Source organism: Tyto alba, unplaced genomic scaffold (assembly GCF_018691265.1).
Source record: "Tyto alba isolate M040663 unplaced genomic scaffold, T.alba_DEE_v4.0 Super-Scaffold_38, whole genome shotgun sequence".
Taxonomy (NCBI): Eukaryota; Metazoa; Chordata; class Aves; order Strigiformes; family Tytonidae; genus Tyto; species Tyto alba.
Genome location: NW_024881313.1, coordinates 14,691,799 through 14,975,898, shown reverse-complemented (window position 1 = coordinate 14,975,898; position 284,100 = coordinate 14,691,799). Strand labels below are relative to the sequence as shown.

The following is a 284,100-nucleotide window of genomic DNA, read 5'->3' as shown; positions in this document are numbered from 1 at the left end:
GCACTGCACAGAATGTTAATAATTATTAGTATTAATGATTTTTACTGGATATCACACTGATAGAAGTGAAAATTATGTTCTCACTCTCTGTTTTAAAGAGAACATGGTAATTACAAGATGGCATCTGTCTTGCTGGCAGCCTGAAGAGAAAGATTCTAATGCTCCCTGAACGTGACACAGCTTGGACAGTGGCTCTGTAGGTTTCCAAAGACTGCCCCATATATATAAGGAATTCTGAATTTTAAAGAGACACATCTGGAATGTAAGGGGATACCAGGATGAGGAACAATGTGAAAATTAAGTGTTGATGAAAAAATAACAACTCAGTTTGACAAAGAATCAACAGTGACAGCCATTTTCTCTCAACCAGGAGTCAAGAAAAGAGAGGGGAAAAATAGAAAAAAATAGTACCTGCACACCAAGAAACTCGTCTAAATTGAAAATTCTTAACCCATTACCATGATGAATACAAAGCTTTGAGGATAAGAATCTAAGCAGCTGAAAGAAAAATAGTTTTGCATTAAATGAGCCACACAGGGTCCCAGTCCAGACTCAAGACCGCACAGCTGCACAGCGATGGCCACACACTATAATGCAGAGAGGTGAAGCCTCTTGACTGTCCTTAATGGGCGAGAACAGATGACTTAAACATTTGCAATCTGCTTATTTTCCTTCCCTGCCTCCATCCCTCCAATCCACCTCTATTTCCGATCCACAGAAACATGAAATGAGAACACTATTAAGCCTCATGGTATAGAACCATAGATGTATTTATCTTTTGGTGATTAAGCTAAATATAGACTTTGCACAGGTGATTTCAAAACTACTTCACTTAATATCAGCTTGATTTTAGTACAGACTATTGACGAACCATTTTTATAACTGCTACAAAATTAGAAGTCTGTAGCAGTGGTAATTTGTGATAGAATTACTAATATCTTACAGGTTTGGTGGCATATTTGCTTCAGAATTTGGCTGAGACAGTATTCAGGGTACACTGTTTGATTGAACAAGTCCACTGAGGAAAAAGCCCCTTACTCTCTGTACTCCCTCTTCATTAATGTAAACAAATATTTGCAATAGATGGCTATCACACATGCACATACCACATGGAGACTTGATGTTTATGGGAAGATTGATGGCCATTATGAGATTGAAAACTCAGACATTGAAATGTCTGATGCTGTCATTTGGCAAATACAAAAAAGCTGCTGAAGCAAAAGCTACACTACTGAAAATATTACTCTGCCCAGGAATCTGTTGGAGATACAGCTTTATTTCTGGAATTACAGTATGTCCAGAGCAATCTGACAAAGCTGCACAAGTTAAATTAAGATGTGATATGGTTTGGGGTATGGCAGATCCTACTGATTAATTATTCAACACTTAACCTGTAAAGTAACATAGGGAATATTTGAGTTAGTATATAACAAGTAGTAAGTTCTCCATGAGCATATGAGCATTTTCCTTATGAAACTTACAGATTAGATGTAAATCAGAATTTTTCTTCCAGATCTGGTGCCTACATTCCTTGATATATAAACTTGTAAAAAGTTGATTCCACTCCTATAAGCATGTAAGAACTCTAAAGGGAAAATATCACATGAGAATGCCTTAGTATTCCTCTGACTGAGCATGTTTAAATATCAGCCCTCTGTAATAGCTGACTTTATACTACCGTGGTTACTTTATCTGTTCTTACATCCTTACAGGCCTTGGGATTGCCTTGTGCCTTTGACTGAGGACAGCAGATCTAACTCCAGAAGCTACACGTGGCTGTAATGCTGAAAACAGGAAAATCAAGAAAAGGAGATCTATTGTGAACTGAGCTTATCAGCAAACTCATATGTGCATGCCAGGTTTGACCCACGGCACAAAGTTCTCCTTCTATTTACACTGAGCCTGCCAAGCAAAGTCAGGAAGCAGTAAAGGAACAATTATGTCACCTAAATTATACCTGTGTAAATGACATTTGTCCAATTTAAATTTATTATCTGAATTGAACAGAGTGTTGCCATTGCTAATGGTAAATTATCCACCTTATTCTAATTTACAAGTAAATTACCACCACTTTACTTGCACCAGTTTTACAGAGGGAAGTCAATGATTAATTTAAAATGAATTGATTCACCATAAGTAGGTGGAGTTAGGTGAGATGAACCCCATCTTTCCTGATTGCTTTATTATATTGACACATAGGGGAAATAGTTGTCCTGATTTCAGCTGGGATAGAGTTAATTTTCTTCCTAGTAGCTGGTACAATGCTGTTTTTTTGATTTAGTGTGAGAATAATGTTGATAACATGCTGATGTTTTAACTGTTGCCAAGCAGCACTTAAGTCAAGGAGTTTTCAGTTTCCCGTGCTCTGCCAGCGAGGAGGGGCACAAGGAGCTGGGAGGGAGCACGGCCAGGACAGCTGACCCGAACCAGCCCAAGGGATATTCCATACCATAGGATGTCATGGCCAGTATATAAACTGGGGGGAGTTGGCTGGGGGGGTGAGATTGCTGCTTGAGCATCAGTCAGCAGGTGGTGAGCAGTTGCACTGTGCGTCACTTGGCTTTCTTGGGTTTTGTTTCTCTTTTTGTTATATTCCTTTTTGTTATAATAATTATTTTATTGATATTATATTTATTATTATTGTTGTTATTATGATATTTTCTTTTAGTTATTAAACTGTTCTTATCTCAACCTGTGAGTTTTACTTTTTTCCCAGTTCTCCCCATCCCACTGGTAGAGGAGGGTGCATGAGTGAGTGGCTGTGTGGTCCTTAGTTGCTGGCTGGGGTTAAGCCATGACAGTAGTGCAGCCAAAAACCACAGTAATATTTTTAGCTCATGTCATTAGTGACCATACATAACATCACAGTTTCTAATTAAAATAATAAATTCAGTTAAGCCAAGACTATATCTGTAGAAAATAGAAATGTGAAATCCCTCCTTGTGGCTTTTCACTCTTAATATTCACAGGTATTATCCCATGCATGCAGTAGTGTCACATCTCTGCCTCTCAAAGGAACCACTTCTCTGTTTGCTGGGTCTTCTCTCTGCGACTGCTTGGTGTTCCCCGCCCACCGGTGGCCTTTGGTGCTTCCAGAAGAGCATGCAGAAAGCCAGCATGAAGCTTTAGCATTTGCAAACCAAAAGCTGAGGTTTGACTGATCAGAAGAGCTAGAGGACTTCTGGTTTACTTCCAGCGCACTAAGTTTATCAGCAGACAGGAAAATAAAGTAGGTATACACTTTACAAAGCTGCTTCTAGCTAATAATAGTTCATGTCTGGAGTTGGTTTCATAGGGTACTTAGCAATCCCTAATTAGCCTTTTATATCAGGCCTTTTATATGTAGTGGGTTTGGTGTGAATTACTTAGGTATATGTAACGATGCTAAATTCAAATGGCTTGTGAAAGACTGCACACATGCAAACCACTTCCTAACTCATGGCACTTCAGCCAAAAGCTTCTCACTGAAATGAGGAGGATCCCTCTTGTCGAACACCTAAACAATGTCTCCAAAGGAGCAATGAAGCAAAAGCAGATGCCTTGCTCACATCCATGTAAATACTTTATATACACAGGTGGATTGTCTTAATTAAGCTATTCAACCTGCAACAGTTTCAGTATGCACTTGTACAGTCCTAAAATAACGCAGATGTAATCCACACATGGACTTTTCAGGCATCACTGAAGACCAGAGTTAGTGCTTCAGCGCAAATGGTGACTGCCCAGTGGCAGGCAGCAGATCTGGAAGGGCCCTCCAAAGGCTGTGGGACAGTTACTCTTCCTGGATGTTGACATTTTCTGATATGTCTATAAGCAAAAGTATTGTTGTTTTGATATCTTTTTGATCTATTTCTGCTGTTCTTTCTTAGGAAGAAGCTGATTTATGTGAAGATCCCTGAAATTCTCCAGGGATACTATCTTGCAGTAGAGAGTTGATTTTTTAAATTTTGAGATAAAATGTTAAATTTCCCTGTTCAAAGCATTGCAGCCACCCTAATTGAAAAGCTGAGTCAACATTCCAGGAGCTCGAGCTGAACTCCATACTTTCTCCATCTACACCGCTTACAGTAACAGTGTTAATTAGACACTCACAGTCAGAAATTCACCTTGCAGACTTGCAACATAGCCAGCAAATTTAACACAGTCATATTGCAGAATGAGACAGGCTGAGGTAAAAATGTTTTGGTTGGATGAAAAGTCCTACTTGTTCATGAATAAATGTTATAAAAACAAATGAAGAAAAGTATCTATAGTCCTCAATTTCATACGACTGTTAAGAATCATTAATGAACAGCAATGCAAAAAGCTACAAAAAATGTTCTAGTGAATACTTTCAGTTAGAGAAGCTGTTAAAAAATGTTTAAGTTCCTTCGTATGGTGTAAACTGCTTGCAGCTGTCATTTGCACATGTGTGAAATGAGGACAAAGAAAGCTAAGCACTAACAGAAATATATTAACAAATAATAAAGTTTGTTCACAGCAAGAAGACTTTAAAAATTCTTGGCTTTTTGAATGATGCATGACCAAAAAATATTACATGAATGGGAATTTTTCATTTATGGAGCAAAAGAGCCCATACTATGACCAGGTTATGGAGTTGTTTTTTTGTTGTTGTTGTTTGGGTTTTTTTTGTGGGTTTTCTTGTTTGTTTCTTTGGTTGGTTGGTTTTGTTGGTGTTTTGTTTTTTGTTTGTTTGGGTTTTTTTATCTTTGTTTGGTTTTGTTGGGTTTCTTAAGAAAAGAATAACACAGTAACTACAAATCTGTACACTTGGAGGTTCAGCTGGTACCTTTTTTCATCTCTCCCTCAGAGAATAAAACTGAACGCTTTAAAATAGTAAAGTGGTTTTACTATTTAAAACATTGTTGAGAAAGTGAATGAATTAACAGACTGAATTAAAAAGAAAAAAATGCAGATTATATATTGGCAGAAAGCAAAGACATTGGTTGGGTGGAAATGGGATATACATTGAGTATACAGCAACAGTGCACATCAGAAGAATACTTAGAACTCAAATTTTGTATGTACATTACGCTTGCATAATGCTTTAAATTCTTCTGTTTGTCATAATATTTGAAAATAAAACTTTGCTTGCAGTGTGTAGACTTCCTGTGTTTGTTTCAAATGTTTCACTTTTTTTTCCCATTTATTTTTTTCACATATTATTAAATGAATAATCAAATTCAGTGAATAGTGAACTTCCAGAATAGTGTTTTTGGATGACAGAGAAATGGAAGGATGGTGAAATGAAAACCAGACTTCTTTTATGTTCAAAATTCAGATAATTTGTTATTGTTATTTAACTGCTCAGTTAAAAAAAAAACCTTTTCCATTCTTTTTTTTTTTTTTTTTTTTTTGGCCAGTCCTAATGAAGAGAGTTCTGCTGGATCTGAGGGAGACTATCTCAACAAGGACAAGTGTAAGGTCTTACACCTGGGAAAACATAATCCAGGAGTGCAGCACAGACTGGGATCTACCTGGCTGGAGAGCAGTTCTGTGGAATGGGACCTGGGAGTTGTGGTGGACAAGAAGCTCGGTGTGAGTGAGCAGTGTGCTGCAGCAGCAGAGAAAGCCAACGGGGTGCTGGATTGCATCAACAAGGGCATCACCAGCACAGATAACAAAGTCATTATCCCACTCTACTCTGTGCTTGCCAGGCCACACCTGGAATACTGTGTTCAGTTTTGGTCCCCGCTTTACAAAAAAAGCTGTGGACAGGCTGGAGAGGGTCCAGGGGAGGGCCACAAAGTGATCAAGGGACTAGGAGGCCTGCCATATGAGGAAAGGCTGAGAGAACTGGGTTTGTTCAGCCCAAGAGAAGAGAAGGCTTAGGGGAGACCTTATCACCACGTTCCAGTGTTTACAGGGTGGCTACAAAGAAGATGGAGATTCCCATTTCACAAGGCGTCACATGGGAAAAACGAGGGGTAATGAGTACAAGTTACTCCTGGGGAGATTCCAGTCAGACACAAGAGTAAAATTTTTCTCTCTGAGAACAGCCACTGCAATAATCTCCCCAGGGAAGTGGTGGTTTCCCCAACACTGGACACTTTTAAGATTCAGCTGGACAGGGCGCTGGGCCATCTTGCCTAGACCGTGCTTTTGCCAAGAAAGGTTGGACCAGATGACCCGCAAGGCCCCTTCCAACCTGGTATTCCACGACTGGATGGTTCCACAATCTGTCAAGCACATCAAGTACTTCATCATGAACCCAAGCCTTGACAGCTGCTGTTTGTTTCCCATATTTATACAAACACATACTGAACACTTTTCCTGAGCTTTATGTTTGTTTATATATGGTTTATACATGGTCACTTGATTTTGTGGAAATGTGCTTCCTGTGACTGCCTGCCCACCGTGGGCCCAGCGGGTTAGGCGGGCAGCTTCTCACCACCGCCTCAGGTGAGGGCCAGGTCTTGGACAGCAGATTCGCTGCCCTGCATCTTTCCCCACGTATGACTCAAGTAACTGCCTGTGGAGCAACAGGATTCCTTTTTTTTTCCGTTTTGTGTTTTTTTTTTTTTTTGTTTATTTTTCCTGTAAACCCGGGTAAACGTATGAATGTAGACCGGCTTCCTTGTCCAGCCTGATCTGCGTCCAGAGGGAGCGAACACCTCCCAGCTTGGGCTGACCACTTCCACGCCAGCTGAAGAGTGCCAAATGTGTAAAAACCGCTTTACTTGGAAAAAGGCCAGCACTGCCCAGCGCCAGCAGTCCCGTACCGGCTCAGGTACGGCACCTCGCCCAGGTACTCCTTCACATGGAGCACCGTTCCAACCACACCCCCCCCCCCCCCCCCCCCCCCCCCCCCCCGGCGAGGAGCCGGGCGCCGGCAACGAAGGTCCCCACCTCGCAGCCGCCTCCCCAGCCGCGCACCTCGGCCCAAGCCCGGGGCGGGGTGTCCCACCGCACCCCCCCGCCGGCCGCGGCGGGGCGGGGAGCCGCCCGCTGGGGCCGCCCGCTGGCGGCCGAGGGGAAGGACCGGCGGCAGGAGGAGGGCGGCGGCTCCGCCCCGGCAGCGGGGCGTCGGGCTCCTCTCGGCCGCGGCGGTGGGGACGGCGGCAGCCGGCGGTAGCGACGGGGTCTGGCTTGGCCGCCAGCGGGGACCCAGTGCTGCCCCGCTGCGCCCGCCCGCTCCATCGCACGCTGTTGTCATGGAGGAGCCAAGATGGCGGCCCTGGCCTACACCGCGGGCAAGCGGGAGATCAACTACTACTTCAGCGTGAGGAGCGCTAAGGCGCTGGCGCTGGGCGCCGTCCTGCTGCTCGCCGCCTGCCACGCCGCCTCCCGCCGCTACCGAGGTGAGGGGGCGGCCGCGGGCGCTCCGGGGGGCCGCGGCTGGCGGGCAGCGGGAGGCGGAGCCCGGGGACGGCGGAGCCCGGGGACGGCGGCGGTCCCGCAGCCCGGAGCAGCCTCGGCGGGGCCGAGGGGCGGCGGGGGCGACGCGCGTACCCCTCTGCCTCGGCGGGGTGGGGCGGCGAGGGCAGCGCGGCCGGGCAGGTCGCTGGCTGCTGCGGGAGGCGAGCCCAGGGACAGCGGCGGTGGGAGCGGCCGCGGCCCCAGCCCCGTCGCGGGGCCCTGCGGGGCCCGGCCTCGGGGTCGCCGCGGGTTTCCCGGCGGGCGGGCGCGGCTGGCGGCGTGTGAGGGGGTGCGGTGTGAGCACAGCCCGACCCCTGGGGCCTTGCCTGCCGCGTCGGTAGCAGCTGGGCGGCTGCAGGTGAAGTTGCAGGGATAGGGGATGACTTCTTCCCCGTCACTAGTTCCCCTACAGGATGATTAATGACTTTTACCTGGCAATTTGTGATTAAAATCTTACTTGGCATGCGTTCCTTTACTGTTTGAGCCATTGCCTGAAACATAACAAAATCCAGCCTCTTTGGTGGATGAAGCAAAATAAGAGTTGCGTGGTTTCACGTGTTGTTAATGACCGTGGACAAGCCCCTGACAGAGATCTGGGGACCGTAACTGGTGAACATGACCTGGGCTGCACGTGAGGGCACGTTGGTTACCGGTGTGCAGGGAGCTTTGCTGCTTCCTTTCGGGTCATTTTGGCCCTGAAGCTGTGTATCTTGGCATGATCTGTAAATGCCAATGGAGCTGCTAAAGGAACTGTTTCCTTGTTTTTCATTCACACTAAAAAATGCAGTATGGTTTTGCAGGTAAATCAAAAAAGTTGGTCCAAAGAGAGATTACCGCGGCTCTGCTTATTGTAGGACAGCTGGTGTCATATTCTGGCACTTGCTGCCAGCGTCTGCGGCAGTTTACTGTGGAAATGGGAAAGGGAGTGGGGATCTTCAGGGATACAGTTCCCTAGATTCACCCTCTGGCTGGCATGTCAGTAAGTCTGATAGACTGACTAGAACTAAGTTGCAAGGCACGGAGGGGTTTACTGAATTCTAGAGTAGCTCAAGCATGAAGTGATTGAATTTGCCCGGTGTGCTGTGTTACTTAAGGCACAAATCAGTTGCAAAACCAGACGGAAGGCGGGTGGCAAATGTGATGCTTTTTTAAAGAGGGATTGCAAGACTGGCCTAAGAAAATAGGGACTGTCATGTCAAACAGATGACAAGGAAACTGGAATATGCATAAATAAGATATATTATGGGAGAGTTAATGAGGTGGGTGAGTCACAAATCGCAAAATGGTGGGAATCTGCAGGCCTTTATGTAAGCTGATATGATCTGTATGGATTTTCACAAAGCTTTCAACAAGTTGCTTTGCCTAAGACTTTTGATTTCTTGAAGCTATTATTGGGTAAGAGAGAGGCTTTCCCATAACTGTTTAAAAGATAGGACGTAGAGTGAGACTTAATACAAAGTTACCAGTTTGGGCTCCTTTTAATAACTAACATTAGGAAGACCTACGGTTTAGGAAAGGAGAGTTTCAATTAATAGCAGACAAAAGGTTTCAGGATAGACAAAAGCAGAGGTGATTGAGAGATCATTCTGCAGCCCTTCAGTGGTCTCAAGCACCTGAAATTCATCAGATGTCAGGATATATTTGGCAATTAATGAAAAAACAGAAGATTTCACTGTGATATGGCACAACTAAAGCTAACTGGCACCTTGCTTATTGTCAGTGGTGTTGGTCACCCCCTCTTAGCAGTGGTATAATAGAGCTTGGAAAACATACACAAAAAAGCAACACAAATAGCAGAAGAATAAAACAGCTTCTGTACAAGAAGTAATGAAATAGATTTAAATTCTGTAGCCTGGACAGAAAATTAGTGACTTAATAATGGTCTCAAATATTATGAATTAGTGGGGGAAGGTAAATTCATTGTGATTGTGTCATAACACAAAAAATGTCAACTGAAAAATGAAATTAGCAGGCAATACATTTAAAATGATCAGAAGAAAGCACTTTTTTTTTTCCCACACAAGACATTTTGAAACACATTGCCAAGATTTTATACCAAAAATACCGAGGAAAGGGTTATCCTGATTTGTAGAGGGTGGATGAGGTGGGGCTGCAAACATGCTGCACTTCTGGCTCAGAGTTGCTGGGCTGTGAAAGCCGGGCCATGCTGGGGGAGGGATTGCTCTGTGTTTGTTGTGCTGTTACACTAAATCTTTGAGCATCTGTTGTTAGCTGCTGTCAGGAAGAGGAGAGCAGGCAAGACCAACTCTTTCATGTGAACATATGTTCTGCCACAGTGGGGCAAGCAAGAAATTTAGCAATGAATTAACCACCCATGTGGATACTGTCTCTCTTTCATAGATGTATGGAAGAAACGGAGAGCTGCATATGAACAAAAAGTGGTGAAGGCTGTTTTTTGGGAGGTGTAGGGTTTTTCCCCCCACCAAAAATCTTTGCAACTTTAATATCTGAAGAAACTGATAACCTAAAGTCAAACCGTAGTTTGCATTAGTCGAAACAGGAACAGCCTGAATAACAAAATGAGATTGAGATTAGGCATGTCATTCACAAAACTAGATGTGCAAGATCCTGGTGTCCTGTAGAGCATACAAAAGGTAGAAAAGACCACAGTTGTCTGAAGAAAAATTAGGTGTTAAGTCAAAGCAATTTGTTATTTCATGTCCTCTATTATTTACAAAATCAGACTTATACCATGGAAGCATATTGACAGTGTTGAGATTTACAGACTGTCTGACTGCAGTTTTTCCCTTGGAAAATTCAGCTAGAAGGAAAAAGCCACAAAAAATGTACATAACCAGACAGAGAATGATACATATGAAGAAGGTTTGTCAGTGAATACTTTCTGTGGGACATGCATGAGTCCTTGAGAGATAGTAGTTATTTTTAAAACTTTTTTTTTTTTACTTCCCCAAGGAAGATATTCCGAAAGAGATAAAGGCACATAAAGGTTGCTTCTTTCATACCTTTTCCTTTTTTTCAACTATCCCTGGGTAAGAGTGAAAGTATTAATGTATAGATATTCTATGTTTTTGATGTGTCTGTACTTTTAAGATTTCAAGTGAGTGGCAGTTGGATGCTTTAACTTTTTGGTAGTTGGGTTTCTAAATTGAGCGAGATAAACTATGTTGTGCAGATTGTAATCTCTTTTTCTTTTCCCATTGCAATATTGAAAAGTTTGCAAGGCATCAATTGAGAATATGCATATGTTTTATAAAGCAGTTTGTTTTGTCTTGGCTTCCTTTGGGAATTTTTGGATGATTGAGACTTTAGTTAGGACTCCTTTGTTTTGTCCGATTGTCTTTACATGCAGAGGTTTCAGCTAATTTTGGCCTCAGTCGTGCAAATACATATTATAGATAGGAACAGCCCAGTGCACTTCCCAGTAAAACTTGCCTGCATAAAAGTTACTTGTATGAAAAAAGGCTGGACTGGGGTTGTGGAAGGTCAAATTCATGTTCAGGGAGACTGTCATATTTAAGGGTCACTTACATTTTTTGCAAAACTTAAAGTGAATTAATAGAAGTTAGGGACTGTCTGTAACTTGCCTACAGCTTCTGTGCAGAGTTAAGTGGACTAAATGTTTATATACTATCCGGTGAAGTTAGTGCTGTGCATTTTTCAGTTGTTATCATATTTCAAAGGTACAGTCCTAAACCTTGTTGGAAATAAGATTTTATTTAAAATTTTGCATTCTTAAAATCAGCAGCAATAGAGCTTGATTAAACTACAGTTTAATTTTGAATAGTAGAGAACAACTGAATTTCCATTTCTTCAGAGTAGAGAGTGTGCCTTTTAGAGAAAGTGTTGTGAAATGTAGGTTGTTCTGGCGCTGAATGAAGACTTTGAGATTTCACAATTTCAATGGAAAACCCATGATTTTGTGGAATGATAAATTAGAATAATGAGTATAATAAAATCCAGAAAATTTATACTCTTTGTATAACTATACTGTCGTGTATCTAAGTGCAACATTTGATAAAAAGGTAGTATGTTGGGAGGATAATTTGTGCAAAGCACAGAGGAAGAGCTTGAAAAGAATGATCTGTGTTTGGTGTGTAGAATGGTACTTAGATTTCTTTTTCTCGGGTTTTGTTTTGGGTTTTTTTTTAATTATTTTTTTATTTAAAAATATCATTAATGGTTAAGAAGAAGGTGTGGTATATTAAAATGGGAGGGATTGTTTGACTGCTGTGTATTTCATCTAAGTAAGACTTTTGGGGGCAAGTAAGACATTTTGGGGGGCACTGTCTTATCTATAACATCCAGTTTACTCTCTTGGCTGTTGTTTCAGTCTTGTTTTATTATCCCCACTCATGTTCCCTACAAAACTTCTACTATTATGTTTAAAATAAGATATCAGACACCAGTAATGCTCCTGATGAGTTTCAGGAGCTTTCTATTATTGCTTGGGGAGATAGTAAGATAATCAGTATCTGGTGCTGGTAACGAAGGCATAACTTCTTGGCCTAAAATATTATCTCTGTGTTTAAAATGTATACAGTGAGTGATGATTGGAGTGTTATTTCAGTAAACATACTGTAGGATGGAGGATTGTTTGTGGGTAATTGTGATGGGAGTGCCATGGAGAGCAGAGGTGCCAAGCTTGGGTCATGAGCTCAAGATACGGAGTTCACCTTCTCCTATGAAGAATTAGTAAACTAAGACTCTTCAAAGTCTTTGTCGAAACTTGAAAACTTAATTGAGGAAGGATTGATAATGGTCTACAAATCATGATAGACTTGACTGTGAACTGTCTCTTCCTATGGAAGAACTTGGGACTGCTGAGTAAATCTAGTAGAAACCGTTTTTAAAATAAAGGCAGGTGATTCTTTAAGCAGCAGCTGTAGGTGTGGAAATCTTTTGTAGAAGGATGCCATAGGTGCTAAAAAATTGAAGAGAAGACTGCATGACTTTGTCAGAAAAAAAATTTGCGGAAGGTTTTGAAAAATACGTAGAAACCATGTCCAGCTCTGGAAGTCCCTGGACTGAACATAGTTGGAAGAATATTAGACAAGAACATAATGTTTACTTACCCTCTTCTTATTCATTTGTGAGCATCTGCTTACGGCCCCTGTTGATGGCAGAATACCAGGCTAGGCTGACCATTGGTCTGACCCTGAATAACTGTCCTTATTTTCTTATGCATCTTCTTCATCAAGTTTGGATTTCAGAGGGAGTCTAATTAGTGGTGGATTTTCTTTTACATAGTTCACTCTTATATCACTCTAATTTTCATCATCTGCAAAGTGGAGGCCTTTGTAGCAGACTGTAAGTCACCTATTTTCATAATCTTATCACAAGCAGTGTGAGTTTGATTTTTTTGTAATTATTTTTTATTTTCTTCTGACAGTTTTATGCAACTTAGTTGAAATGAGAGTTTACATAAGTGTCTATATTTGAGAATCAAGGAGGGTTATGTTGCTTGAAAGCCAAAGCATAGAAACAGGATTTTAGCTGAAATTATTAAGAAAAACTGAAACTATAGTCATTCTGAATTTATGATTTCTACTGGAAAGATGTCAGTCCAGCAAATCTGAGCTATGCCAACATATTTAAAAAGTAGGTAGTAGCTTTCCATGTCATCTGCTGTGTTCTGAGCTGGTTCTGCAGGAATTTTGGCAGCAGGATCAGCAGCTGTCTTGTAAGTAGCAATGGTTGAAAGAGGAGCAGAAAGGCAGATAAACTGCTTCTGGAAGATCTTTTCTTTCGTCTGTTCAGAAATGGTACTGTACTTAATAATGAAACTGGCACAGACTAGATGTTGCTGACCTGGAGTGACCTGTATTGGTTGAAAAATAGGAGAGTTACAGAGACTAATTTTCTAGAAACCTTGAGTTCAGCCTACATTTATGGTCTCTGCATACTTTCATGAGAGCTCGTTTAAATATTCAGAAGCTTGCAACCTTCTGCATCTGGCCATTTGCCACATCCCATTGCTGCTGAGCAGTAATTAATCAGTTTGACATGGATAGTACATGTGCATTGCAATTAGGAAGGAAGTGCTGATTTGATTTGTGGTATCTCAAGAATTTGCTTGAGAGGTTACTGGTCAATTTGAGGGAATTCCTGACCTACCATGGGGTCATTAATAGACTCGATGATAAAAATGGGAGCTTATCACCATGTGTATGTATTTTATTTAAATTTTCAACACATTTTTATTCTGTCTGTCAAAATCTGCCAGGCCAAGAGCTCCCAAAACTGAGAGACAGGGAGTAAAGAATGACAGTTTTAATAAAGCAGGTTTAGCTTGTGCGTTAGCAATATGTCGTGTGGGTTGCTCACAGAGAACCAACCCAAACTCAGACCTATGACTTTGAGGTGTTTATCTAGAGCTTTTTCAAGACTGTTATAGTTCTTCATGTTATTCCATCTTTTTTAGTAGTCACGATGCAATAACTGTGGTAAGTAATCGAAGTTCCAGGAGAGAAAATAAATAAGTCTGGTTGTTAGAGTTGCAATGAGGGAATGAGGAGCCTTAGATTATGGTAAATAACGCTGCTTGATTGTGTTACTACTGATGGGTTTGGTTGCATAAATGAGCCAAGGAGTGACAGTTATAATGCAGTCTGTTCTACACTGCCTTTTTCTGATTTTCATGAAACAGGGAGGAAGATAGGGATAGAAGATGTCTTCAGCTGCCGCTTCTTTCTTCTTCCAAGCTAATTTTACATTCTTTTTCAAGAAGCAGCATACATGAGCTGCACTGTCTGTACTTCTATATTTGAAATGTTCTTCATGCATCCTAAGTAGGAGAGAGCTAGCATTCTGAAGTAAGAGAGAACTAAGAATTTGGGGTGACAGCTATACTTTAAACATGTGTTTTGTTTAATGCTTTTTTGGTAACGTTTTCCCAGCTTCATAAATGGGAAACTTAGCTTTTGTTTTTCTGGGTGGATTGAGAAGGAGCAGGCGGCTGAGTGTCAGCTCATGCACTGGAGTAGCAACATCATTGCCAATGTTAATGCAAGAGTTATCTGGAAAGATCTGTGATCATGCAGAATTATGAACATCCTAGTTCCATGTTTGCTGGAAATATGGATGTTTCCATCATCCAAGTGATTATTAATGTTTCCTAAAGTTTATTATCCATAGGTCTAAAATATTTATAGAAAAAGTGTTTCAATATAGATACTATTGTGATTCTTCCCAGTGTTGGGAAATTATGCACATAGGTAATTTTCCCAATTACCCTATGTCTAACTCAAAAAACCTCAAAAGCAAACAAACAAAAAAGAGTTGATTCAGTACATGTGAGAATTAGTTAGCTTTCACTGTGATCTTAGGACCAAAACTTAGGATATGTTTTCTTACCAGAATGTTACACAGAAAGTTTATCTGGTATATCTTTTTTTTTTTTTTTTTTTTTTTTTTTTTTTTTTTAATTAATCAGACTGTGGTCTTTTGGAAGCCTTTGTTTAAGTGCAAGAGAAGTGATACCATGGCTCGCTCTCTTCTTCCTGAAAGCTTTGTTGTCGTACTGATCTTTGAGGACTGTGAACTTGGGTCCCAGTAGACACCAGCAGTGCCTTATTAATTCCCATTCCTACAGACCTCACGCTACTTGAATCTCTTTCTGTTCACCTTGTCTAATAATTGAGGCAGAAAGTCTGTCTTACTATAATGTGTGACTCCCAGGAGCTCTGAAAAAAAGTAGATAGAAGATGCCCTAGTCATTAGAATTAGTGCAAGTTTTGGTGGAGTAAAAGACCAGTTCTCAATTGAGTTTAATAAAGTCAAGGTTTTACAGAAAGCATTTAGTATGGGCTGTGGTACATTGTTTCTGCACAAGTTAGCAGGGGTACCTGCCATTTAATTCGCCACCATTTCTGTTTGTCAGTGCTCTGAAATGCCAAGTATGACAAAAATGTTGGAGGGCAATTTCCTTTGCAGTGAAAGGTGTTCATTTATAAGACAGCAGAATCTGACATAGAGTTTGCTGGAAGATAACAGCAACTGATTTAATAACTGCAGTATTTTATTTATATGAACTTGAAGTGACCTGAAACATCACCACCTGTAAAGTGATTAATCTTAATTAGCGTAAAACTTCTTGACTGGAAAAGGTACCTGCACTTCAGAATGATCAGCAAATTCCTGTGTAAATGGTTTTTGTTTTGCATATTAACTCACCATGTAATTTCATCTGTTCTGAGGTGAGTGAATGCTATGTCTTAAGCAAGGAGATGTAATAGACTTTCTTGCAAATCTCATGTTGAGATTCATGTTCTTTACAAGATGCTGTGTATGGTGATTCTGCATAGAAGATTATTATATTGAACTCTTGTACTCTTTAATTTCATATCAGTGTATTCCGGATAGTAGATAGTGCAATGGATTAGCATTTTTTTCGTGGAAAAACTGTTCTAGGTCGCGACATCTTTCTGACAGCAAAAATGGGATCTCTACGATTTTGGGGATAGAGGAGAGATTTACAGAGAAGTATGCTATAATAAGTGAGTAGGCAATTTGCAGAAACTCGTGCAAGATGTTTTTACAGTAAGTTAGATTTGTTTACTGCTGTTGATTGTTTCAATTCCTGTGTTTCAAATATTGTCAAATTATTTTTTTAATAGCAATGGGGCTATGTTTTAACTTTCATGTGTCTGAATTCTAATCTCAATGTAACATTTTAAAGGTGGCGATACATGTGAGTATCTTCTGTCCAGTGGGAGATTTCTTGGAGAAAAAGTATGGCAACCCCACAGTTGTATGATGCATAAGTATAAAAATAGGTAAGGAAACTCATATCTTATGTTCATCTGCCTGGAAAGAAGAGTTATGGTTGTTTGACTGCAGCTGTAATAATTGTAGTGTTGTCTATTTTTCCCTTTATAGCTGATTCTCTAGGCTTTCAAAAATATGCAACGTTTATCAAAAGGAGGTCTTTTCCTTGTACATTATCTGTGTATCTACAGTGTTTACCATAGTTGTGTGTATAGGTAAAAATACAAATAAATGTTGGTGATAGTAGTACTGATACATTATGGACAGCCGCATGATACTGCGAGAGACTGCATAGCTTCACATGTCACACTCAGATTGCTGAAAGAAAAAATGCTGACCTGATGTGTAGAATCGCAAGTAAAAAAATCCCAAATAAAATTACCAATCAGTTTTTCTCACCTACTAGCAAGAGAACTTTATTTTTTAGCATTATGCTGTATATTACCATTTCAAAACTACTGTGTTTGTAGCACCACAGAATAGGAAAGCCTGCTTGGTTGTTTGCGTAATCAAATTACCAGGAGAGTTCATTTTCATTTCCATTCAAATGACACTAAACTTTTTATTAATTCAGCATGTTTAAAAAGATATTTACTATTCCTTAGAGCTGGTTATAATGCTTAGAATTATATATATTGCTTTGTAGATTTTTTGAAGATTTTTTTCCTAAAATACAAATTTCCTGTAACATGAATGTTGCTGTTTTGTTTTACAGTGAAGCAAAAAATTGCCTCATAGACAAACGTATTGTGTTTATAGGAGATTCTAGAATTCGACAGCTGTTCTATTCATTTATAAAACTCATAAATCCTCAAGTCAAAGAAGAAGGAAATAAAGTGAGTTTATTATGATGATGTTTTTGTTTCTTTCTTCCTAATTTACCTCATAACCCTTCTCTAAACTTCAAAAAAGCAAGAAATTATACCATTTGCTGGCCTAGCCATCAAGAAGAAGAACCACAGAAAGGTCTTTTGGAGAAGAACAAAATTAGACCAAGATAGTTGTTTGGGTACAGATGAGATGATTTGGAACCTTCAGAAGTAAACCAGGAGGCTCAAGAGAAAGCTTGCGGCAGTCTGGGAATAAATTAATGAAGCTAACGTGTCCCATAGCAACTTATGCTTCATATTTGGTTTCTTGATGAGAAAATGATTACTCCTTTGTGTGTTTTTAAATAATAGTAATTCATGGCTTATAATTTGTCATTTTAAGTGTCAGATAGATTGCTGATCTAATCTGTTCATAAAAATCCTTGGGGCATTGACAGATTTCCAGGTCTGACTTGAAGCTGAAACTAAAAATAGCTTCTGGTTTTACCTCCCTTTTGATTGCTGCTTAAGAGCTGTCTGAATTTTATAAGGTGATGAATGTAGACTGCAGCTTGCTGGGTGGAAGCAGTAAGAAAGGATTTAGCTGTATCGTTTGTTGAATAGCATATTAATTTCTTTTGCTGTACTATGCTTCTTAGGTATATCCATTCATGGATGTATGTACATACATATGTGAGGGAAGAGACACATTTCACTTTCAACTGTAAATCAGATTGTCAGTTATTTAGTAATCCTGTCATTTAGAAGTGCAGGCTGGTAGCTTGTCCAGCAGACCGCATGCAGTCATATTCACTTGGTCAAAACAAGATGTGTGATTGGTCGACTAACTGGTTTTCCTAGTCTGTTGGTTACGGTCACTTTTGCTGCCCAAAGGTGATGGTGAGATGATAGAGTGCCAAACTTGATTCTGAGGCGAGATGTATTTTTTGTCAATACTTACGAAATCAAGATCTCTGTTTGTGGAAGTGAAATACACTTGTTCTTTTGGACCAGGATTGAAACTAATATTTAGTAATATTTTAAAGAAGGATTGTGTTTGCAGTATCTGACTGCTTCCTTTCTCATTTCTTACAGTCTCACTCAGCAAATTTAATAATGCATTCCAGACTTTATTTCTGCCTGAGATTATTTTCTTTTATTCTTTAATTAAAACTACGTCAGTTGTTTTGTGCAAAAATGGGCAGATGAAAAGGAAGGCTAGGTGAAAGGAAATGTAAGGAAAAAAAAGAGAAAAAAGTAAGCTTTTCTCATTTTGGGAGGCTAAATTTAGGAAAATATTTTATACCTTTGTAACAGTGAACATAAAGCATTTCAGACTTTGTTAGATAGATTTCTTCCAGGAAAAATAACCCTTTATGTGGGTAGCTTGTTTTATCAAGAAAGTAACATAACCATTTCGCATGAGCATACTGACAAGTTTATACAAGAAAAATCCTTTCTACTGAAGGTAAACCTTTGGGTGAGAGCGAATTAAAACATGAATGTAAATTTTTTTTTTTTTTTTTTCATTCTGAAAGTTTGTCTTACTTTGGTTTTATTGTTTTGGGTTTTTTGACAGCATGGAAATATCCTGTTTGAAGATAAATCTGCTTCAATTAAAGTGGTAAGTTTTTATCTAGCATTAAATTGCAAGCCATAATCGTATTATTTCATACAGTGTAATCCCAATTGCAACCAGAGCTGGATTTTTGAAATTTCCACGAGTACTATAAAAGTCAAAAGAAGCTTTAGACTATCAACATTCATTGTAAATTTTCCACAAAACAAATCAGAGTTTATCTTAACATATTATATTTTGAATAAGATTCTTTGAAAGACTTTGGGTTTGAGTACTTGTGTTCCGTGTTAGCTTTGGGCATGAACTCTGGAAGCATGTATAATTTTTTTTTTTTTGTCAGATCTTATAATTTGGCCTTCCAAGAATAGCTTTTGCCAGGAAGTTTACTCTTCCATAGCTGTAAGAATATCTATCTGGGGCTAACTTACTTGGAGTGGTAATTGTCATAATTGCCATTGAGCTGTCTATGCTATCCCAACAAGTATTCATTCCACTGTTTTTGCATGGAGAAATAACCACAGTGTTGATTATAATGTGGATATTTCAAAAAAAGAAAACAAAGTACTCGAGTGTAGGTTTTATGAAGGACTCTGTTCTCCTCACTCTGGCAATGGAAATGGTGTCCTCAATAGCTTGCTTTGCTTCCTATGACAGCTGTCAGCAGCGCTGGGATTCTGTTAGTCATGTATTTGTTTATGCCCTGGAGACAACTCATCCTCTATTCATGAAAACCAAAGAAGCAGTGTATTTGCTGAGTTGTCTGCAAGTGAGTTTTCAGTGTGTGTTTGTGTACATTGAAGATTCAGGGTACAGAATAGCATTTTAGGGTGTGAGCCTTAACTTAAGCATATGCTGTTCCACTCTTTTGCCCTCCACAGTATGTTGCTGTGTTTCTGCTGTAACTACCCTGGTAGAGCAGTGAAGTGGGCTGTTTTAGGAGTCAGTTCAGCTGAAAACTTACCTTGTCGGATTCCTTTTTGGTCAGGTCTGATGTGGCTCATCATATGGTTATCTGAGTGGTAGAAAAGAGGGGGCAGAACACAGGGCAGGACAAAGGGACTGATGCAATGTGATTTATGTTGGTGTAGCCTGCAGACACAGAACTACATCTTCAAAACTCCCTAAGCCTTGGTAGGTGTCTAACTACCAAGATTTGAGATGGCAGGTTTGGACTTTTGGGAGATGCCTGTGTAGTTAAGAATGTATTTCTAGTCTGCTGCTTCCTTGTGTTGGTGCCATATTGCTGTTTACATTATTGGCATGATAGTTGACTTTTCACATTAAGAATGGGTGTGACCCAGTAATCTAAACGTGGAAAGTACTTGACCAACAAAAGAGAAAATCACTGGAAACAAGTAGAGAGTTTAATTTTGCTCTTTCTAGTCATCTTACTGACCCTTCTGTTCTTCAGCCACTGCAGAGGGCTGCATGATCACAGGTTACAGATTCCTGCCAAATAGTGAGTTGACCGTACTCAGGCGAACTACCAAAATCTTTAGGTTCTGTGCAAGTGGAAGATAGAGATTTCTTCTCTGCTGGTAGTGTTTCTGCGTTCTGCTTTATAAAGTTGCCTCACAATAGTTTCTGCAATTGTAATGCCTGCCATTTCACTTTCATAAGTATTTGTTGGCCATTTGATAGTTCTGCACCTGAGGGGTAACTAGATGCTAGGAAGTCACGGCTTTACCTGAGAGACATAATAGCACTAGCCAGAGTCTAGACTGTCCTTCTTGATGAAGGTTGGGCACTACTTCTGACATCTAAAAAAATGTCAGTAGGTAATGCATTTAATGGCCATGGCACTGTCAGATTTAAACAGTTGATAATTTATGAAGTTGTAAATTGTTTGGTTTTCTTTTTGTTTTAAAATTACGATTTCATGCTATCAAATATATTAAGTTCTGGAAAAAAAGAAAACCTGTTGGTAAAAACTGTGGGAAATTGAGCAAAAAGAAAGTTCATATAAATAAGTTATAGATGTGAGCATGGTTTTATCCCTGTTTGCATTGGAAACCTAAGAACATCCAATTTGACAGAAGCTAAAAAATTACCTTCTTGGTGAAATCCCAGCTCCTGAACTACACATGAAAATTTCTTCCTTTTTTCATGGGGTCAAAGTTTTGTGGGTTGGGGTTTTTTTCCCCATTTTTTTTTCTTTTCTGTTTTCCATGCTACAGTGAGATGTCAGGCTTTTCATGCTAACTATAAAGGAAATCTCACTTTGGGCTGAGTGTTTTTCCATTACAGTTGATTTGATGGCAATTAGTTTGCTTTTTTGAATTTCTGTTATTAGTCTACTGGTTGTCTTTAAGCTTACAGAGTCAATCTGCATTTATTTTACAGGATTTCCTGTGGTATCCAGAAGTTAATGGTTCTATGAGGCAACGTATCAAATCTTGGACTGAGGTTTGTTTTAAGAAGATGTTTATTTTAGGAAAATATAGCAACTGGACTGAGAACTACTACCTTTCTTGTTTTTTCATACACACAACTATAATTACTAGGAACCCAGCAACTGCAGTATATCACACAGATTAATTAAGTTGTGTACCAGAGATGTGGAATTTTGACATCAAAATAGTGAAAGGAGGATGTTTACTGGTCTATATGTTTCCAAGCATCTCCTGGTCTCCCAAGGATGGCTTCACTTGGGCCAAAAAACCCTCAATCCAGAAAAATCGTACTCCTAGGAGCAGGTTGATTCATCCTATTAAGAGCTGAAAGGATTTTACTCTGGTTTGGCATTTTGCTTCCTCTTGTCTGCAATGGCTGTGCTTCTATGTGACCAAATATTTTTGATCCTTATGGGTCCGTTCCAACTCAAGATATTATATGATTCTCTGATTTTATATTTATTTTGAGTGTTCCAAACTGAAGGACAAAGGCAATTTGGAAAGTCAAGAATGCCTTGATTATTACTTTTTTTTTTTTTCAAAATTTCCCTCAAATTGCATTTGGATTATTTAACAAGTTTCATTTATGATACAAGTTGTCACATTATTCAGCATAAAATCATGTATGTAATTCTGATGAGTAACATGGTTACAGATTGGCAACTAAATTTTTCTTGTTTCTTCCTTTGTTGACCTTTAAATAGCCTGGAGTTATTTAATAATGGCTCCCAGTGATTCTTTTGCTACTCTATTGGTCATTCTTGCTCAACACCTTCCATCAAGATATCAGAATTTATAATTAGTTTTTCTTTTTCTGTGATTACTACAAAAAAATTGAGAGTTGCTTAACCCTTGCAGTGCCATGGCAAAACTCCTACCAAGGTATTTGTTTCCTTGTACTCTTCTGTTTGAGTACATATTCTATTCCTTGTCGTAGACATAACTTTCAGACCTCTGGGGCAACAACCATTTGTTCTGGTTTTGCATTGTGTTTATGATCACTTCAGTTAGTACAACAACTCAAACAGATGTTTGACAGTGCTGAGAGGCACTGAGAGAAAAAGCACTTCAGCAGTACGATCCACAGTTTACTTGATGGTAGAAGATGTTTAGATAGCTTTTAAAGAGAACTTATGCTGCTAAATTGATAATGATTTTTTGCACTTTTGCAGATTCTGTTATGTGAAAATTCTGGTATATCACAAGTTTATATTCTCTGTAATATATCTGCACCCTATTCTTTTGTAATAGTGAACTGAGGGACAAGTTGAGTCACAGTTAATTAAGATATTAGTATTAATTAACCTGCTCACTATAGTAATAAGAATAATTTGTTAATATTTTAAAACTTAATTCCTTTTTACTTTGCGTCTTAGGGTTCTGTTGCAAAACCTCATATAATTGTAGCTGGAGCTGCCACGGTAAGTTACATGTATATGGGGCATTTTAGTAAAGAAGGAAGTTCTAGTAGGATAACTTCCATGCTCTCAAGTTAGTTACATGATGAAGTTGTTAAAACCAATTTATAATAAAAAATATACTCTCAGTGAATTTGCTGTTATAACAAGTAGTTCTAAAATATCTAGTATATTTTATTGTAGCTTTGCAATGAACAGTACTTGTTTTTTGGCAGCAATACTTGTTGATAAATATTGATTAGCTTGAATCTAGCTAATAAAGTAGCTTTGTTAAAAGCAGATTATTCATTAAAAAAATTAAATGAAAGTACTTCCATACTAACTGAGATGCATTTTTAATAAACTCTATTCAGTTACAAAATACTGCTTTTGAGCATGGCCCAATTCAGAGTGCTCTTTTTGAAGGCACAGATTTCTTTTAGACTTATATGGGCAAACCCCTGAATTTTACATGAATAATTCAACAACCAAAGAGATTCCATTTATTGAATCTTGTTCCACTGGAAGTTTCCACCACTACTCTGTGCTGCAGCATCAAAGAAAACAGAGCTGACAAGGACCTGAAGAGGTCACCTAACCCATCAGTTTGCCATGAGGCAGGATCAGTTATACCTCTGGTGAACTTGACAAGAGTCAACCAATTCTTTAAAACTCCCAAGGTTGGTTGGAATTCAACCGCCCTCCCTAAGTAGTCTGTTCCAGTACTTGTCTGGTACTGGGAATCAAGAGTTGAACAACTGCTCATCTCATTAATTCCACATTTCATGTCCCTTACTTCCAAATATTTTGGAAGTGGAATTTGACAGGAACTAGTTACTATAATTTTACACCAGCTCAAATGTAGAGGAGGGGGAAGATGTGTTCCATTTTAAACAAAATCCTTTGAAAGCAGTTTGGTTTAGAGACAGTTCAGGCATTCTACCAGTCTGGAAGCTCCTGGGCATGCCAATCTAGGGTGAATTCACCCAGTTTTAGAGGAAGGTCCTATGTGTGTACAGACCTCCACACATTGCCTGAGGGATGATAAATTCTGTTTCCTTATAGACAAACCCCCTCAGTTCTCTTTCTCTGTAGAATCCACATAAATATTTGAGCTTTAGGAATCGTGGTAAGCCTAGAATATCTCTACTCAGTCTGAGAATTTAGCACATCTTACTAGCGTGAATCACAGTATTTCGCACAGAAAATGCCATTATATATCGATAGTGCTCTGTCATGCAGAAGGTCAGGTTGCAAAACTACAGCACTCTTAGCTAAATAATTCCTTTTACTCATATATATACGTTAGCCATACCTGCTTGCCTTTTGTGGACAGCAGAAGATATGAACCAACAATATGCATGTGATGTTCAGCTCTTCATAACACCAATATATTTACACAAAACATTAATAGTGATAACTAGAGCTGGCCAAAGATAAACATCCCCTATTTTGAGGGACTTGAAGAAAAATAAATTGCTTCAAAAATCTTGATGCATCGGCAATATTACCATGGCTAGCACTAGTGTAGAAACCTGCTACTGGATTGAACTGGTGAGTGCCCTTGGACTTGTCAGTATTTTGAAACTTACCTGTATCTTTAATTTAGCTCTGGGTTTGGTCATGCTACTTTGGTCTGGACATGTCTGTCTTAAGATGTTGACTGCATAACCGTTTATAAATAGAAGTCTTACAAGCTGGAGAAGCTCCAGCTATTACTAAACTCAGTTGCTTGCTTATTTTGGGAAAAGGAGATGCACTGAGAATGTCACTACAGTGCTGTGCTGCTTAGTTCCTGACTTCCTGTTGAATAGAATATGCTTCTTAAAACGTCTGTTTAATAACTGTGGGTATTTCATGAGTAAAGATTTAGCTACTGGGAGAAACTGCTTTTTTTCCTCAGAGTGTGAGTTCTCAGAGCAGCAGCTGCATGTTTTTTGGTTTCATGAGGTATTCATTTATATTTGATAATATTATCAGGAAGTGGATTAATCAGTGTACTTGGCTTACATCAAAATTTTTATGTAGGTATTTAGAAATAACTAGAGAGTTCACTACGTTCAGACTAAATTTATATTTTTTTTTTTACAGATTTTGACTAAATCATTATAGATACAGTAATGCCTTAAATAAATGCTAAATCTATTTTTCCTACAGTGTGGGAAATCCTTTTCAGAAGTTAAGAGAAATTCTTGGGTGGCTTTAGAGTCATAGAATTAGAATCACAGAATAGTTTGGGTTGGAAGGGACCTTTAAACATCATCTAGTCCAACCCCCCTGCCATGACCAGGGACATCTTCAGCTAGATCAGGTTTTTCAGAGCCCTGTCCAACCTGGCCTTGACTGTTGCCAGGGGTGGGGCATCCACCACCTCCCTGGGCAACCTGTTCCAGTGGTTTACCACCCTCATCATAAAAAATTTCTTCCTTATATCTAGTCTAAATCTACTTTTAGTCTCTTTCAGTCTAAAACCATTACCCCTTGTCCTGTTGCAACAGGCCCTGCTATAGCATTCTCCCAATCATTTAATGTAGAAGATTAAATCAGAAATTAAAACGGCTCTTTTTCTTTTCTTTTTTTTTTTTTTTTTTTTGTCTTTGTGGATATCTGCAAAACAGATGGAAATAGTGGAACTCGATACCACCATCAAGTTTTGTTTGCATGCATCTCTTGCTGTGGTCAGTTTTCCTACAGTAAAATCGACCAAATTGGCCATGATTTTTATATAATGGGACTGGCTTTGTTACTTCATCATCGTTCAAAGTCAAGGGGCTTTTAATTAAAACACCTTGCACATTTAAATTATGAAAAATCAAATATACGTTAAGTTGAATATTATTTACTCCACATTTCAGTGATCTGTTTGAATGTAATTATCTGTCTAGACAGCTGCTTAGTCTAAAAGGAATTTTTTAGCACTTTAAAAGAGAAGACCAAAGAAATAATGTAGTTTTCTAGAAATAATGAAAAATAGCTACTAACAGAGCAATGGAATCAAGTAAGGGTCCTCAAGACACACAGGTGCTGAATCTCTTTCTTTATTTCTCCAGTGGTCTATCAAGATCCACAATGGCAGCAATGAAGCCCTCACACAATATAAAATCAATATCACTTCAATTGCACCTCTTTTGGAAAAATTAGCAAAAAGTAGTGATGTTTACTGGGTCTTACAAGGTAAAGTAATGAACAGTAGGTAACAATTTGTATTGTCACTGTCTGTTGCATCATTGTCTTGTAGGATATGGAAAAACTAGTACATACTGTGTACTTGCAGAGTAAAAAGGGTGTTGGTTGAATTCCAATCTGGCCTTTCTTCCAGCCTTAACTAGCTGGTACCTAACTAGCTGTTACTAGTGATGGAGATTTTAAAGCGCTCTCAGGAAAATCTTTTGCCTTCTGAACTTTTCATTCTTTGTTAGCTTACTCTCGGACTCAGTAGACCAGGTCTGTTCTCGCTGTGCTGTGCTCTGTATGTGCCTCCTGGGAGTCGAGAACACAAATGCATAAAACAGCTGTATTCCTGTTTGTGTTCTATTAAATTTTCAGATTTTGTACACAATAGGAGAGGTTCAACAAGTGCATCCTCTGCGTGTGTCTGGAATGAATACTCATACTCTATAGAGAATTTCAGTCTCTAGAATGAAACTTGCTTCTGTACACTAAGCACTGATGAGTTAGAATTAGGAGCCAGAAATCATGGTTCCCAATGAGACTGTGAGATTTTTATTATGGCACCACGCTTACATGCTTTTGTTTTTCTTTAATAAACCTAAAGTATGTCCCTGACACTGAACAATGAACTCATAGGTGGAATGTGCTCCTGGTTTATCTGCCACAGAACATAATGTTTTAGATTATCAACACCTCAGTCAGAAACTTGGGCGGATTTGGAGCTCTGGTTGGAATATACCCAGCGGTACTCTTACAATCACATCCAAGTTCCTATCAAAGATGGTTATAGAGGTTAACCTGAATCAACAGATTAATCTTCTCGCGTTCCTTTCATAAACCATGTTTATAATAGAAGCAATTAGCTGTCAGACATGTCCTGTCATTCTGCTGATAAAGATCCTGTCCTTTTAAGTCATCTCTGAGCTCTTTAATGGAACAAATAAGAGGAGAAGCAGTCTGTGCACACAGAGTTGTCTAGCCATTGATCATCCAAAAGTATGTGTGAGGTAGCTGAAGAAAATCAGTTTACAGCTTATAGAGTATGTTTCACCAGTTACCGACATCAGCAGCTTTTCATGGCAATGTACTGATCTCCAGCTGACGTTTTGATCGAGAACCCCATATAGCTCTGTGTTAAGCTCCACAAAATTTCTGAAGCCTGCAGGCAATTAAGTGGCGTTCCGTTCTTCTGAAAACCTGAGATTCTCCCATCAGTTAAACTGGAATCAACAGAAGCAAATGTAACATCCTTATGGACTGACTTAGAGAAATTAGAAGCTGGTTTCTTCTACAGTGACTAGAGGGTTTGGGAGATTTTAAGGGTTTTTTCCACGTTTCTGTTCTGCCTGTCTTCTGTCTCTTGGTTTTGGAGTCTTTCCTTGGGGGATTTAATTACTGAGAGACGGCATAAGCAGCTCTGTACTCCAGCATTATATGCTTTTCATGGGTTTAGGCAATTAAACAGGCATTCATGTCTGGCCAAAGCTTTCTAATCTACAAGTATATATGCATGACTAGGGAATGGCGATAAAAACATTTCATCACGAACAGCTCTAGTCACTACTCTAGTTACTGTAACAGTCACTCATTCCTCGCTGTATTTTTTTTTTCTGTACCATTATACAGTTGTGACTACCTAAATGAAAGTAGCTTGTGCAGCTTGAGCTAAGCAAATATATTGGTCAAGTAGAAGATTAATGTGCTGGTTCTTTGTCCTTTCAAATTCAGATCCTGTTTATGAAGATATGCTGAGTGAAAGTCGGAAAATGATCACTAATGAGAAAATAGATGCTTATAATGAAGCAGCTGTTCGTATTCTGAACAGCAGTTCCCGAAATTCCAAAGCTAAAGTTAAAGTGTTCAGTGTATCAAAATTGATAGCACAAGAAACTATCATGAAGTCTGCAGATGGCCTGCATCTCCCTGAATCAAGCAGAGATACAGTAAGTGTTTTTATCACTGGTCAACATTAAAAAGTAATAATAATAAAAGAAGATTTTAAGTGAATGTTCTGAAATGGCAGACAATATGAACGTAACGATGACATGCACATTCTTCAGGAAGCTTTGTTCAGAAGATCCCAATAGGTGGGAGGGCAGTTAGTTATACAGAATGTTTAAAATCGCAAACACATTAGTGTGTAGCTATTTTAAAATAGCTGTTGAGCCACTAGAGCTTTTAGATCCTGAGTGCAAACTTCGTGCCTTCATCTGCTCGAATGAGTTAGGGTGATAATGATTTGTAAAGCAGCGCAAAGAAAAAAGTCTTGAATTTTCCCCTATGTGCCCATATAATTTTGTTTAGTAAGGAGTATGAAAAGGATAAGAAAGCACAGAATATACACCTTCCTGGTTGCATGGAGTGCCACTGATTTTATTTCTTATTTTACCTTTAACCTACCACTATATATACACACGCATGCAGTGAGCCCCTCTGGGCTTTGTCAGTCTGCCCTTCTTGTGAAAGAGCTCTCCTGCCATGTCAGTTGTAGTTTCATGCTTTTGCAGGTTTCAGTTGCTTTCAAGTACTGGATGGACAAAATATCATCTCACCACAGGCTTCAGTCTCATTGTCATGTTTCAGAGACTGATGACTGTGCCCCTTTAGGACCCAAATTTGTGAGCTGGTTTTTGTTTATAGTCCATTTAGCTCTCTATAGATCCTTTTACAGCCGGTAGAGAGAACCTTTCTGTTGTAAGGATTAGGATTAGGTCTTTTTGCTTACCTTAAGAAGCTCAGGGGTTTCCTGTTTGGAAGAGATGTTTTAACTGTACTGTTGAATGCAGCTAGGTGTGTGGGGCTACTGTGAAATTTTATTTATGTAATGATATGGGAGAATTGCATGTTTTAGGTTAATACATGATCTAGAAGAAACTTTCTTCTGATTAAAATGTTAATTTTTTTTACTAGAGATTAACTGACAAAACTGCTTATTTCTTCGACAGAATGCGATGATTCTTATGAACGTCTACTGCAATAAGATAATGAAGCCCATTGATGGCTCCTGCTGCCAGCCTCAGCCTCCTCTCACTCTGATACAGAAGTTAGCTTTCTGTTTCTTTACCTTGTCCATTATTGGATATTTAATTATCAATTTAATTAATCGGAATAATTATCGGAAGAACAAATCATGCACTGATTTGGAAAGTGGAGAGGAGAAGAAACCTGCCATCAGCACTCCTAATGGTTCTACTTTGGAGATGCTCTTACACTCCTTCTGCAAACTTGGTCTAATCATGACCTATTTTTATCTGTGTGACAGAGCAAATCTTTTCATGAAGGAAAATAAATTTTATACACATTCATCTTTCTTCATACCAATCGTCTATATCTTGGTTTTGGGGGTATTTTATACCGAAAATACCAAAGAGGTAATGATCATGTTGATATCCTGCTTATAATGTTGTTTCCCAGTTTGAGTGTAAATCACTAATTGCTAAATATTGAAAGTTAAATTTTCGAAGTCGGTATAACCCAACTGCAAAAAATGCACTTACAAGCACTGTAACGTTTGCCTGGAATTGGATGCAAAAGCATTTTTAAAGCATTTGAGTGCCTTTAGCCATTGTCACTCAGTCAGATTGGAAGTGAGCATAGCTTGGATACAAGAGAGCGTAGATGCCATTAAAATCTGGTATACCTGTGTCCACTAGGCAGAAGGCTTTTACAGTTGATACCTATTTATCCCTAAAGTGGTTTATTGTTTTGAACTTTTTCTCCTCATTTTGTAGATGTTCGTTGTACTTTTTGGAATAGCAACACTCTTGTTTTGTTTTGCATTAGACTAAAGTGTTAAATAGAGAACAGACTGATGAATGGAAGGGCTGGATGCAACTTGTAATTTTGATTTATCATATCTCTGGAGCAAGCACTGTAAGTGATTTGAATTACTTTTTTTTTTTTTAAGTGGGAATGCTATTTGGGTATGTCTCTTCAAAAGAAAGATAGTGCAAATGTGTATTACAATTGAATAGAATGAATAACTAACGCTATTTTTCCTATAGTTTTAAAAATGGTATTAGCAGAATTAGTTTTCCTCTCTATTTAAGTGTAGATTTAATTGATAGGAGCATTTTATGCATTACTTAACCAGTGAAAAAATCTACTTGTTTCGTCTGCATAGAATACCATGTTAATTTATTTTTAAGTGCTAGCAACACTTCTTTTTTATGTTCTGAACTTGAAACTGCTGAAGATAAGCTTGCACAGAGCCCTTCTTAACTCTCTGTTAACTGGTAATAGAATATGGAAAGTGTAGGGCAATGAATAGAAGAAGTTAATTTTAACATCAGAGAGGTTAGGGCACCAAAAGAGCTTCGTAAGTAACAGGGATATGTAGCATAATGGTTCTTTTCTTAATTAAACCTGATTTATTGCAGTGCGGGAAAATCATAAAATGGGGGGGAAAAAGGAAAGCCAAAAGCATTTACGTGGCCATTTATAAAAGGTACTTTATTTTTCTCAACAGTTTTTGCCAGTGTACATGCACATTCGAGTTCTGGTTGCTGCATATCTGTTCCAAACAGGTTATGGGCACTTCTCATATTTTTGGATAAAAGGGGACTTTGGTGTATACAGAGTGTGTCAGGTAAGAATATCTTCTTACTCTCCTTATAAAGAAGTCTGTTCAGATAACAAAATATCCATGATACATCCGTACTCTTTAATTAACGTGATATGTGATGACTTAACCAAGGTTTGCACATTAAAAATGGCTCTTGTTTCTGTGTAATCTGACCTGTTTAATTGGTAGGGTTTATCTAATACAGCCATGTAGCGTGTAAACGATATGTACAATGTAAAAAATGTAAATATGTAGGCTTTAAACTATCAAGACAAATATTCTCCAATATATAGTAATGGACTTTTCATTGCAGTAGCCATTTACAATATATAGCAATATATATGTAAAGACGGTGGTTCGAAGCCTAGATTTGTTAATAAAGAAAATGAATTTTCACACCCTAACAATACTGGAGAACATACCTATTTTTGCGGTTTCCCTCCCAGGTTTTGCAGTGTGTGCTGTAGCAGTTTAAAAATTTTTTAAAATACATCTTTCATTACTGTTAAGTGTTACATTGTCATGTAACTCGAGTCATCGTGCTTACTAAACGTATGTCTGCGGCCTACTTGCAGCACGGGTCACGGCATTGCCCTAGCTTTGTCTGAGCTGGCCCAGGTGGTTCAGGGAGTGAAAGCAGAGGGGCACCAACAGCATCCTGCAACTGGAATACTCGCTCCCCAGCCTGGGGAATAGTCGGTTCTGGTTTACCCTGTTTTCACTGCTATGTCTACCCAAGTAGGCCAGTGTGGGACAGGTCCAGTGCTACATAATCAGCCTGCAGTCTTATATTGCTTTGTTGGTGTTCCTTGAGATACTTTTTCTATGTTGCAGCTGAAATATAATCAGCGTGCAAGATGTAAAATATGTAGATATTTTTGTATAGTGCTAAAGAAACATGTCCCCCATCTCTCTGAGCTTTGCCTCCCAGTTTATATATCCTCTGTCTTGTCTCCTCTGACACCCTCCAGGTTTTATTTCGTCTCAATTTCTTGGTTGTGGTACTGTGTGTAGTGATGGACCGACCTTACCAGTTCTACTACTTTGTGCCATTAGTCACTGTCTGGTTTATGATCATTTATGCCACCTTAGCTATATGGCCTCAGATTGTCCAGAAGAAAGCAAATGGTAAGATTTTTTTTTTTTTCTTTCTGCTAGAAAACATTTGCATGTTAATACTGTGATAACCATACTGAAAATGGGACCATTAGTAGACCTCAGTCTCTTTGTAACATAGTCAAAATATGTTAAACAGTTGTTCACAGAAATACAGTCTGGCATAGATGAGTTCTGTGTCACTTGAAAACTGTAACAGCTGAACTAAACTGTCTCTGGTTACAGTTATGTTAGAATACTTTCTGATAGGTTTTGACCATCAGAAATGTGTTTTATCAAGAGTTGCAATATTACCGAGTGCAAACTAAAACCAGAGGTTGCACTGTCTATGCTAGCTGAGGTTGTTGCTGTAGTGTTGCTGTAGGGTATGGCGTGAACAGCCAGCATTTAGAGTTTCCCATTCTCCGTTGCTAATGTCTCATCTGTCTTAAGCATCAATTCTGCCATATCCTGCCAAATAAGAACGTGGGGTTTGTTGTTTTAGTATCTTAGATTAAGTGAACTCTCAGAAGTCTTGTGATACAGATATTTTAAATAAAAACTGAAGTGAAATCCCAGTTTATTTTATGCATCGCAGTTCACTGAAAAGCTGTCGTCATGTGGTAAATCCTTATTATTTAATTAAACTAAATTAGAACTAAAGCCTTAAAAGTCCTAGATCCGTCTTCCCTGTTGATGGAGTAATATCCAAATTTTATAGTCTGCAGATATGACAATGAAATATACCAAATGCATGCTAGGAATAGATGCTGCAAAAATACAATTAGAGAGTAGTTTTAGAAGATATCTTGAAGGCAAATAGCTCCAGTATTTTTTTTTTTTTTTCCCCCTACAAAAGCACTTCTGTTCCAGATACAGAGAAATTGCCATTGTGTACTTTGGAGCAGTAGTATACTGTGAAACTAGAAGATCTTTCAATGACAACTCTCACTTGTTTATGTCCCTGTTTACAGGGGACAATGTCCAATTTATATGGCAAGAGAGGAAGATGATCTCTGTTGCAATGTTGAGGCTTGGGTAGAGCTTAGTACCAGTCGACAGCTTTGAGGAGCAGTTTCTTAGACTTTCTTAAGATACTTGTTCTTAATTACCTGCAGTTGGGCTTTAGAGTACAACTGGTACCTCAAAGTTTAATAATATATGCTCTACTTATTTCACATGACAAAAGCTGTTGGGAATTTTGTCTTATGTATTTACATTCACCTAGAATAAGGACTGACTGCCTGTGCAGAGCATTTGGGAAAGCAGAGGCTTTAAAATAGTGTTTTTCTTTGAACACCTAAATTCTCTTCTTTCTGTATGTAGGTTGTCCTTGCTTTAGACATTAGCCTTAATTTAGGATTAATAGGTTGTTAGTTGCAGTGAATGTCTATTTTAAGTGCTTAAAGTAAAATTTAATATGCAAATATAGTGATAAAGTATCGCTGGTGATATTTGAACATTTATTTAGGAATGTATCTATTACTAAGCATAGCTACACTAAATAATTGGCAGTTATTATTTAATGTGTCCTGGGTTTTGCTATTGAAAAATTGATGACTGTATATGGATTTTTTTTTTTTTTTTTTTTTTCCCCTCAGGGAACTGCTTATGGCACTTTGGTTTACTGTTGAAACTGATTTGCTTACTGACATGTATATATTTTCTGTCATATTCTCAGGTTTGTAAGTTTTTTACTATTTTTATCCTTAGTGACCTAAGAACATATAACCTATCTTTACTTTTTAATGTGCTCATAACTTTTGTATTTGCTCCTATATCATAAATACAGAAGAAAAAAAATGGAACCTTTGAGTTGTTTTTTTCATATTTGAATTGGTGTGGATGCTGGAAAAAATATTGTTCTGTACCTTACTCGTTTGTAATGATTGACATGTTTTCAGTGTACTACTACAAATGTAATAAATACAAAGGCTCATGCTTTAGGTTTGCGGGGGGGAGGGGTGTTTGTGGTGCACTTAAAGTTACTGTTTTTTGCGAGCGTATGATGATACGTGGGGTGTATGGGGATATGAAGATCTGTGTCTCTTAGAGACCTGGTGTTGGCTTTGATACTTTATCAAAAGACTGGTTCATGCTAAGTTAGTGACTTACTGCATGCTGTAAGTATAGCTGACAGAAATAAGAGCAGAGTTTGTCACTGTAGGATTTTATGGGGGTTTTAAGCCTGTTAACTGTAGTCTTCTGTAGAGTATACATTCATTATCCCAACACATCAGTGGGTCTCTGCCTTTAAGCCTTCAGTACCAAATGGAAGGCATGCCAATGCCTTCATGGGAAGTAAAACTGAAACCCTCTCTCAGCTGAGAAAGTATTCTTTCATTTTTTTTTTTTTTTAATTTTGAGGCCAGAGTGGGGAGTGACTTCTAAGGAAGCCTGTTATTTTGGTAATGCTATGTAGCTAGTGAAATGGGGATGTGATAATATTAAAAGACAGTTTATTGGTTTAAATTCAGTAAATATGGTTGACATCAGTGTTAATGCATTTGCCATGTTTATTCTTTACAGGGTGCATTTGAGAAGATATTTTCTTTTTGGCCACTGTCCAAGTGTTTTGAACTGAATGGGAATGTCTATGAATGGTGGTTTAGGTGGAAGTTGGATCGCTACGTATGTAACATGTTCATAAATCTACACTGGTCTTTTTAAGTGTGTTTTAATTTGGAGGGGAGGGAGGGTTGCTTTCCTTCAGAGAAAGCAGGAGTTTGTCCCAGTGGATTATTTAATAAAAGACTTAAGCTGCACCCACCTTACTTCTGCAAATGTCTGTCAAAGCCTTGCTTGAAAGATGGATGTTGATTTATGTGCTGCTAGATCCTGCTTAGTTTGCTTTTAAAAAATAAGGTCATAAAGTGACCTAGATTTGTCTCTTCTTCAAGATTGTACTGTGAAAATTTAACACCTGTAGCACTGCAGGCTATTGAAATGCAAGGCAAATTATTGTGGTGGCTTTCTTAATAATATTTTTTGAAAGCTGTATCAATTAAGGGATACATTTCTTTTAAGGTAACCTTCAAAACACATTTCAAATCAGGGTCTTGATCCCCAAACCAGACTATTCTTGCACATATTTTTAAATACTTTTGCAGTGGGACAGTGCTTTCTTCCCAGTTACTGACCCTGCAAGGGGGGGGAATAGCCGCAGCGCGCGCTGCGTTGCGACATTTATTTCAGACTTGGGGCTTTGTTCCTCGTGAACAGTGTGTATTCTGTAACGCCGCTAAAGAGGGAATCCCAAAATAAATACAGAGGACAAGCACCACATGGGCCTGAAACAGCATTGTGTTGCTAGCTAATGAGAATTTGGCACAAGATCATGAAACACTCTGCTGGAGAGCTGTGCCTGGGAGAGAGGGAAGCACTTGTGGTGCTTCTTGAATGTTTTCACCTGCCAGCTTGGGGGAAGGGCAGAGACTCCTGTTTTTTCATCAGAGAAAGCCCTCTTCAGTGCTGGCGTAGATGGCAGAGGGGATAGTAGGTACTTGAAAGCTGCTTGAAATTTCATTGTCATGTCTTTAATGCTCTGTGAAGCATTAGTAAATGTACTTTATTTGTAGTTTTTGAGTTGAGTTAAAAATGCAGCTTATGACAACCTAGTGTAGGCGGCCTATTTTTGATTGCTTCAGTAAATCTGGGAAAGGACTTCTTGACACCTAAGCTTTCGTATTACAAATAGTTTATCCAGTAGCATTTCTGCTAAGTTTGTACCTGAAGGACTTGTAAAAGCCATGAAATATTCATTGCATTCTGTTTGTCTTTTACAGGTGGTTTTTCATGGGATGCTGTTTGCTTTTATTTATCTGGCATTGCAGAAACGTCAGATGATATCAGAAGGAAAGGGGGATCCTCTTTTCTCCAGCAGAGTTTCAAATGCTCTATTATTTATTTCAGTTGCATCTTTTCTGGTACGTACCTGGTATAACTAGTATAATCAGGTTTGTAAATCTCTAAAGAATAACTTTCCTGAAGTTCTTGTTTAGAAAATACATTGATTTAAAAAATCAAACCTTGATCCGGAGACATTTCAGCTGTGTTTTTGTGCACAGCCCTACCTATCTAATATTTTTTCTTTCAGTCAACTGTAGATGAAAACATCAGCACTCTTTCAATTCATTGCAAATGTTACAAGATAATTGGATCATAAAAATACTATGGTAGACAATGCAGCTCTTACCTCCACTCTTGATTGCTTGTCTATTTGTGATGAAAAAATTGTCAACAGTACGCCTGCATCTTAGGGTATGAATAAGTATGGCATTCATCAGCTGCAAAGAAGAATTTGAGAGAAACACAAAACTAAGCACAGTAGTTTTTCCTATTACTGTCCCACATCTTAGTGAACCCACTACTGCTGAAGCACTTGAAAATAGCTTACCTCTTGTTTAATTTTTAAATGTTGTGTATAATTGCTACACAGACGGATTTTTATATCTTTTAGACCTACTCTATTTGGGCTAGTAGCTGTAAAAACAAGACAGAGTGCAATGAACTACATCCTTCTGTTTCTGTGGTGCAGGTAATTATAATTATAGTCCTTTTCCTTACAGTGATAGAATCTAGTCTGATCTTGTTTGGGCTTTTTAAAAAAGGGGTTTTAAATGTATTTTTGCGTTAGCATGGAATGTCAGATATTGAGCTTCATTCTCATGTCTGAAAGTAAGAAGGGATTTAACTATACTGCTTGCTCTTTGTCATTGCCTTTAAGCACTGAAATTGCATACTGTGATTATGCTTTTGATTAACCCTGATGTCCTTAGTGTGGGTTTCCTATGCACTGTTTAAGTCCCAACCTAACTTGTGACTAATTGCATAGCAGTGGAAAAGAAGGCTGTAGGGAAGCGTGAATGTTTGGGAGACATTACTGTAGGGGCAACCTGTGGGAGGGACCCTGTAGTCACTTCTAGGCAAAGAGGTGGGCCACAGGGGCATCCATGTGGTTTTCTTAAATTTAGATTTTCCTCTTACTGTGTCCCCTGCCCCACTATACCCCCGCTGTCTGATTCTGTTCCCTCTCTGTTTCCTTTTTTAAATAGTTTGTGTTGCTCTCTTGAGGGGCAGCATGTGTGACTTAATTTTTTAATATTAATTTGTCCATCTTGACATCTTCTCTTCAAAAATTGAGGGTTAACTCAGATTTGTGGCCACCTTCATTTTGGGCTGGCATGGTATAGCATGTTTTGTGACCACATCTAGAGAGCATATAGTAATGTCTCTCAACATCAGGGCCATGATTCTACTGAAGATGTAAATGTGACTTGCTGTGCTGTAAGAATGTGTATAAAAGATTTGCAATTTCAAGACCTACTTTGTTAAGTATCAATGGCCTGGATTTTTGTTTGGTTTATATGTCTGTTAGATTTTGAAGAAAATCTAGTGCATGATGCACTTCAGTTTAGACAGTGAAACCTTTTTTGAGTGTGTGTAATCTGCTTGTCATCCACAGTCACTTTTTTTTACTTTTTTTTATAAAAAGATTTTAGCTTTCATCCTCATCAGGAACATTCCTGGATACGTCCGATCTGTGTATAGCTCGTTCTTTGCCTGGTTTGGCAAAATTTCTCTAGAGGTAAGTAGAGCGATCAGAAGTACAGTGAACTGAAAATTAGAAATGTAAGGTGGTTTTATTATCTAAATTGTAGCATAACACATAAATAGTGACACCACTTACTGGTTTATTCAATACCATGCTGATGTGTTTGCCCTCTTTTAGCCTGTTAGCTTCCATCTACACTTAAAAATCATAGCTGAAACGGGAGTCTCACAGTAGGAAACCTATTTCTTAGGTTGTTTCAGGGCAGGGAGTTTAGGGTTGTGAGGGTGGGGATTTAATGCTGGAGTAAGCTGTGGTGTGTATGCAGTTGGAAGATAAAAATTGAAGCCAGTTGAAGAATCAGCATGAATTATACTGACTAATATAAGTACACTTATAAACGTGTTTGCCCTGGAAAGCTTTCCTGCCTTTATAAAGAAACAAAACCCTTCTTAGGGCAAATGTTACCATGTTCCATTGAGTGTATATTTTGAAACAGTAGGAATTATCTTGCTTTCCATTTTATTTGCTGCTTAGTAATACCAAATGTTTAATTTTATTGTATTACTAAAATACATTTTAAAAAGGGAAAGGAACTTCTAGGAGAAACTCATTGTAACACAATATATATGTAGTATATGATTTTTATTTTTTTTTTAAAGGATCACATTTCACTGTTCTGATTCCTGGTGAACTTTAAGGTGCTGAGCAACTCCAGGGACCTTTGCAGTCATCAGCAGTTGAAGCGTTATCTTTTATTTGCGTTATCTTTTATGTTAGTTCAGTCCCTCACCAGAGATAACGGAGATGCCTATCTGGTGAAGGGCTAAGCAAACCCATTTCACTACGTACTGTAACAGACTAATAGTTTAGTCTTACAGCAAAAGACATGTGGAAAACAGCTTCTCAGGGTATGTTAATTGTAAATATCTGACTTAAGCAGAAGTACAGTAGGAGAGCTGGTGCAGGAGTAATAATGATGTGTTTTTATAGAAGTAAAAATATTTATATATAAGTATTATTAAACACACTCTTTTTTTCTTCTAGCTTTTCATTTGCCAATACCATATTTGGCTGGCAGCAGACACAAAGGGGATCCTGGTGCTCATTCCTGGATATCCAATGTTTAATGTTCTTGTCAGCACTTTTATATTCGTGTGTGTGGCACATGAAATTTCTCAGATCACTAATGACCTAGCGCAGATCGTTGTTCCTAAAGATAACTCGACTCTGCTTAAAAGGTTGCTATGCATAGCTGGATTTTTTTCTGGACTACTCCTCTTCTCAGCAATGCAAGATCAGTCAAGGCATTAACTTTTCTTCAGGTTTACTTTGAGTCTGCCTGAACAAAACTTCTCAGTTGGAGGTACAAGAGGACATTTAAATTAAGTGTGTGGAAAATGTATATAGAGCAAATGTACATACTTTGTGTGGAAATAGCCTTCTCAAAGAATCTGAGAAACAAGAATGCACTGTACAGAATTGCATGTGAAGATGAGTCTTTTCTACTGGATGTATGTTTCTGTTTACATATCTGTTCAAACATGACACAAAGGAGTGAAGTCAAGTGGTTTAGCAATACCGTGTGCATATCCCGGAATTAACTCTACCTTGGGTCAGCTGACTGACGAATGGGCGTTGCTAGAGCAGCGCCTGCGTGTCAGACACGCTGTAATCATTCTCCTCAAGGAACAAAAAGGAGCAAACTTACGATCCTTCATTAATGGTACCTTTAGCTGATGTGAAACATGAAGTTACTGGTAAACCAGGGCATTTTTCTGATCAAAATGGTAATTTTTTTCTTCAGAAAGGAGTATTTTGGGTGGAGATAGTATGTTATATGAAACCCTTTATACGTGGAAATAAAAAGTTATCACCAAATCAGTGATTTAAGATTATATACAAGTTTACATATTTTTTTTTCTTTAAGAAATTTAAGATGTTATGGTAAATTCTGAAGTGAAATTTTTTTATATAAAGAAAATTCTATTTTTTTTCCCTAAAATTGTTTGCTTTTTCATACACTTTCCACTAATTCATTTAACTATGTGCAGTTCTCTATACAGTCACAGTGAACAGACAAATGAGTAATTTTCAGAGACTCAGTTCAAGAAGGAGAATTTTTGGAAGACCTCCGACCTTTTCCAGTCAGATCAAATCCCATCAGATCCACTCCATCAGACCTTAAGCAGGAGCACGGGGAAACAGTGATCTTGGAACCACGGAGTTTGTAGGTGACCTTGAACTAGGTCTCACTAGGGAACTGGTGCCATATCCTAGCCTGTAGTAATGTTTTTATTTGAAAGGATGCAAGTCAATCTGTTCATATCCCAAGAAGGAGGGATTAAGTCATTTTCCTGTTGCACGCAGAGGTTAACTCTCAGTATTAAAATGAAATGAGATGGGAGCTGTTTGGAGGAACCTTTTGTCCCATCCTCTTTAGCAGTGCCCATCTTATTAACTCTTTAGCATAAAAATGAAAGACATAGCCCTTGAGTGGGGCAGTGACAAGCTGTAATTCACATTTCACTTACTCAGTAAAGTTATGGTCATTTCTTTGCTATTTGTGGTTTTGATTCAAGCGATAGTTTGACCTCTAGTTGCTTTTACATTTTATTCTACCAATTACTTGTTAGCAGTCAAAACCATGAGCACAATATCCTTTTCCAAGCATATGTGCAATTCTGTATGATTATAAACAATATGAATCTTAATTTGTACCATATGTACTGTCATATACATGTTTTTGATTTTATCCCAGTTAAAAAACTGAATTCAAACTTGCAGCCACCACTGAGTGCAAAAAAAAGTTGTGGAAAGAATGGCTTCAATATTACTTTTTTTGGTGGAGAACAATTTCTTTTAAAGAATGACCAGTCATTCATCATAAAAAAGAAAAAAAAAACATTCACTTCCCCCAAATTCAGCAGTTTCACTAAGTCTGCCAGCTATTTTAGAAGCTAGCGGAAAGACACTCAGCTGTTTGTTCTTTGTGTGCATTACTTCCAGTGTTTGGAACGTTAACCTCCTTGATCGGTCAGTTCATTGGAATGGCTGAAAGAAATGGTGTAGGTGAACACTGTAGTGAGGGATAGGATGCATGACCTTCATCTATGCCAGTATTAGGAGCAATGGGGAACTGTGAGTTTGAGAGAGAATTTTTTTTTTTTGTTCTTCACAACTTAAGTACTGTAGATATAATTTTATTTATCTGTTGTACAGACTCGGTTAAAAGATTTATTTTTAATGTTTGAAATAATGCACTTGTTTACTGTATGTGGGATAAATATATTTTCTTTTCAAGTTATGTAAAGATACGAACTAATTTAAACATTAAATAAATGTGCTGTGGATGCTTATTTTTGTAATGGGAGCAGCATCAATTAAGTAAAAACTTTTTATGGCTTGACTCTAGCTGGGCTACAGTTCACTGTTATGCCTGCCATCATTACAGATTAGGATTGTAGATTCCGACAGCGATTTCTGGGTACTGTTAGGTCCAGTGAAGGGCAGGTACTCACTCGTATCACAAATTATTTCGGAGGCCGTGCAGGAAGAAGGATTCTTCTGCAGTAAATCTCACTGTCTGGGGTCTGATGAAATCATGGCTGCAGGAGCCACCCCCCCCCTGGAGCTGGGGGCCCTCCTGCAGAACGCCGCCGCCGTGTCACATACCTCTGCCCCCTGGGTTACACGGCTGGCAACGGCGGCAGAGCTCTGTGTGAAAGCAGAGGAACTGACTTGGCTTTTCTTCAGGCTGGCAACATCAAGCAACCCACCCTTATCGTTTGGGTTAAGGAATTCAGCTTTTAATTTAGCTACTGAAGTTCCACACGAAATAGAAGAGGGGGCTGCTTAAGAAAAGGATTCAGAGTGGTGCTTCCCAGCTCCAGAGCTCCTCGTATCATCAGGGAGGCACATGGTACGGAAGGTGGGCACCTGACCTACGTGGTGCAGATGCTGCCCATCCTTTCCGGTCACACCACCTAGCTCAGCATCTCCCCCAGTGAAACAGGAGCCTGCACAATCCATCAGCTCCACTTCAGTTCCACGCACTTCCCAGCCAGTGTCACCCTCCGTACCCGCAAGAGCTGCCACACAAAGTTGTTCAGGCATCACTGTGTAAAATAACCAGGCAGCAACATCACTACTTAATGTCTTCCTATTTATTAGATTTTACATTTCATATATTTACAAAGACATTTGTAGTGCCTTCTCTTTAATTTGGTTGCAACTGTCACTTAATACAGTATCGGTTCATACTATCATCGTACACCGTTAAAAGGAGCTGTGAATTTACTGTTGTAACTATCAGCACTTTTAACTAACTCTTTAGCCAGCTTTATAAATCTATGCTTCCACAGTAATTATTTTGATAAGTAAAAATAAATAATTTGGTTTTAAACTTACCTCAAATGAATATGGCTTTCAATCATAAAATAGTTCAGGTGTGCTCAATACTGAAGTCACTGACATCATTAGATTTATTTCAGATTAGGTGGACCACCCACTGGTATAAACTGATTCTTTATGCATGTACATAACAGTTTAAGAAATTTCCTTAAAGGTATTGGCACTCTTACATATTAATGCAAATAAGATAGAAGCAGCTCAACTGGTATTTAATTGATTGTCACGTCATCCTCAAGTTATCAGAAATGGTTAGCATCCAAACCCAATACTATTTACAAAGTTTAGTCTTACGTTGCATTAAAAATCATTATTTAAAATCCATTCCATTCATTTCTGTTTCAGAGCACTGACAGCTCATACATTTGAAAACAGTAGTGGAAACTAGCAGAAACCAAATGCTGATTGTACTCAAATTTTTCACAGCCTGGATAAGAGAAGTAGATTTTTAATTTACTATAAAACTCAGCATGCAGTTTTCCAATTCACTTCTCACCGATCACCATCCAAGCTACTGGAAGAAAGGAGGGGGTCTCTCAGAAGGCTGACTGGCTGATGAAAGTCTTCCTTGCTACTGCCTGGATGAGGTAGCTGTGACTCAGGCCACTTTGAAAGTGAGTAGGAATGGCTCTTTATTCCAACTGTTTCACAAACTGATGTAGTTTTTCAATTTCTATGCCTAGCTTGAGCCATTTCTCTTAGTGTAACTGCCACCAGCACGGTTCCGATGGCTAGATGCATTTGTTAGCATATTCTGTAGGGTGTGCTTAGCATTTAGGGCAGCCTTGCAAGGTCGGGACATTTAAGGCTTGACAATATAAAGTACACACAGTGTTCTGAGCACTTGTTGCGTACTTTGATGCAATAATTATACTTGTTGCACAAAATGTGCCTAAAAAACAGCTCAGGACTCGTTTTAAGTATCTGCTGAAGTGTTGCGTTCAGGTCCAAGCCTATAAACACATCACTATGTTCATTTTTAAGCAAACAAAATAAGGGTTTGCGATGTGAAGGAAGAGGGTCATAACTGTAAAAAAAAAAAAAAAAAAAAAAAAAAAGAAAAAATCCAGTGACTACTTTGGTCTTTCTACAAACTCTAATAACTTTGGTTTACAGTTTCTTTTTAGCCTCAGTCTTAAACTCCTAAATTACTCAGAATTTCTCCTAGCAAAGACCTCAGAAACCTCAGCTAAGGAAATGTAGCTGGCATTTAGCAATCGTCAAGCAGGCACAGCTTTCTGCTTACAATAAAACGTCCTGATGAACATACAGCTTCTGAAAGAGAAAATATTGCAGAAAAAAGACAAAGCCTAAGTGTCAGCTTAAAACAGAATGATGCTTTGAGGTAAAACCTCAAGAGCTGTTGGTGTGCCCTGTTACAGCTGGAGACCCTGAAGTCTTGTATTATGCTGTATTTGAGGATTTAAAGAATAATAATAATTTAAAATATGCAAAACAGTGTCAGGAGATAAATTACCACCACCTATCGAAAAATAAGGAAACCTCAGTTCAGATCCTTTTAACAAAGTTCGTATTATTAAGCTTTCAGCTGCATAGACAACTGCCTCTCAAAGTAGCCACCTCCCAGGAAAGTATGGGCTTAATCAACTCTTTTTTAAGATGCTAAAAAATAATCCTTGGTTTATTGGTTACCTAGTTCTCCCACAGCTCTTTTTGCTCCGAATAGGGTAAAGAATGTGGAGGATATAAAAAACAAACTGCATCAGGAATATCACAAAAAATTTTTTGGAGAGTGTTTTTAAAGAGTTAGTCCATGTATACCGTAACAAAATTTACCCTTGTTTATTGCAGACATTAATTTCTGCCTACAGTAGTTTGTAACAGTTTCTTCTAACATAACCAGATGAATGAATGGACAGATTTTAAATGTTTAATTGCTTACAAGTTGTCAAATAGGTTAAAATATCTGGTAAAGGAACAGAAATCCAATTTTCAATAGGAATAGTTTTAGGTCGTTGTTTTGAGGCTTTTTTTCTTTTTTTTTTTTTTTTTTCCAAAATAACTTTGCTGATTACATTTTGATAATCTCTACGAAATTAATGCCTAATAAATCTGGAATACTATTTCTGAGCCTCATCATATTGCACAAGTTTTCATGCTTGTACACTACTGCTTTTTGTGTGCAAATGTAAGGCAATTATCCTACTGAACAGAGTCTGAAATCCTTTGAACCTGGTGCTTATTGTGAAGTTTTGATTTCCCCGTTAAAACTTTCAGGAGAGATCACAAGACAGAATAAAGTTTTATATTTATTAATACATATATTTGAAAGATTATTTTCTGAATGTAACAAATATAAAAAGTTATCAGTGTTTACAAATTGTCAAAAATGTCCAAAGTACAAAAGGATACAGTACGTCAGTTATATGGAAGTGATTGTACTCTCTGGCACTGAAATCATCTTAATACTGTGAGCATGCACAATATACACCAGAAAAACTCATGCATCAATCAGAACAAATAAGGAAATATGACAATTTGCTGCCTTCTCTGATTACAAATTCATTGCTTCTGTTAGTTTTCTTTCCTCAGGAATACCATTTACCTGCAAATAGATGAGAATTTATATAATCCATCAGTGGCAGATGATGCTTCAACAATACTGAACTGTCAGCTGGTAGCACAGCACATACAGAGTATCTGTTCCTCCTTTATCAACCACCACATTGAAGAAACACTACAAGTACAAACCTGGACCAAAAGACAACGTAAACATGAAAAAGCTTAGCTTGCTTTCTCCTGGAAAGGGAGAGATCTGGAAAAGATTGTTTAACTGGAAATTTATATTTGGGATCTAACAGACTTCATAGGGAGACTGTGAAGCTCAAAATGAAAAACGCGGGATATGTTGTACATGCACTAGTCTTTTGCACTGTAGGAATATCCTGTAAATTGTTTCATTTAAGCACCTTAAAACAGTCCTCATGAATTTTGCCAATCGACAGACAGACAATTATAAAACTTAATATACCTTTTCATATTGGAGACCAGGAGCACTTTCCAGTAGTGTAATATATATGTTAGATAAGAGTTGTCACCTTTCATAAAATTCATTCCCCATTATGTTTTAACTTTGTGAAATGGTCGAGCATTATGTCAGCTATCAAGTCTGCATTTTTACATAAGGTTAAAAAGAATTTTTTCCTTATTGGGGATTCAGATAATTCCTGAAGAGGAGAGTGGTTATCAGACACTGTCTGCTCTTCATATTACTAAGTATGGTCTACTAAGGCTTTAAAACAGAAATTTCTTCTTCATGGTGGACTGATACTGTGTTAATAATCCTGATTATATTACTGGGAACTTTCTGTAGGAGGGGAAGAAAATTAAACAATGTCTGACTCATCCTATAGTTTTTTTGTCCTTAAGTGTTTTAGTTCTGTAAATTTCTTATTTTAACAGATCAATAAAATTGATTGCTAAGTTTGTATTGATGCTACTAAAAACTTAGGAGCACCTAAATTTCGTTTGAAATTGTAACCTAAAAATCTAACCTTCTGACAACACGAGTCACAAATATCCTTTAGAAGATAAACTGCAAGAGACACGTGCCATGCTGTCACAGAAGTGCTTGCAGTGTCATCTGCACACCCGCGTCACGAAGGAAGGTGTCATTGTAAACTAAGAAAAGAGGACGAAACCCTGTCTGACCCAAATACATTTCCCCCCCCCCCAATTTCTGAAAGCTTCTCACAGGCAGAATCTATGAGGAATATGAAAGAACGGGCGCATTCTACCAAAATAACGTACTACAGAAAATACACACACAGGACGATTTTTAAGATCTATTTTTATGGCAGTTCTTCAGTGTGCTCTGCAAGCAACGAACCTCTGCTATCTTATATTTCATACCTTTTTAAAAAATTCTCACTGCTGCCAACATACAGTACTACCAGGTGATTTCGCATCTTTTTTACTGCAGGACAGACTGGAATTTTTGTAACAAAACAGTCATAACAGAAGAGCTGAACTGTGTCACATTTTTATTCTGCCTTCTAAATGCCTGTGGTAGTGAGTGTGAGAACTGTGCTAAATGTCAACCCAAACCAGTGCTGGAGGCTTTGGACTGAGGCTCTGACCACCAGGGTCATTCGCCATTTCCAGTATATGTATAACAAAGCACACAAATAGCCAAGTTAGCAGAACTGCAGTCAATATCTTTTTTTTATAAATGTGTTTTTTACTTTCCAGATAACAAAAAAAAAAAAAACAAAACACACGGGCAGAAGCATCTATTATATACTTGCCTCAAATCTTTGAAATGTTGTCATACGAAATTCTCCTTTACTCCCCGAAAGCAGTAATGAAGAAGAAGGATTTTCAATGAAAAGAAAGAGTTGCTTATGGAACTCCTAAGTTAAAACAAGTCCTCCTCTTGGAGTTGTAGCTCCCGCATTATGTTCGATACATATATATATATATACACACACACCCGTTGAGTTTTGCCTAAATACCTCTTTGAATATTCAAAAATTATACTTTGGCCTCTACATTTTCCATGTATGATCCTTATCCCCTTTCACATGGCTATGGCTGCAACTAGAGAACAATCAGCCTTAGCTGATACTCTGATGGCATCATTCACGACCTCAGCCAGTACATTAGGATTTGTGACAATGATGTAAAAGTGATGACTAAGACACAGGAAACCTGCAGCATGGATATGTGCCTCACCACAGATTCCCCGGTATCACCTCTTTGTTAGTAACAGCAATAAGGAGCTCCTTCTACAGAGCTTGACTAGTATCGGTGGGGATTAGAAGTTTTTATTTCCTGGGAAGTTTTAGAGAATCTGAACACTGTAACTGCATTTGGGGATCCGGCTCTTGCTTCACGTTGTGACAGAAAATTATTTATATGAGGAGGTTTCTAACTCAGCTGTAACAGATTCCAGTATCTCATGCTGCCCTAACGGAGCATTTCTCCTACTTGTTTAAGCAATCCCATTGCAAAATTTTCACTGATGCATCAAAAAAATTTTGGAATGACAATGCTGTAATACTTTAGTATACCTGAAAATGGTTTCCACTGTCCTTAGACTGTACGTGTTTTAACTAGGGATTCCTCTGCACTGGTCAATTAATAGTTACAATATTTTCTCAGTACTGACCTGCACTCTGGTGCTGTGGAATCTGCGTCTGATGTGGCAGGTTCCTACAAAAAACAATGTAATATCTTTAATGCTTCCACACAAACTCTAAAGTATGTTTTGCATAGAAGTTCAGTATGTAAAATCTCAGGTTTTGCTTACAAAGCAATAATCCATTTTCACTATGCAAATACAGTTGTCAAAAGAAGGTTAGCCAAGTCAATTAAAGAAAATTATTGTTAAGGGGTAGTTTCTGTTACTCTACTTGTGAAGTAGGTTCAAAGACTCAGACTTGGTAAAACGCCAGAGTTACCAACAGTCACTGGAGACTTCTGATGTCATGCAAAGTTTAGTTTCCATAAGTGATGAACTGAGGAAAGCTGACAGTCTTTGCAACTTAATGTTTGTGGAATGAACTAGCTAGACAGCTGGTTTTACAGACTGGACCAGCTCACTTATCAAGGCAAAGGTACATATTTCTGTCCCACTTAAGTGCCTCTTTTAACATCTACCAGATATGAAGGTTGTTTTTACTGAAAGGAATTAGGGGTGGGAATGCAGGTGAAGCAGATAAAAACTGTATGTACAAGCTAAGAAAGCCTTTGGTACAGGCTGTGGCACCCCAGTCATAAAATACTGCTATTCTGAATAGAGAAGAAACTGTAAAAGACAGGGCAGAGAACTCTGCAGCAGTTGTATAAGGGATACAGCCATACTTTGTGCAGAATTTAGCTTTGCGACAGGTGGAAGAAAACACTCTTCTAGCACGTGTCTGCATTATGAAGGGAATTCAGGGCAAGCATGTGTAAATTCAGGCCAAGTTCAGGCTGGCACTGGACCAGTACCACTGGGGCCATGCAGGCCTGAGAGCTGAGGGGCTACTGGCTGGAGCTGGTGCCATAGCCCGGCGCTGGCAAACAGCACCAGCCACTTTGGAGACCACTGCCTCCGAGCTGCTCATCCCCCAGACACCTCAACCAAACCTTTCTGGAACTGACTTTTTACTACAGCACTGCTGACTCGTCTGAATTAGAACACGTGCAAAGCACTGGATCGATCTGTCTTCACAGCTGCATTAAGTTACTGATAAATAAACTTCAAGGAATAGAAATTAGTATTTTGCTGTTTTATGTCTTGGAGAGAGGCTGGTAACAACGGAAACAGCCGAGAGCCCTGAGCATTTTCATTGGGAAGTCTGCATTTATTATCTGTGTCATGAAATATGCTTGTCTGTTCAACGTTAACATTTCAAACATAAACCACGTGTGACAGGTACATGACTAACTATTAACAAAGTCGGGATTTTCTGGTATGAAACTGCCACCAACCCGGTGGTAGTTTTATACCAGAACTCCAAAGACATGGGTTAAGATGCAACTGTCTAAAATAGAAGAGTTTTAACCGATCCCTCTGTCAAAAGTAGGTTTTCTCCAAAACACGCAGAAATGTAACTGTTCCTGTCAAAGCTTCCTGCCAAGTCTGCAGACTGAAACCCAGCCATTTAATTTTATAACAGAAGGCCTTTCTTTCTGCTTGAAATGCAAACACCAGAGCAATCTTGAACTAGAGTCATTCCTGATACTGCCATAAACAACACATTTCAGATGACAAGCACTGGAATCCATAGTTAAATCATGCAACTTAATGAGTATTAAAAAAAATAAAATAAAGCCTAGGTACTCACTGCTGCGTTTGCATCAGTGGCATACTGGTATTATCGTAGCTGTCCGTGTGAAGGGGCGGCACAATCTCACCAGTAACTGGGTGAAACACAGGAAGCGTGGAAAGAGGCCATGCTATCTCTCTATTTTTAGACATGTCACGAAGCTCTTTGGTTGATTTCTGTATAGCACTGTGGTGGACCAACTGGATGCTACGTCAAAAGGAAACAAAGTTGTAAATACGTATCTTAAATGCTCCATCGAGACAGACAGACTTTCACAATTACTGTTTTTTCTTAAAAACACAAGGTTTTTGATGCATGCTACAGACTCTAGAGTGCATCAATTACAGTAAACCTTTATATAGTTAATTTAATAAGTATTGGATTTATTTCATTTTTAAGGCAGTAATTATTCCATTAGATTTTGCGGTCTGGATAAGAGTTTTTCATAGGATCCAAGACTATGCAATTTATGGCTAATGTTCCATTTATTTGCTGCAGTTAAAAGTTTTGGTTAACTCCTGATTCTTGTGGTAGATTCATAAAAACTCATCAATTAATTTAAAAACACTCCATAGCATAGGCACTGGATACCTTCCAGGATATTTGTTCTCCTGTCCACTGCCTTTAAGATATAGGCTGGGAAGTCCAAAAACCAGGAGTATAAATTACATATTAACATATTTATTCTAACAACACTATTTTATTTTGAATTGACAGTCGTTAATTTCAAACCCTTTTTATTCTGATCTTCTATCCTTGCCAAGACTCTGATTTAAAAGCAGCTTTCACATTTGTGAATTAAACCATGGATTAGAGAGAATGAAGGAAGATTATGACACACATGTATGAAGCATGACAAGCTACTGAGAATGAAAATTAAATGGTAAAAGAAAAATAACAGGAAAGAAGACACTTACTCTGGTGTTTGCATGTTTCTCTTTTCCCTAAAAACAAAACAAAATTTATGAATTAAATAATAGCATTGATAGTTGGAACATTAAATCTATCTGCTGATGAAAGTAGTATATGATGTAGAAATGCTGACAAGGTTATTGCTAAATGCAACTTGGCAGCATTTGCAACTGGGTTTATGATGAGACCTTGATGAACGCACGTATAGAGATGTGATACTGATGACAGACACGCACACACAGACACACACACAGAGCAATGAAAATGCAAGTTAAAGAACAAGCTTCTGGCTAAAATAAATTCTGTGACAAAATGAAACTGTAGTTTGTGTAAGAAATGGCAGAAATTACGTTACTTGCTGCTTTCCTTTTATGTGTTTTTCTTTTATAGTATGTCTAAATTCAGTTCATATCCTCAACCAGATTTTATTTTATAAAGTTAGCATTTTAGAAATTACTTAGTATTTTCCTGAATTAATGATCCTTTATTAGTATTTTATTTGTTTGGGGCATTTTGGAGAGTTGTGCATATGTGAACAGTTTGTGGAGTTTTGTGCATATGTTGAGATTTTTAACCTTTTCAACTAGAACAATTAAAGGCCCTATACCCATTCTCCTGGAAATTACTGTATGTGCTTAGATGAGAAATAGTTCAATACTTCAAGCAGGTATCTTTTGGCCTGTTTTGAATGTTTTTAATGAACTGAATGGAAATCTTCTAACAAATAATCTTTTATGCATTATAATCTTAGAAAAATTTACAATTACTTATTAGCGTGTTAAAGTACTCACACTCCTTCCCGTCGGCAGCACATGATATAGGCAAGTATTAGAAAAAGCACCAGTGCTATTGCCGAGGGCACTGCCAGTGTAATTAGGAAATCCGAGTAATAGTCTCTGCTTTTCAGTGTATCAGAAGGTGGCTTGTATTCTCCACCATCAGGTAATATCCCCTCTCCACGAATCACTTCCTGAAAGGTGGAAACTTGTTTTGTATTGTCAACCTGATACCCAAAAAAAAAAAAAAAAAAAGACAAAAAAAGAAGACAATTATATAACAAAGTAACAGAGCGTGAAAACAGGCAGTGTTTAACCAGCCATAACATACAAAAGAATCCATATTACACATCTGGCAGTATCTGTACAATGTAATCCAATCACTTTTTTTGACCAACAAGACCTTACGTTTTGTTGAAAGCTTCTGAGAGATGTGAATAGTCCTATCACTTTATCACCTTATCACTTTGTGTCTACCAGAGATACTATGGTTTTTACAGATTAATTTTAGGGATATCTCACAGAAACCGTATCTGAGTAAAAATTCAGTAAACATTTTTATTGCAAACTAATTATTTTATACCGATTTCTTTCTGATTAATTAATCCATTCCTTACTAGTCTTCCTAAGTAACAATACTGCCCTCTCTTGTATGGAAGTGGTAGAGATGAAGAGAGGAGTACCGATGGGTTTTCTTCCTCCTTCTTCCTACTGAGCTTCGCACCCAGTGCTCTGAGCAGCAGGGAGCAGGAGCCGAGCTGCTGAGGACCGAGCAGCTCCGCTGCCTCCCCCCGCCACCCGAGGCAGGAAGCACCCCGACATGAGATATGTGGTTAGTTCATCACAGCCAGAGTTCCGACGTTCTTTCCACCTCTTAATTCAACTGACCTCCAGAAGGCTGCGTTCCTGGTCACAAGTAACTAACTTTTTTTTTTTTTTTTAATGTCTGTATCTAATGTTTCTAGAAATACAACCTTTTCTTGCTACTGACTTTCATCCTGTATTTAATTGACTGACTTTTCCATGTGACTTTTCAATTCTCTGCCTTCATTTTCTTGTTATCTTCAGTTAGGTATTACTTCTAAAGTTTATCAGTGTTCGCTTTAAAACTCTCTCCAGATCATTAATGAAAATAAATGATATTTGTCTTCTTGACCTTTTGCCTGTCACTGTTCGTTGAGAAATCTTGCAACTGATGGTCATTTCTTTATAATTTACACTTTAAGTCATAAAACGGTGTATTAAAACTTATGCAATGGATGAACAGGTTTTCATGAAATGCTCAAAATAGTGTTTTGTTGTGCTTCAAATGCATACATGTATACATATGTGCAAGACAAGTTTGACCAAAATTAATGTATTCTCCACTCATTAATTATGAAGTATCTTTTATATTAGGTACACCAAGTTGCACCTGGCTGATTAGATGAATCTCAAACCCTAACCAGTACATTAAAAAAAAAAAATGCATGCACTTACTGATGTGACCAACAGAAGCCCAGACACAGCGTGAGAACAAGCTCCCAGAAAGTAGTGTTAAGAGGAAGCATGTATTACATTGCCCCTCTTTTCATAATCTGGGACCCATAAACTTAAATCCACTCTTTCATTTAGGTGCTAACTGGCACCATCACCTCATAAAGAGCAGGAGGAAGAGGATATGATGGTTGTATTTTCACTCACTGGTCTATGTTGCAGTTATGGGAAACGGTGCTCAGCTCCCTCCCAGCCCACGGATCCTGGGGGACTTCCTGCCCCTTGGCTGGCCTTGTGAAAAGCAGAGTGGGATAAGATAGCGGGAAGCCTGAATCCCTTTTCCCTTTGATGGACCAGGAATGCTGCTGGCAACAGTAAACAGCCCTAAGACTATTTCAATTCAGTTATCGTGGCGTGCTGCCAAAACAAGTGCTGAGTTCAAGCCTGCTGAAGAAAATTACCCTTCTCCGAGAGCCTGTTCCTGTTCCACATCCCGGGGTGTGTAACTTTGCTTTTCCCAGAACAGCACAAGGCTGCTTCATGATTAGTTTATCAGCCACTGGTACTGTCAGTTGTTTTTTTCTGGAGAAGTACTGCTAACCACCTGCTCCCCATTAGGCATGGGTACTGTTGATTATCCTTGCATTAGTGCACTGTTCCTCTGCTGCTCCTTTTGAAATTCACCCTGTTTTCTAAGGCTGTTTCTCCAACTTCTCAAGGCGTTTCTGAATTCTATCCTGTTCTTCAATGCACCTGCAGATCCTTTTGGTTTCATGGGGACTGCAAATTTAATTTTAACAGCACATTCCATCACCCAGCTTCTTAATGAAGAACGACAAGGAGTTATCAATAATTCTGCTACGATTATGGCTATCCAACCAGCTCTCCACTAGGTCCTTGCTCCATCTAGGCCACGTTCCTGAGCTTGCTTATGAGAAAGACAGTAGGAAAAAATCTTACCAAAACAAAATGACATCTGCTGCTGCATCTCTGTTCTACTTCTTTCTCATAGAAGGAAACCAAAGACTTGACACAGTTTGTTCTTAACAAAGGCTGACTGCCTTCTACTATTTTTCAGGTGCTATTAAGTATTGCTGTGTACACATATACCTTTCACAATTTCTCAACAGAAAGCCAGTAAACAGTAAATAATCTGGATATTCTTTTGAAAACAAGTATTTTTCAGCTTTCCAACACCTTTCCTAATTCATAGTGTAGAGAAAGAAAGGGCTGGGAGTTACCTAATTGATTTTGTGTATACCTTTTCTCACACTCAATGAATTTTTTACATTGTACGAAAGCCTTTCATATCTCCCTTTCAGTTTCCTCACGGGCAATGTCTGAAGTAGCTCAACAGTCATCTAAGTTTATTTTATGTACCTTCACCATGTTTGTTCAAACTTATCTGCAACATTCTCCTCCAATATCGTACAATTTCTTGATTTTCTTTACCAGAACTAAAAAATAACCTTTAAAAGCCTCTTTGGGAATTATACTTCTTCCATGGCAAATAGTCTAGCATTCAGTTATCATTTTTCTTGCATTAGACTGAAAAGAACGTTCCCATTTACTTTGATTTCATTAGTGAACACTATTTTGTTTTCTTTTTCTATTTCAATTTTAGCACGAAATAGCTTTTAGACAATTTTCAGAAAGATTTTAGCAGCATGAAAATTACATTTAACTGGTGAGTGCTGTAGACTCAGTATTTGAGAAAACATATATATCTATATATACACACATGTATATAGACACACGCTTTTAGAAAAGTAAGTGTAACTAGCAGTATTAGCACACTGAATTAATGAACTACACCTATCCAAATAATTCTCCCATTACTTTTAGTTCTGTAAGCCCTAGAGTTCTCTGGACATTTATACAAATCACTGCTAGTGACAATTAATATGGTGGCTTCACCGGTGCTTAATCTAATAGAATTTAGCCTACGTAGCAAAATCCTTTCATAATTTTAAGAATGTCTACAAAATGGAAAACAGTGTCAATCAATCATGATAAAGTGGAATCTATCAGACCTGTCTGGCCAGGCTGGCAAAACTCTTACCTCAGTCATGTCTGGCATAGAATATTGTACTTCTATAAACATTTTTATGCAATAATAAAATAACTCACCAGAGAGATTTTACACCAGTCAATATGGAATTGAGTACGAAATTTTTTATCACAGGTTATTACAGGCTCCATTTCTTGACTGCATCTCAGCTGGTTTTGTGGGTTTTCCACTTCTCGTAAGCACGAAGAGAATGGAACATCTGCCCCAACCATAACATACACACTGCAAAAAAAAGATGAGTGACAGACTGTCAGGATACCTCTCGCATCTCCCCAAAGGACAATGATGTACTCTTCCAAACACTGTTATTTCTCACAGTAACATTCAGCTGTGCTTTAAAGTATAAAATTACTTTTAAAAATTATTTTTCTTGATAGCACACTTTATCTAAGCACATGAATAACAGACTGAAGTCAAAAGGATTTTTCTAGCTACTTATTACAACTTTGTTTTGCTGCATAACGTAATAGTTTGCTTACCATCAGAACTGTCAATTTCTATGAAGTCATAGAGACCCAAGTGTAGGTTCCTCATGTAAGTAAACCAGTACTACTTTTGAAAATCACATAAAATATATACAATTTTATGTTAAGGAAATCTTCAGTTCTATTCAACATAGTTTTTTCAAAGAGATTCTTCCCATGTTTTCAAATAAAAGTCACAAGGACTAGTTACTTCCAAGCCTAATATTAACATGAGCCTCTCAAAGCCCCCAGCTGCTCCTAAAGGATTCCATACTGCACTTATGCACTGCCAACAAGTTTGCAGAATACTGAAAGCTGAACGTAAACTTAATGCTCCATTTAACATTACAGTACGTAAGAGTTACTGCGCTAACTGTATTATTCATTTTCGTATTTAAATATATAAAATGTTGCTGGAAAATACAGTCTACTGCACCAGGTAATAACGTATCAATGAATTCTGAAACAGAAATTAGGTCCTGGTTACCATTAGGTATTTTAGGCATTATCTAATTAAATGTTTGATATGTAGCCACTTGTATTAAGTGGCTCTGCTATTACTCTGGCTAGTACAGAAGCCACTTCCCTTCTTTAGATGTGCTCAGAAACTCCAGATGTACAAAAGGGCTCTGAAACAACAACCTTTTCTGCATGTATCTTAGATTTTTTGGACCCCCGGCCCTTTCTTAGGTATTATTTGACACAAAATATCTCAAAATAACCAGGCATCTCCATTTTGCCAGGGAAAAGCACAGCCACAACCATATTTTGAAAAGACTGGATCCTTATTAGTTTCTAATTGAAGTATCATATTTCAGAACAGAATTTATGGTTATGAATCACAACTGGAAATAATGTGCTCCTGCAGTTTACACTCAGTAACATAAATTCCCCGGATACCTCAGCTTATCACTTTCAGATGAAAGTCCACAGTGCTTCTAAAGCATGTAGTTAAATTTCACTAAGTAAGAGTACAGCTACAAATGACACTGTTACATGCTAAACGCTCTTAGAAATCTGAGTGTCTTTGTAACCTATGCTCTATCACACCTTGCTTCAAAATTTTGAGTTTTGTGAATTGGGAATTATTGAATATTTGAAAGCATGCCAGATGACTGCTCAGAAGTAAGACTGGAATTACAAAATAAGCATATTTACTACCAACTGTTTTATAATTAATAGAGGTCATTAGTATCCCTTGGATTGTAAAATTGATGTGTAGAAATTCTAACCTGTTGAAATGGTATCTAACATGATAAATCCATGGTGTAAGAGGGGCTCGGAACATCAGTAAACTTTTCATATCGAATAGCAATCTGGATTTCCAAAATATAAAACAGCAGTTGCAAAGTTTCTAGAAAACCTGAAAAAATACTAAGCTTTTCAGTAAGGAGAAAAAAAAGAGTAAAGCAAAAGCATGAGACTGACAAAGGTACTTACCCCTCCTTCATGTCATTAATAGGTAGTGGAACTCTCCCTCCCCTATCGAGAGCTGAAGTAATGTTTATAGCATTCAAGCGTTCTGGCTGCCACACATTTTTCACTGCTCCAAGAAAGTCGCCAAGAATTTCACTTGCTAACATTTCTTCAACATTCATATTCCTTATGAAGAACTCCGCTTGATATGGTAAAGGAAAATCTAGTCGTGATGAGAAAAAGAGAGTTTTGCCTTGAACAAATGCCCCATAACAACGAATGGGAAGTTTAATATTGATACACCTTTCCAAAAATCTTGTATTTGAACTAGCTCATTTTGACCCTAATATGATTATGATTAATTAAATAGTTAGTACTATTAGCTGTCACTTAAGCTGAAAACCATTGGCTATTTATAAAGCAACTGGGAGACAAAGGAGCAGTCTAGAGGAAAAGAGTCTCAGCTGGTAAATCTTCATTAAACATAAAATTACAGTCGTGCCAATTTGGGGATCAAAACTGATCTGCAGTGCCAATGGATTCCAACGTGCAACACTCCAGACTAGATATAAATGATGAAGAGAACTAATTTTAAGGACACAAACTATTCAATTCAGTTTTTCTCAATTGAAATGTCTATATATGCCATAATCTGCCTATATGGCTGTTCTCTGCATAAATAACATGTAGAAGTAAGCAAACTAAACAACATGCAGAAAGAGAGTAAAATCCTTCATGTAAAGTCCATTTGAAAAGACAGGGAAAAAAAATGAAATTCATTATTAAAAAAGTAAACATGCTTTTTTTTAAAAAATGAATGAGGAATAATAGTCTTACCTGACAGAAATAATTCAGATAAAAATAACAAATTGGATCAAAAGAGGGAAAACTTACTTCCCCTTTGTACCTCCACATTTGGCCTGAACACCAGAAAGCTATTTTACATTATTTTTTTAATCTTAAAAGAATACCATAAATGTTTTTGCTTATTCAGTTCAAAACACAACAAGCTATTTTCTGTACATACCTTCCGCTGACATTATATTAATGATCAAATTATGTCTTGCTGTCTCGAAGGTACGCCTGTTATATGCAGTGATCTAGAGTTAAAAAAAAAATTATTGCAAACAAACAATGCAAACATGAAAATCAGGTAAATGAAACATCAGTGAAAATTAAATTGATAATTTCAAAATACTTACCACTTTTTAAATGCTTTGCCTCCTTATTTGAAATGTATCAACATGCATTAATATAAAATTTGAAAAGTAAGATCAATTTATTTGATGCAGTACTACCTTCAAGTCAGGATAGTGGAATTTTTTTGACCAGTCTATAGCCAAATACACTTATCCAAGGGACACAGGTATGTATTTCGGTCCAGATAAAACTGTTCTACTATTCATGTGTATTCTTTCTTTTCTGCTACCTTCGATTTAAGAACAACCATAATCACAGACTGGTTTCTCCATTTCCCCTTCCGCCAATACCGTAAGATCTACATTCACTGCTAGCTCCTGGGGAACTAAACTAGATGGAGATATCTAAAGGAAAGAGTGCTGGAATCTCAGCAGTCCTAATCTTTGGGATTGGGATTTAGCTTTAGCTCTAGTTCCACTGAAGTCACACTCAGTGAATGGATTCACAAGCATTGCCCCTTCACAAGCATTGCGCCAACACAAGTAGTTTTCAAAAAAATCATGATATCTGTAACCGTAGGGGAACTGAAAACGAGTAGGTAGATGCAACATTCATGACCCTTATTTCTGGAAGCTTTTGCCAGGGTTGTCAAGCACGGGAACAGGCTACCCAGGAATTGGTTGAGTCCCCACCCCTGGAGGCAGGGGGGACGTGGTTTAGTGGGGGACTTGGCAGTGCTAGCTTAACGGTTGGACTCGACCATCTTAAAGGGCTTTTCCAACCCGAACGATTTTGTGCCTATGATTCGTCATCAAATTATGTAAGGATGACAATCTTATAGTTTAAATGTCTAGGATGCCCAAAATGCTTGCAAGTGGTTACTCCTCAATGGTAACTGTACTCTGAAGATGTACTATGATTAAGTGCTTGTTCATAAGAAATACAGAATGAAGCTAGATGTCAGCACAATGATGTATTATTTTTTCTACTTTCTTTTTATTCTGAAAGGTGATAAATCTTTCATAAAACAAATTGAAAAAGACTAACTTTCCTCCTAATTTTAGACTTTAGTTAATTAATTTCAGGGACAAAAGAGAGGCAAAGGAGTGGCAATAGTAACAGACTTCTGCTGCTTCTCAGCAAACAGAGCTACAAACCGTCGTGACATTGATTATCAAACAAACAAAAGCAATAGAAATTATACTTCTTTTAAGAGATTTTAAATGAAAAGAGGAAAAAGCTCTGGAATACCTTCTACAGGTTTATTTCAGCGTAGAGGGAAAAACTTACCTGATACAATTACATCTTGTGTAATGTAACAACTTAATTATAAAATTAATAGAAAATAAATTTGTTAAAATTAATAGAAAACACATTCCTGAGATTTTTTTCAAATCCTTGATTCTGTAAATTTTTTCAAAGAGTTGTTTCAATGGTAGTTTAAACCATCAATACTTAGGAAACCTAACTCTGGTTGTACAAGCTCGACACAGGAACCTGCCAGTAACCACTGAGTGTGTACTCCGGCAGTGAGCGCTGCCCGTGTGGGCCGTGCCCCTGTACCGGGTCATGGTGACAGTGGTGGAGATTGCCTTTGTGCTGAATATTCACTCAAACGCAAACCACCTTTGCACAGCTTTCAATGGAGCTTGAGCTCAAGAACATTACCTGCCCTGCGGCGGTGCTATGCATGATGTTAGGCTCTTCGACTCATGAGGTCTCCTCCAAATAATTGACCTACCCATGATATCACCTCAGGAATGACAACACGATAAACGTTATATTCAGGCCAGGAATAAGCAACTGCTCCTCTCAGGTAGCACTTGGAAGTGTATCAAATGCAATCTGCCCTCCTCATGTACTACAGAATTAATTTAAAAGCCACATCTGAGAGGGGACTGCAATGAATTAATTTGTATGCTAAGCAAGATTTAGTTCAAATATAGGCTTGGGGTCATGTTTATAATAGAGGTCTTGATATAGATCCATGAATCTAAAAGCACATGCCATTTAAAAAAAGGGCAACTTTAAATATCAGTTTCCTCTACAGAAAGCTAAGCGCAGTCTGCAAGTACTTCTGCACATGATTAATTTTACAGATGTGGTTAGTCCTGCTGAAATCAAAACTGAATCATGTATATAGACTTAAGCATGGGTGAAATTATCTACAGTATAACTTAACATTTAGAGATGTCATTCTTGAGGAAGAAAACTATATCAAATGCAATTTAGAAAAACAGAAACTCATCAAAGGTTGAAGACAAGCATACTGCTGAAGCAGCAAAATGGCTGGAGCAAGTTAATGAGCAGATTTTCCTTAACACTGTGAATGACTGTCTGATTCAGTCTGCCATCTGTGATGTGCATGGCGGAAAATATAGTCCTTTCTCCATTTCAATTGACGCTCAATGAATAATTGGCACTTTTAAACATTTGTATAGCTAATTGTCAAAAATAAAGTGGTAGGTTTTGTCATCACTACACTTATAAGAACAGAATTAAATACATGTAAGTACTAATTAAAATTAAATTTATCAATAAACATGAATAATAAGCCAGATAATGTTTGATGAAAAATAATTTCATTTAAAAAAAAAAACAAAAAAACAAAACAAATAAACCGAAAACCTGTTTATTGATTGAACACCATATTTTCCTGTGGGGAACAGCGTGGCCCATATCTAGAGTAGAATGTTACAAAGTTCAGAATTCAGATATTCTTCAAGTATAGTTGTTCACAAAGAGTTTTTTCCCCCTTATATTTTGAATACAACTTTAATATAGTCCTAATTTACTGAAATGAAATGCCTCTTAGAAAGTTGAAGGGCAAGAATCTAAAGGTATTTCATCTAGGAATATCAAGCTTAAACTGTTATTGCTATTTACTAGATATACCTTAAAAGTAAAATATGACATATCATACAATTTGGCTTTCTCTCAAAAGAGACATAAGAGAAAATGTTAGTATCACAAGTCCTTGTGTTCCTGCCTTATAACCTTTCTTTTTTTAAAAAAACTTTTCAAAAAAAAAGAGGCAAATGCTTGTTGACAATTCTGAATCTTATACTCTAAAACAACATAAATCTTTTTCAACCTTTAAAAGAAAATACCTCAATGATGGTTGGTTTCCCCACATTTTCTACAGTTGGTGAGCCATAGAGCACTCCATCACTGTATGGTGTCCTTTGTATATAGCGTAGCCATCCAGGTCTGTCTGGGTAGCCCATTAAGTTGGTATTAAATGTGATAGGATCATTACTTATTTCACCTAGACAAGGAAAATGGTATTAGAGTATTTATAAAAAATACTACACACTTTCATTTTGATGTTTCCATTAGAAAATCTGTCTTCCAGTTATGTCTTCTAAACATCTCCAAAAAGAAAAAAAAATTGCTAACCTTCACCATTACAGAAATATCTGAACTCTTACTCAGCACTTTAAGCATTAAGAAATTCAGATTTGAAAAGTGCAACCAACCGCAGGGATGAATGTGCTTCTACTACTTAGAGTCCGGGCTAACTCTGTGTACTTGCGCTCATTAACTAGTAAGTCTGATTTTGAGAGCTCAGTTCCATCTAGAACTGAAGCATCTAAACTCCTTACCGACAAAAGCACAAAATTCTCTGTCCTTTAGTTACCAAAAAAAACCTTATTTTATTCATATTTTTAATAACAGCTCTGGAGACCAAAGATACCTGGGCAGGATTACTGTAAAGAGTGGCTGTGTAATCAATCATTAATGTCTGAAAGCTTCTCTTAGCATCAGGATATACATACAGGTCTTCAGCACCAACAGCCTGGCAGTAGTTTTTCTTTAGAGAAAAAATTATTTCAAAAAATGACCAGACATTCCTGCAAAATGGAAGCACTGATGGCTACTAAATATGACGGTCCAGATGCAACCTCTAAAAGCCTCTAAAGTTAGACCAGTACAACAGTTCTTGTGGTTCTTTTTGATACTCTTAGAAACGGCCAGATTTGACTTCTGTGTATTTTAGCTTTTGTAAGCACGACCAGATCCTGACTGTTGAGGTGTAAGCACCTTACAGCTGAGGGACAGAACTTGGGCAAATCCACTCTGAGCCTGCGCAGACACCCCAGCACTGCGCTCCTCCAGCTCAGCTCTGAAATGGCAACAGGAGTAACTGCAGGACAAGTGAGAGGAGAAGATGACAGGCAGGCTGGCACAAAGGCAGAAACTGAGCTCAGTGAAGAAAGAACGGCTGTCATCTCCTCCAGAGAGGAGACCTGTTGCCAAAGGGTAACTAGTTTTCAGGTATGCATTTACACATCTGGCTGTGTGTAAAAGGGACCAAAACCACCCCAAACCAGCACCAGGGTATAATGCAACTTTCCTCACAATTCTCTCAGGATGTCCCAGTAATCTAATCTGTTGCATTCACACTAAAAATTCCCAGCATCACAAATTACTTGGGGAAAAAATCTGAAAGCCACCTGTAATACATTCTGATTTGCCTTTCATCACAGTAAGTGATGCTAATGATCCAGCAGCGCAGACAAAAACAGAAGGACCATGGTCACAGCTGGCCTTGCAGTGAATTTCTGCCATGATCACAATCATCTACGGGTACAATTTCAGCAGTAGATGAAATCAGGTTCACACTGCCTTTGAACCACAGGAATGTCAAGACAGGCTGGGGCTGTAAGTATTCAAAAGACAATTCATCTTTAGCAAAATTTCTAGGTTCCTCCTTTCTATGTGTCAAAATAGGGAGAAAAACAGGACTGAGGCAAACTTCACTCTGCCAGTCACTGTTACGTGAAATGAAGACTCAGGTATAGATGTCAGGAAAAACATCAATTTTTCAAGGAGAGGAAATTTTTTAAACATTTGGCTTTATTAATGACAAAATTTAACCAATGCTAACAGAAGCTTATTTCTTCTGTAAAGTGGGTTTTGAAAATTATATTCTCAAATCAATTCAAAAGCTTATTAATGAAACAGGTTTTGATTATGTGTGCACTGTGCATTTATTATAGGTTTTTCCTATTTTTATAGGAAAATAGGATAGCTGTATTTATATAAATAGGATATATTTATTATTCCTTTTCATTGTTGATAAGCATGTGGGGCAGAATGTTCTCTTTTTCTCTTCCCCCCTCCCCAGATTGCTTACAGATATTCTAACCTGCCAAAGATCAATCCTTTAGGTTTGCCTTAGGTGTACAGCAAAACACCACACTTAGGAAATCACAGCTTTCTCTAAAAACAGCCTGCTTGCTAACATTCAACTGTTCCTAAATATAAGAAGGCTGAATTCAAAGGAGCATTTGTTTTAAATGAAAGAAAATATTATTTAGTCTCACATTTGATTTAATCTCCTCTTGTGCCTCAAGGTTACTACATGCTTTCAAATCGCTCCTTCATATAAGTCTGATGCATAATACATCAGAAACAGTGATCAGCTAAATGGCATTTTTAACAGACATAATTATTAAACATCCACTATTTCATACTTAATGCAAGAGTGAAGAAAACGTATACTTCCTATATATAATGTGTTATCACACCTTCCCAAATTATTAAGTACATTTTTTACAGTACACAATTATATGCATCTTTTCACAAATGATCATCTTTTCACAAGAACATTCTAAACTTGTAGGACCACATACTTTATTTCATTTGAAGATATTTCAACAGAAACTAAAATTGTCCTTTGTATGCTATATGCTGAACTGTAAGTTATGCTAAATAGACTTAAAATTTTTTAAACATTTTTTTTTTTCCTACATTTTTATATAATATGGAAGATCTTAGCATCCCATACCAGGCTTTGGGTAAGGAGGAAACTCCCCCTTAAAGTACTCTCTCTCCAAAACATGAACAAAAAGAACTCCAGCAGAAGGGTATACATTCCGATCAGAGTGCACCTTAGACAGAATCGTGTACACTGAAAAGCAGAAGGAAAGATAAGAGACAGAAAAAAGCAAAAATGAGACATGCTATAGATAATACAGCATGCATTTCAACAGCAATGTGGGCAATCTGGGAGAAGGAAAGCAATGAGTATTAGATACCTGTTAATAAGTTTTTTAAAAGGTTGCATAGATTTAAGAACAGAACACAGAGCAAACCCTCTCTTTGCCCAACAGGACCCCTTCTGACACTGCAATAAATATAACTGGCTGTGTTAGTATTTCAGAAGTTGCATGAACCCTTTATTTTTATTGCAATAAAAAAAACCCCAAGCCTGGAGAGAGTCTATTGTAATTTTATAGTTGGTTTATTTGTAATATTACATGAATAAAAATACATTGAAAGAATGATACAGCTGTGTTTTCTTAATATTTTACATAAAAATACGGAAGATGAGAAAGACAGAGGAACCTTACCAATCAATGATACTGATTCCTCACTGAATGTAAATGGCAGATTTTTCAGTTCTTGTGCAGAAAAGAACAAAGCATTTCACTTGAGCTGAGGATTTCTGTAAGTTTTTAGAGCCAGACTTTCTTAGACCAGCAAGTTCAGTTAACGTCCATCTAAAAATCTGGTTAGAGAGCTCATTACTGAAAATATTGTGCTTGTATTGAAGGGTAAAACAGAAGGACATGGGCAATTATAGGCCTGTCAGATGTCACTGATTCCAAACAAAAAAATGAAGCCATATTTTACAGGACTCAGGATTAAAAACCTGAAGGAAAATTACTTCAGAACAAGCAGCATATGTAAAAGCAATATGCTTTTTTTTTTTTTATGCAGTTACAAATTTAGTTGATAAACAAATTTTATTTAGGTATAACACATTTGACACAGTACTACATACATATTTTAATGAATTAGAAGAATACAAAAATCATTATGATACATTAAATGGGTAAGAAACCACTTTATCACCAAGTTTAAAAATTTAAGTATAAATGGAGAATACTGATCTAATAGGTGTTTCTCATAGTGCTTTAACAGGACACATTGTAGGTCATATTACTACTTAATTTTCAGTCAGTACCCTGAAAGAATCAATCATTGCTGATAATTCTTGTCAATGATATGAGGATTACACAAGTGGTAAATAAGGATAAGCCAGAGATGCAAACACACAGAGTTCCCTGCCTTGATTGCTAAACTGACAGAAACTTCATGAGAAGTCCCATCTCCGAGCAAGGATCACTGGCCATACAGCATGGCCTGTAGTGTCATAGGGAAAAGTGACTCCAAAAGAAACTTCAGAGTTGTTGTAACAAACTCATAGGAACAAACTCATTCCTCCTAGAAGATAAAAGGGCTAACTTCAACGCTTGGGATACATTTGAAGCAAGATACATTTGAAATGTGGCTCAAACTCACGTAATTTTCTAATCTTGGTATAATTTCTCCAGCCTTATCATTATATCACCCTTCTTTCTTGAGATCCACTTAAAAAGCCACTACTAATTAGGCATTAATCACAGACATTCCATCCCTTGCACCACGTACTCCGTACGGAATCTATCTCACCTAATTTTAGATGCCTACAGAAACAACATCCACCACTGAGCTAGTCAGGCTCCTTTTATAGTCAGTGGAGAAGAAACAGAGGCTTCTAGGGGTTGAGTAATATGATTTCTCCTGTTAAGAGATGAATCATGTCCTAGATTCCTGACTACACTGACTAGATCTCCACTGACTGCAGAGGCTGCTGAGAGGAGATGCAGACATTTGTAATGCAGACCTCTACATTTAGTTACATACTTCCCACCCTTTGAGCTTGATAGCACAGAATTAAGTCTCAAGCTCTGGATATACTGTTGATAAAACTCCACAGTAGTTGCTTTTTCCCACTTTTGGAAACCATTTTTAACACAGTACTGACACAGTATCTTTCTAATAATTTTACCTTAAAGAAAAAAATAAAGTGTATCCTGAAATTTAAATAGTTTATTACAATTTTGTGTGGTTAATAAATGAGTTGCTATAATTTTCATTATGTAGACTTAAGTACAGTAACATAGCTATTTGATTTGTATAATTAAAATTAGTAAATTGATGACCCAAAAAAACCCTCTGCACTCACTTCTGTGAATGAGCTGTAAATAGAGCAAGGACACTAATTAATTTCCTTTAAAATATTTTCAAGAAAAAGCCAAATAAGTAATTTATAATATTAATAGAGCAGAAAAGCTGATAAGAATGTCGTGGCTGGCTGAAAATGCATCAAGTATCTAGAAAAAAATCCATTTTTCCATTTCTGATGCTTTGACTCTGCAATGAAAATCCATTTCAAACAGAAAGAATAGTGAAAAAGTAATGTGTATTTTCTCCATAAGCAATAGCTTTAGAAGGAAGAAGGATAATAGAATCAGCAGCTACTGGGAAAAAAACAAAACAAAACAAAACAAACACACACACAAAACAAAACAAAACCAAAACAAAACCAACCCAAAACATGTATTTCTTTTGTCTGTTAGAGGAAATCTATTGCTGCCGCTAAATGTCTGCCCATTCCTAGTAATGAGACATTCTCTGTTGCTGAAGTGAGCATACCAGTAAGATTTCATGCACATATAAAACAGTGATCTTGGTGGAAGTCTAAAAATGCCTCTCAGAAGGAAAAAATCCCACAAACCTATTTTATCTTATAATGACAAACACATTGTCATGACACAAGTATGGAGATTAAGAATTTGAAAGTTCTCGCCCCCCCTTGTCAGAAAAGCTCTCTTCTTTTTTCCCCTATGAAGTTCCTTCAAAATCAGAAAGAAGATGATGAGTCTTCAGGCCGCTACAGCAATCACCGCTTCCCAATAATGAAACAAGTGAAATGCTATTTTCTTCAGAAGCTTTTAAAATACACAGTTATTTGCACAAGACTGCCTGAGACTGAAGATGAATGTCTAATCATTTGGGTGATCTAGGGATGAAACTGAATATACTTACCAACTTCTAGATACTAATCTAATACAGCAGACTGCCTGATGTGAATTGCCTGCGCAAATTCCTTGTGGTATATAAAAATCTCAGGGACTACAGAGGATCACAACAGACCCCTGCTAGAAAAAAAGACAGTATCAGCTACCCGGGCAGCAGTGTTTTCTTCCTTCTTGTTTCCAGATCCCTTGGAGGACTTTCTGTAGATCCCAAGATATATCTGTGCAAAAAGACTAGAAGTTCTGAAAACTGCGAAAGTAGATTAATTGGGAACTGAAGGTTGAAAAACACACATCACTTTTTGAAACATGTACAGAAACAGTACCAGTTGTTCTTTTTGTAGGTCATGAACATGGGCACAGCCAGGAATTCAGCCTCCAGTCCAGAGCCTGTTATCTGATAACAGATGACGCCCTATCTCCAGAAATTTCAGAAGATTTACCATGTTTGAAGACTCTGTGTTGATGATCTTCAGGAAAAAAAAAAAAATCCACCTTAAAATTTTTTCTGGGAATTTCAATAGGTTCTCTCCCCATTGATTTTTAGCAGGGGAAGCACAACCCCAGAAATAACTTGATTTGGGGGCCAAGCCGGATTGCTTGCCTGAACGGGCAATCAGTGCAAAGCCTTTTCTCAGATAGTGTACACTAGCTAAATTATTCTGTGTACTTGCCTAAATGACAGTAGTCTTTTTACATATGTATATGAAAAGAGTTTTTTAAATTGTTACAGACAAGTTATTGTATTAAGCAAACCGCAAAGGTATCTCCAAGCAACCAGCCGTGATAAGAAAATATGCAGTATTAGGTGTACACACAGCCATTATTTTAAGCAAAGCTATAGGAAAAGTTGGGGAAGACTCAAAGACACACAGGTCTGTGAATGTTTGAAAGACTGAAGAAATGTGAAGTTTTCCAAATTACTTACCTTGAAATAGCATCTTATTCCTAAAACAAGGACATGACTGAAAAAGCAAGAGTAATATTAAAAGCAGATTTGACTGAACCAACATGGGATTTAAATTTACAACCTAAACTCACCATTCTTCTCAACAGCCTTTATTCTGCTGATAATATAACTGTGGGCTTGCTTAGTCGTCCAGTTAACTGTTCCATTATTGCCATCAGCAGAGCTTAACAAAAAAGCTTTTCAGAATAAAACAAATGCAAAAAAAAAAAATTAGTCAGATCGGCAGACTCCCCCAAACCAAGTATCAGATGGGATCAGAAGCCTTCTAAACCAGGTTCTAAACTCAGAGTTTAGGAACTTCAGTTAAAAAAATGGTGGTGCTTGATTTGAATATATAAACATATAATAATCTTTCTGAGAGTCACCTTTTTAGCACTCATTTTTCCAAATTAGCTAAGTTTACACTAAATGCTTAAACCTCTGCAGACATAATTATACTGATAACAAAGGTAATGAAGAGCATTCTCTGATAAATATATTTGCACTGGCAAAACCTCATATACAGGCAAAGACATATCTAAAGTTACTTTCACTGGCATAGTATATTCTAGCAAAAGTAGGGAAAGTAATATAATCAAGAGCACATCTTTGCTTATATAAAGACACATGGGGCTGATTGCCTCGCCTTGCAGGCATAACCAATTTAAAAATCAAATTTGAAAAAAGAACCAGTTAAAAATGGTTCTCTTCATCCCACACAGCTAGAACACACGCTGAAAACAGCTGGATCACTGCAGCTGAAGGTGCAAGGAGGTTTAAATGTGGTGATGAGCAAATGATTACAAGAGCCAGAAAGCAGCTGTGGAGCTGAGGGAAAGACTGTTTCACCAGTAGCAGAACTGCCCAAGAAAGCTCCCTCCCCACTTCCTGCTTTTAGTTCTTTTGTTCCCTTTCTTCTGTGATGAATAATAGATATATCATCTGTTTGTACAGTTACAAGCCAAGTGAAAGTGCAGAGGAAAGGAATTTCAACCAGATGCTAGGAAAGGGAAAGTGGACATAATAAATAGTCTTTCGTTTGAAACTGTTTAGGAGCAGGAACTCACGTCAAACCCTAGTTAAAAGATGTTATCGGATTAGCACCTTAACTTCCTTGTTAAAATAGCAATATTAGAAACATCAAGTAGCAGTACTTGCATATAGATACACCAGTTTCAGGAAGAAATGAACACTCATTGGCAAACACTCAAAGTATGCAAATATCATTTGCACCAGAAGCTTAAACATCTTGTGGAAACTTCTGCTGACATAGTTACACCAGTCAGCTATTACATTACTGGTATCACATCCCCAAAGCAGAATTTAGGAAGCCCAACAGATCTGTCTTAAGCAGGAGTCAAGATACACAAATACTCAATTTATGCATATGAATGAGCCATTTATTAATGATAATTTACACAAAACATCTCAAAATGAATTGAGGATGAAGTGCGTGTGGCAGGGGTTTTGGTAGCGGGGCAGGGGGCTACAGCAGTGGCTCCTGTTGAGAAGCTTCTCAAAGTTCCCCCAGCTTCGAGTTGGACCCATCTCTGGCAAAAGTTGAGCAAATTAGTGATGGTGGCTGTGCCTCTGTGATAACATATTTAAGAAGGGGAACCTCGGAGGAGGAGCTGGAGTTGTGAAGAGGAGTTGTGAGGGAGAAACCTATGTGAATACTGGTTTCGCATAATGGAGATTATATGCCACTAACACAGAACAGTCTGCGTTGTTTAGTAAAAAGGTAATCAATGATGCACACTTCTACAGAATAAAATGTAAACGCATACCCAGGAACAAAGGTGGCATGCCATACGCACACTACAGAGCACACACTTCAGGGATGCTGAACTTAGATAAAAAAAACTAGGAACATGCATCAGGTAATAAGTGGTTGAACAGAAGCTTTTAGCAGAGAACTAGTTAGAACAGCTGATATGTAAACAGCAACATCAAGGAGGAGCAGGAGATTTTATTTTTGTACTTGACACAGACATGATCACTGTTCAGATGCTGTTTCTAGTACTTACACAGAGCCTTCAAGAAGCATAGTGACAACATGAAGAAAGCTCAGGGAAGATCTGTGAATATGATTAAAGGATGACAAAAGAAGCCTTATACTACAGAAAGCAGGGACTCAAACTGTGCATTTTATCAAAGAGACAGTTTAGAATTAATTTAATCAGCCTTGTACTCATGCTGAAAAAAATGTTAATAGTGTCAGGCTCTTCAATTTATTACACATGTTGCCACAGTTGCTGGAGCACCCACCAGTGCTTGTAACAGCAGGAGCAACTCACAGCTTGGTGCCTGGGACTTGAACATGCCCAGGTGAAGTACATCTACAGTGTTCTATATTTTAATTTCTTATATTTTTAATTAATGTCTTAATTTTATTTTCCTTGATATTTTAAATTGTATTTGTATTATTTTATAAATATAAATTATATTTCTAGAATTTTGCACTATTTTTCCTTTAATTAAATTTGAATAGGTTTTACGTAAAGATTTTAAATATTAATATTTTACAGCAGAATATTTAAGAGAAGGTATCCACAACAATTTCTGCCCACCTCACAATCCAAAAAGGGCCTAAGTATCATGGACCAACTTTATCTTCCCCATTCTTTTACAACAGTCTAACACCCATACACCATCCCGCACCCTTAACTATTCTCCTTATTGCTTCTTTGAGGTAGGGTCTCAATCCCATCTCTCCTACTACTGATGCAGCACACGGCTCCAGCTCTCAAAACACAGCACTTCCCCTCTCTCCCACACCTCCACCTTCACTTGGGACCTGGCTTAAACATGTGCTTGTTACTTTTATGCCACAGACCAGGACCTCAGGCCACGTCTCATGCAGTTGGTGACCGGATGGATGGTGACACTCAAAGAGCTGCAGTCAACGGCTCAATGTCCAAGTGGACACCAGTGACAACTGGCGATCCTCAGGGGTCAGTATTGGGACCAGAACTGTTTAACATCTTTGCTGGTGACACAGACAGTGGGATGGAGTGCACCTTCAACAAGTTTGCCAATGACACCAAACTGTGTGGTGTGGTCGACGCACTGGAGGGAAGGGACGTCATCTAGAGGCACCTGGACAGGCTGGAGAGGTGGGCCCGTGTGAACTTCATGGAGTTCAACAAGGCCAAGTGCAAGGTCCTGCACAGGTGTCAGGGCAATCCCAAGCACAAACACAGTCTGGGGAACGAGTGGACTGAGAGCAGCCCCAGGGCGAAGGACTTGGGGCTATTAGTTGATGGAAAACTGACTGTGAGCCAGCAATGTGTGCTTGCAGCCCAGAAAACCAACCACATCCTGGGCTGCATCAAGAGAAGTGTGGCCAGCAGGTCAAGGGAGGGGATTCTCCCCCTCTACTCCACTCTCATGAGACCCCACCTGCAGTGCTGTGTCCAGCTCTGGGGCCCCCAAAATGACAAGGACACGGACCTGCTTGAGCAGGTTCAGAGGAGGCAATGAAGATCATCAGGGGGCTGGAGCACCTCTCCTATGAAGACAGGATGAGAGAGTTGAGGCTGTTCAGCCTGGAGAAGAGAAGGCTCTGGGGAGACCTTATAGCAGCCTTCTAATACTTAAAAGGGGCTACAGGAAAGATGGGGAGGGACTCTTTATCAGGGAGTGTAGTGATAGGACAAGTGGTAACAGTTTTAAACTAAAAGAGGGTAGATTTAGATTAGACATAAGGAAGAAGTCCTTCATGGTGAGACACTGGCCCAGGTTGCCCAGAGAAGCTGTGGCTGCCCCCTCCCTGGAAGTGTTCAAGGCCAGGTTGGACGGGGCTTTGAGCAACCTGGTCTAGTGGAAGGTGTCCCTGCCTGTGGCAGGGAGGCTGGAACTGGATGATCTTTAAGGTCCCTTCCAACCCAAATCGTTCTATGATTCTGTGAATTGGTCACATTATCCAGCAGAGGAAGCAGAAGCTACACCACCACCTACTCTCCCTCCTCTTCCAACCTCCACACCCCTTCCTCTTACCTAGTATGCAGTAATTAAGCAACCATCACCGTAGAAATTTACTATGAATTAAAGTGGATTCTCTCAGTGGAAATTCACATCAAGATGGGATATTTTCTAACTGATAAAATCATCTTCAACAATAGCTACTACATAAGAAAAAAGAACTAATTTGTGTTAGTTCTGCATTGTGAACTACTCAAGTCCCTCTGCACTGCATCTATTATAACTCTATAAAAGTTCAAATCAAACCCAGAAATGTTTCTAAACTTATTCATCTTTGCTCAGTAAGAAATGGTTTTCTATCTATTTCTGTGCTACCCACTGATTACTGTAACATCTAAATATTTCTCCAAGATCATTTCAGAGAAGTAACTGAGTAAGGCATTTTGTCAGCCTCACTGTGAAACTCTGGCATTTGCATTTTTGGGAATGCTGCAAATTAAGTATTGGTAGAACAAAAACCTCATGCTTTATTAATAGTAGCATTTACCCACCACAATTCCCCCCCTCTACTGCAGGCCCGAGAAGAGAACCAAATTAGAGTAGCTTTTCCATGAACGTAAGGAAAAAATTGCTAGTTCCTGCAAAAGAAAAAACTGCCAGTCCAGCCCCAAGACCACAGTGCAACCAGAGGATATGGCCAGGTGACCCTGTAACCTGCTATTCCAGGATGCCCCTACATTCTGTCATCTCTCGATATGAATTACCAGAATATCCCTGCAATTACAATCCAAATTTCTGAGATGGGAATCGATTTAAAGACTCCCTTTAGTCATTCAGAAAAGGTTTCAAAATGATGAGATTTCTGTCTGATCACTAGATTGTCCTTTCAAACTTCTTGTGGCTTGGACTGCCACTAAAAATAATCTACATTTAAAAGGCATTTTGGTGACTTGCTTTGCAACTATAACATTTAGACACAGTCAATGTTTATGTAAACTTTTTTTTTTCTATTACATAATGAGCACCATAACTATGGTGTTAACAAAACAATGCATATTTTCAACCTATGTAACATGTTCATGCTAATTCCAAGACAGCAACACGTAGCAGTGAATACTGAAATCCATACCTTCAGCTCAAAATCTGTAGCACCCTGTTTCATATCGAAAACACTTCAACAAGATAGTTATGTAAAAACTCTTCTCGGGATAGAGCACTTATTGGTTGTACTAGTTCTTGCTACTACTTGCTTGAAAGGCCTTTCAGCTGATTAGGAGGGAAACTAATATGTGCTCTCTGGTTTCTTGGCTCTTCTGTTTCTTTCAAATTCCTATGAAAGTAATCACAACTAGAAACTCCCTCCTTTCCTCTAGAGCTCTGCCAAAAGGCGGCACTCTACACTGATAGTGTCTGCTGTAAATTTCTCAATATCTATTCAAGAACAGCTCAAAAGCTGTACCAAAATAGATATTCTTGTCTAGGTTTGAAATTCCTTCTTCTTAGTTTGACTGGAAAGGGGTTTACACTTTGGTGACCATAACTCCTGAAGTACTTTAATGAATTTCTAACAAAATCTAAAAACATTAAGGAGCAAGAATAAGCCTCTTTACACACTAAAAGTTTTGTCTGCAAGATGAATTCCTGCTATACAGCTGACTTCTTATTGTCTGGCTTTAGGATCTCTCTAAGATGTCTCCATGTAAGCTATACCACCTATAAATAATGTGCTTCTGTAATGAAAAGCATACTAACAGATTGGCTAGCTTTTCCCTCCTACAATTACTTATTCGAGCAAGTATTCATTGACAATAGATTTTATTTATCGATCTAGGTCAGATTAGCACAGACTTGACAGGCAACATCTTCACAGGCAGATATTCAGAGCCCCGTATGAAGAAAATCTGTTTCTTTGCCCTTATGGTTGCATCCACAAAAGAAAAAAGGGTGTGTATGCTATGGTATTAGTTTCAAAACACTAGACTGTCTGAGAAATGTTCTGCCTCCCTCTGTGGGGTGCGGCTGAACAGCAGAGTGTTGCCAACAGTGCTTCTGCTGTGAACAGCGGGATGGGAAGAGTGCAGGGATCTAGTTCAGGCTCTTGAATACCCGTTCCAGCCTGTGATTTCACAGTTGTTTTAAACTAGTGTATATTTGCAGCCTCGCTGAAAGGGGGGATTCCCAGCACTTTCTTGGCCACCTAGCCCACACCAGTGTAAATGATCCCGTGCCAGTCCTGGTCAGTAAATTGATTTCTGTGAGCAATTTTTATTTCTGAGAGGACTAGTTTTCAGCCAGATGACCCAATTCACAGTACCACTGTACAAGTTATTTAGCACCAACAAGGGAAGCAGTGAAAAATGTCTAGCTGTGGAAGGGCAGGAGAATGTTTTCTGGCAGCAACTCAGCTTTATGACAAATTAATATGACCACATAATCACAGCTTCAGAAGTAAGAACTAACGAGCTCCTTCCCCATTTTGTCCCCTTTCTAGGGAAGGGGGAATATGACTCCATCGCTCTACAAGTCCCTGTTCCTGGAATGAAACAGGGGTTCCAGGGAAAACACAGGCACTAACAACTAATTCTTTAAGCATAGAAATACAGGGCAGCCACCATAAAATGGCAACAGTAATTCAAACAACATTTTGATGACCACTCTCTCTGTAGAAGCAGAATATGGGGGCAATTAATTGCTCTGCCAAATTAACATGTCAGACTTCTCTACTAGTTTAATCTAGTAAACTTCTACTGTATCTGTTACTGTGAAGCTAGAGTCAAAGAACAACTACCTAGCTTGTATCAGAAATGCTTAACCTGAAACGTCACCTCTCACAACAACGTTCCATTTTTTCTAGCAGTATAGAAAATGATCATCAGCTAGTATTTGAGAGTCAGTACCTTCAATTTGAGTACTATATTAGTACCCCAGGAGCAAATGCTGGACCTATGAAATCACTCTTACACCCTTTAAACTCTTAAAACCCTTTAAATCCCTGGATTTTGAGTTAGCATTTGGCCACAAGGAGGGTAGGGAGAAGTCAGAGGGGGACAACTTGGACTTCTGACAGCAGCCAGCCTCCTCCAAAAAGCCCTTAAGTATGTATTTCATGCATCTTTAAGAACTGCAAAAAGAAGTCAAGTTTTTTTCTGTAAATCAAGTGCTACAACATAAACGGGAAAAACTAATCTCTATTAGTAGAGAAGTCTGAGAAATCTATTTACAGATCTTGTGCTACTTCTCATGTTCCATTTTGTCTGCAAGATGTCTTTTGCCAGGTTAAGTAATGCTTCAGTACTGTAGAGTCTACTTAAAAACAGGAGTCAAAAGAGGATTTTCATGCAGGGCTGTGGCTCATATCAGAGCCAGCAGATGAGGTTGGAAGTTCTTTCACATGGTCATAGTAGAGATGTCAGGCTCTGGGAAAGCAGGAAGATGCTACCATGAAAACAATAGGGTTTGTTTTCGGGTGGTCTGAGTTGGAGTTTATTTGCTTAAGGGTATGCAAGAGGAGCTAAGGTGAGCTCCTGGGATAATTTGCATTGTTCAACTTCTACAAGCTGTCTTGTACCTGAATTCAGACCAGGAACATACTATAAAATTCTACCTTGATGTAGAATAAATTTTATATAGATCTCTCTTACACAAACCTAACTGAAGTTCATGCTTCCTTTTTTAGATTGGTCTCAAACTGTGTATTCTGCCGTTTCAACTAATGAAATCCAACTGAACCAAGTTTATAAAGGTCTGAATTTGAAGTGGAAAAATTAACACTGAAAACCTTAAGACCTCTTTCCTTACCACGTAGCCTGGAAGGGACTTGTGGATTAAACTCACAACTCTGCTTCTGGAAGCTCATTTCAGTTGGACTTTTTTAAACTTGATACTGAAATCTTACCCTAAGACTGTCCTCATCCTTTCTTGGTTGCTATCCCCACAACTGGTCTTGGCAGAGGGAGGCAGAAAGAATTTCCACATAAGGTGAAAGCAGTATTTTGCATCTAAGAAATCCAAAGTTTTATCCTCATATTGAACATATTAATGCCTAGGTGAAAAACTGCATCTTTAATATATCCAATGGCTCATGTCACTTCTGCTGTCAGTATCCTATGACAAGTATGGCCATATACTTAAAGAAGTACTGGAAGTGTACCTAGATATTATTCAGGAAGATACCAAGCGGATTTGTTAGCTTTCAGCTGACACACCACTGACCTCTCAGACACCAAATAACCTAAAGAAATAGATTTATTGCTGTTAACTCACTCTTGGGGTTGCAACGGTCTCACAAAGGCACTCCTGTGGCTGGGCTGCTATTAAGTGTTTACTAAGCGTTATCCAGTTTAAGTATTTCCCTGTGAAGAACCTTTGTGGGTGTGAAACCTGACGGTTGCACAGCTGCTATTATTGACACGTATTAGGGAGCAGGATTCAGATTTTTGCTGCAGTCCTAATTCTGATGTAGTTGGATTAAATGGTCAAACTGGGAAATAATTTGGGCGGGGTGGGGTGTTAAGATACAAAAGATGTCCCTGCACTCAAAACAGCCCAGCTCTCGGGGACAAGCATGAGCCCTGCCAGGTCGAGGGAGGGGAGAAGTGGAGCGGGCGCTGCCGCCCGGCCCGGCGCTGTCCCCGGCAGCGGAGCCGCCGCCGCCCAGCGACTCTCAGCCAGGCCTCGCTCCCGGCCCCGGCCCCGGCCCCGGCCCGGCTCCCTCAGCTCGGGGCCCCGCCGGCCCCGGGGCGCTCCCCCCGCGCCGCGCCGGGAGGGGAGGGCTGCGGCGGTCCTCTCCGCAGGGAGAGAGGCGAGGGGCGGGCAGGCCGCCATCCCCGAGCCGCCTTCCAGGTGTCCTCCCTCCGCCGTGCCGGGAAGCGGCTGGAGCCGCGGGGTCGGGAGAAGGCCGGGACGGCTCAGCCCCCGCACCGATGGCGAGCTGGGAGCCGAGGGAGAGGGGGACGTCAGCGAGACGCAACCCGCGGAGGAAGCGGCGCTGCCGGGAAGGGCCGCGAAGCCCCGCAGGAGACGGGGTAGGGGAGGAACGCGGCGCAGTCCGGCGAGGCCCGTGCCCGCGGTGAAACGCCGCCGTGACCGACCTGTCAGCAGGAGGGTGGTGAGAGCTCCCCCGCTGTGCGGCCAGGGCCCCGCCGCACAATACCGCATCGCTCCCCGCTCCTCCGCCTGCCGCTGCTGCTGCTGCTGCTCCCGCTCCCTCTCCCTCCACGACCGCCACAGCATCCTCCGCTCCACTCCGCGCCGCCGCCTCGCCTCGCCCCGCGGCAGCCGCAGCATCCCCCGCCCCGCCCCGCCGGCCGTTTCCAGGCAGCGCGGCTGCCCCGCGGGGCATGCCGGGAGGAGCCGCCCGGCGGCCATGTTAGGGGGGCACGGGTGGGTGTGGGGATGTTGAGCTGCCTGGTGAAGGGTTCTCGGGGTGCGGCGGCTGCTAGGCCCCCCGATGGAGTGGGCAGGCTGGCTTGTGGGCCGCTGGCAGCGTCGAGTGCCTGCCCTGCCCTGCCCTGCCCTGCCCTGCCTTGCCTTGCCCTGCCTTGCCTTGCCGGGGCTCGGCCATGTCTCAGCGAGCTTAGCCTGTCGCCTCAGGCCAGGGGCGCGAACGTGGCGGGCACGAAGTGGTGGTGAAGTGAGGGTGCGCCGCGTGGGGAAGGGGAGGCAGCGGTTGTGACACCTCGTCACTTGCCTCTCGCATCTCTGCTCCCTCCCTTGAGGCCGGGCTACAAGCAGCAAGGCGGGACAGGACAGGACAGGACCCCTCACAAGCATGCCTGGTGTGCACGGGTGTGGTGCACTGTTGGAGGGCATTCTGGCTGAAGTCCTTGCAACATCACTTTTCTGATTATCTTACCCCTTTTGAAGTTTGTATCCCTATTATACGTGTAAATCCAGAGTGTTGAGGGTTTGTTTGTTTGTTTGTTTGTTTGGTGGTTTTAAGTTCAGCAGCTGCACCTGCAGCTATCAGAATTATGCGTAGGGTACCTGGAGGGTATGGTCAAGGGTCCAAGCTCCAGGCTCTCGTGTGTGGAGGCTTGTTGCATCTCTTGCACTGCTGTCTTGCAGCTTTGTGGCCTCCATTAAAGGCTGTACCCGATTTCCTCATCGTTCTATGCTGTCTCACTTCACTCTGGCTGTATTACACTTTCTGGACTAATTATTGATTTTTGGCTGCCATTTAATGTCTGTGGTGTAGCCCAGAAGCTATGACAATATTTGCTCCACGGTGGAAGCAAATCCCCCCTGTGTAGGAAGGAAGAATACTGTTAAATATGGTTCTTGGCAATGGTGGTGCATTTTGTGGGTAGGTGTATGTATATGTCATATATAACCACTTAAGACACAGTGCTGTGTAAATACATTTTCTTTTAGGGAGCTACAACTCTCAGCTTTCTATATGGCATATATAAGAGCAGTCCTTGTACTAGAACTACATACAGAACCACATCTAGAGCCATGCCTGCTTTTATATATTATTTGATAAGCTTGATTAACTCATTTAAATTTGCAATATCTTAGGGCAGTTATGCATGGGGGGGTAGATTTATTGGCAAATACTTTGTAAATGTTTTACTGCATAGGCTAGTATAGAAGTACATTTAAATAGGGACAAGACTTGGATGGAGAGTGTGTGTGAAATACTTGCTTGGAATTGCATAGAATGTAGTTGAAGACTTTTTTTACCTTCCACAACTAAAGCCTCGATTCAGCAAATAGATCTGTTTCTACTTTTATTTTATCCTTCTGGTGGATTGTCATTTTTGATATTTGCAAATTGTAGTAAGTCTTCCATTATCCATGAAAATGACCTTCCTTCCTTTGTTCTGCATGTATGTTCTTCCTTCCTGTATGTTCTGCATACAGAATTCTGATTTCTCATGAAATTTCATAAGCAGTTCCACTATTGTGAGCCAAATGCATTTGCAAAAAACAATTGTATGCTTTTGGGGTTTGGAAAGAAGAAATGTAATCTGGCTTACTCAAATTGTATTGACCCTGTTGAACTCTTTATAAGCAGGGGAAAAAAGGCAACTGTAGAAGACTTTACCCTATCTGGCCTCAGTCTTGTTGCAGCTCTAAATTTCCATCAATCCATGTCATGAAGGGGGACTTTACATAGTAAGAGGCTCTTTGGTATAAAAGTGCAAAATACTCTGGTGTTTTAGTCAGCCAGCTCATTACCCCAGATAAAGGATTTTTTATTTTTCCACCGAGACCTTTCAGAATATATTCACATTTTAAATTCGACTACATAGATACTTCAGAGCAGAAATCACACTCCTTCATTTACCTCCATCCAGAAGTACTCTTCTGTTTCATGGCACTTCATAATTTTGAGTAGGCCGACTTCTACTCTGAAATTATATGTGATTTTTTTGATTCATTCCTTTATGGAAGCATGCAAAGCCATATAGGTGCAGCTGTGCCATAGTGATCTCAGCTAGCTCATTCTGTGATGCTAATATTTACACTAACTAGTGAGAATACTAGTTACCAGAATACTGGTAACTAGTATTCTCACTAGTAAAGTGTGTTTTTATGCTAGTGAAGTGTCTGATTTTTTTTTTTTAAACATCTCTACTGTCATCAGCTTATTAATCACCATTTCTTTCCAAGTAATATCTTGTTGAGATGTTATTCGTATAGCTACTATAACACCATCAACGTCATTGTTTTTTTAATGTAGTAGCAGCAGTGTAGTAGTGTTCAGTGCTCTGCCACCTCTGCATAGAAAGAAGGCTACGTTCATCTAAAACATGTTTGTGGGATACACTGCCTGAGAAGAAATGGCTATATGTCATTGATATGTAAAGAAGTGCTGCAAGGGCCTGCCTTGTCCCACGGCTTCCTTCATAGCAGCCCTTGCACGTGGGTATCTATGTCTTTTTTGTTGGTTGTATCTTGAGGCTGGGATTCCAAAGCATACAGCACTGACCCTGCCCCGCAAGACAGACTTTGACTTGCCTGAGAAACTTAAGGTAATGCTGTGCACTTAAGAATTCTACTCTTACGTTCATAAAATGAAGTGATATGGGCAAAACAACTTGCTTAAATCAGCCACCAGTGACTTGATACTGGTTAGAAATATTCCCTCTGTAAGTACTTCTTTCTCCTTGTACTGTAATTTTAACAGACTGTAACAGAAATTAATGGAAAGGGATGCAGTGATGAGACATTTTTACAGAATTGTTCTGTATTCCATATATAGTGCATTTGCTTTGGCGAGTAGAAGAGCCGACTTCTAACATGACAAGAGTTTTTAGCTAAAATCTTTTAATTCCAGAGTATAAACCCCTCATTTCTTAGGGATGCAATAGTGACAATTGCTGTTTCCCCATGCATTCTGCAGACTTGGTCTGAAGGTTCATTTTGTTCTTCAGATATGTTTGACAATCAACTTCATGCAGAAGGAATACAGCCTAATCCATTCGCCTCTGTCTTTTAGAGCACAGGTGCTTCCAGTTTGAACTTTATACATAATAAATGTTGGCAAGTGTTGAGTGCTTCTGAAGATCAGCCCACCTAAACAAAAGAAGGACACATGGTCTTTTCTACCCCCTTTCCCCTTTTTTTTTTTTTTAGGCACTCTTTTGGGGAGAATATTTGTATATAGCTTTTAGTAAGGTTAGCAACTAGTATACCAAGACATTACATGAGACGTAAAAAGAACAACTACAATTCTTGTTACAGTTTGCGAGTCCTGAGGAGCTTTATAACACCACCTATCATTACATTCCAAGGATTCTTATTTCTTTTGTACTCATGTCTTTCTAATGTTTACTGGAAGCTTTTTGGCATGTTAATGTGGTAATTTGTGACTGCAGTGTACTACTAGTTTTTATGCAGTGCTAAACTGCATATATATGCAGCAGTGCTACAGACCACAGTATACAATGAAAAATTATTCAAAAATTAGGGTATCAAGAATTTTAATATTATGTGAAATGCACATTATTCAAAATTAACTTCCAGAGTTGAACAGAAATAGATTTTTATGAGCTGTGTTTTTAGCTGATTTAGCCCATGTATTTTATCTTTTCCTGGAATTTTAAATGGTTAAGAGGAGCCCAGAAGATTTAATTATGTAATGTAGTAGTTTTCTGTAGAATTTGACATATATTTTGGAAAATACCATGTGTTTGGAGAAAGAAGGTTATATATGTCCAAATATGGAAGTGATAAACAAGAAGAAATAAAAAAAAAGAACTTGGAAGAAATAAGAAGTGCACTGTAAATTTGAACAGCCTACAGGCAACTTCAGTTTGCTGAGCCAGCACTTACATCGCCAGTAGCCCTGTGTGTCAGTGACTTTGGCATTAGTACAGAGGTTATAGTTTCACGTTTCTGAGTAGTTCTTGCGGCTTTTCAGACATGCACTACTGCACCTGAAATACCGATTCTTGTCAACATTGTAGGAGTGCTTTCACACTCTTTGTATGTACAATGGCCTGTGTTTGCCCCTCTCTCCCTCTTTAGGGCACTGTCAGGCAGCAGTGAGTGAAACAATATCAAGGCAAAGCTTTTCTTTTATGAGAGACTTCTATTTCAAACATACTTGCTGCTTGGTGCTCACTGATGGCTCATACCTTAGTTTAAAAGAAAAAAGTATAGACTGTGATTTTCATCACACAATTTTTCCTGTGGCCAAAGCTTTTCGGAAGCATGTTGGTTCAAATAATTAATATTTCTATCAGTGTTTCTAACTGCTATTCTAGAAAGACACAAAAATAGCTAGGCAGTGGTAAGTTTGATTTTTCTCTCCTTGATCTGTATTGGGAAAGGCTGCATCTTGTAGAATGACACAGAGAATAAGTACAGTATGTATACTGATTTATTATGGGGGAGAAAATAGTACCAGAACCATTATCTGAATCTCTTAAAATCTCTATCTGTAGTACTCAGTAAGCTACTTAGTCCAGTATAAGTATCACTAAATTAATATTTTCTTCATCTTTGTGAGCTGTGCCATTCCTAAATCTCTAGGTTTTAATTTAGCTTAATTTCTTGTATGTTCTGCATAGAGAAGTTAGTTTGATACCTAAATTAGTTAAAAATTCCAAACTAAGGATTGTGTCTTCATTGTTCACCAATTCTTAAGTTATCTACAAAAATTCCTTGTTTCAGCCTTTTCTGTAATGCACATCAAGGCAAACCTCCCCCACCTGGGAAGGTAAGAGTGGGTGTCTGCTGAAAAGCATATGTGAAGTACAATTATCAGAGTTAATGGCTGAAAAATTAGAACTTCTAAATTCTGGTAACATGTGGCTGCCCAAAGCTATGCACCTTTTGTGGATAATATAACTAATTAAGGTCCTCTGTACTTCAGAGGTCCTGCTTGTGAAAACAAGAGAATATTTATACTTTGAATTAACAACTTTTTTTTTTTTTTTTTTCTTTTTAGAGGCACATAGGCCCTCAAGTGCAGCTGCATGATGATACACTCCCTGGATGCACAGAAGTAGCTCAAAAGGAATTACTAGAAAAAACAGTGGGCTAGGTAAGCACATTGGCAAATGCAAGCTGAGTGAGTAAATCCTCATCTCTGGAAATATGTTTTGGGTTTGTTTGGTTTTTTTTTTTTTTGTTTTTTTTTTTTTTTTTTTTTTTTTGGTTTTGTTTTTGTTTTTTGCTGTGCATTAATGGCCATCTCTTCTCCATTGACCAAATAATTTATTACAAAATCTACTGGAAAGGGCTGACGTTATCCTGGAACCAGGATTTGTAGCAAATGTAACATAGCACCTGTGAAATGTGATCTAGACTGAATGTTGCACAATCTATTCAGTGGTTTCATTGCATTGTTACATGAAGGTGAGACTGCATATGTCTGTAAACTTAAATTTTTTATTATGTTTAACGAAATAAATCAGTGGTGCTTTGGAGAAGTAGTTTACATGTCAGGATGGAGTCTATGAATAAATTGGGCGATGGAATGAACACACTTAGCAGGAACTCCTGAAGGGTTCAAACCTTTGATGTCAATATTGTGTTGGCCAGGTTATGCAATGCACAGATCCAGATTCATTATGAATTGTCAGCCCAAAGAAGCGGAAATGTGGGCCAACAGTGAACCTTGTTCCTCCTTGTGTAGTTCCTCATAGGGTGGTAGTCAACACCCAGAGCTTAAGGCAACATCATTAAAAAAAGCAAGTTAATCATACATCCTAGATGATGAATAAAGGAGGGTGTTGGATTTGTATGTGGAGTCAGTTCTTGCCAAGAGTGTGGGAGTTGCAGAAACACCTCAGAGGAGCACAGCAAAAGCTTGTGACAGATGTGTTATGTGCAGATTTAAGAAAATGATTTGATGAAAAATTGAATGTTTTCAGCCTGAAGGCATGAAATTAGAAAGTGATTCTATGAGGAAGGGCTGAGGTTTTCACGGAACAAAGAACAAGTTTTCTTCCTGTTCCAGAACAAGCTTTTCTTGGAGGAGCAGTGAAATACTTTTGTATTTTCTTTTCAATATGTATCATGTGCTCTCCAATGTGCTTGTGAGAGGTATTACCTTATGTGGCAACAGCCAGGTTGAAAGTGGCTGTTTACGGGCAGCAGTTAAGAAAGACCAGAAAAATAAAAAGCATGCCACAGAGTACAGTAATCAGGTCTGCAGCAAGGAGAACACGGTGGCTGGAAGGGTGGAATGCAGCTGTGGTTTCAGGATTATTGAATGTGGTTTCTGTCTAAACTGACATCCAAAGACATGTCTTATCTAAACATATCTGAACTAGTTTTGAGTAGTGTGGAGTTCATATCCAGGATCTTAGGCTAGTTTCTGTCTTGTAAAGATACGGTTTTGTGAATTGCATGTTGACTGGGAGCAGCAAACATTAAAATTTGTTCCCCAGAGAGTAAGTATCAAGTGAGCCAGATGTGTTCAGTTTTCAGGAGAAATGCCACATATAAATAAGATTGTGCTCAGGTGACTGTTTAACTGTTACACATGGAATGCTTATGTCTTTTGACAAGTAAGCCATATTTTGTTTAGGAAAAACTAATCCTGTATCACTATGTGTGGTGTTGTCTGACAGGCAAAGTAAATAACTAGCAGTTGCCAAACCTCTCAGCTTATGAAATATCACAGATCACAAGGGGGAAAATATAACATAAGGAGTTATTGAAATGCAGGGTTTCATCTGGAGAGGTGGAGGACCAGCCAGCTAAAGGCAGGTGATCAGAGAAACTAGAAATGAATTTGTGAAGGAAAAGCCTATGCAGGGTCTTAAAGTAGCCTTTACTACTTCCATTGACATTAGAAGGAATTGAGAATTTAGCACCCTGGAAAATTAGATCATTTCAAATTTGGGGACCCAAGGAGTTAATACATTAGGTTTTTTCTGTGCATTAATTTTTCAAGATTTTCACACACCAATCTTGGACAGGTTGTTTGCTTTCTCTGGGGAAGGTTTTCATATCTGATGATAGTAAATCACATGAACACTAAAGTATTTAAGGTAGATGAAGGATATAGTTATTGCAGTAGACCACAAATAGTCCTTTTATCTAATGAATGAAGGTTGGCATGATCACCATGAAAGGGAATGCTGTTAAATCTAGGCCTATAATAATAGGAAGGGGTGATTTGGGAGACAAAAGTCCTGTGATCCTCAGATTTAGAGGAGTTTTTTTGCAGGATGGAAAATTTGGCAAAGCTTTTATTAATAGTTGGACTTCTGGTTCTGGTCCTTTCCATGCTGCTGGCATGTTCTGCTTCAGATCTGTATGACTCAAAATTAATCTTTATAGCTGCTTCTGCAGTAGGAAAAGGAAGGTGTTTCCTGACTCTTCCAGGTTTTTTCCTATAATTGTCGCATGGAAATAAGCTACAGCTTCCTGACAGCCCACATTTTTGCCTTCATACACATGGAAAGGTTTTGGATTATGTGAACCTATATTATTATACATCATCTTTCCGATTTTTTTTATGCAAAAAGTTGAGTATTGTAAATTCTTACAACAACATAAGGTTAATAAATCTGGCCACTAAACATCATTAGTACCTAAGAGTCCTGGATTCAAAAGTGTTGTCATTTACTAGTTCCAAATAAGATCTATAATGGATTCCTCAGGTTTTTATAAGAATTCTTTTAAGCATTTTCATATTATTTTCCAATAGACCCTAGCTGTCTTTTGATTTGAAGTAATTTGCAAGAGATTGAACTTAAGCACAGCATTATTACAGATTTTTAAGTCAAACTATGGTCCTGATCTGTCATTTCCATACTTTTTGCATTGTTAGCAAGCCTGGATTTTAAATGAGGTTGAGTTTCATTGTTCTGAAGTGTTACTCTGCACAATGAAAATCTTGATCTGTGCCATTTTCTCCTGCAAAACAAATTCTATGTCAAACCCAGACCATAGATATAAAGCTTCATCATTTAACATATAGGTTGTTTTTGCTGACATTATGAAAGTTTTGCATGTTTTAAGTGTAGAGTAAGACCTCCATTCCCCACAGCAACTCTGAATTATTTTGAAGATTTGTTTTAAATCTTTCTTTAGCACATGCGTATCTTCCTCATCCATCTGATTAGAACATTTACCTTTAAATCTCTCAGTTGCTTCTCTTCAAATATTTAAAACTCAACCTTAATTTATGCATTAAATTTTAGTACAGAAAGGTTCAAAATAAAATTCCAGTTTTTAATTATAGGTTCCCTGTCAATCTCTTCCTTCTTTAACTCTGCAAGATAGTGTGTGTACTGTATTTCCTTAAATGCATTAAATGTACCCTGCTGTCTTCAACTTCTCTTCTTCAACACTGCTTCTCCTGCAGAAATGGTTTTGCTCTTTTGTGTACAGATTTTCAAAAAGTGCAGAACAATATTTAGACCTCTTTGCTTGTCTATGTGCAATCTCTCATGCTCTTTCTTGCCACTACTCTGCTTTCATCTTAAAGGAATGCCTTTGCTTTTCTCTGTGTGTTTCTCTGATTTGCGGTACAGTAATGCTGTGCAATGGAGGGAAAGCAGCACAGTGCTGTAAAACATAATCCATTCTATCAACATTCTACCACGTGATGAATTCTTACAGTGTTTCTGAGTTTAAATCTTGCTTCTGTGTTAGTGGCTGAGTAGCCAGCCTAGGGCAGGCAATGCAGCCAGACTCTGCATAACAAGCTCCTCAACATAGAGTCTGGGCTGGACCACGCTGACTGTCTTCAGTATGCCCCACTGGTCAGTGGTGCAGACATGCACATACCTAGTAGTGTTTGACCCTTCATGGTTACCTGGTCGTAGTCAGGACATGGTTCAGAGTGTCTCTCTCTCACCGTGCTTCGGAGGTCAGCTCAGATGACTTTTGAACTGGCGGTAGCATACCTGCCTCTGGTTTGCAAAACTCCAAAGGCAGAGGAGAGAAGCAGAGGCTGCCTTTATTCCTCTATAAAATGTTTCCTAGACCACAGTCTGACAACCCAGCCTGCCTTTCCTAACTATGAATGATCATTCCCTCCAGGCTGCTTTTAAAAGCTTGGAGATTTTTTTTCCCTTGCTCTTGGTCCTCCTCTCCCTTTTTCTCATTCTCTTAGAGGTAGCCAAACCATCTTGCCACACCAAGATTTCACAGCGAGATTGGAGTCTCTTGGGTTTGTCATTGTGCTGGCATCTTGAGGAGAGACCTTCTGCCAGCACTGTGCTAGCTCTGACCTTTTAATGAATGCCTGCAGCAAGTAGGCAATTGCTAAAAGATGCTGGCAAGCAACACAACAGGATGACCCTGCATGGTTCTTTGAAGGGCATGTATTGCAGAGAGATGGGATGCTGTTCAGACTAGAAGAGCTGTGTCAGGGAAGGTAGAGTTGCCATCCCTGCAAGTGAAGGGTGTGATGTGTGAAGCATGTCCAGATCTGCAATGTGAACTCTCAGGGGTACTTTGTGTTTGATGAGCAGTAGCTCACTGTGAACAGCTTTTCTCTACCTTACAGGTGTCTGTCTAGTCATAGTAGGAATTTACTCTGGTTTTCTGGAAATGTCCTCCTTGATAATTCATAACCAAAAATTAGAGGACATCTTCTGTTTTTCTTCAGTGACTACCAATGTATATCAAATGGTAGTGTCTGCCAGCCTCTGCTGTGTGACAGGAAGTACCATACCCTAAGCTGTTTATTTTTTGACACCAAGAAAATGATATATTTTTCTTTGAAGTGATATATGGTTGTAGAGGGAACTGAATATTGCATATATCTGTTCTTCAGATTAGATTGTATCCTTTAATACTGCATAAACAAAAGGGGAGGACTTCAGAGGTAAGGCAAGTTATGTCTATCTAGCACATGAGGAAGGATTATACATGTGAGAATGCCAGCTGGAAGATGCTAGGTAGGGGAAGGCAGGTGGGAATGGATAGCAGGGAGAATATAAAAAATTGGTGAGGAAAATTGACCATAATTACAAAATTCAGCTTTTAAATTTCTGTACAAGAACAGCATTGCAATAAATATATTTGCTTTGTAACTATGTACACGGAAACCTTTTTTTGGATAGGGGAATTCTTTTATGGTAATATAGTTTGGCTGCCAAGAAGAGGGAGTTGTATGCCCAGAATGATGACGGGAGGGGTTAGTGCCCAAGTTTTGAGGGTTAGCCTGACTCATTTGTATTTTTCATCCTTTCTACAATATGCTCCCTTTCTGTATATTCCCATGAATACACACTGTCACTCTGGTTATTTAGGCCTAAAGGAGTGAAGTAAGTGAAGAAAAGTCTCTGGCGCCTTGTATGTGCCAAGATAAAAGTGTTTATTTATGGTACTGAAGGTGACAGTTCTGTTTATCCTTAGCAGACAGACAATAACTTTGCCAATAAACTAAGGAACTGCACACAACCTGTGGAATATCCTGGAACTCAAGGAAGGCAGTGATTGGAAAACTGTTTCTTTCAGTTTTGTTTTACAAGTTAGTGAATGGAATCCTAAAAATAAGTGTAAAGAGAGTAGATACTCTGAAGCGGATCAGTCATTTCTGCAACCCAGGATGTTGCTACCTATTGTAGTAACCATGTGTGATAAAAACTGTGAAGAGTCTACTCACAATATATTAAGACAGAGCAGAGAAGTATTCAATTATGTGACTTGTATAAACTTGCACTACGTTGTAAGGGTCCGGACAGAGAGTAACACTGAAGTACTTTAAATTCCAATGCAGTTACAAAGAAGTAACTTTTTACACTGAACTTTGTTGTTGTTGTTGTTACCATAGGTCAGGGGAACACTCCTGCCCTCCTTGTTTTTTTAAAGTTGTTGGATCCTTGGCAGCCTTCCCAATCATGGGGGTTTTGGGGCAGTGTCATATACAGAATATTTTTGATGAGGATTTTTTGGTAAGGCACAAGAAGAGCTTAATTTAAAACTACAACCTTAGTTAGAATCCAAGAAGATACATTTTAATTTTCTTCTGAATACACAATTTTATAAAGGGTAGATAACTCCCAGCCACTGAAGAACAAATTTGAATATTTTCCCTGTAAAAGTAACATTCCATTTCAAGCATGTATCATCCCCTGAGTTGTAAAATTATTGTCACCAGGGAAGCTAACAATTCAAGTTCTTTAGTTTAATTAAAGGTTTGTTGATTAGCTTTTTTTTGAGGGGGGAGCAAAAGGGTAGTTTTTATTTTTGGAAGGAAGGGAAAGGCAGGGAGTTATCTTGTTTTTACAAGGAATAAATGTCCTATATTATACAAACTAAAGACATATATGTTCTCAGGAAAGTGTCAGAAGAAAGACAAAATCTCTGCATGAGAGAGCTTACTGTGTAGGAGGACCTTTATGTAGCAGATCAGCTGCATTAAGCTAGAAATTACAGTATTTAATTCACTGTGAAGTTCTAATGTGAGCCTGTCACACAGGCTGTATAGAAAGCTGTGTGCAGAAGTTCTTGTTGTTTGGTTCAGGAATACTCAAAGCTAACTTTTCTTGGGAAAAAAAAAAATATTCCTAGAAGGATATATGTAGAATAATGATATGTATGGTAGTGACATGTTTTGGAATGGAGACAGTGGAAGTTTGCTGCAGGGGGCAGGGAGTGACTTTGAATTACCAATGCCAGAATGGAGTTAGATTGGAAATGCGAGTACAGTTGAATATAGGATCAAAAGAAAAATCAGAAATATCAGAAAGAATAGGATAAGCAAAACTGGAAATACTTTGTTGCTAGGATGGAGGAAGCTAGTGCGGTTATTCATGGTTTGTAAGAGGGAATGCTTTTGTGGAAAGAGTTTGTGGCAACTGTGGGAGTACCAAGTAGGAATTAGAAAAAGCAACAAAGGAGGTAGCAGTAGCTTAGGAACTTCAGAAGAAAAACAGTCAGAGCGCAGTCAAAGATTTCAACCACAGGGAGCGAGAGAAAGGACTTGCTTATTTTTCAAGGACATATTGTAAAAAGGGGAATCAACAAGACTTGGCAAAATACACAGACTGGTGGGAAAGAAGAATGACTACAAAATGATAGATGTGTTGTTCTAACAAACTGGAGGATGTTGGAGCTGTAAAAGCATGGAAAAGTGCTTTTGACTGGGGACAACTGCTGTGAGATTATAAAAATAGTTAGGTGGTAAATATAGTTAACAGAGCTGAATATTCCCATTGGATCTGCCAGACTGAAGATCTTGATATTTAAGTAGGTGTGACTTAGAAAATGATGACTCTTAATTGACATTTCTGTGCCTTTCTCTCTTGTTTATGCTTTGGACCTAGGTACAAAGAAACTTTAATAATTATGTAACAGAAGTGTTTGGCTTGTATAGGCCAAGTGAATAGTTTTTGTGCAAGCAGAATGTATAGCAAATTTGTGTGTCACAAAACAGGCCCTAGCTTGCAGTAAGAGCTCACATGATCAAATTACTATTCAGTAATAGTAACACCTGACTTCAGTATTAGTAGTGTGGCTGCCACAGTATGGCTGAGCTTTGACTTAAAGCTTTAAATATTGGGATGGGAACATTCACAGAATAAGGTGGATTCTCTCTCTAAAAGATCTCACTGATTCACAGACTTCTATAGTTACTAAAGAAAAAAAAACAAGGAAAGTATGTTTGGTTTTACCTCAACTGTCTACTTTGAAGTAGCCATTATTCATGAGAATATTTAGTATTTTTGCCAGAGACGAAAGACTTTGTATCACCACCTCCATTTTAATGTCTGTACCTTTTTAATGTTTGTGACTTGAACTCTGTCTTGAAACAGCTTAGCAAAGCTTTGGCTTTATGAGTTCATATCAAGAACAACTTAAGTTATATTCCAAAATGAGATTCTTTAGAATAATTTTGAGCCATGTGCTGCCAGCAAAGTTGTCCTTTGATTTTAAGATGCCACTAAATCTTGAATTGGTATTTGTTTGAAAGCCTGTTTGTTGTTTGTTTGTTTGCTTTCTCCCCTCTACATTTGTTTATATTATATTATATTCTGCTTTAATGTTAGGATCACTAAGACTCTTTAGTGAATAAAATCATGCTTAGATACGAGTTTAAGCTGCTAAAACTGAACGTAAATCCTGTCTGCCCCTTTTCCTCTTCTCCACCCATTCAAAAAATAATGAAGAGGTCTGATCTTTCCCAGTGGTGCAGTTATATTGTTACAAAATTACACAGCCTAGCACGCTTCAGAAAGAATTTTGTCTCCTTTGAGCAGCCCTGTAGATGACCACTATATAACCACAAAGGGGTTTTTACACTGTTCCTACTGAAGTTCAAATGCAACTTGAAATATTTCCTGCCCTTGACTAAGTTTTTGCACATCATTAAGTGAGCAAGTGAGTCCTTGGCAGTCATCACAGATGCTTCTTGTTTTTTTCTGAAAGAATAGTAAACACTTGTTCTCTCTCTGCATGGCTGAATTTCACAACAAAGAAACAAAAAGTTCTCTCTCTCAATCTCTTTTACTCAATATTAGCTGCAAATTGTGTAGGACACTTCACAGCCTTGGTCAGCTTGGTGGGGAAAAAAATAATTTTTCTCACTGTCGTGTAACTTAAGTTATATTGAAAAGGCAGGATATTAATTGCATGCCTATATGAATCATTAATAACAGACCGTTAGAGTTGAATATTTTCTATATTACAGCAGTCATCCATTATTATTTCTAACAGGCCATTTCCTCACCCAGACATAAATGTCAGAATACTGAATGCCATTTACAGGAGCACTTAATTACCAGAACTATTAGAGTTACTGTAGCAGTACTTTTGGAGTCCTCAACAGCATTTTAGGTTATTGGTGCCACTCCAATATTGTCTAAGTTAATAAGCATCTAAGTATCTTTTAGGAATGCCTAAGCCAGATCCTAAGCATGTTTAACTGAAACTTGAACAGCTCAGTTGAGTGGCTTTTTGTGTTTCATTGCAGCTTTACAGTCTGATGAGAAAAATGATTGTTTTCTCAAAAAGCGTCATCAGTGCACAAGAAGGAGATAAACACTGGAATCTCCTCTCAGCTTCTGTGAAGACAAATTGCAAGTAGCAAAGCATAATCTTGTAACTAAATTGCATGAATGATGTGTTACAAGAGATCTTATATTTCTCTCTGCCATTCTTCAGGGAAAGAAAAGATGGGATTTTGTCCTGGACATCTAAATAAAAATTTTCAAGGTTAGATGCGTACTGATGAGTGGATAGATTCATGCCTAATCAAAATGTTATCTTTTTGCATTCTCTCATCTGGCTAAATCTTATGTCTTTATACTTCTTTTCTAATAAATGGAGAGGCAGATCATACCAGTCTGAGATAGGTCTCTTGAGATAAGTGAGATGAATGCCTTGCTAGTGACGCTTGTCTGTCTTTCCATGAGGTCTCTGGCAGTTAAATGGCTAAACTTAAGTGAAATGAATGTCTTCCACAATGAAAACCTTCTTGAACAGGTATCTAAAAATAAGAGTGATAGATTAAACTTAGATCAACGGATCAGTTTTACTACTGTTTGCTTTTACCATAGTATCTAGGAACTCTAGGTATGCATAAGGTGTTTGAGGTTGCATAATCACAGAATAAAAAGCCAGTCCTAATTCCAAGAGTTTGCACCCTAAGTATAAAACAAGATGACAAAAGAATGCAGAAACACGGGATTAAAAGGAGCAGCGACAGCACCTGGGTCAGTGGTAGTCACAACCCATCAACAAGCCAATAATCATGATCAGGCTTTGCAGACATCATAGCAAAAGAACTTCACAGAGTGAACTGGAGGTTAGATAGGATTGTAACTCTGAGGGTGTTTCAGACGAGTGCCTCTGAGGGCAAAAAGGCACGGAGGCATATGTTTGAAAAGCAAGTATGTGGCTTTTCATAAACTGATAGGAAGTTTTGACCCTGGTTTAGAGCCAGATCACCTAGAGAAGGATGCTTAGGCTGTGTCCAGTTCTGAGTATCTGAAATGATGGAGACTTCAGTCTCTGTGGCCAACCTGTTCCAGTGTTTGACCGCCCTCACAGTCAAAAAGTGTTTTCTTATGTTTAAATGGAATTTCTTGTATTTCAATTTGTGCCCATTGCTTTTTATCCTGTTACTGGGTACCTCTGAAAAAAGCCTGGCTCCATCTTCTTTACACCCTCCCATCCAATATCTATCCACACTGACAAGATCCCCCTGAGCTTTCTTTTCTCCATTCTGAACAGCCCCAGCTCTCCCGGCTTTTCCTCAAATGACAGATGTTCCAATCCCTCAATCACTTTAGTGGCCCTTCGCTGGAATTGCTCCAGTTTGTCCGTGCTAATCTTGCACTGGGGAGCCCAGAACTCGACTCAGCATTCCAGATGTGTCTCACCAATGCTGTGTAGAGGGGAAGGATCACCTCTCTCAGCCTGCTGCCAGTGATCTTCTTAGTACAGCTCAGAAGGATGTTGGCCTTCTTTGCCAACATTTTGCAAAGTTTCACCTGACAAAATCCGGAGAAATTAATACAGTGTGAATATAGTGAACTTTGGATGGTATTGTCGTCATGTCATTCTTAATCCAATTTTCTTAGTCAACAGCTGTACCAGGCATATCCACCATGAGATGTCAGTAGTAAAAGTTGCTTTATACAGATACTATTTCCATCACTAGGATGATGCGTATGGCTTCTGTATAGTGTCTTCAAAAGAAAATTTCATTAGGTTCAGGAACGACTCCAGTTGAAGTTGAGGAGCAGAACTGAATCTTATGATTCTGGAAAACAGCTGAGTTAATCTGCTGACAGTTTGTGGGTCCTGAGCTGGAAAGGGGGCATCTTGGCCGGGAGAGGAAAACAGGCTGCCTGTTGTCCCATCTGCTGCACCCTGGATGAGGGAGAGTGAAGATGGCACCTTCTGTGAGACCAAGGCAAGTTGCATATATAGGAGAGGCTGGAGTGCAGGGTGGGACATGCAAAGGAAGGAGTAAGGGTGGTAGCAGAGACCCTGTACCAGGAGGGAGATTGGAAAGCTACCAGGTGAGCACTGGGCCAGCTTGACTTCAAGATGAGGAGGAAGAGACTTTAAAGGAGCATGGGGACAAGGTGGGGGAACTGGATGGAGGTTAAAATGGAAAGGCTTTCCATATGCTCCCTTCAAAAAGTAGATGATGTGGCATTTAAATGTAAGGTGTAGGCTGATTTGAGGTCCTTCACACTGACTTGTAGAACCATTATTGAACTTACCTAAGTGGCGTAAGTACTGATGACAAGAAAAACACAGAAATTTCTTCTGAAATCTTATGCAACTACTGATTGAAACACTTTGAGGTAAAGACTTTTTATCAGTACATGCGATTTGTCTGATCCAAAATTTCTTTGCTAAGCTACTGCTGTTTCCTGACCTCATGAAACGGCACTGTGTGGAAGCTACACACTTCACATGCAATTCCAAAAGATGGCAACCTTAGGCTTCCAAACTAGGGCCTTTACTGAACAGCTCTGCAGCTCTTAACAGTTCACAGTGGTGAATGTTAGAAAAGTCTGGGTTCTCCCAGACTGAACTTATTTTTATCCATCTATCCTATTTTCCATATTTTTCTACATATAAACCAGACTTTATGTGACTCAGTTAAAAAATGGGCAACTTCCCAAATGTATTTCTGAGCTTGAAGGAAGGGGAGGATAGGAAACCTTAGATCTACTATCTCTAGGTTTCAGTCTGTGGCTGCTGTTATCTCCAGGAGTGAGGCTCAGCTATCAGTCTGTGCTGAAATGATCCTCCTGTGACACAGTGATAAAGCAGAGACAGTTCAGCAAAAGTATGAGAAAGGAACTCTTTAATTTGATGAACTGTAGTATATTTGCTTATGTCTTACTGAATTATTAAGGCTTTATATACACAGTCCACTAGTCTTGTCCCTATCAGTATACTTTAAATGGAAATCACTACTGTTTTGAAACTCTGTATAAGTGGGTAGATATACTCTTTCAGTTGAAACACGATAAAGTACATAGCCTCTTCACACTGAATTCATTCTAGTGTCTTCAAAAATCCATCTTTTTTTCTTGGTTAGTACTTATTTTCTGATTTGACCTTTGTGTCCAGTTCCTGCTTTTTTTTGTGGTTTTGTTTTCATCATGTGCATTTTACTTGTGAGTAGGTGAGGACAGAAACTTCACAGACCCTTTCATCAAAAAATGCAGTTATTTTAGAATGTTTTACCAAACCATGTAGACTTGACTGAAATTGCATTGACAAAAATAGAGAATTCTGATGCTAAAGTCTAAATTCCGTGTTTTTATAACAAATGCTGCTTTTGTATTACAGGGTCATTACTTGATGGAAAATCAAGCATCTTGCTTATTTTCCGAAAGTCATGTTTGGAAACCATTAGCTTGGAAAATTTCATCTTGGTTTGGCTTAAAGCCAGATTTTGAAATCTCAGCTTTTGTGAAGCAGAAATGTCTTTCTTCAGGCAGCCTTAGCAGCAGGGTCAAAGTCTGAGCCCCACTCTTTTTTATGCCAGAGCTTTTCACTTCTGCAATTGTTCATCTGCTTCTTCCCCTTCCCAATCTGAGGATAAAAATTTCTTTCTCATTTTGGTTGTGCCAGTTCCTTATGATTTCCTCTTCCTTACTTGTGCTGCACCACTGTGGAGGGGTAGGTACTGGCCTAGGCTATTACTGGCTTTCCTTCATGTAGGCAGCAGAAGTGGGAGAGAATTTTCAGGGTGGTTTTGCTGCTTTTCGCTTTTGTGAAGAAAGCTTGTGATTTCCTCCCACAATGTTGGTTGGTCAGTCTTTTTTAACCGATTCAATATTATATTCATTTGGTATCACTTCATATTACCCTTTTTTTTTTTCAGTTAGGTTTATTGTCTGTATAGGTAAGATTTCAGACAGGGATCTTATCTCTGTGAGGTTTATCCTGTGCCACAACCCTCATTACTGTAATGTCTGAGGATCTCAATCTTCAGTATGTTTGTCCTTGCCACCCCTGTAGAATAGAAGGCTTATTTCCTACCTGCTTTTAACAAATGGAGAACGGTGGTTGCGAGAGGCCGAAGGCTATATGAAATAGAGTGAAGAAATGAAAAACGGGCTCCTGTGCATAACTTTTAAGTGTTTGGCACCCTAATTACCTCTGTTAAACAGCTGGGGTGATGGATGTTGCATATGGGGAAGGGTGATCTGAAAGAGTCAGCATTCTCAGCAGGAAGCCACTCTGAGCCAATTAACAAGAACAGGGACGTCTCTGAAATGCTGCCTCCTTCTGCAGCTCTGACATTTAGCTTTGTGTGGGCAATAGGCACCTCCTTCCCTTGGCACACCGCCTCTCCTGCCAGTGCATGCAAGGCTTGTTCTCAAAGCTCTCGTCTGTACTTTTATTACTATATGTCTTTTATTTAAAAAAAAAAAAAACAAAACAAAAAACCCCACCAGACTTGTGATGGTTTCCCTCTTCCTTGCACCTTTTATACCTGAATCAATAGTTTGAGCATTAACCTGGGAAGTTCATGAGGGCTTGCTGGCTCACTTGGGCGTGTTAAAGTTCCATCTTCCAGGTCCTGGGGGAGTGCCCGACCAAGAGGGCTGCCCAGGAGGCTGGAGCTGGGGAGGGAGCAATGCTGCCAAGGCCGGCTGTCTGAGTAGGCTCGGAGGGATGTGGGAGTCCTGGGGCAGGGAGGAGAATGACTCCTGGCCTGGCCCTCCCAGCAGGGAGGGGTAACTTCGGGACTCCGCTCCCAGCTTCCAGACTTGTTTGTACATTTTAAACTCAATTCCAAAACTAGTCCAAGGGGTGCAGTCTGTATTTTTGTCATTCAAGTGACAGCCCTAACTACTCAGGGGTAAACATACTCTCCTTTGTGTCTTCTGTTCTCTTCCCCCTGCTAAGTCTACCTTCCAGCCTGGTATTTAAGCATGTTTCTGAGGCAGGAGATGGAGAGGAGGCAGGAGAGGAACCTCCTCTAGTTGAAAAGACCTTTAACCCAAATGTCTCCTGTTTTTTTTCAGTGAGTGTTCTAACTGGTGGGATGCTGTGTGAAAATGAACACTTGCAACAAATTCTTTCTCTCTGGCTGTGTTTTAAAAGAAAATGTTCACCTCTTCATTCTGTGCAGTACTCTGGGCTCCTGCTGTAAGCTGGGTATGTTCTGAGTACAGGTATTGGGCTCCTTGGGGGCCCAGAGTGACACCTGGGGGTTTGGGGTCTTCAGTTAGGATAGGTAAGTGACAGAGCTGCCAAGATGCTTCATTTTGTGCTTGCACAGTGGCAGAATTTTTAGATTACTTTCAGGCTTAAGTGGGAGGTGCCCCTTGGAGTAGGCACTTGCAGCTGCCTGGTTTATGGTTTTGGAATTGCTATACAGTTATGTGGGTGTTTAAGTTCTCTGTTGAATGTGTAGCCTTAACTGAGTAGGACCCCATGTTTGTGCCCTTGTTCCTTTTCCTGTCTCTTTGCCTATTCTATTTCCAAATCTGTAAAAGAAGATATTAAATAGTTACTAATCTTAATTTCTGTAATACTTTACCTGATAATCATGTCTCTGTAATATTGCTCATCATTATAACCACTTCTTTCAATCATCCAGCTTGCTTTAAATCTGTATGACTTCTTTCTATGGTAGATAATTAGATTTAATTTTAAGCATAGGATTTTTTTTATGAACTACTGTCATTATTGAACCTACCGCTTTTCATTCATCAAGGATCAGATTTTAACAGAGGTATCATACATTTTACAAAATTATGTATTTAAGTGAACGCTTTTTCTCCTCTCAAGTTTTTACTGTATGCCCTTACCTCTGTATTTTTCTTGTGAGGATGCTGGGTCAGTTCCAACTGTAATGTATTACTTCTTGCTCCATCAAGTTAATTTATAGTACAGGTTCAGGGAAACAGTCTCATTTCAAGGGAGACTGTAGATGTACCTCTGCTGACAGAATTTTATCCATAAATTTAGATACAAAATCTCTCAGGAAACATTGCCTATTAGTGGACTAATTTCAGCCTAATAGTGTACTCTTTATGCTGATTGCATTGGTCTCTGTTCTGAGAAAATACACTTCCTTATTCCAGTATTTTTTCCCTAAAAATCTTATGAACTAAAAATCAGTGTGGCAAAATACTTGTTTCTACTTTTTTATTTGGCAGAAATGATACTAGCAAATGATTTGCCATCCAAGGCCTGGACAGAATTTGAAAATGACTTAAGATTTTCCCCTGCAGAAACTTAATTCTCTCTATTATTATCAGCATTTCTGCTGCACACAGAGCCCCTCTTAAACTTCACTGGGGATAGTTTCCATGGGAACCAGAGAATGAGAACTGATGAGACTTGAAACAGTCAAATAATAATCTTGCTTTTTACCAGTGGGCAAAGATTTACTTCTCCAGTGTTTAATGGAAAGCACTAGAGCTTATTATGTTTTGAAGGAGAAAAAAAAAAAAAGATATCTGGAAGGAGGCCAAGTCTGCTTTGTTTACCTGTAGGGTTTATACTAGCTGTATTAAAAGGGAAACCCACTATATTCTCCTGTGCTTTTAGACTTCCTGAATGGTAGAAGGGGAAACTCTCTGTTAAATGCAAACATTCACAGTCCAGGGAAGATGAGGAGGGAGCAGTGGTCACTATGAGGTGTGCTGATTACACGTGTGGCAGAGGTACAGAGCCACCTTATGAATGCAACATTTTAGAGGCTGTTGAATGATCCTGCAGAGAACAGTCCTAGGGACAGCTTTGCATGTGCTAGCGTTGACTTGGCCCCAGAAGTGAACTGTCCAGGTTTTTGCCCAATGTTGAGTGCACCTTACTGTGATTATTAGCTACAGTGAGGGTATCCTGATTGCATGGGAGGGAGCTGTCTCCCTCAAGAGTTGTATTAGGTAATAAATAAAGTCACACTGAAGTCCAATGGGATACTCTACTAAACTGGACATTATTTGGTTGCCATCTTCATAGTCATTTGGGTTATTTTTCTGAAATACTGAGAATACCCATGAAGAATCACAGAGATTGAAACACTGTGTTTCATTCTTGTAAAGTACAGAAAGGATAGAGCAATGTCTGCCCTTTTTAAGGTCTGTGATATCTTTTGTAAAAGATGACCTCCAAAAGGAGAAGAAAGCAGGTTCCACCAATCTTGCAGCAAAGTTCCAGTTCTCTGTAAATGCCAATACACAGAAAAGACCAGAAATGTATTCCTTACAGAGACTTACTTGAGCAATACCTTGTAGTTTTAATGTAGGACAACTCAAACTTGAATTATAGAAGGGTAAATGGCAAGATATGTTTTAAAAATAAATATATTTTCTATTTAACTCATTTTTGTATTCTTTACCCTCATGTGATTTTTCCAGTATTTTTGAGCTTAAGTATTTAGTACATATCTCTATGTAATGATTTTGTTCTCTAATTCATAAACATAAAAGGGGAAGAAAGAAAAGTGCATACATAGAGCATTATTACAGTGTTTGGAGAAACTTTTTTAATTATTTTTTTGCAATTAGTTGAAATAATAGATTCTGAGGGAGAATAGCTATTGTTATTTCTGCATTGTATAATGTATCAAGCATAGATGTGATTAACGATTTAATCCAGTGATTGAATAAAGAAATCCCATTTCTGTCTCTTACCAGTAATTAGTATGTTATAAACACTGAAGGCAATTACTGTATTTAAAAATCAGGACTCAAATTTTAAAATATTTTTTCTTAGCTTGTAGATGAGGTTAAAATACAATGAGATGATTGCATTAAAAAACTGTAGAAAGGATTTTTCTGCATTAAAGAAGTATTTTGGTGGGTTTATGAGATAAAAGCCCAGTTGCATTACTAACGGTATCAAAGAATACCTAATACAGGAGGAGGATTGGTTTGCAGATGAAGCACAGTAAGGGAATACATGGGATTGGTGAACTGGTACACACTGTCTTTGGGTCACTTTATTTGGGCACCCTTAGCCATGCGTGCACAGAGAGACCCTGCAGGCAGGAGGTGTGCAGTTTAATAGTGTAAAGTAGTGCCCATTTTGTTCCTGAATTCTAGTATTAGATTTTCTACTGTATGTTTTAAAATGTCTTCATGTTAAATTACTGCCCTGTACAGGTCTGGTGACCAAAGGTAAACACAAGTGAAGAATATTTCTGTGTTTTTAATGCCTAAAAGACTTAATTCACTTCTTATTGTTTGACTGAGACAGGTGTCTTAAATTTGCTAGTAGCCCTATGTAGTATGTCTGCCTCGATTTCCAGGAGCAAAGAGCATCAGCAAAATTCTTCATCCCTGTGACCAGCTGACCTAACTGAAGTTATGCTGAGAAAGAGACTGCTCCTGCTTTTTCCAACACTGTAGAACAGGCTCGTTGTGGATGTGGAGTATAATGAGCCATCAAATGTTAATATTGGTAGGTTGCTTAACACTGTGTTCCCTACTGTTCTCTGAGCTAGATCCCTAATTGTTGACCACGGACTCTAGGCAAGATGACTATTAGAGGGGAAACTGAAGACTGCTACCACTGATAATTCATAAATCTCAAGAACTTTTGGAGAAGAAGGCATCAGGGATGCTGCTTATCTTGAAAGTCTGGGTGGTGCAGTGAAAAAGAATGTAATAACAATCGTGTAAGAACAGCAGAAATGGTGGTGGTTCCTAAACATCTAATAGGAGACAGTGGAACAAAGGACAGGGCTGATACAACTGCCATTTCATCACAGCATGCCCAAATCAAGCAGCATCGTTTCCTGGGAGATCGAACAATGCTGCGTGCTTATTAATCACGAGAGAACCTTTCTGCTGTTCTCACAAGTCCTCCAAAACCTGTCTAACTCAAGTGGGCGAGGATCAGCCCACCCATGACAAACTGCTGCAGCTTTATCCTACATACTGTATATTATCAAAAATGTTATGTCTGCTCTGAACAAAATGTCCAAGTGTGATAAATGTGGGCAATGCTCCAAGAAAGTGGGCTTGTCTTCATGAGAAAATTGTACTTAAAATCAAACCTTAAGTTGGTTATTCATTTTAATTAGACTAATCTACAGACCTGCATGAGACATTAATTTTTTTTGTAAATGTTGCTGTCATGCTCACTGAAATAAATATTTTGTGCAGATTAGTGTGCTGCTAACTAAGTTGGTCTGGAATCACATCTGAAATTTACAGTGACTTTCTCTAGTAGCTATGGTTATATGATGTGGTCTTTTTTACACTGGACCCTTAGTTCCCACTGTTTATTGTACAAATGTAGGTCCTTTAGGAAGGCTTTCACTGAAGCAGCAAGTAACTTTTCCCCCCAAAGAGAGCCTATATTTCTGCTAGGTTAGAGAAGGACCCGTGTAGTCCTGGCTGCTGAATGTACAGCCACACTCTTCGCAAACTGCATGTGGTGTTGGATACTGGAATTCATCTTGTTTTGATACAGTACAAGTCAGAGTTAACAATACAGCTCTCTATTGCTGACAATCTTGGTAGAACAATACTAATAGAAAATTCATTCTTTTGTAAGGTGTACTATCCCAGTGGAAGGAAAACCTATCAGATACACATTTTTTTTCTTACCTATACAAGGAAGGAATGTTTTCTCAGTAAGTGAACTGTGATCTAGAATTCTTTGAAGAAATACAAGCATTGACTAATTTAGGATCACTAAAAATCTATTTACTGTGTGCTTACTTTCTGATATCATGCTTGATTCAGTCATCTTTGTTTTACTGTGTTTTAGTGTTTGAACTTCATTATGAGATGAAAAGCTTGAAGGAGATTTAAAATATAAAGTAGGTTAGAAAATGTACAGCATGTTGCAAGAGTAGTTTAAAACAAGCTTGTTACTGTGACATTCATGTCTAACATCAGTATGCTTGGGCAAGTTTTTGTCTGCAACAATAACAGTAGTCATTTTAAATTGAAAAAATAAAATAAATCTGATTTACAACGAAAGGTAGAAGCATGAAAGTAGAATTATTTTAATGACACAGCCAAACAGGTATGCCTGCAAAGTCTTGCATACTTATTTATGTAGTCCTGAGTAAACCAATAATATTTTAATTGTTTATTTAAAAGATGCAATGTATGTTTTATGTTGCCTCTTCCAGTTATGCATGCCAAATTTATTTTACCTCACAGAAACCTTTGAGGTGACTATTCAAGATTCTGGCAAGAAGTAACTTAATGACCACTAAGTAGTCCTTTACACAAGAAGCCTCTATTTCTGGAAGTTGTTAAATCTATGAAATGTAAACCTGAAAGTGTATGTGAATAAGGTTAGGTAAGAGGGGAAAAGAGTAGACAGTGTTGAAATAGTTTGGCTTCAGCTTTTACAATGGTGGGAAGCAGCTCAAAAATTACAGCAGGCTATCATTATTCTAGCTACTGCTTGAACTGTTGCATTCCTTTTTTGTATCTTAGGTAGACATTACAATGTGTATGACATATACCAGGATTATTTTTACTACATAAGCATCATACTGTTTCTATCTGAAAAAAATATCAGGTCCTCCCTTTACCATACCACTTCTTGAGTTAAACTTACTGAAGTCTCTTTTCTTAAGGAAATGGCTGCTAGAACAGAGATTCTAGAGCAACTGGATTTGTTCAGGACCAGTTCTTCACTGTGAGGGTGGTGAGGCACTGGCACATGTTACCCAGAGAAGCTGTGGCTGCCCGCTCCCTGGGAGTGTTCCAGGCCAGGTTGGACGGGGCTTTGAGCAACTTGATCCAGTGGAAGGTGTCCCTGCCCATGGCAGAGGGTTTGGAACTAGACGATCTTTAAGGTCCCTTCCAACCCAAACCATTCTATGTTTCCATAAGTAAAAGCAGCACCTCAGAAACAACTGTGATTTGGTACATCGGAAGTATAACCCTACACAGGACTGATCTGTTCCTGATTTCATGGAAATTAAACGCTGTCTTCTGTTCAGTTTTTGTAGCAGAGTATTTAGGCTCACAGGAACTCAGCAGATGCCCTGGTGATATGCTAGTTAAGCTGTTGGAGGGTGACTCGAGCAATGCTGACTTAGGCTAAAAGAGGATCTAGTCTAATAAGTGGGGTTACATTTTTGTCCTTGGTAACATGGCTGTGATTTACACATTAGTCTGCCAGGGATTTATACTGTGCTCTTTTCAAGGGGCAAAATATTCCCACAAGCACTCCCACATAAGCTCGAGGAAGACCGAGTGAATCCATGACCGTGTTTTGGGAGACTGGTACCACTATGTGTCAAGCCTCCTTGACCTCTTAAAACAAAGGCACCAGGGAAAAATGCTCTGCTTGCTTCCCTTCCTTGTCTGCTTTTCCCTCAGTGGCCCTATGTACCTAACCCTTGTCTGTGTGCATGGGTAAAGAGAAGAGAACAATACTGGGAGCTCTGCTCCCCCTTGTACGGGCAAGCAAAGCTATAGGCTCTCTAGGCGAGGGGCACGGAGATGACCTCCTCCTTGTTTTCTCTGTATAAACATGGCATCCCAATGTGGGAGGTGCAGAAGCTTTTCTCATGCTGTTCTCTGCTCTGTAACCATGTAGAGCAAGACCACTGCATGTGCGGCAGGATAAGATTATGCCACAGGAGGTGCTTAGTAGTTAGCTTTCCCCTGTGGGTTTACTATGAGCTGTGATTAGCTCAACTAAGCAGTAGCAGGGAAAAAGAATTCCTACACCTGCCTACTGTGAAGAAGGTTATATTTTTTTTTTTTTTCCTTGAGGTTTTTTTCTGCCACTCTACTGTCGCTCTCTACATGGGCACAGCCCTCCAGCAAAACTCGTGATTTTGGTCTGCATCCTTTTCCACTCAGTAAATTTGAAAAGATTTAAAAATTCATGTAGGAATCTGGTGTGGATTTCACTGGATTTGCACAGGCTTGGTTAAGCAAAGAAATAAGCACATAAAAATTAGAACCATCTCAGTAATTTCCTACTGCTTGCAATTGGTTAAATATACAAAATCAGCTTTCAGAGTGCACATAGAAATAATTGTGGCATAGCCCAATATTTAAGACCTGCTTTTTTAGAAAGTACTGGCTTCCATCACCTTGTTACTTTATACACTTAATTTTGCACAGGTTTGAAATAACAGAATCAATTACATCTAAATAAGGTATGTAAAATAAATAAATAAATACAGATCAAATTCCCTTCTCCAAAAGCAACATGGAATAAGCAGTAGTGCATAAGACGTGAACAGTTTTCTAATTAATTCGAATCTCTACTTTTAGAACATTTTAAGGCAGTATAATCTGCAACAATTACTTTAAAAACCGTCTGTTTTGTGATGTTATGGTCTGCTCTCAAAAGGCAAAAAAGTTAAACAAACATTCTCTTAATCATGCCCAAGATTAGCACACTAATTTTAAAAAAATCTAATTCTCCTCTGCAGCATCTATTTTTCTTCTCCAATTTTGAGCCTTCCATGAAGAACACAGAGTGTTCTGTATGTGTCCTCTTTAAAATCTCTTGTGTTACAGATGAATCAGTTAGTGAAGAATTCATGACTCATTCCTACAAAAAAATTTCTTGAACTTCCCCACCTATGTGGCCTGAGGATCATACCCCTGCTGGCTTATCTCGTAGCAAACATTCTCATTTCTTTAGCAAGAAGTTCTTCATTTTCTCTTTGATATTGCATCCATGAGGACCTTGTTACTGACTTATTGCTGAAATGGAAGACATGATCAAACTCAAGATTTCTATCATTACAGTGTCTGACTACAAGGATGGCTGGTATGTATTATGCGTAATCATATAGCCTGTGGCACACGTATTACAGGTAGTTTTAACCTGAGAAATAGTATGTATCTCAGTAATAGTATTAATTGCAAATGGTTGAATATTTGATTTCAAGTTTATGTTTTTCAAGCTCACTACAAATGGAATGGAGAAGGCAAAAAGTTAAACAAGGCTACATGGTCAGTGATTTCCGTTCAGTGCAGAATTAAATGGTTTATATCTACCAACACAGTTTGAGTGAGAAGGAGAGAGAATGAAGGTGGGAGGAAGGTTGATCTTCTCAAAGTGCAATGCATCAGGAGTCATTCCTTGCAATAAGATGCTTTGATAGAGCAAAGGTTTTAATGAAAGAAGGAAATAAAAGATAAAGGCCTCAATCGTGAGATTCTGAATCCCTGAAATTCCTGCTAGTAGTGGTTGCCAGACTGCAGACTACAAGGGCAGAAGGGGCAAGTGCCATGTATGTATGTTGTGCAAAACAGCCTAAACCTTTTTATGCTCAAACTAAACAATTTTTATAAAACATATCTGAATGAACAGATGCGTAGAAATTAAGGTGGGGTGGGGTGAGGAGCGGGATTAATTTCACTTAGAGATCCTGAAGTGACTTGTCCAGCTTGTCTTTTGTTCATAATATTTTTTTCTCTTTTTGCTTCCTAGTAACATGAGATGCACACTGTCCTTTGAAGGATGCTTAACTTACTATTTTGTACTACTACTGAACATCAGTTTTATTCAGCATATTAAAAGAAATGTCTAAGTGGTAATACATGCATTTGTATTTCCTTAAAATACCTTCTACTTGTTCTGCGTTGCAGTCCCCACTATTCAACATTTTTTCCAATTTTTTTGTTGTGTTGCCAACAGATATTTCTGCTGTCTTTTTAGTGAGTTCACTATTATAGCATCTCTTAATGCAAGCTTCAGAAAATCTATTTACAAGAAAAATACTGTCTTTGGGGCATTTAAGTGCAATTAGGAAATTTTCTGGGCAGCAGTCAGAAACCCTGTCTAAAAATAAGTTAAGCCTTATGCATTTATTGTCCATATTTCTGCCTTTACTGTATAGGTTCAGAGTTCTAAACTTAACTTTCAAACAATCCAGTGCACTCTGCAGTTTGGGAGGTTTACAGAAATTTCCTTTTCTAGTGAGCAGGATGGCTCAGTATAGTCAGACAGACGTTCCCCACTCTGTTTACCTGTCCACAATGTTACTGAAGTTCCCATAATTTTTAAACATAATGAATTAAAGGAAACTGTAGAATAATTTGACAACCCAATAATCTTTGTCCTGATAAAAACCAGAATTTGATGCCTTGGTACAATGTAAATTTACAGTAGTTAAGACGGCAGAATTTAATTGAATTCAGTGTTTTCTCTTTGCAATGGAAAAGATTTTGCCATGATTTTTATCTTGTAAGTTGTCTCAGTTTCCCTTTTAAACTTAAAAAGTTAATACACCAGGTCAACCTGGTGTGCCTTGCGTTCTGACATTTGGATGGTTTTTATATTGAGAAGTCGTGAAAAGATCTTTGTTAACAAATTATCCATCCATGATAATGTCACCATCTGCTGTCCGGGCAGGAGGGAGATCAATGAAAACCAGAAAAAGCAAAATCATAAACTCCCTTACTTGGTGCAGACTCCCTCCAGCAATCCACAAATCTTATTCAGGCATCTGGCAGGGACTTGGCAGCTTTGCAGTTGTGGGAAGTGAAAAATGTTCGTAGTTAAACTTATGCCTAGCATTCTTTAATTTTTTACAAAGATAGTAAAGTAGTAATGTGGTACCCATTTGCAGGCATGCGTCTATGTATAGCTTTAGATGGCCCCTCTAAAGCACTTAGAAACTGCTTAGAACATCATGCATGGGCGAACTGTAGTGCTAGTGAGTTTAGGTTTGGTCTAAACTCCCACTCTCTCAGCTGTTTCTGAAGACTTGGTGCACTGTGTTCTTTTTCCTTCTCTGAATGGCACTGAGCATTACTAGTAGTAGCACCATGAGTTACTACTACCTCACACTATTAAATATGCATTTACTTTTTCCTTGCAGTGAAATAACTGAAGAATTTCTTTACCAGATGAGATTAGTCTCTTCACTGCCTATATATGCTCTTGTAGAGCAGTTGTGCAAAGCTGGTTGAGTAGGCTCTCAAATACAATACAAAATGCTTTTTTCTCCTCCCCGTCTCCCACTTGTTACTTGTCTGTGGGGGTTTGCCTTTAGTCCTCTGTGCAATACAGGAGGAACACTGCTGTGCAAGCTAGTCACTCCCTTGTTGCTCTGCCTGAGTTGCGTCCTTTTTCTTTTTTAAAAACTTCTTTCCCTTTTCCAATTATGAAACAAGCTGGAGCTCCTGAAGGTCAAATCAGAACTGCTGACCTACAGCTGGGATTTTGGGGGACTGATTAGATGGCATCTCTACCATACAGCCTACCCCAACTGGAGCAGGTAATTTGGTGCCTGATAGGAAAGTAAGACACCAGAGAAGATATCTGTGTTCTAGACAGAGCTTTTTCTTTTTATTGGAATCTACATAATATCAAGACACTTACCAGCTAGTACACAATGCATTCCAATATTTTATTGTTCATGTGCCATTGCTTGCTAGCCTGGTTTTCATCATCATCATAGTCAAGACATTGGTGGGACTCTTGAAGCTGCCTGTATAATGGCATGGACACATGCCAGCTTCCTTATCTTCTTTTGTTTCAGTCATTTTATTCCCTATCTGAAAATTCCACTACATCCAAAACAGATATATAAATAAAAAGGGTCAAGTTCTTTTGCTCCTCGTGCACTTCTTACAACTTCCCTCTCTTCAGCTCTGACAGGCTGTTGGCAGTTTTGTACCCATCTGGATTTCCTTTCTGCCTCCACCTCCTCACCATCTACTCCTAAATGCTGTTTTCTCTTTCATGCAGCACAGCATGAAACTAATGCAGACTGCTGGGTAGTAGTTCTAAACTACTAAACTTAGTCCCCCGTAATCTCACTTCCCTTCCTTCAGCCTTCAGTCCAGCCCTCTCTTCCCACTTCTTTACAGCCATTTTTCTTAGATGATGAGATAATGCTTGGAAGAGAGGTCAGTCATTTGTAAAAGGCGTATTACATATAGCGATGCCAACACAATACAGGGGAAGAACGATTTATATGACCTCATTACAAAGAATTTTACCATAACTGTTCAGTTTTTGCAAAGCACTTGGTAAAACGATTAAAATTCTGCATCGTGTTTCTTCTTGGTTCTGCATCCCTTCCAATTCACTTCTTGTAGACTCTTGATTTTGGTATGTTTGCTTCTAATTAGGCTTTCAGGCAGCCTGCTTGCAGTACCTGCTTTTGCTGCCCACACACTAGAACATACAAGTATTTTGGTCCAAGTCCTACCATCAGCTAATTTACTAAGTGATGTTGTTATTGTGCTAACATGTACATGACTGAGTGAATGGAAGTGGCCACCCTTAGCAGGGGACACTTGGATAATCAGTGGTCCTCTCAGACCTGAGTGCCATCACATACATGCTGGAGCTCTTCAGTCTCTGTCGTTTCACAGTAAAGTTCCAAATAACTAGATCAGACATACCTTGTTTGGTGAAAATGGGTGGGTGGGTTTTGTGCAAATACAACTTTATTTGATAGCAGGAGTCCTGTTTGCTTCTGGTTTAGACGGAAACTTCACCCGAAGAACCGAAGATCCATTGCCCAAACCCACTGCGCAGGCCTATTCCAACACTTGCTGATACAAGTTACAGCTTCTCAAGTTCTTCTAAAGATGGGTCACTTCCTTTCTGAGAGAGCGTGCATCTGCTTTGTTATTACCAGAAATATGTATTGCATCAGAGTAATTGTAAGTAATGCAGATTTCCAGAATGCAACCATTTTCTTGAAGGACAAGAAGTGGAGCTTACAAATAATGGAAGTTTTCATTTTCCAGATCTCTTGTGTTCCTGCTTGCTTGCACCTACTCAGCATGTCAACTGAATTTTTATTAAGGAAGCAAAGTCCTTTTGTTGTTGGTCTCACATCTGGATTTAGCCACTGACTTAACAGTGAAATGACAAGAGGTTCTCCTTGTCTAACAATGCACCTTTCCCTTTGTAATTACAGAGCTACTGGAACATAACTCTTCAGAGCAATAAAGCAACCTAGTATTTTTTTCCACTCTAAATTCTCTCTCAGAGGCATTGAAATCCATCTGCCACAAGAGGCATTGCCGCTCTCATCCGATAGGGAGAGCCAAAGAGCTTCTCTTCACTGACCTTGAAGGTCGGATTTTCATCTTTTTTTTTTTATATATTGCACACCTGAAAGTTTAATATTGGACCTGTTGTTCGGCATGTAGAGTTGTGATCTTTCTCTTCTCAGTTTTCCTTGTGGTTTGCTGGTTTTACTTGTGCAAAGTTGGCTAGCTTATAGCAGCTATTCGTGGGTAATTTTGTCTTGGGCAATGGCCTAGATCCTTCAAAAGCTTGTCTCTAATGCTTCATGCAATTGCTTGTTCTGTTTTAAGCGAATATTGATGTAATTCTATTCCTCTATAATTCTCTACTTGTTACTGTGAGTGTTCCTCCTCTTTCTTAAAGATGTAGTTGTAAATTTGTGGACTTTGATTAATTACTATGTTTTGTGTTTCAACATGACGGCAGTGTTCTCATTTTTCTTTTTAATTGTGTGATGAAGTCGTCACCCTTCTTGACTTGTATTTATTTTTACACAAGTTCTTTATTGTTAGCACAGAACTCTTATTAATAGACATCTCTGACTGGTAACTTGTATTTCTGCAGTGGCTGCAGCACAGTGTTACGGTTTCTATGCTTTGGCAAAGAGCACAGCTTTTCCAAAATAATTAAGTATTTTTAGCTGGCCTGCATTCATTATATGATGCCATGTAGAACACAGTAATTAAGTATTTAATGCTCTTATGCACTGAATTAAACTGACTACCAAATCTAGCTTTAAGAGAGAGTTTTCACTGAGGGGCAGTACCTGTAAGGTAGGGGGAAATGTAATCAAAGTATGCAGCAGGTAACCAAGGTGTGGGAAACTATGTTTGGTTCTGCATTCTGCAAGTGATGGATTACTGTTTTGAGCTAAACAGCTGTTTTCTAATTTGTATTTATTTTAATTACTATATATTTTTAAAGTAAAAGGAGAAACAAATTCCACTAATGCAACTGTAACCAGCCCACATTCATGTTACCAGAGGGCTTGGGACACAGGCTACTACCATGTGAGCTCAAATAGAAGCATATGCATCAGCTTCAGGGTGGAGCAATCCAGACAAATATTTTTCCCACTTGCCAATGGATTGCACACTGCAAGGCAGCAGTAGTGTGCTGTATTTTGTGAACTCTGGTCTCTGTTTCTCTCTCCGAGAAATAATCTGTTGCTGTTTCCAGAATGGGAGGGGAGTACAGGCTCCAAAGTGCCACTGAATTCGAACAGTCAGTTGGAAAAGGTGAAAGCTGAGCTTTCTGTCTTTTCTTCATGGCACAAAACATTACCTGAGTTGGCAAGGTAATGATTACTGAACTTGGTAATCAGATTTGCTTGTGTGTTACATACTGCCAGTATTGAGTACACTCGTAAGCTCTGAGCATCAGGTATACTTTTCTCTCTTCCCTCAGTTTTCCTCTGGCTCACTAAGTATTCTTTAAGAATAATAGTGGCTATTTACTGCACAAAATATACTCTCAGATAATTCTTTTGCACAGACTGGCAAACCCCATTATTTTCTGTATTCTAGATTCTGACTGTCAAGAAAGACTTTCTTTTCAATAGAAAATGAATTTTGTTATAATAAGAAAGTATTTCCATTAAGAAATAATACTAATTGTTAAATTATTATGAGACTCCCAATTATCTCTTATTTCTGTGTTAGATGATCAATTGTGACATCTATGAACAGTATAACTTCGCTATTTACATTGTTAACAAAGAATACATCAGGTGCAAATTTTGGCTTTTCTGGTTTGGAATAGTTGAAATAGTAGAATTTCCAAGTCTGAATCTTTCTCACTGATGTTGGCGAGTTTTCTATACCATGTATCTACATACAATACTTATCTGATGAATCAAGGTTTGTGACAGGCACCATTCACCTTGGAGCATCTTACTAATTTTTTCAACTAATCTGGTTTCTGGAATGTTTCCTAATAATGTCCCCACCTGCACATCTTAACATGAAATATGAGGTTTGCCAGGGTTTGGTTCTTAGTGAATTCCTAACAGACTAAACATTTAGTCTTTTCCTTTCCTGTGAGACCATATATTTCCTGCAACTAGCTGGCATCATTCTAGCCAGGGTGGTAACTAATAGTTGTCTGTGTTGTGATATAAGTTCAGGGTTTCGTGTTGAGGGCCCAAGAGAGAAAACTGTGTGAAATACAGCTCTGTGGACCATTCTTACGATTTCTAGATTTTAATATAGGCAAACCCAGTATTTCAATGTAAGTAGTTGCATGTAGTACATAATTCATATCTTTCCTTTTTGAAAATTCCATTTTATTCTAGCCATAACTGTGCATTTCTCGAAGAACTTAAAAGCAGAATGTTTAAGAATGGATGTGATAGTCCCCTCACTATAACTGAGGAAAGGCCATTACTAGTCTGAGTTTAGACCTTCATAATGCTAATATTTACCTTTCTGATAAACTGCTAGAACATGCAGTTTTGTTATCATTAGCAGAGGTTTTCTTCAGATCTTTCAGGACAAAGTTCTTTTTTTGATGATGTTCTTGGGTTTTCAAATAGTGTGACATATTATATGTAAAAACAGCACAATCTTCTGAAGTTGCCAAATTCGTTACATTAATAAACTCCATTTTTTAACTATTAATGGCTTCCCATATAAACAAAATACTCTTACTGTAATCACAGATTGCTAACGTTTGAAACCAAAGGTTATCAACTCATTATTACAGTTGTTTGCTGTTTATTTTAGTCTCCTGCTACTCTGGTACAGGGGAACCCTGACGTGAACATTCCTTATCTGCCAAAATGTATGTATCTTGATCAGATAAGATCTTTTCCTTTAAACTGGATTATGTAATAAGAATTTGTGGCTGAGTGCTAAAAAATAGAGCTCAGTTCTGTTTATGCAGTGGTAAGCGTAAGGAAGAAAAACCCCCTTCCCAGCAGTGGTTTGGCAGGATAGCAGATAGAGGCTTTCTTAGCCAAAGATCAGAATAGGTAAATAGTTTCCATTTGTACAGGTACATACAGATATTATCTTGCAAGACTTGAAAGATATTGACAGGAGACAGATGATGGAATGACTTTCTTCTTGTGCCTGAGCCATGTGGAAAAACTTGCGTTGCTGCTCCGCTGTGCAAATAAATTGGTATCTCAAAACCCGAGTGCCTTAGAAGCACAGAAGTGACTCAAAACAACCCATCAGTGACATCCAAATAGTCATGTTTGTAAGTAAATATAATTCACACATCTAGAATAAACAGAAAATCAGTTATTTTCAGTGTTGGAGGACTGTATCAAAACTGGTTTTAAAAGATACTGAATATAATTTGAAGTGATGCTGTCAGGTTAAACAACTTGGCTCTCCCTGTAGTATGTGTGAATTCAGAATCATTTGAATGGAGTTGCTACCCTGGTGCAAGTAAAATGATAGTCATACACTATCATATATAAACATCAAGCTGAACAGATTTTAAATTCTTGTTGGTTAGGAAGCAGAGTAATTCAGTAACTTCAGTGAAGTTAGTCTAAATTTATACTAACATAACATAATAGGGAGACCCTTGGTGTCTTATCTTACCTAAAGTATGCTGTGCAGCATTTTAAAGTTGCTCAGGAATTAACAGAAATGTCAATCATGCTTTAGCAGAGCCTAAAAATACCTGCTAGTCAAATGGTTTGTCACAGAAATACTGAAAATGTAAAAGGACACACAATTCTGATTTCTGTATTTAGCTGTATGGCTGTTGCTCATAGATGAAGAGTTTATCTTGAAAAGTAACATACCAATTGAAACAAAATACAGTTTATCCCAGAGTCTGTAATAATATTCTTTAACATAGTCACTGTCTAAATAAGGATATAGATTGAAAATTTTCTGTCAGTGATTATTAAGTTTGAATATCATAGATGTCAGTGACCAATGGTGAACTCCTAAATACAGTCCAAACTGTCTCTGAGCAGCCAAAACTGCTGGTAGGTTCTACAAATCTTGGCTGTTCTGAACCTGAGGTGGTACTGAAGGAGTGTGAAATTACTTTAAAAAGTTTTTCATTAGATTCTGTGTCAAAGCTGGTTATTGTCTGCTTGAGCATCTATGCTGTCCACGTACAACACACTTAATGAGAACATAAATGTAATACCTCTCTCATCGTGGAAAACTTGAGATTTCTTGTGTGCTTCTTCTATCGGCATCAGTGAGTCATCCGGTTTCTTTATTTTCTACGAAAGTATGTAATATGGAGATAGTTTGTACTATTCTGCCATGAAATAATACGAATGTTTTCTTGGGTACATTGTTTAAAATACCTATTACAGGTCAGAAGTGGCCATTTTGTCTGCAAAACTTCGTTAGAAAAAGGATTTAATAATATTTATGGCCCTGGTTATGTAGATATGGTAGTGGATACTTTCCTCATTTTCTTTACATAAGTAGATGTGAATTAGTCACTTAAATTGCTTCAATTGTTTCATTGATTGTTTAATATTTGCTTGTGTCCCTTTTTTTGCTTGTGAATGAGAATTACAAAACTCTACCAGATACATATCTGGTACATGCCAAGCTTCTTCAACCACTCCACATGCTTAGCCTAAATTCACAAAGGAAAGAAAATGTTTAAATTTCTGCTTTATGTCTCTGTTCTTCTTCAATGACACTTGAAGTTTTGTTAGTGTACTTTTATCTTCAAAAGTCAAGCAGCTCTCTAAGTGTTCTTACAGCTTCATGTCTACAAAATCGTACTGATAGAAGGGCACTGCCAGAGAGGCTGGGCCTCAGATCTGGTGTGTTATGTGATATTTAAAATTTAATAGGGAATGTCCTGGTTAGTTGCAATATTTTTAGTCCTTGTGCAGGGAATCACCTGTAGGACACTTCACTGCAAGCACCTGTGAAACAGTTGTTCCCTCATTCTTCCGCTTTGGGAAGCGATCTCAGAAGGGGAGCTTTCTGTATCAGCTTTTGGAGCTCGGGTTCCACCTGCCCCCTTGCTCGTGCCGTACCTCACCTGATCTCCTGCTCTCCCTGCTGTGGCATGGCAATGCTCAGCAGCCCGTGGGGCATCCAGAACCCCCGTACCTCCTCCGGTGCCTCTGCCCGCACGCGGCTGTACCCCGAGTGGGGGCCCTGCAGTGCACCAGCACACGCTGCCCGCAGTGGGAAACCCACTGCTGAAATGTCCCCACTTGTGTTCCTGGCCTCTTGCATATATATTTGTCAAAATGCTGGGTTTCAGTCTACTTTACAGTCACTATTAATGTGCTGGTTATTTAAACTTTATTGAGGTAAACATTCTGAGCTGCATACCCTTGGTGCAAATTAGGTTAACTTGAGCTTGACACCTGCGAACGCTTGGAATAGTATATAGTACCCTTGCTTCACTCTCATTAAAACTAATGAATTAAGTTTGTGAACCTATATAGTTAATGTATTTATTTTCAGTCACTGCTGTCTTGATTCTGTATGCATGACAATTAGTTTTAGAATTTGCAGTGTACATCCCCAGGCCATTTTCTCGATATTTATGCAATTAGTTTAATGAACTTTGCTTAGGAGTTGCTATGTGATTAACAGTCATTACCTTCTCGCATTGCCAATTTTACAAATTACCTAGAGATTTCATGTTCCGCAATTAAGTTTTCTTATTCACCGCATAAAGCCAAAACATTTTCGTGGCAAACTCGCCCGGCTAACAAACACTCCAGGCGTGCCGGTTGGGGTTGTACTCTAAGGGCAAGCCGCTGTCATCCTCCCCCGCTGGCAGCAACGGCCGAGCAAGTAGCGTTCGCGGAGTTGTTCCGCGGCTCGCCCGGGTTTGCTGTCGGCACTCGGCTCTGTCATGTCGGCTGGGTTAAACGGTTTAACAGCGAGGGAGGGGATGCGCCGGGTCGGGATCTGCAGCGCGTTCTCGGTACGCCCGGTGCCAGGTGCGCCCCGCGGGTTTCCTGCCCCGGGAAGAAGCGGGGGCTTCCCCGCTGCGGGCCGCCGGCGGCCCCCGGGACCCTGCCCCCTCCCAGGCGGAGGCGGGCCTGCTGCCCCACCGTGGAAACGGGGGGGGGGGGGGTGCCGAACCGGCCGCGTCCTCGGGGGTCAGGCTGGAAACAAGCGCTCGCGGGGGAGGAGGGAGGGAGGGGGGGTGGGGGGGTGGGGTGGGAGCCGGCGGGGCTCGGCGCTGGCGCCGCGGTGCGGGAGAACCCTCCGCCCCGGGCGCGGAGGCGGCGTGGCCGCGGCCCGGCCCGGCCTCCGCCGTTCGGCGGTAACCGCCCGGGGCCGGGCTGCAGCGGGAGCGCGGCTCGCCGCCTCCCCCGCCACCCCCCCCCCCCCCCCCCCCCCCCCGCCCTCCTCCGCCGACGGAGCGAACCACTGCGGCTCGCCGGGGAGGTGAGGCACCTGTCACCCGGCGGCGGCGGCGGGCGGCCCCGCGGCGGGCGGCGGCGGCGGCGGCGGCTCGGGGCGCGTCCCGCGGCGGGGGCGCGGCGGCCGCGCCGTGGCGGAGGGGCGGGCGGCGGGCGGGAGCGCGGCTGCGGCGGGGCGCGGCGGCTTCTCCTCCCCCGCGCGGCCGCCGCGGGTGTGCGCGCGGAGCCGTGTCGGTGCCCCCGCTGCCGTTGCCTGCAATGGCGTTGAGGCGCCGCGGCGGCGGCTGCTGCTGCTGCTGCTGCCGCCTCCTGTCAGGCGGGCGGCGGCAGCGGCCGTTCTCCACAGAGGCGCCGAGCCGCCGCGGGCCGGAGGAGGAGCGGGGGCAGCGCTGAGGCGGGAGGCTGGAGCAGCCCGCCGCGGCTCTCGGCTGGGTAAGGGCGGCGTGTGCGCTCGGCGGGAGAGGCGCCGGGCTCCGCGGGGGGAGCCGCGCTGTCACCGGGCTTTTGTTTCCCGGGGCCCGGCGGCGCGGGGGGGGGGGGCGGCGGGCGGCTGCCCGGGCTCTGCCCCGCCGCAAGGTGCAGCCGCCCCGGGGCCCCGCGGCGCGGCCGCCCGGGGAGGAGCCGCCGCAGGGGCTCCGGCGCCGTCCTCTCGGGTTAAGTTTATTGCCTTCAGCGGGAGCGGCGGGTCTCGCCGGGAGCCGCTGCCGTGTGGCCTTTTTGATCGGCCGTGGCGATCGCGTCCCCGGCTCGGGCAGGGGCGGCGGGGTTCTCCGCCTCGGCACGGGCGCCGGCTGTTGCAGCGCCCAAGATGGGGCGGCCCCGTCGCGGCGGGGCGCGGGCTGGGGAGGAGGCACGGCCGGCGAGGCGGAGGGGTCTGGCTGGCGGCGAGCCCCGGGCGGCCCTGGGCCGGCGTGCGGGGGCCGGGGGCGGCCGCCGGGGCCGGGGAGCCCCGCTGCTCCCGCCCAGCGGCCCCGGCGAGCCCCCCCCCCCCCGGCCGGCGGATGGGAGCGGAGCCGGCCCCTGCCTCCGCTTCTGCAGCTCCTCCTTGAGCACCCCCCGGGCTCTTCCAGGGGCTAAAACCGTTGCCCGTGACAAGGGGCAACTTTCTCTAAGTGCATTTCACTTTCTTTACCGTGTCAACGGAGGTTGTTAACTTCGGGTGCCGTTTTTCTTATTCCCTCGAGCTACTGTTTAATTTGCCTTTCTAAGTGTATTACATTTGATGGTATTTCTACCATTAGGTTTCTCTTGAGAGAGCAAGGGTGTCTTGCAGTGCCTCAGGGAACCACAACCATCACGTTTGCATGAATTACTTTGTAGTTAGATGTAAGTAACTCAGAGTTTTGATTTTGGGATTTATTTTTTTATCAGATTTTTTAGACAAGTTCATTAACACAGAAGTAGTGTTATTTTTCTTTTGACGTTGGCTTTCCTTGGCGTGCATGTTTATGACACGATACGATACTTTCAATGGTAAGATGCAATAATCCATCCTTTCACTATGGGATGATTACAAATAATGCAACCATCAGTTTGAAAAACTTTGTAATGACAAGTTTTCATGTGTCTGTGTATTGTTAGGTTGTTTTGGATTTTTTTTTCTTTTTTTTTTACAACTGTTTTGTAAACGCGTCAACCATAAATGGAAATTGTGGCTTACATTTAAAGAAGTACCTGGTATGATTCAGAAAACCCTCCTTTCTATTGCAGGTTAAATCAGCAGTTGTTCTCGAGGGTCCTCAGTTGCGCTGCTTTGGTAGAATTGACTGTGTGTGTTTAGATACTTGCCTCCAGATCTTCTGTCGAGTATGGCCCTGCTGAAGGGCAGTGCCCCCTGAGAAACACTCCTCAAGCAGACTCTCAGCTGTGACAGACTACTGAGGGCGGTACTGCAGAAACTATGTAAACTGGTTTTGCACTTCTGGAGTAAAGATGATGAAAACGGAGTCTTCAGGAGAAAGATCAACCCTCCGAAGTGCCTCTCCTCACAGGAATGCTTACAGGACTGAGTTCCAGGCACTGAAAAGCACCTTTGACAAACCGAAATCAGATGAAGACCAAAAAGCAAAAGAGGAAGGAGAGGCCTTGCAAAGCAGGGGAAGGAAATATGGCTCAAATGTCAATAGGATTAAGAACTTATTTATGCAGATGGGCATGGAGCCCACTGAAAGTGCTGGAGTTACCCCTAAAAACAGGGGGAAGGGTGGCCCTCCATCACCTCAAAGACGAATTAGGCCCAAAGAATTTGTAGAAAAAGCGGATGGTTCAATTGTAAAATTGGAATCATCTGTCTCAGAAAGGATTAGTAGGTTTGATACTATCCATGATGGTCCTTCCTATTCCAAGTTTACTGAAACTCGGAAGATGTTTGAGCGAAATGCTCATGAAACGGGACATTCCAATCGCTATTCCCCAAAGAAAGAGAAAGTTGTTTCCAGTGAGCTTCCAGATGAGTGGTGCAGCTCTAAGTCTCACAGAGGCAGCACTGATTCACTGGACAGTCTTAGCCCAAGGACTGAGACTGTCTCTCCAACTGTGAGTCAGCTCAGTGCAGTTTTTGAAAACACTGACTCACACAACGTAATCGTTGTAGAAAAGTCAGAAAACAACGAAGAGTACTCTGTAACGGGTCACTATCCGCTGAACCTCTCGTCTACTGTTGCCAATATCTCTTCCCCGGTTTCAAACCTTGAGGGCTTCAGTCCTTTGAAAGATGCCAGCACGTGGTCTCCCCCAGCCAAACAGAGTACAGGCGTGATGTCTGTTGAGAACTCTCAGCAGAGTAGCGTGCCTTCAGCACCAAGACAGAAGACGTCCACAGGCACTTCAGCAGGCTCAAAAACTACTGAAGAAATAAAGAAGACTTCAGAGACATGTGCAGATTCTGTTGAGAGCTCTGCAGCGAGTCAGCGGGATTTGGTCAACGCGCTTGACAGTGAAAGATCTGCGGACAGCTGTCCTAGGAGTAAGTCAAAAACAGAGACAGAAGTTTTGTTGCAACAAAAGGAACAGTCGGAACATGCAGAGGGTATCTTTGATAGACCCGAAGCTGCAGAGTTACCAAGAAATGTAGCTTCAAGTGGTGATTTTGCCACAGATGCTGTTTCAGATGCTACTGAATCCCATTATGATGAGGCAAGTGAAAAAGAAGTGCGTGAAGATGTGAATAATTTTCAGAGTTCCCATGTGTACATGCACTCTGACTACAATGTGTATCGGGTACGATCGAGATATAATTCTGACTGGGGAGAGACAGGTACGGAACAGGATGATCAGGATGACAGTGATGAGAATAACTGTTACGAACCTGATATGGAATATTCTGAAATTAATGGATTGCCAGATGAAGATGAAATCCCAGCCAACAGAAAAATACAGTTTAGCCGTGCTCCAATCAAGGTAAAGTTTCCTATGTTCTTCTTCTGCAGTTTGGTTCATTTTCAAATGCAACTTTATTTGAAGGAGATTTTGACAGCTGATCTTAGCTCTGAAAAGATTGCAGAGGATCTTTTGGTACACATTTTTATTACAGTCAGCCAGCAAGAGTAATCTTAAATTAAGAGGGGAAGCTGAGCTCTGATGAGCTTGTGTCATTTCCTAGACTACTCCATGGCTGACTAAGCCAGTAGAAATTGAGAATGACAGCTGGGTCTGTGAAGTTTGAGAATTTTGACATGCATGTTTTGACTTATATGACTGAACTGTAATCACATGGTGAAATGTAGAAGTGGGTATTGGGTGGCTTTGTGCTGCTTGTATTTCTTTTTCATTTGAAATCGCAGCTTCTTTAGATTGAATGGCTCTTTTTCAGCTCCCATCAGATGTTCTTTAAAGTCCCTGTATTTAAACAGTGTGTCATGAAATACAGTGTGATTCTGTCTCACTAGAAGAGGGCTGTTAATATTCTGTGTCTGAATTAGTAGCAGGTTTTCTAGTAGTATCATCACTTTTTTTAAAACTTCAAAACATTAATAGATGTGTATCTAGTTTATCTCAGTGCTACAAAAAGGCAGAAGTCAGTTGACTGAAATACCTAATGAAGGGTGGGTTTCTCACATGGCTTTTTGGTTTGTTCTTAAGTACTCTGAAATTTCAGCTAAGAATGTTGCTTCAGGTACTTTCAGTTCAGGAAGGAATAACTAGTCATGTTTTGTTGTACCGTCTTTTCATGGCTGAGTCTCAGGATTAAGTATAAAAGTATTTTACTTCCAAGTTGTTCTTTAGTGCATGTGGTCTCAAATGGAAAATTCAAACCCAGTAATTTTTCCAGAAATGGCTCTTGAAACAGCCATATATCGTGGAGTACTTGAAATCTAAACATTTTAAAATGAAAAACATGTAACTGAAATAGACTATATTTTCATTGTATGAGTTTAGCAACAAAAATTACTAAGTCAACGAGCAGAAGTTTCACTATAAAACTTGAAGTAATGTGATTTACAAAATCTGCCTTTACACCATCTGTGGTTTAAGTTAAGATAAGATGCATGTTTGTATTAGGAAATTTTCATCTGAATGAAGCAACCAGATTTTCACATCTGTTTATTGGGGCTGGAGGGAAATGGCCTTGTGTTCTTCATGCTTCGAAAAGACCATTTTTTACACTGAAACAAAATATTGCATGCCAAGATAATGGATTTTTAAATTTTGTTTTGTTAGTATTTTATTCAGGCTTGCGTCATGGACCAAAAATTCTAACAGTGTTTGTGCTTCCTCTAGATTACTCCCATAATTAAACTATCTGTTTTTTCTGCATTTTTTTTGGAGATGAAGCAGAGAAAAGCTTTATTACAAAAGATTATGGAAGTTGCCCCCCCCCACTGCCTTCCTGCTCAGGCTATACTAGGAGACAAGATGATGTTCTCTCTTCTGAAAGATGATGTCTAGATTATGTGCAGAGATTTGCTTTATCGTATTTATTACGGTTCCAGCAGATAAGAATCCATAGGGTGACTCCACTGATTTTATTTTTGAGATGGTCAGATTTTTCTGCTGTTCCTGTTTTGAATGAGCTAACAGTGACATCCTTACTTCAGTATATTGCTGTCATCTGTGTGAATCGTGCTGTCATGCCAAGTGCTGTAAGAGTATTTTTTCAATTATTTAGCTATGAAATTTTTCTTTTCTTCTCAAGTTTTTCATGCTATGTTCACTTTAGATTACATATTATCAAGTAATAATATTGGCCCATCAGGAAAATGCTCTAAAAGTCATTTGTGTGAATAATAAAAGAGTACATTTGTCATGGTTTTAAGCATCAAGCACTCTTAACAAGCTTATCCAAAGCAAAAGAATCATTGCTTTAATTATTTTAGCATCTATATTGTAGATAGGAAGAAAACAGAATAAAAGCTGCATTGAGAGGGAACAGTGTAGGAGGGATTGGGAGGTTTGGGAGATCCCCTGCTTTTTGTCCCGGGTGCCTCCAGTGCCTGCAATCTGTTGGTCGCATGGGGAAACAGACGTGAGACCATGTGGAAGGCTTGCGCTAGGAGAAAGAAGTGCAGCGAAAGTTGTGGAAATTGAAAAGCTGCTTCTCGAGCCTTCCTCCCTTTTTTTCTGCAGCGCTCTTAATTCCCTCGGCGGTGTCGAGCAGCCTAAGCCCCGGCAGGCTGCCAGCGGTGACGGGGCGCTGCCCGGCCACGCCGCCGCGGCAGGGACCCACCCGGGCAAGGGCGGCTGGAGAATCCGCCGGTGGGTGCTCGGGGGCTCCCGGGTCGCCGGGCTCCCGCGCTGCCTCTCTGACAGCACCGCCGCCTCGGCGTGCTGCTCAGAGGTCGTGGGCTGGCTCCGGCGAGCGGTTTCTGCCCAGAGGACATAGGTGTCAGTGAGCAGCACAGAGGGCAAGGGGGACCTGTGTTCTGTCCCCTCACACAGTGCTAGTGGATGAATTTACCTGATCACTCCCTGTACCCGCCCGTTACCTGGGGACGATGCTTGCTAGCTGAATGGACAGCAATTATTTAAGTATTTTTTCTGTTCTAGGCAATTTTGTGTGTCAGTGGGCATAACTGGTTTCACTAATACTTTCCTGAACATCATCTCATATGTAGTGTAACTGAGAAGAAAATGCTAAACAATGCAGGAATATTTTCTGAACTGTTGAAAACTGATTTGTTTTCATTAAAATGAAGCAATATGTACTTAACTACTCTGCTAGATAGTGATGTGAAAAGTCCAAGCCAAACTCTAGATGTTTAGCACTGGTTTCACAGTATTGTACCTCCATTCTCCGACAGGTCAGCTCTGAAATAATTAACAAAATTGGCATTTGAATGTGTAACCTGTGAAATGAGTGGGTAGTTATTGCCATAAAGTTGTTACTTGAAGATCTCAACAGGTTTAGATAAACATCTTTGAACTATTTTCCCAAGGGATTTTTCAGGTAAATGTGTAAGAAGTAAATTAAAAGAGTGGTGAGACTGAAGAGCAAAGAGATTTCAGTTACAACTAGAGGGAATCCTTTCTGTCCTTTTAGGGAAAGTGTTGTGGACTATGAGAACTAATGAAGTACAGACAGAAGGATGAATAAATAAAATCTTACTCATCAAACTGATAAAGATTGAATTTTGTTCATCTCCCAAGCAGGAAAAAGACTCAGTTATTGAGAAACTCTCTATAAAGACTCAAGTCAACAGATGCAGGAAGTCCTACTCTGTTACAGTCTGTAATTTTGCTCTCGCGGATGCCGTGGTCCATGGGCCATTTGCTCTGTGCTAGGATTATAGGGTATGTTTGCTGATCTCGTCTCCGTTGAAAGTCCCTGTAGGAGTAGGTGGATGCCCCGAGGCCACTGCAGGCTTGGAGAGTTTCTAGGAATTTGGATTGTGGCATCTCTGACGTGAGCAGTTGTGTGTGTCTGTGGGAGCCTAAGTCAGCTTGGCGCCGTTCAATAAAAAATAGTCTAAAAGGGCCCAAGAGTTGGTGCTGTTAGTGGCAGCGGGCATGAGTGTGTTGCTAAACAAGGGATGTGTACGTTCATATAGAAGTTGATACGAGTGTTTCTATAGTGGTATAGTGGCCTTTAACATCACTGACCCATTCTTGTGTTGAGGTACTGTGTTTCTGCTCAGCGATAGAACTGAAACTTTCCAAGGCAAGCATAAGAGGTGAAAAAGTTAAGTAAATGTGATGAGGAAAAAAATACTCTGTTGGGATACATTTTTACACACAAAAAAAGCAGAAGCTTGGTGATTTATTGGCCTTTTGTCGCGTTTTGCAGGGTTTCCTGAGGGCTGGGTTATATGTGGCTTCGTAAACATTGCGGACTAATTGAACAAAGTTTGCCAGTGGTGCAAAATTCATTATCTCGTGGCTTACCACATTCTAGCAAATGGAAATTTATTGATTGTCCAAATCATAGTCCTTTTTGAACCATGCTTCCTCTATCCTGGATAGAATTAGGATGGAAGAGTAATGTTCACCTCTTCTCCTCTCTCCAAGTCCAGCATGTCTGATATCTTGATAGCTGATGGCTGCATCTTCAGTTAGTGCCCTGTTTCTGGCACCAGGTACGTGTTAAACTATTTAAAGCTGTTAACAGCAATTGGTGTCTCCTGCTGAGCCTCCTTCTGCTCGGCTGACTTGGCCCTGCCCGACTAAGGGATTGGAGCGGGTTGGGCAGTATGTGACTGTATGGAAGATAATGGGTCACTTATGGTGCAGGGAGGGGTTTTAGCCTAAGCTGCTGCTGCTGTAGTTTTTAGGGTTTCATAAAGCTTCCTCAGGGTGAAGTGGTGGTGAAGGGACCTCTCTGCAGACTTTGAGTTGGGAAAGAGGGTAACACGAACGGAAGGGATATAGCAAATGGCTCTTCCATGCTTCAGGTAATATTATACGCAGGGATTGTGATCTGTAGTGGCCATGCCTCTTATGTTCTTCCTCTCTTTTGTTGTGCAGCATGACTGAATCTTACACCCTACAACAATTCAGTTTTCCAGATTGTGTTTTGTTCAAGTGGTCTTCAGGAATCGGAATTTGTGCTTCTCTCTCTCTTTAAAGTGAGCCTTTGAAGAGATTTTACAAGTGTGGTGACAGTAGTTTAGTGTAAAGTATAAATGACATTTGTATTTAATAGTTGTTTTGAAATTCCTTATGAACTATATGGTGATTTCTCTTATTAAAAATCATCTCAAGGAGCAAGTCTTTCTTTTAGTTATTCCTCGTTTCTCTCACTAAAATGTATTGAGGAATGTAAATGGTGGTGAAAAAAGAATCTGAAACAATCTGACACTAATTACTTTGGAAATTTTTACTCTCTACAATATGATTATTCTTTGTCTGATAAGCATCAAAATAGAGTGTGTTTAGAAACATTTTCAAGTTTTGGGGTTGAAAAAGAATATATTTCTTTACCCGATTCAATATTTAGTATGGTATTTACCTGTTGTTGTTAAAATTTTGATGAACTGTTTTGGATCATAGAAGTCATAAGTGGAAGTAACCCATCCACAAGCACTGTACTGTCCCTGGCTCCAAACTTGCCATTTCTCTATTCATATTTTACTTAAGTGAATATGGAGTTGGATTTAAATGACCTCCAGATTACCCTTCCAACCTCAGTGAGTTGGCATTCTATAAATAAAGTAGTTCCGGTGGGTACTAGAACACTTGATGAAGTGAGATGTAGAAGGTGGAACTTGTAGAAAGATCCCGAGGCTATGTCAGATTTAAGATGATTACAGAATCTGAGAAATCTGTCCATCTTTGAACAGGTTAATAAGGAAACCTTACAGATAAAGAGAGATGTGTAGCTTCCTTCTGAAATAACTGAAAGAATATTTTCCTTTCCTTAAATTTGGTTCTCTACTCTAGCTCCTGTGTCCATGCTTTGCTTACAGCATTAGGAGTAAATGGTAGTTTTGACTAAAGCATGAAACCAGATATTAAGTAGGCTTAGGCTCTGTCTCGTGTAATGTTGAATAAATCATTGAACCTTTATGTTGATATTTGAATTCTGTAAAATGGTCAGCGAGTTGGTAATTAATTCCATTAATCTCGATTTGTGAAGTAGATTGACATACTGAGCTATTTCTTGGGTAGCTTGAAATGTGTGTATTTTGCTACATAAAATGACCTTATACTTTTTGCAGGTATTGTGAAGTATGGGAATTTCTGCAGACTTAAGTAGTAATAAAATGTGTTGTACCGCAAGGATTGGGATGCTAACTTTATCTGTAAGAACGATGTAAAACCAGGTTCTTTGTTGTGGTGATAGGATATATAGAGTGTTTCTGGGACCTGGTCTTTTATTTTAGTTACATTTGTTATGAATGATCTTGTTATGAAAAGCAGGACCTTTTATATATATTTGTAAGGGAAGGGAACAAGAACCAAATATGAAGGTTTCAAACACTGGGTGCTCTCAGATAAAGAACAATAATGAAGGGATAAAGCATTCCAGAACAGGTTCCGATTTTGATTATTAAAAGGCCAGTGTGTTCTACATGGTTATCTCGTATGTGAAGTGTATTACTGAGTTGGAATTGCATACTTTCACTGGATGTAATTACACACAGTAATTTCAGGTGCAAAAGAGTTTTCTTGTATGAAGTATACATGGAATTATCGGAATGCAGTAGATGGAATAAAGTTACTCGCCTGCCACAATATGCTGTGGAGACTTGAACTCTTCTATAGGTCATAATTTCACTGCTAATTCTAGGGACCGGATACTCCTGGATGTAATGTTCACACACAGTTACTGAACTAAAAAGAAATAATGTTGCTTTAAGCTGGGTTTTATAAGCATAGAGGACATTCCAGAAGAGCTGTTTGTAGAAACTAAGTTTAGATTGAATAATTGGCATCAGAAGTTTATGTGGTTTAGATTGAAAGGGGTTTCCAATTAAAGGTTTTGAATTTTAAAAATGCAGACTGAGAAATGCCAGGGAAATGGTTTGAGATTAGTTGAATCAAATAGCAGAGGGAGCTAATGGTGGGGTTCTTAGAACCTCTTTGAATCAGAGTTAGAAAATGTGCGTAGGATTTGCATCCCAAGAAAAAGCAGAATACACAAGCAGAATAATTGCAGACCTAATCAGAAGTAAAGCCAGCCAAAGAGAATATCAGAAGCTAGCCAAGAACTTGCAAGGAGTGGCAGAAGTGGTTGGTTCAAAAAATGAAGACTGTCATAGAGTTCAAACGTCTTAAGTGTGAATAAGAAGTGTTGCCAGCAGTCAAGCTGAGTTTGACCTTGTAAAGGAAAATAATTCAAGTAGTGAAAAGCTGTTTATCCATTCAAAATGAAACAAGAAGAGAAGCTGGGCATTATGCAGTGAGCATGAGGTTACAATCAGAGCTATCATCCCCAGTCTGTATTAACATTTTGCCTTCATTTTTGGTGCAGCTGGTCATGTTGAGCAGGGAGTCAGGATTAAGAGTGAAATAAAGGTATCCAGGTGGAGACCCATACAGTGGAAATTCTTATAGTGAAATGAAGATGAAACCTAGAAGTTCCTGGTGCTCAGGTTTGTAGGTGGTTGGGTGAAAGAAGCTGTATTTTAGAAGGTCTTGTAGCAAACATTTCAAAACAAATAGAACACTATCAAAATAGAAATGGTATTTAACTGCAGAAGAGCAAATGCAGTAGCTATTTTTCAGAAAGTAGAGAAGAGGTGGTTCTGGCAGCTTGAAAGTTATTAATCTTGGGTTTTTTTCTACAGCAAAGCAAAAACTTTTAAAAGACTCAAAGGCAGGGAGGCAAATGGAAAAGTGTAATACATGTAAATGGATTTATGAGAAGTAGCATATGTCAGACTAAATTAGTATCTGCCTTTGGTAAGATAGAAGACCTTGTTAAAAATTTCAGTAGTTCTGTCTCGGGAAGTTGGAGCATGCTAATGATGGAAAGTGGGGAAGCCTTATCATTGCATAGGGTTACAGTAAAATACAGGTGACTGGGAGAAGTTGAGTAGTGGGGACGGATTTATGAGCTAAGAAGTTTCACGGCAAAGTAGTGACTCATTTGTAGGAGATGACAGCTAAGGAGAAAGCCACTCTGTGACTCGCTTGCGCAGAATGACAGCAGTAACCCGCGGTGCGATGCCGCTCTGAGGAAGGGAAATGGCATTCTAGATACATGAAGCAAAATATTTTGGTAGCAGTAGGGAATTGTGAGTGTCATCTTATAACTCACTAAGGAGACTTCATCTGGAACATGTTCTGGTGGATTCTGCTTGAGGCGAATGAGTTTGCAGGAAGAGGTGCAGCAACTTGCTGATCTTATCTGTGTCTTTCTTGGTTAATTTTATTATAAAACAGGGGACTTAAGAAATTTATCTTGCTCAGTGGGGGATGACAAAGCCTGAAAAAGAGCATAATTGCATCTTTGATATATTCATAAAGAAAAAGCACCTGAAGGCTAAGGGACTGCATTCCACTTTTAAGGTGAAATTGAGCATTTTCCAACAAAGATAAAAGAATTGTAATAGCAGGCACTCTTTTCATATGTTCCTAATAGACTACTGTATTGTCTAACAGTGTCTTAATTCTGTTAAGGCTCGGAATTTCCTTCAGCACTGTTGAACTTGCAGGCCACAAATAACCTATTTTAAAAAGTACCTGACTTTCCTGTAACCAAATGGTACAAAGCGATAGCTGTTGTTCTGTGGTGTCCTTTTTTAATATAGAAAGTATTTTAGTGAGAGCAGAAGCTAATTTTACTCACTAGAGTTGATTCAAGAGACCTGTCAGGTCACTCAGGTATTTCCATATGATAAAGGTGAGTGGAAGGTGTGAAAGCGGAAATCATCTCTGAGACCGGTTTGCCTTGCGTTATTACACATACAGCTGCACTTCTTAGTCTGTGCACATCTGTAACTTTTTATGTTCCTCTCTGCAGTTTCCATCTGCCTTAGTATTCAGTCCATAATCTCAAGGGCATAAGGTGCTGGTTCACATTGAAAGGGTGTCTTTTAATATTCAGACTATGCTACATATAGACCTAGGGCTTTTTACTTGATAAAATACCTGTATTTCAAATTTACTACTCACATTATTTGTTTAAAAGCAATAAGCTATAGAGACTTTTAAAAGTCATGCTATCAAACTGCTGTCTAATTCATCTAGATCGTGGTCTTTGTGATAAAACAAACATCACAAGGTTTTCTCCAGCTTGTAATAGTCTTTACATCTTTATAAGCTTGCAGTCAGCTCTAAGATGGACTCTGACATATTTAGATTCTGTAGATACGTAGACTCTGACATATTTAAATATTTAACTGTTAGCTCTGCCTTCTTAAAAGCCCAAAGATACCTGCTCATTAATGTCGACTCAGGTGATTGTCCAGTAGATTTTATTGTGCATGGACTGCTTAAACAGAATACTCAGAATATTTTAATACTGTATTTTTTTTACAAGGGAAAACTAGAAGGAACTCATGAATGTAGAGATTTAGAGCACTGTTGAAAAAGCTGGTGGTAATTTGAAAGTGTGGCGAAGTGCACTAATGCAAATGAGAACGTTTCAGTATGGTGTTTGTGATCTTGAGACTACCAGACCACATAGCTCTTTATTCCACTCTGCCCAGCTTCTTTCTCTGAAATAGTTGCTCAGCTTTATCTCACGTCTGTTAATCTGGTAGGTTAACTAAAAACTGCTGCCTTGATGTTTTGCACATTTCTTTTATGTTGGTATATAAGATAGGGGGAGGAAAATAGCATTAAACAGAGGTGATTTTTTTTTTTTTTCTTTCTCTTTCTTTTCCCCTTCTCTATGGCCAGTAAAGCAACTTCCAACCTTAACAGTTGTAGATCCAAAATAACTGGTAAGACTTGCTGTGGTTTACAAGTGCATGACACAGTCATTACCAGTAAGCCTTGATTGTTAAAAAGGGGAAGTTATGCTTGACCAACCTCATAACTTTCTACAATGAAATGACTGGCTTGATAGATGAGGGGAGAGCAATGGATCTTGTCTCCATTCACTTCAGTAAAGTTTTTGACATAACATCTTCATAGAGAGGCTGATGAAGTAGGGGCTGGATGATCAGACAGTGAGGTAGATTGTTAAGTGCCTGAACAGAGAAGTGGGCAGATAGGAACCTCATGAAGTTGAACAGGGAGAAGTGCAAAGTCCTGCATCTGGGGAGGAACAGCCCTGTGCACCAGAATATGTTGGGGGCCACCCAGCTGGAAAGCAGCTTTGCAGAAAGGTTCTGGAGTCCTGGAGAACACGAAGTTGAACATGAGCCAGCAATATGCCCATGTAGCAAGCAAGGCTAGTGGTATCCTGGGCCGTGTTAGGAGGAGTGTTGCCAGCAGGCCGAGGGAGGTGATCCTTCCCATCTGTTCAGCACTGGTGAGGCCACGACTGGAGTTCTGGGTCCTGTTCTGGGCTCCCCAGTACAAGAGACTGGAGAGAGACCAGTGAAGGTGCGTGAAGGTTATGAAGGGTCTGAAGCATATAAACATAGAACAGTTTGGGTTGGAAAGGACCTTGAAGATCATCTAGTTCCAACCCCCCCTGCCATGGGCAGGGACACCTTCCACTAGACCAGGTTGCTCAAAGTCCCATCCAGCCTGGCCTTGAACACTTCCAGGGAGGGGGCAGCCACAGCTTCTCTGGGCAATCCGTGCTAGTGTCTCACCACTCTCACCATGAAGAACTTCTTCCTTGCATCTAATATAAATCTACCCTCTTTCAGTATGAAGCCATTACCCCTTGTCCTATCACTAGATGCCCTTGTAAAAAATCCTTCTCTGGCTTTCTTGTAGGCCCCCTTACGATACTGGAAGGTTCCTATAAAGTGTCCCTGGAGTCTCCTCCAGGCTGAACAACCCCATCTCTCTCAGCTTGTCTTCATAGGGGAAGTGTACCAGCCCCCAGTCATCTCCGGGGACCTCCTCTGGACTTGCTCAAGCAGGTCCATGTCCTTCTTTTGTTGGGTGCCCCAGAGCTGGACACAGCACTGCAGGTGGGATCACATGAGAGCAGAGTAGGGCGGGAGAATCACCTCCTTCTACCTACTGGTCATGCTTCTTTTGATGCAGCCCATGATGCAGTTGGCTTTCTGGGCTGCAAATGCATGTTGCCAGGTCATGTTGAGCAGCCAACACCCCCAAGTCCATCTCCTCAGGGCTGCTCTTAATCCATTCATTGCCCAGCCTGTATTTGTGCTTGGGATTCTCCCTATGCTCTCTTATGAGGAAAGGATGAGGACACTGGGACTGTTTAGCCTACAGAAGAGAAGGCTCAAGGGTGATCTTAGTAATTTATATGAATGCCTGAAGGGAGGGTGCAAAGCAGATGGGGGCAGGCGCTTTCCAGTGGTGCCCAGTGACAGAGACAGTGGGAACCAAATGGGTAAGGGCTTTTTACAGGAGGTTCCCTCTGAGCATCAGGAAACACTTTTTCCCCTGTGATGGTGACTGAGCAGTGGCACAGCTTGCCCAGAGATGTTTTGGAGACTCCATCCTTGGAGATACTCAAAAGCTGTCTGGACACGGTCCTGGGCAACCAGTTCTAAGTGGCCCTGCTTAAGCAGGGAAGTTGATCCAGGTGACTTCCATAGGTCCCTTCCAACCTTAACCGTCCTTTGGTTCTGTGGCTTCATTTCAATCAGAAAAAAAATATTTTCCTAATAGTGAACTTTGGCAAAGGAAGCAGCTAAATTGCATCCAAGGTGAATTCTTTTCATTTTATTATTTGTAAAAATATACTAAGTGACTTCTCATATTATTTATCTAATTATAAGACTGCACGGTTTTGCCAATCCAAAGGTGGTACAGCAGCTCCAGTAGGTTCTCTCTGATTGTAATAGTTAACGTTTCTTAAATATATATGAATATTTTAACAAGAGCTCATCTGAATACAGCTTGAAGTTTTACCTGTGATTACAGATAGCTTAGTTTGAGAACTGATAATAGCCTTTTAATATTTCCTGTTAATGAGAACCTAGACCCACCACTGTCAATTAAAATAGCTATCTAAGAAAGGATTTTAAGGTTTTTTTGAACATATTTTGTTGTATTATAGCATGAGCAAATTGACCTAACCTTACAAGTAACTTCTAACAATGCAGAAAAATTTTGGGGAAATGTTTAAACAAATATTATTAGTTAGATATTTATGATTAAGAGGAGAAATTTAAAACAGCCTGTACAGAAATTAAACTGTTGAGAGGTAGTGTTCATTTGCAGCAGAGGCGCAAAGCCCTCTAACATTTTGCATATAGCAGTAGCCAAAGTTCGTATGGCTGTTGCTGTCCTGCATCTGGGTAAGCCTTGGTTGGAACGGGAATGTGAACTGAGCTCTCGGTTGAGGCTGAGTACTCAAAAGCTCTGGTCAAACTGGTTAATAATTCTACACTGTTCTGCACACCTTCAGTGCAATTACTCACTTCATAAAATGTACCTAGCTGCTAACATTGTCTAGTTTATCTATTAAATACTTCTGATAATGGTGGAGAGGGGCATTTTGCTGATTCTGTAAAGCTCAGGAACTCCCAGAAGTGAGGCCAGGGTTTATGGCTGAAGATGACCAACAGCGGTTTATAAAACATCAGAGAGGTTAGCAGGAGGTTTTTTGAGTAGCACGTTGAATGAAGGGATTAAAACTGAAAGACTGTGAGTAGTATAAAGTAAATTGTTCTTCACTCCTTTGGCTTGAAAGTGGATCTGTTAAAGCAAGCATGTCATGCCCATATGTGATTTATGTTATTTAATTTTTCTAGTCCAGAGGGTTGCTCATGTCTCTAAGCCCTGGAGAACCCCTGTAGTTAATCCATGCCATTAAGAACTGCATGTTTCTGAGCTTGAGAACACAGGATTTAGCTTCCATCAGCACAGCGATGAGAGCCATGGGGGCTCGGCTGGTGTTTTGGTGGGGTGGTGGGGGACCCCTACCCCAGCCGGGTGAGGGGGTGGGAGCGTGGGCTGAGTCGGAGCCTCATCAGCACCCAGCACCCTGCCCTGGCTGGGTCCTGCCCCAGCTTTCATAAGCCAGTGCAGCTGGTACGTGGTAGTGCTGCACTTGCAGCATTTAGGACTCAAGCCATAGGTCAGGTTTGCGGCCTTTTTTTAAAGAGTTAACCGCTTACTGCTGCATCAGTAGTCCTGCAGTCTAGCATTATCCAAAATATGCGATTGAACCCTTTCTTCACCATTTTGCCTCAGATGACTTTCTGATGTTATCTGAGCATTGTGGTCTGCCTCGTAGATTTTTAAATTTTTTTAAAAATATGTAGTTTCTGGTTGTCTTCTTTTAATTTTTCCCCTGTATTGATTCTGGACACTTGCTGGGCTGCAGTTAGTTTTGTTGATGGCCGAGGACATAATTTCCTTTTTTATCCTCAGTTTTCTTGTTTTCTAGGGCTACATAGTTGTCATTTTGCATTACCTTAAAAAACAGAAAAGGAAAAAAAAAAGCAGCTTCTTTTTTAATTGTCAGTTTATTAATTTCTGTTATTGTTTTACATAGAGCATATTCATCACTTGAAAGCCTGAAGAATTTATTCTGGTCCTTTTTTTCCCACTGAGTTTATTTTGTTACAGCATTATCTGTGGATTTTGTTTATTGTGTTTTATTATTTATAATAAGTAAATAATGTGTTGAATGTGAGCTTCATATCCATAGAGGCTCTATAAATGCTGCTCATTCTCTGGTTGTTCATGTTCCCTCCACAGATCTTTTATCTGATCTCACTCTTTGCTTCTGATAGCTTGCCTGTTCATTGTGTGAGACAACAAAATCTAGATGTGCCATATGTTCCATCACAGTTTTCCTTAAAACTGTGTCTAACACCTGAGAGGAGAGGAAGCATCTTCTTTGGGCCGTGTTGTGTGCAGTATCTGCTTCACCTGGCCAATTTACAGGCGGATCTGTTGCTACCCCTTTTTAGAAGATACAGTTGTACGCTTAGAAAAGTAAGAATTAAAAGAACAAACTTATTTGTGTATGCAGATACTTGACTAATAAAATATTGTAGCGGTAATTCATCAAAAGGCTTTGAAAGAGAAATTTTTGTCTTAAAAACTCTGTAATTTATTCTTACATGATAAACATAATACTCCCAAGGGTGCGGGGCTTGCTTTAGCTGCAAGAATTTTTGCAGTAAAAGATAAACCTGCCAGGAGGGTGTAGCAAAAATGTCTGTTAAGGGTAAGCATGGTGTGACTTCTCTTCTGGTATAAGGTATTTTTTGTTCTCTTTTAAACAAGAGTGGTACTATAATCATGAAATACTAGATCAAATTCTTTGTCTTTTATTAGCACTGGAATTCCAAGATACATGACTTGGTGACCTGCTGAATAATAGTTGTCTTTTAATGACTGGCTTGGATTACTTTGAAAATGAAGGTCAAAATTTTATCTTTTGTCTCACTACTTGAAAAAATTACCAACAGTAGAAGAGGAGGAGGACTGTCCCTCATCCCCCTTTCAGACCTCAGATTTGATTAAGTTCTTAAAGTGAAAAAAAATGCAATTGTAGAATAAATTACATTTAAACTATCTTACTTTGAATCAATTCCTGCTCATAGCCATCTGTATATTTGGTGCAGACATCAGTGTTACCATCAGAAATAAGACAGTTTTGGGACTCCCTGACATTGTGCAGCCCTTTGTCATGCTACCATCATGAACTTGATTGGTAAATTAGTAGTACTGATAGCAGATTTCCAGGGGTTACACCACCGGCTCTGATTCAGTTCACTGAGCTTACATGCAGGAATTCTTGATGGCACGTGATGGAGTATCAAACTGAACTATACCATGCTGTGCTATGCAAACTATACTGTACAAGATGGGCAGACAACAACGCTGGAAACGGTCATTACAACACCACTGAGTCTTCTGCACCATTTGGTTAGCACACAGGGAATAGAAGATAAGGGATCAGCGTGCACTGATAACAGGGCAGCTGGGCGGACATGATGATGGCAATGACCTGAAGAAGCACACAGATACTGATTTTTTTTCTGCTCTTACACCGCATTTGGCAGTGCCAAGCAGAGTGGGCATCAGGAGAGCTGCAAAACTGACAGGCAGCACTTCCTTTTCTCATGGGTGTGTGGCAGCAACTGAAAAGAAGCAAATGTGAATGGGAAAGTTTGGAACATACAAAACTTGAGTGTGATGTAATACAGCAGAATAAGGTGGCACTTAACATTAAAAAGCTTGTCAAATTGAGATGACTTAGAGTTTTTTGTAAAGATGGAAGCATACTTGTCACCACTGAAAGCTGAGGAGGAATCTCTCTACATGAATTGCCAGTGCACTTGCCACAATAAAAGCCTAGCAGTGAGGTTGTAGGGTGTTTTTTTAGCTAAAATCATAACATCCATGTCATGGAATAGAGGGGCCTTTAACTGTTGGGGTTTTTTGTCTTATCGCAGCACTGTTGAAGTTTAATGTGGACGTGTCTACAGAATCACTTCAGTGACTAGGCAATATTTTACCTATTCTACAGTCTGACCTTACTGATGCACTGATCTGCACTACAAAGATACTTCTTAATTTCACATCATGATTAAGGAAAAGCTTATAGCTTTGTCTAGAGTCTGCTGTAAAAAAAAAGATTCAACAGCTTATCAGCTAGAAGAGAGTGAACCAATAAAAGGAAGCTACAGCAAACTATCTGTGATGAGAAAACAAAATCTGAGAACTGTGGGCAGTACTGGCCTTTACTCTTTGCTCTGACTGTTTTCCGAAAGCAACCAGCCCTGGGAATTGCAGTCTGTTCTGCAAGGAGACTAAAACAGTGCACTGAAAATGTAGTCTGCTGTCTAATTATTCTAAGTGCGGGTGGGATGGTCCCTTCATCCAGTTACAAGATCTGTGTCGGAAAATGTCAGCTTTAGGTAGATCTCATAACAAAACTATGATGATGCTTTTCTGGAAACAGGTTCAGTGTCTGATAGTATTCAAAGAAATGCAAAGCTACTTTGATAAGAAAGCAAATGACTTATAGTTCCTAACTTTCAGTACTTTTGATGTATAACTAAAAAAAAATCCTGTGTTTTTGGGTTATAACAAATGGCATCAGCTTTGTGAAAGAGTGTAGTACCTTCAGTTGAAAGCAGTTCTTGAGTTCAGTTACAAGTCAGTTACTAGTCTCCTTTGTGTGATCACATCACTATTCTATAAGCTGATCAAGGAGATGCTCAGAAAACCTTTGCTGCCGCTTAATGGGGTTTCTTACTGATCTTGGAGTGCATATACATCATATCATGAAGGCTCTGGCAGCTTTTTCAGGTGTGTTACAAATATATAATCAAATTTTATATAAAATTTTGACTTGTCCATGCAGTTAGTAAAAGAGCTTGGAGAAAGGATAACCATCTTTGGAACGTGTGCCTAGGAAGGGGACTCAGACCTCCCTCCTTCGTTTTCTAGGAGAGAATCTACCTGAACATTATTCTGTGAGTTACACTGTGTGTTCTTTCACTCTTTCTGTTGAAGGTGGGACCACAAGAACTGTCTGTACAGAAAGAATTTGTAGGTATCGGCAGTAGAAAGAACACAAGGGCAAAGATGGTTGTGCAGCTTCGTGTTTAGACTGAGGGCAGCTTTGGGATCTGAGATGTGCTGAAAGGCTTGTCAAAATGAAATAGGTAAGGAGTTATCCAGTTTAGAAAATGATTCTTTGACTTAAAGGGAATTGAATTTTAACTCCCATGTAGTGGATGAGTGTTAAAACCACTTGGGTTTTATATGAAGTGCACCACTGTCATCTCTTTCTCTCCTGGATAGGCATTCACGAACAGTTAGATCTTTCCCATTTTTTTGATCAAATGCAACAGTTGCCTGCCTTCAGGAGGCAGTTGTAGGCTTTGAGCCCTAGGTAAAGGGAGGGATGTGTTTGCAGCTCTTATTACGGCTGTAAGCTGGAAGAAGTAGTCAGAGACTGCAGTACTCCATAAATTGATTCTTGACTCTAGGCAAGGCCTTGGTTGATGTTTGTGCTTACTTTGTGAAGCACTACCGCTAATGTAACTTAATTTCCCTTCAGATTATGTGGGGGTTTTAAGTGCTCAACTCCAGATTTTTAGTTTAGTCAGTACATAAATGTGTTTTCCTTTGACCAACTGGTAAGACCATAAAAACTTTCCTGTATTGCAGTCCCAGTTAGTGATAATAAATAGACTTCTCTTCTGGATGCTTTTCCATCCTATTTTCTTCAGTCACAGTACCAGTTGAAACCTGACCTTTTTTTTCAGATTGTCTCTCCCATTATGCTATTTGAAAGTGGTGGCTGGAAGGTGACAAAGACTAACATTTAACTTCAGTACTCTAAAGAAATCTGAATGTGGAGCATTCCCCAAGGGGGAAAAAAAGATAAATAAAACATCAGTGAAAAAAGAAGCTAGAAGAATTTTGAAACCAGGATCACCAGGATAGGCTTTCTTATTCATGTCTTGAAGCCGCCCTGGTTTTGATACACAGTCAGGGCCTTATCGAGATACTCACTTTGTGAGTAGAATTAGCTCACTTTGTGGCTAGAATGTCTCTTTGTCTGCATAATGTATATAAATAAGCCCAACAGATAACATAGTAGGGAGAGAAACAGAAGAAGATGATATAATGCTCAGTTATGCAACTGGGATTACTGGGAGAGAGGAAAAGAACCGAGACCTTCATATTTTAATGGAAAATAAAAATGGTAAAATTTAGATAAGTGCTTTTGGGGAGTCTTACGATACTGATGAATCAATGTCATAATATTACATTTCAGAAGGAAAATATTATTCACCGTTTACCATATGTGCTCACTGACTTACAGGTAAATGAGGTACAGGTGAAATCTGGGGAAAGAGCCAGAAGCTGCAGCTCCCCATGTTAGAATGCTTGCCTCCTGCCTGCACCACTGCCCTGTCCTTCATCACTTTGAGAGAACTTCGGCCCAGTCTTCAACATCTCCAAAATATAACTCCCATGTTGTCATAGCTCTTTACTAACTGTGAAACCAGGTTTCAGAATTTAACGAAAGGTGTGTAATGTACTGTGGACAGAATGGAACCTCATGTAGTGCTGACTGACAAGAACGCGTTTGTTGTCTGTCAATGGTACCTTCCGCAGAACTGAAACTGAAATTAATATAGAGGAAGTAAAAGAAAGCAGCTTCAGCCTCTGCTTTGAGTTCCTAGTGTTTTTATGATAGTGCTTTCTTCTCTGCAGCAGTCCAATGTGACTTGATACTTGTTTGAAAATATTATCTGTCATGGATGTAATTATATGCTTGTCCAGTAGAAGCCGGAAACAAATTATAATTCCCAGAATCTGTACTCCTTTCCTTCATATAATGGTACCCAGCTATGTTCAGGAAACAAAAGAGATCTAAGAGTAGGGGGACTGTCATGGGAAATACGTGTATATATTGCTGCAGCAGGCAGCAGAATAATTTAGTTGTACCTGAATTAAAATTAAAAAAGATGGGTTGGTACCAAAAGCAGTCTACTTGTAGCATTTTGGTGTTCAGTAAAAGACTTAATTTACCTTGTAATGTAGTCATGTACTTCGTCTTATGTGTTGCATAACATAAGTCAAGCAAGTTCTCCTTACTGAGCCTGCCTGTTGAAATGCTAATTGCTGATGGATGGTTATAGAATTTGCTAATAATTATATATTCCTCACAACAAAAGATTGTGAACTTACTTGATGCTTTCACATAATTTTATTTATAGTAATTCAAGGATGTAGTTTAGAAAGCTTCCAATTCGAAGACAAAATTGCTTTCATGATTGAACTGAGTATCTAGGATCCTGTGTGCAACTAAATAAATGTCTGTTTTCCATATACCAGAGGACGCGGGCGCAGACTTCTGGTAAGATTTTTTTCAGCATGCAACATTTGCAGAATCAGAGAGTTTTCTCTTGCAGTTGGAGGGGATAGCTGTTTCATCTTTATGTCATTCTGTAGAGGCAGCTGTATGTTGTTATATGTCTTTTACAGATGGTGGCCTTTTTTTTCTTTTTCCTGTGGTGGTTTAAAGCATGTTTACACAGCAAGTACAGTGACTCTTCCGGTGCTAACCTTCGACTGAAGGTGCTGGGAAGCTTGATGCAGAGATGTTAAGCTGACAGAATTATTCTGTCCCATTGAGAAGCTCTCTGGACTTCCAGTTGTTTAAGTATTTTACAGGATGATAAAACCTAGGGGATTTTTTTGTGCTACTGTGTGCCCCGGACTTTGTTTTGATATTTTGTTTCTGTTTTGCTAAATTGTGGACAGATGTAGAAGAACAGTAGAATCCTGCTGTTAGCGAGAGGCAAATTAATGCCTCCCCCCAGTGCAATGAGTTATCCTTAGCCAAGCTAAAAGTTTGGGGTTTGGTGGTGTTTTTTTCTCTTTCTGTGGATATCTTAAGAAAAGTTATTTCTTACTGTGTTCTTTAAGTAGTTTTCAGAGCCATTATATAATGTGGAGGATTTTGTGTTTGAATCTGCACAAGATATTTTTGCTGTTATGTGGGGTTATCTTGTTGCTGTATCAAACTTTTTTCTGGTACTGCAAATTAAGAAATTAGTACACAAGAAGCATGTAACAGCGCGTGAGTATTTTATGTGATCTAGGACTATCTGCACTTAGTGCAAAGCTATTTCAGTTTATATTAATACAGAAGCCCCCTGAATTTTTACAGTAAGATGATGATGTTCCTAGTCGAGAAGCGGCTTACAGGATTGAACTCTGGGAAGTATTTCAGATTTTATGAACTGGTCTTTTCTCTCCCAGGTCTTTTCAGAAGCTTTCAAAAATACTATCTGGAGCACTGAAAAAGAAAACTAACATAGTATCCCCCAGTATAGAGTAACAAAAGTGAATCCATTGTATGTAATATACCATGGTGATGTATTTAAAATAAATTAAATGAACTACCCAATTTAGGCTCTGACACAAAGACAGACTTTCTCCCTCACGTGTCCCCCACATTGTGGCCTTGGGCCCTGGCTACATGTCAGAGTTTCTCCCTCTCTTGGAAACAGCAGATGCTTGTCAGCAACTCATCCCATTTTCCAGAAAGCCCTTCTTCCATCTCCACAGAAAAAAATGGTCCCTTCCTCTCTGTGCTACCAGTGGCAGCAGCAGACTAGGAGGAACATTCCTGGTTTGCATGCAAAACAATTTTTTTTTTTCCAGACTGCTTGTGTGCATCTATGCATGCCTTTAGTTAAAAATCTTGTCTGCTAATGTATGTTGTTCGTGTTTTGCCTTGAATTCAAACTGCAGTGTGGATTGATATGGCAAATTGATATATGTTATGCAATTTGTGCAAGAGGAAAAAGCAAACTGGACCTAGAAGGCACTATCTAAGGCCAGCTATTTTTATTTCTCGGTTATGTTTTAATTTGCTCTAAGTGATGGATTTCTCAGTGGCTGAAACACTTGCGCCTTCTAGTTTGCACAGTCAATTTAAACATTTGCTGAATCATGGCATCCAAAAAAAAAATTGCAAATGTCAAGTACTGTATTTAGTGATACTTAAGTCTGCACATATGAATTAAACATACATAAGCAAAATATTTTGCTGTGTTGTTATCTAACTGTATTTCTGGACATTGCATTGCCTAGAACTAAGAAAAACCTCATCAGGCTTCAGAAGTTCAGTGTTGTTGAGCTCATTTATTTTCCACAGCATTTGTAGTAGAACTTAATTGGGGACCTGTGAAGGCCAAACCCCCATATTTCAGCCATCTCTGTTGTTTTAAACACTTCCCAGATTTCCCGTTGCTGCTGGGGTCCATGTCCCTGATTTACCATAACCAACAGCAATGCAGCAGAAACTTGGGGGGGCAGTTTGGGTTGCACAAGCACCGAAGGGCTTGATCTACTGCTTGTGCTTGTAGTGTTCAGTGAGAAGCACCATCTTCTCTGGCCCCATGTCAGGTTTTCAGGCACCGTTCATGACCTTGCAGTTTAAACATTAGAAACACTGTTCTAAATAATCCTATTCTACTTTGTGTAAAATAAGTAAATCTTAGGCTTATCTGAATAGCTACAGTTCAGCAACTTCTATTTCCGTGTGGTACCTTCTAAATTTTTTGTTACTTATCACCCTGATGACTTCCCCATGGTTAGTCCAGTTACCTTGGAAACCAGTTTACCCGCACATCTAATCTCTGAATTTATGAAATAATATGTGCTGCCTGCAAATCAATTTGAAGAAAGCTTTCTCCTGTGTTAATTGAAGAATGTTAATCTCTTTTTCCAGAGGTATCAGAATTTCAGAGGATTTTTTTAGGTTCAAGTAAAATTTTAGTCCTTGAAAACATGTCAAAGAAGATTAACCTTAGTATATATTTTGAAAAAGATGTAAATATCTCTTACGACTAACTGCTTGCAAATAAAAATTTAAAAATATGGAGAGGCATAAAGCTGTTTATGAATGGCTGAGACTACATTATGCAGCTGTTGAGTCAGTGTAGCAGCAGGATTCAACTGCATAATGGTAGTTCAGAAGTGTCTCCTTGTAGAGTTGTGGCAGAGCTGCTGCACAGAGTCACAAAGAGAGGTTTGCTCCTGTCCCAGTGCTGGTGAGGAGCACTGACTGTGCCTCTAATTCATTACCCACATCAGTCCAGGCTTCCTTGGCACAGACTATCCTGAAAGTGGGATTTTTCTTGTTCTCAAGGAGATAGGGGAAAAAAAAAGGAACAAAAGGTACTATTTTTTTTTTTCCTTTAGGTTTTCTTTTAGTTTTCATTGTGTACTTGCTGGTTCATCTCCACACTATTACAATTTCATTTTTTTAACTTGCATAACAAATTAGCACTAAAAGTTGCATCCAGTTTTGCGGGCACAACATAGAAACAGTTTTTTCTTATCTTCTGGTAGTTTATTCTAATGATATCAAGATTTATTAAACTGTTTCTTTGAGGTTTTGTAGTGGAAGTTAAATAATGTTATTCTGAAAATGAGAATAATATTTTCTTTTCAGTGAAATTATTTATCTATTATTTCTAGGGACCTTTCCTGAAAATTAAACTATAGATAAGAGAAAGCTCCGTCTCCCACCAGACTCCACTGTGGTTTTAGGCTTTCTAAGCAGAGCTGTCTATGCTTTTGTCTTCCACTGTATTTGAGATGATGCTTTTTGACAGTTTATATAGCAAAACCATTCACTGTGTAACACAAATGATTTTAAAAAAGTAATTAATCAATTTTAAGCATATGCTGAATTGTGGTAAAAAATATATTATTTGCAGTGGTACAATAAAAAAGTGATCTGATGTTCTCTCATTCAAGTTTTTTTTCAGTATGGTCACCTGCTTCTCCCTCTTTTTGACACATTCAGGTCATGGAAGCATTTCCTAAGGGTGATCAGGGCTTTCATATATTGTTAGATATATTTATTTCACAATTCAGGTATCAGAGTTTCATCCTGAAAATATATGTAGAGTCAGTTTCTAGATTTTTTAATAGGATTTTTTTTCCTCAAAAAAGTTTTATCAAGTTTACAAGTTGCTTAATTGGGAGGAAAAACATTAGAGAGTGGGATTTACATACTCAGCTGGAAAGAAATGTGGTTTTTCTTGTTTGATTTGTCTACTTATGGTTCCCACTAAGATTTTAATAATTGGAGAAAAAGATTTGGGAATACAGTTTAACAGGGAATTTTGTTAGAGTTCATAGAAAATCTCTTGAGAAATTGAGATGTTGATGGAAAGTGTGTTCAGAATCTATTGTGATGAATCACTTCCATCACTATTTAAATGTGTGAATTGCATGACTTGTAGTTCTTTGTTGGAAATAAAACAGGATGCCAGAAATCAGGAGAAAACATACTATAGACTGAAATGATAGATTCTCAGTTGGTGCAAATTTACACTAAATAAGATTTAACTATGTTTATTTTTAGCTACTAAAGTCCTGATTACAGATGTGATATTTTTCCAGTGTTTCAAAACCAGTTAAAATAAATAAGAAGGTCATCAGGAGTAGTTATTATAGAATCACCAAGGGGAAGTCATGCTTGACCAATCTGATACCACCTATGATGAAATGACGGGCCGGGTAGATGAGGGAAGAGCAGCGTATCTTGTCGATCTTGATTTCACTAAGGCTTTCAACACTGTCTCCTGTAACGTCTTCACAGAGAAGCTGATGAAGTGTGGGCTGCATGAGCAGACAGTGAGGTGGGCTGAAAACTTAATGGGTGAGCTCAGAGGCACAAACTCTAATTGGAGGATAGTAACTAACAGTGTACCCCTCCTGGGCCCAGTCCTGTTCAACACCTTCATTCATGATCTGGATGATGGGGCAGTGTATCCACAGCAAGTTTGCTGATGACACAAATCTGGGAGGAGTGACTGATAAGCCAGAGGGTCAAGCTGCCATCCAGAGGGACCTTGACAGGAGAAACGGATGGACAGGAACCTCATGAAGCTCAACAAGAAGTGCGAAGTCCTGCACCCAGGAACAACCCCATGCACCAGTATATGTTGGGGGCTGCCTGTCTGGAAAGCAGCTTTGAGGAAGGGGACCTGGGTGTCCTGGAGAACACCAAGTTGAACATGAGCCAGCGATGTGACATTTGTCTGTACATAAGAAAAAACTGTTTACTCTGAGGCTCGCTGAGCACTGGTAAAGGTTGCCCAGAGAGATTGTGAAGTCTAGGTCCTCAAAGGTACTGGGACATCATCTGGACATGTTCCTGGGCAACCTTCTCTAGGTGGCCCTGCTTGAGCAGCGGGGCTGGACCAGATGACCTCCTGAAGTCCCTACCAACATGAACCATTCTGTGAATCTGTGAAACTTGTTTGGAGCTTTTCTGTAACTTCAGTCTAAATAGATGACAGGAGGTTTTTTCCTGCCAGTGCTGTAGAGTTGTAAGTTAGGTAGTAAATTTGGGCAAACAGATCACGCCAATGAGTAGGTTGAAAGCAGAGCAGTCAAGCTAGTGCGAAGTTACTGGATAGACACTCAAGAGTTGAAGAATGTTTTCGCTAGTGATGCTGATCAAAAAAGCAACTATGGAAATAGTTGTATAAAATTTGGGGATGTAAACAATATAGTAAAAGACAAACCAGTTGACCTTGAAGACTGGTGTAACGTGAGATTACAGTCAGTCAGAAGGACAATAAAGTCATGCACTTCTGGGTTTATGACTGGCATCTGGAAATTCAGAAGAAAGAAGGAAATACCTGCATTCACTGTTGATCATAGGACTAGCACAATGGGGCTATGTAGCCATGTACAAAGCAAGAGTGTATTTAGGGAGGTTACAGGGAGATATGTCTAGTACAGGTAGTGAAGTGCTGAGAAAACCTACTCTGAGCGACTGCTTACAGTTCCAACATCTTGCATTTAAGAAACTTTGCATTGGAATGAATGGGTAGACAGAGCTGACAATAATGCGATCCAAGAGAGCAATGAGTGAATTTAGAATGGAAAGTAGAGGACAGTTCTTAATACCAGACCAGTATGCCTTGAATCTTCATATTGGGGTAGAAGGCATTGAAATAGTATTAAGATGGACTTCGGTATATTCATGAAAGAAACTATAAAGTACCCCACAGGAGCAGGGTTTGGTTTGAGAATTAAAAGGGACCTCCTGGTTTCTGTTCATGTTAGTGTCCTAAATGGAATGTCTTAGCTTCTCTCTATGTGCTGGATCAAGCCAGTGACAGAAGAAATCAACGCTTGCAGAAGCATGCTTTTCCACTTCATTTTGGCAGGTTTATCACAAGAGAGCTATGGATTTTTCTAATGTGTTGGAACTGACAAACTTGTCAGCTGTAAAATGCCACTGATATCAAGTATAGTTCTACTTGCATAGTGAAGCTCATTCTCTATGAAAAAACTACAGTAGAGCTATCCTGCTTTCTGCCAGAGGAATTAATGAAATTGAACTGAGAAACCTGGAACCTGAGATTTCTGATGTGATTGCACCAGTGGATGCTGCCTCGGGGTACAGGTCTAAACACTTGAGTGGACAGCTAGGCACCTTGCCTTCTTTTGCTGCATTCTTCCCCATACACATTTCTAGGCCAGTACATCGTGAGCCAGCTTTTCATCATGAACAACTGATTCACAGTCTCTCCAGGTCACAGACAAGCCTGAATTGAATAATGAGAAAAAGAAATTGAATAATGAGTAAAGAAGGAAGTAAGTTCTTCTTCATTGATATGTCGGAGTTTTCACATATTTATGGGTGGAGGTGAGTAAAGTATTCCTGACGTTTATCCAGATGTAAGACTTCCATTTTTGATTTAGATGGTTCTGAGCCAAGTAGGTTTGTATTCTGGATTGAAGTACAGGAAGAAACCCGCCAGATTGTTAAACAATCTGTATGTCACCTCACAAGGAGTAGCTACAATAGAAAAGTAAGTAAAAGTGATTCTGAGGTAGTCACCTTAAAGTTTACAGTCAATGACAATCTAGTCAGTATAGTCAGTGTAATTAATGTCATCCTAAGGGGGATGTCTGAAACAGATAGATGAATTAGTTTGCAAATGAGCCTTTTTTTTCCCCTCTATTGACTATGAAGTTGGCCTTAGCTATTAAAATATTGAAAATTAAAGAAAACTGAACTGCAGTATGATAGGTCACCTGATGTAGTCTCTGCCATTACTTGACTTGTATTGTGCAAGCTGAACTTCAGATGCATTAGGGCTCTGTTTTTAATAGCATAAATAGCATTTAAATAAAATTGTGAATTGTAGAAATACCTTCTTTCTCCAGCATTATTAGATTCAGTGTGTGGATACCTAAGAACTCCAGACTAACATGGACTTTTTCAAATTATGTCGTCAATGAATCTGAACCTTGTTTTGGGTCTTACATCATGATTGTAATGAAAAGATAGTTTATCTTTTCTTGTTCATGGATGCTACCTATGAAATTCCTAGGTTCATGTTGGAAAAATATCTTTCAGTATATGACCATCTCATTAATATCTCAGATACACAGAAGGAAATGGAAGTCATGTTCTGCTGGACTTTTCCAAATGCCAATTGCTTGTCAGAGCAATCACAACAGTGGGATTATTACACACAGTATTTAATGGCATATTTATGCACAACTTCAGAACTCCAGGGTAATTGGAACAATTAACTGTTTTTATTTCAGTAAAACACCACAGTAGTTGAACACATAGTATATAGATGTACAGTCTAAAATTTAGAAACAGCATTTGAGAAGATGTAACCAAAAAAAATGTCTAGTGTTAAATTACTGTTAATATCTGGGAGGAGTTTTCTCTCAAGTGTTTCACAAGCCTTTCACTTCTTCGGTCTGCAGTAGGTTAAAATGATTTTAGTGTGCTTCAAGAGTGGGAGAGGGAGGTTTTTCCCTTATTAGTATATTCTATTACATTACCACGTACTTGCATTTATTTTATTCTGTTGCAAAGTGCTATATGTCTGAATAAATCATGTGCTGAGTTATCATAGAATACCAGGTTGGAAGGGGCCTTGCGGGTCATCTGGTCCAACCTTTCTTGGCAGAAGCACGGTCTAGGCAAGGTGGCCCAGTGCCCTGTCCAGATGAATCTTAAAAGTGTCCAGTGTTGGGGAAACCACCACTTCCCTGAGAAGATGGTTCCAGTGGCAGATTGTTCTCGTAGTGAAAAATTCTACTCTTGTGTCCAGTTGGAATCTCCCCAGGAGTAACCTGTACCCATTACCCCTCATCTTTTCCATTGACTCCTTGTGAAAAGGGAATATCCATCTTCTTTGTCCCGGTCTCCCCTAAGCCTTCTCTTCTCTTGGGCTGAACAAACCCAGTTCTCTCAGCCTTTCCTTATATGACAGGCTTCACAGACCCTTGATCACTTTGTGGCCCTCGTCTGGACCCCCTCCAGCCTATCCACAGATTTTTTGCAAAGTGGGGACCAAAACTGAACATATTATTCCAGGTGTGGCCCAACAAGCACTGAGTAGAGTGGGATAAGGACTTCTTTAATTATAGGTGCCTCTGAGGTCATGCGCAGGGCAGGTTTCCACTCAATATAGGTAGCACAGGCATTGGAATAAAATGGGAAAATGAAATATATGTGAAAATATAAAGCAGATTCAGTATAAGTCCATTGTTTTTGTGTGCTCCAAAAAGCTACAAATTCTACATGTCAAACAGTAAAAGCCATAATACCTCCCAAGGTAAGACTTCATACCAACTAATAGTATGATCAATCTAGAGACAGCCTGGAATGCTCTGTAAATTGCTGGTAGGTTTGTAAAGTGTCCAGATTGTTTTTCTTCAACCATATCTTCTGGTGGATGGCATATTTATTCTGACAAAATTCACCTTTTCTTATTGTTAGTCTTAATCATTGCTAATTTTAAAATGTTGGAGCATTAGTATTAGAAGGGTGGATCATTTTGGAAGCCCATTTTTTGGAAGTATGCTAATTTACTTTTAGATGGTGATACAAACACAACTATTTACTGTGTATCAAAGAATTCATGGTTTTACATTGTGAACTGGGCCTAATTACATTCTTTATGAAATGATAAATTTTTTGGACAATAGTATTTCCTTTCTTTGGTAAATGGAAACTATTCCCTCACAAAAAATAATCTGCAGTTACTTACTTTTGGTGAAAACAGTGTATAGCTGGAAAGAACTGTCCAGGAGACATTGAAACATTCAGCTTTGATTTAAAATTTCAGAACGTTGTATTATTTCCAGTTAAAAATGTTTTGAATCAATTTGCTATTAAATCAGCCTTTTTAGTGTCCCAAAGGAGCTGCAGTTAGATGCTCCATATCTTTCTCTTCCCTTACAGCTTACACTAAACATCTGGACTATATGTAGTTCACCTCTGCCAAGTGAGTCCTAGTTAGATTGTGATGAGTCAGGAAGTGGGAAGACCAAGTGTCATAGGAGACCTTCTGCCAAGGAATATTAAGTTTCACATTTTTTCATTCAAATTATTATTTGTAGGTGAAAATCCATATTTTTTAGCTACATTTTGCATAATCTTCATGAAGGAAATTCTGATAATTGTTCTTTTTCCCAGTGCTCAAAATCAAAATACTGTCTATTAGTTAAAAACGTTGTTTGACCTCTGTTACTGTATTAGGGTTAAACTGAGCTTACACTGGACAATGTACTTTGATTTCAGGAATGGACACTGGGAAGATAAAATGTATAGCACAGACAGATCTCTTTTGGGAGACCTCGGTGGTGCATTCTTGCCTGTATTGTTTTGAATATAACTTGAGACTCTTGCAGTGCCACATACATCAACGTGCCACGTATCAGTATCCAGTGTCTCCTCTGCCTTTTAATTTAAGGAGGTCTTTCTCAAATCACCTTCCTGACTGTCCTGGGTTGAGTGAGTGGTGGAGTTTTTTGGTGGCAGGGGAGGGGGCTATCGGGGCGGCCCCCTGTGAGAAGCTTCTCGAAGCTCCCCCAGCTCCACGTCAGCTCCACTTCTGTTTGGGAAATTGAGCCAATCAGCTGCGCCTCTGCAATAACGTATTTAAGAAGGGACGTGGTGACGGGCAGTGGGACTTGTGAGGAGGAGTTGCTGCAGCTGCATGAACACGAAGGTCAGTGGAGGAACGGAGGAAGAAAGGAGGGGGGAGGTGTGCCGGAGCAGAGACCCCCCTGTATCCTGTGGTGAGACGGCAGGGCGGCCCTCCCCCTGCCATCCATGAAGATCTACGGTGGAGCAGACATTGATTTGTGGCCTGTTGCTCCTGCTCGAATGATCAAGGTTCTGTGCCCGAAGAAGGCCGGGGTCTCATGGGAAAAGGCAGCCCCACTGCTGTAATTCAGTGCTGGGAGGATTGCAGCATGCGGGGGAGTCCCACGCCGGAGCAGCTCGGGAAGGGCTGCAGCCGTGGGAGGGAATCCAGTTGGAGGAAGTTAGTGACCCATGACGGAGCAGTGTGGGGAACGCTGCAGCCCGTGGGAGGAATTCAAGTCAGAGAAAGTTTGTGGAGGACTGTCTCCTGTGAGAGGGGGACCACGATGGAGCAGGGGGGAACAAGTTTTGGACACTCCCCTCACCGAAGATGAAGGAAGTGGCCGCGCTGACTGCACCCCCCATTCCCTGCCCCTGCGCCACTGGGGGAGGAGGTAGAGATATCGGGAGCAGAGCTGAGCCCGGGAAGAAGGGAGGGGTGGGGGGAAGGTGTTCTCAAGATGTGACAATGCTTCTCACTGTCCTACTCTGTTATGTGTTGTTAGTGCCTGTAATAAATGTGTGTTCTTCTTTTCTTCCCCTAACGAGTCTGCCTTTTGCTCGTGATCATAAAAGGGGGATTTTCCCCCATCCCAGTCCTATCTTGAACCCCAAGCCTGGCTCTCTGTCCCTTCTCATTGCCGGAGGGGAAGGGAGAGAGAGGTGCTGCATTGTGGTTGGCTGCCAATCAGGCCTAAACCACGACACTGACTCGTGCTCTTCTGTGTTCATCATGCCTGTGGATGAAGGGACTTGTGTCTTCTACCATCTAGATTTCTCTCCTGTTCTAGTGGCAATTTTGTAAGATGCAAGAGTTTCTAAAACATTAGTTTGGGTTGAATTCTTTATTTTGGCAGGTACTTTACATTACACTGCCGCAAAGGATCAGCAAGAGCTGGCAGAAATGACCCTGCTCTGTAAATTGAGTGTATCATGTTCTTGTTGATGTGACTGTAGTTGCAGCAATTCAAATATTAACTTTTCATTGTTACAAGTGTTTTTGTTTTTGTTTTTGTTTTTTCAGTCTCTGGGGTCAAGAATAGTCTTCAGCAATGTATTCAGCTCTTGGGATTCAGGTGATAGCCTGGGGGGACTTCTCAGTTCATCTGGTTAATACTTCATGTCTGGGCTGAACATAACCTGGTTTTCTCACTGTAATTTTAGTTCATTCAGGAATTTCACAGTAACTTTTCCTAACAAATTATCTCACTAAATTTAGTGAATAAGACCTGTTCCACTTGGCTGCATGCACCACTGGTTGTATTAAATAACTAATTAGCTGTACAAGCCATTTAATAAAAAAAATATTACACTCTATCCCAATTCCATAACCCAAACAATCTGACAGTTTCTGTAGTGGCAGTGAAGTGAAAGTAGCTCTAATCACCAGGAAGACACATTTGCTATATAGTAGATTCTAATGGCTTTGTCAATGAAATACTTTGAAGCCAGGAATTCATAAACATCATAATGCCTGTGTATTATTTTACCTCTCTGCTGTTATTTAAAAGGCATGCTCCCTTTTTCAGTGAATAAAAATTCTAGCCTCAACATTTGAATTCTTGTCAGTTTGCTCGTTTAAGCTTTTGTTTGGATCCTTTTCCTGATGGATTAAGCAAGCAGCTGCTCTTTGATCATAGCATCTGTGCCCCTTATTTTGACTTGAAGTTTCAAAATGTGCAGTTCGTGAAAGGTCTAAGCAAATGGATTTCTTTTGTTTGTCTTGTTCAAAAGAAAGCAGTTTGAAGACTATTAAGGGTATTACTGTGCTTCTGTCAATGCTGTTATTGTTTAGGATGTGTCATTGTTTTCCCCTATCAGTACATGGATGCAGGGTTCTTGGGAAATGACAAGAAGTATTTCTACCTGAGAGAAATCATTATTTAGTTGTCCATTAATGAAAGGGCTTTGGAGTAATTTTGCTAACTGAAATGCCAGTATAGATTGGTCTGATCGCTAGCTGAGAGTGACAGAAAATACAGGTGGATTGCGATGATGTCATTCTTTTGATACTGACAGAAGAAACAAGAAACAAAAGAAAAATAGCAGCCATCTACACACCGTCAATTCCAGAGGGTAGTGAAAATGGAGACTTTGTAGGCTGACTGTTACAGTTATAACCTTGTATACAGCTAGTTTTTTAATGTGTTTTTTTTTTTTATTGTTCTTGATGTGTGTCCTACATGGATATAGTTTGTTGTTTGGCACATGAAGTTGTACCCCAGAAAAGCAGACACAAGCAAATTTAGTTGCTGATGCTAAAATTACACAATACACAATTCACTAGCTTTTATAATAAATACTATATTCCTACCTACATATTGGCATGTAGGGGTTTAGATTTGCAAACTTCTGGGTTTGGTTTTATTTGCTATTGTGGCCAGAAGATCTCAAAGGAAGCTGAATGTTGGAGCTCTCACCTCTTTCCCAAAACTCTCTCTGCACCTCTCGGTGCTCACACCACAGGGGTAAAGAAAGATTACTTATGCCTAGTTCATCCAGCAATGACTGAATTCTGCTCATCTTGAAATCAGCATGGAGAGGATTCTGTCAGTGACCTCTTCATCCTTTTTTTCCCCAGCTCTGAAGGAAGTGGCAATTAGAGGTGTTTATTCCTTTTGCGTACTTACGAACAATATTGCGAACGGGTTTTAGGCAACCATCTGACAGCTACAGCGGGCAGAACTGGGGAAGACATAGGGTGCCCAGGAGCTTACAGGGACCGAGCTGCCCCTCTGGGGAGAAAGGAGCAAGTAGAAGCAAGTAGAAGCAATTCTGGTTTATGCTCTCATCCTGTAAACCAAATGTTTGTTGCCTTTCTGCTTGTGTTCAGAGTTCTCCTTGGTGGTCACTCCAGTTCCTTTAAACCCCTTACTAACTGCCCAGCATATTCTGGTTATGTTGCTTCATAATTCACTGCGTAGCATTCATTAAATAGGTATTTTTGTTGACAAGTAGAAATTCTGTTACACGTTTCTTTCCTCATGTCTATTAAGAGATGATCCTGGAAGTGTGGTGAGGAGAATGGGCACGAAGCGCTGCTAACCATCCACAAAACACGGCATTGGCATTTATAGTGAAGATTTACGTTCTCCCTCACCATTTCTAACCTTGATGCCAGTTCAAGTCAAATCAAGCCTGCATTTATTGACTTGCCAGAGCTTACTGATGAAAAACATTACTCTTGGCAAATTACAAAATGGCTAGGAGTATCAGACAAAATAACTGACGCTTCACTGCAGTAATATAAATGACCTAAATACCCAGTTCTAGTGGAGTCTCTTGGTGTGTTAAAATAGGTCTTCTGTAGAGTACAAATTGCACACAGTGTAGGAATGTCACCATAACAAAATATCTAAAAATCCTTTAAGGAGCTCTATTAATCGAAAATGTTCTCAAATAAATGTAAAGCCGTTGTAATTACTATTTTGTTGATGGCTAGTAGCATGTTGTCTGTGTGACCCCTTTGGAAGAATGTTATCTTTCATCTTTTCAAAGTGCTGGCACATCCCCAAGGCTATGAAAAATCAAGTCTGGGGATGCAGGAATTAAATGCATTTCCAAATGCTGCTTTTTTCCCTACATTTTCTTTTGAGTTAATTTATCTTCTTTTTTTTTTAATTCCAAGACCTTATTTTTCTTGCATGGTTTCTAAAATTGGATAGCACCTCCTAATTGTAAGTGATTCAGTTTTAACATTTTTCCTTTGCAAAAGCACTGCCACGGCTTGCTGAGATGCTGAGCACCCACCTCACTTGCTAATTTCCATGGGAGCTGGAAATGTTGAGCTTTCATGGAAATAGCACTCAAGATGTCTCAAGCGGAGGACTTGAAAGCTGTTGCTCCAAAAATGGCAGGATGCTTTTGAAAATACAGTCCTATATTTGAAGTGGGTTTTTTTCTGCATTAGTTTTCTTCATTTTAGTTTGATTCTGAATCAGCTTCACTAAGAGAATTGGGGTTGGAATGGGGGGGTGGGTTCCAGGCATGGGTGCACCAAGGGGGATGTGGAGGACGGCGGGAAGATGAAAGCCCAGGGCCAGCTCCAGGAGCCATAACTGTTTGCTTCGATGCCTCCCACTGTGACTGTGTGCCCCCGCAGTACTCTGTGGCTGCGTCTGCTCAGACTAATTCCGTGCAGAGGGGTTTTAACATTGGGCTTACATCCAGCACAGATGAGTATGAAGAACCTCCGTTTAAAAGCCAATATTTTAATATGGTGAGGTACAGAGGTGACAGAGGTTCAAATTGGAGACAGCCCTGGATTTCTTGGTGAATTGTACTGATTGGAAGCCCTGTCTGTGTTAGGACTGTTTGAACCAGGTAACCGTGCACTAAAGCAATTACAGGGATGAGCTCCCCGGACAGATTGACTTTGTCAAGGCAAAGCAATGTTTACTGAACACCACAATGCAGTAAGACACAAGGGAATGGCACTGCTTTAGAAGCCTGCCTGGTGTTGCTGTAGCATGCCTATGTGAGGTGATCTTTTAAGGTTTTAATTATCAAAAGGAGAGTTTCAGTAATGGAGACAGGATGGCACCTTTCTCAAAGGCAGGCAGGTAAGGTGCCAACATCTAGGTTCTGCTTTTACTTACTACCTTTTCAATAATTAATTGTACAGAAGGGCTACTGAGCAGGAGCATACATCTGCAAATGTCATTACTTCGGTACTTAAATAATACATTTAGATGTTATTTGAAATGAAACAAATTTTAAGTGATGAAAAGAGAAGGAACAAAAGGAGAGTACTGAATGTAGAATTGAGAAACGTGAGGTTGGGGATCAAGGTGACACCAGGGCAGTCGGTCAAACATACTCGCTTGCCTGCCTTCCTGCTTGAAGGTGCAGTGGAGAGGAGGTAACGCTAGTACAGCATCACCACTGTCGTTCCCTCAGGGCGTTTCTGAGTTGTAAACTGAAGTGCTAAACATCTGTCCATTTTGAAATAATGGGACAAGAATTTTTGCCAGAAGATTTCTCACGGGTATTCTTTTTTCAGTCTTACTTCATATTTCACTTCTTCTCATTCAGAATTTCTATTCTATTTCTAGGATTAAGGTATACCTTTTATCTCCATTTGTAACCTCTCATAATGCTTGTTTAGCCATACATTGTATGGAAATTCCTGTATCTCATTACTTGCATGGAGTCATATGTGTGCCACTCTAATGGGATTTTTAATTCATGTTTCCTCCCACTCTGCTCAGCCAACCATAATACCATGGAGAAATGTTCTGTCTTGGGGGGGCAGGAATAAAATTTATTGAAATAAAATTGATATCTGAGATCTGTTCTTGAAGGTTGTCTCTGCTCACATCTGCCCTTTGTTTGTGGGGACCGGGATGTGTATGCATGAAAAGGGTGAAACTGTGATTGCATCCTTTCCTGGTGAATACTATTTAACAGCCTGCATCTGACCATTTTATAGGCATGCTGAGCTGCGTTACTGAAACTACAGGTCACAACTAACAATTACGCAAGTTAATTACTCTTTCCTCAATTGTGAAAGGCTTATATAAGGGTTTCATTTTAAAATACATAGAATTGCCTTGAAGAAAAAACTCCTGTGATTTGCAGAAGAATACACTGTATAATAGAAGTCAAAGCAAGAATCTACCCCTGAAGCTTGCTCTCACAGAGGTGGTGTAACCCAGATCACCTAAAAATAAAGTCATGAAGGACAGGTTCATGTGTACTTTGAACTCAGCTTCATGACTAGAAACTTGTGTGTTTTGAAACATGTACATTTTATTTCAATGACCTACAGTATTGCGGGGGAAGGGTGGAAGAGAAGAATTCTTTAGATATCTTGAAGCACTGATCTTCAACCAAAAATTGTAATACATTTGTAGAGCAGTTGGGAATATTCAGAATCCAGAGTAACTGGGAATATTCAAAACATGGCTGCTGTGAAACATCTAGTTTAATATAGCACAAATAGTTCAACATACAGTTGTTTCCGGGTTCAGTTTTGGAAATGTAAAGTGGTTAAAAAAAAGCCACTAAATTCAGTACAAAAGCAGTAATTACATTCCCTCCAGAGCCAAGCTGGTGTGTAACACAGCTCCTTTTGACTTTTACTATCTGTGGGTTTTAATGTAGGCGGGAAACTTGCCACAAAATGATAATTGGATAGTACTCGACATTTCTAAAAAATGTTTTTTTTCCCACCAGATTTGCAGCCTACACAGTGAAGATATGTACTTGTATCATGAGAAAATGTAATTTAGGAAAGCAGGAATTCACTGCATATAAAGTCTCAAATAGTCTCAAATGACAGAGGGGAATACAGTTTCGGTATTAGGCTTTTATAAAAAGGAAAAATGTTAGTAATCTCTTATTCATGCAGTTATGTCTTGAATGTTTACATATTCATATAAAACGGAATGTATTACATGGATGCATTTTTCAGTACAAAGCAGTAGGTACCAAACTCGTAAGATGAAGCAGAGTAGAAGTAAAAGCTGTTCTGATCTACATAGAGAAAAGTCCTTTTTATGACCACTGGTAATAAATTTGGTCTGAAATAGGCAGCAGTACAAAATTGGCGTAATACCACTGGCACAAAGAAAAGTGTTTTGCTCCCCTCCCTTTAACTGTAATGACTACAGTGCTAAAGATATTTTAAAAATATAAAACAGAAGAATATGATTTCGAAAAATCTATGTGTGCTTAAATGTAGGGTCATAAAATAGAACAGACTTTTGAGGGCGCCTTTTTTTTAAAAAAACAAATGGCATTATTTTAGAAAGTGTATTATTAAGACTCTATTTTGGAGCATTCAGCTGGTTTTAGTTTGGTTTTGCATGTGTTTTAGCTCAGATCCTCTCTTCTTCACTGTATATGTCAAAAACTGTAGTTGTTTTATTAGGCTTCAGACTGGCTATTCTATTGATAAGGAGATGTAGATACCCTTAAGCTTGTGCAAGATAAATACATTTACTGTAGCCATTATAAACATTTTATTAGGTATTACAGATGAGGAGTCTGTGATGATGGTTACTGAACCTGCATGTTTCTATAGACCTAACTTAATGGTACCCCTTTGTCTCATTAGGCTGGTGCGCCCACAGACTGTCTCCATGGAATAATAAACAGTTCTTGAATTGGGAGTATATGTAAATAAAATAATGGCTCTAAAACGTTGTATCGTGATTTGGTTTTTCCAAGGAATTCAAAACAACTGCTCTGGTACAGAGACTTTGAGGAGTGGAGTGTGTAACTGCAGCTTGCTGCTGTTTAAGCCTTGTCTCAAGGGTAAGATGGAGCACAAGTTCATTAAATTCATGATTGCTGTAAAAAACTGAAGTTTAATTCATGTCTCGCTGTAGGAAATGCTGTAAGAAGCAACTATATAGCCTCAGGTTGTATGTGTCTATAATTATTATTTAGTAACTGTCGTATACCATGTGAAATGTCTGTTCTCATAGCTCCAAAGTGCAGTAACAGCAGCATTTTTTCCAGTCACAGGACAGATACCGCAGATTGATGTTAGTAGAAAGTGGGTGCATCTTCCACTACTGCCAGTAGCATGTTCTGATCAAGTTGCATAAATTCAACTCCCTGATATTGCCAGAAAGAGCAGAATAGAAGTAAACTTTTACAATATTCTTGAGTTTGTCTTGAGAACTTAATTTAGAATGTTTTGTTAAGACTCCTGTTAACATACCTGTCTGGATGTCTTCAGGTGCCATTCTAATAGAAGAAGTTTTTTTGACAGTAAGGTTTCTGTTTTATTGGGGGTATTTTGTTCTTTCTGGATATCTTGCTCATTCCTTGGAATAATATTTTAAATGTTGTCTTAGACAACTGAATGCTTTTTGCTTCATAATTGAACTGCCACATATACCTAACAGCTTTTTCAATTCTTTGATTCTTTTGGGACTGCATTGTTATCAGAATATCGATAAAAGTTGCATGCAAGGGCTGTGTGGCTGTGTTTTCTGTCTTGCACCCCCCCTTGACTTGAGATGTAATACAAGTTTTAAAACAGGTTGGTGACAACCCTTGATGTTAACAGTGCAGCTCTCGTTTGCCAGAAATGATAGTAGACAAGCTACTTGCACTTGCTCTTTTGTCTCCTAGAGGTGTTAAAGCAAGCAGGCTTCCAAGAGAGAACTTCCTAGAAAACATGGCAAGAGTAACCAGGAAAAAAAGAAGTATATTTAGTATGTCCAGCTCCAAAGTTCTTACCTCTTACAGCTTAGCAGGAGGAGGTAATTGAAGGTGCTAAAACCAGCTCAGCTTCATAAACTGCAGTAGATCAGGACCTTCAAAGAGAACGGGCTGTCAAGTACTGCAATTTATCCTCTTGTAAAATCATACTTCTTTCTGAATTGTTGATAACTGATCACACAATTGCATGGATGTCAGTTTCAATGCAAGGGAGACAGTGAGAAATCACAGCCCTGGGAAAAAGAGAATGGCATCCTCTTGGCAACAACCTGCAAGTTTCAGCAGATTTTCATCAAGCTTGTCTGGAAGCATCACCCAAGCTTCAGCTTCATTCTTCTGCAGAAGGAATTTGAGGAGGTTGTTGCGTTTTGTTTGCTTGTTGAATGTGTCTTAAGTTCAGAAGAAAGATTATTGCTTTAACAGGGAAGATACTTCTGGAGAAGTGAAGAATGGGCTATCACAAGTTCCTCATTGAGTTTTTTTAAAAAAATCGCAAAAACACAACAACATTTTATTCCATTTTTTTTTTCTTTAAAACAGCCTTCTACTATCTGTAGAGGTATTGTTATGTATTGTTTTAAAAGCAAGCAGGTAACTCTAAATCATACTTTCAATTACAAAAAGGCATTTGCAAACTATGACCAGAAAATTTTGGTTAGCTTGGTGTCACCAAGGCTTTCAGGAGATGAAAAAAAAAAAAAGGGCAAATGCTATGTAGAAAGCAAAACTAATTTCAAAGAGTAGAATGCAGCTATTCTTCATTTTTAAGGTTTTACAGCTGGTTTTATAAGTGATAATTCAGATAAATTAAATGAGGTCTGCAGTGTTCTTTAACCATTCAGGAAACATATCCTTTGCTTTTAGAATATTTCTTCTTACAATAATTGAAAAAGTAAAAATAGATCTGGTTACCTATTTTTGTCCAAAGTTTCTCTTTTATTTCAGAATGAAAGGTTGACATTATCTGCTCTTTCTCTGGGAAAATTTTGGATGAGCTCTTCAAAGTGTGTATCAAAAGAAGGAAAAATTCTGAACTTTTGAATTTCTTTAGAAGTATACCCAGCCTGTTCTAGAATACTTGAGTGACTCTTGGTATGAATCGGATGTATTTCTCAGGGTTTTGCTATTTGACTGGTTCTTAATAGCTTTTGGTGGAGACTGTAATGATGTACTGTTATCTTGATCTTGGTGTCTTAATTGTCCTAGAAGGAGAAATACTTTAATGCTGTGGATGGCATAGCGGGATGCAGAAGAAACTCCTTCCCTGGCATTTTTCCAAATAAGGACTAACGGTACCAGTTTTTCCACATGCTCCCTTGAAAAGTACCTAGTGCTCTTCTCAACCTTCAGGGAGATTCTGAAGGTGAGGCGGCGTTGGGCCCCCTCAGCACCCATGGGTGTGCCGAGGGCTGAAGGGCGGTTGGCAGCGGGGCGCTCCTGGCCAGCGGTGCCTGGGTCGGCCAGTGCCCGAGAGCCCTGGCAGTGCCATCCAGGGACCCGCCTGGCTGCGGTGCTGGGGTCGAGCGTGTATGAAATGTTCTCCCCGATGAGGTTTTAGATTTGTTCTGTTCCCTGATATTTTTTAATCCAAAGATGGAGAAATGAACACAACAAGCCTGTATTAGAGAAACAAAGGAAAGTAATAATACAGTCCCTGAAATAGAGCTAAGAGGAGTTTGTTGCTGGGAAACTCCCAGGAATTTTGGAGAATAGTAAATTTCGATAAATAATTATTAGGTGTTTAGGGAAAAAAAAAAAAAAAACCTAAATAACTCTTTAAGGTTAGTTGAAAGAGTATTGCATGAGACAATAGAAGTTTTCCTTTTTAATGTTGGGAAATCTTAACTGGGATGCTGAGAGTTGCATTGGGAAATTAGTCATGGGAAGTATGTACATGCTCATGCATGCATGTAGTTATATATTATACATAAATACCTGGAAGGCACTGTAGAATAAGTGTATATACATAAATTTATTGAAGTATTAGATGAAATTTAAATAAGAGAACAATTTGTGATGGCATCCTTTGGGCAAATATGTCTGCTATTAGAGAACTATATGCAGATTATGCTTTAAAACAGGTGAAAAGGATGGTAACAGGACCTTTTCACAACCTCTGTATAGCTCTTGCAGAATTCTCTGCATTAAACTCAAGCCTGAATATTTACTGCTTTTTATGGTATTCAACCATGATGAATACCATATAAAAGCTCCTGACCATGACATACTTAATGACTTTGCATGGGAGTGCATGGAAAGAAAATGTCTTTGGGCAAGCCCACTATCTATTAATACTTAAATAATATGATCTTGCTTAAATTGAATGTGTCCTGTATACTCCACACAAATAATTATATTTACCACAAAATAATTTTTTAGTCACTTTTTTGGGGGGAGAGTGAACAGAGAAGGATGTTCCTTTTCCCTCTATTTCTGTTAATTTCATGTTGTTTAGTACAGGAGAAAAGCTAGTCATATGGAGGAAAATATGTTACATTTTTATTTAAGATATTTGTGTTTTGAAATGTCTCGTGTTTTGTGTTGCGAAAAACTTGTCCTCATTGTCAGTGAAGACACAAATAGCTAGATGGAGCAATGTGCTTTTTCTCTCTTATATTTAATTCCAAGCAAATTTGCCTTTTAAAAGTATCAGGAGTGTATTACTGGTGGTAAGAGGAGTGGTGATGTTCCTTTAAGAACCGCTTTCATGTGATGCTGACTGTCTAAAGCTAGCACATGCAAGTCAAGCAGGGTTTGGAAATCACTGGACATTAAGAATACGGTCAAACTACTCGTGAGCAAAAACCTTGCTGAAAGGCTCAGGTGCTGTTAGAACTCAACCTTGATATTTATGCTGTCAGATTTTTCCATTTTAAGCTCTGTTCAGGAGCTATTAATTCAGCTGTGAGAACTTGCTTCAAGCTGCAATTTTTAATACAGTATGTCGGAGTGGAAAACCAACAGAAATTGGTTCATCAGGTTTTGAGTTCCAGGAATCTTAAAAAAGCTGCTGAGATTGGGAGATATATAAAAGCCTGGTTGAAACTCAGTAGAATCAGACAATAAATGAATTTCAGTTCAGACCTGTTACAAATGAACAGATGAAAAATATTTTTAACTAAAATTCAGGTAATGTATTTCTTAAGATTTCAGCTAAATCTCTGGAGCAAACAACACATTACACAAAATCTATTCTGAGGTCAGTGAGGTGCTCCACTGCTTGCTCAGCATGTTCTGAGAGGGATACAAGTAGGAAAGAGTAACTATCTTTAAATTAGTAGTCGAAGAATCCGAGTAAACTCTTCCAATGTGCTTTGGCAATGGTTTGGAACAGTCTTTGTGGCTTGTTACGGACTCAGCTGAATATGATCTGTTCTTTCTTGTGATTGCTTTATAATTAAGACTTTGAAGCAGTCTTTCAACTTGTTCTGAATAAATTTCTGACAGATCACTTATACAGACCAGTGAGCCTTGGAGGAGCGTAAGTGTTGATCAAAACATTAATTTTTAGCTCCTAGAAAAAATAATTCTTTGTTTGGACTCCTATGTCTGTGCCTTTCATTCTGAGCAGAAAATTTCTACTTTCTTCAACTGTGGTTGTAAGCAGTGATGTACACCCTTATCCTGCCTTGAATTATTGACTGAATAGTTCGATTTCCTCCTCTTGCCCCGTGGAAGAAATAGGAGCATGTTCAACACACAGTGTCTGTGTCTACCTAGAAATCCCTCACCTTGGTTGCAACTCCTGCCTCCAGTAGAGCCACCTGCGGTCCCATACAGCCCTTTCCCCTGCTAGTCCCATAGCTCTCCCTTGGTGTGGGATCAGGCTGACTTTCACCTGTAGGTTTTAGTGTACCTGGTGGAGAACTGGCATAATATCCTCCCTGTCCTTACGTGTATGGTTCCCACGCTGCATGGAAAACAAGCTCTTGTTCAGCCAAGTCCTGCTTCTGGGCAGGAGAAGAGGTGGTGAGTCTGTTGAGTAAGTTTTTCGTTTGAAGGGTTACATAGTAGTTAATAAAATTTATGCTTCGACAGTATTTCCTGGTTTTAGGTTTTATTTGTTCAAGAAGATTTAAGTACTGCTCAAAGAGTAGGCTTGAAGCGTGGGACGTTGCCTGCCTGCGTGCCTTCAGGTATCAGAGAGCGGGCTCGTCTGCCTGCTGGGCTAGGGCTGTGTGACAGCCTCCTCTGGGGCGTGGGCTTCCATTTCTGCTCCTAAAGAGGTTTTTCAGCTGTGGGGTGCAGATGCTACTGCTATTGTTTAAATAGGAAAGCTTGCTTCCTAACCTGTAATTCTGTGGTGTGAACACTCTTCCCCTGTAAGGTCATATAAGGAGAACAGGAAAATGTAGGGCAAAAGAGAAGAAGCATGAGGACTTCAATGGGGATGACTGGTGGAGGATTGCAGTCAATACAAGTCATGCAGGTGAATGCAAGTGTGGGAAGACAGTAGCAGAAGGGAAGCAAAGCGGTTTTCACAACAATCTCTCTTTCTCTGGTCCTACTACACTACCATCCAAAAACATCTCAACGATCTTAGGGGCAACTTTAACTGTCAAAAAGTCAGCTGTAACACTGGTTCTTGAACAGTGTTACAGGATTCTTGAAAGACTAGCTGAATTGAATACTCGTTTGTGTTTAAACATCATGGTTAAAAAGCCAGTGAAATTAATACCTTCCAAAGGGATTGGTATTTTGGCTAAAGGTGAGGGGGATAACCTATGTGTGAACTCGGTCATTTCACACAGTGCTGCAGTGTTTTGTCTTGTTTTACATTTTAGATGGTGTTGATTGTATCGAAATACATAATCAATTTAACATTGTTCCTCTAAATCCTGCTTCTACAAGGGCTTGGATAAATCCACTATCATATCGGCATTACTATTGTCACTATTTTTTTAGAAATCCGCCACTTGTGAATGTAGTCCCTGCTGCAGCATGGCCTCTCAGGTTTAGCTTGTGCTATAAAAAGCATTTTCCCTGGCTCTCCAAGCATGCTGTAGCCCACACCACTACCGTCTCTGAAGCAGATAATACAACTGATAGAGTGTTGTGTAAGACTTCTGTAAGTATTCCAGAAATAGCAGTTCTTTTAATCAAGATAGGTCTTCCCAGTGGGAGCCCAGAGCTGTGGAGTCATGGCTTGGGTTGTTCTTGCAGATGCCTGTGAGGTGGCATGGTAAGAAGGAGCTTCTCCTTTCTCTCTCTCCACTCTGACAGTCATTTCAGACCACCTTTAGTGGGCTTCAGCTGCATGCAGTTACCTGCCAGCACGGACCTGAGCCACAGGACTAATCTGGATAAAAACCTGGCAAAAAAAGGAATTAGTAATTACAGACGCTTAGAGATCGGTTTACCTGGCATGAAGAAGCAAATTCTTGATCTCTCAGTCTTTTGGATAGTTCCTAACATCCAGGCTACAACTGCAGAAATCAGGTGGTGTTTCTCCTCTGTCTGCTGGAAACACAGGATCAGATGCTGCTGATATTAAAATCACAGTCCTTTTTCAGGAAATCTGACTCGGTATCTTTCCAGGCCACTAAATGCTATTTAAAGCGCAATCAGACAGGAAAGAAAAAAATCAAAATACTGTAGAAATGAAGGAAAATACCCTGAGTTAAAAGCAGAGTTAGCAAATTTCAAGTTTGTTCCCATGAAAGTAAAACAGTGATTTTTGAAAGCTGTGCTAGAATGCATTCCCTGAAGAAGTATTTGTGGATTTCTTTCTGTAGATGGTTTCTTCCTAGTAAGATACTTCTGCAGCTTTATATTTTTGTATGCAGTCCCCCAAAGATTAGGCGAGGCGTTAGTATAACTGAAGATGTTACGATAATTCCTCTGTAGAATTTCCTTCTGTCTAACTAAGTCCCTTCAGCTTCAGAAAATGTATGTGGCTTAAACAATTATGTTTTCTTTTCTTTCCATGAGACCTGTGGATTTAACAGAACTATTAGGGAAGAGGAATGTTGAGTATATCTTTTTATCTATTTTCTACTTGGAGAGTCCTGTTTTGCTTTGCTTTTCTGCGATAACGCCTGCTTTTCGAAAACATCAGAGCAGAAGCCAAATATGGGATGTACAGGAAACATAAGAAATTAGTTTCTTTTTGCTAGAGATGTGATTGCATTTAGTAAATTGTCACAATAAGTTTTCCCAGTTGCTTTTGCAATGAAGTTTGACTAATCAGTAAGACACTTAAACTTCAGAACATGAAGCTTCAGTGCATCTTATGGCAATTAGCTTGTAAAAAAATGCCTTTCAAGAACAGCAGCAGAGGTCATGGCATATTCTTTTTCTGTGTGTGTTAAGGAAGAAAAATCAAATATGTGTGGAATTAATTTAATCTTTTCAAATTAGGAAACAAGAAACCTATCTGCTTGGGAAAATACAGAGCTTGTGCATAGCCAAAGCCAGATATATAATATCTTGAGGGTACATTGTATGGGAAGTAAACTCCCCAAAATGGTTAAATCTATTTTGTGCTGGAAATTGATTTTCTAAATTAGCTTTCAAGTGTGCTGTTGTTATTTCATTGACATAGTGAGAGGTATGAGATTTGCCTGCACTGAAGTACACACAGCTCAGAATTGTAAGTAATGTAGGAATGGACCTAAGCAGCACCCAAAACTGGTATGTCAATTAAAACATTTGAAAAATAAGGCCATTTTGGTGACTGTTCCTGTAGTTTTGCTTCTGAGTATCTACAGTGTTAATGTGATTGCTATAATCTAGTGACAGCTGTCACAAAGAATTAATTATTATTTGTCTATTCAGTATTTACACTGTGTAAGTTGCTTGTTAGTATAATTACTCCTGTTTATAGATTCCACTTGCCTTCCTGCCAAAGGCTTAAGTGGCATATTTTGTTTTGGCAATAATATCTCAGTCTTTCACTTTCTGCATCTAAGTTTATACCTGATAGCTTTGTTGTCTCATCATCTCCTTAAATACAAGTATAGTTCATTGTTAAAGATTTTGAGGTGCCTTTGCTACTTTGTTTCCTTCTGTTGTGAGTTATACTTCCTTGTGCTTTTTTTATCTACCTTAAAAGACCAGTTATATCCCTTCTCCTTCTCTGGCATGTATTTCTGGTTTTGTGATTTTTTTAATGGCTAACAATAGAAGGAAAGAAAATGTGGGGCGTGTGGGCTCAGCCAGCTGACCCTTCAGCAGTTTTGCAACATTTACAGCAATACAAACGTGGGCTGCCTCTAGACATTTTAACATGTCTGTCAGCCTGGTTAGTGGGAAGTTTACTGCATGACTATACTGGCTTTAAACAACAAAGATTTTGGAAGAACAGTAGGTAGGGGAAACAGTGACTAGAGCTAGGGCATTTCTTGTCTACTTGAGGCTTATTAGGTTCATGAGAATCATCAGACTTTGATACGCTGGAGAACTCTGCTGAGATACTGAACTGCTGATGGAAAATTAGAGCCAGTAATGCAACTTTGATGGAATAAAAATAGCCTTTTTGCTGAGTGAAGATATTACGATTGTGGAAAGCCCTTCATGATGGTATCATTAGCTTTGCTGGCATGGACAGGGTGATCAGGATTACCACCTTGATATGGGCTTTTGCTAAGACAGACACGTGCAAAATATTTTTCTTTCAACCTTATGGTTTGTTGCTGCTGCTAAGATTGAATGATACATTTATGCAGACGTTTGACTTAAAGCCAGTTGTTTTTCTTTGGAACATGGGTAAGTCTGGTCAGCATTAGAGGAACAGTAGCTCAGGTCCATCCCAGGGTGGTAGCTGGCAGTGTGACATCCAGGCACGTTCCTCAGCAGCAACCCTGTGGGGAAGACACTCTCCCTGGTTATCTTCTATTGCACCAAATGTCACCACTAGAAGTTTGTTAAAACAGTGTTTGGCCTGTTGCTTCATGGTGGAGAAAAGCATTGGAAGAGAAAAGGCAGTGAGAAACTGGACTGTGAGAAAGGGGTGAAGAGAGGAAGGAGCATAAAGCAAAAAAATTAGAAGACTGCTGTTGTCTTACTGAAATTGTTGTTATTCTGTATAATTGTGGTCCTTCTTACACTGTACTGAGAGCTTGGCAGGATCCTCCCAGCCCATGTTGTGATTTCTAGTTTGTTGGATACCACTCTATGTTGTTCTGATATTAAATGAAATTCTCAGCGAACCACAGCTAATGTATATGGCAAGAAAATACTATTTACAAGGTTTAGTGGTTCAGTACATGAGAGAGGATTCCTTTTAACTGTGTAATTTTTTTTTTTAAATAGCAAACTATTTCTCATTACGTCTTTGAGATGCAGTACTATTACTAGACTTGAAGAGGAAGTGGTGGACTTTCATTGCTTCTCCATGCTAAAGGGAGAAAGCCATTCTAAAGTCAGGATTTCATTTAGAATCACAGAGTCATAGACTGGTTTGGGTTGGAAGGGGCCTTGTAGTTCATTTAGTTCCAACCCCCCTGCCATGGGCAGGGACACCTTCCACCAGCCCAGGTTGCTCAAAGCCCCGTCCAACCTGGCCTTGAACCCTTCCAGGGAGGGGGCAGCCACAGCTTCTCTGGGGAACCTGTGCCAGTGTCTCACCACCCTCACCATGAAGAATTTCTTCCTTACATCTAATCTAAACCAACCTTCTTTCAGTTTAAAACCATTACCCTTCATCCTGTCACAAAGCTACCTGGTAAGTGTCCCTCCCCATTTTTCCTGTAGCCCCCCTTTAAGTACTGGAAGGCCGCTGTAAATTCTCCCTGAAGCCTTTTCTTCTCCAGGCTGAACAACCCCAACTCTCTCAGCCTGTCCTCATAAGGGAGGTGCTCCAGCCCCGTGATCATCTCTGTGGCCCTCCTCTGGACCTTAAGGTTGAGCAGGTCCATGTCCTTGTCATTTTGGGGGCCCTAGAGCTGGACACAGCACTGCAGGTGGGGTCTCGTGAGAGCAGAGTAGAGGGGGAGAATCCCTTCCCTTGACCTGCTGGCCACACTTCTCTTGATGCAGCTCAGGGTATGGTTGGTTTTCTGGTCTGCAAGAACACATTGCTGGCTCACAGTCAGTTTTCCATCCACTAATACCCCCAAGTCCTTCTCCTTGGGGCTGCTGTCAATCCATTCTCCGCCCAGCCGGTATTTGTGCTTGGGATTGCCCTGACCCATGTGCAGGACCTTGCACTTGGCCTTGTTGAACTCCATGAGGTTCACACGGGCCCACCTCCCAGCCTGTCCAGGTCCCTCTGGATGGCATCCCTGCCCTCCAGCGTGTCGACAGCACCACACAGCTCGGTGTCATCATCAGACTTGCTGAGGGTGTGCTCAGTCCCACTGTCCATGTCACCAACAAAGATGTTAAACAGCGCTGGTCCCAACACTGACCCCTGGGGAAGTCCACTCATCACCGCTCTCCACTTGGACATTGAGCCATTGACCGCAACTCTCTGAATGCGACCACTGAGTAGATTCCTTAGCCACCGAGTGCTCTATCCGTCACATCTATGTCTCTCCAGTTTAGAGAAAAGAATGTCATGTGAGACAGTGCCAAAAGTTTTTCACAAGTCCAGGTAGATTTCTTTAGTTGCTCTGTCCTTATCCAAATTCTGTAATCCTGTTGTAGAAGGCCACTAATTTGTCAGACACAATTTGCCTTTAGTGTCCTGGTTTTGGCTGGGATAAAATTAATTTTTCTTCTTAGTAGCTAGAACAGTTCTGTGTTTTGGGTTTGGTGTGGCATTTGGTATGAGAAGAATGTTGATAATGCACTGATGTTTTCAGTTGTTGCTAAGAAATCAAGGACTTTCCAACTTCCTATGTCCTGCCTGTGCACAGGTGTTACAAGAAGCTGGGAGGGAGCACAGCCAAAGCAATGGACCCAAACTGGCCAATGAAATATTCCATATCATATAACATCATGCTCAGTATTTAGAAGAGGGCCGGGCAGGAAATGAGGGTGCTCTCTCACTTCAGGGATTGCAGTTTTGGGATTTTGGCTTCTCTGTGATCATTAGCTGGTAACAGGCAGGGTATCAGCCAGCATGTGGTGAGCAATCACATTGTACATTACCCATTTGTATTTTCTATTATTATTATTATTGTTGTTGTTGTTCTTGTCCTATTTTATTTCCATTATTAAACTGTTTTTATCACAACCTACACATCTCCTTACCTTTACCCCTCCGATTCTCTCTCCCATCCATTGAGCAGACTGCGAGACTGTGTGGTGTTTGGCTGCTGGCTGGGTTAAAACCATGACACTTAGTGAAGCCATGTTGGCTGTCACCAATCACCTTCTTATTTTCATATGCCCTAGAGTAGTTTCCAGGAGGATTCACTCCATAGTCTTGCTGGGCACAGAGGTGAGACAGACAGGAGTGTAGTTCCCTGGATCTTCCTTCTTTCCCTTTTCAAAGATGGAGGTTATGTTTCCCCTTTTCCATTCAGTGGGAACTTGACTAGACTGCCACGACTTCTCAAATATGATGGATAGTGGTTTAGCCACTTCATCTGCCGGTTCCCTCAGGACTCACAGATGCATCTCATCAGGTCCCATGTGCACCTTCAGGTCCCACTTGTGCACCTTCAGGTTTCTTAGACAGTCTTGAACCTGATGTTCTCCTACAGTGGGTGGTTCTTCATTCTCCCAGTCCCCGCCTTTGCCTTCTGTGACTTGCACGGTGTGGCTGGAGCACTTGCCAGTGAAAACTGAGGCAAAAAAGTCATTGGGTACCCCAGCCTTCTCCATATTCTGAGTAACTAAATCTCTCGTTTCCTTCTGGAGAGAGCCCACATTTTCCCTAGTCTCCCTTTTATCACCGCCATACATATAGAAGCTTTTTTTGTTACCCTTGACAACCCTGACCAGAATAAACAGCTTAAAAATGAAAAGCAGAAATTAAGCAACCTTGCCATTACTGGGAGGTCTCCCATTGACTTGGAACAGAATCTGTATTGAATTCATATTGGAGGAGAAAATGGACTTTTCAGGTGTTTTGTCTATCTCAGTCTTCCCAAATTATCTTTCATAGTAGTTTTTCTGCCTCTTGTGGCCCACAGCCCTTCTCCTTCCACAGCCTCCCTGACCAGGATTGAGAGCACTGTGCTCCCTCAGCAAGTTTTAAGGACAGGCTTCCTCCTACATGAAAGGACTAGTATTGCATATGGGAAATTTTCAGTAGTTTTGCTGTCGTTTTATGTACATGTTTTATAAAGTAAAAGCAATGCCCTTATTTTTGTTGCTCATTGCTCTAATTATTCTGGAAGTCGTAAGTGGCTATTGTCTTGGATTTGATTGTGATGTGATTTATCCATTTAAAATACCTTGACTGCTTTTACTTCCGGACTTTGAATGTTAATTCTTATGTGCAAACTTGCTATTGTTCCTTAAGAAGAGGATATGAGACTATGCAGGCTCTTCTTTTCATTCCAGATGTTCAAATGATCACAGAGGAGCTTGTGGTCAGCCTGACACCGCAGCATAGCACCTCAGACTGCTCTCCCTTTGCTGTGCCAAGAGGGATCTTTACACTTAGACAAAACAGAAGAAGAAGTCCATATTAATTTTTTCTCACTTTTTGTTGCAATTAGAAAGTACTTTTTTCTTGTCATGGCACAAACTGTCTAAATGGGTCTAGCAAGTTTAGCACAGAAATTACGAAGAAATACAAACCTCTAATACAAGTTTTACAATGTTAGGTTAGCAGTTTTGCTTTCACATTCATTTACATATTTGTTGACACTACAGTAGCTGCTTTTATTTTGTCATATGTGGTTCAGTTGCAAATCAGCTAGATGTTTTATTTCTGTCCATACTTCATTATGACTGTATTCGTTTTAGATTAATTCATTATTAAGATGGTAGCTCCTGTTGTAAGTATTGAGCAAAGTCTTTAGCATGGTTGAGCTGATGCGAGTCAGTAGTATTCTGCCAGGGTGATGTACATGGTATCTCTTTCATTGTCTTTAATGGGAACTAGTATAGGAAAGATTGCATAAAACCCCCATAGGGGTTTCAAGACTGGAAACTCTACTCCTTCATTTAAAACAAGAGTCCCAGGATTCCCTAAATGTTGTTTCTTGAAGCAAAATCAGAATAACATTACTACTGATACAGTAAGGGGAAAAAACATTAATCCTGCAGTGATCTACCATTTTCAGGTGTTAAAGCATCCCTGGGAAAATACAGCCTTAGGTTGACATTTCTCAAGCTTGTTCTAATACTAGTGATCATTTATTTGGGTTATAATTTAGAAAAAATAAACTTAACATCTTAAGAACTTTAGGCAAATTCCAAATAGTGTCAATTTCTTGATTTAAATATACCTATGACAATTCAGATTTCAAAGAGTATAGGCACTTTAGTCTGCTTGCAAGGAGGAATAGTTAGCTACAGCCTCTAAATTATTTTTCAGACTATATTTCATAACAATATGAACATAATAATGCATATAACATTATATACTTGAGTAAATGAAAATTTATTATATTTGCTTCCTCCAGTAGATTTTAAATGTGGTTTTAAAATGTCATTTAAGAAGTTTTGCAAATAAAACATTTATAAACATAAAACCAACAGAACATTTCTGTGTTACTTTTAACAATATCTCACATCTGTGCAAGGAACCTACATTAACAACTCTTTCCAGAAAGCAACATGATGAGTAATTGCAACATGCTATAAGTACACCCTTGCTTGTTTTCTTGCAGGTTACCTGTGGTTAGGTTATATACTTGTAATGCAACAAGATAATTACATGCTTGTCCATAGCAGAGACTTCTGTAATATTTTTCTCAGGGCACCTAAGAAGTTTGCTAAACACAGACTTGAAAAACAGAATGATCTGATTCTGAAGTGGAGGAAATGGAGAAGGAATAAGATCATCATCAGATTCCTCTTATATTATTACTAGGAATTTATTTTTATGTTTTTCTATTTTAATAATTAAGGGAATCATATTTGCTTGAGATTTTTTTTTTCAGTTACAATTCTCAGTAGGATTTTTTGTGTAAGCTTGCTTTTCTTCTCACAGGCGAGTTTCTGAAGCCCTTCTCCTCTGTCCCCCAGGCAGCACTGAACTGGCACTCAGCACAGACTTGTGTGAAGGAGAGAGAGTTCAAAGAACATCTATTAATCTGTCTAATGAATAAAATCCTTTGTAAGCGCCATAACATTTTGAAACGGAGCGAGTTCCTGCATACTCAACAGATCTGATTACCATGTGACAATTACAGTAGACTATTGTAGAGGGTGAAAAAGCCTTTAGAGATATTGAAGCATATAATAATGTACTGGAAGTCAGCTTTAGTTTATTGGTAATATTTAGTTGAAGGTTAGGTTTTATGGCACCTCTTCCTTCTGCATATGTTCAGCTCTTGTTATATCTTACAGTGCTTTTATGAAAGTTTTTATGAAAGTTAATTGTATTTGATTTGACTTTTTGTCACACCTATCCCTTTTTATTAGAACAAGTCTTAAGCAGGCATCTGGTATCTTGTTTCCTTTAAATGACCATAGCCTATTTGAAGTCTGCAGGAACTTTTCTCTGCAAAGCTGTGTCTACCTTATGAAACTGAGCAGGGCTGGTATATAGATGTGAGCACTGGCATGCTGTCATCCATACTGTAACATGGCTGGGGTTAGTTATATACTAATACAGATACAGACTGAAATCCCAGCCCTTTTGTGAGTACCATCTCTAGCATGAGCGTGGCAATCACCAAGGGCATCTCAGGTCACCAGCCTACGCTTACAGTGGTTTTGGAGAGCTGAGAGTCAGAGAAAGGGGAATGGGCTCCATGTGTCTGGCCCAGAAAGGGGTATGGATAGAGAAGGATACAAACAGCTTTTTGAGAGTTGTCTTAAAGAAGGGGAGTTCATGTATCAACTCATGAGGTGAAAATGAACTGACGCTGTTCATTACCCGAAGATCCTTTGTCCCATCACTGACTGTGTCTACATCCTTTCCTTGGCAGTTTTGTGTTTAGACAGGGGAGGGACCTCAGAAATCATTTCCCCTCTCGCCTTCTGTCTCCAGCCTTGCCTTGAGCTGGTGATGGTGTAGGAACACAGCACCGGCCATGCTGGCTGCAGCTTCAGCGTTGGTTTAAAGAGCAAACCTGCACCAGCTGTAAGTCAGGTAGCCACAAATACATCCCGATTTTAGAGTAGGCAGGAGTTTTTAAAAACAGAGGTAGTCTGATGTCCTGCCTTCAGACCCTTTTGTTAGAGGGTGGGGTGTTCTGGTGGTTCTTCAGGAGATCCGGCACTCGCAGTCAGCATTTGAACTGCTGGGGTTCAAATCACTGAGGCCTATTGCTGAGACTGGCCATAACCATGGCACAGTGGGAAGCTCATGGCAGGGTTGCAGATCTGCTGCTATGCTTCTGTTATTACTTTGGCAAGAGGTGCATACAACCATGAGTATGAAGAATTTTGAATAAAACATGAAACTTCCACTAATGTTTCAGAATCTTAATTACAGCCCAAGGACTTCCACTACACTCTGGTTTAGCAATGTGTCTGGGATGGGTGGTCACAAGCTCCTGAGTAGCAGCTGTAATTAGTTGTATTCTGGGTTATTTATGTTGCTTAGTATCTGCATAAAATGGTAGATACTTCTTTCCATAAAGAAAGAGGTTTGTTTTATTCTTCTGAAATTAACTTTAGGCAGACAATAAACTTTGACTTGCTCCTTCTTTTTACAAGAAGTTTTTTGAAATAGATACTTTTTATAGCTTGGCAAAAATAACTAGGAACACTGTAAATGGGAGAATTGACAGATACAGTGTGAGGAGCTGTTTTTTTTAAGAGCCTAGTGCTTTGTGCTTTCCCTGTGCATCTTGAGAGGAGTCACTTCTGCACAAGGGGAGGTTTTGCTCTGAGAAGTAGTGGGTGAAAAAGCTGTAATGATTCAAGGAGCAGAAACGCCGTGCCAAGGGGAATGTGTACGAGCACTAACCAGTGTGTGCAATGCAAAGGATTTATCATGCTGAAATATATGCAAACATTGGAAAGTTTGAAAATGTTGCCTTTGCTCTTTTCTAGATGTTTTAAACAGAAAGGGCTGTCTGTAAGATTTCGGGGGCAATCTTTGTGCTACCAATACAAGATTAAAGAAGTGATTCTTAGTCTATTTTAAAAAATGCTATACAGTTTTATTCTGTCTCTTGATTCAATGTCCAATTTCTATGCTATAGTTTTTACTTACATTTCTACTTCTCCTCACTGTTTATCCCAGTATCCACTGTGAATATCTTAATCTGGATATAGGGTGTTGCTAACGTTTTGCTTTGCTTCTGCACCATTTCTGAGTAAACCAGTGAAACAGATTAAAGCTCATGTTTTGCTTCTGTGCTTCTCAGAGGAAGTGCATTGATGATGATGCAAAATAAATGCTTTTGGAAACAGCTTAAAATTTTATGTGAGACACTTGACCCTCCAGTGTCTCTAACGTCAAGCTGGGATGGTAGTAGCCAGCTATGGTGACGTTTGGAAAGGCACAGCATTTCTGTGAGCAATAATAATGTAAAACACAGGTTAGGAGACTGCAGAGGGGTGAGAAAGAATACTGCCATCACCCACAACCTCACATGCCCCTGCTGTTTGAAACAGCCGGGGGAGAGGGGAGTGAGGGAATACCTGCACTGGGCAATTAAGAATAACGGTGTCTTGAGTTCTTGTCCTTTGTCCTCTCTCTATGTAAAGACCAAGAAGAAATGAGAGAAACCCCTTCTTTCCATCTGTTGGAAAAAATTGATCTGTAGTTTAGATACCTTCTTACTTGAAATTGTGATGAAGAAATAGTGCTAATTAGTTATAAGCAATGTAACACTGCCCTGTGTTGAAAAAAGGAAGGCACAGCAGACAATACCTTTAATTGCTGACACTGAGCTTTCGGTTTTAATAGTCTTGCAATCTAGTCATCTGTTAACGTTTAGGAGAGTACCTCCCAAACAGATTTGCCACTTCTTTCTGTTTTTAGCTGGATTACAGATCATTAACAATCTTTAGATTCCTATGTATAAGGGAGTGCAATGAGAACTGCATACAGACATGATATTTAATACCGCGTTTGTGGGAAGAAGTAAGTTGCTAAGCCACTTAGGTACTCAACAGGTGGGGGGAGACTAGGTTAAGCCTTTCCTGATATATCATAGCCTTTCACTGAACACATAGGGTTCACTTTGGACTAAAAATAGGTTTCTGATCATTATGTGTTTGATATAAATACAAATTTTTCTAGTGTTGATCTAATCAGTCTTCTGTATTAATCATTTGGACAATACACTGTCTGTAATGTTGAATCTTCTTTGCATGAAGACCTAATGTGTGGGGTTTTTAAAATGCAAGACTTCCCCTCCTTCCTTTTTTTTTAATTGTAATTTTTAAGTAAATTTAAATAATTATACCACTCTCTAAAATTAGTATATTTTCACTCCAGCAATATCTATGCAAAAATTTAGAAAGTCCAAATGCTGCTTTCTTCAGTAGAACTTCCAGCAAAAAGAACAATACAAAATCAAAATTCATGGAAGATAGGTTTATTTCTATCACCTTGAAGTTAAAGATGGGAAGCTGAATTTTTATACAGTCTTGAAGTTTTAGAAATAAATAATAAAATCTCTTCTAATACAGAATTCAAGTTTCCTGATGCAGGTTGATGAAGAGTTATGACAGACTCTTGTGTTTTGTGAACTACTTGTGTCTTACATAATGCTGTTTAAAAAAACAGCTAAGGTATAACATTTCTGTGCTTAGGAATCCATGACTTACTACATTAAAGATGCAATATTACAATAAAGGATTGTCTGAGTGAGCTCACAAGTGGAAAAGTGGGTCAAATAAGAAAACCCTACGCTAGTTGATGAGTTCCGCTCATCAAAGCATTAAATGTTGTTGATAGGTGCATTTTTAGTGGCTTTAGGACATACTCTTTGTCAGTGAACGTAATGCAAGAACTATGCATGGTAGTTGGCGCACAGTAATGGAAAAATAAAATAAAATACCTGTATAAGTTTGAAGCTGCTTAAATGAGAAGTAATAATGACATTTACTTTAATGAGAAATTATCAGGGAGAATTATGCTGTACTATGCAGAGAATGCCACTTTTTCCTTCCTTGTAGTCTTTCACAAACACTTAAAACTTTCTACTTATAAAAGGTCTTCCACTGTTGAAGGTACAAAATTCTTTTTCCAGTTGCACCAGTATGATGTTTGCAGTCTGGTTGCCTCATTTCCCTCATAATTAATGTACTTGTATATCTAAATCTGTCTCGTTGCTAGCAGATCTGTAACAGAGAGGGCCAGCGCTAGAGGGTTAAAAATAACCAAGTTTAGAAGAAACCACCATTGCAAAGCAGGGGCCAGAATGCATGTGTGTTTTGAGGAAGCAGAGCAGAGTCGAGCTCTGTGTTGGTCTTTGTCGGCCTGATTTCAGAAATAGAAAAGAAATTGTAGGGGCAGGGCCATGGAGAGGCATTACGGGAGGTAGGGATGAGGTAATGAAAAATTGCACACAGAGTGGCACTTTAGTCTTAGGAAACACTTCAGAAAAAGGTTTTAAAGTTCTTATGTGGGGATTTATCTCAGTGTTGACTACCAGTATGTGACTAAGTGCCGACTACCTGATGCACTGATACAGAATTCTTCTGTGCCCATCCACGGAAGCAGAGAATAGCATCACATAGCAGTTGGGCTCGAAAGGGACGTGAGGACATCCTCTCTTGTCCAGCCCCCATCTCGGAGCAGGTGGAGGCAGACCAGGTTGCTCAGGGCTCTGCCCGTTCCAGTTTTACATCTCCCCACAGCCAGGGAGACTCCACACTCATTCTGGACAGCCTGTTCCCACATTTGAGCATCCTCACGGGGAGAAATCTTTCCTTATTTCTCACTAAAATTTCCCACATGCCGGCCTGTGTCTGTGGCCTCTCGTCCTTTCCCTTGGGAGCTCCCACCCCTCTTTAATCCCTCCTGTAAGGCAGCTGAAGATGGTGAGGAGGTCTGCCCTTGCCTGCTCTCAGCCATCGCCTGGTTCAGACGTAATCCCACGCGTAGGAGGGACAGGGTGCTGGGTGCTGCCAGCCAAGGTCTTTTCAACAAGGCTGTTGGCCTCTGACCCGCTGGGAGTGCACCGTGCTGGTTGCGGGGATCATTCTTTTCCATCTTGTAATCTCCATGGACATTGTAGGAAACTCTTCAGGTGATCAGTTTCTAAGTAAATAAAAAAAAGCCCCAAACCAGAAAATCTACTGAGGAGCATAGCATCTTTTATTTTAAGTACATTACTGATTTACTAGTGTTTTATCCAAATTTTCCTTCACTTTGAAAGTTAGATATATTTAATATGTGACCTATTTAAATGTTTATTAATATTAAATATATCAATAGTAAATATCAATATACAGATGTTAACTACGCATAATACATAAACATTTACACATAATTATAAATATTTATACATAATATACAAAATCTAAATCAAAGCACAAAAACCAGACATGCATATAAAATACTGAGCTATTCTAGAGATTAATACAATAAACCTATATTATATTTACATAGGTTCAGTATGCATTTTATTACAAAACTTTATTTACTGAGGGGGAAGGTTGTCTTTAAAATTTAACATGTTGAATCTAATTTTCCTTCTTCCACTTAATAAATATGCTACCTCATGGAATATAATGTAAGAGATCTAACTGCTGAACATAAAATCACAGTCAAAAATTGGTCTGTGCCATGAAACAGTTACATAGTTTGCCATCAGATCCTCCCTGGTGAGTAAAGGTGATCTGGCATTTTTAACATACCAAATAAATCAATCAGTGCATTAGGAAATAGTAGGATTAGTTAATGTCTGATGCCCTAGGAAAAGATACAGATAGTGCAACTTCAACTTCATCCTGTGGCCCTCTTTTCTTCAATAAAAATGTGTCAGGGGAGGTTTATCCAATATTCTACTCTAGAGAATCATGTTGAGGGCTGCATACTAGAGCCCTCAGTTGTTTTCTCACATGAAGGCTAAATAAATCTCCTATCCTTAATAGAAAATGCTGGGGTTATTTTTCTATAATATATAAATGTGTAATTATGTCTTGAAAAAATGTTTTCCTTACAAGTCAGTAGAGAAAAAATGGAGTGGTATGATACTGGAAATATATTTTGAAGAATGCTTGTGTAATAGAGATCATCTCAGTGTTGAGTTTGCTGTGCAAATCCATGGTTCATTTTAACTAAAGGATTGCCTCACCCGCTAGGTTTTTGCATGTTTTCTAAGAGTTCTTGAATACGGAATGGGAGTGCAGGGCTCAGAATATAGAGATTGTTTGCTGGTTAGCATTTAAGTTTTTGCTGTCTGAGTGACATCTGGGAATTAGTTTCTGCTTACGACTGTGAGAACACTGTTGTTTAAATAGTTGAGAAATTAAGTTTGCTTCACCTGTAATATATAAATACATATAAATATATATAAAATATACAGGCACAATGACTTAAATCATGATCTTGTAAAACAGCTTTGCATTTTGTTGGTTTTGAGAATTAATACTGTTTATATTTAAGTCCCCCTTTGGTTGTTTTCAGGAGTCTGCATTACAGAATTCAGCCATGCAGGCTTTTTTACAGCCATGTGTAGTGTTCCCACACGCCAGAGTAAGTAAAAGCAAAATAACAAAGTAGAGGAATATGTGATTAAAATATAAATCCAATTCTCAGGGTGCTGTATGCAGATATTTAATTACGAGATTATCTGGATAACTGAAGAACAGTAATAGCATCTGTTCTGAATTGCATCAAATGAGTATTAGCTTGTGCTTCTTAAATGTTTAAGAGAGAAGTGTTAAAGAAAAATAGAGAAGACAAGGAAATGTTCTTCTGTCAGACTCTAGGTGAGGAAATCACATGGTTCTTTATAAAAGAATAACTTTTCCCCCCTTGTTTATTGACAAAGAGAATGAACAGTGGTATAGTCTTGTTTAATTGCTCTTTGCATTAAAAATACAGAAAATAATTCTTAATTAGAATTTGCTAATAGTTTCAGGAGTATGTTATTTGTGATGGTCCCTTTGCGTCTTTGGGTCAGGTAGCAAGACAGAGCAAAAAGGAGTTTGTCAGGATCTTTGTACTGCTCCTGTTTGTATGTCAACATTCTTGCCTTCCCTGAGCATCAGTTGCCTATTACCTTTTCTTTGCATTTCATATACAAGCAATTGGGAAGTTCAAGGGCCAGGAAAGCATGATTATGCTTCAGGGGAGACATTCCCTACAAAGAGTTAGAGCTATGCCCTATCGGGGAACCTTTGGGGTAGTTTTGATGCCTTAGCAGGTGATGAACCTTTGGAAGAGCTTCAGAATTTTCCAATTCGATGTGTACCTGTGATTCCTGAATAGAAACAATTTTTTATGCAAGGTTAGTAGGCATTTTCAGGCACTGGGTATTGACCTGATACTGATTGTGTTGAAATGAATTGAAAATGTCTCAGTGACTTGTTTGGAAAGTAGCTCTGAGTGCCTTTAAACTTGCCATGGAGTTAATGAGTTTTCAGGGGGTTGAGCTTGTTTCAGTGTGCTTGCATTAGTACAACAGTACAAGAGTAGTTTGGATGGGGAAAAAGATGATAGTCTGAATCTCTCCTTACACGCTCATTACTATATTGGGACTAGTTTCTGTATTTCACTCAGCTGTTGAGAACCCCAAGGACTGTAAATAGCAGTGATTCAGCAATGTTCAGTCAAATCCCTGATTCTCATTTAATTTTCATATGTACAAAGAAGAGGTGGGCCTGGGATTGCCCCAGTGGAAAATCCATATGGGCTATACAGAATTTTTTAAAATCAGTTGCTTGGTAGTATCACATCTCCCTGAGCCATTGTTTCTTCTCCATTCATTTTATTTCCTTAAAAGATCTGTCTAGATTGGCTAATGAAAAGCCTCATTCATTTTGTTTCAGTGTTTTTTTATACTTTTTGCATGGTAAGCAAAATTAATTGATAAGCAGCAAAAAGGCCACAAACAGATTGCATATCTACGGATTCTTGCCTCCGCCTTTTTTGCATTATAGAAATCTCAAATAGTTAAATACTTAAATCTGTCCTAAATGACAGGAGCTTGTATGTTTTCTTCCTAAATTTCTACTTTCATCAGGTCCACAGCTTTCAAACTCGTAGAACCACAGGATGGTTTGGGTTGGAAGGGATCTTAAAGATCGTCCAGTTCCAACCCCCCTGCCCCGGGCAGGGACACCTTCCCCCAGCCCAGGTTGCTCAAAGCCCCGTCCAACCTGGCCTTGAACCCTTCCAGGGAGGGGGCAGCCACAGCTTCTATGGGCAACCAGTGTCCCACCACCCTCACTGTAAAAAACTTCTTCCCTACGTCCTGTCTAAATCTACCCTCTTTCAATTGAAAACTGTTGCCCTTTGTCCTTTTATTACACGCCCCGGTAAAAAGTGTCTACCTGTCTTTCTTATAAGCCTCCCTTTATTTATTGAAAGGCTGCAATAAGGTCTCCCTGGAGCCTTCTCTTCTCCAGGGCGAACAACCCCAAGACCTTACAGGATCGAGAAAATATGCCAGTGATGCTTACTGTTTGTTAGGGTTGGCTGGTGATATAATTTACCTCATCTCTTAGTGGGTGGAGGAGTAGGGTGAGGAAGCAGTAATAAAAAGAAAAATGATGAGACCACATCTCTTTCAATAGAAGAAAATTAATGAATACGTATTCACGTGTATGTCTTTTTCCTAGAGTTTAGCCCTTGTCTAAATGGGAAATAATGATATAACTGGAATGTCTCTCCCAGTGTGTGCTTACTGATAATATAATGACAACATACATACCAATAACATATATTATGTATAGTAATTGCTATTCTGATAGCTATTAGGTCATAATAACAATATAATAATATATATGAAAATTAACCTCTCTATTCATAAAAATATAAATGGAGGTACACATTGTCAAATACACAAATTCAAAGACTTACTCTGGCATGAATTTATACATGTGTCATTTTACTGCAGAAGTTTTGTAGAGCTGTTTTGTAGAACTGGTGTGCCTCTTCTTTTCGACTTTACTGGCTATATCAGGATTCAAGGATAAAAATACAGTGTTTAGTCTGTTCTCAACTTTCTGTTTTCACTAATTTCCCACATTTGGCTTAAAATATGTCTGTTGAAATGTAAATTTGGGGCACTTAACATAACTTTTCATATTGCAGTGTTAACAATAAGTTTAATACTTTTGTATTAGGCTGCATCCTTTCTGACAGCCATTGTACCCCCCCATATGAAGTTGCTTCTACATACATATCAGTTAAATCCTGCAAAGAGTATGAAGAAAAAATGTGATATTTTATGGTCAATTTACTGTTTTTTTAGTATTTTGAAGATATTTATGCAATGAGGAGACAATACAGACATTTTAATGAATTGCTGAATGTCTTATGAGAGAATTGCTTTTTCAGTGTAGAAAGTACTATCTTAATTTAGAGAAGAAATTGTGTCTTCGGAAAACAAGTATTTTTAATACAGTCTTTTTAATGGATAGCTAAAGGAAACAGTAAATATGTTAATGTAGAATTATTATAATATATAACTGATATTAGGACAATTATAAATGCTTCTTTTAAAATACTACTTTACTGGCATGTTATTGGACAGGTTTTCTTATACATCAGCTGTTAGAGGATGTCTACAAAAATGTTTTAGGTTGGGTTCATTTGCCTTGTCTAGAGGAAGAAAAATCAAAATCAGTTCTTTTCTCATTCATGATGTAAACATGTAATGAAATACAGTAGAATTCTGACCTGTTCAGTTCGGTTTGAGACAGAGGACCAGAAGAGATACGATATATTTTTCATCTGCATTCCTTTCATCCTATAGGAAACTATACTAATATATGTAACTTCTAAATTAGAAATTGATGCTGATCATTTCATTACAGATGCATATGATTATGATACAACATGAAGCTGTGTTAGCACCGAAACTGTTCTTCATAGGTCATGCAGCCAAAATGATGACTAAGTAGGGTGAACACTTACGCCTACCTGCCTTTTGAGATTTAGCTCTCCAGGTAGTCTCATTCACTCACGTGTTCTAAGCACAAACAAAATTTGTTTCAGACATGGTAAGTGTAATGGATTACTTGTATTGCACTGCATGACAAATGCTGCTTTTGAAATATTTTTATTTCGCAGTGTAAAACTTTGACAATCATAAAATGTCGTTTCAGGTTGGCAGAGCTCCTTGGATAATAGCATTAACCTTTTGATGCTTATTTGAGTAAATATAATGGATTTATTTGCCTTCTGTTTAAAGTTGCCCACAAGCGTAAGGTTGATTTTGTTCCTTGGTCGTTAGGGGGGTGAAGCATTCCCTCCTGCTCTGCCTGCGGTCGGCAGCAGGGGCTCGGCTCCTGCCTGCAGGAGAGGTGGGCAGCTGGTGGCTGAGATGGGCTTTTGGGGGAGCATTGCTTTCCTCTCTCTGCTCAGAGCCTGCCAGCCCTTTCCCTCGGCAAGGGATGCTGTGGGTCCTCAGGCGAGTAGAAAAAGAGTATCCTTGGGCTTTGTATGTACTTGAGCTGTGCTTTAGTCAAATCAAGGGTGTTTCTTGCCCCTTCTGTAACCAGTGAATTTTCCTACCTTTTCATGGGTAAGATAGTGCGTAGCACCTTGACTGAATTTTAAGTAATGGGGAATATTGTTAACAAAATATTTCTTTGGGAAATAATACTTATATATTACTTTTCTAAAACTACTTCTTTTTCAAGCTGTACAGTTTTCACCCAGAATACAAAATATGATTGATAACTTTGCAGCTTTGTATCAGGAAATTTCTGTATCTTTCAGTCATTTTGCTCTTAGATAATACTCAGCGTTTCCATCTGCCAGACTTAAGTTAGCTGAAAAACCTACCGTTTTTCAGCTATTTCATTTTTCTTAGAAATAGTTCTAAATCTCACAAAAAAAAAAAAAAAAAAAAAAAACAAAAACCAACCACTGCTGTTTGAAGTTGTGATTTTGTCTTTTGGATTATGAGCGCCATGCAGCAAATTGAGCTGCTACATCCCCTCTGGCCAAAACTGACTTCTGTAGCTGTGATCTTTTCTCTGGTACTGAGCAGTCATGCAGGGTGTACCCTGCACTGTCTACCTTAAGTCTTGCTGTTAGCTGGTAACCCAGGTGTTATTTGTTAGATCTCTCCTCACTGTAATTTGTAGTGTGGTCAGGCAGAGTTTGGATGGCTTATTGGATGTTTCACAGAAGCAGATCGCTGAATTGCTGGGATACCTCGTCCCACCTGAATACCCAAACTGCAGTCAAAAAAGATGTTAAAAATGCAAAGTCATGCTGTAGGGTTTGCAGCACTTAGGGAGACCAATGAAAGAGAACATTTTGCTCTGGAGCAGGTGAAATTTTCTATTTTTATAAAAATAATTTAAGACCCCATTGAAGACAGATGAATGGGACTGAGTCCATGGAGAATGTTGGTATTTCTCATACTTTATTAGTCAGTACTTGCAAGCTGCCAGATTTGAGGCTTCTATCTCTTTCACCAGAATTTGATGTGTATTTTTTTTTTACCTTGTTTTAAGTAATAGATTAGGAAGTAGTGAAGACAACAGTTTACTGTAAAATTATTGCTTGCTTTTACTACCTAGTATCATACTGGGTTTTTTCATAGCCAGTATTTGAGAAGAGCTTTTTCCAGTCTTCCACATTGTTTCTAGCACTTAGGACTGTACCCAGTGGCTGTCTTGGGTGCGTTACACTCACCACTTTGGTTTTACTTGAGAGGGCTTTGTTAATAGGTGTGAGCTCTTGGTTTTGTATCGTGGGATCATCAGAGTTTACTGAACTTCACAAGGGGCTGTAGCCGTTAAGGAGGTGTGGTATTTCCATCGCTCAGTTACACATGGTCTGTTTGGCAGCCTGCATTAAGGGTTGTACACATTAACGACATGTCGTAGGGATGGTAGGCAGAGGATTTATTTCATTGTAGCTGGCATTGGCAAGCTCTTATGGCAGTAGAAGGGCAGCAGTTTGAGGTAGCTTCCATGAGGGAGGGTTAACCTGCATTCAATTATCTTGCACTGCACACAGAGGGATTTTCAACTAGGTGATTATCATGTAGCAGTAGTTTCTTGCTGACTAGTTTCTGGTTCCCTACATAAGTCCCTGGTTAATCAAACAGTTTTTGAAAGGCAAAGCAATAGCTTTGTTCTTACTACTCAGCAGAAGGATTTTTGTCCTAATCTGTTTTGGCAGAAATCAATACAAGGTGTAAAACGATTAAAATTTTGGTAGAACAAAGGAGAATCTTGAATATGAAGAACCACTGCTGTATCTAAAATGCATTTTGTGTATGCATGATGGAACCCATTTTGTTCATCTGGTTTTCAAGCACCTATCTTGGAAAAGCTCAGAAAAGTCTGCTGAGTTAAGAGAATACAAGTTCTTTCCTAAACAGAAACATGATGGCTTTTCCATAAATCTGCCTCTTGTTAGCTAGAAGTCATAACAATTATGGTTGGTATTTTTATTGTGCCTTCTTTATTGAGTTACATTATGACATTTATCAGAAATAAAATTAAGCTTAGGGCATGGAAGACAGTGTATATTCACCATTTGAAAGCTTGAATTTAAGGTAAATTATAACAGTTGCCCTTTTGGCAAGACAGACAGGCTTTTAACCTGAAGGTAGGCAAAGTGAGATTACTTCAATATTGTTTTTATGAGGCCTGCCCAATCAGATAAAGTAATTTTTAAAACTTGAATTGGAGCAATGTCTCATACCTTTCAGGATGAATAGGCAAAAACATGCATGATATGTTCAAGTTGCTTTTAATTCAGAGTACTGTCGGACAATTTTTAGTTAACTGTTGTAAGATTACCAGCTCTCTGCATCATTTCATGTGATAACCACCTACTGTTGATGTTCTGTGTGGTACCAAAATCATTTAACCATTTGTGTTAAAATATCATTTGGAAAGTTAAGTAAAATGATAAATACCCTACACTGTCCAGTGTTGCAGTTTCAATTTAAAACTTGACTGCCTTCTTCTCATCCAGTATTTTGTGCACTGCTCTCCATTTTTATGGTAACCCTGTGCTTTTTGCAATGGGGATGCTCGTGCTTCTGGAGATTTTTGAATTCTAAAGAGGTAAGGTTTCCCTTTTTATGTGAAAAAAAGTGAAGGGAATCCATTTACATTTGCAGAATCCTTCTGTCAAAAGTGAACGTTATTGGTCCAGAACCAGGAGGGGCACCTGCATGGCCTGGGTGTGCCTCTTCTGCCCAGCTTTCTCACCCAAGGGTGAGACTTCTGCGCTCAAGCAGCAAGAATGCGTTCATGCAGCTGCTTTGTATCCGTGGCTAATCCTGTTGGTCTTGAGCAATAAATATGTTTGGATGAATTTTTACCTTCTGGCATGCACCTTTAATGGTTTTACTCTTGAATAATCTGTGAAAACATTTCCTCCCTTCAAGACTAATATGGTTGATAGCATCCTTTTTTTAAACACTGTGGCTTCTATTCGTACAGAAGGAATTCCTACTCAAGGAATAGAAAGGTAAAACTTGAGCTGACTTACAGATGGAACTTGTGGTTATTCAGTTTAGTAGTACAATAGAGAAGGCTTTCTTAAATTGTCATTTCATGTTATTTTCCAGATACTTTATTTGCAAGCAAAAGGTGCTCTTTTGTTAAGTTTTTTCTAGAATCTCAGAGTGTCTAATCAGTAACAGCAAGGTTAAAATTAAAGTTTTCAAGATTAAAGTTTTACCAGCTTGACTGTTTCGATGTCCAACCACATATTTTCCCACACTCCATGTATCTGACTAACTCCCTCATCCAAGACAGTGGTTTTATTCCCTATTGGGTTTTTTAGGGCTAAAAACCAGCCAGGAGTTACTTATGTACCAATTTGTACCAATTGTGCCAACTGGTATACGTATGTACCAATTGTATGTCGTGCAGTTTCCCAGTGAATGTTAATGCTATCACTCATGGTTTTCCTGAGCTCGTACTAACTTTTGTTAGTTATACTAAAGAAGGACTTTCAAAGATTTCTTTAAATTGTTTTCTGTTTTTCTTTATGTTTGATCGACGGAGGGTTGATTAAGAACAGTAGTAATGCCCCAAAAAAAGAAGTCTTTCAGCATTGATGGGTATTCTTGAAACCACAACTATAAAATAGTATTTTAGAAGATGTGTTTCTAAATAACTTGGATGTGTTGGACTACTTTTTTGTCCTGAGGGATTCTTAAAAATAGCTAAGGTTGTATGCGTAAATGTATTCTAGCAAAGATTGGTAAGATTAATTTTCTGTCTTCCTCTGGTTGTTAATTCACAGATCTTAGTTTAAGCAAGAATCACAGCCTTGCCAATTTATTTAGGCAAGGATCACTAGCTGACTTAAAAATACTTGAATGTCAGGTTTTTTTAGAGATTTTGGGGTATGTTCTCTTAATTAATTATATTAGACAGGGAACCATTAAAATCATGATAAGATTATTGAAAAGCTTACTGTATTGGGTTTATAGCCTGTAATACACAGATTATACCCATTTTAATTTGTTGTCTGGAGCACGTCCAGCTTCCACTAAACTGTGTCTGTTTTACTCTTAAAAGAAATGTGCAGCTGTTTGTAACCAGAGTACAGTTACAGTGAGTGACCGCAATACCAGCTGGGTGCTGCACACTTCAGCTGGTGGAATCACTGAACAGCACTCTTGTAGATGCCCCTACTCTGTTCACTACATTGACACAACATATAGAGGTTCTTCTGTAGCTTTTACAGTTCTGTCTCTGCACATGATTAACAGGACTTCCTCCTCCTCCTCTGGAGCAAGTCTAGACAGAAAGCTAAGCCTCAGACTTCAGTTTCCCTCACAAAGGTGGAATGTTTGTTTTGAACTTCAGTTATTTCTGTTTGAAGTAGGTCAAGAAGTTGTGTCTGGAAGACAGAAAGCTCAGAGGACTCAAGTCAGCTATAAAGGTCCATGAGTTTGGTGGCTATGTGTCTGCTTCCATGTTCACCTCCGCTGCTGGTGTGTGGTGGGACAGCAGTGAGCTCACATTTAACTCCACATCTGTCTTCATAAACCACTAACGGATGTGTACAGACATCGTGCACCACCTGCCACTCTGCCCAGATGTAGCCATGCATGCTGGGACTATTAAGGGCATGCAAAGGGAGGTGCTTTGTCAACCTCAGAACAGTAAAGTAAGAAGTTCCTGTGGAAAAAAAAAAAAAAAAAAAAAAGGCATACCAAAAGTCTTTAATTAAAAAAAAAAAGAAACCACAAAACAAAACACCAACAAACAAAACCAAACCAAACCAAACCAACCAACCCAAAATGCACATATATGACTACATCCTCCCCATTTTCCACAGCAGCTAGGATGAAACCATTTTCTTTCTAGAAGAATGAGAGAGCAAAAAGGATGTATTACCCCACTCGTCATTGATTTTGCTCCTGTAGCTTCCTTATTCCTACATGTTGAATGACAGGAGCATGACAGGAGTCAGGACTCTCCTCTCCCATCAGGTGTCAGCAGAGAAGGTTCATGTTCACTCTTCAACATAAGGAGATGGTAACAATGGAACCAACAAAGGTCTACTGTTTTGCTTTTTTTTGAGGCAGAGAATACCAGCCCTGCAAGCAGCATTGCTGAGCCTTACCTCAGTGTCTTCGGCACCCCATGCCACAGCCACGGGAAGCCTGATGAAAGAATGGGGTTTGCCCACAGCCTGGGCTCCACGGAGCTCCACAAACACCTTCTGAGGGTGGACAGCAGTGGGTGCTATGCTTTACGTTTGTTTCTCCAGAATTTCAAAACCATCACAGATTGGTATGTAGGAAACACCTACAAATCTGAATTTATGCAGTAAATTTGGACACAAAGAGTAGAATTGTGTAAGTACTTCATGTGGGAAAAACTCATTGTAGTTTCTGTGCTCATTTAGTTTTTATACAATGAGGTGTAGGGTGAAAATCATAATATAGACTCCCACCTCTTCTTCTTGGGGTTGATGAAGTTACTTTTGTTATTGATTTCAAGGGAGTAATATCAGACTTTTTATCTGATGTAATAGCAAACAATGAAGTTGAAAAATGTCCAAAAATAGTGTTGAATTGAGTCACTTTAAATGTATTTATCATGAATCCCCACTTTGTGGCATTACTGCTGTAGTCTTATCCCAAGCTGACATTATTGATTAATACCAGCTTATCCCCATGATCCTTCTTTCTCTTTGTCTGTTCATTTGGATATACTATGCACACACATTTGTAACCTTCTGTTTCTTGCTCCATTAATGCCATATTTTAGATTGCACTTAGAGCTGATGTGTTTGAACCAGTTATGCAGTCAGACCAGGGAACCCGGGTTCTTGGCTTGTGTTAGAGTTTCTGTTACCCTGCCTACCATATTAGGAGGCATTAGGGACAATAAATTCCTCTGGAAATACAGGCTGATTTTTGAAACATTGGTGTGATTAACTGTAATGTTAATACACTTGCTATGAATGCTTAATGGATAAACATTCTTTTGCTTACTCTGGGCAGTTTTACATCTTACTAGGATGCAATTCATTGTGCTAACCAGTGCGAATGTGAAACTATCATTAGAAAAAATGCAGTCAGCCAAAATGAATTCTGCCTGCAGGTGCAATTAAGGGATTGGTAAGTCTACAATATGAAGTAATTGAGTAGTGATCTGGCGCTGAGAATGCTGCATTGCACTTTCCATTTGAAAGATGTTTACAAAATATAGCAAACCTTTTGCTGTATTACTGAAGCTTTTCTGTTAATCCTCTTAGCCTCTGCCTGTTTGTCCGTTTTTATATACAAGCAATGGCATTAACAGGCTGAACGGCTGGTTTTTGGTGGGAGTGGGTGCAACACTCATACCAAATTAATGCAACACCCCATTAATTGGTCTCTTTTATATCACTACATGGTGATGTTAATGTGAACGTAGCAATGGGCTACCAAAGGCTTTAGATTCCTTAGAATCACAAGCATTTTATTCAATGTAGAAAAATACCTGCTTGTACTAGGAACTAAAAAAATACTCTCTGTAACATGTGCCACCTTAAATTGGGGGATTACATTTACCCTGTACAGAAGGCCGGTTGAAGGGCTGTCTAATATCGAGTGTCATACTTAAGGTTCACTCATAAGCCATGGACTTAAGTAATGAAAAGCCTATGCACTGGCACTCTGCACAGGAAGAGTCTAACACATCTCTGAGTTTTTCTTAATAGAATTTCCCACAGTCATTTTAAACCATGGGACTATCTTTTTTAGTAATCCAATCTCAGATAAAGAATTCATTAAGTAAGAATTTGTCATTTAAAAAAAAAAAAAAAAAGCATTTCTTCATTTAAGATTTTTAGATGAACTTAGTTATTGTGGAAGGTGATGGTGAGACAGCTTTAGAGATTCAGAATGGTTCCCACTATGATCTGGAGTGGAAGTGCATTAGCTTATTGTGCCTTGGTCTGAGGTAAGGCTGTAAAGTCTTCAGGTGTCTGGCACTGGAGATCCTTCTCCCCGGCTCACTCAGTCTTTGCTGCATCTGCAGCAGTGCAGGTAAGATTGCAAATTAGTACCAAATGCAGTAACTGCTAGGAATGAGACAAGGTACATTGGAGAGTCATAAAAAACCTTTGGGGCTGTTGCAACTTTGCGCCTCAAAAAAGCAGAATAGGATTTGTATTGATGTCATAATATTGAGGAAATTGGACACCAAGTCAGACTGTTTCCACCTAACTTTTTCCATCTCTGCCTTAAGTAAAGGGATAGATAACAATGCGTACTATTTATAGGACATTTTAAATATATGTATATTTAATATATATATCTAATATATAAAAGCATGGTATTAATTTTTGTTCATTTTATAAAATATGACATAAATTTGCAATAAAACTGGAGTTGGATGAATTGTCTCTATAATTTATTCAGCAAATATTCTAAGTTAATGCCGGTGATCACTTTTTTGCCCTTTTTTTCCTTTGAATTATTTTCTTACTAGTTCTGACATCTGTAAATGAATAAAAGGAATTGCATATGAAAGTTTGGTTTCGTAGATTCATTTTTAGTGAATATTCAGGTTACACAGTTTATCTCTGCTGAGATTTATTTTTAACAGAATTATGAATGTTTTATGAATAATCAATATTTTGTTTCACATGTTTGCCACGGAACATTTGCAGCATTTTTACTCTGTGTTTGGACATCTTGACTTGTAGGCTGAGAGAGAGTGAGATTGCGGGGAGAAGAAACACTGACGTATTGATTCCTGGTGACATTGCTACTGTATGGCAGTCTGTACTAATTGGTGCCAGAAGCAGCATCTACTTTTGGCCAGCTCATGTGTCACATTCTCGAAGGCAGAAAAAAAATAGCATCCTCAGTTACGATGTAAATTGGCAGCAGTGCAAGAATCTGGAAGAAATACTGCAGCAGATTCAGGAATAAATGTCTAGGGACAGAAATTGCAACTTTGTCTCGTGCTCTCCTATCCATTCGAACTTGTTTAGACACCGGAAGTCCAGACTCGAGGCTGTACTGTATTATAATTAATTTGTCAAACTCAGCTCACTACAGATATTCTCGTTTTCATGCTCATGTTCAAAGATAAGAGAGTTCTTCAGCATGCTAGTTTGTTACCTTGGAAATAGAGGGGCTTGCCAAAAGAGTGTTAAAAGATATCTGCTGTCACATTGGAAATGAATTTTCTTCTTAAATATTCCTGTTGATACTTTAATGATTTTTTGTGTAGCATAGCTATTGATGTGCTCTTGTTGCAACTGCTTCTTCATTCTGCTGGATGGAGACACTCTCAACGTGTAGGCAAATGTTTTTACATTGACCTGTAACAGGAGTGCAGTTATAGTCAGACAAAGCCATTCAGGTTTAAAGGTCAGTACGTGTTAAATTGCTGTACCTAGATCTCTGATCTGTCTAGAATCTGTGAAAGAAGTCTGGCAGGAGAGACTTTCAGAGGAACCCTGAGCTTTATGGGAATCCAATACAGTGGAGCTTGTCTCTTGGCTCTTTTCCCTGTAATTGTCAAGCTGCTGTTATGAAAAATACAAGAAGGAAGAAGGTTTTTTCCTGATTTTAATTCTCTATTTCTAAATTGTGGATTACTGACCAAAAACAAACAGTAAGAAGATTTAAACAATTGCAAAATAAATTTTTCTCAGTAACTTCCAGTAATACTAAATAGAGTTAAAAAAAGTCAAGGTCAGGGCAAATTAATGAATTGCATATGAAGTGTATTTGTGAAGTACACAAAACTTAAAATGTCTTCCTGGGATTCATATATGATCAGTAAGACTCAGGGCAGTTACCTTGCTAGTCCTTTATTCATCCATTATACTGTTGCTTCCAAGCTGCTGCATTACAGAAGGCAACCCACTGCCCAAGAAGATTTAGACCCAAGTCTGCAAAACTCATCGAACAGAATTCAGTGAAAATCATTTAGTGTGTACCACTGATATAAGAGAAGAACAGGACAGTATTGGAATTTCCCATTTGTAATAACGCTTATGACAAAAAAAAAACAAACCAAAACAAAACAAAACCCTCACAGAATTGTAACCAGTCACTATATGCAAAAAAAGCAGGAATATTCAGATATCTTTGTCAACTCCATGTTTCAGCGCACCATGCTGTTTTACTTACTTACTGAAACAAAACTGAGACACAGCAAACCTAATAGCTGTGCAAGTTGCAAATTCCATGTGAGCCATGTTTTGATACCAGTGAATCTTTTCAAGTCTGACTGAAGTGACTCTTTCAGGATAAGCAAGTTGAGTTACTTAGATTGCCTTCCAGCAAAAGGTAAGTCTAATGTTGAGATACTCTACAAAGTTACATGGTGAAAGCATGTAAAGAGAGTTTAATAAAAAAAGAGCAGACAAATATTCTCAAACTTTTGTATTGAAGTAATTCGATATTTTCCAATGAGTGAACTGTTTGGGGTTTTAGGGTTGCCATAGAAAAACAGCTGAAGTTTTTCCAGGTTTGATATAGAGGCCCTCAACAACTTAGAGGCCATAGATTGTTGTCTGTGTAGAAAAGAAAGCAATGATTCATGTCATATCTATTTCTCATGACATGATGTTTCTGGAGTTTCACATGAGTTGGATTGCTGCTCCAAAGGTCAGGCCTGGTCTATGAGGAGTCGTGCCCGTGGGAGGGAGTTTGGTTTCCACTTCTAATTTTTTCATTGTGCACTAGATCAAGATTGTGAACAAGGGCACTAGGTGGTGTATAATGAAGAGTCCTCCGTGTTTATGAGACCATCATTGCATTTCGTATAGCTTCTTAAGTATATAAGTATTAATTTGGTTTCAAAGGAGCTTATCTTGTTCTCAAGGCCCTTAAAAGGTATGAAGAGATGGTGGTGCAAGGGCTATGGTTGCACTTGTTTCCAATGGGCTTTGGACCCTGAATCCACTCTAAATTGATGCAGCATGGGACAGCTCACATTCTGCCACTGCAGAGTTTAATTTAGTCCAAGTTACAGCCTACGAGAAATTCCCTTTCAGCAGGAGTTTGCTGTCACTGAAAGCACTTAGAGTAACTTATTCTTGAACTGCAGAACAGCCTTTCTCTCTCTCCCTGGTTTTGAACTGCTGTTGGCAGTAGTGGTGGGGCAGGCTGCATCCTGGATGGTTTTGTTTGTTAAATGCTTTATTGAAGTATTGTCCCAGTGCTTGTTGCTTTGCAGAGATCTCATGTTCCAAAATCTCTGAAAGAGGACCGTTGCTTGGCAATGGCTTTGAGTGTAATTAGCAAATGACTGGAGATTATCTCTGTCAGGGTAGCCTTAGACTGGGTCAGTGATACAGGCTGTTGTGGAGGAGGGAGGCAGAGGCTTTGAAAAATACACTACATTAAGAAAGCCCAGGTGAAGTCAGAGGGGTATCTGTTCTCCCCGTGAAGGAGGAAGCGGCTCTCCTGGGTCACTGATGGAGTCAAAACGAGACCTGGTATCTGGAGGACAGAAGTTTCTCAGAACTCAACTAGTTTTTGTAAGACTTGAACTGCTGGATTTTTTTTGTTTTTTTCCATATTGGATATTTTAAGAAGGGAAAGAGTCCCTTCATAAAGAGTGAGGAAAACTCACCCTGAGAAAAGAGCATCTTTTATCTCTTCATTGATCCTCCTTAGAGTACCACACACGGTATACGATGTTTTCAGCTGAGTGTTAATTTCCCACTATAAAAATTTTAACTTATCCTCTACTTTACTTATCTGAGTAAAAATTTAATTTACCTTCAAGGATAAAAGTTTTAGATAGCACTAATATGAAAACTTAGTATTTTCAGGAGATCTTAATCACCATTGTATGTAGGATTCACCTGTTATACTAGTAAACAAATAATGATCAGGAAAATTTTTTACATTATTATAAATTACTCTGTAAGAGAAGATATATATTAGCTTTGGTTTTACTCTTCAGTACCAGGGCTTATTTTCACTTGCTAATTATTCTGACCTGTCTTAATTAAGAGTAACAGCATGAAGTTTTCACATGGGGCACACATTTCATTGCCAGCAACATTAGTTGTGTATTTTTCAGCTCTGTAGACAAGTAGTAATGTAACAAACTGTAACAAAACTGTAACAAATTGTAACAAAACTAGTACATCATCAATAAAACAAGTACAAACTGAATAAATAATAATTGTAGAGTAAATAACTTCACTGATTCTAGAAAATTACTTGATGAAAACATGTTTTCAAGAAGTCACACCTGAAACTGAGACAAGTAGCAGACAGACAGGGTAAAAAGCTTATTCGTACACAGAAAATTTAAGATGACAGAGAAAAAGAGAAATCTGCAATGTTGGCCTTCTGCTTGATTTAGGGTGCCAAGAAGGCCACATTTTTATGCCAATATGTCAGTGTTGAGCTACGTAGAATTTAAAATGCTCAGGTAAGGGATCTGTAGTGGAAGAGCAGTTTGATGCACTGCTGTAGATTGGTGCATCCTTCTTGGAAGGACTGGAGCATTTTAGCTGAGTTACTTTCAGTCCCTGCAGCCCCTCAGTGCTGAAACAGTAGGACCTTCTGATTTAACAGCAGTGAACGCAGTGGAGGGGTCAAAGAGAGTGAGCAGGTATGTCCTCTCATCATTGATACCAAGAGATGATCCATCAGTACCAGCGAAGCAATTTCAGTTCCGTGTTTGGGCCTGAAACTGCACTGTAGGGAACATAAGATACTAGTTTCAATGAAATGAGCTTAAGAGTAAGGTCTGCCTGGTTGTTAAACTGCTTATACTGGGAAGCAAAACCACACAGGCCTGATGAATGTTTGTGACTAGTCCCTGCAGTTTAATGCCTGTGTCCCACCAGGCAGTGTGACTGTGGCACGGTTTGGGGTTAGCATCAGTCGGGTGCTTCTGCCCATAGACAGGCCAGGTGCAGGACAGGCTGTGGTGGACGGAGCTGTATGGGTGCAAGCTGAGATGTGTTGGTGCTGCTGCAGGACAGTGATGCTATGTTTTTTTACTAGACAGTGGTCTTCATGACTGTTCCAACAGACAGAAGACTTGATAGCATGTGCTAGTTGCCTAAAACAAGAATATTCAGAAACAGTATTTTCCAGTTTGTATCAACAAATTGAACAGTTTGGTTTTGCATGTCAGCAGTTGCTTCAGGCTCTCTGTTGTATGTCAGAAGAGCTCTCTCTGGGATGGAGAGGTCTAGGGTCCAGATACCTGTAGGATTTCAGAAACTAAAATCTGCTGTACGGTCTTTTTGCAAGTTTCAGGCTGCTTAAAACAGATCTTTCTCTTACAAGAGCTTTCTGAAGGAAACCCCAGGCTTGGTTTTGGTGTTAGACAATCAGTTTCTTTCAGTATTGCAACTGTCAGATTCCCATCTGTGTCTCATCCCTGCAATTGCTTCTTGGGAAGATTTGTCTCCTTGGTGCTTCCCTGCTGAAGCGTTAGTGACAGCTGATGCCCACGCAGGCTTTAGGGGAGTGCGAAGCCAGGAAAGCGGGAGGAAGCCTGTGGTGGCTCCTCCTCACTGACTCACTGCCTTTGACTGACAAAGCGACCACATTGCAGAGAAAAGACTCTAAAAAAGAAGTCACCTATTTCAGACATCGTCAGAGCTTCCTCTCCTCCCTGAAGCTATGCTGTAGTGAGACTTTCAAGCAGAAGGTAATGGGTGGTCAAACTGATTCTTTTCCTCTCATTTAGCTTCTTGAGCACAGCCAGAGGTTATCCTCAGTGCTGTGCCTTCCTCCTGCCCTTACGGGGTACAGTGCAGGAATACTCCTCACAACAGCTTGCTTCAAGTACAACACTGTAGGTCAGTGTCACGTCCATGAACATGCCTGATTCTTCTTACGGCTCTTCCTTAGTTCTCACAGGAGAATTTTTCATCCTTAGTGGAGGAGGCCCAGCAGTCTAGTTTAGTATATTCAAAACATGAGATGATTGTAAAACTGCTCTGAAGAAGCTGGCAGCTACCCTGCAAATGTACCTGTTCCTCCTCACAGAGGGAAGGGAGGTGCTACTGCATGCTGTTCTAGACTTAAAGACTTCTCTAGACTGAGAAAGTACTGCAGGTGTCATCCGCAACTGGTAATATTTTTCTGAATGTCCTACATCCAAATGACTTAGCCACTATGTTTTCTTATTTGGAGTCTTGCTAACAATCACAACAAAACTTGTCTGAAATTCCAGCTGTTACTGTAATTAATAGTAATGCTTGTGATACAAAATACTTATGAATTCCATCTATATCTGCATTAGACAACCTTAGGGTTTTCATCTTCCCAAAGTGAACAGTGTATATGTGGCTGAACAAGCCAAAGGAAATTATTATTACTGTATTTTTAAATAAGGTTGCCAAAGGATGCATCCATAGTGTCAGGTTGGTTGGTTCCCTTTAGTGTTTGAACATTTCTGTTTTCTCCCAGTTTCAGTGCAGGACAAATCTATTCACTTGGAGAAGAAAATGTGTGATAGGAAAAATTAATTTGTGCTCTATGGTCCTTGCTCTTCAACTATGGACACTGTCTGTGCCCAGTTTTTTTCCCTCCACATGAGAGAGTGTTCTGTGACTCTCCTTCAGTGAATATACAGCACACCCTGGAGATGAGTTATAAAAAGATAAAATTATAAAGTAGTTCTGTAAATTTACCTTCCTGCATTGGATGTTTGCACAGTAATGATGTATGGCCAGAAAAAGACCTGATCATTCTCAGAGCTTCTCACCAGGATGTGTGGAGAGATGACCCATTTGGTTGCTGCTGCTGTCTGCAAAGACGGTGTGGAACAAAGGTTCCAAATTTTTAAAGTTTTAAAAATGACACACAAGAAGGCTAATAATACCAATTATCATTCTGATGGAGCTTGTCATACATACTAAAGCAAGAAACATGCACTAAAGCAGTGAGCATTGGCTGTTCCCCTGGGAAGCCACATTCAGTCCCTTTACAGTATGTGGCTGTTGTTTCTGGAACCATGGCTCCATACAAGACCCAGGGAATGCAAGTTCTGGCCTTGGTCTTGCCTTGCTAGCTGTGAAAAAAAAAAAAAAAAAAGAGAGAGGATTTTGGGTCATCCCAAGGCTAATTGCATTGCTTTTTATGCCTGCAGGTGTGACTGAATATCTCTGTTCTCCGTAATGGGACAGAAGGTGCCTCTGACAAGTGTCTTTGTATGTTCTTGACAAGGGACAGTAATGAATGGAAAAGAGAAGGTAGATAGGTTGTTGTGCAGGTTTGAGGAGAGGTTTCAGCAATGTTAACTGTTCACACAAGCAATAACAGTCTCTTTTGCTGGCAGGTGCTATCCTCTGCTCATTGATAACTCTGCATCTGCTAGAGAGTACTTCTGAAGATTAACCAGTAATGTCAAGCTCAGCTTGTTGGTGGCCACCAGCAGCATGTATAGTAATGGCAGTGATGGGTTCAGGAGCACAGGTTGTAATAACCACTCCATGGCGCACCACCACTTTCAAAATGACCTCTATCACACCAGGGTTACAAAGCCTTTACCCTGAATTTTCAGAAATAAGAAAATACTGGGGAAAAGTAGTAATTTATTGGTCTTACATGGCATCATTATGGTGAGGTAGTGGCTGTGATGCCTACTCCCCTCCACAGAAGGGATGCTAGAGGCATGACTTGCTGGCAAACGCTCACTGTAAGTGCTCGTGCCATTTTTTTCAGTGCTGCTTTCCTGTCATGATGATGGTGATCCATCTCACCCAGATGGCTGGGTTGGATCTTAGATGCTGTTTTTGCTTCCTGAACAGAGGCACGAGGAGCAGGCATTATGGCAGCGTAGAAGTAGTGGGTGGAAGTCATGGTTTCATAATTGGTATTACACAGTGATCACCAGCATGTTAGCTGTGGCCCCTGACATGGAATGACCTGGTGTAATCAAGAATTGCACATAAGAGAGACTACTTACGCGTGTGTTAGACTTGAATAACTGAAAGGGTGAAACAGCTACTGCAACAAGGTGCTGTACACCAATACTCAGTTCTTGCATAGTTGTTTCTCTTTGGTGGCCACTAGTCATTGGAGGGGGTGAAAAGCATGGACAGCAAGGCAGTCAGCAGCAGCTGAACCTGGGACCAGGTCTTGTTCCTTAGCACAACTTGCAAAGATGGTATAGGTATATCCAGCGTATACTCAGTATGTTTGGGACTTTCTTAAACACATCAAATGAGAGATTTTTTATATTGCAGAACTTACAGTACGCAACACTAATAACATGGTTCATATGATTCTTCATAATTCATCTCCATACTGACTTCCTTAAAAAAAACAAACAAACAAAACAAAACTGTTGTCACTACCTACTGACAGCAAAATTCTGTAGAGGTTGTTGGTAGTTGAGAACTATGAGAAAATGCCCCAATGTATAAAACTTTCCCTTTTTCCAAGAATAATCACTTTCCATCTTTCTGGTCTTACTCATAAAATGAAGTATTAGAACAAAAATGTGTGGGGTTTTTCTGAATTAGAGTCTGCAACATATTTTTATAGTTAGTGACATGTCTTTTCTAAATTGTGCTCTGTCACTGCTCTCTGAAAGAGAAGCAAGTAGTCCTGTATGTGTGTGTATGACTTCCCTGAGGGTGCCACCCAGGGTGCCAAACAATAATACCCACTTCTTTGACTATACAGTTTTATTTCCATTGCTGGATTACAAGTGCTGTTGTAAATCCTACTAAACATCACAGGTGAATTCCATGGATATTTATTTTTTTACTAAATACTTGGAGAGGTACAACCGGAGATTAAGATGATGTATTGGATTTTCCTTAAAAAGAGCTTTCTTTAAGTAATGCCTCAGTAGACTTTATTGTAGTGGGTACTTCACAAGTGTGATGGCAAAACCAAATCTGTTAAATCACAGGGAATGGGAAAATTCCTATGAGTATGAAATCCCCCGCACACTCTAGGAAACACAGAAGCAACAGACGTGGTGAAGTAGGTCTACTTAAGTTAAGCACACTTTGCGGAAAAAAGTTGTAACTGTTTATTTTATTTTTAGCAAAGTAAAATTTTGAGTGGCAGTTCTCATGACTGTACTGAGCAAGCAGTTTGTTATTATGGGGGATAGATTATTTCAGAAAGAAAGAAAATTTCCAAGGACAAATTTTATTTTCTTCATTTTAACACCCGGAGATTCATTTAATAGAATCAGTCAATCATTAAATGTGATTGTGCAAATGGAGGTAAATGACATACAAGAATGTCCTCCTTTTTCCCCTAATCAAAACATGTGTTGAAGACAGTGGGCAAGATGATATGACCAGTGTACAAAAGGCAGTGAGTTAATGCCAGGTAGGAAACATTTACCTTGATGCTATCAGTGATCCCACAGTCTCAGATTGAATGCTTAGGTAAGATACTAGTTAAGAGTGGAATGATATATTTGGGGACATAATAATAACTGTATTCACCACCAAAAGTATCTTTAGTTCCCTTCACGTGTGAATCTAAATATTCCAAAACAGTGAGCAGGATGCAAGAAGCATTCTTTTCTATCTAATGTGGTTCAAGAAAGATCATCCCAAACAAGAACTCAGTGTATGATTTGGTGCTTTGAAAGATTATCCTGAAGCATATCCAGTCACTTTGCAACAAATCTGAAACTGCTGCCACAATATACTAGTGCCAGTCATTGAACAAAAAGGAAAGAATGGGATGACTTAGCATGATGAAAAGGAATCCAGAAATAAATATACTAATTTTGTGATATTATTTTTCCCTATACCTCACGCTCTTCTATTCTTTGTCTTCAGCAAGCAATATTTGTCTCTCTTGCCATCCTTGAACAACTAGTGACTGTATCTCCATTCTTCTTGATAACAACCATCTCTGTTCCACATTTGAAACATAGGTGTCTCTTGTTATGTCGATAAATGAGACAATCCAAGCTAAACTCACAGCAGTTGTTTTTTAACCTGCCCTTGCTTGCATAGCTGCTGCATTTCAGACCTAAAGGTTGGTGGTCAAACCTTAGTTCAGTAATATATTTGTTGGCTCTAGCTCTACTGATTGATCCTTATTTTGGTTGATGTCAGCATGAATGAGATTGGGTTTGGATATGAAACCCTTAGTTCATAGTCATCTTTGAGAGCAAAGCGCAGGAAAGGGGAGCTGCCGGGGTGGGTCGAGTCGCTGCTCCTGAGTGGGCTCTTCTGACTGGATTGATCTGTTCTTGTGTCAGGGTAGAGATGGCTGCTGTGAGTTGTACATCTCAATCAAAAAATAAATGGGATGGCCTTCTGTACCGTAGCTGCTTCTTTTTCAGTACATACAGGCCAGCATCGTTAGATCTGGGGGTTGTTTTCCAGATTGATTTGGCCTACATAGAAAACCATGTTCATCATTCTTCCTGTTTTCAAGTGTTTTGAGAAGCAGCAGGCAGAGGTATGTAACATGAAGAAGGCTTTATCTTGTGTAAAAGAGGTCTGTCAAAGACAGGGAGTAACAAAAGACTTTTCAGAACTCCCCTGTCAGGCTGTTAAGCAGGTATGGACACCTTCTGTTTTGTCTTCCATTTTAACTGGGAGTTCAAACACCCAGTGGGGTTAACAGCAAGAGCAGAAATAAATACATTGTTCAGAGTCTTTACAAAATACCCAATGCAGATGCAGTTGCTGTCTCACAAACAGAAGCTGAGGGGAGCTGAAGGTGATCCCTTACATTTTGAAGGGGTTGCCTGTTTGCACAGTTTCTCCATTTGTGTGTTGCGTGGCCAGAACTTGCACATAGATTATTCAGGTTAATTTAGACCAAGTAAATTGTTAAATTTCTTTACGCTTATTTCTGCATTAGTCTTTTGTTCAATCTTATACATACTAAAGCAGCATAAAATGTTCAGCAGCATTGGACAGTGTTTAGTACATGACTTATTTTACTCAGCTTTTGGATATATTTATGAAGGCTTCTTAGGAACATGATTTAGTTAAACAGCCTTTTTCTTGCATCAATATCACTAAAAATCAATGTGAGATAGGAGGTTTGTGGATTCTTGTAAAGCGTTTATCATCTTTGTCTTCTTGGAAGAAGCAATTGATTGTTTCACATTGATGTGAAGTACAGGAGTTAAAATTTTCACAGAGTGACTAGCGTCTTTTCTTTTTCAACCACAACTTTACATAAAGCTGGGAGGTTTTTTGCAGTAGCTTTACAGTAGCCATAACACAGTTACTATACTGACGATAGTATTGAACAGTATTTTTGTATTGCAATTTTAGTGTATTTACTATTTAAAAGAAACTAATCTGCACTAAACAGCTTTTTGGCCAGGCAGAGCCTCAGGTGAAAATGAGCTCAGCTCCTGGCACTGCGCTGGCACACTTGCTCCAGGGGCAGTGGCTAAGGAGCCCCCGAGCGAGGCTGTAAGAGAGCAGGCTTCTGAAGATCTGAGTGTACGTGTAGCAACATAGCATGATGCAGTGTTTTATATTGTAAGAGGAACAGTCATACAGAAAAACATGGCTGCATAATTCTATCTTGTATAGGGTGCCTGTAGAAGAGAAAGAGGAGATATGGGAAATTGTTTTCCTTTATTTGAAGTAATGAACATGATATATGCATGGAACTGAAGTTTGGTAAAATTATTGCCACTAATAATGCATATTTTTTCATTATTGCCAAATATGGACAGTTAAGTGAGTTAGGCTGGCAAACTTTCACCTCTAAAATATGAAAATACGCTTTCCTGGCTGTTTGAATTTACTGAACATCTGAAAAATCTCTGATTGGTGACCATGTTCATGTAGAAAGTATGATAGAAAGTAGTGTAAATAATATTACCAGGTTAATGCAGTCAATGTTAAATTACTGCTTTAACACTGAAATAAAGCTGTAAACCTGGTTTCCTTAAAAAATACCCATGGCTGTGTATATCACCCTCCTAATATTAAGTTAATACATAATATGGAGTGTAATCTCTAATGGTATCCATAGGTGGCATAAATCTAGATTAGTAATCTTCAGGTCTATCTTTGGTTAGATGAAAGCAAACTGGAACTTCATTATGAACAGGGACTGAAACAGAGATTGTATACAGATCAAAATTTCAATGTATTTTGCTTTGTCATATCTGTGAGTCTTTACTAATAGTTCATTCTTAGTAAGTTGAATCATATGTTTTAAAAATTGAAAAGTATAGGTCAATTTAGTCATTCAAGATCACCTTCTGCATTTATAATCACAAACAATACAAATCATTTATGCTCAATTGACTTTTGCAACCCTACTTGTGCTTTATTTGAGTGAAAAAGCACAAATTTAAAAATCTGAAATTTGAATGAACAGGAGAAATTTGTCATATAAAAGCCTTTTCACTCTCTGCAACATCACAGGACAAAATCAGTAGCTATTCTCATGAGTTGACAGTCATTCTGGAGTAGATAGTTCAGTGATTTTTGATTTGTTTCCACAGGTTTTCAATACATACTCTAATGAAGACTATGACAGGAGAAATGATGAAGTTGACCCAGTGGCTGCATCTGCTGAATATGAACTCGAGAAGCGTGTGGAAAAGCTGGAGCTCTTCCCAGTTGAACTAGAAAAAGGTATGGAGTTCTGTGTGCCATTTCCAGTTTGTGTGACTCAGATCTACAAGTCTGAGGAAGTCCACACATGCCTACAGAGTCTGTCTTGGATTTCCATTAATCTGTTGTAGTCACAGTGACTTTTTAGATTTCAAGAACTGTTCAGTTCAGAGATACGCCATTCTTTATTTCTCTAAGGGAATTGGTTTGTGTCACTCCATTAACACATGATTTTACAGTGTTTGATGCAATGTTTTCATTCACCATTAGAAGAGCAAAATCCTGATTGTCGTTCTGAGCTCCTCATAAGGGTGAAGGTGATACAACAATGAAGGTGGTATTTTTTGTCTATAATTAAAATGGTAGACTAATAAAAGTTTTTAAAAGGAAGCAAATGGATATTAATGTTACTGACATGGAAAAACAGGAGGAACCAAATCATAAATGTTTTATCTACCAAATAACTATACAAAGAAAATATAAGAAGTTTCTGCTTTTGCTTGCCTTTTTCACAGATGAAGATGGACTTGGCATAAGCATTATTGGAATGGGAGTCGGAGCAGATGCAGGCCTTGAAAAACTGGGAATATTTGTCAAAACAGTAACAGAAGGTGGGGCAGCAGAAAGAGATGGCAGGTAAACTAGACTCAGTAGTTGGACATTTTTCCAGCAATAGTTATTATGAATTGCAGTTTTCATAGGAAAGAGTTGTTCACTTAATATGTGTTATGATAACTCAAAGTTTTAAAATTCAGAGACTTCACTGGTAGGGTTCAAAATCCTTGATATGGTTATGATAAGACACCAGTTTGGTGCACCGAGTTTAAGCTGTTTAAAGAGAACAGATTTGCCAAAGATGTGTGTTAGTGACTACTGAAAACCCAGATGCTTTAGCATGAGTAAAGCTGGAGATTCCAAACTGTGTACCACTTTTGAGGGTAGTTTAGTTTTTAAAGGTGTTCAGCTCACACATGTTCTTTTGGCTTCAAACCAGCCTTAAACAATCAGTACTTATGAAAAAGAGTTCTGATCAACATTGGATTAGGAAAATAATTAGTGTATATGACTGCTTAAACTCATTAAATACATCTCTTTTCAAGTTTACTAACACAGGCTGTTACTTTGTATTTCTTACTCTGCTCCAAAGTTCAGTTTTCACCCTACAGCACTGAAACTACATTAATCAATTGGAATAGGAAGCAATGCTATAAATCTTGCCCACTAAAGAAACGGTGTTTGTAGTCTTACACAATGCTCACATAAAACCCGGTTGCTTCTAGAATTGCTTACTTGGTATGTGCAGTTCACAGAATTCCTTTTGAACATACAATATTTCCTATTATATGGGACAGAGTTACCTGTGTATTACACAATACCTCCCACAATCAGGCCAATGTTTCTCATTAAAAGTTAGAAAAACACTCTACTTTGTAATAATGTAATAATAATAAGTATTAAACATCCTCCAAGCCATATAATTTGTTGTTTTTCCCAATACATACCCTTTGTAAATTAATCAAATTAACAAATTAAATCAACGGGCTCTATATAGCAGAGAGTTGCTGAGTTTAATAACGTTGCTCTGAAACTGCTGAAATATATGGTCTTCCAGATTGGGCTTGCAGGTATCTTTATAGCTCTTGGCAGTAAGATACCAGGTTGAAGGGTGAAGTAGGGATTTATCATAGGCTTAAAAATTATGGAAGGAAGTGAGGAAGCTGACACCTCAAGATGTCATGACTTCATCCATTACTTGAAATTTAAGTGAACTTTTTACTGAAAGGTATGCTTGAGCTCAACCAGAAGGCATGAAGCTCACGGCTGACATTCTGTATTAAATTTTCTGGTTGAGAATCAGAGTCGCTCACTACTGCTCTATGACGATCTGTATTTTCTGTTCTTGTTATTCACATGTTTGAGTGGGCTACAGAAGTTAATGTTCAATTACAAGTCTCTTCTTTCATTTCCCTAGATGGCATCTGAAAGGAGCTTGTCAGCTGAGAAAAAATAGTATCTTTCTTTGACCATTCTTATATTTGTGTTGGTTTTCAACTGACTCAGTGTTCAGTCAGCTGAGAAATAGCCTTCTGATTTTCTCTTTGAGAGCCTGACTGATCATTCACTTGGGAAAGGTATATGTAATCCTCTGTCAGGAGCAGCTGGTTTTGTAATAAAGTGTATCAACTGTAAGGGGTCCTGTTAACTTCATCTTTGTGAAAAGCCTAGTTAATCATTAACACTGATAGAAAAATAAAGTTTCCTAACAGAAAATAAAACTATATTTCAGCAGTTGCATAAGACATTCTGAATAAGTGCCTAGAAATCTTCAGGCAAGCACTTCTAAAACTGCAGTTTAAAACATTACAATATCTATCAGGTAATTCCCATCTTTTATTGAAAGACCCATTGAATCGTGATATAAAGTACTTGCCTCCCATCAAAACCCAAAATCTGTGCAAACGGGTTTCTCAGTGATTGAGCAGTGCTGGCTTGGTTCATGTTGATGCAAACAAACAGGTAGTGTTTAGTTATCATATCAAAAAGTATTTAGCCAAGGAGGGTGCTTCAAGATGAATCCAAAGGCAAGGATGTTGATAAGTAATAAGAGAGATTATTAAATTACGTAAAATAAGAAATTAATCATTAGACTGCATATAAAAAATAAAATATTTTCCTGGATGAATTCATAGCTGCTTCTTTTAATTTATTGTGATGATGGGTCATTCATATATTAAAGTATTTTGATAACATTGAGAACAACAGTTTTGAAACATTACACGGGTCTTAACTTGAAAAATATTCTAAACGTCTCTGCACAGATTAAATTTTTCAGTTCATCATATAGAGCAGTAATAGTGCAAGTAATTTGTTCAATTTGTGCAAGTGATGTTGGTTCACTTCTGTAGTTGCTACTTCATTGAAGTGCTGCTTCACTAGGCAAAGATTTAAGTCATGAGCATTAGGAAATAATTATCAGAAGAATTACCAATTTCATTAATGATCAAAGCATTTAAGCAGCTATAATTCAGGCTTTTCCAGCCTGAGCCCAATTTTTCATTCATGTTTGAAATTTGACTTGGTAGACAGAGGAAGTCTAGATCTCCTGAGGGAGGGGGCTCTGAAGGGAAGGCTGCCCAGAGAACATGGATATTTTGGTCTCTGGTGCCTGGGGAGGCTTGTCGGGGGGCTTAGGGCTACGCTGCAGGTACGGAGCTGCGGTGGGAGTGGGGCTGGAGAGGGGATGCCCAAGGAAGAGGAAGGCAGCCAGGAGAATATGGCTGTGAGGGTATTTTAGTCTGGGCGGTATAAAATGTACACGGGAACAGACAGGAAACTAATTTTTAAATTACATGTAATTATATAATTTGAATAACAATTATGTTACTTGTGTGTTGTTTCATATGTATGTTTATAGATAATTAAAATATGTATATAGAAAGGAGGTTTGGCAAACAATGGCCATAAAAATAAGAGTTGAAAATTAATTTAGGAGCTGTACAAACAAGAAATATGCCTGAAGGACAAATGGAATCAGACTGAATTGCAGTAGATCAAGATAGAGCCACTTACAAAGTTGCAGACAACAGTTCTCTAACGTGACGTTTCATCACCTGAAATACTGGAACTACGTATCTGTTTGAACACTGCTAGTCCACTGCACAGTGAAGTATGTAAAGTGTTGTAGCTAAACTGCCATCAAAAAGTAATTTGTTCTTCCACCATTTACTTTTCAGCCAGCACAGTAACAGCTTCCCGCTCAGTGGCCACCAACTTCTTAAACTTTTCTGGGAATTTTTGCAGCCATCTGACTGCAACTCATGTTTGCTAAAGTAAAAAAAAACAACCAATCAAAAAAAAAAATATTTTTTACAGTATCAAAATACAAAAAATATTCATGTGATTGGTGTATTTATTAAATGCTTTAGTGAAAACTGAAATAAAATTCTGAGGTTAAAATGCCTGATATGATTTTCAAGGTAGGAGTTTATAGGCTGTCACAAAGATAGTTTTTTCAAGGTTTCTTATATACAGGAGGGAGATGCTGCCCAGGACACGGTGACATTCTGTGGTGTGAGACTGCTAAAGAATAAACCTTACTCATCAGTGGAGTCTAAAGAACTGAAGATACTACTTGAACACATGTAGAATTGCAAAGCATTGCCTCAGACTTGACAGCGAAATTAGTGCTACAAGTCAGAAAGCTTCAGCCCTCTTTTGAAGCCTCCTTTGTTCTTTGAAAAGAAGTCTTACCACCAAGATATCCTAAGTTATTAAATAATTTAGGTATTTTTATGTAATTTAAATTGGATTTTTTCATAGCAGTTTCTTGGTTCCTTTTTAAACTGTTTCATTTGGATCAGTGGCATCCATGTAAGTACTTGAAAATTGCTCCCTTTGACTAGTTCTGAATGTGCTTAGTTTTGGTTTTTCAATTTTTGAAACTATAAGAGTTCATGCATTTCTGGAGGACATTTTAGCATAGCAGTCCTCCTTCCAAGCATTTGTAATCCAGATGAGTCCAACGCCTTGTCAAGGGATTTTGTAGCAGTGCTTGTTTCAGATAAAAGCAGCATGTTTTTTATTCTGCCTAGCTTTTCCTGCATCAAACAGTGCATCGATTTTAAATTGGTGTTTGGTTTCAAAGAGAGAGTCCTCTTTAGAGCAGTACAAGGTCTTGTTATTGTGTGTAGCAAGATCACACTTACACTGGAAATTCATCTTTTTGGAGCAAGTTAGAGGAAATATTTTAAGACAGTATGTCACAATTAAGTCTGATGCACAAGCTCTTTTCTCCACAGATGAGCAGGTTGTTTCAGTTAAATATCACATTTTTTTTCCGTTAGTGTGAAATACCAGAGCTATGTCTTATGCTGTTTTTCAAGATTGGTTTAGGAAAGAATGATATAAGCACAGTTCAAGTGTCTTGTTTAATTTAAGTCATATGACAAATTCCAGAGTTTGTGTTGCTGTATTTATATACAAGGAAAGTGACTGGATGATTGATGCTATTAATTGTAATGGTAACTTTGAAGCTGGATTTATGAGATGTCTGCATGAAAGAATGATGCTTTTTTCATATTTACCTCAATTATTTTATGGCTGAGTTTTTGTTTTAAGTCTTTGTTTAAGATCAAACTTAGAAGATTTCTCTGTGCTGTTTTGCTGAAAATTCACCAAGAATTCACACAGTTATTTATGTACTTGTGTTTCTCCCTGAAAGGATCCAAGTGAATGACCAAATTGTGGAAGTTGATGGCATCAGTCTGGTTGGTGTTACGCAAAATTTTGCTGCAACTGTTCTTAGAAACACCAAAGGGAAAGTCAGGTGAGTATTTTAGAAGAAAAAACCATGTGATTGAATACTTAAGATTATCTGTCTTCTTTCACAGGAGTGTCAGTATGCCCAGGTGAAATCAGAGTTTTTGGGCCTCTTTGTGTCTTCTCGGCTTTTATCTCAAGACAGGGACAAGCTATGGTATTACAGATTTTTGTTCTGGCTAAGATTTCTAAAATATGACCACTGAAACAAGTCAAAATTGCACATAGAAGATGACTCTTCACTGGTCTCCATGGACCTCAGATTGTTTGTATTATCTGGAATGATGAAGGTCATGGGTGTTGGTCACTGCGTGGCCACTGGTCTCCTCCCTGCTCTTCCACTGGGGAGACTGGCCACGTTACTGCCCCAAGGTGAGAGGAGTAAGGTGGTGAGCACTATGGTGCTTGCAGATGCCACCTCAGCACAGGAGAAGAGAGTACTGGATGCAGCAGAGTTAACAGCGGATGAATTGAGGACAGTAACATCCCAGTATTAATTCACTGAGCTACCTGAGTCCCTGCACCATCTCCGAGTTTCCCTCAGTTCTTACTCTGTGGTTCATTGAAAGGCATCCCTGTAAAAATCCATACAATAATGAATAGGCTAGAAAATGTAACATATACTGCAAGTAAAATTCTGAAATAATGTAAATACAAGGCTGTAAAACATTTGTAAATTAATAAGAACAGTGTATCCCTAGAAATGAACTGTTTTGCCATTTAAAAGTCTATGCAGTCACATAGCTTTTCTGTTTAATAGCTTATTAATTTCAGTAAAGATTTAACTCTACAAAACAAATCCAAAAATATCTTTGGCATATTGCAAAGCAACAGCCATTCTGTAGTCACCCTTCAGTCCTCTCTCAAAATCCTCTAGGGAATACAGCTGAATTCTTTAATAAATGAGTTCAGGGCTGACTTCTTTTGAACCATGACTAAACTACTGGTGGTTACATACGCAGTCCCCCTCGATGCTGGTGCTATATGCTGGTATGCACATTTCCACTATGATTTCATAGCTGTTCCCACACGACATTAAGGAATAATGTTGGGATGGGGATTCTGCAAAGAATTTTGGGGGTGGTTGATCAAGGTTTTATCTGAAAGAGGTTAAGAAAAAGGTTACTGGAAACTGTAGTGTAATTATAGGTGAATATATTTTTGTGTAACATTCACAGTTTTAGTTATATCAGTGCTATTACTGCAAAGACTCACACATGCTGTGAGTGTTCCTACTGAGTTAACTATAAAAATTAGTATATACTTTATTAGGTTTTCTGCAGAGTTGAGACCTTCGAACATAAAATCTTCATGTCAGGGAATAATGCCTTCCTGTGTTTTGGCACACAAAGCAAATCCTATGCATATTTTGTGTTTGATGTTTTAGCTCAAAAAAAGGCATTCACAGAAAATATATGTATTATATACATATATAATCATCTTAGTTTGTGTAATTATTATTGCATAAGTTGAAGAATAGAATACTTGCTTCCATGGAAAAATAATGGGTTTGGAGGAAGGAGAAAACAGAATGATTTTAACACAGAATGCTCCCAGAATCTTCTCTTGGGAAGTAAGTTACAGTCAAACTGGTTGCAATCTAGACCCTTTTGTCACAAAATAGCAGACTATAAAAAGTACTTTTTCACTGTTGTTGAGCTCACATTGTCAAGTGTACTGTGTATCCTGTACACTGGGATCACTGAATTTTGACAGGACTCATTATCAAGGAGATGTGTGTGATTCTGCATTTTCACTTGTAAGTAGCCTTAAGATATTGACCTTTCACAGGAAAAATGATCCAGTGCATTAGTGTCACAACTGAATTAAAAGACTTCATAAAATAATATTAAATAAAAAATAAAATTTAAAATATATTATATATGATGTATGTTAATATATAATGTTAAAATATGTTAAAATATTAATAACTAAATAATAATAATAATGTTAAAATATTGTTTAAATTGTTAAGATAATGTTAAAATATTAATAACTAAAATAGATATATAAGAATCTATGCACACTAGCATACTGTGTGGTTAGCAGCATCTTACTAATGTATATGTCTAACTAGAGGAAACAAATGGCTAGAATTTGGTGCAACTATCCCTATTTTTGTTTCATTTAAAACTTCATGGGAAAAAAATCAGAAAGACTACTATTCTCCTTTATGCAGGCCAGCTGGGAACTGCATGATTTTTTTTTCCTGGTTTGTGGTAGACTGGGCGCAAGAATTGACGAGATGGCTCAGCATTGTGTGGCACAGGCTCCTTCCTGGCTTCTCGTCAGGTCCTGGACTGTAGAGTTGTCTGGTGCTCTGCTGGTGCTGATGAACTGTATTGCTTTTAGCTACCCAAAATCATAAATGCTTCCAGAAAGCTGTTTTTTGGAGATAGAAATTTCAGGATGCTTGATGTTTTGGCTTCACTGGAGGTTTAAACATTTGCTTGTAAAGTAAGTGAGAACTAATATTGATTAATTTAGATATGAAATAAAATGGCGTATTTTTATTTTGCTGGCTATTTTGCCTCATGACAGAAGAGCTGTGCCTGCTGCTTGTTTTGTGGAGGGAACAATTGTTTTCTGACAGATCCTCTTTCCCTCCTACACCTGTGTTGGAGCTGGGATGGAGAAATCCCTCGTCTCCACCCTCTTTGGCAGACAGTGCTCACCTCTGCAGCTGAACTGCTCCAGAACCCTGGGGACAAGATAAGAGGATCTTCTGGGGGAAAATCCCTCGCTTGGCCGCAGCTGCCAGCTCCTGCCTGCTGGCAGTGCGGGGAGCAGCACTGCTGGCCCCTGCGTGCACGGGTCCCCTGGCAGCTGCCATCAATGATCCGCATCGCTGTGGGAGGCAGGAGCATTGGAAAAGGTTGTTGCTATATAAATACCTTCTGCCGTTCCTGCGGCGGGTGTCCCAGCTGAACTATAAGCGTATAGGCAGTGTGCGGTCGTGCACCCCACCTAATTCATGGCAAGGCAACTTCATGAATCCTTCTTTCACAGGAGAAACCACATACACACTTACTTGCATGTCTGCTATTTAATAGTGTCATTTTAATGGATTTTAGAGAACTGGTTTAATAAGCATAGTTATCTTTGTGATCGTAGAATAAACTGTGTGTACCTTTCTTCTGCCCCATGTCCTGTACAACACAGAGATTTGTGTGCGATTCACTGGCGTTAATTCACATGTATAACCCACAGCATTGCATACACGCTCATTTTGTCCTTAATCTGGTTCAAGTGCATGCTAGTTTTTGTAGCAGGGTTTACTATGTGAGATCAGTTGCATAGAAAGGACATTGATGAACAGAATGACATTAAAGCTACTGCTTAATTCTTTGCAATAAATGCAGTCAATACCTCTTCAGGGAGCTTGCATAATACCAGTACTTAGTGATTTATTTTTCTCCTTTGAGCCTTCTGAACACTTTGAATGATCCTGACAGTGGAAGCCATTGACCTAGAATAGATTTTTGCAATGTTTCTGCCAGAAAAATGTATCCAGACTGTCTGTGGCTGACACAGTAAAGAATGTGTGAAAATGAAGACATGGTTTTACCTTTTGAACTGTTCTGGGTGAGGGCGAGAGGTGGGGAAAGAAGAGCAGATACAAGCATCTATGATTATTTTATCCATTGTTTGAAGTATTGGACTACGGAGAAGAGTTGTCATATCATTATGGAGGATTACTGACCCAAACAATTTGGCTTCTACAGTGATAGTAAATTCAATTATTCTTTCTTACAGTGTTTTATAGGAAGATAATCAGCACCCACCAGATGTACTCTGGTAGCCTATGAGACAAAGGAAAGAGGGAATTCTTGCATAATCCCAGCTGGCAATCTGCTTCTGTTTTTAGGGGTGAAAATTAGTGTCCTTATGACCCTAATCTGGCAAATACCACTATGAATACTTTTTCAATTGATATAAATATTAAGTCATCTTTATAATTTTTTTATTTAGTTTACCACTATCTCATATTAGGGGATTTCAGAATTTGATTATATACAGGAGAAATTTTCTTTTGAAATGTTTGTTGTTTTTCAATATTGTTGAGTGTTGCCCCTGCTCTAAGATTAATGGATCAGAAGACAGTGCCAGACTAATATCACTAATTGTTTTGTGCTTCTTCTGACTCCATTTAGGATGGAATCCATCAATTTGAAAGCTTGCTAGTGGTGCCTACATTCATAAAAGATAGGATAAGGAGGCAACTTGACAGTGGGAATCTTACCCTGTCATGGAGCTTCTCCTGTGATATTCTGCTTGCAGTCTCCTCATGGACTATGGTGCTGAGTAGCAGACCTGACGTTCTTTAAAGTTGCTTGGGTGATGTTGAGCCTCTGTGACCCCACCCTTTGCCCCTGTTCATCATAATGAAAAGATGCTAGAGGACCCTAATTTCTTCACCAACAAAAACTCACTGGCAGAGTTGTATGCTGCCAGGGAATTCTGTTTTTCTCTTGAACACACTCATGAGAGAGAAAATCTAGTTATTTTACACAGAAAACGTTGTCCTTTTACCATACTTGGCTAGTCTTTGTCCTTGCTAGGACAAATATGGGAGCTTTCAGTGGGGAATGTGCTTCTCTTCACTGGATGCAAAGATGTGTGCCCATGCAGCTCTGGGAAAGGCAGGGTCCCAGGAAAGAAGGACATGGCCCTGGGAAGACGTACCGCATTGATAAGTAGAAACGGTCTTGCATGAGAGAGAGTCATCAGAAAATCCCAGTCCTTCGTATGCTATTTGTGTGCTTTTATCATTATTGCTTTCCTCTGAAAGGTTTCTTTTAAGAAAGTTAACCAAATTCAGTGTTTCAGGGGAGAAGCGAATTTTAAATTCCGTGTCCTCCTTCCATATCCTGTTGTATGAATGTGACTAAGCATTTTCTCAGCTTTCCACACTGTTGCTAGGCACTGAGCAGATGCTCTCATGGTGCTTTCTGAGTCAGTTCTTGAGTTTTCAGGGAACTGCACAGAACCTGTGCAAAACCTGTTTGGTTTCTCATGATCTACACCACCTTGAAAGTAATTAATTGTGTTAATTGTAACCTACCAATGAGTTTACCAGTTTTTGTTTAATTAAATTCTGCTGAAATGCATCAAAGTCTTCCCATCTTAATAAAGAATCTAAATAACTAGTTAGAAAATTTTGCCGTGTTTAATTAATCTTCTTGATCATTGAAGAGTAGGTTCTAACAATAGCAGTGTAACTACTATCAAACCCTGGGGCTTTCCATTATTAACTGTTCTCTGTTCTAACAAAGAGTCATTTATTACTATTTTTTGTTTTTTCTTATCTGTATTGTTTTAATTACAAGCAAAGTTTTGCCAAAATTCCCACTGCCAGTTCATAGCCTAATTTCTTTCTCCCTTACTGTACTGCAAATGCAATCTTTCAGACAAAAATTATTTTACTTTTCTTTTAGATGGCTCTTATACAAGCAGCAGTCAAAGGGTGAAGAGTGAAAATATTCACTTCTTAATTAACACCAACTTGATATGTCATTTATTCCTTCTTCAGCTAATTCCTCACCCCATCTTGAACTGATCTTTTTCTGAAAAATATACTGTCTCAGAAAATAGTATTTGCATGACTGCTGTAAGTTTTGTTTAACATCACAACATCTGGAAAGGTAATTTATGCAGTCATGTCTTTGCAAGTGCTAAGATAGTATAGAGGACAGATGAAGTCAACCGCAGGATCTAGCCAGCAGAAGCATACTCTGGTGGGAATGCTGTTTGCTCACAATAACAGTGAACAGCATCACTTTATTTTTGTGACTCCTTCCCCTAGATAATCGTCTTTTCTTCTTCCAGTGCACATGTCTGTGCAGATTTTCTTCTGCTCCTTCTTACCTCCCCTTCCTGTGCTCTTATCCTATGAAACAGTTGTGTCCTTTAAACATTTGCAGGCATTCTTCACACTGCAGATCCATGTTGTGGAAGAGGCAGGAGATATTTGTACTGCTTCACAGTCCTGTGTCATGAAACAGGACCCAAAAGCAAAAGGTACCACACTCAGTGTCTGATTCAGAGAGCTGGATTATGTTGTCTTTTTTTCTGGCTGGTGGTGGTGTTTTTGTTCTTCCTTTCCTTGTCTGTTTCTTTTTCCTTGAATCCATGTGCTGGAGCTGAGGAGAGGAGACAAAGAAAAGCCCTTTGCTCTGAGATGCTGATTGCTGAGCTGGGACTTCATGAGGGGCTGCTAAAGAAGCCATGTGTGCGTCGTGCACTTTCTGCTTCTTTGATAAACCTGAATCACGGACCTGGCAGAAACTAAATTCATGGTGCCTTGCACCAAAATAGTGTAAATTTCTCCTGTTTATTCCACTGTGGTTATACTAAAGAGTCCATAATATGAGCTGTTTTCCTTCTCATCTCTGCAAAGAACTCCTACAAGCACTGGTAATTATTCTTTATGGCTACCAGTAGTGTGCTGGACAATGTGAAAAATTACTCATGAGTACTGTGACCCCTTAGCACTGGTGAGGTAAGACTGCATTTATCAACGCTTTGCTGGTTTATGTTCCTTGGCTGTGCCTGTTGTAGCAGATGAACTGTGCCTCGGACTGTTCTTCAGCACTGAGGCCAGCTGGCACCAGAGTGGTCAGTGTGCATATCATTAAACTTTCCTACCTTTCAGAGCAGGGTGGCCAGATCCAAACTGTCTGTTGGAAACATTCAAGCTAACTCCTAGTCTTTGCTAACTCCTGGACTGTGTCTGAGTGTTATTTGATACAATATTAGTTAACTTGGACCTAACCATTCCAGAGACTGTTTCAATGATTTAATAGTGTAGATGATCAATTACTAGTGCTTGGGAGCATTCCCTGGCATTGTTTAATTTACTGGCATAAACATAGCTCCTGTGTCCTGAGATCTTGCTAATTTGAATTTTATGGCAATCTATTTCTTGAAATATTTGCACATTTGGACAGGAGATTATATGTTTGATTGTGAAATACATAGAGAAATCTTCATTTAAAAGATTTTGGCTGAATTATAAACCATTTTACTAGGTATCTAGAACATTGTTTTTACAATTAAGTGTAACATGAATTAATACAATTCAGCGAGGCTGGATTTCATTAGAAGTGGCTTTTCTTTTCCTTTCCTGGAAGAAGGAACAACTTGACATGTTTTGAATCATTTCATGCTCAAGTTTGTTGGATCTAAACATAAACTCATACCCCTGTAACTGTTAGATCATAATACATGTTTATTTAGCTTTTTTTTTTTTTACTCTTTCAAAGTCCAAGATACTATGCTGTGGAGGTTCCCACCCAGTTTTGCTGCGCCTTGATTAATGTGGTACATCATTGTGACTGCTGGGCAGAAATACCCACCATTCCTCCTTGCAGGATAACTCGCTGAGCCACAGGGTTGGTGCTGTAGGAGTGTTTAGCTATCCCTGGACTGTGCTATGAGGGTGGCCCAACTTGCCTAGAATCTGGATCACCTAATCATCCAGATTAAGGACATGGTCTGAATTCAGCATCTTGCTTGCGACCCATCTGTATTTTCTTCCTGGATTTCCTTCCCATGGATGCCAGTAAGGGTGAGGGTGAGGGAGGGCAGATTTCACCTCAAAATGTCGCCAGGTTTTAGAAATATTCCCAGGTAGCACTTGTACCTTTTGAACAGAGCTGCGTTCAGGTATGTTAAAGCATAGATTTACAAATGTGTTTCTTTGAGCTGGCCATTCCCGTAAGAATTGTGTGGTGCTATAAGAAATGCTGATTAAATGAACATCATATAATCAAGGAGACCTTTTATGCAAGCGTTATGTTGCAATACTGTCAGGCTGTCTGAAAGAGATGGAAGAGATTTTTTACCTGTGCTCTCAGAAGAGCAGAGCAATATAAGGACCAGAACCTGGAGAGGTGCCAAAATGTTGAATCCCTTGGCTAATTTTGAAGTACTTTTGAATAAAGCTGTGTCAGTAAGGCCCTAGACTAGAATTGATTTCTGTGGGAATAATTAATCTAAGTGCATTAATATTAGTGTGTGGGTTTTTTACATGACTTCCTAATCGTCTGACTCGATACTCATTTAGTGTTGATAGTAGCATAGCTTATCAGGGGCTTGTATCTGAGATGTTGTGGAGAGAGTGCTGAGGCTTTTATGGCGCTTAAGCTGTTACTTTGCTGCTCAACGCCAGCACCATTGATACTGCTAAGGAAGACCTTGAGTATGTCTCTGAAGAATAGCCACGAGCAGGTTGAAAGCTTATGGCTAAGAATTAGAGACTGAGACAACAAAGGGAACCTTGTGGCTGGTGTCTACCACAGGCCACCTGATCAAGGGGAGCCTGTAAATTTTAATTGCCCCTCTAGTCTGCTCTGGTGCGACCCCACCTGAAGTACTGCATCCAGATCTGCAGTCCTCAGCACAGGAAAGACATGGACCTGTTGGAGCAGGTCCAGAGGAGGGCTTAAGTGCTTAAAGGGGGCTTATAAGAAAGATGGCAACAAACGTTTTAGCAGGGCCTGTTGCGATAGGACAAGGGGTAGTGGCTTTAAACTAAAAGAGGGTAGAATTAGACTAGATATAAGGAAGACATTTTTTACAGTGATCGTGATGAAACACTGGAACAGGTTGCCCAGAGAGGTGGTAGATGCTTCATCCCTGGAAACATTCAAGCTCAGGTTGGCTGGGGCTCTGAGCAACCTGATCTAGTTGAAGATGTCCCTGCTTATTGCAGGGGGGTTGAACTAGATAACCTTTAAAGGTCCCTTCCAACCCAAACTGTTCTGATTCTGTGATTCTACGATTCTGTGTCACAGGGCTCTGGGAGCTAGAGTGGAAGGGCATAAGAGATATTCTTCTTGATCATGCCGGTCGGGTAGGATTGGATGCAGGACAGCCCCTGGTTGTGCAGCTGATATTTCAGGAGAGGTACTGGTTTTTATGGACTTTCTTGGAGGAATTAAAAATGCTGGGGAGAGAAGGGATCCATACAACATGAGGGAGGATGACCTAACTCTTGCCTTGGAACAAGTGACAAGTGAGTTCAGAGGTTATGGTTAGGGACTTACAGAGGACTTACGCTGCTCCAGCGTCTACTGGAAGGGTAACATGGTTTGGTGCAAGTAATCCAGGAGATTTTTGGAATGTCTCAAAAATAACTTCTTGACACAAGTGTTTAGTGAGCCAACTAAGGGAGGCAGTCTGCTAAATCTGTTACTCACAAACAAGTTTAAGTTTATGACCAGTTTGGAACTGGTCAGATATTCAGTGAAGCTTAATGGCAGCTTTAGGAGCATTAACCATGAAATGGTGGAGTATAAGAACTGGAGAGAAATGGAGATGAGCATTAGAATTACAACCCTGGGCTTCAGGAAAGCAAATTTTGACTTGTTCAGGGATCTGCTTAGCAGGATTCTATGGGACCAGTGCCCTGAAGGATAGAAGAACCCAGGAGACCTGCTTGGTCTTTGAGGATATAAGGATACCAGAGGAGACCATGCCAAAAGCATTGCAGAAGTCAATTTTAGCAACATCTACTTTTCTCCCCTTCTCCATGGAGCCAGATTTGCTGCTCAGTGGGGCAGAAGAGCTTGTTGCAAAGGATACAGAAAAGTCTGAGGTAAATTAATGACTGCTTTGCCTCAGTTTTTCCACAGATTGACTAATGACCTGGATATTGTTGCAGGGACATCTTCATGTTTCCTGCATTCTCCAACATTGTGCCTGAGGTCAGCAATGGCACTGGAGTGTAAGGGTTCATTTACAGGTCTCAATACCTTTAGTGCCTGCTGCCCATGAACCATATGCCACACTTTGTCATGGTGTGCTGTGACAGTTGTTCAATGAGTATGAGTATGGTTATGCAGGTGAACTAGATGAGCTATTGTTTACTTCAAATACTTAATCATTCGAATACTTTAAAAAATAAATAAAATTAATAATAAAATAATAGTAACCACTGCTTCGACAACAACCGCGAGTCACACAGGACACACTGTGCACACGTCTAGTTCTTGGCACATTACTGTTACATGTTACCTACAGCTCATGCCACAGTCACACCAAGGAAGTTGTGTCCCCATGCATCTGTCCTGACTGATGACTGGGCAAAAGGATGCCCATGTTGACTCAAACCACTGATAAGTTGGAGTGCTGCTGTCGGTGGTCAAATTCAGGGTACTGCACATAGCTTGCTTCATCTTGGGTCTGGAGACAAGGATGGAGGCTACAGAACATCTGCACAATAGGTCAGCTTACTGGCAGTTCTATCTCCAGGGTCTTCAGAGGCTTTTCCCCAAAGTTTGCTTTTCAGTGCTGGCTTTACATAGCCAGCATTCTGCACTAGACATTACATGGGTTGCCCTGTCAGATGCTTCTTATGTGACCTTAGATAACGTCATTCAATCATTGCCCCTCTCATCTACTGATGGTGCTTACTTCCTCATGTTAGTTGGGGTGCTAGTCTCCAGGCAGAGTTGTTCACTTGTTTATGTTACTTTTGGGTCACTACCATCACTAGTCTCCAGGCAAACCTTGTTTACTTCATTCTGCCAATCACCCTGAGTTGATCTTGGTTACAGCTAATAGCTTTAAAGATTGCTATGCCCACTCTTGTCTCTGGTGCAAGTAAATCTGTGGATTTACTGACATAAGGCAGAAGGCAGTTAGCAAGTTTGCAGTCGGGGTTAGATGCGCTAACAGGCAGGGCTGCTGTTCAGAGGGACCTCAACAGGCTGGAGAAATGAGCTGGCAGAAACCTTACGAAGTAAGGGCAAATGTGAGTGCTGCATCTGGAGCAGCATAGCCCTGTGTGACACTGGGAGCTAGAGAGCAGCTCTGCAAGAAACACCCTGGGAAGAGGTGGAAAGAACATACTCAGTCCAAAGAAAAGAACGGGGTGGCAGGCATCTTACTGCTGTCTCGGCTACCTTCCGGGGGTAGAAAGGGTGAACCCAGATTCTTTGTACTCTCTGTATGGGGACAAGATAACAGGCAATGAACAGAATTGCAGCAAGGGAAATTCTCACTAGGTATTTTCACCAAAAAAATCCTCCATACTGTGAGGTTTCTCAAGCACTGGAACAGATTGCATCCCATCATTGGAGAGATTCAAAACTGATCAAGGCCATGACACTGTTGGCCCTGCTTTGAAGCAGGGGGCTTGGGATGGACCAGAGCTCCCTTCCAATCTATATTATTCAATGATTCAAAGACTCTTTAGGACTCAAAGTTTCAGATCGTTTTATCTGAAAAAGTGTAACGGAAGTTCATAGGTTGTGAATTCCTTATGTGCAGTCAGTGACCTCTGTATTTGAGGCTGCCAGCTTTTAAGAGAGCTTGATCTTGTTCTTGAAAACATGAAAAGTTCCAGCTTGCACTGCTGTAACTAAATAAAGCTGCCTTCTTACAGGGTTCACACCACTTTTAGCACTTTGGATTAATTATAGGGCTATTACCCTAATGGAAGCAGCCAGAGTAGGTAATTGAAGACATCTTGAAGTAAATTAGATAAATGGTAGTAGAAGCAGCTTTGTGATTTAAAGCTCAGAGGAAAACCACTTTTAAAATCCAAGTGTAAAACTCCCCCAAATACAGTGACATTTACTGTACGTTTTTATTGACCAAACTCTTTTTTACGAAAGCTTAGAAGAAAAAATTGTGAATCCTATTTCAGCAAACACCCCCATTCTTTATTTCTTAGAATGAGTCTGCTGTATTCTTACATGATTTTTGTTGAATTTAAAGAATCCATGCTAAATTCTTTTTAACTAAGCACTTAATGCCTGAAATATTTTTAGGAGAAATTATCAACTCGTGTCACTAAAAAGCCATGCTGCAGAACTTCAGTTTTGTGTCACAGAGTTGGTGCCTTTGCACATTTTTCTAGTACCAAAGTTCTTTGAAATGTGGAAATATTTTAATTTAATCCATTCTTACATGTTTCTGGTTCCCATGGTTGGTAAAAAAATCAATACATTTTTAAATCTTTTTTCAAGAAACACAGGTCTGCAGATCCTCATTTAATAAAAGTTGGAAACCTGCAGAAAGCCATATATCAGGCGTGCTTTAAAATTATTAAATCGTGACTGGATTGCAAGAGATCTAGGAATTGCTGTCAATTTCAGTAGAATGCTTTTCTTAACCACCATTGATGTAGTTTAATTTTCAATTTCTCCAGCTATTGTATTCTTTTAGATCTTCTTAATTCCAAAGTAGAGTCAAATGTTAATTATATCCCTAGCGCTGTCCCTGTTTATTTTAACCACAACCAAAGAGAATATTTCACAGCTGGTAATTCAGCTAGATTGTGTGTAACTGAATATCAAGGTCAGTTCATGCCCTGCTTCTCTGTGATGTTCTCTCCTCTCTCTTTCTTTTCTGTGGACATCAGAAATAATGAGTAATGCCCTGAGATTTAGTACAGTGATGGCTTGTAGTACAGCATCACAGATTCACTGGGTTTTATTTTGCAGTTGCTGGCTTTAATAATAAAAGGGGATGTTATCATGATGAGGTTTAAAGGCTTTAAAATCCTCATTTGTCTCATATCCAGAAACATAACCAGCTTCTTAAATATATTATTGCTGATCAAATTTATAGTTCTTTGTTATAACACTTTTGGCCCTTGAGACTAACTAATCAAGTCTGAAATGCATGTGCTTAATTTTGGTGAGCCAGAGTGATGCGAAATACATAATTAGCCACTTTGTTGAAGTATGCAGTTTATGGTTCAGTGAGTAATTTTCTGGTCAGTGAATCACAACCTTATGTCTCTTTTTTGTATTTAAACACTTCAGATTATGATAGTTCTTGTATTTAAAGCCATTCTGGGCGTGAAGATCTAATTCATGCTTAGCATTTTAATAACTGCCTCTGCTTTACAGTTTTCTAAGAAATATTTATTCATCTCTCTTTAAATTATAAATTTATAATTTATGTCTTTAGATATGAGTTAATTATATGCAGCATAGTGTTCTTAAAGTCATGGAATGTAACATGACAAAATGTTTTATTTAGTTTGTGAAAACTGTAATTGTTGACAATGCAGTATACCATTTTACAAATTTACAATTCTTTATCTAGAATTGACATCAATTGTAGATTGAATGCTTCTAAATATTTTCAGACACTTTGGAAATATCTTACTTTAAAGCAGTAAATTGTAGGAAAACAAAACATTCCTTGCGTATTTCTATTTTGGAAAACATTTGCTTTAAACTTTGTCATTGGTTTGAGGCTCTTATTTGTGTATCATCTAATAGCTTCAGGTATCATAGAGGAACTTCATTTTGACATATGATTCAAGCCTTGAAAATCACATCACTATAAACTGTGAGTAGCTTTGTCGTGAGAAGAAAAATTCAATTAATAAGCGTTTACATTTTTGTGTCCTACCTAAGCTTGTCTGCCTGAAAATATTACTGCATTACAGCCTAATGTGTCAAAACCACCTCTAAATAATCAGGAGTTACCAGACTTCAGATGCATTACAGATTGTCTGTTCTAGGTTTTCAGTGTACAAAAATGATTGTATGAAGTATTTCAAGTGTCTTATTTTCCAAGAGAGGTGAATTATTAGGCAGAGGGCAGGAGAGAATACGATATTTGCATCACTTTGGGTGGTTTCATAATTTACTACATTGGGGATCTCTCTTGTGTTTACAGATGTAATGCTTTCTCTACTGTGTATAACTAATACTCACACATAAGGTAGCTTAAAATGTTTGTTTAAAATAGAAGTGGGATTTTTTTCATATTTTCTTAATTTGTTTTTACATTAGAGGAGACAAATATGTAGCAAATATGGGTTGGATCCTTTCTTACTTCGTGTACTAATATCAAAAGTTTATTGTTCCTCCCAATTGAGACTGAAAACATGGCTGGTTTAGTCTTTGTGATACTTGGCTCTAAAATTAAAATTCAGAGGAAACAGGATCCGACTATGAGTCAGTATGCAGAACAGATGAAGTATAGGGGCCATGAAGAAACGTTCTTTTTCTTTCAGCCCAAGGTCTTTATCATTAATGAGAACCAATGTCATATTTTGTAATAGCAGGATATGAGTGCCAGACTGTGATCTGTTTTGATCAGGATTAAAATGCTGATGTTATTTCCTTGATTTTGTTCTAGTTTCTGCTGTATTTTCTATAAATGTTTTTAAACTAAGACACTTTCTTGCTATTTATTTTGAGAACACCTTGTGTCATTATTTCAAATGGACTCACTCATTCTCAGCTTTCTTATCCTTTTGGAAGTAATTACTCACTTGGATATTTTGATGATGTTGAAATAATCTCCAAATTGTATTTGTTGCTGTAGTGCCTGATTTCATAGAGTCTGACAAATTGTTTGGCATAGGAAATGGACTCGGGATCATCCACTCATGAGAAGAGCTGACTTACACATGGATGCCAAGTCCCAAATGACTTTAACAGTGATAGTCAGTAATAATGAAAATAATGTTCTTACATGGGATATAATGCACATTTCTAAATTAAATTCATCATTTGAGCCAAATGTTGTGGAAACAAGTAATTTACCATATGCAGTATCTCATTGTCACCTGATTGTGCTTTTCAGCTCTGCATAATATTTTTTCACCTGTAATTACCTAATTGTCTTGCTAGACTGCCAAGAAATTATTCCTTCATCTTGACATCTTTAAATTGTGCTTTTGTTCAGTAGTTTACAGTGTCTTAGTACTGTATAATGGGTGTTTATCATTAATACTACAGATAGCAAAGTATCTAATTATGGCCACTGTGCTGAAAAACTGTTACAATCCAAGCCAATTCTGAATTTCAGTTGCTGAAAGCAGGATTGCAAAGCAGTCTTGTAAGTCTCAACCAAGAAAGAGGTGCTTCCCCTGTCTTTTGTTAAGCCAAAGAGATGTGCTCCCAGTGTTCAGCAATAGCTAACAGTGGAGAAGAACGCTCCTTAGCAACAGAAGTTCATGGAATAAAAGGAAGATTTAAATGCAGCTTAAAATTAGGGAAATGGTGTCTGTCGGATTTAAAAATGTGGAAGGAGATTCTCTGTTACAAACAGTAGGAAGGCAAATATAAAAGCTCAGAAATATCTTCTAAGTCAAGGTGGGGAAGGAAGTTGCTCTGGTGCATGTTCCTTACCCTACGAGCTGCCAGAAACGTATCTGTGCTATTACTGTGCATCTGGTCCTCTGCAGGCCTCTGGGAAATACATTAAAGGGAATGGAAGTGATGATACATTTTTTTGTAAATTGCCCTGCTTGTGGTCTGTGTCCATAAAGTTCAAACTCAGAGAACCTTTTTTATTGGAATTTGGAGTGAAGGCTTTAGTGGTAACTTCTTTTTTCCCCCTCCTGTACTGTCATGGTCTGGTAACTCCTAGTCTTGCACACAGTGCCCTTCTGGCAAATGTCATCCACAGAACACATGTGAAGCAATCACAGCCACGTATCTGTGGAGGAAAAGTCCACCCTCTATAGAAGACACAGCTAAAAATCTAGAACTTTGGTGAAACTATAGGAGTAATATTTTTTTCACTAATGTTTTGTATAGGTTTGTAATTGGACGAGAAAAACCAGGACAAGTGAGTGAGGTTGCGCAGCTGATTAGCCAAACTCTAGAACAAGAACGCCGCCAGAGAGAGCTGCTGGAGCAGCATTATGCACAGTACGATGCAGATGATGATGAGGTAAGAGACTGTCTAGATTTTCACTGTTCCATGGTTTTTAATGTTCTGTTTTCTATTCCTAATTCCTTCTTTTTAATTGTCACTCAGAGGTCAGCTACTGGCCCTCTCCATTACCTCTGATGATGATTTTTACAGATTTTGATGATGAATCTTATTTGAAGAACAAAGTTACTGAAAAACTTTTCAGCATGGATTTAAAATTTTTGTTTTGTTCCAGAAGAGCAAATATCAAATTTGTCGATGCTTCTGTAATGATTGCTCTTCGTCTGAAGGCATATGATTCTCTGAAATAAGGGAATAAATTTGGTTTGCTTGTGCACTGAAACATTAGGGTTTTTGTGAAAACTGGTAAAAGTCGCCTTCTAACTTTTAGGGGATTGAGGAAGTTTTAGACCTTTTTTTTTTTCCTGGAATGTTTGATGTTCTTCTTAATTCAGAACATTAATTCCAAAATTAATTAATTCATGCAGATAATTTCAGGTAAGACCCCTCCTTCCACACACTGCTTTTTGGTTTTCTGTGAACAGATATTCCACAGGACAGAGAATTGATCTACTTTGTCTGAAGCATATATTGATGTTTGCAATTAGTGCCTGATGTCCCAAAACAAAGGTTTTGAAACTGTCAACTTTATACAGTAAATTATCTGTAATTTCTTCCCATTATCTTAAAATTTCCATTATGCCTAAATATTAGGCAATTATCTTTCCAAGATACTTGGAAAAATTAATGAGAGAGCTTTTTCAGAGACTACTGTCTGTGTTACTGCCTAGATTAGCTGCTGGGCTAAGGTAAAAGGCAGTTGTAACAAACCACTTCCACATATCCCAAGCATGCCACCTTCATTTCACATTATCTTGAATAATACTATTTGAAATTACAAACTCCATCTATTAGTGTGTTTCCGTCCTGGGCCAGATTTTTTATTTTATTTATTGGAAGGAGGCAATAGAGAAGGGGAGATAGAGAATTCATGCTATGCATTTATTTCAGCTTAGTTTTCCTTTAGGTACTAAATGCTTCTAAACAGTGAAACAGAGAAAAAAACCCCTCTGAGATAAAATTAGGATACACTTGGATTTTGAAACACACCGTTAAACTAGCAATAGTTCAGAAAAATCACAGGTGTCCCAGAAGACATGTCAAAATCCTGTCTAGCCCCAGTGATGCTTTCATTTACTTTAATTTCCACTGATAATGAAAATAAAAATACTTTAATATGTTTCAGAATGATTCCTGTCATAAGTGCATATTTAACTCATATAAATAAAAGTTGTACTCATCTGTTTGAGGATCCGTATGTATGTGTGCCTGTGCAAGACCATGAAGGCTAGAAAATCCATATCCTCTCTGTTTCCTCCTCAAACTATAGAAACATGCAAGTCTTCTAACTTCTCTTTAGTCTAGAATTAAAATTCAAGATCTTGACTAAATTCCAAAAGGAACTCTATCATCACCTCAAAAACAAACCAGAGACAACTCTAGCCTTTGGAACAAGAGACTTGTCATAACTCATCACAGCATGATGTAGACATTCAGGTTTGAAGTCCTGTGATATCATTTTATGGTAAACATCATCTGATAGCTTTCACATTGACAGGAGAGTTGTGTCCTAACTGCCTGACATTCAACTCCTCACTGTATACTCGCACGTAGAGGGATGTGCAGCTGAAGGCAAACTATGTGAGTAATTGATGCATTACACCTTTTACCTAGAGGATGCATCCACCTGCAAAAAATCTCAAAGGTTTGTGTTGCTGACTTTCATGCAGCACACAGATGTCGTAACTTAAGATCTGGTAATAACGAAAATATTGTTAAAAGCATATAGATCGATACTGATCCTGGTGGTACCTCAGCCTTCAGTAGGGATGGTTGCTGTGCTGGTGCTGACAGTGACATTTTTGTACTCATGACCGTGCAAGTGTTTCTCAGCACAGTAGTGAAAGATGACGGGGATGAGTAGGTACCAGATGTTTTTTTGTGATGTGTATTGTTGTCCTTGCAATTCAGTGGTTACAAACCCTTAAGCCAAGTTCACTGCATACATTTTTAACACAAAAATTACTAAATGCACAAAGTGTTTTCTGTTGGTAATGCCTTTGGATGCTAGAGAGAAAACAAGATAGGGCAAGTAATTAACAGAGTCAAAGGCATGTTTTCTTACTGTACCACTACACTAAGGATGATGACCACCTCTGTGACCATGATGTGATTTTTGACCATTAGTGTTTGCAGTGCAAACTTTCATGCAGTATGTAAGGAAAGGAGGAAGAACAAAGGAAAAGACATCTACCAGGGAAGATCCAGAATATCGTCAGAAATCCCTTTTGGAAGAAGTAATTTGGCTTCAGAAATAATGCAGTACTACATTGGAATCACTGAAACTCATATCTGTTTCCTACTTGATGCCATTTCTGTATTTGGGAGAGAGGTGGTAAACTTATTCTCAGAATAGATGGCTGGGGTGTAGTTACTAGAGTATGCAATGAGGCGTGTTCCCTTTCTTAGTTAACAGACTTAACAATAGATTTTATTAGGAACCTGCAGCAACCCTGAATATTTTAAATTTTGTTGTCACCTGACTGTGCCATCCAAGTAAACTCACATAACTTGCACCATTCCCAGGCAGTTGACACAATGGAAGGTGTGATCTAATGCACATTAGGCACAGTTCAAAGACATTTTTGGTCACCACAAACACTTCTACTCCACTTACTGTCAAATGCAAGCATTACTACTTTGAGCTCACCTTCCTCTGTGAGGGCAAACATGTCGGGGTTTATGTTGCTATATGCCAGACACCACTGCCAGCCCTTTACTTTTTGGCTCTGGTAAGCAGGGCATATTTTGGGCAAGAAAAATCTCAATTTACACTGTCTGAATGAATATCCACAAATGTACAAAACAAGCTACCCTTCTGAGTCCATTTCCTCAAAGTGATAGTGATTCTGACTGCATGAAGTTCAGGAATATTTGGATTGCCAGTGCGAGGAGTTTCGTGCTGAGGTGGCACAGAATTATACAGCAGTTGCTCAGTATCAAACTGTCCTATTCATTTTCATACAGTTCTTAAAATATGGCAACATGGATCTCTAGCTACAATGCTGCATAAACAAACAAGAAAATGATCTTTATTCAACCCTCCATCGAGGCTGTCGAATTCTGAGCCTCAGAAAGTTACCACAAAGACAGCAGTAACATATCAGGTTTCCGGAGCAGGAAATCAGCGATCTGTGTTTGAGTCCTGGACATGACTGTGTTTGGTAGAGCTGGTCAAGTCACAGGAAGAGAGTGTCTGCCAGGCATGTGCAGGTCCTGGTGTTTCATCTTCCTGGGCCACCTGCTGGCTGGATTTCCTCTGTTTTGAAACTCAGGGCAGTCTTCATCACAGCCCAGACAGCAATCTCACTGTTTTATAAGGATCCAAGTTCTTTAAAATAACAGCATTATTGAGACAATTTTGACTTCTCCCAGCAAGTGTGCACTAGACTTGAGTCAGATGCTAAATGAAAGACTCTTGTTAGCCTGCTGTAACTTCATTCCATTGCCTTGTAGGAATGTTACATGACAGTTGTTTGTTGGGGAAAATTCACAGTAATACACATAGTGTTTTCAAAAGATACATCTTTTACTATATAAGTGATCCTGAAAGAAACATCATTCACTATATAAATGCCCTGTATCCCTGCACTTCAGAATCTGCTGTTATCATGGGCTGCAGGTTGTCGCAGTGTTGCAGGATGCTCTCAGGTGCTCCTTCATTTGAGTCTTTGCATGGAAACACAAGAACCTTGTGCAGAACTGACAAATGGTAAAAGAGGAGGGATGCCCGCAATGGAGTCCATGCAGAGACAAGCAGCTCACAATTTGTTGTTAAGCTCCCATGAGCCAAGCAAAGCCGGTGGTAGCAGTTATTTCTCAAGCACTACTTACGGTAGGCAGCGTTGGCATTTCCCAATGAGCCTGTGCTAACTACAATAAAGCTGGGGAAGTATGTTGTTTCAGGTGCTGCCGCTAGATAGCCTGCTGCAGAGTTTACTCAGCACCAGTCCATCTAGCTTCCTAAAATCCCACATCCTTTTAATTTGTTGTATCCTATCAGAAGACAAAACTCAAAGGCTTTGAAGTAGGCCCTGTCTTTGTATTTCCTACTGAGTGTGTTAAGTACTACCTGAATCTGTATACTTGACTAAAACTTTTTGACTTCCCTGTGTTAACACAGAGTTCTGGGCACATTTTAGTCAAATTCTGCCATTTCTTGGAATTCTGACTTGAACATAGTATTGTCTTCTTCATGTTCTACAATGAATGGCAAAAGTCACATAAAGCAGATGAGCTGTTCCCCTGAAGGCTGCATATGGTGATGCAGGATGTGAAATTAATAATGTATTGCATAATTCTATTCACTCTTTGGCTATAGACAAGTGACGTTTTAATGTATTTTAATATTGCCAGTAGTAATTTGAATATTTTTTTCGTTTATAATTCTCATTTATAAGGACATTCTGAGATCAAAACAACATTAGAAAGATTGAAGAAAATCTTGACACACACAAAAGGAAAAATGTTGCAGTGTGCTTGAATGTCTAACACCCAAAGAATACATTAGTTAAACAAGATCTTTCAGAGAGTATGGTTTTTCCAACATCATTAATATGAAACACTCCTGTAAAAGCGATGATTGAGCTATATCATTATATTTTTTTTCGCTCTTTAGAAAGAAGTAAGGATAAAACATCAAAAAAACCAGAGTTGGGCTTGAGTTATTTTTATAGTTCTTCAAATGATTTTCTCTGGTTATGGGAGAATTTCAGCACAAAAAAAAAAGATTTAGCTTGATACAGCCTTTGTTACAGTGATTTGGGGAAGGTCTGTCTCCATTATCCTGGCTGGTGCTGCTGCTTCTTTCAGCTTGGGAGTCTTAGGCCCATTTCAAGAATTTACAAGGCAGTTAAACAACGCAAGTAACACATTTTCCCTATTAAAGTGGGAAATTGCAGTTCATGTTTATAAAGATAATTTCATGCTATTAGCTGTGATAGTGTATAGCAAAATTGAATGGCTAGTATCGGAAGCTGTTCCTGTGGATGGGATAAGCTAGAGCCGTAGGTGCTACTGAAATGAGAAACAGGTCTTTAGCATGGATGGATTTTGCTCACCGATACAGACTGAAGAGTCCAAGATTTTCCTTCAAGAACATGCAAGTTTTCATTGACTATTAACTAAAAAAATATTGTTGTTGTCAGCTAAGAATACAAAATGTGTTGCAAAGAACCTCAAGCAGCTACGATAACAACTGTTACCTTACAAGGCTTTGTTATTTTGAAGTAAAATAACTTTCGTCTGTGCCTTGTGCTTCTTGTAAAACACTGAATTTCCCATTCTAGTTACTGGCATGGGGTGTGAACAACCTTCTAGTAGTTTCATGTGAAACAAAAGTCAACAGGGATAATTTTTTTCAGGGAAAGTATGTTTCATGTAGTTTATGACATACATTTCCTTAAAGCGCACATTGGTTCTTTTGAATCTGTAATTTCTTTTTCATGTGATTATAAGGTTGGATCCCTTTCTTTTGAACACAAATGCAAAAGTCCCGTTTATTTCTGTGTTCTGTGATGTATTTGTGTCTTCCTGCTTGTTGTTTACCTGAGCAAACTGCAGTGCTTTGCTCTGATGACTACTTTTTGCATTAATTGAGGCAAAAATGGCTATGCACATTGACACTCATTTGTACCAATTTGAAGCAGGATTTTCCTTTGTGTTCATTTTAAGCTGCCAGCTGTCCCTCTTCAAATACTGTGGTTCCTGAGGCCAGTAGAATATTGCATGCTCTTGAATTTTTCCTCAGTGTAACTTAGCCCTTCATATGTGTTCATTTTTCTTTTTGTATGAGGTACTTATTTTTAGTTTAAGTCTCTGGAGGAATCAGTTTTAACTAAACTCACGTGGTTTATTCTTTTACCAAAGTTGATAAATATAATTACGATTTTGCATTAAATTAATATATTCCTTTAAAATGTACAAGTGGATGAGCCAGATCTGTTTTTTTAAATAAACTGGGCATGAATTTGTTAGTTAACAGTCTGATTTCTGCCTCCTCTTTGCATGCTTCAGAGATTTCCTTGCCACTGCTGATGGACCTGCCAAGAATTTTTTTCATGTAGAAATGATAGTTCTATATCACCTTATAGATTTTTCAGGGATAATGACTGCAAAATTGACAGTACATGGATTATGTTAGTATTTTGTCCCCACAATAATTCATTTCTTTGAAATCTTGCTGGGATTTTAGATGGTGTGTGAAGGTAGTGTTACATGCTCCTGGAAAAAGCCAGGAGAGGCAGCAGCCTAATTTTCTGTTTAGACAGTAACTGCACGTGGCCATGGGGAATCAAATAGAAATAGAAGTTACTACAAGTGTAGCGTAACAGAAGATTTTGCATGTGCGTGTGAGATCTAGACATACAGAATGATAAATTTAATTGCAGGTGCTGTTTTGTTTAGCTGTAATGCTAACATGCCTGAAAACTCCAGTGAGATGGCTTGTGTGGTCTTTGCTTCTGTTTTAAATAAGGAAAAAAGAAGCAAAAACAGCTGTTAACTTTTTTTTTTTTGTTAAAGTGTACTGAGATTCTTAGTCTCAGTACATATAAACTATGTAAAATAAAAGGTTGCCATTTATTTAATTGGAGAATGTTTATCTATTTATAGAGACAGGGGTAGCTCTCCTAGGAAGTGGCTCACATTAACAGTGACGTTTAAAGTATGGGTGGGTTGTGCATGTTGGTGACTTATATTCTTTTTGATAGTTCTTTTAACATCAGAAGATGTTACCAAATCATTCTATGCTTTCTGTGTGTTTTGGCTTTATTTTTTAAAACTTTAGATGTTTTAAAAAATGAGACTATAGATTTTTGATGATCTTTAAAGGTCCCTTCCAACCCAAACCATTCTGATTCTATGTGCTCTTTATTCAAGAAATGGTGATGTTGTATTGCGAGTATATTATCCTGTTGTTAAATGCAAACATATCTTTTCTGTCTGTGTGTACCTGGGCACCTATACTTAACATGCTTCCATGCACTGCTTTTTAATTGAGAGAGATTTACATAAGCCTAAACAACAGCTGGGAAACTAAATTAAAGTAGGAAGCTGAGATTCAAACTGTTCTTTGGACATCTGAGTTTCTTACCTGTTGTTTTGAAAAGTTCTTTTGACAAAAAATGATACTATTAGATAATTCTTGCACTACTGGGAATATACTTCTGATAATGATATTATGTGCCTTCATCTCGGGAACTGAAAGCTCAAAAACTTGAGTAGTTTTGTCAAAATTTTGGTGTTATTATTGTGTAAACATGAGAAGGACTGCACCCCTTCCCCCACCCTTCCTTTTCCATGTATTTATTGAGTCCCAGAGCTTTACAAATCCAGATGTGGCCCTGAAGGAAGTGTTTTCTTTATAATATGTTTGCGTGGTCATTTGCATAGCCAGCAGGCTTTGTGTGATCTGTGATCCGTACGCGATGTATTCCGGCTTCCAGAGGGAGCCCTGCGGAAGCGAAGTGGTACCCAGTCACCTCAGGCATGGGGAGAGATGAGCAGGGGTGTACGTGCAAAAACGTGTCTAGGCAACTAGTAGGGGTTTAACACTGCAAGCCTTTTCTTTTCAATATTATTGGTTTATTTTTTCTAATCTTGAGATACTGATTGTAGTTTATGATTTTTTTTTAATTCTGGTCAGCAAATTGTTCACATCTCATGGTTTACCAGCCCAAGAAACTCACATTTTCTGTTTAGCTAGAAGCAGCTCCTTATTCAGGGTGCAAATTCAGTAAACTCTGACTTCAGTCTCTGAACTGGTCTCTGACACGTGGTTTCTTTTTCCTGTTGTTGTCTTCCTGCGTGGGTGTGACTTTACTATCATTAATTTATTTATAAAGAACAAACCAATAGATTTTCAGATTCAACATGGAATATCACTGGAGAATTACTTCCTCCAGGTGACTTAAAAAAGACTAATCAAGATCCTTTTGGTTCCATTCTGCCTTTATTTCTGCTTGGAAAAGATTCCTTGTTAAATCTGAGACAATTTTGGAGAGGTCTTCCTATGGAAAAGAGGCCTCACTTGAAAAAGGATGAAAACAGCTGAAATATAGAGCCAGTAATGCTTAAGCACTAAATTCTTTTCTCCTCTCTCTTAATGTGCTAAAATAATACTGTGGAGTTGTATTTTGTCTGGTAGAATTTGTAAGTACTGGGTTTATAGCTAAATAAAAAAGGTAAATTTTTTGTGTGCTGTGTTTTCACAGTAGCTTAAATACTCTTTGAACAGTCTCTACCTGATTAGAGGATAACTGGAATTTCTTAAATGCTGTAAAATTAAGACAGGAGAATATGCTACAGATGAAGAAGACGAAGACATGGGACCTGTCCTTCCAGGAGGTGACATGGCTATTGAAGTGTTTGATCTCCCTGAAAATGATGACATGTTCTCCCCCAGCGACGTGGACACCAGCAAGCTTGCTCACAAATTCAAAGAGGTAAGTTATAGATCAGAAAATATTCCTGAAATATCTCACTGGAATTAGATTTCTAGTTACCTCATAGCTCAGTGCTTGGTTTTTCTCTTGAAAACTAGAGTTGATTTCTAGCTGTTTGTGTACTCGGTACTTTCAAATGACTCAAAAAGTTCTGCTTAAAAGAAGTGGAACTGTTCTTTGGAGTTGTTTTAGCATTAGCTTTCAGGTGACTGTTGCATTGTTAGAGAGTAATTAATAATTTAAGTTTTCAGCACAGAAGTTATTGTGCCGCATCACTCTGGTTTGCATTTTTTTTTGACCAGGAAGAAAACGTGCAAGTTAATTCAGTTAATTCATTACTAGCATACTACTGCTCTTTTTTTTTTTTTTTTTTTTGTAAGATTCCAGTCAGAAGTGATCAGGAAGACCAAACAGATAATGCTAAATTTCAGGGGAAAGGGACATGTGGAGCTCATCCTATACCATTATGCAGCAACTGGTCAATGTACAGCAGGGTCATACTTTTGGCCATGCGCTTAGAAAGATGCTGTACTGGGGAAGCAGGCATATTTCAAGCTGGTGTTTTAGCAAACTGTGGTTACAGAGTTTGTATAGCATCCACTGATACTAAATGGGTTTGAATCAGTGTTGTCCATTGCAGTCATTGGATTCATATAACTTAGCATGCTAAAGTACTGAGAAACATTTCTTCTGTATTTTAGGCTGTGCTTTTGATGTGGTTTATTTCTGAGCCTTCCTGAATGCTGATGCAAATAAAGACATGAAACAATTGAATTTATCTGAGGCCACAGTAATGGGCAGAGTGAGGACAATAAAGAACTTTTTTTTTTTTTTAATACAGGAAGATGGAAAGGGTCAAAATAGCCAGAACCTCATAGGAGATTTGAGCAGCAGAACCTGAGCCCAGAAAGGAGTTTTAAAATACAGAGGCTCCCTTTTTATCCTTCTTCCCCTATCCTCTCCCATCCCCTTCCCTCCACTCAAACCAGATGTTTTATCTTCTTTAAATGTATGTTGTTACTACTCTCTAGTGAGAGTAATGTATGGAAAATAATCAGTCAACAAGCGACCAGTCTTTTACTTTTCTGCTGATAGTATTTTCAGCCTTTGGATGCCTATTATTATTCATCATTGTTTCCTGAAAGATTTTTACTTTACTTAAATGATAATTTTCTCACTCCATATTTCAAGTTCCAGGCTCTTATGCATATTAGCAGAAAAATTTACTTTTCTAATACTTTACATTATATGTAGTGATACTTTCTAAATGCGGTGGGAAGATGCTGCCATTCTGATTGTGCCAGTGTACCAAGGCTGTGCAAACCACAGATGCAGTGATGGGCAAGGCACTCACCTTTGAATAAATTACCTGTAAAATTATGCTTGAATACAGTTTCCATCAACTGGGGCTACTGCTGTACTTGAGCATGTCCAGCCTGATTTGAAGCTATTTGCAGACCTGTCTGATGTAATGGCCTCAAAACGCTGGTGTAGAGGAGATCAGATGAAGGGACATTGGGGTCCTCCAGTTTAAGTGCAGATGAGAGCCTAAGAAGAAAACATTAAATGCTCCTGCATAAGTGTGGACTCTTTCTCTCTAACCCACGCAGTTACTGCTGTTACTAGCATTCTACTTTTGTTTCACTGATTGTATTTAACAGTACACAGCTGCATTTTGTTGGCTGCTACAGAGTGAGTACATGTATTTTTCTTGGTATTTGCCCTGAATTCTTTCAACACTAGAGGACTTGTTCACGGTCACACTGCACAAGCCCACACAGTGTTTTCTGGAATTATATTTAAAGAATAGCTGTTCTTTCTTGTTCTTACTCCAGAGATTAATGAAAGTATTAAACAAGTGGGTTAGACATAATCTTTAAGCTTAAATAGTTTGACCTAATTAGTTGAATTCAGTCTTTGCAATGAAAAATGTGCTCACATACTTTGAGAGCACTCTTATTTGAAATGCCTTGCTTTTGGAATGAAAGTCAGAAGAGAGATGGGCATTCCTGGGTGAATCACTGTATTTCTGCAAGTCTTGTTTTCCTGGCTGTAAAACAGGAAAAATTGGACTGATTTTCCTTAACTGCTTTGAGAGAAAGACCTAGAAGCTTTATTTTAGCTGTGATGATTGAAGAGAGACAAGATCTGTAGGGGGAAAGGACATCCTATGTAAGAATTAGGTATTATATTTCATGTCTTAATGAAATATATGAAAATTTTATTATTATTATTATATGCAAAAAATACATAATTATTATATTAAAATTGTCATGGAGATTATTAGATTCCATTGGGTACTTTCTTTCCCAGTGTAGTCAGGATATTATCAGTATCAGCAGGAAAGTGTCTTTTTTTTTTTTCCTTCTGCCTCAGTGGGATCTGCTGTACCATGTACTGATTCAATGATCTGACTGGGTGCTCAGTATTCATTTTTTTAACTTACTAACAGAGCGTATAAAAATAACTGTTGAAACCATCTGTACCTGAGCAGATTGTCATTTATGCAACAATTTTGAGTTTATTTGTGTGTAATAATAAGCTGTTTAAGTGCTGCTTCTGGGTTTGTGGGGTTTTAGAAGAGATGGGAAAGGACTTTAAGCAGGTAGCCTAAAGCTTTGAGTCTCGGCTTTTTGATTTCATTATTAACTCTGCAAAGGGCAAAGTCTAGCTCATCCATCCTTCCCCTGATTTTATCTCACTCCAAAACAATGAGGTAGTAGAACTAAGGAAAGGCCTGGGTGCTTTATAAACACCATAACATTTTGAGATGGTTCTTTCGTAATTTTTCACTACTAACAGAAATGGAATGATGAGAAAAAACAGTTCTCGATCACTGAAGACTGCAGATCAGAGATTGGATTGAGTGAGCTTAAAATTTGCAAGTAACCTCATGCAAATGCTAATTAAAGTATCTCCTTAGTTTCCTCCACTATATATAATTACAAAAAAGGTATATATCCTTCTCGGCTTCTTGGTCTGCTGGGTGAAGTAGCACCACTGGCCACTTCTTGCCATTAACACCAGCTCCAGGGCTGCCGAGCGCCCTGTTCCTGGCTGCACCGGTGTCTCTCCGTGCGGGACCAGTGGCCCTGCTCTCCCGTGGCTCTGCCTCAGGAGCCCCGTGCAATCCCCGGGTTAGCCGCCTGCTCAGGGCCCGTGCGGTCTGGCCCGTGCATGTTCCACCCACTAGTGTGCTTGCTGTGCCGCCACATTTTACATGTTTCTGCAAGCTGTTGTAGTCAGTGACTGGTTTCATTTGAAATGAGATAGTATAGCTGTTTTCACTGAGCGCTTGAAGATTTGTAACGCTTTTCAGTGCAAAGTCAAGGAGTGTAAGTATCAGATAATCCCAGTGGCGAGAAGCGCATACAGTCTCCTCTGGAGACAGTGACCAAGAAATGAGCGGGGAAAAGAAGATTCCTAAACTGTTCCTCAGGTGGGACTGGTTGCATCAATGCCTTCTTTATTCCTTCCAGCATTAATTCAGGAACTCTCCGCCAGAAAAGACAAAGTTTATTCACTAGATCAGTTAAGGCTGATTTGCAAACCAAACTGCATGTGAGAGTGTGCATTTCATGTGCTGCCACAAGAAGTGGGTTCAAGAGGTCCCATGAAAAGGGAATTTCAGAAGTAGCTTGGCCTTTCTCAAAGATACCTGTATTGATAGCTCTGTGATGGCTCCTGTTATTTTGAAAATTACTCCTCCAGAACTTCTCTTTTGAATTGTACATTTTTTCACTAACAGCCTGCTCGTTGAGAATGTAGCCATTGCTTCACCAAGGATGATAATTTTTGGTTCAGTACAACTCCCTCACATACTCCATTATCTCAACATAAACTATTCCCAAAAGCTCCCGTTAGTCTTGTAAGAGAAGTAACCCCCATGTAAAACATGCTTTTCTGTAACTATTCCTGGTATTCATAAATAATGGACAAAGGCTTTGTCTCCACTGCAGTGCCAGCTCAGGCTGTAATTCAGGTTTTGCCCTTGCCCTCAACTCCTTACTCAACACACAAAGTCACAGTTTCAGATTAAACAGTGCTTTAAGGTTTTAGGGCCTATCAGAAGTTTGTCTGTGCTGCCTGGTTTAAATAATAAAGCGGTGGGGATTCAGGTGCAGACCAGTATTGGGTGCATGTGCATGATCATTTCCATTTGGATTAAGGTTATGCTGTTGACGCTGCACTTTGATTCACAGTACTTTGGAGTGTTTTTGGAGCCTGTGAATAGCAGACCTTTGGGCTGAAACTAAAGATGTTTCAGGACATTGCCTAATACACTTCAAGAGCTCATGAATGTTCACTCCAGAGGATCAGCCTAGTGTAGGTTAGTCCAAAAGAAATCCCCCCCGGAAAGTGTGCAGGTGGGTGCCAGGTCCTCAGCACTGACCCTTTCCCTGTGCAGATCCACTGTTACTGCAGCACGCTGCTTGGTAATGTAGCTACAACCTTTAGCACACTGCCTGGGCTGTTAATCTACTTGCAATCATTTTGTGTGTTTGAATGTCATTTCCTGTTTTTTACAGTTTCTCTGTGTAACTGCTCTCAATTCAGATTGGCCAGTCTGAGCAGAGTAACTACAGCTAATGGTAGAGAAGGATAGCATCGGTGTACCTTTTTTTTTTTTTCCATTAAATAAATGTGTGGAATCTTCCCTTAAGGTTTTCCTGATTTTTTGAGTTGTTAAATCACTTATTTCCATATTTGCATTTTTGTAATGTGCCTGTTCTAATCAATGCAGTGGGACTTTCTGACAGCACTGGGACGTATTTCATGTTCACAACAGAGGACAGCAAAGCCCAGCAGGATAACATCTATTTTTTTTTTTTTAAGCATAAGACATTTGGTTTTGCTAAACAGATTGGATGTTCTGATTTGAAATTATGAGTGGTTAGATGGCATCCTATCTTTAATTAGGTTGCACAGACTGAGTCATTTTGCAAGCTAGACATTTTAATTTACAATCTACTGCACTGCAGCAGTCTTCAAGGCCTTCTGCTATGTAATAAGGTATTCAACTTGCAGCACAGGCTTTAAAAATACTGGAGTACTCTCAGTGACTTCACTTGTTTATTTTATATTTTCAATTTTAGTTGCAAATCAAACATGCAGTTACAGAAGCTGAAATTCAGAAGCTGAAGACAAAGGTAAGAATCAATATATGGTTAATAAATGCTGTTTTTTTCCTCTCATGCAAAATCAGATCTGAAGACATATATCTTTATGTGGGTGGAGAAGTCAACATCCTTGTTAAAGGCTGATTAAGAAGCACAGTGGATCAGCTAAATCTTGTCTTGGTGTATAATCTCTATTCAAAGTTTTAAGTAAAATCTTAAGTGCTGCTATTAAGAGAAACTGCCAACTTGCGTAGCTTCAATTAAACATACATTTTAAGGGGTATCATAATGACTAAATGGCAGGTTTCTAGTTTTACAATTCTAATGCATTTTGTCAGGTTTTTAAATTATATTTGGATTGCATATTCAAATCTAAGTTAGTAGGTTTTTTATTTACCAGTGGTATTAAAGCATCCTGTTTATGCTAATTTCCTTTTTTTTTGACATTAAAAAAAATATCTTGATTTATTTAAAGGTATTTAATGGAAGTTACTTTTTATATGCAGGAGAAAAAGTGCTGTTTCATATTGTTGCAGTTCTTTCTAAAAGATACTCTAGAAAGGAAAAAGCTTACGAATTTAACATCTCACAATCAGTTGCTAGTTATTAGATTGAATTTGCTGTAGCATTAAAGAGGAATTATATTTTTTGTACTAGGATAACCTTTATGGGAAGTCAGCTGATAATTCTGTTGAGTAATACTAGGTTTTATAATGATATCCTTCTCTTTGAGTTTGAGTACATTATAAAGGAAAGAAAAAGAAGAGAAAGAGAAAATTGTATTTCAGAAAAATAGTTTAGATTAGTATTTCTTTCTAGCAACATTTACACTCACTGTATATTTTGCATAGTGTTTATCAAATCTGCAAAATTATTGTTAAAAACAAATTCAAACTGCAGCTATTTTATGTATGGACAATTTCTGCTGTACTGTTTCAGTTCAGAAAGTCAGAAATATTTTCTTCCACTGCTTTCCAGTTCCAGTCCTGCAATCAGAGCCAGGCGGTCAATCCCTTGGGATAGTGCCGAGCCCCATTGACTTGATGACAATGGTGTGTGGGTGTAAACATTAATCTGTAAAAATACATTTGCAGGATTAGTGTTAATGTGCCTTTCTGTGTTGGTCTTATTTACCTAGTATTTTCAATAGAGCTGAAGAGAATGTGGCTAGTTTAGGTGTATTACTAATAAAACTGCAAATTGGGTTTTTTCTTTGTGTGTATATCATCCATGATGTTAGCAGAGCTGCCTAGAGCAAATTAAACAATCTTGATAAGTAAACAGGGATGTTAAATAATTTTTTGTTTTCTGTAAATTCTGGGAGCTAAAATATACAGGCTGCTGAACATCTGTACCCTTACCCAGCTCCAGACACTGAAACCTGCAGCTAGCTTCAGTTAGAAAGTGAGAAACTTAACACACAATAAAACAAACAAACAAAAAAACCCCCCCACACACAAAAAAAAAAAAAAAAAACCAAAATCCAAATAAACAAAAAAAAAAAAAAAAGAACAAAAAACAGAACTAGCAAAGGAGCTAATGTTTATTATAAACTCAGCAGTAAAATTCAGACTTCTCTGAGGTCACTTGGAAAAAGTCATTGGGCTTCACTGATGTCAGATAGTGGAACTAGCAGTGGAACTGCACTGGTCATAGAGTTGAGCAGTGCTGATGTGTTTGGCAGAATTAGCACCTGCAATCTTCAACAGCAAGAGCATATTTTCCTCTTCAGATTAGCTCTTTACAACTCAGTAAGCAAGTTTAAAGAAAACAAGTAATATATTTATAATAGGTTCTCTTTGGTCTCATAATAGTTCTGGCATAGTTTCAGTATTGGATGCAAAACTCTGTGCTTGCTTAAATGAAAAAAGATTCTAGGTTATGACCTGATGTTAAATTTTTAATTATGCTTCAGCCTCTTTTGTTTGACTTTCTAGATTAAGCAAGATTATGACATGAAAACGGACATTGTAAGAATTCAATAGAATTTCTAATTTGATTTAAAAAGCAGATAGTTAGATTGGATGCAATTGCCTTTTTTTCTATTGTTTTATAAATCATTCTTAATTGAAATATAGAACCTGGAAATCAGCTTCCCCCCTCAAAATAAGAAATTTCTTCGCTTTATGAAAGCGTGTGAATGCTTTATAACATCTGACCCACATGCATAGAGCAAAATGCATCCCCAGTGCTGACGGATTAACCCTGCAGTTTGCCTGAATACTCCACTATTGACATTTTTTAAGTGTGTTGGTATAACCCCGAGAAGCACAGAGGCTGCACTGGAACACAGAGCAAAGGCTTTGCTTTGTTTTATGAGGAAGAATAGTGTGTGTATCAGCCTGTTCTCTTTGTCCTGGAATGCTCTTTTCACTGCTAGCGTATTACTATTATAGTTATTAATTCACTGATTCTCACTATTCATGTTGTTTGAATGAACCCTAAACTGTCAGGCTGTACTTTGCAGCTTTTTACTGACTGCATCTCCAACTCTTTTGTTCAGCTGCAGGCTGCTGAGAATGAGAAGGTGAGGTGGGAATTGGAGAAGACCCAACTCCAGCAGAACATTGAGGAGAATAAGGAAAGGATGATGAAATTAGAGAGTTACTGGATTGAGGCACAAACCCTGTGTCACACGGTGAATGAGCACCTCAAGGAGACGCAAAGCCAGTATCAGGCTCTGGAGAAGAAATATAACAAGGCAAAGAAATTAATCAAGGATTTTCAGCAAAAGTAAGCAGTTATGCCAGGCTCAGCAAATGACTTAGTGTCCAGATAGGAAGCATGTATGTGATATATTTTAAAATATGAAACCCACTATTAAACACCTGTAAGGTAAACACTATTTTTCACTTTTTTTTTTTTTTTTTTTCATTAAAATCATGGGTTCTTTATTAAGGAAAAGTGTTAGTAGTATTCAAGTAATAGTTTAGTATTGTTGAAAAATAATACTATAACTAAGTAAAGACTCAGTCTGTAGTATTCCAGGTTTGAATGTTTCAGAATTACTAGATAACTTAGTGTGATTGCAAACAACCAAGAGTAGTTGTAGTAAAGCATTTGATTAGCAGGGTTAGCAGCGCTTTATGTTGGTGTCGTGTCAGCTGGATTCACTCCTGCTGTGTACTAATATAACATCAAAAAGAAAATTGTTTTTTTACATTTTACATTTTATTTTTCTTCTTCTTGTAGATGCCAAGAAAGTTTGAGCTGAATTGAGCTAACTGATGATTACCTGGCCCCCTCTGTTTCATGTGGTCCCCTGTCCCTGATGGCTAGCAAGAATAATAACAACTTATATTTCTATAACAGCTTCCATTCTCCCAAATTTCTTCTTTTTTTGAAGCAACTTTTTCATTTTCTGCTGAAATATACTCATTTAAAGAAGAAAACTCAAAAACATACAGCAATGTCAAGTGACAACTGGGAGTGCAGAAGTGAATATCCTGTCCCATTAAAAAGGGTTTTAGATAGTCAAAATGTTATTACCCATCTTGGAATTTCATGACTATACCAGAACTAACTGGCATCTTGTGTTCTTTCTATCACAAATGTCTTAGATTTTCAAAATAGAAAGAAAAAAGGAAAATAGCTAGAATGAGCTTGGATAACCTTTCTGTTGTTATTCTGCTTTATATTAGTAAAAGATCTAGCCAGTTGTTTTTAACTATCACAAAATCCTAAAATCACCTAACAGATTTCCTTATAGCTTACTCGAAAATTAGATTTGTACCTGGAAACTTACAGCTGTCCTTTGTGTGAAGGAGTGCAGTCACACCGTAATAAAACGGAGATTTTGCTCCATTTCCTACAGCAGAACACAGCATAAACTAAACTAATGTTTTTTTCATTGTAAACACAGATTATGAAAAAATAGTTTGATTTAACTGTTTTGATTATCAATTAGAACAACTGAGGGTTTGGGGGTTTTTTCACATTAGTTACTCTTACCTTTTTTGTATCTTCACCTAGCATATTCACTTAGACTAAGTAATTGTTCAGTGTTTTGTCCTAATTGCAGTTTCATACTTCTTATTAGGTTAGTAGTAAATTATTTGTTAAGTACAGATTTTTGCGATGCATAGCTTACGATATATCAGAACATTTTATTTTCTGTTTAAATCTGATTGCTTTGATGACAGCAAATCCATTGTTTTTTTTTTTTCCCCAAGAGAACTTGACTTCATCAAACGCCAGGAAGCCGAACGAAAGAAAATAGAAGATTTGGAGAAAGCACACCTTGTAGAGGTTCAAGGCTTACAAGCTCGTGTGAGTAGTATTTAGTCTCATATTTGAAGAATGAGACAATTCTGCCTGATATTCTGGAAGAAACATATATCTAATAGATGTGTGTGTATGTGTGTGTTACGGGTAAACTGTGTTGTATTTCTTTCAGATACGAGACTTGGAAGCAGAAGTTTTCAGGCTAATGAAGCAAAATGGGAGCCAGGTTAACAATAACAACAACATTTTTGAAAGGCAGACATCTTTTGGAGAAGTTTCTAGAGGAGATCCAGTGGAAAATCTAGATTCTAAGCAAGTGTCCTGCCTGGATGGCTTAAGTCAAGGTTTGTTTTAACCAGATCGTAACTCCTATTAATATGTATGTAAATAGCATGGTTATCATTTAGGATTTAAAAGGAACAATTAATAATGCAGGGATGTTGTTATTTTTCTGAAATTCAGTATCTAATGACAGCTGCATTAGGTTTGTACCAAATAATGCCAATATAGAGTCCCAGAATAACTGTACAATGTATATGCTTAAAGAAATAGAAGTGAATAAGTGCTAATAAAGCAAAGATCATTATTGATTTCTTAAAGCTTTCAGTGGGATGCCATCAACATTTAGGTTTAATTTGATGCTGCTGTTATATTAATAAAATAGGAGAAAATTGTGTTTTCTCCTGTGTTCCTACATCTGTCCTTAATTACCCAACCACCAAAGATCAAAAAAGAACAAAGATACCAGAATGAGAAAAACAATGTTAAATCTACCATTTTGAATGGATCTCTGCAGGTTCTGATCCCACCTTGGTACAGACACCAAAAGGAACCATGTAGGTGGCACTCACCATTTCTCAGGATGAAGCCTTTTGTGAATAAAATGCAAATTCTTTACTAGCACATTAATTAAAAATCCTATTCAGTTATAGCACAGCCTGATTTACATCATAAGACTTGTAAGACTTTGTTCTACATTACCAAAGAGCCAAAACAGTTTCTGGCAACACTGAGATGTGGGTAGATGCTGTCAGCAGGGTCACTGTAACCTTTACTTGTTTTACACAGAAAAAATAATTCCCATTTTTCAGGCTGTGCCAATGAAAATACACAGATAACTTCCACAGCTCTAGTTAAAGCTCTGTAATTGCAAATGGCTCCTCACAGTTGAAGTATATGCAGAATGAAAGCCATTTTTGGATCCACAGCCTTGGAACAAAACTGTTTGGCACAGGAGCAATACTTACTGTGTATTTAGTAACATCTGTGAAATCAGGTGTCAGAGGTGCTGGGATTCTGACAAGGGAGCACCAAACTCTGTTCCTATGTAACCTTTCATTTCAAATAAAATATGATAGTATTTATTTCTCTGGTGAAAAAAATGCATTACATTACCAAATAAATTAATTTCTAGCAAGCACAGAGATGTTTTGTTAAAATTGATATTTTAGCAGTTATTTCACATGTGGACCCAAACTGAATATTGCTCTACAAACACATCAGTAGGAATTACAGTTTTAACAAAGTGTGTGTATAAAAAAGAGCTAGTCCTGCTGAAAGTGTTTGGGTGATATGCAGACCTTGTGGAGTTGGTTTCCACAAATCTTCACAGAGCTGTTTCTTCCTAGCAAGTGTTTATTATACTGAAATCTCTGAAGTTCAGAGAAGCACTCAGGATGACAAGAAAGTCTGTATTTCTGCCATAGAGACTCAGTAAGTGTTACAAAATAATTAATACTTAGCAACACTGTTAACAGAAATCCTTTCAATAGTTTGCATCAGGAGGTGTTTTCTTTATGTGACTCACAAAAATCATGTTTACACTTACTGTTGTAAGAATGTCAACACACACCTGTGGCCCAAGAGCTGAAATCCAGGAACTTCTGCATGTAAAAAGAACCAGTTCTTTCTAAAAATTTGAAAAGTCTATGTATGCCATTAGAACTCTGCATGTCAGTCCTTTGAAATTATATTTTTCAATCAATACATTTGCATGAAAATTTTCATTTTCCAAGAGCTGACGATTTTCATCGCAAAAACGTTCCCCTGGAGAAATGTTACCAGTGTTCAGTACTTCTGAGAGTTAGAATAGACGATCTGTGAATTTAAATGCGCAAGTTTAACCACCTCAATACAAATACAAATTATTTGCTTGGAAAAATAGACAATTAGCAGTGATTTTTTCAAAAGCAGAAAAAGTATAGTTAGACCTTAGAATCAAGGCAGGATTTGTGGTTTTAACGAGAGAAAAAGAAAAGCCTTTTTTTTTTTTTTTTTTTTAAATAAAGAGATCCCTAAACATGCTGTATCACTCTTTGACCTCCATATACCTTTCCCAGTAAATTCTGTATCGGAGTCTCTGAAGTCTGTATCAGACTGTAATGCAGTGATACTTTCTCTGCAGACAAAGACCCTGTGTGTCCATATCACCCTTGTGCAAACCTTTTAAGAAAATTACTTACCATTGTCTGGTAATATTGATCACTAATAATTAATATATTTGCTAATCAACCAGTGGACGTTTGCGGAGGAGCTGTAAAGGGCGAGGGAGCTGTCCATGATGTCTGGAGGGTGAGCAGAGTTCCTCCGGGTGCAGTGCGTTGTGCACACCATCTTTGTGATGTTCACGCAAGCTTCAGTCTCTTTTCTGGCTTTTGTTTGTCGAGTGTAACACACTCTTCTTTATCAAGCCCGGCATTAGGCTTGTGGGATGGGACTGCATGTACACACACACATCCTGAAATTTTTATTTTGAAGTTTGCAGGTCTGTCTTCCCTCAAAAAATCAGGTTATGTAAAATATATATTTTAATTAAAATTATACCAAGTATGTTTTTTGCTTCAAAATGATCTGAGATGTTTATGACATTCTTGCATGGTAATAGATTTGGGAAGAAGTAATAGATGCGACGTGACGGTCGCATATGTACAAGCGTAGCTGTCCCTGCCGCTGTGGGTGCTCTGGCTGTGTTTAGCATCATGCCAGACTGTATGACTCCTCGGGCTGTAACATAGCCTCATGCTTAGAGTGAGGGGCTGCCAGTAATGTCAGTGGAAGTTAAAAAATCAAAACCATTATGGCCCACAGAGTTCTGCCTTTGCTTTGCCAAGGAATACTTAGAAGCCTGAGGATTGTGTTTCTTTTACAAATCTATGATTTATTCCAAGAGTCCAGAAAAATGGATAAAGTGCATTGCAGCTTTCTGGTTTAGTGGTCATGAGCTGTGTCTGCAATAGAGAATCAAGTTATTTAGTGGAAGGAGTCAGTGGTTTGAAATATAAACAGTTCAGTGCTGATGCCAACTTTGACAGTATTTGCTCATCTCTGTGCAAATGCCCGCTCAGGCTGCTTTGATGGCTTTACTATCTGGGTGCCTTGGGATACTCAGGGGGACATCAGTTCACCGAAGGAGATTTTGAAATCTATCAGCCTGTATAATGGAGAAAACAGTAGGAGGACAGACAAGCTCTTTCCTGCTCCACAGTGGCACTGAAATAATTCAGATGGAAGCCCGCTGGAGTCAAGTGGTTGAACACCTGCTGAAAGAAAGTCTGATGTCATTGTCTCCAAGAGCAAAATAAAACCTGTTATGAGTTTTACGTGAAAGATTTGTCAGGTTCCCCAGTGGGTTGGGAGATTCCTAGAGAAAGGCGTGGGGGTGCGTGTTTGTGCCAGGGAGCAGCGAGGGCCGGCAGCTCTCCGCAGAAAAGGGAGCTGGCACTGAGGGTGACAGCACACATGGCTGGGGCAGAGACCACCCAACAGCAGCCCAGTCCCACTGCGCCCAGGCATGGCGAGCAGGGCAGGTCCAGAGATGGAAACCAGAGCCAGCTGGGATCCTGGGCGGGTTCCTGGTGGTGAGGCAGGTCTGAAGGCAAGCCGCAAAGTCTGTCCGTGGGCCGTGGATCGGGTCCAGATCCGCACGACCTGAGGATGAGAGTCCAGCTTAACTACAGCAGTGACATGGAAGGAGGGAAGTCCCTGCTGATGCTGCCTGGGCTGTTTCTTTGCAGCAGGCTGAACCGTGGTTAGGTACCTGGGGCACAGCAGATTGCTGCCATTGAGTGCGAGCAGCCTCCTGGTGTGGAGGGAGCAGTAAGCTCCAGGGCCAGATGGTATTTTCCTTTAACAAAGCCAATATGACCACTTCTTTGAATAACCGTTTGCAGTGCTGTGTCGGTGGTTTGCATAATTTCATTGGTGAAAGGAAGGGATGTGTGGAAATGTGTACACCTGAAAGAATAAATATAAGCAGTTCAAGTCATGACAACGTGCAGTTATCCTATGGAGTACTTACAGCGGAAGCATAATTACAAGTCAGACATTGCTAATGATTCTGTAGTGTCATCTGAACGTAGAATTTAACTCTTACACAAGGAAGAAAAGCAAAACATGATATTCGAAGTCTATACAGTGCTTTAAGACAACATAAATCTGCAAAATAAAAACGAGTTTGAATGAGTCTTAGCCTTAGTTATTTGCTGGCATACTAATTCAACCTGAGGCTCTGATTTCAAGACGCAGTTTGGGCTGAACTGACAGATCATTACTGTTGAAATGGAAGGCTCCATGCCATCCCTGCCTTTGTCCAGCCACCTGGTTGTGCTTCTTCCATTGCCCTTTTCCCACACTTGCACATTTCTGTGCACACACTGATTCACAGAAACAAGAGAAAACAGACCAAGAGGGGAAGATATTGGAGTGTCAGGCTAAAATTCGATAGTTTCTGCAGGGTCAGTCATTTGAATCAGCAAACTGCAGTCCAAATCCTGGGGGACTCGGGGCCAGGGGTTTGTGTTGTGACAGCAGGAGGAAGAGCAAGAGCTCACCATTTTGGCAAGTCACCGACTTGCTTCCACCCCTGGTGAAATCATGTTCTCTGGGACTGGAGGACAGGATGCCATCATGAAAAATTTCAGCTTTGCTCAAGTTAGTCAGAGTTTCTTCACTGGCTTCAGTGAGGCTAAGATGTCTCCGTTTATGTTTGTTTAAAGCAAAAATGTCTGTAAGATCAGCTTCTAATTAATTAGTTCTGTTTTTAATGCAGTACTTAGACAAGTAAATAAATCGAACAGATTCTGGTTTGATTTGTACTATGAGGATTGCAAGGAAAAAAAAAAAAAAGTTATAACCATAAAGAATCTATTCCATTTCTGGTGTAAAATGTGAAAACACCTTTTAAAATGTGTTTTGGTACTTCAGCTTTGTAAAACGTTAAATTTGCTGAAATACTCAGACTTCATTTGAGTGATTGATAGTTAAGAAAAGTGCAGTTACGTTAGCTCTATTTGTAGAGGCAAGTAGAGGCAAGTCATGACATTCAGGGATAGGGTGGCTTTGAACCTAGACGGATAATTTAATTGTTCCATTTTTTTATATGAAATATTTCTCCAGTTTTCATGTATCATAACAGTGTTTGGGCAGTAGATGTAAGGAGAAAGATCTAGAAACTGCTTTCCTTTCAAAACTGAAGAAATAGGTTTTCATGATTTTTCCATCAGAAATTTCTGTGTACAAAGACAACAGTAAGTAAGCATGAGAGTGACAGTGTCCAGCTCTTTTCTGATGGCATATGAAAATAATGCAGCACTGGCGTTTTGAGGTTGCTTTCCATTTTGTTATTTTAAAGTACATATGGTAGAAGGCAATATCTGCACAAACCCCAGATGTTCAGAAAATACAGCAACGTTGTAGAGTTAAGAATGGGAGAGTAGAGTACACCTCCTGGCTTTCACCCAGATCTTTTGATGACTTTGTTGGTTTTTTTTGGGACAAATACTACCTTACTTCAGATCTCTCACAGAGGTTTTGAATTATTAGACCAGGATAATGACAGATCTAACAGTCCATGTCCTGCTCCACACAATATAGTCATTTTGCAGGGAGAGCCAGGATCCCTTCGCTCTTGTACAGATCATGGCCTTCCCATTCCTGCCTTGAACAGCTGTGATTCAGGGTGCCTTTTAGACCTTCTGGATGGATTAATTTAATTTATTTTTTGACTGTCATGATAAGCTTTATGCAACATCACTTACGGCTGGTTGCAGTCAAAATTTACTCAACACTCGCAGGTTCTTCCTGCAAAGCTGCAACACTACTTTGCTAATGATTTTGCCAAAACGTGTTGCTGTTGGAAAGCTGAAGCCAGACAACTGCAGTAGAGAGTAACAATCACAGTAATGATCGCATCCTCTAGACTCCTGCTTAAGGAAAGGGGCTTGTCAGAGTGTGTTCTGATGTGATCCAAGCAAGTGAGGCAAGGCTGTGTTTGTGTTAGGTCACTCATATCAATCCATTTGTATGAGGGACCACGGCGGTTGGTGCTAACAGAGGTGTTTTACTTAAGTTTACCTGAGTTTATGTAGATTTTAATAGTTTGAAGGTACTGTGAATAAAAGAGAGAAGAATCTGCAAGGGGAGATAATGGTTCTGATGACAGTGCTGCAAGGGAGGAAGTAATGAATGAGACTGCCAGGTGATAATAAAAAGATGCTTTTATTTGCAGAAGGATTGGGGTGAACAATTGGGGCACCTTATTTGTGTTGTCACATAGAACTTTGAACAACAGATGACCTCAGAATCCAGAGGAGGCTTGGGATTCCTCTCTGCTGTCCCCTCCTGAGAGGGACGGTATGATAGAGTAAGCAGCCTGTTTCACTGTAGGTCCAAAGGAATGAGTTTAACACTTGTTTCATAATCCTGTGAAAGGCTTGCCTGTAAAGTGATCCAATCACAAATAGTTATCTGACATTTTGGATACTGCCTATATTACTCTCTGTGCTACTGACTGCAGACATTGCTTGCTCATAATTTGCACATATTGTGCAAGGTTATTTTGGGGGACATTCAGTTCAGGAGAGAACAAGTCATGTTCCTTAAATTCATAAGCCACTCTGATTATGATAAAATGTAGAACAGCCAGAGGACATATTTCTTCTGTAATTCAGTGAGCAGCCTGCAAAACTGGTGAAGTTACAAAGGAAATGCTTAGTGGGGCAGCTGTGGTAAAAAACATTCCAGTTCCTCCTCCTCGAGTGGCTTAAAAGGGCAGGATTGGGGATAAATTAATTGGTCCCCTGGGTCTAACTTGGTATATTCATCCAGACGCTGGGAAATGTCTGTCAGAGAGCAGTGAGATGAGGACTCCTTTGCTTTATCCCTTGAGGAAGAAGAACCCTCTGCAGGCCAAGCACATGCAAGTCCCTCTGAGGGAGTCTAAGTGGACCTGCTTTCTGGGCTAGTACAGCTGGTTTTGTATGGTCCTTCACATAACAGCAGGAATCATTTGTTGAATATTTAAATATTTGCAGTTGATTCTTTGCTATGCACTTACTGGATCTGTATAGGTAAACTTGTTAATGGTTTATGCAAATAAGCTCTTCTTTTTGTATGTGTACTTTAACAGTTAGGAAGGTACAAGTGAAAGTAAAACATGCAAAGTGCCTGTACTCTCAATGGTGGGTCCTGTGTTAGGAAAAAGTAGTGAGAGATTCTTCTGTTAAACAGCTTCAAATCATGTTTCCGTGCAGATTTCAATGAAGCAGTGCCAGAAACAGAGAGACTGGACTCGAAAGCTCTGAAGACTCGAGCTCAGCTTTCAGTGAAGAACAAGCGGCAGAGGCCTTCTAGAACAAGGCTGTATGATAGCATCAGTTCAACTGATGGAGAGGACAGCCTTGAACGAAAGGTGAGAAGGACTCTACCCTCTCTTTCAGGCTTCCTACAGAGTGCTAGATTGCCCCTGTAAGTCGTTTCATTGTCTGTCTTTGTCCTTTCATTGTAGCACAGGCAGTATGTATTCCTCTGTGGCCAATATGCAATGAATGTCCTTGAGTCACGTGCGAGTCTGGTCTCCTTTGAGTCAGCACACCTGTTTTTTTGGTTTTACTGTGTTTTTTTTTAACAGGAATCCTGGGCTTTCTGATTTATGTGTGCTTTATAATGCAGAGTGGGTCCTTTCATTTAAGCAGAAGGTGAAAGGAACTTGAATCGTGCATTTCTCTATTTGTTAATTTGTTAACACAATTGATAAGATATTCACTCATTGTTCTGTCCTATTCTGGCTTCCGTCTGAAAGCAAGTACCAATAAACAACACTGTGTGTGGTATCAAAAGGTAATGGCATGAATTGCTAAAGTGTTTCATACAAATAGAAGGCTAAACAATGAATAAAAGAATTGCATGTTCAAAGTAAACCTTGCTCTGATTGGTTACTGAATGGTATAACCTGCTTTATAATCTCTTATACCAACAGCCGTCAAACAGTTACAGTAGTCCCATGCACATTTCAAAATCACCACTGCCCTTATGCATGAGAGCATCCTCACCAGCATCAGATTCTGGTGCTTCCTCCCTCTCCCCCGTGGCTAGCAGTGCAGCAATCTCACTTGACAACCTAACTGCAAACCAAGAAGAAGGACAGCACCACAAAGGAGGTGTCCTTTCCCCACATGCTCGGGGAGACACTCCACTTTCCTCTCCTTCAAAATCCGGGCACAGCTCTGAAGCATCTCCTTTGCGTCACCCAGCTGGCAGGAAAATTTTACAGAATAAAGGTATTACTATTTTTTACAATAAATTGATGCATCGTTTTGGTCACTTACATCTACTTTATGAACTGTTGTGTAGAAGGACCTTAGCAACTAGAAGGCCATCATCTCATAACTTATTTTGTCTACCTGGAAGTAAAAAACTCTGTCTGATGGTCTAAGAAAAGGACAGAGTTTAAAATGAAATCAGGAACTGCTTCTTTTCTTTTTTTTTTCTTTCTTAGATCTCACTGAAAAAGCTGTGGGGAAGTTGTCTTTAAGAAAATCTTGTATTTTGTTTTTTAAAAAAATAAAATTATTGGACCTTAGGACATATCTGTATTAGAAACATGCTTAACACAGTGTACTCCAATTATGTGATTTTGGCACTGCTAGATGCTTTTTTTGGAAGGTGGGGAAAGGAGTGTAAAGCAAGAATAACAGAATGTAGCTTTTAATTGCTGAAAGGCGGCATAGTCTATATTAAACAAGAGGTTAGTGTCTGGAGACTCTTCATTTACAGAAAAAGAGTTTCAAGTAATTTGTTGGGGAGGTTGGACACATTGTTATTTATTTAATTCAGATTTAAATGTAAGCTGGATAAAACATGTTGCAATCATACCTAGCTAAGGTGCATGTCTCAGATACCAGTTTATTAAATGCATTAACAATACGATATGGCACAGAATACAGAGCCCTCCTTTTCAGATGCCCTGTGAAGTCAAAACTAGCATTTTACACAAGTTCAGCATTCTTAGCTATGCAGCTTGCATTCTCTGTCAGATAAGCTAAAATACATGATAAAACTTGTTTATAAGTGCGGTCTGCAGGAATAGGTCTGGATAGATTCATAACAGACTTTGGCTTACTTAAATTAACTGACAGGAACAATTTGTTGAGGAGTTTTGTTTGTCTGTGTGTCTGAAAAGATTTGCCACTGATTTACAACCTATTTTTATTTCATCTTCATTCAGGGCTTTCACTCAGATTCCTAAAAGATGGATTAATGAAGTTTTATTGATTTAGGACAGGTTAATATATGCTAGCGTTTTTATATGGGTTCTGAAATTGCTAGTCTAATTGTGTAGTTTCTATTCGATAATTGTTAAATAGTCAAAGTTAAATTCAATATTTTAGTTTTGCAACTAAAAGTAAGGGTGAGAACATATGAATGTGACTTTCCAAACTCATATTTCAGCTTGAGTGTATGATTGTTTTAGCAGTGAAGTCATAAATCCTGCATTTCCAACTGATGTATGAAAAATACTTTGATAAAAATTTAGTGGACACTAGCTTTATAGTGTAAGAAATAGGGTATTATATTCCACCCACTGTGCCGCTCTTTCCAGTTCAGGTTTGAAAAATAATCTCTGTCTCAATATTGGTGTTGTGCTTTCCCCATTGTAACCGTTGAGTAAACAGCCAATAGTTTCAGATGTATCCAGATTCTAATGAGTACATGAAAATTAAACCAGAGCAATTTAGATTCAAATGTAAAATTTGCATTTAATAAGTTCTACAAAAAAAGAAATAACCTAAAGCAATTATTTGGCAAATACTATTTTAATTGATTAATTTGACTGTCAAACTCTTACAGGTCAGGAAATAAAAAGAGCCATTGTATTTGTTCTGTGTGTTCAGGAAGGTTTTTTTTTAGAGATGGAAAGAGAGCACATCTGTGGGCATGTATGTCCACTGATTAATCTCTCATTAGCAAAAGTGTGCATTAGCAAGCTAGCCCTTGCCTTTTTTTTTTTTTCCTCATGAGATCCTCCAGTGTTGTGGAAATAGCTGAAATGGCATGAGATCAGATTCATTGCAAAGTGATGAGGAATTTTGCTTATTATTCTTTTAAGCACATTTTTTTCATGTATGTGTATGATTAATTTATTGTCTTCAGTTCTGCCTGGTTTGTGCAACAGCATCCTTTGACAGGGCAGCCGAGGTGACCCCTATGGGCAATACTCCGCTGATGGGAGGCTGCCTGCAACTGTTTTGTGACCTTGGGGAAGAAAGTTAGGTCTAGTTTCCTTTCACATCCATCAGCCACAGATTACCTACACCCGCTCCTTGAGGCTGAAAGTGGTGGATTAAACAGCTTCTGGGTGATTTATTCTGAGGAACTGGCTCTCCCTCACTCTCTCTGAAGAGCTATAAGGAGTCAGGGAAGATGCGTCCATCCAGGGTGGTCAAAATCCCCTCCTGCCCAGGCACCTGCAGCCCTAGTTTGTGGCCACTGCCATGTGCCAAGCACTGCACCCCTCCATGTGTGCAAAACCCTGGAGGTTCAAATCCTCTCTGCCACTGAAGCCAGTTTTGGGACCTAGCCCATCCATCTTCCACTGAAGTCCATAGCCAGCATAAATGTTTTCCCCAGCAAATTATCATTATTCGGAGGGCCCTGGCTGGGTCGAGCTGCATGTGAGTAGGAGCATAGTGATACAGGAGCCCAAACAGAACGTTGCCATACCAGGTCCCTGCTGAACAATCCAGATTCTTTCTTCTGTGGCAGCAGCAAAACTTCCAGCTACTAAATGCTTTAATTGTTTGCCCACCAACAAAGCAGTGTACCTTATAGTTTCATTTACTTTCATTAAGTTTATCAAAAAAGCCCCCAGCCCCCAAGCCCCATTTGCCTGTGAATAGCTACTGTGAAAATAATAAATAAAATATTACGACTTTTATACTTGAAAGTGGCAATTTTGACAGTGATGAAATTAGAAGTATGCGTTAAAGGTGAAGGAGGAGCCATAAGAGGAGACAGGAGTGGAGTGTGCACAGCATAGGGTTGATGCAAACTGCATCAACCTAAAGTTGATGACTTCTTAAATTGATGTTGATTAACTGAACAACTGATTAAGCTGATGGCTTAAGTTGAGATCTTATTAAAGAGCCTAAAGTTCTCTTCAGCCTGCCAGGGGAGTGAATTGCTTCTCAGGAGACTTCACTGTGCTTTTGTCATTCTTCATATTACTTTTTTTTGTTCGCTTTTTTGGCATGACATTACTTTTCAGTTGTTCTTCAATGTTTGTTTCTGAATGTTTTTTTTTAACATAAGGACTTGTGTTGATAGAAATAGACTTACTTTTAGAGTGTAAGTATTGCAAGAGGCTTATTTTCCTGCTTTTCCCATGATGTAAGAACCAGTTGCACATTAAATTTTTTACTTGTTGAAAACGTGCCCAAGTATTATCCACAAAGCAATGTACAAAGTTCTGTACACATAGTTGACTGTCCTGTGGTAGTGCTGTGGTATTTTGGGTTAATTCTGAGGGCTTAATTTATGTCAGCTACAGTAGGAGAAATCCGCAAACCCAGCAGTGCTTTCAGTTAAAAGTCACTGTACATCTGAGGTCACACTGTAAAAGTCACCAAACCTCAAGTGACATAAATGACTGGCCTTAGTTTGCTTCCCCTAGAGTATTTGGGGACACTCTTTATCTTCAAGAATCACAGAAACTATGTCTGGATTTTTCAATTGCTGTGTGTTTTCTTTTAGCTTCTATATAGATTTCACAGGATGTTTTGCAGACTCATTGTTTTGGCTTTATAGGTACTGCAGGCTGTTTCCTCTTTAGGCCTTAACAGTGTTTGTAGAAGAGATCAAAAATTGGTAGATGTCTCAGGGCAAATTTATTGACTAGGCTACTTTTAATTATTTATTTTTTTAATTCAGAATGGTTGGATTTCAAGTTAAATGTTTATTTTAACAAAGATGTTCAAGATAAACAAATAACTGTTACCTTTCATGTCCATCATAAAACATACCATTGGCTCCAAAGTTCAAGAAAGTATTTCAGAAGTAATTTTGGAAGTAAAGCATACATACCAAATGAATTCTGTAAAAGGAAACTTAAGCGGCGACTGCTAAGTTTAAAAAATGATTCACTGAAATGTTTACCTGTAAATCTTTTGTGTTGTTTGACTTACTGCATAGTCATTAAAATTCAACCAGAATTAACTTTCCATTTTCTTCAGTTAAAGTAAGATTCCTTTCTGTGTATTTTCAAATTCTGAAAGTATTTATTTTTATTCCTCTTCACACCATCCTCTTAAAAATGGGAAGAATTCACCTAATTAAATTGTGTACTCACACACATGTACATGTATGCATATCTAATTATGAAAAGATACAAAAACTGTTCTGGATGGAAAGTGGAATAGCTATCAGTAGCAATTAAAAATAATAACATACATTCTTCCGTGTACAAATGTGTCCTAGATGGTGCCACAGGTGCTCAGGCAACAAGAACAGCTAGCCCTACTGTAGGGCATACAGAAAAACTAAAGCGAAAACTTGCAGATCTTGGGTAAGCATTTTGTTATTTAAAATACTTATTTTTTTCATTAAAAGGATTGAAAGTTAAATTTCAAAGATGTTTCCTGATGTTTTCTAATATTTTTGTAGGGCTCCCCTGAGAAGGAGTTCAAACAAGGGCAAGAAGCGGAAGGAGAAAGAAGCTATTAGGGTGACCTATGGCAGTAGGTATGGGTGAAACATTGAGGATGCAACAAATGATATACCAGATATACTGGAAAAATCTAATCATCCTAGCAGATGGGAACATTAACAGCTGACTTCATATAAATGTTAAGCTTTGAGATACATTTCTGAGCTTACAGACTTAGATTTCTTAACTGATGAAAGACTAACATATAATCTGAAAATAGTTGTAGGTTTATAATATCGTGGCATCACTACTACTGTTGCATCCACTAATGGGATTTGCAGAAATAGGTTATCAGAGCTGGCCCACAAGATGCACACACAGTCAGTTATTAATACCTGTGAACAAGAAATCTTGACACAATTCCACATATTCTACTTGAAGGGGGCCTATGGGAAAGATGGGGAAGGACTCTTTATCAGGGAGTGTAGGGATAGGATGAGGGGTAATGGCTTTAAACTGAAAGAGGGTAGATTTAGCTTAGATAGAAGGAAGAAATTCTTCCCTGTGAGGGTGGTGAGACCCTGGCACCGGTTGCCCAGAGCAGCTGTGGCTGCCCCCTCCCTGGAAGGGTTCAAGGCCAGGCTGGACGGGGCTGGGAGCAACCTGGTCTAGTGGAAGGTGTCCCTGCCCATGGGGGTTGGAACTAGATGATCTTTAAGGTCCCTTCCAACCCAAACCATTCTATGATTCTATGTTTCTAAGATTTTATTTGAAAAAGCCACCAGAGCGAGGATGGGCGCAGCTGTTCACTGCAGCTTCACAGCACCCACATCAGGAATGCTTTCAGAAGGGTTTGTTTCTGAAGATGAACATCATAAGTTGAAAATAGATAGGAAGAATGCTGACTGTGTTTGTTGCATCACCAGCTCTCAGGGAGGGAATTGTGAATTCCTTGTAAGATCTGATGAGACCACATCACCATCATCTGGACTCTGAATAAATAAATGAATGTTCGAAGTGGCAGGAATCAATCTTCTCTGCAAAAGCTAGTGTAGATTTTTACTGAAGGTCTCTCGTCATATACTGATCGGTCTGACAAGATCACAGGGGACGATACCTGGTTTCAGCTACAAAAGACAAGTTAATGTCAGGAGTGCTAAGCAAACTTAATATGTTCCAAAAGTCTAGAAAGGACATAGCAACTCAAAAACTCTCTGTACATAAAAAAAGGCAGAAGAAAACCTACAGGATAGAAGAGCTATTGGAAGAAAGCAAACTTTGAATGCTACTCAGAAAATCATTGTAGTGGAAAACCAGTATATAACCATTTGTGGAGTTTTGCTGAGAGTCTAATATGGAGACCCAGTGACAAGTATATTGTGTAGCTCCATAAAATCAGAAAAGCAAAAGAAACCTTAGACTTCTGACTTACTCCCTCAGGCACGCTGTACTGAAGTGCAGTGTTCTGTCTCAGCATACATTTGTACATTTGTATCCTGCAAATATCTGGCAGGATCTTCAATGGTCTTAGTCAGCAGTCATCGCCTCTGCACTGGTGTCAGAAAACGTTTCAGTTGGTGTGTCTGCTTGCAGTGTGACCTGGACTTAGTGACATTCACTGCTGGATTTCCCTCGTGACAGGGAGAGACTTGTTAAAGCAAATTCTCTGCACCTCTGTGTATCTGTAAGGCAGCTAGTGTCCTTAGCAGGCTCTTAAACATGACATAGCATTTAAGTACCAAGCTGCAGGGTGGGGGAAATTCATGTATCTTGTCTCTAAGAACTTGATATGTTCCTTATACCAACACAGTATATTGCAGACATTTGTGAGATCCCACAGGTATCTTCCTTAGAGAAATCAGATCTCAGCGTAGAGAGATCTGTTGCTTATTAGACCATTTGATAAATCAGTTATTTGAGTTGTTTGTTAATATTTCTGAGTTTGGATACAGTTACTAAAAGCAAAGTTTAATACTGCTTTCAAGGACAGACTTCTTAAGCATTTGTAATTCTCACTGTGCCTCTGTAAACTGGAATGTTATTATTTCAGCATAACTTTTTAAACACCTGTTGTCACTTCCTTTGTTACTAACTCCAAAGAATTTGCCTCAGAAATGTTTTCTCTACAGTCTAAAGTTGTGTAAGATCTTTGAAAGAAGGAAGATGATGATCAAAAGCACCCTGTTACAATTATGTCCATTACAGCAACTACTTGATGTAGAATTAATCACACTGTCAGATGGATGTTGCATGCAATATTTTCCTATTGCCAAAAATTAGCACCCAGGATGTGTAAATAAAATCCTGAATTGTTTCCTAAGACTATCACTACTGTTACATATATAAAAAATGTCCCATTTAAGTAAGAAGCATATATTCCTCAGCCTGAAACTAGGAGATTCTGAGGCACTTTGCATAGTTATTTTTAATGTACATACTATATTGTTGACATGATATATTTATCAAATAATTTAGGCATTTTATTTTATAACTGTTACCTTCACCTTTATTGCAATCTTTGTTACTACAAAGAGAGAAGCTGATAATACCACATAGGTGTTTATTTCCTTTTTCTATATTAATATTTTAGTATTTAATAACTTTTGAATCAAGATAATCATACTCTATCAGTATTTAGCTGTTGTAACAAAGGCACACCTCCATAGATGGATACAGATGCACCTGATTCATTCTGCCTGTGCTCAGAATCCAAGCCAGACCTTCTCTGAGAGCCAGAGCCCACTTGGGTCAGTGCTGAATCTAATCTATTTAATCATGCTGAGATACCACTGGGGCTCAGAAATGCACCAACACAACATGTGGCTTCTTGACTGGAGCTGTTTCACATCTGAATGGTGGGAGTACAGACAATTTCAGCTGGCGTCTGTCTCCGTTTGCTGGGTGTATGTTGTCTAAGAGAGCTTGAGTTAGAAAAAGAATCAAAAGAACCCGCTTTTTTCTTCTTTTGCTGAAAGAGAGATTTCAGGCATGTCCCTACCAGCTGTGTGCTGCTCAATTCTTTAGGCACAGTTACAGGGAATGTCACTCTTTTAAAAATTAACTGCCTCTATAGCATTTTGTTTTCTCTTATTTTATGATCTAACACATACTCCTGCTCCTTTCTCTTAAACAGGACTGCCAGAGAGATGCTGCAGAAATCAGCAAACACTAAATCTTTATCAGAGAGATCCTCCTCTCTCCCACACTGTGTACCATTCTCATGGTATGGAGAGAGTGGCAAGGGATCCAATTCTTCTAGCAACCTGCCATCGCCTACCAGCTCAACTGAACCTTCCTCTGAAAATATAAGTCCAGCTAAAAAAGGGTCAAAGGTAGAAAATAAAAACTACCTTATTCCCACTGTGTTGAGTGGCATAATTGGCTTCATGTTTCTGGAAAAAGAACAGGCCAATATGTGACTTCTACAATAAACAGTGCATGGTGTTCATTGTACGGTAAAAGTTCATCCAAACAGAACATCTCTGTCATTGTACCATTCCACATTCTACCTTTTTACTCTGTCTTAATGTACATTAATTCAGTAAACTAACTGTGGTATGCTGTACCATAGCAAAAGCAAGTGGTGCCAGTCGAAATTAGCATTTGGATCCACTGAACAAATGCTAGATTTGTCTATTCAATTACAGATACTTTCTGCATTCTTCAGAATTGATTGTGGGAATACGTGCCCATGTTCAGATGAGGTGTTTGCAAGTGAAGAAATGCTGTATGTCGTCAGTCATCTGCCTTTTTTCCCCCCAATAATGAAATGTTTGTCATGCATGCTGGATGTTGGATTAATTCTCTATATGAAGATGCTTGAACTGTAAATATGAACTATTGAAATTTAATACATCTGTGTGATTCCTTTCTATGTGCATGAATGTTTCAGCATGATAACTCCTTACATAACCCGTAGATTTAGTAATATACTTAGCTTTTTCATGTTTATTTTCTCTTCTGGAAAATATTTCTTTGCCTGTATCTTCTTATAACTTGTAGCAGTTGACTTTTTATATTGATCTGGTAAAAAGAAACAGATATGATTCTCAACTTTATATACAAGAATATGAATCAGAAATCTAATTTCTCTGTCTTCTACAAACACATACTTACACATAATAACATTTTCCACAGGCATTTCTTACTCTTTTGGTGCCAAAAACTGGTGATACCTTACTTCTGCTGTGCACCAAGCTGTGCAAGGTCATAACCATGCTTGTGTTACCTGGTAGGGAGAGCAACACAAATCTGACCAGTCAAAATCTGATTGATAGAGAAGACCCCAGACGAAATCTCTGAAGTTTAAAGAGAAACTAATCAGTCACCCAGTTTCTTTTGAAACAGAAAGATGAGGGATGAGGATTAGACAAGTAAATCCTATTTGTGCCTTTAAACAAATACTATATAAAAATAATTTTCAGATGGGGAAAAAAGCACCCCCTTTTACAGTTAGGTTGATGTTGGAGGGGCATTTTGTTCTGCCGTTATAATTATTATCAGGCCTTGACAATCTTGTGTTTTCCAATAGAAAATTAAATTTCAAAGGCTTACATTCATTGTAAGGCTGACGCTTGCACAAAATAGAGGTGAAAGAAAAATCAGAGTACTTAAAAAAGAAAAAGATGTTCTTCACACAACAGGAGGTAGAGCTGTTGAACTCCTGGCCTAAGAACACTGTGGGGGCTAAAAGTTTGCATATTAAGGAAGCTTCTCCTCTAGAAGGAGTTGGAAAAGCAGAACAGGAATTCTAAACATAGGTGTGAGAAAACTGATCACAAACACATTTTTATGTTCTCTGTAAAGTTTGCAAGCTCTTAAATTCACAGTTCCCATACTGCTATTCAGGTTTTTAAAGCACGGTGTGATACTGATATTTGGTTAGATTTCCAGCAAAACTAAGAGGACCAACACTTAATATTTTTGCGAGGCTTCTCGTTTTCAGGAAAGATAGGTCAAATATCTTTAGAAGGGCTAAAAGGATAACATTTTTAGTATTCTTTTTGGTTTTGATGTTTGGATCCATTTTTTTAAATTGAATGTCAAAGGTGAATTGAATTTGATATCCATTAGATGTTAGAGATTAGAGGTCTCTGTATCATCAACTCTGTATCTAAGTTAAATGGAATATCATGGTGTCCTTAATTTTTTATAGACTTTGGTTTTTTATGGTTCTCACTCCAGTATAAAATACTTGTTAATTTTTGTCTTATTCTGATGGTAATTTTGCTGTATTACTGGAAAATATGTGCATGCTTTTGCTATTCCTTGCTGTAAGGTGTGATGTCTGTCATTGCATTGTTAAGAAAACACAGGGTTTGTTTTATGATTATTAGTTCAGTAAATAACATTCAAAATCCAAAGATCTCTCTTACTTTCAATTTCAGGTTTTTTTCTAAAGGTATAGGCAAAGAGGGAGGATCCTTTCACTTTTCTAGGAGATTATTTGGGACTCAGAAATGGATTCACAGGATATTCTCCTTGCTCTTTCAGTAGCAGTTTTCACTTCTCTCTGCTAATTAATCTTCTGTCCTGTTCTTTGTGCTACTGCCTGTGCTACGCTTGTCCTAAATATCTGGAGGACAGTAAAATGCTAGTGATTAACCCATGGAAGCAGTAATTTAGCTCCAGGATGAGAGCCAGCATCTTAAGAGGGAGTCTGGAAATTGCTTTCAGACTTCTTTGCTATTCATTGCATCATTATGCTGGCAAAGCTGCCTCTTGAAGTACACAGTGGTAAAACTACTGCATATTCTATAAATATTAACAATACTAAAAATTAGGCTTCTTCACGTGTATTGTAACTGGTTTGGTAAATGATTGAGATCACTCCTGAAGTATGCCAACCTGGAAGACAGAAAGCAGATTTTCCTTTTAGATGCACATACGAGATCGTTTGTTCATTCTAACTCATCTTTCTCTCCACAGAATTTCACATTCAACGATGATTTCAGTCCCAGCAGCACAAGTTCAGCTGATTTGAGTGGTTTAGGAGCAGAACCTAAAACCCCAGGTTTCTCGCACTCCTTAGCACTGTCATCAGATGAGGTATGCTGATGAAGTTGTTTAAGGTGGGAAATAGTTGTTTTCTTTCTCCCATGCCATGTTACTTGATAATAATTTGAATAATAAAGGGATATTTTTAGCCCGTAGAATGGGAGAAGAAAATGAATTTCGGTTTCTAGATTATGATTTTTCTTGTTCATATAATAATGACTTGAAATAAAGGTCCTATGGTATTACTGTAAGAAAGTAGAATGCAGTTGGTTTCCTAAGAGATGCTATATCCTCACACATTTCAATACATTTTCATACATTCTAAATATGTACATGTGGACCCGTAGATACATTTACATACACTAAACTAGACATAATTGAGACAGTTTTGAGGTAATAAGCATACAGTGTGGTTTGGTAAATATAGTTGAGATGTAAGGCAACTTCACCTAGACTAATTTTTACCCTGATACATTAAAATAATAATGACCTGTACCTGCAGGAATTGTGTGTTACTGTACTTGGATGTATGTATATTGATTAGCACGTATATGTGTTAATCCACTTTACATTCTTTGTGCTTGCTTTACACAGTGGATTTGAATTCAGTTACTTCAAACCAGAGTTTTTTCAAACAATGATAATGTGAAAAAGCATTCCTAACCCTGAAAATTGGTGACATAATTGAGCTGAATATAATACATTGAAAATACTTTTTAAAGATACTAATTTTGTAACTCAGTTGTCAGTGAATTCACACAATTTGACAGTGGCTGACAGCGTGTCCTGTGTGCTCAGGAAACCTGTACCTTTATTCTTTTACAAACACTCCATAAGAACTTCACATTTTTCATGTGAGGTTTGAGCCAGGTTTTTTCTTCTAGAGAGGAGTTGTTTGAAGTATCCATGTCTTTTTTTTTTTTTTTTTTTAGTGAGTTAGTCTTGTTCTATTACTGCCTGCATGTTTTGCATGGGTTTAAAGAATGAGAGCTGTTCCGTGCAACCCCATTTGCCAAAATGCAAGCCTACAAACTCAACCATTCTTTAGTTGTTACTTACTGCGGGCAATAAAGGGCAAAAATTTATATTATAGGAGAGTGCAGACAGGTCTGTATATCATATGAATTCCTGAAAACAACAAAGTAATCATTGACACTTTGTTTAGTATTAATACTGTCTAGATAATACATTTCATTATCTTACCACGTTTCATTCCCCTTATGTATTCTATTGTGCCAATGCCTTCTTCCCAGTGGTATTGAAGTAAAAGCTTGAAAATGCTTTCATTTCGCTTGTTCAGCTCTCTATCACTTCTAAAACATCAAGCCTGATCAGGCCTATAAAAATGAATGTGTTTTCACCATCCTCTGCTGTGTGCCAAACTGCAGCCTGCGAATCAGGCGGCGTGTTGAGCAGGAGCTGCCGTGGGAACCTCCGCAGCCGCCCCGGCAGGGGATTCGGCTGGTGCTGCCCTTCAGCCTCCCCTAGCACATTGCTGCAAGCGCCCCTTTGCTCAGGCTTCTCTGGCAGATCTGGCATGGTTATCTGAAGGAGACGGGGAAAATGAAAGGGTGGGGAGGGAACCCAGTTCCTGCAGGTTGTTCTCCTCCAATTAAGGAGCTTTTGCTCTTGGGATTGGAGCCATCAGGAAGGTTCCCACCGGTTCTAGGGTGTCAAGACCAGGAATTCCAAGGGGGTTTCATTGACACAGTCTCAGGTTTAGCTGCCAAATCATGTGTGTGCTGAGCTTTCAACATAACCTCTCTGCTTCTGGAGATAATTTTTTTTAAAGAAATCTCTTTGGTTTTGAGTAGCCATATCTGTTTGCAAATCTTGGTGCTGCCCTTGCCTGAACTTTTACATGCTGTTACATGTTCTGTATTTTGTTTCTATAATGCTTTTCTTTCCCATTTCTTTGTTGCTCCCTCACTCAGAGCCTGGATATGATTGATGATGAGGTGAGATACTAGTGTGCTGTTGTGGTGAATCGCGTGGCGACGTACTGTCTCATTTGCAGATTCACGTTTCTTGTTTTACGGTGTTGTGTAGCAAACCCCCTTGTTCGAGCAGAACACACAGATGTCACTGGCTCCTCTCCCCTTGTCTTGAGTTCCCCTCTCCTTTCTGCTAAGAGTTTCCAAGGCCATAAGAAATTGCAGTTTTTGCAGTATGCTGGAAGGGGGAGGAGGGTCAGTGTCAGGGAAAATCCACCAGGCCAAGCATCAGCTGCACTGAGCTCCTGCTGGCAACAGGAGAAGGAAAAGACAGTGCTGAACCCGTCTTTTCCCCAGCCCTGAGAACTGGACAGCCAGAGGCTGAGGAAGCCCCCAGCATCATCTAACTCAGTGTAAAAGCTGCTCTAACAGCAGACAGCTGCTGCAGCCTGTAGCAGCTGCTTTGCTGACCATGGCTGGGACAGAGTAGCTGTTGTTTCGGGCCCCACTAGCATACCCCTGGGTGGAATGAAGTGGCAGAGCGGGAACACAGGGCTGCTCCAGCAGCTGACACCCCACCTGCCCCTCCAGGTGCTGTGTTTGTGCTCTCCTCCTCCTCCTCTTCCTCCTCCTCCTCCTCCACAGCAGCAACAGCAGCAGCAACAGCACAACGTGATGAGAGCAGGGCCAGGGCTGTGGGATCGCTGTGTGTTCCTTACCGCTCCTCTGTGTCATCTCATAGTCTTCCATAGATAGTATCGGCTTCACTGGCTGTTTGTTGTTGTCACTTGGAACTTTAGAGTGGTTTTCTGAGGCTTTTTTTTCCCTTTAATTTCTTGTTTTATAGTTTAAACACATCATAAAGATCTGCAAATGAGCCCAGGAGGTAGAATGCAGAATTCATTGCATCCTTCAGAAATGTTCTAATTTGAAGGATAAAAATCTTGCAAGGGAATGGGAGCTTTTGAATTGTGCCATCTGGCCATTTCAGTCCTTGTTTGGGTTAAAAGGAATGCCAGTTCCTTTTTCTTCTTCTAGTTATAAATAAAAGACTTTTTGGATACCTTGCACCAATTCTTAGATAACTGGTTAGATACAGATGTAATATACTGGTGTGAAATTGTTACTATTGTAGTTTAAAGATAGTACAGATGCCTCTGTTCTGATGCTGGCGGTTTGTACAGAAAAATGTTGTTATTCATCCATGTTACCCTTTTAATAATAATGCAGCATGGTTTTGTCACAGATCCTTGATGATGGACAGTCTCCTAAGCACAGTCAGTATCAGAGTCGTGCTGTTCAGGACTGGAGCGTGCAGCAGGTTTCCCACTGGTTAATGAGCCTGAACCTTGAACAGTATGTTTCTGAATTCAGTGCCCAAAACATTAACGGGGAGCATCTCCTTCAGCTGGATGGGAGTAAGCTCAAGGTAATCAACCGACTGGACTTCAAGACTAACTGTAGTATTTGTTGTCACATTAAGTAATCTTAAAGAAAGTAAGGGTTTGTCCAGAAAGCAGTGAATCCCTGTGCGTGGAGTGGGGATAGACTAGAATAATAAACACAGAGTATAAAGCCACAGCAACACTTTAAGAAATTCCCATATGCACATGGATTCAGAAGCTTCAGAAATAGAGGGCATTTGCTTTGTGAAAACTCTGGGTGTATATGATGTACCCATATTTGCATGCGTAAATCATACAGCAGCATGTATAAGTGGTATTTGCATGCACATATTTCTCATCCAGCTCTGTTTTGCAGAAGGGATGATTCAGGGAAGATAGTAAATAGACATACATCAGAAGTAGCAACTGAAAAATGGATTAGTGGGATACTGGAGGCATAAGCTGATACCAGTTGTACTATGTTAGAACTAAATACAGTTTTGAACTTTTGACTAAGGCATAGCAGTGAGAATTGGGAAGTCTTGTACTATGTAGACTTAGATGACTTCAGGCAAATAGTTGAATCTTTATTTTCCTCATTTAATCAATGAAATCAACATTGGTGGTGGCAGTGAGATCGCATTCTTTAATATTCTGGAAGTGGAAAGCATGGAAAGTAGTGCAGAACTGCATTACTTATACATTAGTAATGCATGTGAGTCTGTCTCAGACTTGCTTTGTTGCTATAGTCTTCTACCTAAGAAGAGTTATTACTAGAATATGAAAAAAAATACATTACATTAAATTGTTTTTTTTTTTTTTTTTTCCCCACCTCAGGCTCTTGGTATGACATCTTCCCAGGACAGAGCAATCGTTAAAAAAAAGCTAAAGGAAATGAAAGCATCCTTGGAGAAAGCTCGCAAAGCTCAAGAGAAAATGGAAAAGCAAAGGGAAAAGCTTCGGAAGAAGGAACAAGAGCAACTGCAGAGAAAATCGAAGAAAACAGACAAGTCTTCATCAGATGCAACAGAGGGCACTAATGAGCAGTGATAAGCAGAAGTGCTGCTGTGTTAGGAGAGTGGAGGCACTTCAAGGGAAGAGAAACTCCTATCCACTCTGGTGCCCCTTCAGCTTTCTTGTATTCATTACACAAGAGTGTGTACAGAGAAATGGGGCTATACATAGAATGACTAGGGAAATTTATATTGTGTAGTTTTATTTTCCTGCGTATCCAGTTCACGCTCGTTGCTGTTGCCATGTGAAACAACCCCAGCCCCTCAGTTTGTTTTGTTGTTGTTGACAGCTAACAGATTTCATACTTGTGTGGCAGTGTTTCCTTCCAAACTACTCTTCTCTATTGAGCTCTATGTGTTTGGTCACTTCAGTAACCAGCATGATGCCGAGGAGCATGGTCTACTGCTTCACCTCTTCTGAATAGGATGGCCAGTCTAAATGATTGGTGAACATTTCTTCAGCTGGGTAAAAGGAATTGTGCTCTGTCTGATAAGAGTTGACTTAATTTTCTAACTGGAAGTTCAGCTTCTTTATGGGGTTTGGGTACTCAGTTCTGTCTGCCGGAGTAAGTTTCATCGTGCATCAGTACCTTGAAGTGACACTGCTCTGGAAACACAACTGTTCAGTGACTTCTTATACACTGGAGATAAAGACAGGAGAGTCAATATCCCCCCTGGGTAAAACACAGGAGGTGAAACTCTTTCTGTTAACTGTACAATAGTTAATCCAGGAAGGAGGCAAAGCCTTAAATGATTATGTGGGTTTACACAGAAATCTGAGGATAACATTTATCCTTTACATATATGAGCAAGGATGAATTTCTAACTAGAGCACAGCGTATAGATCTGTATAAATTTCATTGTGCTCCCAGTGTGTAGGCAACTTTCTTACAGCACACTCTGCTTTCTTTTTCACATGTTTTGAACAGGAAACTGGGCTTCTTTTGTTTCGGGTTTGTTTTTTCCAGGAAAAACACCACATCTTCAGTTTGATTCTCCAATAAGCTTTGTGCTGTGCTGTTATGAAGCTGTTATTGGAAATGATTATCAAATTGAGTCTGCTGAAGATTTTCAGTTTTTACAGAAGTGCACTTTAAGAAGAGGAAGACGAGGGATTCTGGTTAGAATTAAATTCAGTACATTGCTGTTAAGATCCATGCTGCCATGGAGGTGATGATTACGAAATCCACAGCTGCCATATATGAACTGTTTTGATTGATGTGTTTAAAGAATATGCCCACCAAAACCTGAATTTTTGGGCATAGGCTAGAGAATGTATTGATGGCTTAGCAGTGGTCATGTTACATCTGTCAGAGATTTCTGTTTTCCTGGTGTACGGGGCCATTGGCAAAGCCTGCTGCATAGTTTTTACTATGACAGAAGCAGTGTATAGCTTGCACTGCATGGTGTTACTGCCTCTTAAAAGCGGTATTAAAATATTCGATATTTCTTCAAAAGAATGGACAGACAACAGGCAAATATCCACAATGAGAAGCTAGAGGTATTAGCTTACTGTTTTATAGTCAAAGCTAACTACATAGCAGCATTTATAGTTGAGAAACATCCCTTCTCTTTCATGCATCCTGGAAGTTGCAGTCTTCTTCCGGTCATGCCAGCCCATAAATCGTTTAACATGTTGATGCAAAGTTAGAACCTTGAACTTAAAAATTTGCCAGACTAAAAAATGCAAATATTTAATTCTTTTGAAGAAAATGTTTTGTTTTGGCTTGGTTTCTCTTCTGCTCTGTGCTTTATGGCATTCAGATTTGTGTCTGTAAAGCTCTCTGAAGCCCAGATTTGAAACAGTTGGTGTGCAATGTTTATGGTTAAATTTCTTTTGATCCTAATTATTTCTTTGACGTATAAAATGATTTGTAAACTGAGAGAGCCTAGTTCATTCAAAATTAATACACAACAGATCTACTTAGCATTAGCTGTATTTTTCCTTCCAAATCCAATTTCTACAAGTTTCTGATGTATATTTTATTCAGATCTAAAACCAAAATTGCTGTAAAAGATACTTCCTGCTATTTCTAAAGGCTTGTGATATTTTTCTTGAGATAGACCACTGGCAAAAAAATATACCTGCTAACAAGAATTCCACATTGCAGTGAATTTTTCTGTGCTCTTTGTAGGAGAAAAATTATGCAAATGTTTATCAGCCTCATAAAACTAGAATTCTGTTATTTTAGGAGGTTATCAGTTTATGTTTGAGTAAGAGAAGTTACCTGGAAGAAACTGGAAATATAATATTTTAAATACAATGATGATAAATGTATTCAATGATGATTTTATTTTTAAAATATGTTTACATTGTAGTAATGTTTAAGTGGTTGTATATAGTGATCTAAGGTGGTGTCCCTGTTTTATGTTGTTTTCTTAGAAACCTGAGCAGACTGCTTGGCATTACACACTGAGTTTTCATTCTTGCTGCTTAGAACAGTGCCGAGTTGATCTCTTCGTAAATCAGATTCTTATTCTGCAGAATAGCTAATTTGACTTAAGTCCTTTAAGTATTCAGGGGGTTTTTATTGCTTTGTGGTAATGTTATTTTGTTATTCTCTGACTAAAAACAACAAAAACCTAACTTTAAAAAAAGTGGTAGCTTAAATTTAAAATTAAACCATAAAATGCATTTTGATCAACACATGAAAGCTAAGCAAAGCAAGCAATGTCAAGAATTTTGCTCTTCTTTCTGTGATAGAAGAGATTTATGTGGTTCCTTTTATTAAGTATGGTAGCTCATTGTTGGAATGTGCAGAAATGTCACTGGATAACAGATGAAGGTAGCATGGTTTGAAACTTCTGTTACTGTTCTACAGGACCTTTGAAGTTTTGTTGCATTTTTTCCCCTTGTATTGTGTAATGACATACATGAAACAGAAGATACGGATATCCCATCATTCTTAAACTTTCTGTAAACCAATGCTAAGTCAGACTAATGTGGGGTTTTGATGTAATAAGAAGAAACAGATATTCCATGCTAAATAACTGGAAAGCCTTTTCTCTTTTGGCTTACCTGCAAATGTAACTGTTGCCTATTTTTGCGTATTTATTTGTGGAGCTAAAGCAGTTTTGAGGATGCTGACTTGCCTGGCCATCTTTGAACTGCTGTGCAGGCAGTGTGGTGGTTCCACGCCTCTAGCCATCTGTGTCTGTGTCATCTTTACACCTAGGTGAAAATTAGGGGAAGTTGGCAAGAATTAAGTCTCATGTTGATTTCTTAGCTGTGTGTTTACAGAGAGAAAATACTGTCAAGGCAAAAATCAAACCTGATCTTGCTCTTCTTAGGTGTGGCCTCATCCCTTGCACTATCATCAAACAAAGTGATAAAGGGGCTGGACCCTTTCAATAGCATTTCCCTCATCTTGTGCTTCCCCTCACTTGAAAACCTCAGGAAACCTATGTTATGGTCCAAAATACTGGAAAACCAGGCACTTGAAAAAAGCAGCACAGATTTAATTAAGTTGTACGCCTTCAACAGAGAGTTACAGACTCTGTGTCTCAGCAGAGTGCACAGAGCAGTTAGCTGGTTTTGGTTTAGTTTTGTTAAATTGGTGATTGAAAATAATGAAATCAGTCTTTCTAGAAATGTTAAAGAGATTTGTGGCTTGATTCTCTCTTTAAATAAACACGTATGGTTTTGTGTGTGTACATGCATATCTACATACGTGGATACCCAATTCACCTTGCACTAGTAGCAGTTGGCATGTCAGTAGCTGTGCGAGCTCCGACGAGCGGAGCACTGCCCCTCGGTCTCACCAGCGTGCTCACCCTCTCTGTGCCAGTAGCTTTGCTCACTCTTGCCTTGTGGGGTTTTAAGTATTTTGCGGATCAGAAGATTTTTTAAAGCTTTGTTAGGACTGGATATAGAATGGTCCTCTGCAGGCCCTTCTGCATGTCATCCTCAGGCTGTTTTTTGGGGGTGGGAGATTGGTGGGATTGATTCATTGGAGTGTCGGTATTCTAGGAAGGAAACCCTTTTTTATATTTTTAACCCTAACTTTGTTTTTTATTAGAGCACTTTCAACAGCTTGTTTTTGAGCAGGATTATGAGTGACATCTGAGGTGACTTACCCTCTCACCATAGTGGAGTGTGGGTCACCTGCAGATTGCACAGTCCCTTTTGTTAACCCCCATAGGGATTTTACTGTACTTTTTCCGCCTGTAAAACTGATTTTCCAAAGCTGTGACACCTTAGGAATGACACTGAGCCCCCCAGTCCTTCGCTATAAAATGAGCTTTCTGTTACTTACTGGCAGTACTGATACTTTTGCTGTTGGCATTAAGTAATGGTTTCAGAAATGCGTGTCATGCTGGAAGGCTTGGCGGTGGTGCTCGGAGCTGCCCGTTTCTTTGGGAAGTTCGGGCTGTGTTAAGAACAAGCCGTAGGGTTTGTGAAACGTGCTCTGCTGAGTTAGGCAGGTTTCTTCTTCCAGAGTGAGGAGAGGTGAGGCAGGCTTGCAGCTTGTGGGATCGGGTCCAACCCACGTAACCCAGGAGCCTGAGCTTCCTGACGGGTTTCTGGTGGGAGCTTTGTCACTGACACCAGTGGAAATGGGTTCAGGCCCCAGTGCAGAAGCATCTAAAGGAAAGGGGGATCCCAGAGTACCAGATACGAGGAGTAGCCAACCCATTTGGAAGTGGGGAGTGCACAGTCAGCCTCTTCTGACTCTATACTTTTCCATACACATTTACTGTCTGAACAACTGCTTTTGTATTTTCCAGTCATGTTGCAATGGTAACTCACTGGTCACTGACATGTGTTAGATATATTGCTAGAAGACCAGGCAGCTAAAAGACTAAAATGCACTGTGCTCACTGTAAAAATTGGCTTCTTACATTGTTTCTTTTTATATGGTTGAAGAGGTGGTTGCGCTTCAGATTTTTTCCTTTTGCTTTTCTTTTTCTAAAGAGGTCAAATGTATATGAAGTGCATGTTATCCTGAACTTTTTGTTTGTACATCTTGGTGTCTGATCATCTGCATGAAGGACACAGTGGTGCCATGTCTGAGCTTGTTCTCTTGTGCTTGGTTGATAGAAACTTCTCTAGATTGTTGAGTTTTCCTCAAAATAACTTTGGTTAATATTTAGTTATTGGGAGACATCAAAACAAAACATCATGGTGGCCCCTTGTTTTCTTACAGTTTAAATATAAACAACAAAGCCTTGTGGTTTAAAGTTAATTTGTTAGTGTAAATAAATTTCTTGCCAATGAGTATTATTGTTGTTAGACAACGAATGCAATAAAACGAGAAATCCTGAATCTTTATTAGAATTTGTATTGAGTCCTCACTTTCCTGTCTGCTTCTTGGTCATTTCAGAAGAAATAATAGATGGTGAGCATGACAGGACAGCTGTTGCTCATGGGTCAGGTAGGACAGGGACTTTGACCTGATTGGTCTTTCCTTCCTTCTGCTCAGTGCTGAAGATTATTTTAACTCCAGCTCTCGGCCGTATTGGCATCAGTCACAGGCCTCTGAGTAGATCTCATTTACAATCTGTAATTATATAAACAGAAGTTAAAAAAAAAAAAAAGAGTAAGGAAAGAGAATGGCCTTTTTTCTTCATATGCAGATGAAATGTAGTGTGCAATCTTTTGCAGCAGGTTGATGTAAAAAGAGGCTGCCTTCATGCCGATGATGGTCAACATTTGTCAGTTTAAAAGACCTGGATTAGTTTTGGTATATAAAAACATTTTACCATTTTACACTCAAATGTAGGTTAGTTATAATGGACCTTTTATGTATTCAAAGTATAGCAGTTCTTCTGCTGAGCATTTAATATGTCTTTATTTATTTGATTTTAATAAAGGATTCAATTAGGGAAAAGCAGAGGGCACAGACTGTCCGATTTGTGTAGTCATTTCAGTGGATTTACATCTGGCAGAATCTAGGCCAAATACTCTGCACTTAATCTGTCTAACACTGTCTGTGTTTCTCAACCGCTGAATCATCTTTCCGCTAATATGACCACCACCTGCAAGAAGATAAAAGAATCCTCAATCCATAAAATTATTATCTTAATTAAAATAGGTATATTAAGGAGGCTGTAAGTCCACGTGTGACATGTAAAATGTGTCTGCTCAGCAGCTTCCTCAGCCTGGAGCCATCTAGGCATATGTCCTTGTTTGTGCAAGTTGTCTCAGATACCTGCAGTTTTGTTTCTAAAATGCCCAGAACTGCTCCAGACTCTGTAGCTTGTAAAAGATGATGGGTTATGCCCTCCTTGGGGTTGCAAGTCCCGATTTTCCCTGTGCAGGTTACTTTGTAATTGGGAGGCCAGGCTTGAGGTGCATCTTCCTCCGCTGCTGTTTCTCCACTGAGGCTGCCAGTGAGTTTTATCAAGGGGTGATTTCATGCCGAGGGGTAGAAGCAGCACTCCAGCATTGCTTTTGCTGCAAAATGCATGCTTGCTGTTTCTGGCCTGCCAAGCACCACTTTAATGCACAGCGGCCCAGCTTCAATTCCCACCTCTGCACTGCGAGGCTGGGACACCCTTAGAGGAGGTTGGCAATGGGCTTCCAAATCTTCTTGCCTTGGGTTAAAATTCAAAATTGTTCTGTTAGTAGTAGCAGGTACTAAGTCCTACCTACAACCTCTCAAATACCTTAGGAAAAGGTAAGGCTGGTTGCTTGCACATGCTTCTGTCTGCAGGCAGACTGCTGGGAAAACCTTCAGTACAGCAATACTTTAAAAAAGAGGAAAAAAAAAGCCAGTGACAAGTGAACACATTCTTTATTATCTGAAAGGCCAAAACCAACAAAAAACTAGAAGTTTGACAAGATCCAACACGTAGATTTGCTCAACTGAAGATGTTCTAAGCTACTGGAAAGCATGAAGTTAATGTTTTGATGGGTTACTTCTGCAAATGCTGAGGGAAATGCTGGCTGTTACACTTCTACAACCAGAGAGCAAATCCAGGACCAGCGACTGGTCAGTATTTCAGCTGTGTTACTGCCACTGCTGCAAAATGCTAACTCTAGAAGATGGCACTTAATTTACTTGAGAATAAATAGTGGCACAAGCCTAAAATAATTATTTTTAAATGCTAGTGGAGAATGTGGCTAATCACAAACAAGTTAATAGCCCAACCTCTCCTTATTGTGAGAATTTCCTTCAGGGCAGTTTTTTTTTTTTTTGATTGGGTTCTGGGAACAACGTCTGTTCAAGGCTGAAAATGGGTTACAAGTCCCTGTAGGAAAGCACGCCACTTCCCAGAGAAGCTGCAAATGTCCTGCGGGGACAGAAGTTGCTAAGGAAGGAGTGGCAAAGCCAGAGTTACAGTAAATTACATTCTTGAGTGCTTGGTTCAGTCAGCTGATGCCAAAGGCAAGTCCAGCAAAGAAATGAGACAAAAGCTGCCCTCCTTCAGGGCCAACCCTGCGCTGTGGAAGGGCTCTCTGCACACCATGGTTAGCAAACGACTTGAAACCATGATCCAAACAGGTGAGTCCCTGTCACCAAAGCTTTCATAGGCAGACGGTAAACCCTGGGCAGGACTCAAGCCCCCAGATCAACTCTGGGCATTTTGGAAAGGAGCTATGAACGTAGTTTGTTCATAGACCTACTAAGGCAAGGCTGTGCCCAAGAGAAGGTCAATTAGCTGCATGGTTAACCCTAAACTCAAGTCTCCCCCTCTCTCCGTTACGAGAGCCCTGCAGCATGTGCTATTTGTATACAAAACATCACAAATACCACCAACTGCTATTGCTGCGCGGGGTGAAAGAGTTGTCTGTCCTGGCAGCGATGGGAAACTGCCGGCATCAGGAATGGTGCAGCGACTGAGCCAGCATACCCCTGGCTCAGTTCATAAAACCTCACACAACTTCTTGCACCCAGGGACGTGCCTTACACTACAGTGTCTGTGCCAGTGAGCTGGTGGCGGCACGGGGACTCGGGGGGAGCAGACACTCCCTGGGGATGGGAGATGATGTGGCAAGACCCACAGCCCCCTGGAGCTCTGCAAAGGAAGGGGGATGGTACTGTCCCTCCCATACAGCCCCAGCCACAAGCCCTGGCACCGACTCCTTGCTCTGGTTAGAGCTGTCCCTTTCCCTTGGAGAAGGAGCAGCAAGTCCTTTATACCAGTGGATGAAAGCCATTAGGCTTGTTTGTGTTAGAAAGGAAAGGTGCAGGAGCCAAGAGGTGTCAGCACAGACACTTGCTGTTCAGGGCCACTGCTTACCCAAACCTTGGCCCGCAGTAACGCCTCCTCTCAGCCAGAACCACAAAACCCAAAGACAAAGGTTTGCACATGCTCTGGCTCCTGTCTCAGTGTTCAGGCCACTACAGAGTAGATTATTTGCTCTGTCTTATACACAGAAGCACTCCTGTGTTTTTAAAGTACAGGACTTTCCATATACTCTCCAGATTAGAGGGGCCATGGCTGGTGGTGAAGCAGATTGCAGGAGGGAACAGCAAAGCCAGAGTAGCAACTAGCACCCAGCGACTGGCTCTTTCTCCTCCCCGAGCTCACGGTTCACGAGCAGCCTGCCTTTTTTCTTCACACAGTGGTGGGAGAACAGCAGAGAGGAAATGCTACTGCATCAGCTGAGGGATGCAGAGGGGCTGGTGGTCCCTGGGCAGGTCTGTCTGGTGACACCATTTGGAGGGGCAGCCAAGCTGCTGAGCAGCAGCAGTACAGGCAGCACAGCAGCAACCCCACAGGGGAGCTGCCACCGATAACACAGAGCCTTTAGTGGAGTCAGCATCTCTCACAAAACCAGAGCAGTGATGAGAAGTGGGAGCTCAGAGGACAAAAAGAGCAGCAGGATCTGCTCTGTGGGTAAAGACATCTATACAAATGAAAGAAGAGCTCACTACACAGCCAGGAAACCAAGTGGTGGCTCAAACAGGAGCTTTTTCCAGACTGGCGTCTTGCTGTGCACCCTGGAAAGCGCAAAACTGATTTCCAGCTTCAAAGAACACTCGATTCAGTTTATTGCAAGTAGTTGCTAACTAACACCATTCTAAAAACACCAGCTAATGGAAATCCGGACAGGTCTTTTAGCAGTGTACAACATTATCAGAAACTGCTGCTGGGCACACGGGAAGCGGGTCCCTGCTGTGCAGGAGCAGACTGGAGGTTAAACACAGGGCATGTGTGACCAACACTCGGGGGTAGTCACTGTGGCAGAGCACCCAGAAATTCTCCCTTCACTGTGACTGACAACAGTAATTGCTAACACACTTTTCACTGAAGGTGCCCAGGAGTTGTTTCCCACACTTTAAGGAAAAAAAAAAAAAATGCATTTTTAAACTCCCTTTGGAAGACTTAGTAAGCAATTGTGCTGAAGTGATGACCTCTTTTCTCAGCAGGATTAAGACAAGTTTAGGAAACGGAAGTAATGTGAGGAAATGGCTTAAAGGGGGAAGGGGGAAGAAATGAGACTGAAATAACATTTATTCTCTTTCCAGTGATTTTGGAAGCACCAGAGAAAGCCGACAGAAGGGTTCGAAAGAAGGCCCCTTGGAACAGTCCCTGGGAAAGCCAGGGGTCAGTGACAAGAAATCACACCACACTGGTAGTCAGCAATTTTCATTTACAAAATCAGTTTTCCCTGGGGAAAAAACAAAACAAAATAAACACAGAAATCCAGTTGCAACAGATAATTCAATGTCTGACAGCTTAGTCGTTTGTAATCTGAACTTCAAAGTTACTCCTTGTTATTGACATGGAGTCCTCCCCATTACGCAGATAAACTGATTCCTCACCTTCAGTTCCATTTCCTTTGCTATTGCGTAAAAATGTCATTTTGGAGAGGAAGGCTAAAATACATTTCCATTACTCGAGTTAAGGTTTATTGGAACAGTCTGGTTAGCAAATCTAGCAGAAACTAAGTGAGCTCCCAAGGAATTAAATCCTTTCCACTGTGGCAGAGCTTACCCGCGATGAGCTATAGCTCACAGTAGAGAGCTCTGTGGAAGACCGTGCCTATGAGCAGTTTTCCCTTGTAGATGGATGCCACTGAGCTGCCCTGCAGCACGGAGCCGTTGTCGGCGTAGGGGCGCGTCACCACAGGCTCCTCTGAGAGGATGTTCTGGATGCGCAGGACCTGCCGGAGAAGGGGGATACAGCTGCTGAAACCATCACGGGTGAAAATCCTCCACAGACAGAGGGAACATCAGTATGTTAGCTTAAACAAATTAGGTTGATCAGCTGCTGCTAACTGCAACCAAGTGATTCCTGTGATAGGGCCACAAATTGGTCCTCCAGTCCTGAAGACTGATTTTTTTTTTTTTTTTTAAAGTGGTTTTGCAACAGAGACTCCACCTCAGTAAGTAAGGCAGTCATCCCCAGCACTGGGAACATGCAGTTTTTTCCAGCCTAAAAGTTTCTTAATGTCTTTCATTTTCATCCTTTTTTCCAGACAAACAACTGCCTAGTATCATAAATCTACTGCTACTGAACATAATAATTTTGAAAAGTGTCTTATGAGGAGCTTCAGACAAGGCTGAAATCAAGCGGACACAAACCAGCCACCTGCATTCGCAGCCACTAGTGCGCTGATGCCAGTACTTCATTGATTTCAGAAGGGAAGAAGAATTACAGTGTCACCTACTGATGAACCACACTTGCACAGATAAATCATTCCAGTGCTAACGTTTCTGGTCATGCTTTGAACTCAGTCAATTATTTTTTTGTTTGGCAAAGAGGTGCTGGCTCGGTAATTAACACAGTTCATCAAAAGCTGATTGCACAGCCACAGCTGTACAGAAAGCAGCCTGAGAAGTCCAGAATGACTGAGCTACTGGGTGGAAATTATTCAGTTGCCTCCTAGGGATCTGAATAGGTGTTTGTTAGTGAGTATATGCTGTTCAGGCTTTCCACTCAAGAGCAGAAGCTGGAAGCCAGCTTGGTCTTTGCTTTTACAGAGGCTGGCCAGGTGCTTGTCTATGTGATGCAGAATTAAGTTATAGCAGGGTGATTTGAACTGAGCAACGTTCTGGCACAGACATAGCCAAGAAACCAGTGACGTCTCCCAAAATGCACCTCAGAGGCAGGCAGATTTTCAGGATCATTGTAGAACAGCTTCATCCCATTGGGATGACATCCTATCCAGATGTCTCCAGTGTAAGGGTCAATAGACAAGTTATCGACCAGAGTGTCCAGCTGCAGCGTCTATCCAACACAGAGGAAAAACAAGAGAGAAGTTAAAGCTATCAGAAGTCCTGGAAGCAAACTATAGCATAACCAATAGACTTGTCCAAGACTCTAATCTGACACAGACCAATTTTTTAAGGAATATTTTCTCCCACAGTGCTATTTTTCTTTTCTCTCGGTATGCTTCATCCCCCTCCTCTATGCTGTAAGAAACCTGCTTGCTGCTTTGAGCCTCCCCCATGGGCTCATTCACACCTAGGCCAGTGCTGACTGCTTCAGTACTGCGTGGTCTGACCCACACTGACAGGAGCAGGCTTCCGCCGCGGCTCTACAGCACACTGGAGCATCCCCCTCTGCTGATGTGAGGGTGAAAGACCTGAAGCTCCAAAACAGGGCACACAGCACCTCTGAAAACCCACAGCAGGAGCCACCCAGACCAGAACTTCACACATGATCAGGTTGAAATCTCAAGCATTCATGGGGACTACTAATCTGTCCAAAATTGCTTTTTTATGGAACAGCAGCACCTTACCTTCACATGCGTTAAATTCCAATTAGCATGTTTTTCCATAACATGGACATTATGATCAAACACATCTGCAACGTAGATGTACCTTCAAAAGAGAGCACCTCTTAGCAATGTGTACGAGTAAGCAGACACCAAGAACAGCCAGTTCCTCCTGTGCCAGCGCCGCTCTTCCCGTGAGGAGTGCCAGCGCACAATTCTCACACAGCAGCAGACATTGCAAACGGGCCACAGGGCACTGGACTGAAGCCAACCCGCTGAGACGCTAATGTAGCTTCACACTGTGCCAGTTCTTCCATTACAACACTGAAGCAGGCCTTGGATTGGGAGATCCACAGATACGCTTTTTTTTTTTTTTTTTTTTTACTATTTAAGATAACCAGTCCTGTGGTGTAGACAGGTTAACTCAGTCATGCAGACTTTAAGATTGTAGAGCATTCCCCACTTGCAGAAATCCTGTCTCATTAATCCTTGCAAACAATATACACAAACTTCTGTATCGGCTTGTTAAAATGCAGCAACCTTTGATCTTATTGCATATAAACTACCACACAAAGCAGCAAACATTGCCTGTAGTTAAAGATCGAGACACCTGATTTCTGTTTGACAAACACTCCAGATGTCTTAGTACAGGTTGCCTTACACGAGCCAGTTTAGACACCTACCACAGAAGTACCACGTGTACAAATTAGGATTTTGGGATTCTTTTGTGTGACCAAACAAAACCTAAGGCAAGGAGAAACTTACTTTCTGTCAGGTGAAATGTTAATTCCATTGGCTGAATAAAACCCAGCTGCTACTTCTTTAACTTCTTCTGGACTGTAGTAAACAACATTTGACCAAGTTAAACCCAAGAACATCTCCAGGAACATCAAGATGAAGTCGGAGAAGTAGTGGTCATTGGTAGCATAGAAGCTGTCTGGTCCCACAGCTACTATATCATTCACACTAAAAAAAAAAATAAAATAAAATAAATAGAGAGGGAGCAAGGGAGCAAAGTAAATAGAAGAATGAAATGAGAGGTATTAAGGAGCACGTAGGACTGCCCAGAAGCTGGGCAGGACACGGCCAGCCCACAGACATAAAGGGGCTGCAATTACAGATGGTATTTCAGAGAGACACGGAGTTATTTAGATCCTCTTTACTTCTATTTTCTTTTATATGAGGCAGGACTGCGCAGTGCTGAGACCTGCATGGCTGAGACCATACAGCATCAGCTGGAGATCTGGCTACCTGTCCATAAGGCCACAGAAATTTTTCCTCTCTTTTAATTACATTCAACTGGAAATCAGAGAGCAGGTAGGAGTTCTGACAACTTTATGAATCAGGCTCTGTTCATCTTACAATCATTTTGCAGTAGGACTGACCAAGAAAAATTTGTATGCAACAAAAAAAAATAGAAAAAGCTAAAAGTATGTTTATTTTTACAGTGTATGAAATTCAGGATAATAGAATATCTGAAGATTCATATCTGCAATGACCTGAGAGCAGGTTACATGAGAGAAGGAGAAACAGATGCTAATTTAGTAGCATCAATCACTGGGGCACCTAAGACTGATTTAGTGATATAACTGTTAAAATCTAATTTACAGAAGAAATTGGAGAAACAGTTTTTGATTACACAGACAAAAAGTAATCAATAAGAGAAACAGGAAAGCTGGTTAAAGAGAAAGTATCTCATATTAATAATACCCTAAAATCAAGATCATCCTGCTTTGGATTTTACCAAATCAGCCTGTTCTTCTGGTAGAAGATGGTATTTGGCTCCAATACCTTGTCAGAAGGTCGTGTCGAATGGTTTTCAGGTGTACAAGAGAATTGTCATCTTCTACAAATTTAAACAATTCTACTGTGCTCTTCTGATGGGGATGGTTCACAACAAAGAGGTACACGGTGTCATCTTGAAAAAAAAGAAATGGAAACAGCTGAATTCTCTGCAACAGTTTGCGTGGCTGAGCACACACAGCTCTGAAGCAGCCTCTAGTACTGAGGACATGTTGGGTTCAGTGAATTTGTCTCATGGCTCTTCAGAGGCAGGATAAATACCAAAGTAATGCAGGATGCCACTGCAACTGGATCCAGATCTCCAACTACTCCTCCTGCGCTCGCTTTGCAGGGAACTGATGTATAAACTACATTTTTGCTATTTCTACCAAGGAACAAAGAAATTGTGGGTTCATACTTGTACCCAAGCCCCTGGGTTTTGCAATCTGATGCACTACAGTGACTGGTTGCATGAGATAGCCACAGTCAGCTAGGAAGGAGACCTTGTAGCCCAGCCAGTCTGGGCTCTTTGGTTTACTTACTGCAATCCCTGAGAAAACTGAGGCAGAACCATTTTCCTGTAGTCTGTGTAAGGCTGCAGTTCTTCTGCCCAGTCCTTCTGGTGAGACCCTAAATTAGCCACCACTGATTTCTCTAACACCTCTCCTTAAAGGGGGACTGTATGAGGACACAAGTCAAGCTGCAGCAATGGTTCTCTTTTTCTTAATATTTGCAGACTTCTAACTGACCTGCTAAAATCCCCAGGGAAATGACAGGGAAAAAGAGAGGAAGGAGATCATGAAGGGTATTTTATTGGTAGTCAGACCCTGCTGTAGAAGAACATGTGTTGCAGAGGAGAACATGGCTTGGCCACAGAGTAGCAGAGATTTTGGTCATTTATGGAGATTTGATAATTTACTGTGTAGTCACAAAAGTCTCCATTCACTACTAGTTGGTGAAGTGTGTGGCTCCTCAAAAGCCTTGACCCCAGGGTAACACAGATGTAAATCGGTAAAATACACTTTGCGTAGTTTTCAACTCCTCAGACTTTTCCCATGTTTTCTTTCCTTTCAATTTAGCGGACATCTTTCTGTCTCAGGCAGCCTGAGATTATGTGCAAAGGTGTTTGCTTTAGCAGCTGACATTTTGAAAAGAACCCAACAAAGATAAAAGCCCCAAAAACTTTTTCTTTCCTAGCAAGCGCAGGCTATTGGGGGTGCGATGCAAGGCTGCAAAAGGATTTCTGTTTGTGCTCTTTAGGCTGATATTTGCCACCACCTCGAGTTAAAGATCTCCTTACATTTGTCTACATAGGTGCTGATTCCATGAGGGTTGAACGACGCCAGATCAAACCCTCGGCTGATTCTCAGTTCCACTGCTCTGGGATTGTCTTCATTCACATCCATCAAAAATATTTCGCCTGGCTTGTCTGGTGCAAGGCTCTTGATTCCTGGATATTTCAAGCCCTGTAAAATCAAGACATGAGGAAATCATTCCTGGGTCAAGGGAAGCATCACAGGGCCGAAAGCGCTGGAGCAGGCTGCGGGGCGGGCACGGGGGGGCCCTGCCCAAGGCACTGCCGCTCCCCCCGGCATCGCTGCTCCCCGTATGCCAACCCACTCTGCGAACAGACACACGGTGGGAACAAACTGGGAGTGCAGCCCCACCGACTGCACCCAAGGTGGTGAGGCCACGAGGAACAGCAGCAGTGCGACAGCTCGTGATTTCTGGCATGAATTTTGCAACGTTATCACTCCCCGGATGTCCCTGGAGCACGTAGATGAAAACATCAGCTTTTGTTTTAGAAAATAATTGCTAGGCATCCCAACTGCACAGAAAAGCTTGAAAACCTATGTCCTAAAGGCTGAAAAAAAAAAAAAAATCAGGAACAACAAAATCAACACACAAAATCAGATTTTCTTTTAAAGATAGGGAATAACACACCTTCTTAACAAGGGAGAGGTTTAACATTCTGACATTTCAACATTTCAAGGAAGCAGAATGAAAAATTCAAGGTTACATGGGTAGATAACCCAGCACAATGGGATACACGTGTCAGAGCCACCACCACCACTTCAGTGTCAAGAAGTTCACTTGCTCAAGCAGAAGGACATGCCGGCTAAGCCAACACAAGTCTGAGCCATTCCTATGGAGCCAGCCAGCCTTGTAGAAAAAGGAGTTTATCCTGTAATTTTCACCTATGGCTCCTGTAGATAAGGAAGCAGGCAAGCTCCTGCATGGGGAGGGGGCAGGAGCACTTACGGAGCTGATGAAAGCCAGTCCATTGGGAAGTATGTCGATGTCTTCTGAACCAGTTTCTGCAAGTCAGAGATAAATAGGGATTTTCAGATGACATTAAATATTCCCCATCGAAAATCTTCCTTTTTAGTACAATTCCAACTCTCATGAATGTCCCTTTCCAAGCAATGAACTTCAGCAGAAAAGTTCTCATCTCATTAAAAGTGCTAGCAGAAGGCAGCAGCACGCCAGGTTAGGAACTAGTACTGGGGTTCACCTCTTTCTGGGGGGGTTAGGGGTGCCCCAGCAGCGGCCGGGCAGTCTCCTGCCCAGCTCCGTGTGCCCCAGGGAGGCGTGGGATGAATCACCCACTTCAGAGATTAGTGTTCTGCAGCACGCAATCAGCACAGATCATGAGATTTTTTCAGGGCAGGACCGTACCCATCACTCAGCCCACAGGCTTGCATAAGGCAGCTCTGGGAACTGCACACACTCATTCTCCTGGCTGAGCTGGGACACTTCACTAAGATGGATTGCCAACTATTTAGTTAAAGCTCTCAAGTGACAGAGAACCTACTAGATCTTTAATAGCTAAGGGTTTTAATAGTTAGACCACAGTTTTAACTGCAGGCAAGCATTTCAAATATTGCCAGATCCTGTATTTCCTGTAATATATTTCCCTGCTAGGAAAATACAATAAAATACAATAAAATCCCTTTAGTAAGAACACTAGAGCAATTTTAGGCTTTGATCAAGCACTCTCCATATAGCTTTTAGTCTGATGCTAAAGAACATTTGCTATCCCACATTTTCACTGCTCTCCTGAGAAGCCTCCCCTCTCTTCCCCAAATCACCAGCACAAACAGCATTCCCCACAAGCCACTTTCCAGATGATGGCTGGATTAAACCCACCCAGGAGCGTTTGCTTAAAGGAGGAAATCGTTCTGCAGGTTTTCTTTAACAGAGGCACCAACACAAAGGTTTTCCACCCAGGTTGTCCCATCTCTCTGCATCCCCTCCTGCTCGGCCACAGACCACCCCACATGGGTCATACCGTCCCTGGCACCTCAGCACCTCCTCCCGACAAAGCACCTGCAAATTCAGGCTGGGTTTATTGACTGCTTTTACATAACTCCTATTTATCCTGGCACTAATTCGGCTGGGCTGTAATTTATCCTGGAGCTGCTGAAGAACCCTTGTGGGGAGCAACCAGATCCCCAAGTTCACCCATCCAGAAAAGTTTCTCCCCATCTCAGCCCTGGGGAGACGCAGTGGCATGACTTCTCCCTCAGGGACAGGGCACAGGGACAGGGCCAGCTCCTCCACAGCCTCAGTGAGCCTCTGCTCTACTCCATTACACTAATGAGAGAGGCATCCCTGTCTTCCGAAGAGCAAAAGGTCTGAAGATGCATTTTTAGGGGAGCCACCCTGTTATCCCACCCCCTGGGTTTTGGTTCTGAATTTTAGCTGGGCTCAGGCAGGAGGCAGACATCAGCACCAATGTGCCCAGAGACATTTACAGCCTATGTTCTCCAACTAAAGTTTTGATTGTGTTTTTTTTTTTCAGCTCAGCTCACGACCTAGTTTAAGCAACAATCTCCTTTTCTTTGCCTTAGCTCTCGGTCTCTCCGAGTCTGGGCTTATTTATAAAATGGGGTTAGCAGTGATTTCCCACTTCAACTTCCCCAACTGCAACATAAATAATCAGCATAAATAAATGCTGAGAGGTTCAATTACCATGGTGACATGAGCTGGACAGACAGCTTTTACTGGCAGAGCACGTGGGTAAGTGAATAAACAGAGATATAATCATTTATCGCTACTGAATTAGTGAGGCTGCCAGGCAGAAAGATGAGCAGGCTAATTGGGAGCAGATAATTAAAAAGTACAAGTTGCTGGTGGAAGAAGGATAAGGAGAGCTCCGCATCCAACTACTTTGAAAGAAACTGCCCAGCAAAGCACATTTTGGCCACTTCTCAGCCAGGACCTGGTACGTATAGAGCAGAGCAAGCACTGTTGGAAGAGCAACAAAATGCTGATTCAGCACAATCCTGCTGAGCTGGGACCACCAAGGTGGCAAGGAGGAGATGGAGACACACAGCTGGGCACGGGGAAGCTCCTGAGCTCTCCCCGGGGGCCCCATTTTGGGAGGGCTCTGGGCTGTTGTCACAGGCTCTGTATGCGACAGGAAAGTTAGGAACTGATTTATTAGCTAACAGCCACCTCCACTATATTGCTTAATTGTACCACCAAACCCAGCCCATCCGTAGAATTATCTGAATAGGCAGCATTTAAAAAAAATTAAAGATACTGAGAAAAATTACTGCCTAACCTAGAAATGTTTTTGTTGTCTTTGTTCTTTAGTTTATCTTTGTATGAAGTATTCTGCAGGTACACCTAATAAAAAAAAAAAAAAAAAACAAACAAAAAAAAAAACAAAAACAAACAAAAAAAAAAAACTGGATTTCATGTCCAAAAGCAAGTGACTAGTTTGCCTATAACCCATGAATTATTCCAAGATGCAAGTATTTCTAGCAATCTCTATAGTAGCTTCTTGAACTTTAGGAATAAGTTCAGGACATACGGTTAGTTTATTATAAACCAGTAACATGAGTAGACACTCATATAATTCAAAAGATACTGTTTACTCTACAACTCTAGCCTTTTCTACATATCTGTGAATGACGTTTAGGACAAGCTGCTGTTTTTTACTGGTTTGTTCAACGTTTGCATCTGTGCTTACATTGCACAATATTTGACAAACAGAATAGACCAAGGTCTTAAAAAAAAGAGAGAGAGACAGAAAAGATGAAATTGTGTAGAAAGAAAAGGGTCCACTAGGAAACTTTTCCACTTACTCTGGATTTTCTTCCTTTACTACAGATGCATTGCTTTTAACATAATTACAACAGACTGTACCAGATGCCTGTTCTTCCATGGACAGAATAGTTTAAGATAATTTTGTTCAGAGATGATCCAGCTCATTACCTATGCCACTTAAGAGGCCAGAACTATTTTAAATATTAAAATAAAGAGTGTTTATTCAACTTTGTCATAGTATTTTAAAGGAAGAATGCCTATCAGGACCAGTATGTCCATGGAGAAAGATCCTTACACAAAGTCACCCACAAGAGCACCCTGACAGAGCAGAATACTGCAAAAGCCCTTGTCTGAATAGTGCTACGCAGGCAGCATCTAAACTTTAGGCTTCTTGGTCCCCAAGTAATACATACACACACACAGAGTCATATTAAATTAACTTTGGAAAATGTTTGTGGGAACATACGAACTTTTAAATTTGCACCAATCCTTTTTTATTTCTATTCCTGCCACATTGGACCTGCTGAGTTAAGTTTTGGCATTTTAATTTTTCTACAGAGCAGCAAATGGCAGAGCAAAGCTAAGGCGAGGTGTAGAGCTCCGTGTGAAGAGACAGTGTTACAGGAGAACAGAGAGAAGCAGAAATGAAGCTCAGTAAATTGATCTGCCGCTGCCTCTGAGCAGAGCCGGGTTCTCAGAATTCACCTAATCTCTATGTAAATGTCAGGCACCAAAAATGAGATATTGTTCAGAAATTAAACACAACTGTATTTGGAATTTCTAGTTTTTCTTCTTTCCTCAACAGGGCAATCATGTTGCAAAAAGTCTTGTAAAGATTACAGTGGTGATATGCTCAAAAGAATTACTCAGAAATTATTTTTATATTAATCGCCATCAAACAAGCATTATTCAGAGTCTTGTATGAGTAGAGTACAGCTCAATCTAGAAGATCTGGGGAGTGTTTTCAAATGCAATTTTTCTGCACATAACCTCAGCCAAAGCAACTCTGCACAAACTCATTCATGGCAGTAATTTGACTTTACAAAGCTGTTTGATTCCTGACACAAGAAACAAAATTTATGAAATCAGCACAGTGACTCAGTAAGCTCAAAGGCAAAGCTCTTAAAGCTCATCTAATGACTTTTCACACATACAAACTCCAGGCAAATTTCAACAGAATTCAAGACATTTCCAAAAATACTAAGGAAGAGAAAACCCCCAGACATTAAGCCTGGATGAAGTTTAAAAGTTACAATTTGAGGGAGAGGGAGACACAAAAATGCGATCAATTTTAAAGCTATCCATTTTATATTCTGGTCATCCTAAAAGGAGAGAAAAAAACAACAGAAATATTGCTGTGTGCTAAACACGTGACCCAAAGTACAAAGTCAACATTTCCGCCACAGTGTTAAACCTCTTTGCAAACCAGACTAAAATGACAAATATGACCCTTTGCTCTTTGAAACCACAGGGCTGAATTGCCCAACCACACCAAGCTCCCGCCTGCTGTTTGCACAGGTCAGTACCAGCCCACTCTTAAACTCCTAAATCTCAGCAAAACGAGGGGCTAAGGTGGGCAACCCTGCCTGATGTTTAGCAGCTGCTCCTTCGCCACAAGCCTGTGGCCTTCTCCCAAAGCTCCCACCCTTGCAGCATGTCCTATCTTCAAGCTGTCACCAGCTGACAGCCACCAGTAGGTACCTGCCTGAAGAGCCAGCACACCCTCATCTAAAAGCCAAGTCATTTCCTAAGTGGCTTATCGAAGGAGAAGTGTTTGCAAGGTACTCATTTTCAAGAAAAGGAATAGAAACATTAAATAGCAAAGGCAAAAAGTATTATACCAAACTAGCTAGTTTTTCAGTATAATTTCCTTCCTACAGTTTCTCCCTACCTCAAAATCCAAGTAACAAATGAAAGTCAAATTAGCACTTTGTTTTGGGGATAAAGCTTGGAAGCTGGCTTTAAGAAGCAGTTGCAAAGTAAGGCTGGACAAAAGTGATTCACTCAGTTATTTTGAGCACGTACCGATCCCTTTAATGAGCTGGCAGTTCGGGAGGTTTACTGGGGATATTTCCCGTGAAGCATTGAGTCTGTTCCTGCAAGAGGAAAAAGTAGGGTTAACAGCACACAGCCAGTTTTAAAACAGGTAACGTTCCTAGCATAGCTTTATCTTAGTTTTATTGTCTGCCATATCACAACAACAGATCAGCCGTAAAACACTGAATAAGCAAAACCCAGAACTGACAACAGCAATTGCTCTAAATCACTGCGATGGTTACACATGTCCAGAAATTAAGTGATTCTCCCACACTAAATAACTTCAGGAACTTGACTTTGTTCATGAGCTTCAGAAGCAAGCTTTCATGACCCACAGCAGCTCAAATGATAAAATAACACAGCCACACTTTCTTCAGGTTTCAGCCACCTAAATATAGTAGCACCCTGCAGTTTGAACCAGCGTTTCAGATGAGGAGAGGGCGGCCTTCTACCCCAGCCCACCAGCTATTTTCAGTGACCAGGCCACCAGCTCTTTCTTAATTTCTTAGTTCACATTCAAAGGTAGCGATAGCGTTGTTGCAAGGCAGGGCTACCCATTTCCTAACAACAGGTAGGACTTGGTAGTACGATTTTCAGCAATTAGACTGTCCTTTCCTCTTCTCTCCCGGTACCCATGCAGAGTATTATCCTGCAGCAGTGCTTATTTCATTCCTGAATGCCCACAAAATTTGATCAGTGCCTCATACTTTACTGGACAAGCAAATACAGACCATGTTGGTTTGCAGTGCCGTAAGAAAATACGTTGTGTTTCTATGTAAAAATGTCAAGCTAGCATACTAGAATATTTCTTCCTTTTTTTTTTCCTTTTTTTTTTTCTTTTTCCCAAAAGAAATCATTTAAAATAACATAATTACTACTTTGTATGCCAATCATATGTACATATTGAGGTTCTACTTGCTCCAACCACAGGAAATTCTGAATGCAAAGATCCCATAGCAAAACCTAGCCGTGTTTATGTTATAGTGTAGGCATAAACATAAACTAAACAGCAGTATCAGTCTGTGGTATGAAAAATATGTGATACAGCTGAGCAACATATGGTATCTCAGTCCTGCATTTTTTTAATCACTCAATTATGAATTGTAAATAGCTTCAATGATGTATCATTGACACAGGTTGTTAACATAAAGCCAGAAAAAAAAAAAAAAAAAAAAAAAGGTAAAAAGGGCAGAGGACAAGAAGGGAAAGGAGCCAAGTTAAACTCTCCCAAGCCCTCTCCCCCAGCTCAGGAGTTCTGACAGAGAATTACACTGGCTCCCAGCCCACAGCAGCATAGGAGGGATATCAGCTCCCCCCTCACCCCCAGCATAGCCAAACTACTGGCCCCCAAGGCTGGCTCGGGGCGACCATGCCCAGAGTTTGCACTGCTGCCTGCTTAGGGCTTTTCCCTTTCCTCCTTGCATCAGCTTTCCCGGGGCAGACTGCAAGCCACCCAGTGCCAAAAGCACAGCAGGAATTCCACCAGCAGCCAATGAGGGATGATGGTATCCTGACACCATTCCCAGGGAAACACTTCATGGGCTGGAATGAGAGTAATTCAGAAGGACACTGGTCCCAAGCCTGCAGCACATATAGAAGCTTTTCCAAAATGTGTCAGTTTATCTGGCTCAGACAGCCGTAGCTACGAAGCCAGATGGCCTAGATAACTAACTGGCCATACTGAAAACACAGTGGACCTGCAAACTGTGGGGGATGCAACTTTGCAACTTCAAAAAAAAGCAGGAATTTCTCTACTTGGTGCAATGCAGCACACAGCACCTTTTCCCACCCAGTCGCTCTTTCCAGTTTCGGTCTTCCACCCGCTGTCCCACTCCCTGAGACACAGACCTCAGTCATTCCCTTTCTTTCAGCAGCAACCTGTTGCATACCAAAGAACTCTCTTTCAATTTTCCTCTTTCTAACCAGTCCCAGATCTTTGGGGTTTTTTTTCCTGACAGGACTGAAAATCACCTCTTATTTTTGCTTTTGCTCCAAATTCTTTTCAAACTGCCAGCATCCTTCTGGAAGCACACTGCTGTTTTGAACACAGTATGCAAGCTGAGCACTGTATCAGTACAGAGCATTATGAAATTATAACACTGTGTGTGCATATACATAAATATATATATATGAACTATAATATCACATGCATATTGTTTGGGGGAAAACAGTAACATAGTACAATTTACATTCAAGTTTTACAAATTAGTTCAGACCTTTCTTCAGAGAAGAATTAGCAATTTCAAATGTCAATAGGGAATCAGTGTAATTTCAGTTGGTGACACACAAGAACTTCATCTGTTTTCTGCTGCACAAACCCTATTCAAGTCCATTTCATAGCTATCAAGAGTATAATAGATGCATAGACAAATCTGAGTTAAGAATTAAGTTTTAAAGAGTTTTTAAATAATTATTCATGCTTTATCTTTTAAGCATTTAATGTATTCTTGTGTCATACTATCTGGACACAATATACCAAACTCAGAAGGAACAGCAAAAAGTCTTTGCTGGATTCCTACCTTCTGGGTGGGGGATAGATAACAGAGAGGCCTGGCAAGAGTTAACACTACCCACAGTTTCTCCTCTCAAGGCTGTATTAAATTATTTTAGAGTACTTTGTTATCTGAAGTTGTGTGTTTCCAAACTCTGCAACCATCTTAAGACTGCTGCTATGCTGCAGTTTGCTGAAAACACAGCACACAGGAAAAACCCCCAGAGAGCTACAGAGATGGGGGGGTCGTGTTCCTGTCAGGAGACTCTACTTTACCAGATTCCCCATATTGCATTTGCTCATTCAATCTGGATGGGATGTGAGGTCCCCTGCTCATCACAGTGCTTTGAAATGGCTCACCCCACTAAAGCCCAGGAGACTTTTCCAGCTCCCCCATCCCAGTTTGTGCAGCTCCAGGGCAGGAGGGTCCTGTTACCGCCCTGGTTAGCACTAACACTTGAGGGGGATATAGTGCAAGATACAAACTCACCTACACAAGGTATCTCAGTCCAGGGAGTATAGCCCTCCTTCTGTAATTAGCTACAATTACCGTCTACCCAATGATCAATTAGCTGGATGTCCTTGCTTTGAAGGCATGTATTTGGAGTCCTTCTGGACATGAGCAAAATTATAACCGCCTAGCTGCCTTGCAACATAGTAATTCACCATCGTTTTTGTGGACTGAAACAACCAGCTATGTGCTCAGTAGCTCTCAGGACAGAAGCTGCTGTAACACTCGCATTCGCATTCACACCTCATGATATAAGGTGTATGACACGGAGCATGATACGGCTGAGTATTTTAGCTCACAGCGAGTCAGGTCCCAACTTAGGATCACAGAAGTCTGTGCTCCTTCAGAGGAAACCTTATGTAGCAAGGACTATTGTTATCCAGAGGTCAGCTTCGGTAGAAAATAACACAAGTTTCTGGCAACCTGATTTCCACCTACTGTTTGGCCAGTCAGCAGGAGATGTAAACTCGCAGATACCGGATTTGGCACATCCCTGTTAGCTGCAGCCTCTGCAAAAACAGAGGTACCAGCCCCACAGCCCCAGGGCACCCTGTCCCTTTGGCCCCAGCACCTTCCCGGCGAGGATTTCACATCCCCCTTACTGCAAACGGCATTCCCGCTGGATAAACGCTCCTGAAGTTAGTTTATGCCTGGTGAAGGATGAGACGGGCGCTGCCGGGCAAGCCAGTGCCTAGTTTTTCTCTGGGTAAAACCGGTTCCCTTGATAACGACGGTGTTAGTTATGACGATGACGACCACCCCTTCCCCCCCCGGCCGCGCCCGTGCAAAGCCTCGCTCAACTTACGCCCCGGAGATGGAGCCGAAGCGCCTGGGCGCTCGGAGGGGCGCACCGGCCGCCCCTGCCCCTCGGCGGGCCCGGCCCGGCCCCATCCCGCACCGGCAGCTCCGAGGCCCCGCCGCCCCCCCCGGCCCGCGCTCGCCGGGCGGCTCACCGAAAAGCCAGCAGCCGCTCCACCGCCAAGGCTGCCGCTATCCCCACCAGAGCCACCGCCAGCAGCTTCCCCATGGCCGCTCCCCGCTCCGCTCCCCGCTCCCGCCTCCGCCGCGTCCCGCCCCGCCGGGCCGGGCCGGGCCGGGCCGCCCCCGGGCACGGCGCCCCACACACCCGCCGCCAGCACCCCCCGCCCCATCAGCGAGCGCGGCGGAAAACGCGGGGCTTTCCCTGCGAGCACGGCGCCGTCAGCCCCCGGCAACAAGCCGTAGGGGCAGGGGGAGAAGGGTGGAAGGAGCCCGGGTCAGCGCCGCTCTGCAGGCGCCGTGTTACAGTACCTGTGTGAGAGGCAGGCGGACCAAGTTCCAGATACTGTTATTAAAAAAAAAAAAAAAAAAAAAAAGTGTTGTATAAAAATAAGTGTGCTAGACAAACACTGCACGATGCAGAAAGTACAAGTGCTCCACGTACACCTTTATACTGAGATATGCACGCTCTTATGTGCGCACTAATACCAAAGTTTCCCCCTCAGGAACGATGCTTGCTCTCACTGCCACGCTCCCACCAACAGCTTGGTTTTCCACGCAGAAAGGAGACAGAACCCACCTTCAGGGCTCTGGGGTTCCTCCATGCAGCAATCTGCTTTTGCATCAGCTGCAGCATTGGCCTCCCTGTGCTTTCTGCTTTTTCGGGGAACATGCCTTGGCAGGTCAACACCCTCCCTCAGCAGTTATCTTTCCCTTTTCTGCACGGTGAATGCCCCCCCACCTGCAAGGCTCACATGCCTTTGCACTTTTCTGAAAGACTGAGAAATCACTAAAAAGTGCTTCTCTGCTCTTCTTGCCCTTGCCCTGGAGGCCAAGCAGGTGCTCCACACTTAGTAACACTTCAAGTGTGCTGCGGAGGAGGAGGCACTCTCAATTATCTTTCCCCTCCGTTTTGGAATACCTCTTTTCCTCTTTCTGATCCTTGTTGGCTTTGCAACCATAGGTGCGAAGAAGGGGGAGCTGGGCGGAGGGAGGGTGAGAGACTGAAAGAGTTAATGTCTCAAACATTGTGACTGCATAGTCAGGGTGAACAGCAGGTGGGTGGGAAGTGGGTGGGTGTGGGACGTGGGGGGCTGTGCTGGGGGGTGTGCAGTTCTGTGTTGCTGGGCAAGACGACTCACAAAGTTTGTTTGAGGAAGGGGCCGACGACCACCCAAAAAACCTTGTGACCAACCCCCCCAGGGGTGCCTGTGCAAAAGACTGAGAGTTATACAAGCTGCAGAGGTGTTGGAGAGCCATATAAGTCTTCAAAGGGGTGTGACTGGTGCCATCGAAAGGCAGGGATTAGCACCCCAACACCACTCCCCCCTTCTCACCTCACATGTAAATGAGCAGCAGAGAACCTGCTCCCACTCACCTCGCATGCAAATGAGCCAACCTATTTAAGAACCAGCAGGCTGTATCTCGGTGTGCACCCAGCATCATCGCTGACAGATCAGGAACTGGATCAGAGACATCACTAGAACCCAGAGTGGTGATCTGGATCACTCTTCTTCTCTCTCTCCTATGTTACAGGCTGTTCAGCCCTTCACAGAACAACAGAGTTTAATATCTACTGCTGAAAAACTGTTTACAGAGCTTTAACGAGGTTTAATTAGTTTTAAAAGGTTTAATTTGCTTCTGCCATTAAATTTGTTAATTGATTGATTGGTGTTATATCACCTTACTTCAGCTGAAGGCATCTCAAATATCTGAGTGGGTTGACCAGGATGGCTCTCTCCAGCAATAACTGGCCTACCAAGTCCAGCCACCCTAGCCCCTCTAATCTTTGAGGACAGGCTAGAACGCAAGGGGATCCATCTCTTACCAAATTAATTCATCACCTTGAACGCAACAGGGGGAGGGACTTGTTTGGTTTTCGGTTTTTTTGCCTGTGCATACAAATCTCACGGGTGGGGCAGCGGTGTTTAAAGTTTGGGGATATTTGGGATGATAAAATAAAGTTCAGTAGTCACTGCTCAGATCCTAACATTTCATAATGCTGCCAATCTTCCTATAGGCACAGGATTTGCCTCCTATATGAACACATGTACCTTTCAAAAATATATTCCATAGCATAGATAAGATCATGAAACATATTGTGCCTGAATTTGAATATATCATTCAATAGTGCAAAACGGCTTATAGAATGACAGAATCCTTTAGGTTGGAAAAGACATTTAAGATCATCAAGTTCAACCTTTAATGTAGCACTGCCAAGTCCATGACTAAACC

The 284,100-nt window shown here is 39.6% G+C and overlaps 4 protein-coding genes across 19 annotated transcripts; 2 read left to right on the top strand and 2 right to left on the bottom strand.

Moving 5' to 3' along the window:
- The first annotated feature begins 6,884 nt into the window (after nucleotides 1-6,884).
- Nucleotides 6,885-40,080, top strand: CASD1 (CAS1 domain containing 1). The gene is made up of 18 exons (XM_032991647.2): nucleotides 6,885-7,301; nucleotides 16,019-16,115; nucleotides 16,823-16,943; nucleotides 18,496-18,540; nucleotides 20,839-20,901; nucleotides 22,265-22,309; nucleotides 25,336-25,459; nucleotides 27,185-27,399; nucleotides 28,402-28,827; nucleotides 29,240-29,329; nucleotides 29,925-30,044; nucleotides 30,992-31,148; nucleotides 32,717-32,796; nucleotides 33,645-33,746; nucleotides 34,901-35,041; nucleotides 35,575-35,652; nucleotides 36,610-36,702; nucleotides 37,714-40,080. The coding sequence occupies exons 1-18, from the start codon at nucleotides 7,169-7,171 to the stop codon at nucleotides 37,978-37,980; spliced, it is 2,397 nt and encodes a 798-aa protein (XP_032847538.2). The 5' UTR covers nucleotides 6,885-7,168; the 3' UTR covers nucleotides 37,981-40,080.
- A 737-nt stretch (nucleotides 40,081-40,817) lies between these two features.
- Nucleotides 40,818-75,125, bottom strand: SGCE (sarcoglycan epsilon). 9 transcript variants are annotated; one of them, XM_042801720.1, is made up of 13 exons: nucleotides 74,944-75,125; nucleotides 66,022-66,126; nucleotides 61,902-62,024; nucleotides 59,218-59,375; nucleotides 55,995-56,067; nucleotides 54,992-55,190; nucleotides 53,147-53,309; nucleotides 49,556-49,767; nucleotides 48,770-48,796; nucleotides 47,871-48,059; nucleotides 46,208-46,251; nucleotides 45,345-45,379; nucleotides 40,818-43,642 (listed from the first exon to the last, which is right to left on the bottom strand). In XM_042801720.1, exons 1-13 carry the CDS (start codon nucleotides 75,083-75,085, stop codon nucleotides 43,592-43,594), a joined length of 1,521 nt encoding a protein of 506 aa, XP_042657654.1. In that variant the 5' UTR covers nucleotides 75,086-75,125; the 3' UTR covers nucleotides 40,818-43,591. The 9 variants fall into 9 exon arrangements, with proteins under 9 accessions (XP_042657654.1, XP_042657656.1, XP_042657655.1 ...); XM_042801722.1 differs by lacking the exon at nucleotides 45,345-45,379; XM_042801721.1 differs by lacking the exon at nucleotides 48,770-48,796.
- Nucleotides 75,126-112,309: 37,184 nt separating this feature from the next.
- Nucleotides 112,310-262,666, top strand: PPP1R9A (protein phosphatase 1 regulatory subunit 9A). Of its 5 annotated transcripts, none has more exons than XM_042801701.1 (20): nucleotides 112,310-112,509; nucleotides 114,195-115,883; nucleotides 195,169-195,301; nucleotides 195,796-195,916; nucleotides 200,502-200,606; nucleotides 216,121-216,256; nucleotides 224,647-224,802; nucleotides 229,899-229,952; nucleotides 232,426-232,655; nucleotides 234,095-234,191; nucleotides 234,319-234,490; nucleotides 241,676-241,833; nucleotides 242,401-242,701; nucleotides 246,897-246,984; nucleotides 247,083-247,160; nucleotides 250,199-250,397; nucleotides 252,994-253,113; nucleotides 254,997-255,020; nucleotides 256,243-256,425; nucleotides 257,219-262,666. In XM_042801701.1, exons 2-20 carry the CDS (start codon nucleotides 114,417-114,419, stop codon nucleotides 257,429-257,431), a joined length of 4,035 nt encoding a protein of 1,344 aa, XP_042657635.1. In that variant the 5' UTR covers nucleotides 112,310-112,509; nucleotides 114,195-114,416; the 3' UTR covers nucleotides 257,432-262,666. The 5 variants fall into 5 exon arrangements, with proteins under 5 accessions (XP_042657635.1, XP_042657634.1, XP_042657636.1 ...); XM_042801700.1 differs by lacking the exon at nucleotides 112,310-112,509 and adding an exon at nucleotides 112,692-112,916; XM_042801702.1 differs by lacking the exons at nucleotides 112,310-112,509; nucleotides 254,997-255,020 and adding an exon at nucleotides 112,692-112,916.
- LOC104364705 (serum paraoxonase/arylesterase 2) lies at nucleotides 261,376-281,943 on the bottom strand. 4 transcript variants are annotated; one of them, XM_042801707.1, is made up of 10 exons: nucleotides 281,693-281,804; nucleotides 277,874-277,944; nucleotides 273,053-273,108; nucleotides 272,091-272,256; nucleotides 270,800-270,926; nucleotides 269,774-269,974; nucleotides 269,033-269,114; nucleotides 268,390-268,518; nucleotides 267,283-267,451; nucleotides 261,376-262,895 (listed from the first exon to the last, which is right to left on the bottom strand). In XM_042801707.1, exons 1-9 carry the CDS (start codon nucleotides 281,776-281,778, stop codon nucleotides 267,293-267,295), a joined length of 1,077 nt encoding a protein of 358 aa, XP_042657641.1. In that variant the 5' UTR covers nucleotides 281,779-281,804; the 3' UTR covers nucleotides 261,376-262,895; nucleotides 267,283-267,292. The 4 variants fall into 4 exon arrangements, with proteins under 4 accessions (XP_042657641.1, XP_042657640.1, XP_042657642.1 ...); XM_042801706.1 differs by lacking the exon at nucleotides 261,376-262,895 and adding an exon at nucleotides 264,113-266,956; XM_042801708.1 differs by lacking the exons at nucleotides 261,376-262,895; nucleotides 281,693-281,804 and adding an exon at nucleotides 281,841-281,943 and having other exon boundaries at nucleotides 264,113-267,451.
- Between the last annotated feature and the right edge of the window lie 2,157 nt (nucleotides 281,944-284,100).

Excerpts from the sequence above, each read along its gene's own strand:
- CASD1 (XM_032991647.2), top strand. The coding sequence starts at position 7,169 with ATGGCGGCCCTGGCCTACACCGCGGGCAAGCGGGAGATCAACTACTAC. Across the intron at positions 30,045-30,991 it reads GTGTATACAGAGTGTGTCAG|GTTTTATTTCGTCTCAATTT; the intron begins GTAAGAATATCT and ends GACACCCTCCAG. Across the intron at positions 35,653-36,609 it reads CTTCTGTTTCTGTGGTGCAG|ATTTTAGCTTTCATCCTCAT; the intron begins GTAATTATAATT and ends TTTTATAAAAAG.
- SGCE (XM_042801720.1), bottom strand. The coding sequence starts at position 75,085 with ATGCTGTGGCGGTCGTGGAGGGAGAGGGAGCGGGAGCAGCAGCAGCAG. Across the intron at positions 55,191-55,994 it reads TAATATAATGTCAGCGGAAG|ATTTTCCTTTACCATATCAA; the intron begins GTATGTACAGAA and ends CATCACGACTAG. Across the intron at positions 53,310-54,991 it reads ATTAATGACATGAAGGAGGG|TGTGTATGTTATGGTTGGGG; the intron begins GTAAGTACCTTT and ends TTTTTTTTGCAG.
- PPP1R9A (XM_042801701.1), top strand. The coding sequence starts at position 114,417 with ATGATGAAAACGGAGTCTTCAGGAGAAAGATCAACCCTCCGAAGTGCC. Across the intron at positions 242,702-246,896 it reads GAAAATTTTACAGAATAAAG|ATGGTGCCACAGGTGCTCAG; the intron begins GTATTACTATTT and ends AATGTGTCCTAG. Across the intron at positions 256,426-257,218 it reads TGGATGGGAGTAAGCTCAAG|GCTCTTGGTATGACATCTTC; the intron begins GTAATCAACCGA and ends TCCCCACCTCAG.
- LOC104364705 (XM_042801707.1), bottom strand. The coding sequence starts at position 281,778 with ATGGGGCCGGGCCGGGCCCGCCGAGGGGCAGGGGCGGCCGGTGCGCCC. Across the intron at positions 272,257-273,052 it reads GACTGGCTTTCATCAGCTCC|GGCTTGAAATATCCAGGAAT; the intron begins GTAAGTGCTCCT and ends TTGATTTTACAG. Across the intron at positions 267,452-268,389 it reads AAAATCTGCCTGCCTCTGAG|GTCCTGCGCATCCAGAACAT; the intron begins GTGCATTTTGGG and ends CTTCTCCGGCAG.